This window comes from Coccinella septempunctata, chromosome 4 (genome assembly GCF_907165205.1).
Source record: "Coccinella septempunctata chromosome 4, icCocSept1.1, whole genome shotgun sequence".
In the NCBI taxonomy this organism is placed as follows: domain Eukaryota; kingdom Metazoa; phylum Arthropoda; class Insecta; order Coleoptera; family Coccinellidae; genus Coccinella; species Coccinella septempunctata.
In genome coordinates this window covers 1-239038 of record NC_058192.1, presented here as the reverse complement: position 1 = coordinate 239038, position 239038 = coordinate 1, and the positions used below count along the sequence as shown (strand labels likewise).

General features: G+C 36.1%; 40 protein-coding genes and 2 long non-coding RNA genes across 78 annotated transcripts; 25 read left to right on the top strand and 17 right to left on the bottom strand.

Annotated features, from left to right (window-relative positions):
* The first annotated feature begins 446 nt into the window (after positions 1 to 446).
* Positions 447 to 2115, top strand: LOC123312025 (tryptophan--tRNA ligase, mitochondrial). Its single transcript, XM_044896198.1, has 8 exons — positions 447 to 604; positions 657 to 842; positions 900 to 1054; positions 1106 to 1213; positions 1269 to 1390; positions 1443 to 1594; positions 1657 to 1775; positions 1879 to 2115. Exons 1-8 carry the CDS (start codon positions 527 to 529, stop codon positions 2096 to 2098), a joined length of 1140 nt encoding a protein of 379 aa, XP_044752133.1. The 5' UTR covers positions 447 to 526; the 3' UTR covers positions 2099 to 2115.
* Positions 2116 to 2814: 699 nt separating this feature from the next.
* On the top strand, positions 2815 to 5919 carry LOC123312022. 2 transcript variants are annotated; one of them, XM_044896195.1, is made up of 2 exons: positions 2815 to 3083; positions 3695 to 5919. In XM_044896195.1, exons 1-2 carry the CDS (start codon positions 3062 to 3064, stop codon positions 5572 to 5574), a joined length of 1902 nt encoding a protein of 633 aa, XP_044752130.1. In that variant the 5' UTR covers positions 2815 to 3061; the 3' UTR covers positions 5575 to 5919. The 2 variants fall into 2 exon arrangements, with proteins under 2 accessions (XP_044752130.1, XP_044752131.1); XM_044896196.1 differs by having other exon boundaries at positions 3073 to 3191.
* A 2262-nt stretch (positions 5920 to 8181) lies between these two features.
* On the bottom strand, positions 8182 to 30162 carry LOC123311190 (calcium uniporter protein, mitochondrial). Of its 2 annotated transcripts, XM_044895010.1 has the most exons (7): positions 29601 to 30162; positions 28785 to 28914; positions 28104 to 28184; positions 10153 to 10456; positions 9707 to 9839; positions 9290 to 9493; positions 8182 to 9220 (listed from the first exon to the last, which is right to left on the bottom strand). In XM_044895010.1, exons 1-7 carry the CDS (start codon positions 29703 to 29705, stop codon positions 8927 to 8929), a joined length of 1251 nt encoding a protein of 416 aa, XP_044750945.1. In that variant the 5' UTR covers positions 29706 to 30162; the 3' UTR covers positions 8182 to 8926. The 2 variants fall into 2 exon arrangements, with proteins under 2 accessions (XP_044750945.1, XP_044750946.1); XM_044895011.1 differs by lacking the exon at positions 28104 to 28184 and having other exon boundaries at positions 29601 to 30157.
* Positions 13665 to 26380, top strand: LOC123312203 (protein javelin; the record flags this gene model as incomplete). The annotated part of the gene is made up of 3 exons (XM_044896489.1): positions 13665 to 14014; positions 21075 to 21419; positions 23299 to 26380. Coding segments are annotated over 3 exons (3624 nt in total), but the record flags the coding sequence as incomplete, so codon positions are not given.
* Positions 30163 to 30418: 256 nt separating the features above from the next.
* On the top strand, positions 30419 to 41656 carry LOC123311187 (restin homolog). 3 transcript variants are annotated; one of them, XM_044895000.1, is made up of 18 exons: positions 30419 to 30634; positions 30924 to 31159; positions 31304 to 31456; positions 31546 to 31716; positions 31791 to 32069; positions 32803 to 32872; positions 32929 to 33119; positions 33240 to 33562; positions 33944 to 34164; positions 34398 to 34648; positions 34930 to 37891; positions 38097 to 38407; positions 38460 to 38660; positions 39552 to 39735; positions 40740 to 40941; positions 41036 to 41147; positions 41281 to 41367; positions 41484 to 41656. In XM_044895000.1, the coding sequence occupies exons 2-18, from the start codon at positions 30977 to 30979 to the stop codon at positions 41589 to 41591; spliced, it is 6009 nt and encodes a 2002-aa protein (XP_044750935.1). In that variant the 5' UTR covers positions 30419 to 30634; positions 30924 to 30976; the 3' UTR covers positions 41592 to 41656. The 3 variants fall into 3 exon arrangements, with proteins under 3 accessions (XP_044750935.1, XP_044750936.1, XP_044750937.1); XM_044895001.1 differs by lacking the exon at positions 30419 to 30634 and having other exon boundaries at positions 30701 to 31159; XM_044895002.1 differs by lacking the exons at positions 30419 to 30634; positions 30924 to 31159; positions 31304 to 31456; positions 31546 to 31716 and having other exon boundaries at positions 31930 to 32069; positions 32803 to 32875; positions 32925 to 33119.
* A 109-nt stretch (positions 41657 to 41765) lies between these two features.
* LOC123311191 lies at positions 41766 to 42717 on the top strand. The gene is made up of 3 exons (XM_044895012.1): positions 41766 to 41925; positions 41985 to 42149; positions 42459 to 42717. Exons 1-3 carry the CDS (start codon positions 41880 to 41882, stop codon positions 42662 to 42664), a joined length of 417 nt encoding a protein of 138 aa, XP_044750947.1. The 5' UTR covers positions 41766 to 41879; the 3' UTR covers positions 42665 to 42717.
* LOC123311188 (RNA-binding protein 39) lies at positions 42712 to 48070 on the bottom strand. Of its 6 annotated transcripts, XM_044895003.1 has the most exons (9): positions 47911 to 48070; positions 47792 to 47847; positions 47533 to 47578; positions 46006 to 46064; positions 45534 to 45899; positions 45135 to 45471; positions 43810 to 44076; positions 43390 to 43745; positions 42712 to 43324 (listed from the first exon to the last, which is right to left on the bottom strand). In XM_044895003.1, exons 2-9 carry the CDS (start codon positions 47827 to 47829, stop codon positions 43036 to 43038), a joined length of 1758 nt encoding a protein of 585 aa, XP_044750938.1. In that variant the 5' UTR covers positions 47830 to 47847; positions 47911 to 48070; the 3' UTR covers positions 42712 to 43035. The 6 variants fall into 6 exon arrangements, with proteins under 6 accessions (XP_044750938.1, XP_044750941.1, XP_044750943.1 ...); XM_044895006.1 differs by lacking the exon at positions 47533 to 47578; XM_044895008.1 differs by lacking the exon at positions 47533 to 47578 and having other exon boundaries at positions 45534 to 45896.
* Positions 48071 to 48463: 393 nt separating this feature from the next.
* Positions 48464 to 55764, top strand: LOC123310743. 3 transcript variants are annotated; one of them, XM_044894385.1, is made up of 13 exons: positions 49509 to 49808; positions 50198 to 50331; positions 50883 to 51166; positions 51387 to 51601; positions 51874 to 52042; positions 52160 to 52329; positions 52778 to 52919; positions 53066 to 53401; positions 53563 to 53683; positions 53848 to 54118; positions 54464 to 54776; positions 54836 to 55066; positions 55128 to 55764. In XM_044894385.1, exons 1-13 carry the CDS (start codon positions 49524 to 49526, stop codon positions 55484 to 55486), a joined length of 3030 nt encoding a protein of 1009 aa, XP_044750320.1. In that variant the 5' UTR covers positions 49509 to 49523; the 3' UTR covers positions 55487 to 55764. The 3 variants fall into 3 exon arrangements, with proteins under 3 accessions (XP_044750321.1, XP_044750320.1, XP_044750319.1); XM_044894384.1 differs by having other exon boundaries at positions 53842 to 54118; XM_044894386.1 differs by lacking the exons at positions 49509 to 49808; positions 50198 to 50331; positions 50883 to 51166 and adding an exon at positions 48464 to 49132 and having other exon boundaries at positions 53842 to 54118.
* On the bottom strand, positions 55487 to 58525 carry LOC123310744 (xaa-Pro aminopeptidase ApepP). Its single transcript, XM_044894387.1, has 2 exons — positions 58079 to 58525; positions 55487 to 57803 (listed from the first exon to the last, which is right to left on the bottom strand). Exons 1-2 carry the CDS (start codon positions 58386 to 58388, stop codon positions 56263 to 56265), a joined length of 1851 nt encoding a protein of 616 aa, XP_044750322.1. The 5' UTR covers positions 58389 to 58525; the 3' UTR covers positions 55487 to 56262.
* A 270-nt stretch (positions 58526 to 58795) lies between these two features.
* LOC123310746 (CDK5 and ABL1 enzyme substrate 1) lies at positions 58796 to 63264 on the top strand. The gene is made up of 6 exons (XM_044894389.1): positions 58796 to 59227; positions 60362 to 60653; positions 60782 to 60905; positions 61042 to 61178; positions 62232 to 62501; positions 62825 to 63264. The coding sequence occupies exons 1-6, from the start codon at positions 59140 to 59142 to the stop codon at positions 63168 to 63170; spliced, it is 1257 nt and encodes a 418-aa protein (XP_044750324.1). The 5' UTR covers positions 58796 to 59139; the 3' UTR covers positions 63171 to 63264.
* A 224-nt stretch (positions 63265 to 63488) lies between these two features.
* On the top strand, positions 63489 to 64661 carry LOC123310750. The gene is made up of 4 exons (XM_044894392.1): positions 63489 to 63743; positions 63794 to 64071; positions 64156 to 64273; positions 64361 to 64661. Exons 1-4 carry the CDS (start codon positions 63723 to 63725, stop codon positions 64571 to 64573), a joined length of 630 nt encoding a protein of 209 aa, XP_044750327.1. The 5' UTR covers positions 63489 to 63722; the 3' UTR covers positions 64574 to 64661.
* Positions 64658 to 73567, bottom strand: LOC123310742 (tetratricopeptide repeat protein 14 homolog). Of its 4 annotated transcripts, none has more exons than XM_044894381.1 (11): positions 73459 to 73567; positions 72096 to 72492; positions 71881 to 72009; positions 70606 to 70826; positions 69532 to 69669; positions 68233 to 69468; positions 67595 to 67675; positions 67290 to 67491; positions 66739 to 67069; positions 65569 to 65920; positions 64658 to 65329 (listed from the first exon to the last, which is right to left on the bottom strand). In XM_044894381.1, exons 2-11 carry the CDS (start codon positions 72459 to 72461, stop codon positions 64771 to 64773), a joined length of 3615 nt encoding a protein of 1204 aa, XP_044750316.1. In that variant the 5' UTR covers positions 72462 to 72492; positions 73459 to 73567; the 3' UTR covers positions 64658 to 64770. The 4 variants fall into 4 exon arrangements, with proteins under 4 accessions (XP_044750316.1, XP_044750314.1, XP_044750315.1 ...); XM_044894379.1 differs by lacking the exon at positions 73459 to 73567 and adding an exon at positions 73196 to 73217 and having other exon boundaries at positions 66739 to 67066; XM_044894380.1 differs by lacking the exon at positions 73459 to 73567 and having other exon boundaries at positions 66772 to 67069.
* A 470-nt stretch (positions 73568 to 74037) lies between these two features.
* LOC123310745 (threonylcarbamoyladenosine tRNA methylthiotransferase) lies at positions 74038 to 76279 on the top strand. Its single transcript, XM_044894388.1, has 6 exons — positions 74038 to 74278; positions 74329 to 74558; positions 74753 to 74918; positions 74968 to 75223; positions 75297 to 75570; positions 75628 to 76279. The coding sequence occupies exons 1-6, from the start codon at positions 74156 to 74158 to the stop codon at positions 76223 to 76225; spliced, it is 1647 nt and encodes a 548-aa protein (XP_044750323.1). The 5' UTR covers positions 74038 to 74155; the 3' UTR covers positions 76226 to 76279.
* Positions 76280 to 76446: 167 nt separating this feature from the next.
* On the bottom strand, positions 76447 to 80988 carry LOC123310748 (carboxy-terminal domain RNA polymerase II polypeptide A small phosphatase 1). Its single transcript, XM_044894391.1, has 4 exons — positions 80775 to 80988; positions 80025 to 80308; positions 79604 to 79939; positions 76447 to 79458 (listed from the first exon to the last, which is right to left on the bottom strand). The coding sequence occupies exons 1-4, from the start codon at positions 80845 to 80847 to the stop codon at positions 79246 to 79248; spliced, it is 906 nt and encodes a 301-aa protein (XP_044750326.1). The 5' UTR covers positions 80848 to 80988; the 3' UTR covers positions 76447 to 79245.
* Positions 80989 to 81307: 319 nt separating this feature from the next.
* On the top strand, positions 81308 to 82782 carry LOC123310747 (2-oxoglutarate and iron-dependent oxygenase JMJD4). The gene is made up of 2 exons (XM_044894390.1): positions 81308 to 82064; positions 82116 to 82782. Exons 1-2 carry the CDS (start codon positions 81526 to 81528, stop codon positions 82726 to 82728), a joined length of 1152 nt encoding a protein of 383 aa, XP_044750325.1. The 5' UTR covers positions 81308 to 81525; the 3' UTR covers positions 82729 to 82782.
* A 1682-nt stretch (positions 82783 to 84464) lies between these two features.
* On the top strand, positions 84465 to 91247 carry LOC123310733 (adenylyl cyclase 78C). The gene is made up of 17 exons (XM_044894367.1): positions 84465 to 84707; positions 85202 to 85351; positions 85411 to 85490; positions 85551 to 85700; positions 85766 to 85902; positions 86561 to 86731; positions 86951 to 87104; positions 87157 to 87423; positions 87675 to 87775; positions 87831 to 88078; positions 88552 to 89098; positions 89225 to 89459; positions 89525 to 89651; positions 89702 to 89829; positions 90077 to 90343; positions 90836 to 91031; positions 91096 to 91247. Exons 1-17 carry the CDS (start codon positions 84584 to 84586, stop codon positions 91245 to 91247), a joined length of 3234 nt encoding a protein of 1077 aa, XP_044750302.1. The 5' UTR covers positions 84465 to 84583.
* Positions 91248 to 91305: 58 nt separating this feature from the next.
* Positions 91306 to 92061, top strand: LOC123312298. Its single transcript, XM_044896659.1, has 2 exons — positions 91306 to 91451; positions 91634 to 92061. The coding sequence occupies exons 1-2, from the start codon at positions 91386 to 91388 to the stop codon at positions 91937 to 91939; spliced, it is 372 nt and encodes a 123-aa protein (XP_044752594.1). The 5' UTR covers positions 91306 to 91385; the 3' UTR covers positions 91940 to 92061.
* A 241-nt stretch (positions 92062 to 92302) lies between these two features.
* On the bottom strand, positions 92303 to 96918 carry LOC123311855 (T-box transcription factor TBX19-like). Of its 3 annotated transcripts, none has more exons than XM_044895955.1 (7): positions 96504 to 96918; positions 94458 to 94628; positions 93899 to 94127; positions 93388 to 93688; positions 93190 to 93327; positions 92828 to 93127; positions 92303 to 92534 (listed from the first exon to the last, which is right to left on the bottom strand). In XM_044895955.1, exons 2-7 carry the CDS (start codon positions 94613 to 94615, stop codon positions 92374 to 92376), a joined length of 1287 nt encoding a protein of 428 aa, XP_044751890.1. In that variant the 5' UTR covers positions 94616 to 94628; positions 96504 to 96918; the 3' UTR covers positions 92303 to 92373. The 3 variants fall into 3 exon arrangements, with proteins under 3 accessions (XP_044751890.1, XP_044751891.1, XP_044751892.1); XM_044895956.1 differs by having other exon boundaries at positions 94458 to 94622; XM_044895957.1 differs by lacking the exon at positions 96504 to 96918 and having other exon boundaries at positions 93899 to 94113; positions 94458 to 94586.
* A 1814-nt stretch (positions 96919 to 98732) lies between these two features.
* Positions 98733 to 101756, bottom strand: LOC123311858 (pupal cuticle protein 20-like). 2 transcript variants are annotated; one of them, XM_044895960.1, is made up of 5 exons: positions 101375 to 101756; positions 100814 to 100940; positions 99596 to 99728; positions 99180 to 99537; positions 98733 to 99089 (listed from the first exon to the last, which is right to left on the bottom strand). In XM_044895960.1, exons 1-4 carry the CDS (start codon positions 101384 to 101386, stop codon positions 99180 to 99182), a joined length of 630 nt encoding a protein of 209 aa, XP_044751895.1. In that variant the 5' UTR covers positions 101387 to 101756; the 3' UTR covers positions 98733 to 99089. The 2 variants fall into 2 exon arrangements, with proteins under 2 accessions (XP_044751895.1, XP_044751894.1); XM_044895959.1 differs by having other exon boundaries at positions 100802 to 100940; positions 101375 to 101750.
* A 1705-nt stretch (positions 101757 to 103461) lies between these two features.
* Positions 103462 to 107354, top strand: LOC123311857 (hyccin). Its single transcript, XM_044895958.1, has 6 exons — positions 103462 to 103821; positions 103879 to 104043; positions 104107 to 104402; positions 104460 to 104689; positions 104763 to 104903; positions 106869 to 107354. Exons 1-6 carry the CDS (start codon positions 103666 to 103668, stop codon positions 107129 to 107131), a joined length of 1251 nt encoding a protein of 416 aa, XP_044751893.1. The 5' UTR covers positions 103462 to 103665; the 3' UTR covers positions 107132 to 107354.
* Positions 107355 to 107863: 509 nt separating this feature from the next.
* On the top strand, positions 107864 to 109214 carry LOC123312414. Its single transcript, XM_044896822.1, has 5 exons — positions 107864 to 108025; positions 108107 to 108248; positions 108386 to 108577; positions 108675 to 108789; positions 108878 to 109214. The coding sequence occupies exons 1-5, from the start codon at positions 107944 to 107946 to the stop codon at positions 109175 to 109177; spliced, it is 831 nt and encodes a 276-aa protein (XP_044752757.1). The 5' UTR covers positions 107864 to 107943; the 3' UTR covers positions 109178 to 109214.
* A 236-nt stretch (positions 109215 to 109450) lies between these two features.
* Positions 109451 to 129667, bottom strand: LOC123312413 (RNA binding protein fox-1 homolog 2). 2 transcript variants are annotated; one of them, XM_044896820.1, is made up of 8 exons: positions 129227 to 129667; positions 122358 to 122810; positions 122098 to 122151; positions 118046 to 118138; positions 114440 to 114494; positions 112948 to 113201; positions 112048 to 112257; positions 109451 to 111608 (listed from the first exon to the last, which is right to left on the bottom strand). In XM_044896820.1, the coding sequence occupies exons 1-8, from the start codon at positions 129236 to 129238 to the stop codon at positions 111564 to 111566; spliced, it is 1176 nt and encodes a 391-aa protein (XP_044752755.1). In that variant the 5' UTR covers positions 129239 to 129667; the 3' UTR covers positions 109451 to 111563. The 2 variants fall into 2 exon arrangements, with proteins under 2 accessions (XP_044752755.1, XP_044752756.1); XM_044896821.1 differs by lacking the exon at positions 118046 to 118138.
* A 725-nt stretch (positions 129668 to 130392) lies between these two features.
* On the bottom strand, positions 130393 to 135992 carry LOC123311347 (eukaryotic translation initiation factor 4E-binding protein Mextli). Of its 3 annotated transcripts, XM_044895250.1 has the most exons (11): positions 135867 to 135992; positions 135569 to 135722; positions 135380 to 135492; positions 135092 to 135298; positions 134835 to 135027; positions 134432 to 134503; positions 133574 to 133634; positions 132687 to 132960; positions 132423 to 132612; positions 131679 to 131887; positions 130393 to 131231 (listed from the first exon to the last, which is right to left on the bottom strand). In XM_044895250.1, exons 2-11 carry the CDS (start codon positions 135684 to 135686, stop codon positions 131139 to 131141), a joined length of 1530 nt encoding a protein of 509 aa, XP_044751185.1. In that variant the 5' UTR covers positions 135687 to 135722; positions 135867 to 135992; the 3' UTR covers positions 130393 to 131138. The 3 variants fall into 3 exon arrangements, with proteins under 3 accessions (XP_044751185.1, XP_044751187.1, XP_044751186.1); XM_044895252.1 differs by lacking the exon at positions 134432 to 134503; XM_044895251.1 differs by lacking the exon at positions 135867 to 135992 and having other exon boundaries at positions 135569 to 135741.
* An 84-nt stretch (positions 135993 to 136076) lies between these two features.
* LOC123311346 (lysine-specific demethylase lid) lies at positions 136077 to 142137 on the top strand. Its single transcript, XM_044895249.1, has one exon. The coding sequence runs from the start codon at positions 136755 to 136757 to the stop codon at positions 141465 to 141467; it is 4713 nt and encodes a 1570-aa protein (XP_044751184.1). The 5' UTR covers positions 136077 to 136754; the 3' UTR covers positions 141468 to 142137.
* A 504-nt stretch (positions 142138 to 142641) lies between these two features.
* Positions 142642 to 150771, top strand: LOC123311345 (putative GPI-anchored protein pfl2). 4 transcript variants are annotated; one of them, XM_044895246.1, is made up of 12 exons: positions 142642 to 142801; positions 142863 to 143004; positions 143065 to 143379; positions 143438 to 143831; positions 143916 to 144333; positions 145260 to 145602; positions 145792 to 145857; positions 145946 to 146241; positions 146351 to 146671; positions 146733 to 150042; positions 150141 to 150360; positions 150670 to 150771. In XM_044895246.1, exons 1-12 carry the CDS (start codon positions 142766 to 142768, stop codon positions 150695 to 150697), a joined length of 5889 nt encoding a protein of 1962 aa, XP_044751181.1. In that variant the 5' UTR covers positions 142642 to 142765; the 3' UTR covers positions 150698 to 150771. The 4 variants fall into 4 exon arrangements, with proteins under 4 accessions (XP_044751181.1, XP_044751180.1, XP_044751183.1 ...); XM_044895245.1 differs by having other exon boundaries at positions 145260 to 145857; XM_044895248.1 differs by lacking the exons at positions 142642 to 142801; positions 142863 to 143004; positions 143065 to 143379; positions 143438 to 143831; positions 143916 to 144333 and adding an exon at positions 144756 to 144955 and having other exon boundaries at positions 145260 to 145857.
* Positions 150772 to 151255: 484 nt separating this feature from the next.
* On the top strand, positions 151256 to 154356 carry LOC123312532 (eEF1A lysine and N-terminal methyltransferase homolog). The gene is made up of 10 exons (XM_044897007.1): positions 151256 to 151395; positions 151452 to 151574; positions 151663 to 151808; positions 151859 to 152145; positions 152205 to 152467; positions 152619 to 152802; positions 153003 to 153198; positions 153463 to 153765; positions 153820 to 153948; positions 154080 to 154356. Exons 1-10 carry the CDS (start codon positions 151304 to 151306, stop codon positions 154352 to 154354), a joined length of 1998 nt encoding a protein of 665 aa, XP_044752942.1. The 5' UTR covers positions 151256 to 151303; the 3' UTR covers positions 154355 to 154356.
* LOC123312533 lies at positions 154348 to 157555 on the top strand. 3 transcript variants are annotated; one of them, XM_044897010.1, is made up of 7 exons: positions 154348 to 154479; positions 154533 to 154775; positions 154864 to 155163; positions 156358 to 156553; positions 156635 to 156832; positions 157009 to 157269; positions 157326 to 157555. In XM_044897010.1, exons 1-7 carry the CDS (start codon positions 154447 to 154449, stop codon positions 157439 to 157441), a joined length of 1347 nt encoding a protein of 448 aa, XP_044752945.1. In that variant the 5' UTR covers positions 154348 to 154446; the 3' UTR covers positions 157442 to 157555. The 3 variants fall into 3 exon arrangements, with proteins under 3 accessions (XP_044752945.1, XP_044752944.1, XP_044752943.1); XM_044897009.1 differs by having other exon boundaries at positions 154356 to 154775; positions 157009 to 157263; XM_044897008.1 differs by having other exon boundaries at positions 154356 to 154775.
* Positions 157556 to 157630: 75 nt separating this feature from the next.
* On the bottom strand, positions 157631 to 163547 carry LOC123312531 (SUN domain-containing ossification factor). Of its 3 annotated transcripts, XM_044897004.1 has the most exons (8): positions 163430 to 163547; positions 163247 to 163374; positions 162970 to 163194; positions 161863 to 162262; positions 159890 to 161407; positions 159103 to 159408; positions 158801 to 159038; positions 157631 to 158477 (listed from the first exon to the last, which is right to left on the bottom strand). In XM_044897004.1, the coding sequence occupies exons 2-8, from the start codon at positions 163300 to 163302 to the stop codon at positions 158098 to 158100; spliced, it is 3123 nt and encodes a 1040-aa protein (XP_044752939.1). In that variant the 5' UTR covers positions 163303 to 163374; positions 163430 to 163547; the 3' UTR covers positions 157631 to 158097. The 3 variants fall into 3 exon arrangements, with proteins under 3 accessions (XP_044752939.1, XP_044752938.1, XP_044752940.1); XM_044897003.1 differs by having other exon boundaries at positions 163247 to 163541; XM_044897005.1 differs by having other exon boundaries at positions 157631 to 158471; positions 163247 to 163541.
* A 113-nt stretch (positions 163548 to 163660) lies between these two features.
* LOC123312535 (transcription initiation factor TFIID subunit 10) lies at positions 163661 to 170742 on the top strand. 2 transcript variants are annotated; one of them, XM_044897013.1, is made up of 4 exons: positions 163661 to 163681; positions 170036 to 170260; positions 170310 to 170483; positions 170562 to 170742. In XM_044897013.1, the coding sequence occupies exons 2-4, from the start codon at positions 170147 to 170149 to the stop codon at positions 170667 to 170669; spliced, it is 396 nt and encodes a 131-aa protein (XP_044752948.1). In that variant the 5' UTR covers positions 163661 to 163681; positions 170036 to 170146; the 3' UTR covers positions 170670 to 170742. The 2 variants fall into 2 exon arrangements, with proteins under 2 accessions (XP_044752948.1, XP_044752947.1); XM_044897012.1 differs by lacking the exon at positions 163661 to 163681 and having other exon boundaries at positions 169998 to 170260.
* On the bottom strand, positions 169000 to 169846 carry LOC123312534 (oligosaccharyltransferase complex subunit ostc). The gene is made up of 4 exons (XM_044897011.1): positions 169802 to 169846; positions 169533 to 169721; positions 169406 to 169479; positions 169000 to 169352 (listed from the first exon to the last, which is right to left on the bottom strand). The coding sequence occupies exons 2-4, from the start codon at positions 169669 to 169671 to the stop codon at positions 169116 to 169118; spliced, it is 450 nt and encodes a 149-aa protein (XP_044752946.1). The 5' UTR covers positions 169672 to 169721; positions 169802 to 169846; the 3' UTR covers positions 169000 to 169115.
* Positions 170743 to 171486: 744 nt separating the features above from the next.
* On the top strand, positions 171487 to 176083 carry LOC123310707 (trissin receptor). 2 transcript variants are annotated; one of them, XM_044894326.1, is made up of 8 exons: positions 171487 to 171518; positions 172763 to 172965; positions 173615 to 173759; positions 174193 to 174352; positions 174527 to 174727; positions 175153 to 175275; positions 175512 to 175777; positions 175864 to 176083. In XM_044894326.1, the coding sequence occupies exons 1-8, from the start codon at positions 171502 to 171504 to the stop codon at positions 176015 to 176017; spliced, it is 1269 nt and encodes a 422-aa protein (XP_044750261.1). In that variant the 5' UTR covers positions 171487 to 171501; the 3' UTR covers positions 176018 to 176083. The 2 variants fall into 2 exon arrangements, with proteins under 2 accessions (XP_044750261.1, XP_044750262.1); XM_044894327.1 differs by lacking the exon at positions 171487 to 171518 and adding an exon at positions 172195 to 172590.
* A 4356-nt stretch (positions 176084 to 180439) lies between these two features.
* LOC123310706 (Krueppel homolog 1-like) lies at positions 180440 to 188896 on the top strand. 2 transcript variants are annotated; one of them, XM_044894325.1, is made up of 4 exons: positions 180440 to 180644; positions 185323 to 185546; positions 185673 to 186039; positions 186147 to 188896. In XM_044894325.1, the coding sequence occupies exons 2-4, from the start codon at positions 185334 to 185336 to the stop codon at positions 187013 to 187015; spliced, it is 1449 nt and encodes a 482-aa protein (XP_044750260.1). In that variant the 5' UTR covers positions 180440 to 180644; positions 185323 to 185333; the 3' UTR covers positions 187016 to 188896. The 2 variants fall into 2 exon arrangements, with proteins under 2 accessions (XP_044750260.1, XP_044750259.1); XM_044894324.1 differs by lacking the exon at positions 180440 to 180644 and adding an exon at positions 183312 to 183923.
* Positions 188897 to 189486: 590 nt separating this feature from the next.
* Positions 189487 to 191055, bottom strand: LOC123311292 (cdc42 homolog). Its single transcript, XM_044895176.1, has 5 exons — positions 190790 to 191055; positions 190597 to 190709; positions 190366 to 190475; positions 189795 to 189989; positions 189487 to 189733 (listed from the first exon to the last, which is right to left on the bottom strand). The coding sequence occupies exons 1-5, from the start codon at positions 190861 to 190863 to the stop codon at positions 189614 to 189616; spliced, it is 612 nt and encodes a 203-aa protein (XP_044751111.1). The 5' UTR covers positions 190864 to 191055; the 3' UTR covers positions 189487 to 189613.
* Positions 190958 to 192894, top strand: LOC123311293. The gene is made up of 2 exons (XR_006537432.1): positions 190958 to 191096; positions 192574 to 192894. It is a non-coding gene; the product is annotated as an uncharacterized LOC123311293 (long non-coding RNA).
* LOC123311291 (sphingomyelin synthase-related 1-like) lies at positions 192120 to 195258 on the bottom strand. Its single transcript, XM_044895175.1, has 3 exons — positions 194345 to 195258; positions 193816 to 194090; positions 192120 to 193360 (listed from the first exon to the last, which is right to left on the bottom strand). The coding sequence occupies exons 1-3, from the start codon at positions 194962 to 194964 to the stop codon at positions 192909 to 192911; spliced, it is 1347 nt and encodes a 448-aa protein (XP_044751110.1). The 5' UTR covers positions 194965 to 195258; the 3' UTR covers positions 192120 to 192908.
* A 478-nt stretch (positions 195259 to 195736) lies between these two features.
* Positions 195737 to 199176, top strand: LOC123311945 (another transcription unit protein). The gene is made up of 7 exons (XM_044896080.1): positions 195737 to 196191; positions 196256 to 196670; positions 196806 to 196868; positions 196932 to 197098; positions 197698 to 198049; positions 198105 to 198441; positions 198686 to 199176. The coding sequence occupies exons 1-7, from the start codon at positions 195831 to 195833 to the stop codon at positions 199013 to 199015; spliced, it is 2025 nt and encodes a 674-aa protein (XP_044752015.1). The 5' UTR covers positions 195737 to 195830; the 3' UTR covers positions 199016 to 199176.
* A 436-nt stretch (positions 199177 to 199612) lies between these two features.
* LOC123311135 (MLX-interacting protein) lies at positions 199613 to 209630 on the top strand. Of its 4 annotated transcripts, none has more exons than XR_006537425.1 (18): positions 199614 to 200279; positions 201724 to 201830; positions 202060 to 202133; positions 202863 to 202991; positions 203708 to 203855; positions 204108 to 204194; positions 204245 to 204363; positions 204521 to 204677; positions 204939 to 205091; positions 205189 to 205439; positions 205782 to 205953; positions 206005 to 206073; positions 206169 to 206338; positions 206425 to 206664; positions 206733 to 206860; positions 207177 to 207300; positions 207407 to 207531; positions 207601 to 209630. XR_006537425.1 is itself a non-coding variant. In XM_044894925.1 (18 exons), exons 1-18 carry the CDS (start codon positions 199999 to 200001, stop codon positions 207714 to 207716), a joined length of 2655 nt encoding a protein of 884 aa, XP_044750860.1. In that variant the 5' UTR covers positions 199615 to 199998; the 3' UTR covers positions 207717 to 209630. The 4 variants fall into 4 exon arrangements, 3 of the variants coding, with proteins under 3 accessions (XP_044750862.1, XP_044750860.1, XP_044750861.1); XM_044894925.1 differs by having other exon boundaries at positions 199615 to 200279; positions 207402 to 207531; XM_044894926.1 differs by having other exon boundaries at positions 199616 to 200279; positions 205189 to 205370; positions 207402 to 207531.
* LOC123311136 lies at positions 200223 to 201135 on the bottom strand. Its single transcript, XR_006537426.1, has 2 exons — positions 200971 to 201135; positions 200223 to 200916 (listed from the first exon to the last, which is right to left on the bottom strand). It is a non-coding gene; the product is annotated as an uncharacterized LOC123311136 (long non-coding RNA).
* Positions 209631 to 212189: 2559 nt separating the features above from the next.
* LOC123310884 (EF-hand domain-containing protein 1-like) lies at positions 212190 to 219134 on the bottom strand. Of its 2 annotated transcripts, none has more exons than XM_044894569.1 (11): positions 218950 to 219134; positions 217543 to 217550; positions 217125 to 217478; positions 216898 to 217053; positions 216625 to 216788; positions 214710 to 214875; positions 214034 to 214398; positions 213811 to 213935; positions 213081 to 213386; positions 212679 to 212912; positions 212190 to 212577 (listed from the first exon to the last, which is right to left on the bottom strand). In XM_044894569.1, exons 1-11 carry the CDS (start codon positions 218981 to 218983, stop codon positions 212249 to 212251), a joined length of 2241 nt encoding a protein of 746 aa, XP_044750504.1. In that variant the 5' UTR covers positions 218984 to 219134; the 3' UTR covers positions 212190 to 212248. The 2 variants fall into 2 exon arrangements, with proteins under 2 accessions (XP_044750504.1, XP_044750503.1); XM_044894568.1 differs by lacking the exon at positions 218950 to 219134 and adding an exon at positions 217982 to 218116 and having other exon boundaries at positions 217543 to 217920.
* LOC123310882 (CD109 antigen-like) lies at positions 218112 to 229080 on the top strand. 2 transcript variants are annotated; one of them, XM_044894567.1, is made up of 19 exons: positions 218112 to 218196; positions 219940 to 220132; positions 220554 to 220787; positions 220995 to 221245; positions 221818 to 222148; positions 222558 to 222743; positions 222818 to 223039; positions 223540 to 223674; positions 223733 to 224005; positions 224062 to 224116; positions 224173 to 224383; positions 224525 to 224829; positions 225452 to 225612; positions 225756 to 226153; positions 226407 to 226626; positions 226762 to 227286; positions 227512 to 227687; positions 227750 to 228036; positions 228796 to 229080. In XM_044894567.1, coding segments are annotated over exons 1-19 (4368 nt in total). In that variant the 5' UTR covers positions 218112 to 218194; the 3' UTR covers positions 228999 to 229080. The 2 variants fall into 2 exon arrangements, with proteins under 2 accessions (XP_044750502.1, XP_044750501.1); XM_044894566.1 differs by lacking the exon at positions 218112 to 218196 and adding an exon at positions 218230 to 218472.
* A 143-nt stretch (positions 229081 to 229223) lies between these two features.
* LOC123310885 (protein I'm not dead yet-like) lies at positions 229224 to 232093 on the bottom strand. 2 transcript variants are annotated; one of them, XR_006537406.1, is made up of 6 exons: positions 231634 to 232093; positions 231303 to 231492; positions 230600 to 231075; positions 230157 to 230537; positions 229605 to 229959; positions 229224 to 229527 (listed from the first exon to the last, which is right to left on the bottom strand). XR_006537406.1 is itself a non-coding variant. In XM_044894570.1 (5 exons), exons 1-5 carry the CDS (start codon positions 231988 to 231990, stop codon positions 229675 to 229677), a joined length of 1689 nt encoding a protein of 562 aa, XP_044750505.1. In that variant the 5' UTR covers positions 231991 to 232093; the 3' UTR covers positions 229224 to 229674. The 2 variants fall into 2 exon arrangements, 1 of the variants encoding a protein (XP_044750505.1); XM_044894570.1 differs by having other exon boundaries at positions 229224 to 229959.
* Positions 232094 to 237076: 4983 nt separating this feature from the next.
* On the bottom strand, positions 237077 to 238110 carry LOC123310732 (extensin-like; the record flags this gene model as incomplete). The annotated part of the gene is made up of 1 exon (XM_044894366.1): positions 237077 to 238110. A coding segment is annotated over one exon (1034 nt), but the record flags the coding sequence as incomplete, so codon positions are not given.
* Positions 238111 to 239038: the final 928 nt, after the last annotated feature.

The window sequence follows — 239038 nt, the reverse complement described above, 5'->3', positions numbered from 1 at the left end:
AGATCATTAGAATTCACGAAAGATGTCCTGCATGCTTCACCTCAATTCAATACCCTGAAAAATTACTGGACCGAAAACACTCCTAGCGAAAAGCTTGCAGAAGCGTCGACGGGTCGTTTTTACTTTTTTCCATCATGTTTCCAAGAAAAAGTCTCACTTTCTCGTATGAGTGCGTGTCAGAAGGTAAAAACGTACGGTAGAAAATAGTTATTTTTCGTAATAATTAACAATTGCAGATAATTGTCAGGATATTCTATGGTATAACTCATAGCAAAGAGTATCATTCTTTGTATTCTGTGGTATCAACTCTTTGATCACAGAGAATATAAATCTTGGTCTATGTTCTTCGAATATTTCTCTATGGCAGATTTGGGTCATAGAGTGAAAAAGAAGAAGATCTACAGATTTCCAATTTTCTAACCTAATAATGTCCTAACCTAAATATTTCAACAATTAATTAAATTTATTGATTTTTTGTTGAATTTACAGAAAAAAAATGTGTTGTAGATGAATAAACTCTGTGAAGATGTTTGCGAGAACAATTTTTTCTCGGAATCGTCCTAAAATCGTGTCTTTATCTAATGATGCCAGATTCAAATTGTCCGTAAGTATGAATGAATTAATAAAGTAGGGAAAATTAATCGAAATATGTACAGAATTCGGCCCCAATAAATGAAGATTGCGATCATAAACCTCGAAGAATATTCTCAGGTATTCAGCCGACTGGTAGTGTCCACTTGGGTAACTATGTGGGAGCAATATTGCCATGGAAAAAGTTGCAGGATTCAGGAGAAGACGTAATACTGGAAATCGCTGACTTGCACTCAATAACATTACCCCAGGTGGAACTGATTTATTAAACCATGCATACTTGATTGTACCCGATTATACTCTTCTAGGACCCAAAAAATTTGTCACAAAGCATTTTAGAAATGACTGCTTCAATTTTAGCATGTGGAATAAATGCGGAGAAAGTCATTTTATTTCAACAGTCTTCAGTTTTTACACATGCTGAGCTTTCTTGGATCCTCGGATGTACTTGCACAATAGCAAGGTAAGTATTTTAATTGATTATGAATTTTTTTAATATTGCCTTACATTTCAGGTTATCTCACCTACCAGCTTTCAAAGAAAAGTCCTCTACTCTAAAAGATGTACCAGTAGGATTATTCCTCTATCCTGTTCTGCAAGCCGCAGATATTTTAGCTTATAAGTAAGTCTGGATAAACTATCATGTGAAACATTTAGATATTTTTTCTACTTCAAAGGGCTACTCATGTTCCAGTGGGTGAAGACCAATGGCAGCACATTCAACTAACTCAAGATCTAGCAAAAATGTTCAATAAAAGATATGGGAAATGTTTCCCTATCCCCCATACAATGATAACAGGTACAGAAAAATTATGGAAAAACTTATGAAAATCAATAACGCAATATTTCAGATAACGTGTATTCTAGATTGAAGAGCTTAAGGGACCCTAATAAAAAAATGTCCAAATCCGATCCTGATCCTAGAAGTAGAATAAGTCTCCTGGATAAACCTGATGAAATTCAGAAGAAATTTAAAAAAGCTGTGACAGATTTTACTTCAGAGGTATATTCTACTTTTATGATATAAAATTGCGGCAATACTTTCGTTATATTTTAATTTCAAAGGTTTATTTTGATCCTGAAAGGAGACCTGGGGTTTCAAACTTGATAAGTATTCATTCCATAGTTTCGAATAAAGATATAATGGAAATATGTAGAGAATCAAAAGGACTGAACACTGCTCAGTAAGTAAATGAATTTTTTCTTGGGAATTCCTCAGAAATATTTTTGTATTCTCCTTGTTATAACTGGAACAGTTGTGGTTTCTTCTATTTTGAATATTTTCAGGTATAAGTCTCTAGTAGCTGATGCAGTTATTGAATACTTGAAACCAATACAAACAGACTATCATCGATTACTTTCAGAAGAAGCATATATTCTGGAAATATTGCAGAATGGAGCTGATCGAGCAAAAGAGATTTCATGCAGGACTATGCAAGAAGTGAAAGACAAAATAGGTTTTTCTTATTCTTCAAAGAACACTTCATTTGTTACCTCAAGAATATAAATAAATTATTCAATATATTTTCATTTGGTTTATTCAAAAAATTCGCGGATTGAAGTATACTTAAATCAACCCTCAAGTTAACCTATACATAACCTCAAAAAGTAAAGGAAAAATGTCTTTCAAGACAAACATTCAGTATAATCAAATGCGCAGATAGAATTTAGATGCGAAAACAGAATCCAAATGCGCAAATGGAATCTAGATGCGCCATTAAAATCCAAATGCGCAAGTAGAATCTAGATGCGCCATCAGAATCCAATTGCGCAAGTAGAATTCAAATGCGCAAGTAGAATCTAGATGCGCTATTAAAATTCAATTGCGCAAGTAGAATCTGGATGAGCGGGTGGAATCAAAATTCGAAGATAAGATCTAGATGCTCGGGTAGAATCCAGATGCGCAGGTGGTATCAAAATGCGCAAGTAAAATCTAGGTGCGCGGGTGGTAATAAAATGCGCAGGTACGATCTGAATGCACCAGTAGAATCTGAATGCGCGAGTAGAATCTAAATACGCGTTTAGGATCTAGATGCGCGATAGATATGACAAAACACATAAAGAGAAAAATGCAATAACAAGGTTCAGAAAAAAGTTTGTTCGACAACCAAAACCTAAATTAACCGCTAACGTAGACCAGATTCTAGAAAGCCCAGCGCATGCGTCAAATAAACAAAATTATTCTATTACTACTACTAATACTACTCACGATTTTACTGATGGTGAAATAATTAAACATTTCAACTAGTTGATCAATGATAGGTTAACCGTTGAAACATACACACTTCATCCCACAGAACACTTTATTCTTATCTTCATCCTATTGTGGTAGTGAAGAAAAGTTAATGCTTTGAGCGGATTGGTACATCATCAGTGACACAGAACAAAAAAAACCGTTATTTCGGGATCGGCTCATTCCGTAAATTTCTTTGACAGATAAATATTTTTGAAGTTTGAGGTTAAATGTTAAATGAATGTGATATTACTGAAAGGTATCTAGCTTTACATTAATTCATAATTTTTCTTTCCCAGTTTTCACAATTTTATAAAGTTATTGTTGTTTTTTATTTCAAACGCCTGTTAACAGTGTTAACTACTAAGTAGGTAACAGATTCGTCACATACTTCCATAATCAAGGTACCAAGAGCCGAAAATATATACTATACGAGGAAACCACCCGTCCATTATCGATTGCTCTCAATAAAATCCAAGGAGTTAAATACTGAATACTTAATGTGGTTGAAATCAAATATTTTAGCAAAAACTACTCCATAACTTCATATATATTTTTAGAATATTTACTGACATGAAGGTTTCACCATTTTAACTCTTCAAGAAAGTTACTTCTCTTCAAAAGCATCATAATCAAATATTTATATCTATTCTACCATCAGAGACCTTCTGTAAGAGCAGTTGTTCATTTCGGCTATGTTCGTTTTGTATTACTTTTATAAATTTTTTACATTTGCATAATATGCAGGATATGTTGGCTTATGTTAGCATATTCCAGCAACATAGTGGCAATATTTCCTGTAATCTATTGTTGATATTGAATATCACGTTGAATTGGCTCAAGTATGCATTAGTTGTTCTGTTCTTTCAGGCACTAAGATTGAGGATGAAAAATTTGGGTCCAAAATGAAGGCACAACATTCATCAATTACTGATACTGATGAAACATTAGGGTATGACAAAAACAATAGTAAATCACAGTTGCATGATGAGAGTTCATCATCCTCCACCCTCTCTGCGGTATCTTTAAGTGCGGAGTTAGGAAATGATTCATTTGAGCATGTTCCAATCGAAACACCAACAAACAAAGTAACCCCTACTGTTGAGGATGCTACAAGTAGCAAACTGCCAATAGGAAGAATATTCGTTTCAAAAAATATTTTTAAATCGGTTCCCACAGAAGTCCATGGATGTCCTCTGTTGGCTCCAGTTCATATGGACGGAAGTATAGCAACTTCTGTGGATAATATTGAGACAAGAAATAATTGTACGGAAAAACAATACCGAATGTTGTTACCCAAAGGAGTTCCAGTTTTATATACCACAAGGCATTCTAGCAATGCCTGTTCACAACCTTTGATTCTCTGTAAAATTGGAGATAAAAGCAATCTGAGGCCAGTGCCAGGTACTGTGGTGAAGGAAAACAATAAAATTACTCTACCTTGCCCTGAACAGAAGGTTGAGAATTACCATTGGTTGCAAAATGATCACGATTATCCCAAAAGAATTGACTTTCCTAACGGTGTCAAAGTGATTCAAAGGTCTTTTAATTTCCCCAAAAAGCAAATAATAAGAGGACATAGGGTGTATGTTCCAGACCGAGAAAGCAAAAAAGTCGACAATGTTGATAGAAGCAGTGGAAAAAAAATAGAGTATCGGCTGAATGTCAATGGAATCATGGCTGTCACTGATGAACAAGATCCCCTTTATATACCCAATCAGCAAGAAAAAACGGTCTTACCATGCACCATGCTGAAAAAAATTAAAAACCCATTTGTGACTCCCAGCCAAGTGAATGATAAAAGAAAAAATGATAAAAAATTTTCGATCTGTTGTACAGTTTTACCCGATTCTAAAGGAACATCTTCGTCTATTCCTCTCGATAAACAAACTTTGGTTGAGTCGAAAAAAACCAAGGTAGCCTCTACGAAATCGATGAATTCCGAACATTCGATCGTGAAAAATTACGCAGTTCAAAATAAAATACCGAGGAGAGAAAAAAAACACACGAATGTCGATAATTCCAAATTCGCCGTCGAAAAATCTAACGATTCGAATTCAGTTTATTTGAACAAGGTGCTGCTTGAATGTACGCCGGCAATTAATTCTGATTACTGTAGGAATTTCTTCATAAAAAATTCTGCATGGGATTATTTGGAGCCCGAATTCAAGGGATTCAATGAAAGGGAAGAAATTATTTCCAAATCCTGTTTTGGATTTTTTACTAACATGATGGATAATTTAAGGAGGAAAGAATGTCAGCCAGAGACTTATACCGTAAATGATCTTTTTTATACAAGAAAAATAGAGATGTTAGATAAAGAAGGAAGACTGAAAAAAGTATTGATAATGCCTTCACAAGATGAAGTTGCAAGAAAAAGAAAAATACTACCTCCGCCATTTATTTACCCTCCAACTAAGAAATGTAAAATAGTTCTGGAAAAAAACGAAATTGTAGAAAACCAAGTGAAACTTTATATGTTGGGAAAGAAACTAAATTCATATATACTTCACGCACTCGCTTTTTCGAAAAGTGATGCGCTCAAACCACTCATTATTTTGAATAAACATAATTGCAATGTTCTCAAGGTGAATGAGATTTTGTGTAAGCATTCAAATATTATTTATGTGAAAAACGCCGAGGACAAATTTCCTGAGAGACTACTGAGAAATAAGTTCGTGGTTAGTCAGATTCAACAAAGGACTATTAAGTTAATTTCTCCAAATGCATTGAGAAATTTTTTTATGTGATAATAATACATACGCTTTTTGTTACAGTTTGAATTTTTCTTTACTGTTGAACATATGTATAAAAGTTGTTTTTTTCATCAAAGTAGGCGTGATTCCTCATTTAGGAAAAAATTCTGCAGAAATTGCAGTGTGAAACTTTGTAGAAAACCTTTTTATTTATTGCGATTCTTTTAGTTTTGCCATTTTGAAAAAGTGAAAAAATATGGTTCCGAACATTACTATTTAGGTGTTTTTTTATTGAAAAAAGATGGAATTTTTCAGCAGTATTTTCTCAGAAAATGTAACTGTGACCATTTCTGTTATATTATTTTTGTAAATATATAATAATATACATATATCTGTGTATCCCATCTAAAATTCACAATCCCCATTCCATCTAGATTAGGTACTACTCCGAAAGTAATTAATAACGCTTATTTTATCATTTTAACCTGTTGCTCAATCATACAACGTGGTTTTGGTTTTATTTGACCTCGTCAGGGCAACACAACTCTCACATGGATGGTAAAAACTTTCAGGAATTGACGGATCTGCATTAGATGCTTTTAAGTCATGAAATAACCCAGCGCCATCTGGTAGCTGAGGTAGGAGGGATTGAGTTGGATACGTTACTCTACAGATGGCGCTATTTTATAACTGCGGGATTAGGTGTGCAATGTGCGTGTCTCTGATTGTAGTAAACGGAGGACTAAGCTACATTCAGAACTAAAGATTGAAAATATGAACAAGTGAAGTGAAAGAAATTTTATTTGAAAAAAACTATTTGGCACAATTGTTATCTTCAATTTATTCTGGATGGGTGTGGAAAATGCAATATATGCAGCAGATCTAAAGTATACATCAATCACTTTCATGATACTGTATAATAAAGCAAAGGAACATTAAGCATTTCATTTGGTTCATTATGTTATAAAATGTGAACGTTAATCGTATATTTCACTATTCTAAAGCATTTCTACTGGTTTCCTCACATTTTAACATCACAGGTGCAATATTCAACTGGGTCGTGTTCATCCAAGGATGGATAAAACATTCAATCGAACAATATAAAAATCTATCATATAAGGCATTGGAAGAAATACGAACTATTAATCGACTAGTAAACAATTAGAGGAGATGTCTGTGAATTGAAGCAAATTTTGAAAACGTTATTACATACCAGGAATACAGCGCAAAATTTTCAGGACGGAATTCTGCTTAAACATTTCATACACAGCTGAAGCTTATCAATCAATCATTTTGCTTGGTTGTAGGGCAGGACAAGTGCATTTAATGATTACGTAGATATACATCTAGGTCCTACATCTAAGTATCGTGAGAATAAACTTGATAGGTTCACAAATGTTGAAAATAAAATTACCTTCTTATCATCTCCATTTCCAAACAGTTTAGCTGAAAAATGGAAAATATTTTTGTATCGTCCAATCCGTAGATTGAACCCCAAATTCTATCAGTTTTAATACGGTGGATGGAGAAATTTTGTTAGGAACTTTATTATACCACAAAGAGGCACAAGATAGAGACAAGTCATGAACCTAATAAAAATATTAGAGAAACAGTTCATGTAATAAATATCAAATTAATATATGTATATTTAATCTAATTAAATTAATGTTAAATAAATTATAACAACAAATATAGATATTGTGACGCTATTTCACACGACAATCTGTAAATGAAAGCAATACATATATTCTTTAAATTACTTGGAGATGATGAAATGGTATTTTTCAATTAGCTATCTCATTTGAAAAATTTTCAAAGTATTTATCTACTAATTTGAATCGTGCGCGAAATTTTGTAATTCTATTTGGATCTACGCTCCTGAAAGAATGATTTCAAAAAACTACTTAGATGTATTATTCACTAGATACAACATCCGGTACTATTTGCAAGGATCTCTGTATGTATTCTCAGTACTTCCTTCGCTAAGTTGATTCTTAATACTTAACCAGGGGCTAGCATTTGAGAGCCTAATCAGTGGTGTGCATTCCTGTGCAAGGATTGGATACAGCGTTTAATTTTTCTGCTACATTTGATTTTCATAAGTCAAGGAAAAAATTTTATAAACAGCACTTCTCTCAGATGGTTATAGCAGTTATCTCAGGAACATAACCAAACTGTCAAATTAAACTTACATAACCTAAGTTTTCCAACTTTCGGCAAATTTTAACATGTTTGGCGTTTCCATTACTCTTAAAGATCTTTTAGAGACTTTTCACAGTGGTTAATGCATGAATCCTCGAAAATTCGGGTGGTGCTTCATGGGAAATTGGAAGCGTACTGGAACGGGCAAAATTGTGCGCCCTATGATGTGCCCCTTGACCATTATCAGTAAATTGACTTTGCATAATCCAGAAGATACTTCCAACCAAATGCTGACACACCCGAAGATCCAGGTAAAAATAACTAGAATGCCATATCTAGTAACATGAACGATCTAAGGGTAATTATGTATTAATTTTCTTGAGTAGAACATCTTCACCAAATACGAGTTAGAGAATGCAATTGGAACTCGATCCTCGTAAAAATTACAGGAGAATCAGCAAATCCTACCAAATAGTAAATGGATGAAATTTTTGGAACTTCCACATACAAAATTCAATATAAAGCTTCCTTTGTGCTTATATTTATATATATTCAACTTTATAAAAATTTTTAGGTTAATGCTAATGGTCTCTTTCATCACTCGAACAATTTTTATCAAGAATCATATTAACAAATGTGCGGTGGTATACATGTATAGGGTATGAATGAAAATGTATAGTTCAATTAAGCTTACTGTCGAAGCAGTTATATACAAATATACAAACTATAACAATCCTGCTAAGTACAAAACTAAACAAAATAAATTATTCTTCTTCAACACCTCCGACTGAACACACTCTTATAGGATTCAAGTTTTACAACAGATGGCAATAATAGAGAGTCTAAAAAAAATGAAGATTACACACATCATTTTCTCGCAACAGTTGATTGGTTTATTTAAAACAATAACAATTATTTAAAGAGCATAGTATAGTATTTGAGCTTCATATCACAATAAAAAACATTCCTTTATATATAAAAAATATTTGCACGTAAACAACATATTTGTAGACTAAAAAAAGACTCTTCACAGTTAAACTGTGCTTAGACAATTAGTTAACAATTAGCCTATTCCTTAGAAAACTTTCCGATCATAATAACATTCAACAAATAGGGTAAAATACAGCATCATTCGACAAATTCAATCCTACTCTATACTGAGGATCACGTTGAAATGTATAAATGCTTCAAGTAAAAAATGAAGATATTTAAAATGATAAATAAATAACGAGGCATTTGTATCAGTTCCTTACAATCACATTAGTCATTTTTGACTAGGAATTGGTGTCCTGTTGTCATGTATTTTTCCTAGAGTTTTTGCGAAATTATCTAACGTTATTTGCGAAACATCATCTGAAGACGTTTCTGATGGAGTTGATGTACTCCGACTCTTAGGAGGTACTTTTAGCGGATTCCTCAATTTGGCCAGTCTTCTGTTCAATTTTACAAGTTGTTCTTGTAACTGATTGTATCTCTGTAGGTCGAGACCCATTTTTTTGGCTTTGTTGTGAAGCACTAAGAGTTTTTGGCGATCTGTGACACTTGGAAGTATGTATTCCTGAAGATTAAGATCGAGAAAAAAATTAAGAACAATCTCTCACCTTGATGAGAAACAAATTAGGCTCACCTCTTTAGTTAAAACGTAATAGGAATACATAGCCATAGCTGTTCCGTAAGTGACGAAATAGGTGACAGGTTCCATAATATCCCAGGAATATTCCCACCACGTCAGTCTAGCTAAAATTCCAAACTGAACAGACATGAACCCCAATCCAGCCCAAGACAGCCAGTTCCCTCTCTTCTCTGCTATCACTTCTAGATCTCGTATTTGCTGGAAAAGATAGATTCTACATTGGATCGTCAAAAGGCAATTTTTCGTGCTTCATAATCGTTGGAAATGATAGTTATCTCTGATGAGGTAAAATAAGACAGAAACCATGGTACTTTCTGTACCATGTGTGTTAGTTGATATTTATATCAACCAGTGTAATTTGTCTGAATTAGACTACCATCTATTCAATCAACCTTGGATTAGCCTACTCACATTTTCGAATGGAAGCAACTCTTGCTTCACGTTCTCGATTTCCCTGACAATTTCGTTTTCTTTCAGCACGTTATGTTCCTCAATGTTGAGTACTTCATACAGCTGGTGTACCATATTTTTTATATCAGCCAATCTAGAAAATGAACGAAACTTCACCCTAGATCCATAAAGACATAAGTTTATAGTGATTTATTAAAATTATTATGTTTGTATCCGACTCGCAACAAAACTAGAAACTGATTTTCAATAATCCGTTAACCGCCGAAGCAATTTTGGACCCTCCGTTAGTTGGGAGGCCCATATCATATAACCGGAGGGATTCTATCTTATACGCAAGCGCCACCTGTCATCAGGAACGCGCATACCACGCTGAACGTTTGTAGAAACCTAGAAACCTGTTGCGCCTCTAGTGGAAAGTAGCCACATCACCTAGTTTGTCGACTTACCTTTTGATTTCCTCGCCCGTTAATCGTTCTTGTTTGGGACAACTGACGTTGTACGTTTTGTCGTTTATCACCAATTTGAAATCGTCTTCTAGGAGTGTCTCGATGGTGTTGGAAGACGCTATTCTTATGTCGTCGATGGATCGACATATGGCCGTGTCGATTCCCTTGTCTTCTTTCTTCAACATCTCCAGGAAATCTCCCACGGTGTTCGAAATCGGTTTCAGCGTGAACACGCATCGTTCTCGTCGGCTCGGCAAAGGAACTGTCACTTGTGGGAGGCCCCGATGGTATTCTACTGTCACGTCTGGAAAAAAAATCGGTTTACTCGTTCACCCGTGCCTGCAATTATTGGAGACTCCAAGCCTGTGCATCGTTAGGTAGGAAGTCTGTTAGTTCAACAGAGGTACTGGTTTCAACTGGGTACATGGTTAAACGTTGAGCCCAAATAAAGAGAAAAAATATAATCTAGTTCTATGATACAACGCCATTATAAACGTCCACCCATGTGTAGATGGCGCCAGCAGGGCACATATTAAAGGATAGAAGAAGAAGAAACGTTTGGTATTTCTATGCTCTGCACTGTGCTGTCACGTGTCACTGATAAGAATTTTTTGAATAAAGAGAAGTTCTTAATTTCAAAGGTTTCTGCACTAACGATGAAGGTTGAAACCTACAGGAATTTCGTTCCGCACTTTTGACTCGCTCGTAATACGGGGGGTAATTTTGCTAGGCCATTATTTGTAGGGATCTGTGTAATTGCCCATCCTTGATCCCCCATATCCGTGATGTCAGTTGGCCGCACAATCAACATGATTAATCGAGTCGTGTATTGTTACACGCTCTCTGAATAGGGCTGACCCGTTTGGCCACTCGGATGTGAATATCTAGGTCTTACTTATGCCGGTACGTCTTGTTGAATGAAGAAACGGGAATGGAAATTTTATATTATACATATGCATACCTAATACTGAATGAGTTTTCAGGATTATAACTATAGAAAGTGCCCATGGGTTAAAGTTTGTTAATTAATTTCAGAGTAGTATTTCTTTGCGTGACTGGTTCATATCAAATAAGTAACGATTAGGTTATAACATAGACATAGAGTCTCTATGTCTATGGGTTATAATTGAACTTGAACTTGATTTTCAGATCAAACTTGTAACCATAGATAAACTAAACTCAGATAAGGCTTCTATGCTCGTAACAAGCTCTTTTTTTATGAAAGATCCATATACCGGGAGGAAGTGATCACAGAACATCGTAAAACTTTTCACTGCCCATATGTAGGTAAATTTTGCTTGTCGCTCATAACAATGGAAATAATTCTCATAATATATGAAAACCCCATCACGTATATGCAGGATTCCTGCATTTAAATCTAACGTGTTCACGCCTTCAGAACTAATATCCATTCTCCGAATTGCGTTGGAAGCGGAAATTGAACAATTCGAAAACCCAGCATAGAACTGTAGTATTCCATCATATTCTAAATGACGAAACAATATTGTTGCATAAATTTCACGCATCATTCCTACATTCAGATAAGATACCTTCTGCCACTATCATAACGTACCCATCTATCGCCAGAGTGACAGACCAGAAACCAGAAATATGCAAAAATATGGGAAATATAAGTACATATTTATCTATGATGTTATCTTCAAATGTCCAAAATTACGATATTATTTTTTTGACATCTACATAGCCTTTGGTGGAGCCATCTTTCGTCAATTGGCAAAAACTTCGAAAAACATTTTGTATTATGATAAAATGAGAGGTTCGTTGCTTAATAAAACATTTCAATCAATTATTCGTCCTATTCACATTGAATCGTATTCGAAATCAGACCAAATCATAATATTGACGTATCCCCAAGTTCTCATTTATGCAAATACTTATGTAAATATAATGGTCTAAAGAAGTTTCCGTCTGGGAATATTGATAAATGTATCCTAGAAATGATCGATCGCTAGATGTTCGTTAACCGAAGTTTTCCATTTCCACTCCAATTCCACATCTTTTCTCGCAAACTCGAGAACTGAATCTGCAGTCTCCAACATAATGCTGCACGAATCAGAAGAAGAGGAAACTAATGATCTGAATTACGTGATTTTCTCTAACGATGAGTTTTCAACCCCTACACGTACATTTCGTTATCCCATCTATTTGTAGCAGTGATATATCGTAACACAAAAGTTGTGCAAAGGGTAAAAATGAGATTATTACATTATTTGTCTATGGTTGTCTGTGTTCGATAACGGAGGTTGGACCAAGATACAGAATTTGAAATAAATTCCTGTACCTATTGTATATATTTATTATGTGTGAGTTTAAATCGATATAGAGACCATTATCAACAAAGAATGAAGGGAAAGCAAAGACGTGAAATTAATATCCAAAACTGTCTATGGTTCTAATCAAAAATTATAAAATTATTAGATTCTGTGGTGACACATTTCATTCATAGAAAAGAAATTTCATCAATGGACGGATTTTTTATTCGTTCTCTTGAAATCTACACGAAATCCTACAGACGTACATGTGCGGTTCGAAAGAGCTAACAGCGAAGTCTACAATGCTCCATGACCGTATTGATGAATGAAATAGGTGGTGAAATTTCGACATAGCTTATTATATCTTTACAAGAATAGCGGTAACATGGCTTAACCGTTCCTCCGAATACATTGGTCGTAAAGGAGGACCGAAAGGCACCCGATAAATAAGTAATTATTGTGATTACGCGCAATGTTTGCACTTTTATCATTCTTTTACGTCTGTTGGTTGGTCCATCCGTTATTCCATACGAGACGCGGACCAGAAATAACGAGAAACGTTATGCTGTTAAATTTGTACACATATTAAAAACCACGTTCAGGTGTACCCTTTCGAATGCAGTTTGGGCGTCAAATGCACTCTGGAAATGAACTGATTCCGTATTCTGAAAGATGATAATTTTTGTACGGCTAGCTCAATTAGAGAGAAAATTGGATGGAAAAATCCATTAACAAGAATGCGATAGTAATGTTTCTAGGGATGAAATTTCGAATCAGCGCACCTGTTTGCTTCATGCTTTTGTTGTCAAGCATCAAACTGAAGATTAAATACGAGTTTACTTCACACCTTTTACCCTAAATACATAAGTGATAAAGAGAAAATTTTCCAATTTTTGAAATGATTAAGCCAAAAACCTTTGGCGGAAAAATAACCTCCAATCAATGTCAGAATCAAAGACATATATCATAGATGTAGATGCCATAGACGGAAGGTATCAAAGTCTGTGATCCTGCCAGGGGTGGGTACATCTACTCGCCATAGAAGCATCCATAGAAGACGAATCTTAAGGAGAGGAAGAGCTGTCAAGCTGGGAAGTGAATCTGTCCTCATTCCCGAATCTGTGAAAATTAACTTTCGTTTTTCCAAAAGGAAGTACGGTTTCGGTACGCATAAACCTTGCCAACCGTTCACCACACCACACGGAACCATCCTCTTGTACATCACTTTTCTTCGTTTGAAACTCAGTCTTTAGTTGCTTTCAGAAACTTGAACGTCTCTCTTCTTCAGAACGAAATTTAAATATCCATATATTTTTCTACATTCGAGTTTCACGCCTCGCTCTGATTTATATTTATAAATTTGAAAGTTCTTCGAGTGCGGGAGAGGATTACTTGTTCAAATGCGATCAGTTCAGTAGAACGCGAAGTTCGGTGGTGATTTTGTGGCTATCGGATTTTTTTTTCAAGTGTTCGAAAATAGGTACAGGACACAGTTCTAACAATGGTCAAGGGGTTGTACACGAGGGGCAGGCCCAGCTCTGGCTTTCGGAGGATAACGTATACAAACGCCAGGGCCAAAGAGAAAGAAGGTACCGATAGAAAAATCACAACTTTTTTTGTGTATAATTTTTTTATCTTGATTTGCTAAATAAAAGATTAAAAATTATATTTAAATCGGATCAGGTACTTCTCGAATAAACAAATTCATATAATTTTACCACAGATATGAATTCCAACGTCAAATAGGGGTGAAACAGAACCACAGAAGAGCACACACGTTTAGTTTGAGTTCGTGTTTTTGTGATTTCGAATGGTTATAAATGTCATAGATGGTTTGTGTGCCCCTCAAGTGAAGTCAATTTTCCAGCGTTATGAATCTAGTGTGATTTAAGTATTTTCTTTGACCAATTTATTGTATTGTATCATTCAATATATTCCTAGAACTTATCATTTCAATATTTCTTTTATTTGAAAAAGAAAAATAATTGTTTAACAATACACTGTCATGATGGTCATTACTATAATGAAATCATTGCAGTATTCAGAAAACGGAAATACAAAATTTGCTAAAATAATGAGAAAAGACAGACAAGATTTAATTAGAATATTAAATAGTCCTTTACGAATAATTAACAACGTTTCGTGTATACCCATTTATATATACACATGTGAGTCATCCCAGACCACGGGCACGAGGAAAATTTTACTCCCATAATTCCTTTGTTTACATGCCGGACAAGGTTTTTGTGATTCGAGGGGAAATTCAAAATCAGATAATGGCAAGTACCACAACCGTGACGGTGGAGCTTCCACGCTGATTACCGATGGATTTGTACAACAGTCTCTTATCTGACACCGTTCTGCGATCGAAAATATTAACAGTTTCGTTACTGGCAAATTATCGGATATAACGTGAATGTGTCTCTGAGATTACGATCGAAGAAACATTTCGTAAGTACATTACAATTTTCGATATGTCCGTATGAAGTTATAAGAACGAAATAACGCTGCGAATACTATATATTTATAAGAATAACATTTTACTCCGAGATTCAGTATTTTCACTAACTCCACATAACCAAAGAACGACATAATAATAAGTGGGATAATCTATGGCCTAGAGTATGCTGAAAACATCACATAATTATATTTATATAGTTCTATGGTGAACATAGACTTATTATAATTAACTAATAACTCTATGGCTGTGACTCACAGACTTCGATGTGTGACGAAACCATAGACATAGAACATATGATTTAGATCTATGGACGAAACACAGAAATCTGAGCAATGAGTTTAAAAAAAAAAATTTCAAACGAAAAACGGACGTTACTCTGAAGAATGTAGAAGAAAGAAGCTAAGGAAATATTACTTGAATTAGTAGCTAATGAGACTAATTTCTAGACGATATTAATCTATCAACGTCTGAAAATCAGGAAATCTCCTGTGAATACGAACGATATAGAAGAGAAAGTTATGCATTTTCTATAGGAAATGAATAACAATTCATTCATATGATGGATACGAATTCTTAATGTGAACACATAAATAAAGTTGTTGTTTACAAATGTCACAGATGTTCAATTACAATGATAATCAATTAAGGTGATATAATCGCATCTATAAATTAATGAAAAGTTGTTATTATTCGACTTCATCAATGATGATCGATATTTTTTATCAATGACTAGATGGAATTACGTTTTCGATATAGGTACTCATTAGAGAGTTAGGGAATGAGAGAAACCTAATCAAAATGCAACATACAACAACATTTGGTCGTGTTTGATTAAAATCAACGCGCTTCATGAGGAAAATATACAAATTCGAGATTGATTTCTTGATTATCGCCTGCTTTTCTATTTCACTAGTTACTCGGATCGACCAGAATATGAAAATTTCATTCGTATTCCTTTGGATGATATTTTGTTGAATATGGGTGGGGAAATCGTGAAAACCTAGGGAGATTTTTCAATGGGAAAGTCACTAAGTGGATGATAAATATCACGAAATGGCGTGTTGGGGAAAATGCACGCGATATGACTCTCTCATACAGTATCTCTCGAATCACGAATGCTCTTTTGGCTTGAAGTGTTTGCCTGTTTTTTCTAATATTGTAACATATAATGTTTGATGGTCGTCAATAACAATGATTGGTTTGGTCACAGAACAACTTAAGTGTCAAAGTTAAATAAAATACTGTGCCTTCACATAGAGTGGATATAAAGCTTTGATACCACCATAGAACACTTCAGTAGTTCTGTGCCTAAACCATAAATGTAAGAACAAAACCAGGAAAAGCTTTCAACTCGCAAATATCACTTGGATTTTATAGACAAGTATTGTTGAATGATTAAGTGAACCGAGAGCCACAAATAGACTCTAAAAAGAATACGTTTCCATCGTGTTTTATCGGATATTTGCAAGTTTGGCATGCCTAATGAAATCGGAAATATGAAATTTACAGCCGAAACGCAAGCAGTTTCTAATTTTAAAGCCGTTGCGAAATTTTCATAAAGAATACCGTCAGAACCTCTAGAGTCGCCTTTAACACCGCTGGTAACTTTTATCGAGTTCGATACGCTGATTTTCAACGGTTTCACCGGCATGTCGTAAACGCCTATTCGAAAACAACAGTCAAACTAACTTTTCTTTGTGCAGCAACATCTCGATAGCAGAATGAGCACGTTCGCATTTGGTTTCCTTACGTACAAACCGCACCTGAACATTTAACTAAACACTTAACGTAACGATTCTGGAAAACTCTTTCAACGCCTTGAAGAAAATGCACGAAACACTCGAAATGACGAATTCCGTCAAGGAATCCTCCTATCAGCAGGTTATTTTTGTTTGGACAATTATTTCACAGATTAAAGTCATCCGTTGTGTAAATATACGAGTATATAACTCAAGCACCTGATATAAGTAATCAAGGCAAATCCAGATATTTACAAGCTTAAAATAACCTCTCTCTTCGAGACATTGAATTTTTTCGAATCCGGCTCTGTGAAACTGGGGTAAAGCACAGATGAAGAGCTTCGCGTCAAGAATAACCGAAGGAAATTTTCCATATTAAATTTCCATAAGTTAAAGAAAATTACACGAGGAAAAATTCCATCTCGTTCCGAGTATTTTAAAGAGAATTATCCACTGTAACATAAGGAGGAAGTGACTCGAGAGAGAAAACAAAATTATGCAAATGGAAATTGTAACTTCTACGAAAGGACGAACAGTTTTTTCTTGCAGGAGGAATTTTTCCGGTCAATTCGCAAACTGTTCTTGACCCACCCCGTATATGTCGAATTCCCATCGTTCTTAGACGAATTTCCGGATTAAAACGTTCGTGGAAATTTTGCTCCAGCAGAGGAAACATAATTAGGGGCGAAATTCATGCATCATTTTTAATCCTACAGCGCAAAGTCGAGCAATTTCTTAATTGAATGAATAAGAGTTTAATTTTTGCGAATTTCATGAAGTAACGAGCTATTCCAAGGACAGCAATCGAGTTACAAATTTCATTTAGATCTTTTTCTCTTTCAAGAATTCTACGTGTTTCATAATGAATAGTGCTGAAGCTAAGAACAGAAAGTTATGTACACAATCATTATGAATTTATCATTATTTTTAATTAATTTATTAGATATATAATTATTACTGACATCAGAGCAGGCCCCATCATAGAAATAAAATATATGAATAAGCTGACTTAACTTATGTAATTGATCTATGGGTCAGTGTTATTTCCAATACCAACCTGAAGACCACAGCATTTCAAAGATAGATGTTCTGTACCTGAACATAGAACTCAGCTTGAAGTTTCTAGATTGAAAGAATGGTGAATCTAAGCTCTATGTTCAATCACGGTATATTAATCCTCCGAACTCTATAGCCTTACAAATATTTATGAACCTACATCGGGGTTTTCGAATAATCTTCCGTATTTAAGTCGAAGACCTATTTCATTTAGATTTGTTGACATTTGTATTGTTGGCAGACCCACCGAATGCCCATAATTTTCCGTTCTTTCCAAAGCTCCAATTTCCCTCCCAGTCTGATGTTAAGGTCACAGAGCGTCGGCCTAAATACCAAGAATAAACTACATTTTGTAATGTAGAACCCTTATCGATCTGCCACCATATAAGACGACTCCAAATATTTGGTTTGACTCTCTTCTCTAGCAGACTTTGGAGAACTTCGTGTTGATGTAACGAGTAAGGGGGTTGTAACTCTGTTGGGTCTCAAAAGTTCGTTATCGAAAATAATGAATCAAATCACAGCGTTAAATTATGCGACACTTCGAACATTTTCTAGACTATCGTGTCAGAACTCTGAACCAATTAACTGAAAATATCTGTGAAAAAAGCGATTGCATTATCCTTCTTAAGGTTGGAATAACCGCTTTATTAAGTGACATTGCTAGCTTGTTGTTAGAGCATTACACAAACGTTCTCGTACACAATACCTGCTTGATAATAAATTACTCAAACAGATCATCTTTTGGGCTATTAGCGAATACATAGTAATAATAATAACCAGCCTGGATATTTTCGAGGACATACCTCAAATTACTACTTCACGTCGTCATGAGTTGAGGTGGTATTTATCTGTAAGTAACAAAATATTGATCATTTTATTCATTCCGAAGAGTTTCTCTGATCGTACGTGGTTTATTAAATAACATTCTGGCGTTGGGCTGATTGTTCAATAAGATCGTTTGGATGTTTGTTCGAATTGTTGATGTAGGAACTAATGCGTCGTTTAAACTAGAGGAAAAAATCTAGGTGAGTAATATTAGATTATTCGTCTACAATGTCATGGCTCTTATGGGTTTATGATAGTGGAGGCTATCAATTTCAATGAATGTTTAATGAATCCAGATCGATCATTTTCTAGGCCATATTTTTCTTGTTGAATACCTCAATTTTCAACGCGTATATTCCAACTTGATATACTAGTTAAATTAATTGAGGCAAATGGATATCCCTCTTTAATTATATCAGCTTTGGTTCAACACATTTTCATTCAAATATAACATTCGAATCGACAATTGACCAAAGAATTCTATGAGAAGGAAGATCGATCTCGATCTATGAATTCATTTCATAGAAATTCTTTCATTGTCAAAATGTTTAAGGTCTATTTGTTCATAGAATATTTTATCAAATGTAATGATTCCAGTAAAATGAAATTTAGAAGGATAATGAAATAAGAATATTCCAGTCTCTCTAGCTTTTAGATTATTTATCAAAGTTTTCAAATCAATCCTTCCAAACGCTTTCAAGAACGTGCATACCAGATCGAAGCGTGTTTTTCGCCTCATTTAAATTCAGAAATACGGAGTGATCAGTCGCTCGGATCGATTAAAAAGTTTCCTGGACGCTCCAATTCGGATCGCTCCTTCATAATGAGCAAAAAAAAAAACGTTAATTGACCGAGATTTCCTCGAGCATCTCGTATTAGCAGTTGGAACATTGTCGATTATAATAGCACCGTAATGAAAGTAATTAAATAATAATATTCCATAGTGGCAATTATCTTTCAACCAATACGGCGACGTGAATAGCACACGAACGAATTATTACACAAAGATTGCCACTAATTTTCAATGGTTACGGTTGTGATCTGGGCTAATGTTCAGAGCAATTCCGACGCATTATTGGCTGTCGAATATTCTGCTTAAAATATCGCTTTGCATTTCATTAAGTATGATCGAATCGATGAATTGAGAGATGGATGAATTTATTTAGTATTCCGCGTCGAGTGCTATGTTTGCGTACACAGGAAACATGTTTCGATATTTTCCTAAAATCACACAATATTAACACTCACGTCCGGTTTCAAATGGATCGATCAATCAAGTGATTATTGACATAATCGGATCAATGGACAAGTTCGGAAAGGCTTGTCAACCTTGTAAATACTAGAAGAAACTCTCACACTGTATTTTATTTCAAATTATATCGGTGAATTTTGGTTGCCTGAAGCATTTTACATTTCCTGGAATAGTGCTGGAGATATGAAGTTTATATTGTGCTTTCAAAGTTCGTTTTTTGACATAATTTGGAATTTTTTCTGTGGTTTGTGATGTCTCGCCACAGAACAACTACTGAAGTGTCATAGATAAAGCAAGAAGAAAACCTTAGTAACTGAGGTGTTCTGTGATGAAGCCATAAAAATGTATAACTGTCAAACCACAGATTATAGAAACTTGTTTTTTTTAAACTGTGGACAAAACGAAACAGATTGAAAAGGTGGAAAAACTAGTTGTATGGTCATCAGGTTTTCTTAATTTATTTCTAATATAACCCGATAAGAAAATGTTTTAGAGCCGCAAATGATTGCTTGAATGAAAGTTATTTTCGTAAGATTTTCGATGCAATAGCACAGTTTTATTTGACAAAACGTTTCTATTCCTGCAGGAATTTTTCGTAAGTTGTTACTAGAGATTAACAAATTATTTTATTGCCGTTTCCATTTTACTTCACGTTCTACGAATTAATACGTTGTAAGATTGGCAATACGAACTTTTTTATGAGCCGTAAAAATCAAAGAACATAAAAACAAAAATTATTCGGATGTAATTTTCGTTGCACGCCCACAAGATTATGTTTCATTTGAAATTTTTATTAACAAGAATTCGTTACACGTTAACCTATTCCGAATATTAAATTGTTAAGATAACCAAGTTATCTTCCGAACAAGTTAGAAATCCTTTTTTTATCCAAATATGTGATCGCAAAAAATTAATTGAGGTAGGTATAATAGAGAAGTACGATTGTAATGAATATCCTGTTTTGAACATCTTTATTCGAACAAGGTCAGAAGCGAAACATTTCCTCAATTCATTCATTCACCTTGAAATATGGAATTATTATTATGATTCCTCTTTAATCGCTAACCTGAAAGAAACTTAATCATGAAACTTTCTCAAGAATTCATTTTTTCATCAGTATTTGCCGATTCTCCTCAAAAAACCATAATGAAATGAAATTCATAAATACCGAGGCCAAAAACACCACTATCCGCTACCGATGAATTGATTCGGTACTACCCACCCCTGCCCGTGGTCGATTTTAACCTCACTTTTGCTCAGTTTCGCGCACAGAACACGAATAATTTTGCCTAAACGTTTTTTTTTCTTTTCAGAGTGGACGTGGAGTCTTGCATAAACAACCTTCGAATCGCCAATCAACCGAAAGAACGTCGTCAATCGAGACGTACCTCCAACACCAATCTAGACCACGCGACTTACACGAAACCCACGAGAGAAAAGTTGAAATACGAGAAGAGAAGTTTGGAGAACGTTTCTAACATCAGGATAGAGTCGACCAATGCGGAATATCCCCCGAGTCTGAGAAGATGCCGGAGTTTGGCGCTCACCAAGGAGGACGTCTTCAATAGCTTGGAGATCAGCAACGATGGAAGGCCAAGCAGAAGGGCACAGCTCATACCAAGGGTGAAACTTCAGAGCAAGACTGTGAGAGAGCAAAGGTAAATGGACATATGTAACCTGCTATTCATCCACCCCTCTCAAAAATACCTTGCATTTTAACATATGACGAATACCCTTTTCAGATATACCCGTAGAACTATCTCTTACCTTTGAGTCATCTCTGTGGTTCGATAAAAGTAAAAAAAAAAACACCTATAGCTCATTTTCAGTCGTGAACGCCCGGTCGAATGTTACGCCCATGTCGCTTCTAAAAGTCACTCTTCTTCTTTAGTTTTCAAATGATGAATCATCATACTCTGTGGCCACGAGGATCGACATCGAAGAATGTCATATACATATTCTTACGCTTTTTCTCTGGTTTCTTGCCATACCTCGTCTGTGGTCTAGACGCATCTCAATATCTGGTCTATGGAGAGTAGAGAGAAGGAGAACGATCGCTGCTTTGAGACCACAGATTTTTTGTCCCCTAAAATATGTACCAATAGTAGTAGTTCATGTTTTTGCCAACAGTCGCGCTGGCCATCACAAGAGTGCGAAATTTTGTTTACACAAATCAAATTGTAGTTGGCTCGTTGGCTGAGTGAACTGTTTCCCTGGTGACAGATGATAGGAATATTATTATTGTCGATTTTTGATAAGAGAACAACATATGACCATGGTGAAATGTTGAAGCGTGCGCTAGTATAAGAGTGTTTTGGCATCGGAAAGAAAAGGAGAAGAGATAAAATTTCCGAGAGCATTTTTGAGAGAAAATTGGAAAAAACCTTATCTCAAGAATCAACTCCCAATCAATTTGTGTGTCAAGAGCACTTTTGCGATGAAGATATCAAAAAGATGATGGATTCATTATAAACGAAATCGAAATTGTCATCCCTCGTGAGAAGTTGACTCTTCTGAATAAGAATATTTAACCAATAAAACTACATGGTTCAGAAGTAAATATTCTTGAAGAATTTTGTTGGCATAACATAATATATGGTTTATATCGGTTCTCAGCTGAGTATTGGCAAAAGAATCTACTCTAATACCTAAGTGATAAATCTGAGACTGCTACCTTTTGTTGTCTTGATGTGTACTGCTCCTCACTACGGATTTATATAATTTTGAAGATTAGTAAACCAACTAACATAGCTGCTTTCAATAAACAATGATAAACAAAAGTAGGTACAATTTTTTTGATCAGTGATTTCTTTTGAATTTCATTGATTTCGACTTGCATTTTATTGCATATAATTCAGAGAACTCATATTCAATATAGATTTGAAGAAAGGTATTTGAAAAATCATCAGAAAAACCACGATGACACATAACCTTAAATAAAATGAAGGCTGTTCATTTCAAATTGACGCTTGAATCCCCACTCCTTATCGATACCCGTTGTAATCGCAGCGACACCTATTTTCCCCGTTTTTGGAGACACATTTTTAGTACGGCGATCGTTCTCCTTCTCTCTACTCTCCATAATCTGGTCACTAATGGGTCAGTGTCATAGAACAATAATTGTTGGTCTCAGTGGTCATCAGTGTTTATTCCGAATACCAACGTTAATTCCGCAACTCAGAAAATTCGAAAATTTAGGTTAGACAATTTATTGAACGACCTGTTTGGCAGATTCAAAAAGACGACTATGCGATAAATAATGCAAAATGGCGAAGGAACTTGGTCATTCTGTTCCCGGTCAGTTCAAAAATAGAACTGACGTGTTCTTGACTCATTCAAGGCAGGCTTACTTATTGTTCTGATTTCTGAAGCAATTACCAAAGGAATAATTTCAAATCGGTAATTTACAACAACCCTCTGAATTTCATCAATTCAATTGTATAGATATCTCTCAAAATATTCTGGAAAAACTTCAACTCTGATGAATTTTTTCTATTAACCTAGTCCAAAGCACCTATCACAATTTTTTTTTCTCAGTTCCAGGTACGGATCGTACCGTGCGAGCAACGAGGAGCTCTACACGCGGCCCAACAGACCGAAACACAACCCGGAACCGCACCAGCACAACCCCGGCAAACCTTCCAGACAGATCAGCGTCCCGCCCGATAAAAGAAATCGCATAGACGAGAACGAATACGACAGCTTGGAATACCGCCCTCCGACCAACCGCCAGAACGAGGAACCGCCGAGCCTCAAGTTACCCAACTACTATCCGGACTCGATATACGAATCGGACAACACCGAATACACGTCGACGGCCGAAAATCTATCGGTACGAGGCAAAAAATACCTATCCTGCGACAACATATCCGGTCAGAATTTTCAACAAGAGCCGGAGAGTATTTCGTACGACGAAAACATCGTGCTGAGCAAAAACCGCCCGCTGTACAGCTCCCTGCAAGACGCGGCGGTCTACGAAAAACCGAAGACCATTAGGAGCCCTTCGGTTTTGCGATCAGCTGAGGAATACTTTTCGGCGAGACCTGACAAGACCGAACTGATCGAAGAGGACAAGGTAGAAAAGGAGGAGAGGAATTCGACCAAAAGCGACGATAGAAACGCGTCCGAAGTATACGCGTCAGTAGAGATCAACCCGCTTTACGAACAGACCAACGTATCGGAGGAAAAAACCGAAAAATCCATCGAGAATCGAGCACAAGAACACACGACCACACTACAGATACATTTCAGCGACAACGACCATCCGATTCCCGAAGATACCAAGACAGTAATCAAGGTAGAACCTAACCTAACCTCAAACTCGACGGACGACGAAACGAAAGAGGTCGATCAGCCGAAGAAGGAACAGAAACACAGTCACAAATACCTCAGAGAGTTCCTGGAGAGTCAGAAGGGTTCCAAGAAACCCCTGCAGAACTTCCTGAGTAAAAAATTCCCCAACCTATCCCGTAGGAACTCCAAGGAGATCCAGACGAACCTGATCGACAACAACTTCTACTCCCTGCCGGACATAGCGGCGTGCAAGAATCTGAGAAAGTGCGACAAAATTGATAGGAAGCTGAGGAAGTGCGATAAAACGGCGAAATCTGGGGAATCTGACGACAGATTCATCGTTAACATTGGGAGACACTTCGACCTTACCAATAATAACGTTCCCGTCGATTTCGAGCTCAAGATCGCGAAGATACCGAAGAAGAACAAGCCGCGCGGTAAGGATAAACCGGAGGCTTTCATCCAGGCCGTTCGGGATCTGAAGAGGACGCTTGGAGAAAACCAGGAAAAGTCCGACACGAAACCGGAAATCATAGCGGTTCAGAGAAAATCCAGCGCGGATTCGGTTATAGAAGAAAAGGAAAAAATGGACAACAATCAATCAGGATTAGAGTATCAAGATAAGCTGGATAATATGCGAAACTACTGGAAGAAACTCGTTGGTTACGAGGAGAAAAATCAAGAAGACGAAACTAAAAGCGAGAAAGAAGTTAAAACGAAAGTAGAAGAAGTAAAAAAGAAATTTGAACCAACCCCAGAACCCGCCGAACAAACTAACAAAGTGAAGAAAACTAAAGAGATCTTCGAGAGCAAAAACAAAACCTCCGTGAAAAGTTCCAAGGGAATTTTCGAAAATCCAACTTTCGAAAGAGACAATCCCTTCGAAAGTCTAAATCCCAATATAGTCGAAGTTATAGAAAACAAAACCGAAAATGGGGAACATAAAGGGAAGCCGGATCTGGAAAAAGTAAGCGCACCCGATAGAAAATGCAGCCCAGTCACCAAATCCCTGAGCATAACATACCCCGAATTCGACCACGTGAGATACAGGGTGGTCAAATCGAACCTCTTCCAGAAAAAGATCTTTGCGAACTACGAGAAAGAGTCACAATTCGACGGACTCATGCAGTACTTACAAGATTACAGTTTCCAAGAGTTACTCATGGACAACAACATCGTAATAATCGAACCTATTAGAACGACCCTGATTCGAGAAAACAACAATAAATATAAAGGTCCATCGAAAAACATAACTCCGTTATTACACACCAACATCGAGCAAAAAAACGACAAAAACACACTTAGAAAACACTTTTTCTTCCATCCAATAAGGGTCAACAAAGAAGTTAACGACGACGAATTACCAAATCCGGATACCGTAAAACAAGTGAGGCAGATGTTCGAAAAAAACGAAGACCAAATAGTGAATCCGATGAAAAAAATATCAGAGAACAACGGGAACAAATATAACACGGATAAAGTAAATACCAATGATCAGAATATGCCAGAAATGTACAACGATGAGCAGTGGGACTCTTTCGACGAAGAGGCGTGTTGCGAACAACAGTACATCACGGAAGACATGATGGAAAAGATAAGGAGATACGGAACAACCATAACGTACTACGGAGGAAGAATAGTCAGAAAACAATCTAGTCAAGAAAGTCTGACAAACGTCATTCTGGAAGAAATAAAAAACAACGAAATAAACACAAAAAACGACGCAAGCAAAAACGAAGATTCGCATAATAGCAGGTTAAGGTTTAAACTGGTCAAATCCAACAGTTGTAGCAGCAGGATGGAACTGGTCGGTACCAAAAATCTGGCTTCCTCCAAACAAAACTACCGAAATAAACACGAGGCGATAAAGAAACAATTGGAGGAAAAACGACAAGACAATTCAAACAATAACAACAACGACGAGAAAACGCTGAACAAGAACGAAATCAACGAATGTATAAGAAAACAGAATATTCAAAAACAAGAGGTGGAAAATAAAATTTACACTAAATGGGGCGAAACTAACGGAGATCAGACGTTTTACGGTATAAAACTGAACGATAAGCTGAACGACGCCCGTGTGATCCACGATTATCACACAAACTTTGAAAAGAATAAAAATAAGAGTAAAATAATAGAAGAGATGGACTTTGAACCGTTCGAAATAGCTTGAAATTCTGTGAACTGTGGGTTTGGACTGTTCTGATATTATTCCTTTTACACTTTGGGAACTTCTTGATTATGATCTTTACACTGAATCTCGATGTTGTTGTAAATAATGTTGATATTTTTTGTGTTTCTTGAATAAATTGTAACGATAAATTTATGTCAAATGAATTTTATTGAAAGCATGTCTATGACTGAAGGCCAATAGGGAAGGAGTTCAGAAAATCATGTAAATGAAAGATCGATTCGATTGTCACACCCCTGACTTTCCGATCAACATTATTATTCATAGATGTAATATGAAGGCTATATGACTTTGAAATTTGATGTTCTGTGTCACATTAGCGTATAAGATTGAAAACATGCTACTACTATGGAGTAATATCCACTAAAAGCGTTATTCTCAAAACAAGGAACGAAAAATACTGAAGTTTCTCTCAAAATCCAGCTTACCTAACCTTACTCTATACTCATAGACTAATCTATAATCGTTCAAGCACAGAATATTCACTTAACGAGGAAATTCTTTGAACGGTCATAGAACTTTGAATGTCACAGAAAAAAATATTCCGTTTCTGTGATCATGGATCATCGAGATGTTACAAAAAAGAAAATTTGTTGCTTTTTGCTCAAGTTGAATTTCTGTCATAGGAAAACACCGGACATTTTGAATAGATTCTTCAAAAACTCTGGCGCTTATCATTTTTTTGTATATTTCCTCAGAATGTGTTGATGCGACTGATTCCTGATTTGCAAAAAACAGTTTCGCATATTTAAAAAAAAGGTTTGTAGAAAATCATACACCTCTTTTCAAATGAATCTTTTTTTTTAATACACAATGAAGTGCATGCTCCAACGATTTGAAATCTTATCATTCAAGTGACATTTTTATCGAGTAAAGCAAGCGTAAATAACATATATCAGGAAAAATCTTGGCAAGAAGGCATAATAGGTGAGATAAAATTAAACCGAGACATATTTTTAGTGCAGAGAGGACAAGCTCTGACTGAAATCGACAACATTTCGATAAACTCAAAATAATATGGTGAAAATGGTCAAACTTTCTGTCGAATATCAACGTTATTCATTCATTAGATCCCTCATTTGAAAAATTCCAGATTCATCGTTCGGGTTATAAAAGCGACAGAAATTAAATTGAATACGCAAGGTATATAGACCTCGCACCGATTCCAATTTTCCTCCTTTGATTATAATAGCAGGATGCCAAACCGCCAACTTCGATTAGGATAAACGTCTTGGAAGGAATTCGATTCAATCGTTATCACCTCTCAATTACGGACGGAAAATATTCTTTTGTGTCCCCGACTGATGCTCCCTGAAGAAAGGTGAATTCATTCATTGAACGAAAGATGCGAGAAAAATTAACCTTATTTTTTCATACCATTTTAATAAGTCGAACTCTCGTAATTTCAACGAAGCTGAAGTGTTGAATCTTTTCAATGCTCGATCACAGAGTAATAAAATAAAAGTTTTTGCAGTATGGCGGAAGATAGGAGGAAATGTCCCCATCTGCTATCAGCATGATGAAAACTTCCAAACTTTCTGGGCTAACCTAATAGGATTTCCGAACAAGCACAACATGACCTTATCTGTTCATCTAAACTCGCCCCATAGAACTCACGAGATGGCCAAAATTCCTGACTAACAGGCACGCCATCCGTTTTCACTGCTTAAAAATGTCAAAACTCAATGATTTCAGATTATAGAATTGTGAAATAGTTAATTGAGAAGGAAAAAACATGCAGTTACAAGAGAACGTTATTTTTTTTTAGTTTGCATCTCAACTACTTTGAAAAAAACCATAAGTATCACAAAGGCGTTAGAGCTTGTTATGGTAGCAGCGAAGACTGTCGTAAAATTACCGAGAATGTTTGTGATAAAATTTTCCTTGTGAGGGGTAGTTTCTAGGTTTTGTGGGCTTATCCTGGGTTTCACCACCAAATCTAGGGATGAAAAATCAAATTATGCATTTCAATCAAGCACTGTGATGCAGGAGACTCATATGGTGAAAATTATGATGGCGATAATTTGTTATAAAATCGCAAACTTTGTGAAACAAATTTCCATCTTCCAGCAGACCTTAATTAAAAATTTACAGACTAATCACACTTCACAAATTAGATTGAGACAGACTTTTCCTCAAATAGTAAAGTCCACCCTAGTTTTGCTGTGTACTGCTATTGATAGAAATGCTAGTTCATCTTGTTAACCCCCAGAAGCTCCCGAAGTTGCTATTTACCATGTCTTTATGAAACGATAGGAATGGATCAGTTCGAAACCTCTGACTGAACCTTCCAAAAATCAAATATTCTTGAATTTTTGATTTGAGATACCCCAAAAATTTTGATTTAATACTCATTTGAAACTTGCACTCTATTCCACATCTTGGAATTACAAATGATACAGATTATAATATATCTATGAACAGGAAAACTTATTCAATTAACAACTTTTCCCAATATTCTACCTCATTCTGCATAAAATTCTTCTATTGAAGAAATTTTCAATACTGATTTCCCTTGTTGGACCTATATAAAACTCACCATCTTCATCTGAATCACTGTCATCTGAAGAGGATGATGAGGGTTCACATTCTAATTGTTTATTTTTATCTACTCCATCATATCCCATGATGGGTGTTCTGAAATGTCTCACCAAATGTACTTGAAAATTCTGCAAAAAAAATTATACAATTAATTCCACAGGGACTGCTTTGTAGAAGTAATTTAAAACTTGGAATGCCAATAAAGGAAAGTTGCTTGAGAAAAAAAGGAAAGAGGACCTTGCCAGATTCATGTCAATGCTTTCAGGATTTCATTTTTTTTTACTGCAAATGAAAAGATTATTGATTTCGATTCAGTTCTTAGTTAAATATCGCGGAAGAACTGAAGAACGCAACTTACACATTATTCTATGGAATTTATATAATACTCCAGTATGAATCAATCCTTATTTCAGTTAATTAATTCGTATACCGGTAAAAACTCCACTGTTCTGAAGTAGAAACATAGGAAACTGAAATATACGCAAACAAAATTTGTATGGAATCAGATTCATAAGTAAACAAATGCATATTAATAAACATCGTGGTAATTATCAAATTCATTCAAGTCTGTAATTCATTCAATGCTCTCTAAACAATTTTCCAAAATGAATAACCTAACTTTTAACTATAAAGAACAAAATGCAGTCTTTACCGACCAATAAATACTTGAAGGAGAAAATTTTGGAACAATGAGAAGTGGGTTTAACCCCTTCCCAAAATAAAATATTCCCGGCAAGGGGTAAATTTTCAATTTATTCAAAAAACCTATGGCGAAAATAGTTCGAAACGACCAAATAGATTGACTGGTACTTACGCTACTCAGAACCAAACAATTCTTCAGTGAAACATTCCTAAAAACTAATGAAAAATCCTTATTTACGAGGAGCCGTGAACGACAAAACACCCGTGGTATCGCCATTTTCACCGAACTGTCATTTTCATTTCGGTCGTCGAATTTCCCGATTCTGTCGAGGGAATTTCTCCGCACTCACTAGGTGCGGATAAATGCGGCGCATTGGCCACTTTTCACACTGACATCGAAACACGAGGGCCGGCCAGATAACAGGTTATGTAAATAAATGAATTTTTTACTTCCATCTCATAATGGAGAAATCTTTATGCTCACTTTTTGTAAGAAGGTTGTAAATGTACCGAAGTTGAACAGTGAACACTTGAAAAATAAGAACTGAAGTCGTCTCGAATTCTACTATCAACGGTCAATTCCAAACGTGCAATAATTTATTTCTGCGAACGGAAAAATTGTAGCAATGCATTGAGAAGATCTTTTATTGAATCAGGTACACGATCTGCAGCAATGTGAAGGAAATAATAATAATAACAGTGTATATTCTTTCAATTCAAAATCAAAATCTTCGATTCAAAATTAATCAAAATATTGATGACATTGTCAAACTCAAACTGTCACCTGTCATTTGTTGACAGAAGGCATAGAACAACGACAGAAAAATTTTCTTTCTTTCGGATTTTCTAATTAACTTGTGAATAGCATTTAGTTATTTTTCAGCTATCAGCTGATATCCGGGAAAAAACACAATGGCTTTGAAAGGGTTGAAAAGAAGAGGGTTGTTACAGAATATTCGAAAAACCAATTCGTTCTTAAGTAGACTATGCACAGTGGCGTACCTATACCATTTGGGGCCTGTGGAAATAATTTATGACTGAGATGTCTTTCCTGCCAATACGAGAAAATTTTCTGTGAAAGATGTCTGGCATTTTGCCTGCTCTACCACCCTATTATTACGCTTTACGATTGTGAAAGCTGATACAAAAAATAAACTGAAAGTTCCATAGCCTATTTGACGACAATTTTTTAAGCTCGTTAGAACAGGTAAGCACAGAGAAAACTTCTGAACCCTGAAGAATTTAAATCATGGCAATGGTGATAGGGTGCCTTGTGTAACTTTCATAACTGCTCTTTTTTCCTTACCTATTTAATTTATTCTTGTCAATCATCTCAGTCAAAAAAATAGGTTTTGACATTGATGACATACTGTACAAAATGCCGATTTTTGTTTCAACCTGCGTCAAAAGTGATATTTCATCTCTCACGAATATGCATCAAATCAATCGAAAAGAATTCTGTTAAAACAAAGTTCATAAAGCTGTGTTTGTCCCCGAAAAATTTTAGTATACAACAATTTCGTCCGTTGATCTAATGTGGAGATAAGCATGTCATCATACGTCAACAAGAAGACACGTGTTTTTACATCGCCCGGATCGACCAAAGTCATACAGAAAAGGTCTGAATCTAGACTGAAGAATATCAAGTCAGCGACAGACAACAGGGCATGGACGGACTGTGTTGAAGATCGGAGACAATACATTTTGGAATTGATCAAATCTAAAGCTGGGGTGAGACACTTAACTTTTGAGATTATGAGCGTCATTTAGATCAAAAATGGATTTCTACTGAGGTTCATACCTTATGCTTCTTCGTTCTTTTGCTTTTGCCAAATAATCGATACGCCACACTTCCTTCTTTTCACATTTTTTCAGGGATTATCTCTGGGAAAATACATTCCTATCGAAGTAATCATCGACTGTCTTCTTGCCAATAAAAATGCACAAATAGAAGAATTGCAGAGGCAATTAGATGCCTACAAGAAACTTAAGTTAACTGATGACCAACTTAGACAACTCGGTATGATGGTAAGATGTTACCATTTTTTTTTTCTATGAATTCTATGAGCCTAATGTCAACATCCATATTGAATATTCTGATTTCACGTGATATTCAGAGTCCCGGGGGTGACAAGAAAGCAGCAACTCCACCACCTCCGCCGCCTCCAAAAGTAGAAAAAGTAGAAACCAAACCGGAAACAGCTGAGGTCAAGGAAGAGGAGCCCCCGAAAGCAGTACCTGTGCCAGAAACAGTTGCCATCGAGAAGGAAGAGCCCAAACCAGCAAAGGTTTGAACAGATACCTTTGTTCTTCGTCATTTTTATTCACAGACAGTTTCCATTTGACATAAACTATATCACAGGTTGAACCTGAAAAAGAAGCAAAACCGGAGGAGACAGTGGCGGCGAAAGAAGAGCCACCGAAAATAGAATCCGAACCAGAACCCATCCCGACCATACCACCGAAGGAAGAAGAAAAACTAGCAAAAGAGGACGAAAAAACGATTACCTCTATGGTCGATGCATCTGTGGAATCCGAAAAGCCCGAGCCTCCGATAGTCTCTGACAAAGGAACACCTGAAGGTGCAATCGAGGAAGAAGGGGAGAAAGGTTCCGTTGTTGCTGGAGCTCTTCCTGAGGAAGTGAGTAAGAATTCAACAATTCGAATAGAGAAAAAAACATTGTTCTATGCTTGGGATGCAATTTTATGATCCATGAGATAATGACCACAGAACACTTATAACTGTAATATAGGTGTTCTGTGACTAACCAAGAAGAATTGTATAGCCATATTTTCGCGATTAAGACGCGTGAAGCGTCTTTAAGCGGTGCTATTCGAGCGAATAAGTCATGACGTCAGTCTTTAAGACGCTTTAAGCGGAACCTGGCGGTCTGTGGAGAGCGCCTGTGTCATAGAGTCATCTTGTCATAGAGTTCAATGTCTCTGGCCTGTGTCGTCTTAAGCACAGAACGTCTTAAGCGGAAAGAGGTAATATAAAGAAGAAGGGAGAATATGTTGTTTATATCGAATTTGATTTGAATTCCTACTAGGGAAGAGTGCTTTTATTGCCAATAATGCAGTTTCTGCATTATCATTTAGAATAAATAAATATTTTTCAAATAATAGCCATAGAACAGAAATTGAAAAATTCACAATTCGATTCGCTGTCTAATGACAACTACAGATGACTCAACCATCAGCGATATTCTATTTTTGCGACAACAAAATTAATGACGTCACGCTTAAAGACGCTTTAAGACATCGATTAAGACGCTTAATCGCCAAAATATGGCTTAAGTAAATCAAATTGTCACTTCATAACGCCTCTTTACTCGTTAATTCTTCTCATCATGCTTAATAAAAAATGTTTGTAGTTCCAGGATGTTGGCGGTCTACCATTACGCAGTGAATTCCAGAAAATTGTTGTTGGAGATATCAGTCCAGGTAAATTTCGATCATTGATATGTATTTTGTGCATTTTTTTATATATTTTTTTACAGCTAAACCCGAAGACGATACAAAGGATGGAGATCGTGAATCCAGAGACGATTCTCTGAAGAAGACATTCGTCGATATTGCAGAAACTATAGATGAGGACATGGAGAAAGGAGAAATGGAAGCATTATCGCCCAAGAAGGAGTCTTGTGAAGAAAAAGACGACATTATTTCATCTCTGCGGAAACAGTTAGAGGTAATGAATGCTGACATAACAAAAAAGGCGACAACGAATGATTCGTTAACTCTGTATCCACGTATTCGTATGCTCTAAACTAAACTTTGCCAACATAAAATATAATTCGTAATCGTTCAGGACCAGAGACGTGCGAATAAATTGGCCGAGAAGGCGCTGAGCCAACTGGAGGACATCGATAAAATCCTGAGCGGCAGCACCAAGCTCCGATGCAACTTGACGTGCAGAAACGTATGTCAGCCCTGTCCCACCTTGGCGAAGAAAACGGACGACAACAAGAAACAGAGATTGGAGGATCTGATGAGAGAAAGGGACGACCTGAGGCTGAGGGTTTCCGAATTGGAAAAACAACTTGCCGGATGTACGGACTGCCCCAAGAACTCGGAAGAGTTGGGCGGAGTTTCTGCGGATGAACTGCAAAAAAGACTTGATCAAGTCATAGGGTAAGGTGATAGGCCAGGTTCAGCTTTTAGATAGTTCCATCTTTCTGGCCGGGCTCATCTGCAAAATAATAAAATAAAATTTTACCGAGGCCAAAATAGTACTCTTCGCTCTATGATTCGAATCGATGTCAATCACTTTCATCGCGCTCTGTGATCAGCGCCAACTTCACTCCATCAAACGTCAATCATTTCGAAACATAGAATTAATCATCGTTTTCTGACAGGAGGTTTCCAAGAGAATTCTGTTTACTTGTTTCATTCGGCTTCGTTTCGTTGAATGAAAATTGCTTTAGAGAAATCGGTCAATTTCGTTATGTGACGGTACGTGACGCTCCTTTGGAAAGGTCGTTGCTTCATTTGAAGTTTTACGTCGAATTTCAGGTTAGAAACCAAGGTACAAGAATTGGTGAATCAGTTGCAGGATGAAGAGACTATGGCTAAAAACGCCGTGGCACAGACTCGGGATCCAAAAGAGGCGGAAAAGTGCAAAGCCAAAATAGCGGAACTCGAGAAGGAATTGGAGAAATCCAAATTCCTGAAAGTGGAAAACGCAAAACTGCAGATGAAAATTCAAGAACTGTTATATCTGGAGAAATCCCAAGGTATCAACAACCTGATCGTTTCTGTTTACAATAGGAGGACCCTCGACTAAACTAAAAATTAAAAATATGACATTTTAATAGAAGAAAGCGTCCAAACTCACTTGAGAGAATGAATGACATTTTTCTAACAATAATCTTGAGTGTGCTGAGGCAAATATACGAGAACTACCACCAGACGATGTGGATCTGTATCTTCTAGGCATTGGAATAAGAGAATCGGGTTATTTTTATAGATGAGCTCAAGAAAAAGATGGGAACGCTGGAGGGCGAGTACAAGTTGAAGTACGACGGTTTGTGCAAAATGGAGAACGAATGCAACGCCCTGAGAGTCCAGCTCGCCAACGCCAAACTGCTGCAGAAGGAGAGGGACATGCTGAGGAGGCAGGTGGGCGATCTAGAATGCTGCGTTGCGGACCTGGAGGACGAGATAAAGAGGCTCGTGGGTCACATCGACAGGCTGACCCAGGGACGCGACGAACAGCAGGTAAAAGGCGACAGGTCCTACGTACACTTGATTGCTTATGTGTGTAAATGCTGACGTGAATCGTTTTTAATGATGATATTTCCTGTTTTATTTCCAGATGAGGTAATTCTTTCCATTGAAAAGGGGGAAATTGATTTTTTCATAGCGCAGTTTCCGTAATTCGTAACGCGCATCTCGTTGGAATTTTTTAATTTTTAGGGGTACGAATAAGATTCGTTTTTGTGGTACTTGGAATTTTTTTGGTATCGAAAATTTATTCGTACTCCTAATGTCATTTTCAGACGAAAACGCAGAACGCAATGTCCGACATTAGGGTCGAACTGGAGAAGAAGACGCTCCTCATAGAAAAATCGGAGGAGAAACTGGCCACGGTACAGGAGGAACTGGAAAAATCCATAAATGGCGTGAGGAGCGAGACGCAATGCTACAAGACGAAGATCGAAGATTTGGAAAAGATCGTCGCGATAAAGACGGAAGAGATAAACATACTGAAGAACAACCTGGAACAGAAGGACAAGATCATCGACGATCTGAATCGATCCAAGAAGGCTAACGAGGAGCTCTTCCGCGCTGAAGACGCCAAATCGAAGAGTCTGAGGCAGGACCTGGAAAATTCGATCAGGCAGAACGAGAAACTCCGGAGGGAAATGGAAAAGATGATCGCGTTCAAGACCGAGGAGAATTCCACCAAGAAGATCATCCTCCAGTCCAAGTCGGCCATCAGGAGGGTCAGGGAGGAGATAGACAGGCAGTATAGGGAGTGGGAGATGGGCGCCGGAGAGGACTGCACGAAGGTGAACGAACTGAAGGGGATGGTGAAGACGCTCGAGGCGGAGGCGTCGCGGATGAAACGCGCGAACGACGAGCTGAGGGGCGCGTTGGAGAATCAGAAGACGTGCAACTGCCTGGCGGGCTTGGAGAACAAGACGCTGAAGAAACACTCCGCGGAAATCCAGAACATCGCCAAACATCAGGTCGAGGAACTGCTGGATCACCTCAAGAAGGCCCAGCTGAGGATCGTCGAGTTGGAGGACACGCCGGGCGACAGAACCAGGTTGAATCCGGAAACTAAGGATAGCGAGATATCGTGCGACTGCGACAAGGAAGAAATAGAGAGACTGATGAAGGAGAACGAAGTTTTGAAAGAGATGTTGAAGACGGAGAGACCGGACGGGAAACTCGAGGAGGCTTTGAGGGAGACGGAGAAAGAGGACGGCGATAGGGACCTGTTGAAGGAGATCGAAAGATTGAAGAACGAAATATCGTCGTTGGAGAGCGACAAGTTGAAATTGGAGAAGGAAAACGATAATCTCAAGACGAAATCGCAATTCAAGGACAACGAAACCGCGCCGGATAACCTCGAATTGCAAGGGATGTTGAACGAGAAGGAAAAATTATGCGCCAGTCTGAGGGACGAGATAGAGAAATTGAAGAGGGAGATAGAGAGTCTCAAGGAAGCGTTGGAGGAAACCAGGAGACAATTGGGGATATCGAACAAACAAGCGCAAGCTTCCGCAATGGACGTGCAGAATCTGGAAAATAACATGAAAGAACAAAAAGACACCACCGGAAAGATGCGACAAGAATTGGAAGATTTAAAGAGGAAAAACAACGAATTGAACGATAAACTGGCGGAGATGGAGAAGATAAAAAAACAACTAACCGAATGTCTGGAGAGAGAGAAGAACGATAATAAACAGATCGCATCGTCCCAAACCAAACTAAAAACGGAAAACGATAACCTGAAGAGCGACGCGGCTGAAACGGAAAAACTGAAGAAGCAACTGGCGGATTGCCTGGAGAGAGAGAGAAAGATCAACGCGGAAAAAACATCGACCGAAGAAGACTTGAAGAAGGAAATAGAAAGACTGAAAAAAGCAACGGGACAACAGGATACCCCGCAGGACGACTCGCTGAAAAAAGAAAACGAGAGCTTGAAGAACGCGTTGGCGGAGATGGAGAAAGTCAAAAAACAACTGACCGAATGTTTGGAGAGAGAAAAAAATAAGTCCCCGGACGATTCGTTGAAAAAAGAGAACGATAATCTGAAAAACGCCTTGGCGGAAATGGAGAAAGTGAAGAAACAACTCGCCGAATGTTTGGAGAAGGAAAAAAATAAATCGCCGGACGATTCGTTGAAGAAAGAAAACGACAGCTTGAAAAACGCGTTGGCGGAGATGGAAAAAGTGAAGAAACAACTGGCCGAATGTTTAGAGAAAGAAAAAAATAAGTCTCCGGATGATTCGTTGAAAAAAGAAAACGATAATCTGAAAAACGCTTTGGCGGAAATGGAGAAGGTCAAAAAACAACTCGCCGAGTGTTTGGAGAAAGAAAAAAGTAAATCGCCAGACGATTCGTTGAAGAAAGAAAACGACAATTTGAAGAACGCGTTGGCCGAGATGGAAAAAGTAAAGAAACAACTCTCTGAATGTTTGGAGAAGGAGAAGGATAAAGCGCCGGACGATTCGTTGAAAAAAGAAATCGGCGACTTGAAGAACGCGTTGGCCGAGATGGAGAAGGTGAAGAAACAGCTCGCCGAATGTTTGGAAAACGAGAAGAAGAACAGCGCGAAGAACGCGTCGTCCGAAGTGGAGCTGAAGAAGGAGAACGACAAGTTGAAGAATACGCTGAAAGAATTGGAGGACGTCAAGAAGAAACTCGCCGAATGTTTGGAAGAAGAGAAGAATAAGAATAAAGGGTTGTCGGACGCGGACGCGCTGAAGAAAGAGAACGGAGACTTGAAGAACAAACTGAAGGAACTGGCGGACGTGAAGGCGGAATTGGCGGCGTGTCTGGAGAGGGAGAAGAAGGCTAGGGGCGACGCTGACGACGCCCTGAAAAAGTTAGAGACTGCCAACAGCGGGAAGAAGGATTCCAACATACTGCAGACGAAGATCGAGCAGCTTCAGCGACAGCTGGACGACTGCCTGGCCAGGGAGAAGAAGATCGCGGAAAAGGAATCGTTCCAGAGCGCCGTGCAGGCCTTACCCGGCGACGTGGACAAGCTGGAGAACGACAATAAGAGATTGGGCAAAGAGCTGGACGAACTCAGGAAGAAACTGACCGCCGCCACCGGCGAAAACGCCAAATTAAAAGCGGAAATCGACGAATTGAAGAAGAGGTTAGAGACCGCCGGTAAACCGTCCGCGACCAATGAACCGGAGCAGAAATCCGTGGCGGCCGAAAAGCCGGGAGCGAAAGAATCTACTGTTAAGAAAGACGAGGAAAAAGAAGCGGTTACCGGTGAGATGAGAGCGACGATGCGTTGGATACGTGCGATTCTACGTCGAAAAATTTCGAAAAAAAGCATCCGTCTCGCCGAACCGTTGCGTCTAACTAGCCTAAATAAACTGTCATAAGTCAATCGTTGACAATTATCGTAGAATCGCACGCATCCAACACGGCACGCCCTCTATCCTAACGCGTTCCAACGAGGCGTAAATTGCAGCTGCCGCGGACGCCAACGAGGACGACCTGAGAGCGGAGATCGACCGTCTCCTAAAAAAACTGAGCGAGCAAAAGTCGGAATGCGACAAGACGATCAGGAGCCTGAAGGAACAGTACGACAGGGACGTGAAGAACATACACAAGGCGAACCAGAAGAGCATAGAGGAGTTGCAGAGGCAGCATTCCGAACAGCTGCAAGATCTGGAGGGCAGACACGATTCCGCCGTCAAAGATCTGAGGGAGGAGCTCAGACGGAGCTTGCAGGTCGAGGACGTGCCCACCAGAGACACTGCGGGCGATGACAGGAGAGACGTAATGCGAAAAAGCTCCGTGACGTACGCATCTAATAGTCGTATATTTCCAGAGAGTCTTGTCGGCGCACACATTTTGCGTGTGTTCCGAAATGCCCAAGGTGATGCCGATAATAACGACCGTGGGCGCCGATATAGGCGTGCACGAGGTCGACAGTCCGTACGACAGGCCGGGAAGGTGGCCGAGGCCCAGACCTCCGAGGGACAGCGCGATCAATCAGTTGTTGTACAAGGCGATCACCCTCGGAATGGAGGTTTGTTTCGGAATTTGTTGTTTTTTTTAATTAAAAATGCTTTTCGTCTTGTTCATGAACGTTATATTCTTTCAATCGAATAAGTAGAGAGATCTTCGATCCTTTCCTTTTGAATATTGCCACGCCGTATCTTTTTCTGTGGTCTGCCAACGTTTCTCTTGATCTCATTCGATTGCCGAACTAACCAGCGCTCAAAAAATTCGTCGACAAGTAGGTCTTGAGGTCTAGTCTAAACGTAGTGCTTAACTTGTACCACCTGTGTTGACACATTGACATGCCAATGACATTAACCTCTACTGTTATTTTTGACATGTCTGTCTAGAGAAAAATACTAGCCAGTTCTTGCACAATTCACAACGTTTGCTTGAATTTACCAAGTCTACTTGATGTCGACTTTTTTTGAACGCTCGTCATTTGTGGAATATACGTTTCACGATCAAGCCATCGCCTTTTTATTATTCAACATTAAAAATGCTTTGTAACACATAAAAATTCAATCTGAAACGATAATTTTGGCATACTTTCTTTATATCTTTTTAGATTATTTTTTTGCTTCATTGAAGTTAAGCTTAGTATTTAGATTATTAGTTTATTTTCTACTTTTTTATATTCCGATGAGATTCAAGCCAGATTGATTGCGTCGATTTCAAAATGTGGAATCGTGGGACTTCTTTTCAATGATGGAGTTACCTCATCATCCGTCAGTCGCTTATCGATTTTTCCATGTCCATCTCAGAAATATTGGAAATACACCGTCAAAACCATTGTAGATTTTCAACGAATTATCCGTAATTCCATGATTGAAGGGGTTTCAGGATAGCTAGAATCAGGCTTGAATACTCTATCGCTATTCGAACGTATGTACGAATCAAAAACCGACGGAAATTGTAGAAGATGACGTTGGAAGAATTACAAATTATCCATTCGGAAGTGCTGAACGCGACCAGGAAGATCAAAGGTAAAATTCCTGCGTCGATGATGCAGTCTACGGTTGAAGATTCTACGGCGTTGATGAACAGAATAGAAGAGTTGAAGGATAATTTGGAAAAAAAGCAGCGGACAGCTAAACAAAAAGGTAGAAAGATGTCGATGACATTCCGTATTCCACTATAGATACCACTGTAGCAGCCAGAAAAAAAAACACTGGATATATGCTGATTTTTTGGTGATAGATTGATCCTTTCCGAATAAAAAAATCCAATTTTCATTCTTCTACCGCAAACTGTTTAGATTTTATAATTTTTTTCGCGAAGGTCCAAAATCTCTAATTTTCCATCGACCATAACTTGAAAAATAAATTTTAAAAAAAATATCTGTTTGCATATTCGTGTTCTACGCCCTCGAATTAGTCGACAGTATAAATTTGGTTTCGATCGGAGACAAAAAATATTTTTCAAAAAATCGCAATTTTTTCCATGCATATGTATGGAAAAATTTGAAAAATTTTCGATCTCCCCGATTTCCACCAAAATTGGAGTATTCACTAAATCGAGGGCGTTCATTACGAATATGCAAACAGAATTTTTCTGAAAAGATTAGTTTTCAAGTTATGGCCGACGGAAAATCCGAAATTTTGGACCTTCGCGAAAAAAATCATAAAATCTTAAATGTTCGCGGTAGGTGAATGAAGGTTGAATTTTTTATTCGCAAAGAATCAATCTATCACCAAAAAAATCTGCATGTGTCTAGTGCCTTTTTTCTGGCTGCTACAGCTCCTCAAAGTTGACCAATTTTTTCGAAATTTTTCACTAAAAGTGATTTATTTCCCAAAATACTGAATCTAGGAAAAATCTAATTGCATATTCGCAATCTACAACCTCGGATTACTCAGTAAAATGACCCGGGTCGATATAATTCGAAAAATAAAAAATTTTCGGCTGCTACTTGTCGCTACCCGCCCGCGCCCGCTTTCCGTTGTTACACCGCGCCCACCTCCAAACAAAAAATTATCGATTTAGCTATATCGACCCGATTTTACTGAGTAATTTGAGGTAGTAGATAACGAATAAGCAATTAGATTTTTTCTAGGATCAATATTTTGGGAAATAAAAGTTGACCAATTTTTTTCGAAATTTCTAGTGGTCTCCCTGCATCTGTCCATTCGGGCAATGGAACAAAAAATCTTGGAAACCCGAAACGTTCTGGAAAAGGAGAAAGATCACAACGCCGAGCTAAGGGCGCGATTGATGGCCATGGAGAGAGATTCGCAACTGATGCAAGTGGATAGGGATCTGATGAAGCAGCAAACCAATCTCCAGGAGCAACAGATCGCCAAACTGCAGTTAGGCGGATTTTACTTTCGTTGATTCTGTTCTAGTCTATGCCACCTAAAAACTTGTACATATTTTAATTATTATTATTTTTTATATTTCCAGAAAAACCTGCCAGTGTAAAAAGCAAAAGAAAAAAGAGGTGGAAGGAGAATCGAAGAAAAAGAAATATTTCAAAAGATCCAGGAGAGATTCTTTCAGTAGCGATAGTACTGAGGTATTTAAGGGAATAGACCTCCTGAATATAAAGCGTATTTTCAATATTTCTGAGATCGACTCTATCAGCCGATATATGCGCAATTTATGGTGAATCGACTCGAAACTTTTTTTTCACCTGTTCTTTTTTCCAGATATTGGAAAACAGGATCCAGACAACGAAAAAGAGATCTTCCTCTACCCCCGTACCCGGTGGTCGATGTCCACATCATATTCCTACGGTATCTCGCCCAATTAATTCAAATTACTTAACTTCGAATGTGTCACGTGACCCGATATCCGTTATGATCCGGATATGCGTTACCGATCGCGGCTATAGCAGATTTTCTTGTTCCAGATCAACCCAATCATTCCATCCGATGACAGTCAAAGAAATAAACGCGAAAGACATGCATGTTCTTGCTGTAGTGCACGTGGATCAGATAAAAAGAATCAAAATAAATAAATTAGTGAACTGGTTAACATTGAATTATGTTGTATATGTCAAAAATAATAAGCCATTGAAAACTGCTACTTGAAGTTTGCTTATTCCATAGAAGAATAGGATGACAATGCAACAAGGAAATATTCTATGCTACGATTAAAGAGCATCTTCTGCTCTATGACCATAAATTATTTCTATGCATCTTTCAGTAGTTTCAAAATTTAAAAAACAATGTGTCAATGCATTTATTTGCATTAAAATAGAATAACACGTATACGCGATATGATATATTAAAACCCGAGGAAAAGAATGGAGTCGAAAGTATTCAAACAGATCGCCTACGAATTGAATAAAAGTGAGATGATATTAATTTTTCTATCTTTACGCACGCGTGTAATATGACACTTCGCGCAGGTTCAAAATTACAAAAGTTGTTCCTGAAATGGTTGGATTTGAACAATACGGAGAAGAAGATTCTGAACAATCTCGTTTCGAGCATAATTCCTCATAATAGGAACTGTTATTTCCTTTCCATCATGAAAGGTTTTCAACTGTGGAATGATTTGCAAGATAAAGAAGGTGGGTATTGTCAAAATACAAAAGACTGATTCCATGCAACGCTAAATTATTACATTATATAAACAGTCGTTGAGAGTGCCGCAAAAAAATCAGTATTACGTTAAAGCTAGCGAGAAAAGCAAGGACATTATTTTTGTCATGTGGTTTTGATGTTATATTCTGTGGTTCCGGGTGTTATTCTATGGAATATAACTACATAAAAATTCTGTATTCTAATCACAGAAGACATGAAAGCTGTCATATTTGAAAAAATCAGCATCAGCATTTTTTGTTGCTCTTCTTAGTCTGACTGATAATATTATTTTTTAGGCGCATGCGGATTCCACGACAACCCCGCGGATTACGAATTTTGCTCGGACGAAGAAAAATTCTTATTCAGTATAGTTTTGATAATGAACATCATAATTAAAGAGATGTTACGTAAAAACATGATGCTACGGGAAGTTGAAAACTTTGGTGGATTTCGAAGCTCGAAAAAAATCGAAAATGGTAGCGAAGAATTGATCCGGATGTAACCCAAGATTACGATTTTGTTGACCGATGAGAAAATAAAAGATGTAAATTTGATTTTTATATGTATATTTATTAACCTACTTTTTACAAATCTTCAAAACGGGGATCCATAAAATTGTAACCCAAATATCTCAGGAAACATAAAAACATTATTTCAAATTTTCCTTGTCGATCAACAGAAAATTTACATCGTGTTAATTATAAATCAATTATTATCCCGAAAATAACGATTTCTCTCCCGAATTCAGCGTCCTTGAAATGTGATCCTTCAATAATCGATGGACCATCATTTCCTTTGAGAAAGAAAAATATTAAAATAATTGATTAGTTCTCAACATACATTCGATCAGCATCACTCGCCTAAATGTACAAGTTATTTCCTATTCGACGGCGTCAACAACTGCGTCATCGTCATAGCATCCGGAAACAGCGCGTGGTAATTGACTAACGGCACGTAGGCCGCTGTTATGACCCTCCCGGCAAACCACCTTCCGTGTAGAGAATTCACGGACGCCACTGCGGTGGAAATCGATATACATTTGACGTAGACGTTGCCCTGGGGCGAGCCTTTATCCACGTACGCGTGCAGTACTCCGCCGTGCTTGTTGCACTCTTCTATCACATCATCTCGAATCTCCACATCCCAATTCGGGTTCGACTCACTGCAATAAATGATTAATTTATTAATAACAGACATTTGTTGGTGTAAAATAAAAATATGGCTCACCTTGAAGGGTCGAACATGTTGCTCAACATGAAGCACTGGGTGGCGATGGGAGGTGTACTCTGGGCCTGAACGCGAGGCACGATCGGCTGGCCGGTGGCCATGCTGAGGGCTGTAGCTGCCGCTTGGGGCACCTGCATCCCCGCCCCCTCGGCCAGTTTGAACATCAACTGAAGACGGCCGGTGGCGCCCAGGTCTATCCCCGATCTGTCCAATTCGTCCGAATCCAGAATCGAAGGACCCTGTTGCTGCTGCAGATCCATCCTTTCAGTCACGTTGCCCACTTTCATCGGCCTTCCCGCTAGCTCATAACCGTTCAACTGTTCCAGGGCCTTCTTGGCGTCGTCGCAATTGTGATACTGAAATACGAAAGGGACGATTAAGAAAAAAATCGCGACATTTCATCACATCGCATATACTCACGGTAACGAAACCGTAACCCTTAGATCGTCCAGTTTCCGGGTCCATTATCAGCTGTATGTTTTCGATTTTCCCAAATGGTTCGAAAATTGACCGGAGCATGTCTTCGGTGATGTTGAAATGTAAGGAACCGACGTAAAGTCTCATCGGACCCGTCATCCCTTTCGGCATCAGGTTCGGCATGGAATTGCCCATACGGTTCTTCTCCGCCTGGGTGTGTTGTACTATTATCGGAACGCCCAGTAGTTTCTGTCCGGATAATCCTAATGCCTAAGAGGGAGAACCGATGATGATAATAAAGATTTGATGTAGAAAATTGGTAAAACTTGAAGAATGGCATTACGGAATAACTACAGAATTGAAGAGTTGCCAACGAAGGATGAAAATGTAATTTTTTCTTTTCGATGAATCATTTTGACGATTATATTATTGATGTTTTATATTGATTGAAAATCTTTTAGATGAGAGGGGTGAGTGTTTCATCCTCTTTGGACCTTGAGAAACAATACGGTGTAATGCTTTCTTCAAGTACTAAGAAATGACTTCAACCAGTTATCATTAACTTAAGTCTGAAGAGAAATACCTTCCAACTCAGGTCTCTGAATAAACGTGTTCTTAATCATGTTAGAGCAGGCTGACGCTTTTATTCTCAAACCTATCAGAAAAAAAAGATATGTATGATAAAAAAATGGAAATTTCCAAACTGGCTTTCATTGTTATATTGATAACAAGATGACTGCATCAGGGCTTTTTCAAGTGAAATGAATATTTGAAAATGCAAACAATGAGCAGGTTCTTCATAGTTTCTGCCTTCAAAATTCCATAGCTTACTCGACAAAGAATTATAGTCTCTCAAAAACGTTAAAAATGTCCCTGAAAATTTACGTACGCCCATTTTTGTAGAGATAACTTATCCGAATCTATGGTTAACTATTAATCAAAAATAGTAGGATAGGAGATCCACCTTTTTCATTGAAATTCACCTTTACAATACGATTTTCCCTGGAAAAACCATAATGAAATGAATTTCTTGGATACCGAGGCCAAAAACACTACTCTTCGCTATCGATGGATTAAATAGTTAATACCCACCCCTATCTGTGATCGGTGCTAACCATAGACTTGAAGAGTTCATCTATGGTGCTGACTTATCAAACTGACATAGAAACGCGCCCACCCCTATCTGTGATCGGTGCTAACCATAGACTTGAAGAGTTTATCTATGGTGCTAATTTCACTGTCAAACTGACACAGAATCGCGTTTCATGAACGTCAGAAAGCTCGAATTTTTCATTTCCTTGCTGATCACTACAAAATCAAGAACTCACCAGCGCCACGCTCTCGGGATCCTTGAACTCGATGTAGGCGATGCCCTTGAAACGCCGCGTTTTGTTGCACATGATCAGCCTCACGTCTCTGACTTTGCCGACCGAGCTGAAGAACTCCTCGAGATCCCTAGCTCGGATCCGCTGGGACAGCTGCATGGCAAAAACGGTGCGCGCATCGCGCTCCTCGGGACTTAACTCTTCGAGCGGCGAACCCGACCTGGCGCGAAGCGGCGACCTCTTCCGACCGAACGGCGGGGGCTTGTGCAGCGAAGGGCTGCGTTTCCTTGAACGGGATCTACGCCTGCGGTCTTTGCTGAAGCTTCTTCTGCGACGATCTCTGATTAATCAAAAAAAAATCGATATAATCTTCCTCTTGTGGAATGACGAGTAAAACCTTACCTTATGGGACTGGCTTTTTTATCCCTCGACCTAGACCTTCTTCTTGGTACCCTATCTCTTGACTTTGATCTTTTATCCTTGGATTTTGAACGTCGATCTCTAGATTTCGATATTAAATCTCTGGATCTAGACCTTCTATCTCTGGATCTCGACGGTCTGTCTCTCGATTTAGACGTTCTGTCCCTTGATCTAGATTTTCTGTCTCTAGACCTAGACTTCCTATCTCTAGATCTGGATATTCTGTCTCTCGATTTGGATCTTTTCAGGTCTCTGGATCTTTTCCTGTCTTTACTCCGGCTTCTCTTCTTGTCCGAATCATGTTTGCTCTTTTTTCTGTCCTTGGAACGGCTCCGGCTGCGTCTCCTGCTAAAAACGAAAAATTCAAACTTCAACAACTATGGGGAGTAAGGCATGAACAATGAGAAAAAATTTCAAGGCATATCACGTGAACCTTGTATTCGTTGATACTTACTCGGAGTATCTGTCCTTTCGGGAATCCCCATTCTCCTTTGGCTTTCCATTCAGCTCTTCCTATGAACAGCAACAAAGTGAGCAGGACCACGCAGGGATGGCAAAAACAAAATGATATTAGTCAAAATTATCAAAGCAATTGTCTGACCCAGACAAAAATTTTGAGATGATCATCTGGTCTTGCTCTCACATTACTCAAACTTACAAACATATCAATAATTGAATTAATTCCTACTACAATAAAAATGTAACTGACAATTATGAATCCAGAGTAATGAAAGAGTAAGCACATAATTAATTATAAGGAAAGAACGACATATTGTCCTTCTGGCGTGGCTAGAACCATAGCGACATTCAGTCGGTACCAAAGTAACAGGCCGTTTACAACAGTCTAGCCGCAACTAGACTTACCGTGATGTTGACAAAGACAAAGGAACTAGGGTTGCTTTACTTGATCCAGATTCAATACTTCTGAAAAAATACACCGAGTAAGACGAAATTCCAAGGAGGTACCTTAAATTGACGGACATGCAAAGGAACACCTTAATCTTCTTTTAGAAAGTCAACGTTTCTGGTATTGCAATATTTGTGAAAAACACCGTTATCTAACATTGAACCATTTTAAAATTCATGTTGCATATTTGGACAATAAAGGCAGTGTATCGATAAATGATCATTTGAGGGAAAGAACAATATGTTTACTTTATGGTGAACAACTTTCTTGTAACACAAGCTCTTGCCATTTCTCTAGTTTATTTAATATTTATCTTCAGTGAATCCACGAAAATTCTAAGTGAGATTCTGTAATTTCTGAATTCATCTGCTCTAACAAATCCTATGAATTTCCTTGAAACAAATAAATTATCCAGTGTTTTCAGTTTTTCTGTATTTACTCTCGAGTCCTACCAGACTATGAATCTGGAATGAAATCAAACTTTTTCCTAATACTCACTGAGCAGGGTAAGAAATGATTATAAATTGGCACTATCTGATTTGCAAGATAAATATGATAGCCATTGCCTGAATAATTTCAACCTTTACTCGATTATCTTTAGAGAAATGTTGCAAATGGCAAATATACTGTTAGTCGATAAGATTTCGAAATACTTTTATTGTTTTAGTAATCTCAACTAATTATACTTTTCTCGTTGGATTTTGTTCTGTTTTTAATTTTAATAATCTGCTTGAAGTTGCCTTGACTTCTTCCAGAAATCTCAAAAACCTTAGAATTATCGCTTTGATCGAACCCTAACAGTAAGTACCCAAGAAATTGTTTATTTTACATTTCATATGCACTTCCAATTAATCTCCACACAAGTAAAAATTGAGATGAAAGCTTGATTGCCGGTTGACAGGGATGGTGACCAGGTAGTCCATGAAACTCCAACCCTATGGCGAGAAATTACCCATCAGCATCACATATCATTTACGTAAATGAACTGATTAAAATTTAAGATTAAATAACAGTAAGGTCCATTACAAAAAAAACCTAAAAATTTATAAATATTAAAACTAAGGAGATCTGTACCTGATTTTGTGGGAAGTCGCCGAATGCCAGAAAATACCTCATAAGTCTAAAATATAAAATTAGGAAGTGATGTAAGAGAATGTTCTAATTGCTATTGAAATAAGTAATGCAAATGGTAATCATTCCGAATACAATGATGGAGCTACGGATGCAGATAGAAGGAAGATTACCATAGTCATTACGGAAATAAAAATTTACAAATCTCAATCAGTTATAAATATAGCTACCACAATAAGGATGAGAAAATTATGCCACTTACGTCCTTTTTATAGGGAGCTTCCAACATTGCTTCGACATCGATGTCTTCCGCCATTTCTATAATCGAACAGAACCAAATAGATTATCACAAAAACTTTCGCGAATGATAATTCGGGGTACCTTCAACTAGTTAACGTTAAACTACACCCCAACAAAGAAAAATATGGATAATTTCCTGTTAAACAGCAAATCCCATTGAATATTTCAATTAACTTCAAACTTTTCCCTTTGCAATGTAGATTAAACAGGCGCACAGAATATCGTGCAGCGAAAATGACGCCTAAGAATCAACGTTGCCACGTCTTCAACTAACCAAGAAACCAAGACAATATACTGAAAAACCCACAGAACACTCACAAAAATTGAATTTTGCGGAAATGTTACTAGACTGAACTCGGCAACACTGTTGAGCAATCTATCGTTTGTCACACAGACTAATTCTTTTTCTTCTTTGCATTAGAGCCAGTTTTTGGCGCAGAACCGTATCCGACAATATTTTAAAAGATTATAGCGAAAAGAAAATATTCTTAAAACAATCATAAAAATCGAATTGATCATATAACTATGGCCGTTAATTGTTCTTTTCGTACAGATGTTGATCTCAGAAACGGCATTTTTCAAAAATAACTTACCACGCAATCTTAGACAATCCATGTCTCTGTGTCTATATTTTTACATAAGTCATAAGATGTCTAAAACTCATTTTATTCGTCATTCACACTGACAATTTTCCATTTTATTCATATATGAGCGAATATTGTTTAGTATATTATTTTACAAGATTTGTGTTTTAATTATTTTTTAAATATGAACCGACCCTCTACGACATCTGAAAGGAGTGGTTTCAGCATGAGACAATCATACAGCAGCCGTGTTTCGGGAAGTAAAATATCTAGTACAGTCACAAAAGAACCATCAGTTCAAAAGTCGCAAGAGTGGAAACATATTTGCCCCTGTGATGAAACGAAACTTCAAGACTTTATATCCGTTTCAACTCAGTGCCTATGCGAGGAGGTCAGCTTGGAGAAGGAACTTACACTTTTCTTTTACAATACAATCATGAAAAGTAGTACTATTGGTGATTATTTTCTCCATAAGGAAACAGTCTCATTCGAAACTTTATCGGAAATAAGCAGGATAACTAGTTATACTGCTCCTGACGAGACTCCGAAACATCACACCCACAGAAGAGATATAAGAAAACTTTCGCATGAAGACAAGAAAAACACTTTAATCGGTGCCAGCGGCGGTCAGGTTATAGTGAGAAAAGTTAAGAGATCAAGCTCGAAGAACTTAAATAAGGAGATCAACCAAGTCAAAGCAAAAGTTCCAAGGATTGGTTGTGAGTATATTTTTTCATTCGAGATAAATATTTCTGGGAAAATTCAAACCATGTATTTCTATCTATTTTTATTGCTCTTTTAATCATTATACTCTTATAATGATAATTTTATCCACATTTATCGCTTTGTTCGGAGCGTAGCCTACGTAATTTAAGTTTGGAGTATAGAGAATGCCCTCTTGTAGTTTGGAAACAACCAAATATAACGAGCGTTAAAAAAAATCGTCTGTCTGAAAATCAGGATGTTCTACTACTGTCTTAGGTGTGGAGTACATAGAATTTGTTTTGATGCTTCTTGTAAAAGGAGAGGTCCGAAGGAAGAGAGGTGAAGGAATAAGATTAGCGGAATCTGTGGACGATATGTATAAATGTCAAAATATCTTTCAATAAAATGAATGATAATAGTTCGAGTTCATTGAATATATTCTATCCAGGGAACGATATTCCCTTCAGATACTCCACTTATTTTCGTAGCAGCAATTTGACCAGCTATAAGCTATGCAAACAGCAGGATCTGGACCCTCATTTCCATCTGAGAAGATGTGGTTGCCGTGTTTGCCTGAAGGTGCCTCAGATATCAAAGAAATGCGATTGCGAATATTGTGATTTGGAGAAAGAGCTGACTTTGTATTTTTTCCATGAAATCATGGCGAAGGGTTGCTTGGAGGATTATCAGGTGAACTTGGTTTATTTCAACTAGAGACCCGAACCGACTATATACGTACAGGTGAAGTTAGAAAACTCGGTGGTTTTCGTTTTGGACAGTATGTTCTCGTCAAATGATTTTCGAAAGATATTACCAAAAACAATTCAACAGGAAAGTTCGAAAAATATCACATAACCGTTCAAACATTCTTGTTATCAAATAGGCTGTAGAATTTCGAAGAATGCTGTTCTATGTTTTATAGAAGCAATGAGTATGATAATCTTGTGCTTGTGCCACAAACTGTGGTAAAAGAAATGGTTGTCTATGGTTGCATCAAATCTGAAAGATGACCACAAAGTAGTCGAAACATAGAATATCGACCCTCGAATTTACACAGCTTATTTGACGACGTTCGTTAGATGAAACATATAGCCAGAGAAGAAGAACCGAGTATAAGAAGCTCTGGAAGCAACAAAGCCTCTGATGGAAGTGTGGAAGATTACTTGAAAAATGAAAAGGTGTCGTTCGTTGATGACAAAGAGCACGAACTTAGGTAATCTAATGACAGTCTCCCGAAAATCATCTGACAACGCTGCGAACTGACAAATCTCATTAGTAAACATAGACATAGAGACATGGACTGAGCAATGCCAGCATGAAATTGGCTATTTATTAGAAAGAGAGAAAAGCTCGTCGGGACATACCTTTCTCTTTTTTGTTCACATAGAGGTGAGTGTAGACCAATCAAAATTCTAGAAAAAGACAACTGCATTCCCGACGTGTTTTTCTCTCTGTCACTTTTTTTGACCGTATTTCATGCATAGATATAAAGGAAAGGCACAGTCCATGTCTCTATGTCTATGTTAGTAAAGTTCCAGACTACTTTGTTTTAGTCTTTAAGACGGCTCTGATTATAGGTACCTACAAATATTTGAGAATTTTCTATGCTTAGTTGCGAAAAAGCGGGATTCATTCTGTAGATCGCGGATTGCTTTGCGTCGTTGTCAGATTGGAGGGTACCTACCCTCCATAGTTACAATTTATATTAGTGTTCTGTGGTTACAACTAGAAAATCGAAAATATCTGTAATTTTTCGATCGTCAGGCACGGGTCGAGTTCGGAGGGAGAGATCAAGGTAGTCTATGCAAAAGAAAAGCGCTCCCACATACATAAAAGGAGAAAAAGCGACGGCTCAATAAATTCTCGGAAGTTATCTATCTTTTCTCATATCCCGGCGGCGGATAAAAAGACATCTACAGAGCACGAGACGAAAACAAGACATACAGGAAGCAGACATAAAAAAAGCTCCAAGGAGGCTTCGGATGACGAGCCTCCTACCCATAATAGAGAAAGGAGAAAGAGTGAATCCCTCAAGACGATTCCGATAGGTTGGTTCAATTTCAAATGATTAATAGTTTCACGATGGGTTGGAAAAGTATCAGCTTCTAGTTATAAAGATAACTGAAGGTAACGGATGTGATCAAATATTTCGAGATGGTTGACGAGACTATTGAATAACTTGTCTAAAATCAAATCTTAAAGTGGAGTAATCTTTTTTCAAACGGTGGAATCTCAATCAGATTTGATTTGAATTGAATCTATTTTCAGCCGCTAGTCTTCAGCCGATCACAGAAGACAACCAGACCGAGCTGAATGAGAAATTGATCTCTACTACCAATTTTGAACAAGATTGGTTGGTGAAAAGAGAAGAGAAATTCGCGAACATAGATTTCAAAAATGGCAACAGGTACGAGGGTGAGGTCCTCGATAAAGTACCTCATGGTATTGGCACATTTTATTGGGCCGACGGTACAGTTTATGAGGTAAGCACTTACTTCAAGGAGTTATTTCTTCAAAAAGGTAAGCAATCTTATTTGAGAATCCAAATAATTCGTCTTCAATTAGGATTTTTGAAGATTATCTTTTGTCCTAATCATCATAGACTAATAATTATTGTTCGTCTATGGTCGCGATCCACCGTGATTTTCGGTGTAAACCATAGACATGACCTTTTCTGTCAAAAACGTCAATTTTCAAATTCCAATTTCAAATTCCGCTCTAAATCAAGTACGCTGTTACATTATTCCTTTTGAAGGGAGAATTTGAAGATGGTTCGCCAACAGGAAGAGGAAGAATGCAACTGCCGGACATGACCGAATACATCGGTATTTTTTACAAAGGTTTTTTTCACGGAAACGGTGTTTATAATATTCGAAACACCAATATGGTATATAGCGGAAATTGGAAATACGGCAAGAAGCACGGTAAGTTACCGTTGAAATAAATGCTTCTTGAGGTGAATGAATAGGGATATATTCATTATGCAAAGCCTCGACAGTCGAAACATCTCGTTCCAAGTGCGTGTATGATTTTTTCAACAGGTTTCGGTTGGTTGTTATACGAATCTGACGTATGGTATGAGGGCGAATTCCAAGACGATCTTAGACATGGAAAGGGATTTTTTCATTTTAAGGATAAAAGCTGTTATCAGGGACAGTATTCTAAAAACAAGAGAGAAGGACGGGGAGCGATGCGCTGGTCGAATAACGATGTAAGTTTTCGAAATACCATACTGAAATTTCGTCACACAGGAAAAACGACGGAGTTGAAAACTGTCAAAATAAGTAAGAAAAATTTCTGTGGAAATTCGAATCTGACTCCCTACACCAGAAAATCATTTTCTTATTCTTCTGATATTTCGTGATCATAGCTAGCCCACAGAGAAAAACATAGCTCTAAACCATAGAGATACTAAGCTAAAAGTTATAATTTCTATGCTCTAAACCAAAGACAATCAGTTGGTTATATTACTTTTCTGTGGTTCTCTGCTCTCTTTTCTCTTGTCTCTGCGTTTTTCCAGAGACTCTCTCTTCTCTATGCGAGAGGACATAGAATCGGAATAGTTCAAGATTGACAGTGTAGCCAATACATCATGCATATATATTGAATAAGGCATACGGTTTACGGACCGTTTTGAACCACTTTTCATTCCATTCTAGATCTATATAGGCCAATGGGTTGATGGTATAATAGATGGTTTCGGCGAATACTCTTGGAACACGGAATTCGACAATTTTTTTTCCTTTCCTGTACAGCATCATTACAATGGTTCTTGGGTGAAGGGAAAAAGAACAGGCACCGGTAAGTTGGGTCCTCCTCCATCGTTTCCTCGACCGTCCTCAAACTGTCATAGATGCAGCGTAAAGGGGTTTTTCAATTTTCCATAGAAAATTGATAATTCTTTGTTTTCGCGTACTGTTGGCCCTCATCATTCAAAAAAATCACAGGTATCATGTTCTTCGGTAACGAGAACGGGGCGAAAATGGCGGGATTCTTCCAGGATAATTTCAAGCACGGAGCGGCCATCGTGATCTGCGGAAATGGGAAGAGCATCGAGAAAAATCCGCTGTTCTACAACGACAAGCCCTTGCACACCACCTCGCTCTCCAACGAAGACATAGCCAAGGAAAGTTCGTCGTTTACCTTCAACGAGCAGGTGTTTCAATCGATAATGAAGAACGGGATTTCGGAAAAACAGTGGCCTGCGAAATGTCACGCGTCTCAAGTAAATACGCTACTGGAGAACGCGAAGCAAGAAAGAGGTTCTTTGTGCTCGCCAATTGGTGAGTGTCGCTGTTGATAATATACGGATTTATTAAATAAGCGAGGAAAATTTCTTCGGCCGCCTAGTTCTCCTGATTCGACGCCCATTGGTTCTTACGCGAGGACTAGTCAATATTCGATTTTTGAATTTTCATAACCCCTGAGCTACCCTAATTTTCAGAAATCCAGATAAATTCGCCTCCAGATGACGTCGAGTTATATTTTTACATCGAGAAAGCTCTCAGTATGTATGTGAATGCTTTCGACACGATCCAATTCGACATCGAGTCGATAGAATCCCGGTAAGTAGGCGATGCAACATACCAGAAAAAAAATTGTCTTACCCGACTGAAAATGGGGTAAAAATATGATGGGCACCCTTTCAACGAACAAGGTCACAAGCACTTACTGTGATTCGTATCCTATGCAGACAGATGCTAAAAAAAATTATAATGATCAGTTCCAGTTCTAGTGCGAACGTTTCGAAATTGCAACTTTCAAAGTGGAACCTGATGACGCTAACCAGCGCCGGACATTCGAAAGTCAAGTCTTACGCTCAGGACAATCACGGAAGGCCCTCTTTCAACCAAAACGTTCCCGTTTTCAACAAGTCGGAGACTAGATTTCAATCGACCGTTAGGAGCGAGGAAAAATACCTGCGAAACGTGATTACTCGCTATCTGCCCAGATTGATGGAGGTGTATTATCACTACGCGACTATAACCTCGCCGAAGAAGGTAATCAACATGAAAAAACAATAAAATCCATTAGAATCGAAAAAAACCTTGAAAATCCGAAAACGACACGTCTTTGGTAATTTTCAATCGTGAATGCCCAGTCTAATGTTACGCCCATGTCGGTGCCGTTCTCGGGCTATCTTCAAGCCCTTTCGTATAACGCGAAGTTAGCCGAACCTCGTAAATTCTATGATTCCTTATGACGCATGTCTCGTGTTATTACGGGAATTTTCGAATATTGACCAAATTTCATACTACAACAAATATGAAGACACTTTTCCCGATTTCAGGCTATTTCTCGTATTCGTTTCTGATCGAGAAGTGACGTTAGAAATATCGTTTCAGATATATTTCAAGCACTACATGATCAGGATGTACTTATGGCAGTTGTACCTGGACATAGGTATCACAAAAATCGGCATATCTCTGGTAGAAACCGACAGATTGCTCGACGAAAACCCATCAAGTTTCGTAGAATCCTGCCATCATCCCTTCGAACACATATACTTCTTTCAGTTCATTCAGTCCCTCATGGGAACCGCCCTGTTGGTACATTACAAGAGCAGGGAGGAAGTTCACTCGAGCGAGGGACTGATGCCGTACATTTTCCAGAAGTTTTTACTGGAGAGAGTCTTTGTACTTGCTGGAACGCACAGGGGTAAAATTTTCTCATTTGGAAAATCGACATGCGCATTAGATCCGTTTGAAAAATTTCAGGTAGGTGCCTTTTCGAATATAAAGATATGTTGGCAATGAGGAACGTTTACGCTTTGTATCTGAAACTTGGGCAACCTCATACGGCAAGGACGTTCCTGAATGCAGCCTGTACAAAAAAAGGGGAAGATTCCCCTTGCTATAAAACCTGGTCTGAAAACAAATGCAGATCCGTAACAAACACTTTTGGACAGAATGTGAATATTATAGGACACAACTTTCTCTATATACCAGGTATTGTATAGCACATACGTTAAAATACCAGAATATAGATAATGATTCATGGTGTATTTAGAAAAGGGAGAAATTGGCGCGTCGACCGAAAAATCAATCGATATACCAGAAGACGCCGATCCTTTTTATCAAGATCTGGCAGCATTCAGAGTACTCGGCCCTAAAGTAGTGACCAAATGTCTGAGCACAATATGTCCCTCGATCTTAAAGAACGGCATAATATGCAACATGGATTATCCCATGACATTTTTGGAATTCTACGAGGTTTTGATCATCTGTGCGCTTTTACTAGTGGCTAGGACGAAGAAAAAGATGGAATTGTACAAGAAACTTCCCTCCAGAACGAACAGAACAGAGGAGGATGAACCACAGGAGGCCGAATTGAGAAAATCTTCTGGGAAACTCAAGAAAAAGAAATGATTTTATGTATATATATATTTTATTTGTAATTGTTAGAATAAATTTTCTGATAAATATGAAATAATTCTTTAATTGTTGGCCATTCTGTGAGTGCTGAAAATTGTATTCAATGAGGTTAATTTGATATCTAGAAAAAGATTAACAAGACTGAATTGGATATTGCGGAAGCTTCAGATTCAAATCGAAGCGAAAGTTATCACAGTTGTAGCTCTTATTCAACCCTTGTAAAGATTACAAAATACAATATTCAGGTACAACATATAAAAGCACTAATAATTTTGGCCGCTGGCTAACTGCATCACTCTCGAAAGTTAACTAAATTGAGTAAGAACTAATAAAGTGTAACGGATACTTAACAGTCGCTCATTCCTTGAATGACAAAATTCCATCACAATCCTCATAAAATGTGAACCATAGACTGATAATAAAATTCTATGGATTAGTCCATAGAAACAGTTGATCATTCGTTCAAGGACAAAATTCCATCACAATCTTCAATAAATGTGATCCATAGACTAATAACAAAAGTCTATGGATTAATCCATAGATTAATAATGAAATTATTTATTCATTTTATCATCAGTCTGTGGATCAATCTATATCAAAAAGGATACTAATTCTTCATTATTTGTAAATACACTAGAAAAAATGAAAACACAGTCTTAAATAATGTTAATGAACAAAATACAATACAAAAATTTGACTCTGACAAGGAGACATTTTCTGACTGATTTGACAACATAATGAATAGTAATAAAAATTTATGTTCAGAAATATTAATAGCTCTTTTTTTTTCTCATAGGTATCGTTTCTTTCCATAACCAATTTAAAGCCTGAGTTTGCCCCTGTTTCTGTAGAACTGGCCCTAGAATTTCTCTGCAACGATGGTGATAATCGTTCAATAGCTCTATCTCTTCGTTGGTTATCAATTCGATATCGATCAATTTCGTTTGCTTAGGACATAACGTGATAGTTTCAAAAGTTAAAAATCCCCTATTGTTGAAATTATAAGGTAGACTCGCTGGTACAATCTGAACTATGTCTTCCAGTCTAATCCCAAAATTACCATCTTCATAAAATCCAGGTTCGTTGGATAAGAACATGTTGGGTTCCAGCCCTGGATCCTCAGGATAAGGTCTCCAGGATATACCCATTGGACCCTCGTGTACATTCAAAAATGAGCCTATTCCATGGCTTGTTCCGTGCCCATAATCCAATCCAACTTCCCAGAGGAACTGTCTAGCAAATGAATCCAAGTAATTTCCCTTAATTTTCAGAGGAAATATCGCATTTCCTAGTTTCAACTGACCCTTTAAAACTCTCGTAAAACATTCCATTTCGTGGCTTGTGGGCGTACCGAAGTGGACAGTTCTTGTAACATCAGTAGTACCGTCTTTGAATTGTGCTCCGGAATCGCATAAATATAATGAGTCAGTCATTATGGGTCTATCGCTTGCTTTTGTCGGTTGGTAATGAATTATTGCACCATTGGGTCCGCTGCTGCTGATCGTTGGGAAACTGAGCCCCATGAAATCGTCTTGTAACTTCCTGAATTCCTCCAATTTCGCCGCTCCAGACATTTCTGTTACACCCCCCTTAGGAACGTTCTCTTCAAGCCAAGCCAAATAACAACAGAGGGCCGCTCCGTCCTTGATGTGAGCATTTCGCATTCCCTGTACTTCAGTGGGATTCTTGACAGCTTTCAACAATGTCGTCGGACTTATTTCGATGTGCTGATTATGTTTTGGAACTAAACTGTTCAAATGATAGTTGATACTATCCGAAAACCAAACCTTTTCTTTTTCACATTGTTTCAGGTATTCATCAATTTCCTCGTAAGGATGAACACTGAAAGTAAATCGACCCATTTCTTCTGTTAAATGCTTGTTGACTTCCGGACTCAACTGATTTAAATTGATGAAAATGGCTACTTGGCCACGTTTTATTACCAGATACGCAAAAAATAAAGGATTGTACTCGATATCTGAACCTCTCAGGTTAAGGGTCCATGCAACATCATCCAAAGTCGATATCACTAAAGTTGTACAATTTTTTTCCTTCATATCGCGAACAATAATTTCAAGTTTTTCCGCTATTGTTTTACCAGTATATTTAATCCCTAGAGGGAAAACTTTATTAGATGGTCTTACAGGCCTATCAGTCCAAAGAATAGAGGTTAGATTTGTCAATACAGGAACAAGTTTGTGTCCACATGATACAAGTTGTCTGTTGACGATGTTCCACTTTAACAACATGAACAATCTGGGATCAACTCCAACATTTGAACCATCAGGAAGATTCTTAGACAGCCACGCAGCTGTAATAATAAGTATATTCATACATATTCATTAATCAAGCTGATAAATATAAATTTATAAATTCTTATTAATATTTCATACTTTTCAACTTCTACTTCTTTACAGAGTTAGAAAGTGAAAACAACAGATGAATATTTTGACATTAAACTTGATATGATTATCATCAAGTGCTTATTCCTAACAATATGCAAGATCCAGATTTTTATCAGTAGATTTATGTATGAATATAATCTTAATCCAACATTCTTATATACTTAATACTTAATCAACTTACAAATAGAAGGTGTACTCGATTCTCCTTCTTTCATGAGTGTCCAATTTTCATCCAACTGCTGCGAAGCTTGCAAATAATATCTAGCATCTGTCCAAAGACATGCCCGATCTTGAGTTACCACAGCAGTGCCAGCTGAGCCAGTGAAACCTGATATGAAGGCTCTATATTGATCACAAGCAGCAATATATTCACTAGAATGTGCATCACTTGAGGGAATAATATATGCTTGTAGAGGTTCTTTCACATATCTATTATTGACCATCAATTCTCGGAGTTGTTTTAGTAAATGTCCTGTAGGTTTTGGAGGCATTACGGCTGAATAAAAAAAAACTCAAGTGGCATAAGAAATCACTTGAAACACTGTGTTCAAATGTCAGAGACTGTCCCTAGTGTCCCTGATTAATATGATTATTTAAAAAAAATTGATTAGATTAACACAGATAAAGAAAGATTAACCTTAATATTTGACAGATTAGTGTTTTTCAAAATATCTGTTGTTTTGGATCTACTTTGAAAAATATTTCGAACTGAATAATCTCAACGAATCTTCGATCTCAACGATTATTACAGAATCCTGAACCAACTTTTTTTCAACTATGAATAGTATTTTTTTTCTTAATGCACCGATCGTAGCGTAGGAGAACAAAGCATGTAGTAGCTTAAGGTGCAAGTAGTTCTTATAAGTTGACGTCTGAAATCTGGAAAATTTCCAAAAAAAATTCTATAAAAAAATTATTGCGTAGTTGACTATTGATTGAGAAGGTTTTGTCGATTTCTCAGATTTAGTAAAGTAGACTTTATCTTTTCATTGCTTTGAACTTGAAATAATAATCCTATGTAGAAAATTAGGTAGAAGCAGGCTTTGATAGAGTGCGATAAGTTTTAAAAGTGTTTAAAATGTGGAGGTCTTTGTTATTGTTGTTATTGAACAATCCAGAATTACACATATGTGGTTTAAAAACTATGTTTCCAATGTGCAATAAAAGAACTATCCCCGAAATAAACTATCAGTGATACAAGCCAATTTTTCGGATCTATTTCAAGCCGCATTCCTATCACCAATGGCAGCCGTTCTGAGAAGGAAACCTTCACATCCATCCCGAAGGCGAATTGCTGCGGTTTCATTCTTATCAAATATTTCTCTGGATGGTATGCAAATATATTCTGGGTATTTTGTCATCCAGAACAATGGACTGTTATCTGTGCTACAGATTTCAAGTACCTATAATTTGTCTTCTGTTTACTTTAGAAACACTATCTTCCACTTGTGAAGTATATTGATGATTTTCACCCTTAAGTTTTGGAGGTTTCAAGCACCAAAAAACCCATTCATTAACAATGAATGTGGGGAATTTTTCAATTTTCGATGAAATATAAATAATGGTTTTGAGGTTAGGTTAGGTTAGTTTAAGTTAGGACAGTGAAAAATCATATTTGTACATGAAAATGCCATTTTAAGATATTAATTAAACGAATAAACGATTGGATTTAGTTACTGAAGGGCTGAACAGGGAAAATATTACAATTCGACTGATTTATATCGAATTTTCGCAATTTTCATAAGAACTTTGAAAAATCATATCTCCCAAACTACAAGTCTCCTAAGGTTGAGACATGTACCAATCGATTTTTCATACAAGACTTTATCTAAGAAAAAATCGACGTCAAAATCGGAGGTGGGCACTAATCTAAACTTTTACCTTGGATGTTTGTCTTCGATTTTTTTCATCAATTTCAATGAATTCGAATGTTGGCATTAAGAGAATTCGATGAGTTAATGATTTCAGTTAGTTTATTCTGAAAAATGTGGGGAATTTTTCAATTTTCGATGAAATATAAATAATGGTTTTGAGGTTAGGTTAGGTTAGTTTAAGTTAGGACAGTGAAAAATCATATTTGTACATGAAAATGCCATTTTAAGATATTAATTAAACGAATAAACGATTGGATTTAGTTACTGAAGGGCTGAACAGGGAAAATATTACAATTCGACTGATTTATATCGAATTTTCGCAATTTTCATAAGAACTTTGAAAAATCATATCTCCCAAACTACAAGTCTCCTAAGGTTGAGACATGTACCAATCGATTTTTCATACAAGACTTTATCTAAGAAAAAATCGACGTCAAAATCGGAGGTGGGCACTAATCTAAACTTTTTAATTTATTCGTTTTAAAACCATTTGTCACAACAAAGGTTTTCATCATTAATTTGCAAGCTTTCAATCGATTGTTTTAATTATCGAAAGAATAAGAAATTCACTGAGAAAGCATTTCTCACAGGTACATACAAAGATACTAAACTGACGTTGCTGTCCGGAAATAATTTTGTTCAGAAGAAAACAGAGCCATCACAATGCCCTGAAGAGTTGATAGCTGAAGAGCATGACATCTTCGACAAATCCCATAATAATTCTGCAAATTCCCAAGTGAAGAGGTCAGACTTGGACATAACTAAGAGTCGTTTCAAGAAGGCCAAAAACGCAGACGCTCATTCTCTCAGCTCAGACTCGGACTGTGTTGTTACTCCTACGAAGTTGGGAGTCGACGAGGGCAACAGAAGTTTACGTGAGAGGTGAGATTTAAATTTATTTCTTCATATTGAAGTTACTTTTTCTCATCTTCCTTGTCATCACACATGACCACCTTTCACCTTCCTTAAAATTACCGGGATTGTTGGGTATTGTTTCAATTTATTTTCAGACCTGATGGAAAGAGAGAAGGACATAGTAGGAAGAGAACTACATCAGGAAATAGACCTTTATCTTCGTTTGGAGATGGGTTAGATCCTTTCACCTCTTTAGGTATTGAGAGGAGTGTTGGACAAGTGAGTTAGTTTGGTTGATGAACATACCATCTGTCTCAGACTGAGATGAATGATGATAATTTACTGTTCTCAACTGAAATTTAACAAAAACTGAAGTGGGGGGTTCATAAAACATATTAAGAGAGTTTTTCTGCAGGAAACTTCCTTTGGATACCTCTTAGTACCTACGAAGCGCAATGAAGATACTCGAGACAAAGATCACAATTCCATTGATGATTCTTTTGAATCAAATAATTCCAGTGTTACAAAAGGAAAACGTACTCAAGCCGTTAGGTAAGAAAAATTGCCTTACGACCAATCACACTAACAAGAATAATCTATTTCACTATCATCCCAACTGAAATCTTTTTCATTACACAAAGGAATGTTATTCAACAACAATTGAAATAATTGAATGATATGAAAACAAGAAGTCATTGATAGGTATGATTTGAAGAAACGTTAGAATATAAATAATGATAACTCGGGGTATCATTTTATTCTGAATGTTTTCTTATGAATGTGTTATTTTTTCATTACAACCAACCTGCTTTTTTCCAATCATGAAATGTACAAATTTTTTCCTGTATGTTACTGAACCATCAGAGGCTGTCAATTTAATGTCAAAATATTCGTGGGAAGTTATTGTGTGAATTAAAATCAATTCACTGTTGACCATGCTGAAACAATAACTCTAAAACCTGTACAGAAAAATGGTGGTTTGATTAGTCTGAATAATTGAATATTCAACTCTTTTTCAAATGATCGGATATCTGGAGTAGCTTTGATAAGAAAGTCTTGAGCGCGAACTGCGATTCTTTGTGATATATTGGTTATTTTATCGCAGTTGCGAAATAATTTAAAAGTGGCCATAAATCGCCATCTTTCTGGCTGATAATTAATAATTTATTGGAATAAACCTCTTTTAATCCTTTCATTGGCCGTCCTGTATGCTTATTTCCCATTTCTGATGTTATTGCTCTATTATTTTACTGTTTCTTTTACTTTTTTCTTTTATTTCCTGTTGTGTTTTTTATGAATGTGGATTGCACTTAGGTTAGGATAGGTTAAGAAAATTTTATATCAACCAAGTTTAATTGGATGTGTACAATGTCCAAGTTGGTTTCTAAGAAATAAACAAAAAATTAATTTTTTTATTTAGTTCTTTGAATAATCAAAAAGGAAGACTTTCAGGTGATTTCAGGGAAGGTTGAGTTGACCAAAGTGTTTAGGATGAACAAGGTGTAAATTTGTTGAAGGACAAGTCTGTAAATCATTCATTCGCCATCATCACAGAAAATATTCATTTTACATAATGACATTATTTGATGGTATAACTTCTTCTAGGCGTCTCTCCTTTGACCCAGAGTCTGAAACAGTTAGCGTGGCTGGTTCAACACCACCAGATGATAGCGTATTCCCCTCATCCACCTATCAACCCAACTGGTTGGATGATCCGGATCTCGTATCCGAGAAACATAGAACTCAGCAGAGTTTTTCTTCTTACATGACATCGGTCATCGACAACTTCAAACCTTCTGATCTCAAGAAGGAGATCAATGACAAGTTTAGGGAAAAATTCCCGCACATTGAGTTGACCTTGACTAAATTGAGGAGGTAACAATTGTGTATTTTCCTATTTCTTGTCGGTTGTGCGTGATTGGGCTTTGTATCAGTCGAGGTATCACTGCTAAATTAATTTTTAATAACTTATTTTATCCTAACAGTTCGGTCCGCATATATTACTTAGTTATTACAATAAATGAACCAACAAATCAATCATTTAGATAGATTTAGCAATAAAACTGAGGTAATTGAAGATAAAATTGAATATAGAAAACTATGCCAGACGGTGTATCACACAGTTACTCTCGGAAATTCCAGGCTTGAAGAATAATTCCGGATGTACTTTCTCTCATTTCAACTTTGATATGTTTCAGTTTGAAGAGGGAGATGAGAAAGATAGCGAAGATGGAGAACAATATGGATCTAGTGACGGTCGCTCAAGCTTACGTCTATTTCGAAAAATTAGTTTTGAAGGGCGTGATCAATAAGCAGAACCGTAAGTTGTGCGCTGGAGCAAGTCTGATACTGTCGGCCAAGCTGAACGACGTCAAGGGAGACGCGCTGAGGGCTCTGTTGGAACGTACGGAGAATATTTTCAGGTTGAATCGTAAGGAAATGGTGATGACTGAATTCGCCGTATTGGTCGCTCTAGAATTTGGTTTGCACATACCGTACTCTGAGATTTGCCCGCATTACCGGAGGTTGCTGCACGATTCTTGACATTCAGTTAAAACTATATATTTGAGAAAATATTCAACTTGATCTTCTCTTCTTTCGTTACTATTATTCAAAGCAATAAAATGGTAGGTGTCTATTCTGTCATTTTATTCTCGTACCTTGAAAACTACTATAGCGCCTAATTTTTGTTTAAAATAAATACGCAGTAAGGAAGAAAGCGATTCATTTATTGTTAGGCACGTGATGCCAATGGATTAGTCCCCAAAAAAATCAGCGCCATCTGTTTTTTGGTAGAATTATTAATTGGATATAAAACTAGAAGGAATCTGTGGATTACGATTGGCTCGATCGAACACAGCGACACCTATTAAGTGTTGGTTGAACTATACCGGCAGGTGGCGCTATCTATTTTCTTTTGCAAGGATTAAATACGTCAACTCATTTTTTCAGAATGTTTGAAATTAATTATATTGTTGTTGCATTTCTTATTAAATGAGTAAATTCATTTCTGAACAGATGTTTTTTAGTCATGTCGCGGTTTGAAGTTCTCCAACGGCATTTGTCAGATAACTTTTCAAAAAACACATTTGCGAGATGAATCCAAATATTTATAATGTGAATTGGATCCAAATAATAAATTACGTTCTTAATTATTCGTTTTTTAGTGCGTAGACCTTTCGGGCTCTTGGAATTTGTACGCGAAGAAAGAGTACAATGAGAAAGTTAAAACAAGTTTATACGAGATCAACTTGGAGTCTAAACCATTTGATAACGATGTCCGCAATCCGAAATTGGATTGGTTTTTGCCGCATTATAATAGATTGGGTTACGACGAGCACTTTCCTTGGATTACCACAACCCAAGACATGCTATCGCAACGTCTGACTGCTCAAGAAACCCCTAATCCGAATAAAAAATTCTTGGGTTACTACACCTACCATGAGTAAGTAGTGCAATTGGAAAATCTCATTAACCATAACAGATCGTTTTTCATTTGCGAGAAATTAGAGTTTTCCTTCAATTTCAGTGAAATTGAATATTTGAAAAAAAAGAAAAATCCATGTCCATCGCAATTTGCAGTCAATGATTACATAACAACTATGCAGAATAGTTACAAGCCTCAACAAGGGTATATAACTGAAAGGGTAAGCACCTATAGCGTTTTCAGGGAAATTTCAAACATAAACTTAACATTGATGATTTTTTCATTGAATCATAAATTTTTTCGATAGTTGGCAATGACTGAAACTCCCTTCTTCATGAACCGAAGATTCAGGATAGAAAATCGCAGAGAAAGTAGGAATAAATTCTGGGACGATGATCACTTGCAAGAAATCAAATTGCTGAAAGAATTCAAGCCAAATAGACAGCTTTCTTATAATTTTATGACTGGTTGTATGAGCGACGGAAGTCCCATATCAAGAAATTTGTACACGAAAATATAATTGCATTTTCGAGCACTAAAGATCTCAAATATTTAATCGAACTGTTGTTCAATACCTGTGAACTACTTGAAATAAAAAAAAGTATAGATCTCAAACATTTAAATTTATTTTTGGAAATTGTACATACATATAAACTAATCAGTTATACCAATCAGTCAACAAAAGAAAACTTAGAGCGAAAAGTGCTAATATCAACTTCAAGTTTTATTCTTCAATAAATCCTTATTTCTCTCCAACATTTCTTCCTTTTTATCCTTTTTAACTTTGCTCAAAAACTTATCCATTTCCTCAATGTTCGTTTCCGATGGAATATTACTACCACCATCACCACCACCGCCCTCTTGTTCCTCACCACCTCCTCCTCCCGCATCTTTCTTCTCGGCCCATTTACCGTCGAAAGCCTCCCTATCGATCAATTTATCACTAGTACCGGGGGCACTGGTAGTCGCGGTGTAATCGTCCCTATCCTCGCCTTCCGACAAAGGACCCTCGTGCTTGACGTTGTTCCCGTCGTTGTTCAGATACTTGTTGATCTTGTCCTTTTCGGTGTTGACCTTCTTCATCGCGTCGTTGCCGGAATCGGAGTCGGGCGTCCTGCTGTACGACCTGCTGCGGTCCCTCGAACGGCTCCTGTCGTGTCGCCTGTCTCTGTAATCCCTGTAACCGCCCCTCGGGGGGTACCTGCCGCGCGGCGGACGCCTCATGCCCCTGTTATTGTAATAACTGTTATTATTGCCGTAGGGACGACCTCGACCTCTGAAATAACGATTGTGCCTTTGTGTACGAGTCCTATTCTTTGGGATAAACATCCGAGTCATATGTATAAGCGAGTAAAGATTTCTCATCAACAAAAAAAAGGCCAAGGTAAAAAAGCTGAAAATGTGAATCAATTGGCTTAATTACTGAAAAAAGAAAAATCCTTGCTCATGTATACATAAGTAAATATTAAAGATAAATCATCCGGTTGATGTGTAAGAAATAGATAAAAAAAATACCTGTTATCCCTGTTATAATAACCGCCTCTTCCGCCGCGGATCCTCGGATTTTGGAACCTGGGTTTGTAGTAGGTGCCGCGATCGTTGAACCGGCCCCTGAAACCGCCCCTTCTGTAGTGTCGTCTCTCGCCCGAGTAGCTCCTCGACCTCGATCTGCTCCTGGAGTAGTAACTGCCCGATCGCGATCTCGACCGGCTGTAATAGGAGCGGGATCGACTGCGATAGCTCCTCGATCTGGATCGCGACTCGCTTGACGACCTCGAACGGCTGTACTTGTCGCGCGATCTAGACTTGCGAGCCGGCGACCGACTGTCCGACCTAGGTCGGCCCGGTGGTTCCGGCGGTCTGCGACCTGAAAAAGAAAAACGGTCAAGTTGGAAGGCGGTACTAGAGTTCGAACAGCCGAAGACACTCTAGAATATACCTAATTTAAAATTGCTTTATCAAAGCTTAACAGTGAGTGTTTTCACTCGGTCGTATCTGGTGTCTTCAGCTAATAGAATAACGAATAAAAATCGCAAAATATTAGTTGGAATTACCAAAGCTACCGATGCGATAGAGGCAGATATACGTGAATATCAGCAATCTTTTGATACTCTTCAAAATATAGAATCATGCCATCGCAGATTGAAAAAGAAAAATTAACGAAAAGATACCGCTGAAATAACTAAGGAAAATAATAAATAGTAAATCAGGAAAGCTCAGAAGTTTCAAGCATACCAGGGAGGAGCACATACATGCAGCAGCAATCTACTCGCTATTATAACCATAAAAAAAAATTAAAATAATAGAAGTAGAAATGGCTAATAGGAAAGATAATCATTTCTCTTCTGAAAAATGAGAAGATAGTTTAAGGTAAATTCTGATGCTGGTTTTCCAATGATAAAATAAATACAGGAATATCCTGTCAAAATAACATATATGTCAACATTGACGCGTTCCTATTGGGCATTTCGGATCGACGTCATCTGACGGGTAAACAACCCATCTATGACATTCACGATCACAAATCACAGATTTTCATCGCATCGCACTTCCGTACCACCATCGAAGAATGATTAATATTCATCATCTGTGTTCGTCGACGGACCTGTCAAAGTCGGCCGATCCGAAATACCCTCTGCGATTCGGTGCTCGGCCGATTCATGCCCAAAACGTCTGAGCGAATACCTGACGGGGCGGCTTTTTGCTGCGGCGGCGCACCTGGCGGTAACGGAGGATCCCTACTATTTCCCGCCTTCTTCATCTCGGGCGGCGTCATCAGTCTGAAATTGCCGAACTTGTCCAACACCACCTGACCGGCTGTGACGACGGGTTTGGGCGCGGGCGACGGCGTCTTCTTCGCCTTCTTGGGCGATTCCGGTTTCTTCATCGGCGGCGGTTCCTTCATCGCCATCGCCTTCCTCACGCTCACGCTCTTCTCCACGGACGAACGAGCGGTCTTCTTGGGCGGGACCACGTCGTCGTATTCCGCGGACGGTCCTTTACGTTTCAGATCCTGCTGAAAAGGAAATCGACACTTGTACTACTTATCCACACATGTCTTGATTGTATATCTTGTCAACTTTTCCAATGTCAAAAACACATGACAGATTTGACATTTCAAATGTCAAATTAAAATCATAACTTAATCGAGACTACAATGAAAACTTTGTAACTGAAAAAAATTATGCTGGGATAACTACAAATTTGGGCTCGGGAAAAAATAAAATAGTCCTTACCACTTGTTGTTCGTCTATCCATTCTTCCCTTTCCGCTTTCTTCTTGAATCTTGCGGAAGCTGGAACTCCTGGTCCTATTTGCATCTTCCATTTCGAGCCGGCCGAGGCAGCCGCTTCCGCCACAGCCTGTCTCGCTTTTTGTTCTCTAGACGGAGAGGGTGAATCCATAAGCGAACGTTTCGGACTTTCGCTGGCTTCGCGTCTGGAAACATCCGACGATATTTATAAAACATCAACCGAAACCGAACCGCGGCAATTTGTAGTGTTGTAATTATTACAAGCTGAGCAAAATTTGCATAACTCACCCCTTAGATTCTTTTTCCAACGCATAATAAGCATGCAATTTGGTCTCTAATTCTTCTAGATCGGGCAAACTTTCAATGAACCTATAAGCAAATGAGAAATATCCTTTGTTAATGTATAACATTCCAACAAATCATTTTATTGGAAAACTCCAAATACTGTCAAAATCCATCATGTATTCTCTGAAATTCGCGATAAAATCCGTTTAATCGAAGAAAAAAACTCAAAAGTCATTGATAATTTTCAATCGTGAATGCCCGCTCGAATGTTACGCCCATGTCTGCGCAGTTCTCGAACTATCTTCACGTCCTTTCAGAAGCATATAAGGTATAACGTGAAGTTATCCGAGCCCCGTAAATTCTATGGTTTCATGACCAAATTGGGGACGTTGCCGGTTTTAACAAATTTCAGGCAAGTAGGGAGAAAAAAAAGGAGCGTTCTGTTCCCCCCCCCCCGGGTTTTCACACCAGCTTAGCTTCCCAGATATCGTTCTCGCACCGACCCGAAGCTCAATCCTTTGTCTTTCTCACTACATCTACGACGTTTTTTTTGTCGCAATTCTAAGAATTTCCAACATATTTTGACGTAAATTTGACAGTCATCGATAATTTCGTATATAAGAAAATAAAATGCAACTCACTTTTTAGAGTATCCGGACTTTTGCAAGAAATAATCGTCGTCGTCCAAGACGGCGTGTTTTTTCGCCCTCTTCTCCCTGCTCAGTTCCTTCTTGATGGCGTCTCGGAGTTTTTTGTGATCGTCCAGATCGGAAATGTCGAAACCCTTACGTTTCGACTTCTTATCCTTCTTTTTCTTTTTCGAATCTTTCTTCTTTTTATCCTTTTTCTTCTTCTTCTTTTTCTCCTCGTCCTCCTTTTCCTTCTTCCATTTCGAGCTCTCCTGCAAAAATTTCCTTACCTTCTCTTCGTAATCGGAATCCCCTTTCGTTTCTTTAATGAAAGCTCGCACTTTGGCCTCGTAATCCATCTCGTCGGGCTTGACGCTCGTCTGCGGCTGTTCGAACGAGAAATCGAAAGAGGTGGCCGGTTTGTTGAAATTGTAATTGGTCGGGGTGTCGTTGCTCTGATCCATCATCGCCATCCTCTTGCTGAGGGGACTCAGGGAGTTCTCCTTCTTCCTGCGCGACCTGGAATGGCGCTTCTTACGTTTCTTGAAGTCGGAATCGCCGGAACTCGAGCTCGAGTCGCTGCTGCTCGACGAGTCGCTGCTCGAACTGTCGCTGCCGGACGAACTCGAACTGGAGCTGGAACTTGATCGACGTCTGCTCTTGCGTTTCTTGTTCTTCTTCTTCTTTTTCTTATCTTTCTTCTCTTCTTCCTCTTTGTTCAACAGCTGTTTCAGGGCGTCGTTCACGTCGGAGGTTTTCGCGGCCACCGACAGGTTGGGCAAGAGCAGATCGGTCGGTTCGATTAGGTTTTTCGTCTGATTCTTGGTCCGCAAGAACTCGAGCGAGTTCTTGGCTTCTTCGTGGAACGGTATCAGGCTCAGACAGCTCTGATAGGCCTTTTTGGCCTCTTCGATCTTGTTGTCCTCTTCGTAGCTCCTTCCCAGAGCCACCAGAGTTTCGCCCATGTATTTCCTGGCGTTGGCGTGGCTCGAATTCAGTTTTAGGGCCGATTCGAAATCTTCGATCGCCTTCTGAAAATTACCGCTGTTGGCGTAAAGGGCCCCTCTGGCCACCAATCCTTCCACGTTTTTGGGGTCTATGCTCAACGCCTTGTTCAGGCATTGGAAGGCTTCGATGTGTTTGCCGGCCTTGAAATGATCTATGCCGTCGGCTACGTTTTTATACGCCCACTTGCTGGCCTGTATCTGACGGAGTTCGTTGGAGTATTCGTTTTCCGGAAATTTACCCCTGAAAAAATCATCGCGATATGTTAAATAGTGCGCGTGGATTTGAGGAAATGATCGTTCTCACCTCAATCCTTTCATGAAAGATATGTGTTGATTAATGTTCATTTGATCAGCCAAATAGGAGATATTGTTAGGGTTGTTGAATCCGATCGACTTTTCCATAACACTGTTAAATGGCTCATTCTTGTTTTCCTGGGCTTTTCTGAAAATTAAAATTATACCTCCTCACTCGTGATTTCAAGGCTGTTAAATCGCCATTCAAAATTATCGACACACACATGATGTGAAAACGATCCTGAGCCGAGAAAATGTTCCAACAATTTCCTCGCCCACAATCTCTCTCTATCTCTTTCTCTGTAAATAGATAAGAGCCCTAAAATTAAATATACATACCAAGAGATGAGCGGCCTGTCAAACGATAATCATTCCATCTTGAAATATTTTAGAATGTTAACAATGAAATTGGTGTTGGATTAAAAATTTTTTGCTCCTTTTTAATATATATTTAATTGGACATTTCGAGTTTTTAAACGTTCCACATACACAATTTTATACTTTTTATTAACGAGCTCTGGGTTTTCATCGAGAATACTGTGAAAGATACGTTTCGATAAGCACTAGGTTCACCAACAACAACAAGAAGAAAATAACAACAACAGGACATATGATATCAGCGTGTAAGAATGAAATTAAAGAGGACGAGGTCTCACCTGCAAACCGGCCAGAACTCGATAAATGACAGACACTGGCGGTCTCTCCTTTTTACATTCGTGCTTTGTGCAAAATACCAGTGTAATCAGCATGTGCTCACACGCAGACAATTAGGTAACAATTATCCTACAATTCTCCTATATGCACACTGAATCGAGCATATACACGAGCATATAGATCAAATGTATTTGTGTCAAATAACATAATACCTTCAAAAAAGACAGAACTTTAGTTGGTGTCTTGCGGTGCGTTTGATTCTGATTAATTGCATTCTCTACATCGAGATTCAAGGCATCTTCTTTTACCTTAAATCTGAAATGCTAGGATAATGAAGAAAATAAAACTGTTCAAAGAGATTCAAAACAAATTTCGTGTTTATCATTTTTTAAAGACGAAATTAACAAAAAAAAGATCGGAAGACACTTACTTGTAGATGACGGGAAAATCGTCGGCGTTGATGAGTCCCAATGCGGGATGATGCTCGGGATCGTTCGGACCTCTGGTGGTTCCTTTCATCCCGCAGACCATTTTGTCAGAATCGGGGATTACCTCGAGAACTTCGCAGCACACCGAATCATTCATCATGTAAGTTCTAGCCACACCTTTTTTGTCAACGGCTGGTATTACATTAGCCACAGGACAGAAGGCCTAGACGTTTGAAAGTATTCCATTATTTTCCGATTAAACACTTGGGAATCTTACTTGAATAGATGTTAACCTTCATCTTGACAAAGTCGTTGGTTTAAACGACCAAACCGCAAACAAAAATTTAAAATTATACAAATTTTGACGAACAATGGAAGAAATTTCTCAATTTTCAGTTTGGAATTCAACAAAATGATGAATGAACATTTATAGAAAAGGAATTAGATGAAAATAAGTTCGAAAGACACCTTGTTTGTACATATAATGACGGGATCGGTTTCGAGTGCCATTCAAATAGATATCAGTGTCAGTAATCTACTTACTCTATTTGATCTCATCGTATTAATCCGCATAAAATTATCTTTCGGTTATGGATCAAACAAATAGCAATTACCTCCTAGCATGTTCTTGACATTTGTCAATGCATTAGGTTCAACGAGTAGAATAGCTTCGTTTTCCAGACTTAAAAATATTAATTCCCTCAAATTTTAGTATATAAACCTTATTTTCATTAAATTCCATCATGCCATCTTTTTTCATTTTCTACTCTTTGTTGGCTTGTCTAAAACGTCAATTTTTGTATTCAATAACATGTCACTCGTACAGGAAATATAAAAATTAGTCATCACCTCATCAGAATCAATAAAGAACAAGTTTAAAACATGAATCATTAGTTCCTTGAGATTATGTTAAAGATACTGCCTAAATACAAGGTAAAAGTTAGAAATTATATTGGAAAAGGTAAAATAACATCAATAAAATGAACATAAAAATTCGCTGTCAAAAAGGTTATGAAATTTTGACAGTTTATCTCAACAAATGTCAAAATTGTTAGTTGCCGTTGGTTACCATAGGAGGACGTTTCTTAGAAACGGCGTTTGCCCAACCAATGGCAACCAATGATTTTGACAATTCGTTAAGAATGACCTATTAAAAAAAAAAAACACATTTTTGCTTGTTGCATCAAAATATAACAAATTACTGGTTAGGTTTACACAATAAAAGGTCATATGAAACACTAACCAACACCATAATATTTGACTAAAAAATTACTTACTTTAACATTGATATCAGCCACATATCGGACTGCCGCATTCACTCCTGTCGTACATAAGACCTTCAACATCATTCCAGCCTGAGTTTTGCTTACAATGGTGCCCAAAATCAAATCACCAATTTTTACATTCTGAAAAAAAAAATTAGAATTGGAGGAACGATAGCAAAAAATTGATTCTTTTCAGATCAGAAACAAAAAGGATTGATAGAAATTACCTCAAAGAAATATTCTAAACGTTTCTGTTTGTCCACATTTATGTAAAGTTCCAGAGGTGGCATAACTGCATAAGTCTCTTCGGAAACAATCTCATCTTTTGAGCAGGGCTTTCCATATACAACATCGTTATCACTGGCGAACAATGACTCTGCATTCTTCACAATAAACTGTTGGAGTTTGAGACGTTTTGCACGATCTTGAAAGCTAAGAAACTTTTGTCTCTGACTATAAACCTGGTAATTCAAATCTTTCACATTTCTCTTAGGTAAGTCATGTTCACCACGTTCGGATTCCCAAAGTTTCTGGAGTTGTTGGCCATGAAAGTTCAGACTTCTCGTTAGTAAAGAAACATCCATGGCGTCCATGTTGAAATTCAACTGTATTAGCTCCAAATTCCTAGAGAAAAAAAACTTTAAGTGACAATTTCAGAATATGATACTGTATCACTTTTCCTTCAACATGTTCGTGAATATACGCGAATATTGGGATACCCATTTATCGTGTCGTCTTATGACCCAAGGTGAACAGGACTTTAAATTCTAATTAGACCTTGATAACACTACTCCTTTCATGACGCGCAAATATGACATGAATATAAACAGTTTTATCTTCTGAATAAGTACGCTTATTATACCTGAATTATGCCTATATTGGACCCGACATCCGATCCGATTGGGTCGGATCGGAAAAGACACTATGTGCATTCAATTTCCTTCAGTCTGAATTCAGCAGAAAAAATTATGATGTCGGCACAGACACAAAAGGACGACCATGATTTTATCAAGTTTATCGTGCCGTCTGAGATACTATACTACCGAAGATTTTGTTCAGGTTTTTCCCTGGAAATTCAATATCGATTTTGGTCCTTACGCCCATATTCAAATTTTCCAAACCTTTGAAACTAGTTACATCAGTATTGAAGCATAACTCTTTAAACCTAGAAAATACTACTATATACCCAATATACGATAATATAAAGGCAAAGAAAACAATTTTCGAGAACAAAGCTGACTCACGTTCGGCCTAGCATTGAAAATAACACACCGGTTGAATCAACCTTGCTTAAATTTGTATCGATACTACCGATATAAATACCCACCAATATTTCATCACAGCCGGTTTATATTATCGGAGGAATCATTAGAGTATTTTAAACTTTCATTAATATTGTGAGGGAAGAAAATGGTCTCTGACATTACGATTGAATATCAAAATTACAACCAAAATGGCGAAGCTTGTGCCAATAGATGAAGCGTGGTGTATACTCATTATATCATAAAAAGCATATGAATTCAATTCGAGTACATGAGAATTTGGGGTTTAACAACACTGAACGATTAATATCGACATAATTTGAAATACCTGAATCCATTGGCATCCAAATAAAATATCACTTTAGTAGAACACAATTTCAGATCCAATTTTAGTAACCACAAAAATGAATCAATAATCCGGTCGCGCGCGTCGTGCAGTGTGCACAGACAAAAAAAATGAACACTAGCGCCACAGTACGGCTACTATTAGATACTCTTCCATCATAACAACAAAGATAACAGTTTACTGTAATGGGAAGAGCATGATGTTGAAAAAAGCGTATGAGACAAAAAGATATCTTCTCAGTATGAGCCATAGACTTATAAGTCTATGGTATGAGCAAAGAGTAAAGTTACTCTTTGGTATGAGAGCCATCTCTGTCGAACAACATTAAAACCTGGTAAACAAAGGACGACATTTTTAAATCAACAAGGATTATTTCATTTTAATGAGGTTTCCAATGGGTTTTTCTCCAAATAAACTGATGTATATTTTTAAACCCTAGCTTCTTTGATGTACTAGTAGCATTGAACACATAGAGTTTAATGACTAGCAGAGAATAATGACAATCTGTGATTATCTATGTTTATGGTTTAACCTCTAAAAAATTGTTTGAAATTCTTTCTATGTATTTTATATGTAAAAAATAAAGCATTTTTTTTGTTATATTTAATGATAAATAAATTTTTCATTAACTATTACTCGTTTATTATTAAACGACTAATAAATTTATGACTGTTTCGATATGGAAGAAACTTTAGCTGCTCCTTGCAGCGAAATAATCGACGATATTGAGGATTTAGTTTCAACTTTGAGTGTAATTCCAAAATCAAGAACTAAGAATAAAAAGCCCAAACCAGAAAAAAAAGTAGGTTGTATAATGACTTTCCCTTTACTTATTCATAAATCCATTTCAAGGTTCCTGTAGAGTCTGAACCTATCGAGAAAGCTGTCGGAGATAATATTCCTGGAACCCAGTGCATTTATGTTAAGACTTGGGGATGCGCTCATAATAGTTCTGATTCGGAATACATGGCTGGTCAACTGGCTGAATATGGTTATAGAATAACAACAGAGGATAAGGAAATAGCTGATCTTTGGCTTTTGAATAGTTGTACCGTCAAGAATCCAGCTGAAGATCATTTTCGGTAAAGAATGAATGCTTGACGAAGGGACTTGACTAATTATACATTGCTATCAGATATATTGGGGCTTTCAATGAATTGTACACTATTGCACTACTTGAATATCGCATGTTTTTTCAATAGCAAAATCGACACAAAAACTAGTTATTGTATATAGTGTAAATTAAATTGAATAAAAATTACACTGTTTATTATAGAAACGAGATAAATGCTGCAAAGAAGTTGGGGAAGCATATCATCGTCTCTGGTTGTGTGCCACAAGGTGCACCAAAAACGAATTTTATTCAGGGACTCAGTATTATTGGGGTACAACAAATTGATCGAATTGTCGAAGCTGTGGAAGAAACTCTCAAAGGGAACACAGTCAGTTTTTCTCACAAAGTTTGGTAGAAGTACTGATTAGTATTTTCAGGTTGTGATGTTGGGTACAAAAAAACAAGCAGGTAAAAAAATGGGTGGTGCTTCATTGTTACTACCGAAAATCAGAAGAAATCCTTTAATTGAAATAATTGCTATCAATACTGGATGTTTGAATGAGTGTACTTATTGTAAAACAAAGCATGCAAGAGGTAATTTGGGTAGTTATCCACCTGAAGAAATAGTAGCAAGGGCTAAGCAAGCTTTTGAAGAAGGTGTAGTAGAGATTTGGCTAACTTCTGAAGATACAGGTAAGGACGTAAGTTCTGCATTCGGCAGAAGTATAGCTATAATTAAAACTTTTCCAAACATATCATTTTTTAGGCACTTACGGAAGGGACATTGGCACTTCTTTGCCAGAACTTTTATGGAAATTAGTGGAGGTGATTCCTGATGGTTGCAGATTAAGACTTGGTATGACGAATCCTCCCTATATTCTTGAACATCTTCAAGAGATCTCAAAGATTATGATGCACCCAAAGGTGTATGCATTTCTTCATGTGCCTGTACAGTCAGGCAGCGACCAAGTGCTGGCAGACATGAAAAGACAGTACTGTAGGGCCGATTTCGAGCATATAGTCAATTTTTTGAAACAAAAGTAGGTGAAAATTAGATTTATAGAAATAATTTCTATTACGACATTCTCAATCTTCAGGGTGCCCGGAATCACCATAGCCACAGATATAATTTGTGGATTCCCAACAGAAACGGAAGAAAATTTCGAGGAAACCATGAGTCTCTGCGAAAAATACAAATTTCCAAGTTTGTTCATCAACCAGTTCTATCCGAGACCGGGAACTCCAGCCGCTAAAATGCCGAGGATACCGGCTCAAGACGTCAAAGAGCGTACCAAAAGATTGACCAACCTGTTCAACAGCTACGAACCCTACGGTCATAACGTGGGAAAAATACAAGAGATCCTGGTCACGGAAATATCCCACGATAAGAAACACTACGTGGGTCACAACAAGTTCTACGAGCAGGTTTTGATCCCTCTGGAAGAACGATACATGGGTAAACTGGTCACTGTGGAGATCAAGGAATGTTCTAAATTCTCCATGAAGGCGGAACCGACCAATCTGAGACCGGCAGGAATCGCAAAACCTCTGATGAAGGGGGAGGTATCGGGGGTCCAAATCTCGAATTCCATCAATAAATGGACCGTTTCTGCTGTTGGAATCATTTTGTTGATGGTAGCCCTGAGGTTATTCATCATTTTCCAGAAATATCTTCCTGAGAGTTTACAATTTTGACATGTTATCATACTGAAACATGAGTTTAATAAAAAAGTGACGATACAACTTTAAGAAGTTTATAACTGCAATTTTTTACTAATCGGTGTAACTAATTTCATTAGGATTGCTAGGGGGAAGAATCGGCTGATTTGAAAGGTTTGGAAATTGCTCTATTTGACCAAACTTTCTCAAGCCACCTTTGTGAGGAAACCTTCGATCTCGTAATGATTGAAATCGCATAATTTCATAGGCTTTTATTCACAAATCAAGGCTGAAGAATATATTCACATGACAATATACGAACATACATTTTAGCTACATCATTTCAACAAAAATAAATTTATTATAATTCTTTGTAACAAATAAAATAAAACTTATTAACCTATGAAGAGCGATAATAAAACTAATATTGATAATTTCAATACATATAAATATTTATCGGAGCTAAACCTCTCGAATCTCTTTCTTTCGATAGAAGCATCCGTATTATCGGTTGTTCTGGTCAATCTCGGCTCTCTGGAAACTATTTACAAGTTTTTTCATCATCTACAAGTGTGATTTGAGAGATTGAGCTGTGTATATTTACTGTTAGTACCCCGCACTACAAGTATCCCGCACCTTAGAAAGAAATGCACAATAAATCCAGAATAAATAAGGTAGAGGGGCTCAGGAGGTACGAAACTTTCGTCATTGTCTCGGACAATATACAAAATAATTCTCGAGTACTCTCTCCATGTAATAAACAGAAGAAAATATTTTGAAAAGATTGCGGAGATCAGCCAATGGAACTCAGAAGAAACTCCTGATGATGAAAATTACCAAACGTTATATTAAATGAAAATATAAATGTCACTTCAGCTACATTTCCTTTTACACCATTAATATTTATGTGAGAAAATAAGTACTTGCAAAATGAATAATATTTAAGGTAACAATTTAAAAGCATAATAATATACATGAATTAATATACTCATTGTACATATGAATTATAATACAGAATATCATAAGACTAAAACTATAACAATGTTATTTTCCACGAAAGCATTTGATTCATAAGCACGACTCCCGAATACGTTATGAACAAGTTTTCAGGGTTCTACATCAGAAAAAGTCATATCAACGTTAGTTTTTGGACCATAAAAAGTATCATCAATATTAAACGTTTTCATATTGATTAATTCACATTTTGTTGAAATTTACAAATTAAATCACACACCTTAGAATTTGAGTTCGTAAAAGAGTTCGAAAAATGTGAGTTATGCGCGTTTTCAGTTGAAAATTTACATCTAACTCTAAAATATCAAAAAAGAATTTTTAAGGCCACTGTGGCATCATCATACTCTGGCTTGAATTACACTGTCGACAGTGTTCAATTGGGAATACTCCTTTAAAAAGCCGATACTCGATAAATATTAAAAATCGATACTTTTATCAATTTAGAGTAAAACAGAAGATGACGAGATTGCCAAAATCAAAAATGGACCATGGGTAGATTGAACGTTTAAATTCAGCGGATTGAAATTGATATTCAAGAAGTGACAAGACACATAGAGCAATTTTAACATGATGAGAAACACAATAACGATAAACAAGGTTTTCAATTCAGACAAATATACAAGAAAAATAAATAAATCCAAATAAGTTTCGACTTAGATCTCTTTAACTATAACACAAATTTAAAATAAATAAAATAATATAAAACAACTTTTTTTCTTTTTTGTATAAAAATAACAATTACTTGTAATTGTAAAATTTTCACAATATACTTCCGATAAGATTTTTAGACTAGAATTGTTGAGTGGTTCTTTACGAACGAAAGGTTAAAAACATCAAAGGCTTGAAAACCTTGTTTTCATTCATCATGAAAGAACAGTCTTCTAATCACAAATGGGTGAAATCGTCAAAATTAAAAATATTTATTTTTATTTATATTATTTTAATAATATCCAATTATTTACACCTTTTTTTATTCAAGAAGTACTCGTTTTCAGGTATAAGTGGGATGAATTTTGGAAAATAGAATATATAACAACAGTACACTTAGAAAGTTGGTAGAAAAATGATATGCAGTCTTAAAATCACGTAAGCTGGGTTTTTTTTTTCATTTTTTTTCTTTTACTCCTAAGTACCAAACAGCAGTGAATCAACTCTTTCTTTTGGTAGTAGTCGGAATGCAATCGCTTATTGTTTTAAGTATTCTCAAAAATTTTTTCACATGAAGCTCTTGAATGTTGTTAAAAATTTTTTGAAATCTTGAAGAATAAAATTTAATGAAACTTCCTTCTCTTACCTGTTCAAAAACGCAAGTTCGGTCCGAAAAACCCTCTTGCTCCACCCTGGATCAGTCCGAATATAAAAAGATACATATTGTCATTGAAAATTTTTGCAAGCCTTGTTTTGCTGATATCTTACGTAAAATAAGTATGATGTAAAAAAATAATTTCTCATGTTCGTGATTATTCACACCAATCGAAATATTTATTGGTAAAAAAATCGCGATAGTCGAAATCGCGTCAAGTCTCGATTGCTTGTTCCTTTTTTTCCGCAGTCCAATCATAGTTAGGGATTGTTCAATGTTCGTTATTCAACGGAATAATAAATGCTTGCATCGGAAAGTCTATGAGAAAAATTCAAACAGATTTATTTGCTAAAATTTCGGAATTTCCAAAAGCTCACGAAACCATGGGCACTCAACTTTTGGTTAGTTAGCATCGTCAACGAGGATTCAATGGGTCGAATTTTTCTCATAACGTATTTCATCCTGTAATTGAATTTGTTTTGTCGACGTTGTTTCCATAATAGTTTTGACGTAATTTCCAAGTTAGAAATTTACTACCTCCAATATAAAAATCAGCGCAATGAGATTAAGAGCTGACCATAATATGTATATGTATATATATATATATAAATATGTATAGATATGGTACATAAATTACATATTTACAAGTAATGCCTTGCATTACCCAGCGCCATAGAAAATTTTTCAGGAAATCCTAAAAAACGACATTGATGATTTTACCCACAGCCATCATGTTTTGCTACGTATTTGTCACCACATGGTTGTTTGGAAAATTTGCGGATGATGAATTTATCGGTGGACCGTTGGATTGCGGTCCACCGTTGTTATACGGATGATTTGAGTTGCACAGCACTGTGTAAACATTGTCCATTTTGCTTAGCTTCTCAAAGAAAGGTATCAAGTCCAAAAGTTCAGAATCGTTCATGTCATCAAACCACGAAGCAACCGGTACCTGGATGAACATAATAAAAAGATTCTCGTCACATAAACAAACTTTCCACACATTTAAATTATGTGACGAATAAGTTATTTGAAAAATTATTGAACAATCCAACAAATAAACGTGATGAAATAACGAACAAATCAAGTGTACTCACAGCATTATCTGGATGGAATATATATGATGCTGGGGAGTTGTCCACAATAATTATCTTCTGCAACTCCCTACCAAGTTTGTTCAAATCTTTCACATAGTTGCCCCTATAAAAAACGCAACTCTCTCTGAATAGTCTTGCTCTAAAAACTCCCCACTGGTCGAGAAGGTCAGCAACCGGATCAGCATATTTAGCTAGTGATGCAGTGAATAAGACACACTCGTACAATTCTCCCATTCTTTTCAGAAAATCGTCGACATGTGGCCTTTTCAGAACATAAACTTGGTGCACAATTCCATCTATTTCTACAGGCACAACAAAATCTGCATTACTTATAGGCTGAAAAAAATAAACATGTTATGAACTCAACAAATTAGTTTTTAGATTTTTAAGGTATTTACTGGATACTTCACTAGGGACTAACCTTAAAACTACTATGAACTAAGGTTTCATCTAAATCTATGACCATACACTTTTTATGCATGTCTTGATGTCGTATGGCAGGTAACAAGTAAGAACTTCTACTGCCAGAAATGTACTGTCTGTATTGTGATCCATCAAGTCCTTGTTCCGAATTATCCTTTTTACTTTTTCCACCCAAACAGCATAGCAGTGATCTGAGGAAGCCACCTGAATTGAGTTTCTTCCTACTTTTCGGCTCTTGGGTTTTCTCTTCTGATATGTCATTTTCATCATTTGGCAGTGTTTCTGAAAAACAATTGGAATTATCATTTGCCAAATACTAATCATTATTTTCATCAATCTTCAGTTCATCACAATAAATACATATTCCTTAAGACAAACACAGGAAGGGATGAATACTCATATTAATTAAGGTCATATAAATAATTTTTCCAGTTTGAAAATTCAATTAGGATTCCTGTTACCGTCTACTGAACAGGTGAGTAAATATGCACCATAGTCTGGCTCAAGGTTAGCCACTGTACTAACTAGACTAAATAATCAACAGCCTGTTTGTTGTCTAGTGATAGGCGATAGGCCACTTTCCAGAAATGAAATATTCGTTAATAGTGCAAAATACGATGGGCCAAAGCAATTTGATACTAGCATATTCAAGTTACGTCCATTTCAAAGTTTAATAAAACACTGAAGATGAACAAATATACAACGTAATTCTCAAGAAATAACGAAAAAGCTGTCAATTGTTATTTACCTTTTTCGGGAGGATAATTGTTCAATTGTTTATCTTCCCTAGATACTTGAGTAATAATGGACGAAGCGTCCATTTAAACATTTGTTTATTGAGCTGATGACTATTTGTTGTTCAACAATTGTTTTTGGAACACTAAAAACACTTAAAAAGTCAACTTTTTGAAACACCTTTTTGCAAATGGCAGATAAGCTTTTCATAGATACAGATTGCTCAGATACCTGTAATATCGGCTGATTAGTAAATTTGACAGCTGCCTTGATGTTTTCTAGAAAATGTAGATTCCTACATTTATCAGGAATAAAAAAAAATTTTAATGTTTTATTTCGCAGTGCCAACTAACTTCACAAGACCACTAAATACTTAAAAAATGTAAAGACAAATATGGTATAGAGAGAATTTTTTTTGGTTCGTGTATACATTACTTCTTATATGAAGATAGAGATGGCACGATAAAGAAACAAAAAATGTAAGGTACCTTCTTTACCTTCTCACCGCAGACTGCAGATGTCTCTGCAAAGCATAAAGATCACTGTAATCTGTACTCTCAATTCAATAACAAATAACAATAATGAATATCAATATTTATTATTTATTTACCTCTAATTATTAGAATTTTATAAAGCGAATCAGATTATTTTTCTTGGTACCGTATTGGCATTGTATAAGGACAATGGTATTGGTATTCAAAATAAGTAATGAGAAAGTAGAAATGAACCATTGTAGACTGACGGAATTTTTTGAAAAATAAAATATGAAGGATTCCTTTGCAAATGACCTAAGTGATCCTAATTTCCAAGCGAATTCATCTGATAAAGACTGCGGTTTGAATCAAGATGTTGTACCTGTAATGAAGAGCCCACCTTATGAAACGTTCTTTCAATATCACATGATGAGAAATCTTCCATGTCTCATTCAAAGAGTGGGAAGAGAGTGGAAGTCTACCAAAGCTTGGTGTAAAAATGGGGTACCAAATTTTGAATACCTTAAGAATAAATATGGTGAGTCAGTAATAACGGTCTATCACTGTGATGAAAAGTTTTTTGATTCTCATAAAACTTCAACTATGAAATTCAAAGAATATGTGGATTATTGGAAAGAGTATAGCGCAGCAGAAGACAAGAAAGGAATGGAATTATTGTATCTGAAGGATTGGCACTTGAAGAATGAATATAAAGATGATGATTTCTATGAAGTCCCACAGTATTTTTCATCCGATTGGTTGAATGAATATTTAATAGCCAATTCAAAGGATGATTATAGATTTGTTTACATGGGTCCTACTGGATCATGGTATGGTGATTTATTATGAAACATTTTGTTTTTAATTTTTGAAATCTTTAGGACACCACTACATAAAGATGTAATGGACACCTTCAGCTGGTCCGTGAATATATGTGGTTTAAAGAAGTGGATTTTATTCCCACCTGGACAAGAAACTCACTTGATCAATGAATTTGGCCAACTTCCCCATAGTATTGAACACCTGCCAAAAAATATTAAATATTTCATAGTAATGCAACATCCAGGTGATGCCCTATTTGTGCCTTCGAAGTGGTATCATCAAGTCTGGAATTTAGCAGATACCATATCAATCAACCACAATTGGGTGAATGCAACTAATATCCACCATATGAAATCAAACATTCTTCAGGGATTGATGGAAATACAGAAAGAATTACAACACTTGTCAAGTGATGAAAATTTCCATACGGAGTGCCAAAAAATTTTGAAATGTCACGTAGGAATAAACTGTAGGGACTTCAACGAATTCATAAGTTTTATCGCTTCTAGAAGAATCCAAGGATATGAAAAAAATCTTGATAATGTTCATGTGAAAACTATGCTCGTGTATGAACTGGAACAAATTCAAAAAGTCTTAACTCAGGGCACTTCCAAGGAAGATGAAGAATTAGAAGAACTAAGGACTCAAATAGAATCTATTTTAAATTGTTAAATTGACATGAAAGATTATATAAAATGTTGAATAAAGCTTTCTATTTTGAAATAATTGTAATAAATTTATTCACACCTTTAGTTCATAGAACATTCATAACTGGAAGATGCTCTTTTTCAGTGGCGTAACAAAAGGGTTATAGAGTGGGCCAAATAACACGAGCTGCTTCTCCGAGAGGCATTCCAGTCCAAAAGACTTGGAGCATAAAAGAATAATTCATCATCAATGAGTCATTTGAGACAATTTTGACTTTTGACTAGAAATTCGAAAATAACAGACCATAGAAATACTAAATATTACAGACGTTAAACTTTTTCATACCCTAAATCATATTCTTTTGGAATTTGAATTCTTACTTTGGGGCATTTAATGATATATCATTCAGAATGGGGGGTTGCTCCGCAAAAAATCGATATTTTATCTTGCATACAGATAATATACCAATTTATTATCACACCTTATCTGGTAGATCGAGAACAAGCAGTATTATTTCCAAAGTTAGTTAACAATGTTATGTTTGGATCTAATGTGATTTTCTGAAGGATTCCAGAGTACAAATTGTGAGTAGGTATGCAACAAAATGGTTTTCACATTCGAAACCAATTCAACTTTTGCAATAGTCGACTCTGTTGAAGCTCATCAACGTAAACGGCGTCAAATTCAAAATTTTCCACATATCCGCGGAAACACTTCATTCCCTTCTTTATCATCTAGTCGAATAAGTTGTGCCAGACAATTATAGACCACCCATGATGGAAGGATCTTACCTGAGGAAGAGCAAAAAAGAGGAAATCCTCGACATCTACAACGAGTGTTTCGAAGAAGACTATGCACTTGAAGCTGACGATCAAATCACCAAGATTTACCAGGGTAAATCCCATTTATTCGGTGTTTATACTTATTTGTATCCATTCGGAGATACGAAATAATAACGTTATCAATGTTCTAGCTGATTTTGCGACTGTTTTCAAAAGGGGTCTTATGTACAAGGGGATATACTGGCCCTCAATTACCAACAGTTTTCACTGCAAAAAATTAGAATTGGCCTATCTTAGATATTCCCATAGACAAAGACAAAAAGCTTTAATTATCGTTAATATCGTGGATTTCATATTGAAGGTGTGTATCACATTTTGAAACACCATCTTCTTCGGGAAAATGAATAGTGAGGAATGTTTTCAGGTGGTTCTTTCTCTGTTGTGGATTTTCTTTTTGCCGGAAGACAATGAGACTATTGTCCTACAGTCAGATCACATAATATGGACAGTGTGTTCAATGTCAATCAATATTGCCGTTTGCGTTTTGGGATGGTGGAAATGTTTTGCCAACAACTATCTTCACTGGGCTGCCATGAGTACTTGGCTTTTATTGACAATGCAGAGTAAGTTACCTACCTTTTCTTCATTGACGGAGAAATGAATTTGAACAAAAATCACATGCAAAGAGTATTTTCAAAGTGAATCTCAAAAAGAAAAATTTGCAGGTTTTATTGGTAAAGGAATAGGATTTGAGAAGAAAGTCGAGCTTGTATGGTACTGTTTATTCATTATTTTTGTCTTGTACGCGATGCTTCCTCTGCCTTTGAGATGGTGCATGATTGCTGGTTTTCTAACAGCAACGGGTCACCTCATCATAGTATCTATAGAACTTTTCGAAACAGTGGATGAGTGTGTAATGTATCAATTGATATTTATATTATCGTACAGAACACTTAATACATCACTTAATGAATGTATAATAGAATATTCCGTGAAAATGTGTAGATTTTTTACAGGTTTCAGCTACAGGTACAAACGCAAAAATCAGGAAAATTTGCGCAGACGCCACCTTGTACCTTGCTGTGAATTTTGCAGGGATGTACACTAAATTTCTGACAGATAGAAGTCAGAGGAGGGCCTTTCTTGAGACTCATCGATCGATGGGTACTCGATATAGAACACAATATGAGAACGAGAAGCAAGAAAAATTACTATTATCAGGTATATTACCCGAAAAACCATTTAAAAAAAGTTTGAACGAAAAATCTTTATTATTTCACGAATGTCAATGTTTCTCTATGGATATGGAATTTCTGTGAACGTGTATCATCCAGAATCATAGACATATAGGTTGCGTTCACAAACTTACTCAGAGCAAGCTCTGAGTAAGCTCTGATTACTCGAAGCGTTCACAAACGTACTTTTAGTTCCTCAGAGTATGCTCTCTGAGCATGAACATACTCATACTCTACTCTCGGAGTAAGTTTATGAACACACCCATAGACATGTCCCTATGTCTATATATGTCTATGTCAAAATGACATAGACAAACTAATTATAAATTTGTCTGTGGAATGAACAGACATCCTAAATATTCTATGGACGCTGTATCAGATTCCAACTTTGAGATTTTCTAATACCAATAGCTTCTTTAAACCTATTGTCTTCTTGAGAATTTCCAAAAATATTTCTTTTCCTATTAGATTTCCTTTCAGTTTTGCCAGACTTTGTTGCTAGAGAGATGATACGAGATATAGAAATAGAAGAAAAAGGTGGCATATTCCAACCAATACAATTTCACAGGATTTATATTCACCGATACGAAAATGTGAGCATATTATTCGCCGATATTAAAGGTTTCACAGGTGAGTGAAATTAAATTAATTAAAAAGTTACGAAGTACTGAATGAAAGTGATGTTCAAGCTTTAGCCAGTAGGTGCACGGCTTACGAATTGGTGAGGATACTGAATGATTTATTCGCAAGATTCGATCGACTTGCTGACGTAAGTACAAAAAAATCTACGAATATTCTCTCCGGAATCACCTCAACATTATTCTCTCAGGAAAATCATTGCTTGAGAATAAAACTTTTGGGAGATTGTTATTACTGCGTTTCTGGGCTACCTGAACTCAGATCAGATCATGCTCATTGCAGCGTGGAAATGGGACTGCACATGATCAAAGCGATCAGAGATGCGGGGCATGCAACTCAGGTGATTATTTCGAGTGAATTACCACACTCTTGATGAAAACGAGTCGATTTTATGAATTTTCGCAGGTAGATTTAAAAATGAGAATCGGAATTCATTCAGGGTCCGTCCTATGCGGTGTTTTGGGTCTGAGAAAATGGCAGTTTGATATTTGGTCATCTGATGTTCATCTTGCTAATCACATGGAGGCAGGAGGACAAGAAGAGTAAGTAACATATTAGGACGGGTACCTAAGACAAGAAGTCATATTTCTTTTGGCGTGAGGTATGGAATTTTGACAGCTGACTTTTTTCGATGGAATTTCGAAAAACATGAACGTTCCAAATGCATACCTTAATCGACAGAAGGGGAAGATAAAGAACTTTTTTTCTATGACGAATTTCAAAACGAAATGAGAAACATAACGTGCGTTCAAAAAAATTCGTTGTCAAGTAGGCTATGGAATTTTGAACGTCGATATACCGAACATCAGCCTTCAAAATTTCATAGCCTACTTGACGACGAATTTTTTTGAACGCACGTTAGAAACTATGTGAGATCATAGACAATTATCTACAAGGTCACTGTGGTATGACTCATAGACCTATTAATATTGCATCACTCTGTGGTAAGATCCAAAGAACTAATATCAAATATCTATGGCCTACTTATATTGCGGATTGCGCAAACTCACCAAGGAAAGATACATTTTTTATTCAGTCTAGAAATGACTTCCTTTTTGCGACAGTTTCATGTTTTGAATTTCAAAAACTCGAAACATTATGGCCATATTACGACAATAAAGTAACATTCCTTTCGGAAAACGACTAGGCTAACCTCTTTCAGAAATGTACGCAGTCAATTTTATTCTTGTTCTATCGCAGCCGTGTTCATATTTCTGAAGCTACCTTAAGATGTTTGAATGGCGCTTATGAAGTTGAACCTGGTCATGGTGCTGAAAGAGATAGTTACTTGAAGGAACATAACGTTACCACTTACTTGATAAAACAGGTTGAACCTATAACACAGAGGAGAAGATTCGCCTCAATATCTAGGTAAGAATTCTTCAGGTTCAATATATGTAATTTTGATTTCTTTATATTATTTTGCCAAATAGGCTCTGCAGTTTTGAAGCGCTTACAACCCGCGCTTTCTAGCCGCGCTACAATTTTTAGAATTGTATATCCTATTTGACGACGAATTCTTCGAACATTATTCTCTATTATCCTTGTTTGAACTCTGATGGTTCATAAAATGCTTTAATTTTATTAAAGACTTTGGTCCGCAAACGAACAGAGTATAATGCAAACTCCCAATGTTTCACATGCGTCTCATTCGAGAGAAAGAAGTGACAGCGGAATCCAACAAAGCATAAATTTAGAAGAAGAGAACACCACAGATTGGACCCCAGAAATTCCCTTCGAAAACGTATGTCTCGATTTGACAAGCGTGAACAGAATGTGAAAATCTACATTTTCAGCTACATCATTCGCTTACCGGAAACTTGGACGACGATTTAGAATCCTTAAACGAGTTTCATTCAAGAGGGAGGTACAATGTGAATTCGAACGAAAATGATCACAAGGGAAGAAATAGCGATTCGAAGAATTACGAATGCGGTCAGAGAGCTGATGACATATTGGATCACACTGATCACTGCATAGAAATCGAAAGTAATAAGAGGATGAGGAGTGCGAACGTGAATCCCTGGACTTTGAGATTCAAAGATATCAAAATGGAAAAGAAGGTGTGGCAAAACGCTTGTACATTTTGTATTCATCACTCCATAACATACTCCTTAATACCAAAGAGTCACTACTTACTCTTTGATTATACCTATCATCACATTCTATGACCCATAATGTTTGCGTTCAAAAATATTCGTCTCTGTGAAATAGTGAAAGTTAATGTTCAGTGTCTTAACTTGTTTCTTAGCTTGTATCACCACATTATTCACAACATTTCCAAGCCCTCCCTGAACGAATATTTTTTTTCCAGTTCAGTCAAATAAGGGAAGATATGTTCAAGTCGAACATGCTGTGTTGTCTCATTATTTGGTTTTTTGTGGTAACATGTCAAATAATAATCTTCAAACCAGGGTATGTTTCTCCATATCAAAAAGTGTTATTTCATTCTAGATCGATTCATTTCCAGAGAAAACTACGTCTGCCTTGTATTTACCTGCACTACCATCATACTTTTCGCCACATTCGTCATAGTGATGGCGGAAGAATTTGATCAATTTCCTGAATATCTGCAGAAGATTTCTAGAACACTGGTTCATAACAGGAGCTGCAGAACAGCTTTCATATGTGGTGTCATAATCGTCATGGCTATCACCAGTTCAATCACGCTTGTGGATAAGAGACGATGCATTTCTTCGTATGATTTGAGCAAAAATGGTGAATATTCCACATGAATTGAAGAAAACGGTGAAAATTCGTCGTCGAGTAGGCTTCGGTGTTTTTAAGGTTCTGTTTCTAAGCGTGGCACTTCGCTTGTAGCAGCACATTGTTCGGAAAATGAAAAATATGTTAATATTTCAATGAAATTAGCTTCCAGCGAAATTTTCGATGAGGGAAATTCTTAGGAAAAATGCCTAGAAGACTTTCCGCGATATCTGAAACGCTGAAATGACAGTTTGATCAATTTTGAAAGATAACCACAGAATAACAGCAGAAGCCATAGAACTCGAAGCCATCGAACCCATGGACTTAGAGACATTTCATAGACATAGAGACATGTCTCTATGTCTATGACAGAACCGAAGTTACGTTCGAGCACAGAATAATATCTCGCTTCAAAATTCTTGACGACGAATACTCTTTAGCACGTTATAACCATTGTAATGGAAAATAATTAATTTTGCTTTCAGATAAGATAATCAATAACGACGTTATCCGTTATCAGATTCCACAAGAAATTGCCATCGGCAGACCGAAAGAGCTAACTTTGAATATATCCCTGAACGAAAAAGATAATATCAACATCGAACACAGCAATAATATCATCAATAACAACAGTACCACGAACGATTTGCTTAACGAATTGATCCTGGAAACGGATTACTTGAGACTTTTGACGGATAAATCTGAAGCGCTCCTTCGAGACTTGGAAGCAAAGCTGAGACAGTTGCGTGGATTCGAAAAAATCAGTTACGATGAAGAGAAGAATTTGATCGTTCAGAGTCGGTTGAGGTTAAAGAGAGAAGTCGAAGACTTTGACAGTGGGGAGTTGGAAATTTGCGATGAAAACTCGATGGAGTACATCATTTTTACTTGGGTCTTGTGCCTCATTGCCCTGGCCGCAGCTCTGAAGTTGTACTATCTGGTCAAATTGCTTTTAGCCTTGGTCATGGTTAGCGTTTACTCCACTTGCATCGTGATGTTTTACGATGTGTTCGAGAGGAGAACAGGGGAAACGTAAGCAATTTGATTTTGTAGAATTTAGTGTGCTCGGGAATTTATTGGAAGAAGACAGTGGCGTAGTATGTCATATTTCTATTCAGTAATTTTTTCGATGCAATGTTGGCAACATATCTATTCCAGATGTATATCTCTCTCTGCTCAGATGTTGATCCTCCTGGTGGTATTTTTCCTGATGGTGGCTTACCATGCAAGACTCGTCGAAGTATCTTCCAGACTGGATTTTTTGTGGAAACAACAGGCGGAAAGGGAACTTCAGGATATGTTGGAAACCAGACATAACAACACCCAACTGCTGAAAAATATTTTGCCGAATCACGTGGCCCACCATTACTTGAGCAGCGATAGAAATAGCGATGTGAGTTTTTTTTTCATTATTTAAGCAGTATGTATTTATATTTAAGCATTGATCCTTTATTTCAGGAACTCTTTTCCCAGTACAGGGAAGAAGTAGGAGTAATGTTCGCCAGCATCCCAAATTTCAACGACTTCTATTCGGAAGACGTCAATAAAGGCGTAGAGTGCATCAGATTATTGAATGAAATTATCGGTAGATATGATTTTTTTCGACTTTATGTGGATAAACTCTTTTTTTTACAGCGGATTTCGATGAGCTGCTGGACGAGGAAAGATTCAGTTCTATAGAAAAAATTAAAACTGTGAGCGCAACTGCAACATATATGGCTGCATCTGGACTCAATCCGACCCACGATCAAAATAGAAAAAGCGTAAGTTAATGAAGAAATCAAAAATCCGGATCTGGAAGGTTTTTCAGAATTTTACCAGTTTTTAACTGTATCAGATCTGGATTTTCGTAAATTTTCAAACCGAGAAGCGTCGACCGAGTTCAAGACCTGGATGGGTGACCGCTCTGGTGTAAAATCACCCCCGATACCTTTTTTTTTATTAGTTCGTTATTGTCCACAGTGCCGTCGATGAAAAACGGCGTCCGATAATTTTTTTTTCCGATTGCAGACGAGTCCGCGTTTCGACAACACAGATCACCTCTGCGCCCTCGTCGATTTCGCCCTGCTCCTGCGTCGAAAGCTCGAGGAGATCAACGGAGACTCCTTCAACGAGTTCGGCTTGAGGGTGGGCATCTCCTGCGGTCCCCTGATATGCGGGGTCATCGGGGCCAGGAAACCGGTCTTCGACATCTGGGGCAACACGGTAAATGAGGCTTCCCGCATGGACTCGACCGGAATAATCGGGCATATACAGGTGCCGAAACACACAGCGCAGGTAATCGTATCGATTCGCACTGGCCCGACGCGTTGGCTCCAATATTGGACCCAATGTTGGCCCCGAGGTTGGGCCCAATGTTGGCTCCAAGGTTGGCCCCAATGTTGCCCGCATGTTTGGACCCAATGTTAGCCCCAATGTTGTCACCAATGCTGTTGTCTTTCATTGGTCCTCACACGTTGGCTCCAACTTTGAAACCAATGATATTGTATTGCATTGGCTCCAATGTTTGCTCAAATATCACTCAAATCCCGTCGTAGCCAACAGTGGGATGTCAAATTTGCTCTCGGCTGTCTTCACCATTGGGCCAACTCCCAACGTTCGCGCCAACATTGGCTCCAATGTTTGCCCAAATATCACTTAAATTCCGTCGTAGCCAACGGTGGGATGTCAAGTTTACTCTCTGCCGTCTTTACCAACGCCAACTCCCAACGTTCGGGCCAACATTGGAGCCAATGATTTTTTTCTCGATCAGAACGTCAGTTATTTCAGATACTTGCTGTACGCGGCTATGACGTCAGATTGAGAGGTGTTATTGAGGTGAAGGGAAAGGGTCCGATGGAGACGTATTTTATAGCCGGTCGACAGATCGGAAAACCCCCGATCTTTCAGAGACAACCAAGTCATCATAACAGCTTCGCGGCTGTCATGTATTGTTGGGCCCAGGCCAAGAAAAAACAGAACAGCAGTGAGTAGGAATATAATTTATGTTTATCAATATCTAAGGTTCGTAAATTCTCGTTTTTTCCTAGCTGGTATGGGAAATGGAAAGGCAAAATTACAATCCAGGAATCGCGATAAAAAAAACTCTTACAGTTCCATGAGAGTGTCTCAAAAAACTTCGACGAATCCGGTAAGGAGAAACACGACCCGGACCAATCAGAAAACAATGTTGGCCCAGTAAGTATCGATAATTTTTGTTCAAATTTCCATTCGTATACATTAAACAATCTTTTTCAGGTCTCCGAAGAACGCCAGACGATTTGTTAAGTCAGGAGATGTCACAGAAAATAATATAAGATTTGTTTGGGGAAATCGCGATATGGACAGAGATTGTAGGGTTATGATATCACAATCCGCTCCCCACACTCCCGTCAACAACTCATCGGTAGGATATTTTCGAAAAAATCAAGCAAACTGTGGAAAATCGATGTTCTGTAACGTAGCGCTTAGCTTGAACTAACGTTCTATGATTCTAGCCAAATCAAGAAGAAACCACAAAAAAGCTGAGCATTACGTTCAACTATAGAAAATAAACGTATAATTTACGATGAATTTCGATGATTCAAGGTACAGCATCAACTATCGGAACCCACCATTTGCCCATCGAAAACACGAGCTACTCCTAAAGGCTATGAAGCATCGAATAGCGAGAACTTCTCCTGGTTCTTGACGGAAAAACGAAAAAGAAAAGATATCGCATCTTCGACGTCCTACACATCTACCTCAGCCATTGTCCCAGTGCATTCGATGAGACGTACTCTCACGTTCCAGAGGGAGAAAAATTCGTCATATTTTGCGAAATCCTCTAAAGAGAAAGTTTCTGACATTCAGACTAAGGCGAAAATTGTGACTATGAACGATGAGAACAACTGATAGGGAGATGTTGGAATATCCATGGTGGAATTTATTCAGAATCTTTTATCTCGATTCGAGATGAGAAATAAGGTGCAAAAAAGTATTCTGAGCAGATGAAAATTACAAAATAAGTTAAGTGATTCTTTAATTTAATTCGATATCCATCCTCTTATTTTTTTTTTAAACGAAAGTACAGTTGACTGTGTGTCTACTTACGATTTTTCAACGCTTTTTTAGTATCAAATGCTGGAAACTGGAAACGTATATTCAATTCTCAACTTGTGTCAAAATCTACTGGAGAGAAGGTTATAATCATAGAGACAGGAAATTATTTCCTCTTGTCTCTGGCTAACCATAGAGAATGGTCTTTTAATAATTCAATAAATTCAAAGGGTTTTATTCTAATTTTACAAAGTGAACTTTCAACAATTTATTTACAAGATAACAATGACTCATTTCACATCATCGTATTGCCTATGATTCATCCATTCATGCTGGACAGGAGTTGTGCTTGTACTAGATTCTGAGGATTCCGGTGGATTCTGAGCTGCGGATGATTCATATTCGGATTTAACCAGTAGGTCGGTTTGGTAAGCTATCGTATTTCCACTATCTGAAAATTACGTTCCATTGGATATTGAATAATAAGCTTTCAACTTAGTAAAAACAATTCCTCTATGCGCTGCGGAACACAGAAATGAACACTGAATCTGACATAGAATGACTATGAACGAAAACTATTCTATGTTCCAAAGATTTGCATGCCACAAATTTCAGGAGTGTCATTGATGTGTTATATTCTGTGGTTTTATCCATTGGCTGAAATGATTGACAAGTAGCCTAGCAGGTGGCTTAAAGTAGCGGGAGACTTAAAGTGAATTGAAGTAATGAGAAAATTTTACTCACCTAGTTGCGTATACGTAACGTCACTATTTACAAGGGAAATGCTAGCATACTCGGGATTCTGATGGTGCATGCAGGCCGGATCTTGGTTGAAATACGTCGGGTAGGAAACATTGGCAAGGTTAGCCAAAGGGGCATGCTGATATCCTCTCGTGGCGTAAGACGGAGACGATGGTATGGACCAGCAATTCAAGGAAGGTCCTACTATTGTAGTCGGAGGTTGAGAGGTAAGGGGCGACCAACTTGCATACGTGTTCACGTTGTTGAAGGAACAGCTTTGGATGTGCTCTGGAGGGGTGTATTCTAGAGATATTCGAACTATTGTTAGTTTCCGTATTTTAAAACGATCAACGATCAATGAATACCTGTTGGTGATGGTGAATTTGGTGAAGATCTCTGTTTCTGAACTGTTGGATAAGGTGATAATCTATGGGATCTTTTCGCTATCGTCGGACTGGACACCGTTGAATAAATCGGTTGATGTTGGAGAAACCAGGAACCATCTTTTGAACAAATATTCATGTTGTTATTTATAGATTCACTTTCACTCTGAAATTACTCACATTGGTACTGATTCTGCTCAGAGGAATAACTATTGGCAAACTCTTTTTGACTGTAAGAAATTTCGGGTCGGTCCTTGGCGTCTAAGAAAGCTTTAGCGAACGGATTATATTTAATTTTTAAAGAAGTCACTTCTTCATTTTGGTAGGCTGTAACGGCTATGAATTGCGTTTCCGGAAATGGAAATGTCATCACCCTTCTTGGTTCTGTCCCCACCTTAACCAGATGCACCCTTGGTTCGTATTTGTGTAGAGAATTCAGCATTATTTGACCGTTTCCATTCGATTTGTTCGTCAATTTAACCTAAAATACGTTATATATGAAGTGCAAGAAAAAAAACGGAATATGGTCAACCAGAAGGTTATGTGAAAATTGTCAGATATAATATCGTGAGTTTGGAAATCTGGTAACAAGATGACTTTGAAATATATTAGAGACTATATATCAACATCTCATTATGTTATTTTTGGATTCCAACAATTCAGTTCTTTTCTATGGTAGGTACCTACTCACTTTTGCAAAGCTTATGGATTCCTTCATCCAATGAGCCCCAAAATTGGGAGATTCCGGGTGTATATAAATGGCATTAGGTGGGGCAACTTCCGCCTTACCCCCCGGAACCCATTCTCCGTTTACGTATTTCCATCTATGGGAATCCATTTGAACGAATTCCAATAGAACAGTGTACATAGCCTTTGGATCTAGTCCTGATGTTGAAATTTTCACCACTGGGAACATTCTTCTGTGATCAAAATAACGGTCAGTTTTAGCCATAGAAATAGAGACTATTTGTCTATGATTTTAACGAGCATTGAAAAAAATGTCTATGGAATTCTGAAGGTTGTTGCTCTATGCTCGAACAGGTTGGATCATAGACATAGAGACGAGTCTCTATGTCTATGGCTTGTATCAACTGAAGCATTCTGTGGTTATCTTTCAGAATTATCGAGATTGTTCAGGTACAGAACATCAAACATCCAGAGACAATTTTTTTTGAACGCTCGTTGTAATTCTCTTCTTATTTTAGGAAAATAAGTGTTTATTGAAAAATTTCTTTATGAAACAAAATTACCTTCCATTCTTAGTGACTATCATCTCATTAGTGAAACATCTAAACCTCATCCATAAATCCTTATCTTCTAAATTGACTGCAAGATCTTTTTCCGTTAGATCCTTAATCCTTGTCGGTGATATATCTAATTCTACAGCCGATAATATATGTTGAGCCATTGAAAATCTGAAACTTCGTCGAAAATATATTTTTCTATTTGGAAATTAAATTTAAAAAAGAGGCTAACATTTTGTTTGAATTCTTTCACATTCACATCTTCGCCTCCGCATGGAAAGTTCAAATTGAGAAATTTCAGAATACTCAATATTCCTACGTACAATAAAGAAACGTTTCTTTTTTATTCGACGCAGTCTTCATTACTATGATAATGATCTATTAAGAACCATAAAACACACCTACAGTTTCCTTCAAACTAAATAAAATTCAATGAATCTTCACCTTTTATTTTCACAATAAAAAAAAATCTTAATTTCAAGGATCCCTATCAATAACTTTGGAAAATCGGCAGGCTGTATTGAGGCATTGTTTCAACAACGAGTGATGATGAATGAAAACCTTCAATTTTATTTTTACTTCAACCCTTTGTATCTATCTAGTCGATCTAACAAGTTTGAACATTTCAAGTGAAGCTTGAAATTTTGATATTTTTTCTCTCCATATTTCCATAATCTAATTGATGGAATATGACTTTGAATCTCCAGAAAATTTTCCCTTGTTTATTTTTCGACTGTTGACCTTCCATACGACCATAATACTTTTATTGACATAAACAGACATAACGTTCGATACTTTGGAGTTTTCATAACTATTATTGTCCGAAGAAGGCGTGGCCTGTATCTACCTGAGATAATGGAAGATGTAAGTACCAACTGGTGAAGGACATAACAATATCTATCAATGGTATAACTATAGACTTTACCATTATGGTTTTGACCAATGGTATCTACGATATTTTTTGACAGAAATATGGCCTAGTAAATAGGTTATGCATGAAAGCTTTGAGATTAATAATTCGTCTATATAAGTAAGAAATCTGTAGATTTTTGCCCCATATTTTGTCCCTATAATATCCAAACTCTTTGAATCATAGAGGTAAGTAGGTATATTTCTTCATCTTTGAGTACCTATTGGTATAAGAATATGTCACCCACCTCATCAGTAGATGATTAGAATACGAAAAGAGTAAATATTGTTTCTCAATCAAATACCAAAATATTATTCGAAAATACTGGTATTTATTGTTCCATTCAATTAGCGCACCGCAAAAGCTCATAATCATCGGACAGCTTAACCTTTTCTTGTTCGGGAAATTAGGACGTCACCACCAGACATTATACCTACATTTGATTATCTCGTCTATAAGTCATAGTCATTGGTAGCGCATTTTTGGATCAAATTCGAAAACTGAAATATGTACTTCGATAATTCGGAAATAATGAAAGTTTGAACTTGTGAATTAAAGTTGGTCCAGTTATGAATTAATATCTATTTTGCTTTAATCTTGCCTTTGCATGGAGGTGGCCACATCTTATTGACGGATATGCCTGAGGAGTAAAGACTTTCTTTTTTTTGAACGAGCAGTGTTTTAAGGGGGCTAATGGGGCTATTTGTATCGTTTAATTTATACGACATTATCAAAATGTAAGATTCAAGGTGCTCAGAAAAAGATTTCTTCTAGGTCTAGTTTACTATTCCCTCCCAACCACCTTGATGAAGAGAAACAGTTTTTCTATTTAAATAACTGATAATCTTCATTACCTCATTGAGTAGCCTATTTATAGACAAGTTACTCTCTTCAACTTTGTAAATGATCATTTAGGTGAGCTTGCTGGTTAATGGTAGACTGTGAAAGCAGAAAAAAGAATTATAAGTCCATCTGATCCACTTAGGCCAATTTCCTAGCAATTTTTATAACCGAAATGGATAAAAAAACCCTATACTTGGTTCTTCGATTAGCAAGCGGTCCAAGAAATCTCAGAGTGTTCACTTTCGCTCGACTGTTAGCAGTGATAGGTACCTATTTATTGTACTTCAGTTACCACCTACCTTTCTTTATTCCTTTTTTAACATGTATCCACGGGGAAAAATCACACCAGTATGTCAAAAACACAGACGAGTGTCTAATCGAAGATTAAATAATGAACTAAAAATGTAAATCAATAAACTGATTGGTCACTAAGCACCAGCTCGTTACTTCGGTCAATCGACGTTTTTCATTCACATACTTGTTTATATTTCGCACTAATTTGTGAAGCACTCCATCCACGTTTAACAATTCCTCCAGGTACGCTGGGTGAAGTTTGTGCTGGCCACGCCTTTCTGCTTTTGGATTGGTGCTGGTACAAGACCATCATGGTACTAGTTCGACCACTGGGCTCGTTAACCGAATACCCAAAATGTTTTTCTCCTCTATACCTACCTACCTACCTAGTGTTTGTTTGCTACTTAGTGCATGCATTCCTTTCGGACAACCTCTGGAGAAGGTAACCATCATCATACACGTTTTTTCATTTTATTGATTGTGTCAATAACTTAAACTTGTCTCCGTTTCCAAGAAAAGCCTTATGCTTGGGTTTCATTCCAAGAAGTTCTTCGTCAACTGATGCCTTACCTATATGGGTTTCAAATAAGCAAGGATTTTCCTCTTTTAACCCCTTACCATTCAATGTTATCTATATCCCGAACCGTCGTATCAAGAGTATAGGTATGAAAAATGAATTTCCAACGGTTTTATATGAAATTATAGTAATTTATTAGAAAAGAATGATACATACTCAGCGTTTTATTCCAAATATTCTCTACTGCTTTTTCACCCATCTTTCTAGCAGCATTCGGATACCACATCCTTTATCGATACCTATAACTGCAGGGTCTTCATAAATGATTATGATGAAAATCAATCTCGACAATATTCTTGTTTTCATAACATTAGAACAATGGTTTAAATGAAGTGAAATTACCTTTTAGGCCACCTCTAATGTAAGTGCAAGCTTTTCTGACGTTCTGAAACTAGGAGATCTAGAGCAAAACAACAAAGCAGTTTTCCCAACTCTTATTCAGAGAAACAAAGATTGTTGAAAACCGTGGCCTCACACGCTTCGTTTTTGAGTTATGAGCAAAAATTCAGATTTTTGACGATTTCGAAAAGTTCCCAAAACATTCTTGTTCTTCTTCATTATACGATGCAATATATGTCCGGAAAGAATGATGCATATTTGTTATCTAGAGCAAATCGTAAACCTCATTCACAAAGCTTCCGAAATTACAGTTAACCCTATTAGAGCGACTCCACAATTTATTGTTATACAATATTTGCTTACAAGTTTCCCTTACCTGTATCAGATCCTGCGTGTGGTCTTCCTCAAGACAATTTTTCGTAGTTACCTGTGACAGGAAACAGAAAAAATATCGGGCAAGGTACAGCATGCATATGAGAGGCGAGTCGTAGGTTTCTTTCCAAAAAAAAATTCGCCCATTTTTGGCATCAAGACTGAAAATGTACCCTATGCGTTTTTTGTTAACCCTATCACAAAAACAAATTTATTGGACGAAAACAATAAACAGCAGCGGCTTGGTTTTATTAGACTCTAGACCTAATGCTACCCGTCAGAAGAAATGAAAAACAGGTATCTCCTGCAATAACCTTTAATATCTTTATTAGTCTACGATCGGTGTCTTTGATCTGACGAAGAAGTGTACGCCGACCACTTTTATTGAAGCGATCCGTTCGAATATAATTCAATAAAACTCACTGAAAGTCGTGTTCTTTAGGATGCTTGATTATTCCCAAAAAAAAAGGAAGAATAGAGTATCGCGATTGGTTGTTTCCTCACTGCGTGATAAATTTTTTCTTGCCAATGAAGAAAAATGAAAACATCCAATAGGAATTTTACTTTTTACTCGCGTAGATTGGATACTACCCACACGTACAGGTATAGAAAATGTGAAGATGAGGATTTATTTATGAGAATTTTCTTCAGATTGAAAAATTCGAAAAATTCCGGGTTAAAGTATATAGTCCGAGCTATATACCTTACATAAATTCAATTAAATTGCATTATTTGTATGTAGTAGGTACACCTTCAGTTTAGTTTTCATCCACTCTATTTTTCACACATCTGCCAAAAAAGTTTGATAAATTCCATAGCTTATTACAGGATTTTTTTTTAAGTAGTCCTCTATGTAATTTCGTTCTCATTGTGAAACGTATATCAGGTTTGGGGATTTTGCTAGGATTGAGCAGTAAAAGAGGCTTTCAAATGATAAGCAGCAAACTTCAATATGATCGTTTATTAAAGAAATAAATATAATACATATGTAATAACATTTATACAAGTTATAAATCACGCATTCACAAATTGTTATCAATATGGAGAGTGCAATTTGCGATATTCTGTCAGAAATTGCAAACCCAAATTCACAGACTATATGAGAATGTGCATTATGACACTTTTATAGTTATGTAGGTATATAAATATTTGGTTTGATCCCATTAAAAATGCAGTCGATTCATCAAAAGTGGAGAAATGGCAGAAACCTTTACTGAGTACCAAGCAAATATATCAAGATCACATCCATAACACAAAGTGTCTATCCCGGAAACATCCTATTCAGGTTGATCATTGGAAATATCTGAAAAAAAAATATTAAGGAATCAAATTAACTAAACAACATACTATTTCCTATCGTTTCTTTTTAATGAAATATTCGATTTTGACTAACCTAGTATTGGTAACCGCCATTTCCATTTCCATTTCCATTGGGTCTTCCACCGTTTCCTCCAGGTCTTGCTCCATTTCCTCCGTTTCCACCGTATCCATTACCGTTTTGTCCACCGGCTGCTGCAGCAGCTGCGTTCTCTTCCAAAGATTTAAGGATCTCTGGTGGGATTGGAGGTGGAGTTGGGAGATGGTCTCCCTTGGGGACAAAACCGTTTTCGTCGGCGGTGTATTCCAACTTGATCTCGGTGCCGTCGGGAGCTGTGTAAGAGAATGAACCAACAGCCGATTGTATGCCTTCTTCGCCGCCTGGTTTCAATTCACCGTCTTCTTGGGCTTTGATGCCGTTGCTGGTCTCGTAACTATAAGACAAATACCATGAAGATGTAATATTGTAATTTGCGAGATATGATGTTTTACCTGTATTTGTAACTTCCGTCTCCGTTGTTCTCGTATTCTTGGGAGATTATGGTTGCTGAAGCATCGTCAGATCCTCCAGCTCCACCTCCAGGAGGACCGTAGGATGGTCCGGGTCTTCCACCGTTTCCGTTTCCTGAGAAGTGTTAGGCATCTTCAGTTTTCAGTTTGTCGAAATATATGAAATTTCACTTTCAGAATCAGAATTGAATTTTTTTAATTTGAAGCAGATTAGTCACCTTTCAAATGAAGAGTTCTTTGGAAAAGAATTTGATATTCTGAAGATTTACTGAAACTGAATTATCCGCGATCTGTTTGAGGTAAACTAAGTCATCGTAAATGATTCGTTTTTTCGAAATATTATGTAATAATTGCTCATCTTCCATTTATATGAGTATATTAATATTTCCTCCCGATCTATGCAACCTTGACTGAACGAAATGTTAGCATTGCAAACATATCTGTCAGGTTCTTTATCTCAATCTTTTCTGCCCTACATTTTTCTCATGTAACCTAGTGGCATTGGAACTTGTGCAATGCCTTGCTCTCCAATTGTATGGAAATAGTGCAATGAGTCAATAAATCGCATGTTAACAGCATGCTCTTCGGGTAGGTAACTCAACATATAGGAGCTTCTTCTCGATTCGTGATAGGTGACTCGTATAGTCATTCCATCAAGAATTCAGAGCATTACCAAACGTAGTAGTGAGCATCCTTTATTTCACAAGTGACGATACATCTCTGATTTGTTCGATTGCCTATACCCATATAGACCGCACAAAGGATAACAGAGTGATTATAATTCCGCAAATCGCGGTGACATGAATTCTTGAAACTTCGAAATTGATTGTTCGGGCGATAAAGAAATAAACATGGGAGTTGAATGCATTTTATGACATTCCATACGGATATGGAAACGAACAGAAAAATGACCCCCACCTCATTCTGGACCATTTCAGAGGTTGAATGTGATTCATGAAAGTTTATTTTTACGATCTCTGTTCATATTATAGAGAAAACTGGTGGAATTTAGAAGCTACAGTTAAGAGAGTGCAATAAGTAGAACTGAAACTATGTGTTTTTTGAAAATTGCATGTCTTAAAACGTGAATATCGAAAATATCAGGCTCGTTATAATTTGTAACTTTTGTTTTCGGAAATAATGAACCAAAAGTAATTCTGGAAATCGCAAACACAAAAATTTTCTTACCTGCGCCACCACCAGCACCAGGTCTGTATGGTGGTGGTAATCCATTACCACCACCAGCTCCTGCTGCACCATTGGGAGGTAGGTAAGTGTTTTCTAACCTAGCTGCAGAACATACAGCTACGAAAGCTACTGCGATGAACTGAAAAAAAAAACAAATTTGATATAAATATCCCGTAAGCAACTTCTTTCTTATTTCAAGAAGGCGAAGACGATGAAAAATGGCTCTAGATCAACGCTAGAGTACAACTGAGCAGAGTTCTTACTTTAGAAAAATTCTCAGAAGCTCGAAAATGATGTTTCAAATAAAAAATATGAACCACTTCTCATAGATTCTTTTAGTTTTTCAATTTGGGCTCTGTAATTTCGAATATGGATACTCGAGAGTTGCTTTCAATAGGATTGAAAAAAATTTACAAACTGACGATATAGAGAAAATATTCAGAGCAAAACTGTTAGGAATAAAAAAGGGTTGTTTTTGTTTCTGAAAATGTTGAATTATCAAGCAACTATATTTTTTTTCTTAATTTTATGGTTTTGTTAATATAGATAGGACATTATATAGAGTTATCTTACCAGCCTCATCATCCCTTTGTTTTTGTGTTGGTTCGTTGGAAAGTGGTGAACTGTACTGATATCAGACAAGAGCTGTGTACCTTTTATATGAATCAATGACAATATCCCACTACAGAAAATCGATCTGTATGACAGTAAAACGAGATCATCTTCAATAAAAATACTTGAGATGAGACGATCTAATGTGAATGAGACTGAAAAGGTAAGAGTGCATAGAGAAAGGATTCACTTTACGGTAATGCACCTGATGCAACACATTACACCTTCAAAACGACAACTCTGAATTTTAAAATGTTCAATTTCAACCGATGATAGATATCTGTTATGGACCCCTCAATTTGTACGAATCGTGGTGCCCATGCAGGCATTCGATTTTTCGATATAAATTCATTTTTGTGTTCGTTTCTTTGATGAATGTAGAAAAGATTCAAGAAAGGGAGGAATTTTCGAGGGTGCCTAATATCAGGTTCTCCTCTTGATTCTTAAATCTATATCCGAAAAGTTTAGGCTACCGGAAGAAACAGATAATTTTATCCATATTTCGAGAAATACAGATTCGAACGACTTGGTAACTATTATTTGTCCCAAAAATGACGTTTTCGCAGTTTATACAAAATTTGAGTGTCATCTGCTGAATACTTTCTGAGATGCAGAATGAAGAATTTGCACGTGACCTACATTTTCCGTCTACTTATCCGTCTATTGAATTTCAATTTCGATTTGCTCGGCAATCAAGAGTCAAAATTACAGACATTTGGGCAAAATTTTAACATTTTCCTTCGAGAAAAATCGAGCAAGAACATATTTCCGAAATTTTTTAGAGCGATGGAATATAGTCCATCGCTCTTCGAGCTTCTTCTCTAAAAAATTTCGGAAATATGTTCTTGCTCGATTTTTCTCGAAGGAAAATGTTAAAATTTTGCCCAAATGTCTGTAATTTTGACTCTTGATTGCCGAGCAAATCGAAATATGTTCATGCCTTATAAGGCATGAATTTTGGACTCGAAATTATTCTTATTCCTAAAACCACCTGCTTGCTATACTCAATTGTTGGCTGTAATCAACGAATCCTTTTCAATTTCATAATTCAATATAGATGTAATTACCATATTCAAGAAAAGATGTCAGTTTGAATAAAAGTTACTTAAAAATATTCTATAATAGAAATTTTCATTTGAAAAGAAATTTCAGAAAGATTCTCCATGGAAGGTTATTGCCATCCACCTTGCGAAATTCAATGTCCATTCAATCATTTAAGATTGGATTATGTGTTCTCAATGCGATCATCGCAGACGAGACTCGTTTACAAATTATGTAATGGTACAATTGGAATGTTTCAAACGCTGATAATGGCTTTTTTCATTCTACATCAACCAGAATTGAATCCATATGAAGAGGTATATAATTACTCCACACGTTTTTGGATTCGTACCTCGTAAAATCATTTTGGTGGGACTCATTACAAGATGGAAAGAAAAAATGTCGATTTCATCATATCGCATTGAGTATGTTTTTATGGAAAGCCCTTGTCACCTTTTCGAACAGTCAGTTAATTTAGAGAAACGTCCAATTCGAAGGTGATTCCAGTTGGAGGCCCCCATGGCCCCCCGCCTATGAAAACTTGAGAAAAATATTTTTTCCAATTTCGAAAAATGATTCGATTTTCCTCTTCAAATATGAATGAGTTCCCCAAAAAGATAGGGTCAGTTAAATTCGATCGAACGGTTACAACGAGGTTCTAGTTTATCTATGGTAAGCACATATCCTAATTATTATCTTTCCGACAATAATTGTCGTATGTATAATTGTAATTGTAATATTTGTATAATTGCGAATACTTTGTCGTCCTCTACCGTTAATATTTAAAACTTGTATTGTGAAACCAATCCCAAATTAGTTTTCTGTAATGAAATATGTCCTACCCAGATCGAAGAGATTCCTGTAATCTATGGTCTCCCACATATCCCAACATTGAACTCTATGGTTCCCATAAGTCTGAATCTGGTAGTTCTAGAGTAACCTCTTCTTTCTTGTCTTTTAGTTGTAATGTGCAATAGCTCAAATAAACAAAGGTACTGTCAGATTGACACTGACAGATTTAATTTCATGTTTACATTTTTGACGAAGCAATTGTTATTTACATTTCGGCCCTTCAGATATTTAATTTTTTTCATGCAAATAAGAAAATTCATGTGAATATCCAAGACAATATAAAAATTGCTCTGATTAGGAATTATTCAAGTCGATCTGACCGCCAAACTAATTTGAATTTGTAGGTGTGAATCCGAACTATGGCAGAAATTTTGGTATTAGAATGGATGGAAGAGTTCGAAGCCTTAACAGAAAGTGAAATCCATACTTATTCTGCCGAACAAGAACACAATCATGAAATCATGATAGCGTTATTCGATGTCCTTTCAGAACCTTCAAAATATAAGTTTGATAATGTAAGTGTATATGGGTCAAAGAACTCCAACGATTTTTATTTAACGATTCGTTTCTAGATGATAGATGGTATATGTCGTCAGTTATTAGATTTCTATAGATCAGGAGAAAAACAATTGAAAAGATTCACTCTACAGTATATACCAATATTAGTATTCCTACATTTGGGTGATAAAACGATATCTTCCATACAAACTCTCTTAGTGAGTTTGTATAATTTAGAGGTGAGCAAATTGAATCTTCTTCAAGAGACATCCCTATTTTACAATGAAACATTGGTGTTTTAGATAATTGATGCAAAAGGTCAACCTAAAACCTTAACATTCAGATTGCCAAGTATAGCTCAATCTAGTATTTATCATGATGCAACAAATTTAGAACCTTCATTTATTGCTGAGAACTCTTTAAGAAGATGGGAAGAATGTAATAATAAACTGGTTAGTTGGGGACCATTACCGCAAGTGGAATGTTTGAATGCTCAGAATCGATACAGAGTTTTAACTGCGCTCATTTTTCTGTATAACCAATATTTGTCAAGTGCACTACAACAGGGCATAGAGTGTACTTGTAGGGTTATATCAAGGTAGGCTGTAAAGTGAGAGATATTTCTGATCGAAAAATGATTTATATTTATTTTCAGACTGGTCACTCAAGGGTTTCAAAATAACAGATCGGGAAGAAATTCAGCAAATAGTGATACTGACAGTGTTTCTGCACAGTCTCTTACTTCAACCCGTAGAATTCCTGTGACTAATACATTTTTGATAGAGTTGATCAATATAGTTCATAATGCCATGCAAAGGGGTATTAATGCTGGTCAAACCGCTCTAAATGATATTATTCACAGAGCATCCTACGAGACATACCCAGGTATTAGCTGTTTACTAGTTGATATATGTGTTTATTTAATAAAGAATCAAAATAACATTTCTTATTTTTACAGATGTACTTCTGGCTGCAAATGCTGTGAAAAATCTCCTGCAATACTCACCAACCATTGCTGCAACCCCTAGAGTTTCTCACAGCCACAATGTATCAAAATCAATGATAACAAATGCATCATTCAGGACAAAGAAATTACCAGGTACTAATTCAACTATCTTCGTCAACTCTGAATGCTTGGTTGATATTTTTCATTATTCCTTCGGAAACTATTTCAATAATTTGAGATATTTTCAACAATCAATAATTTTACTAAATTGGCAAGGAATTATTATTTACATAGCTCTTATTATGGACAAGTTCACTGAATGATGAAGTGTTTTGATTCAGCAGCACCCTGAGGTATTGAACTATGAAAAATAGATAAATTCATACCACCGAATTCTCACGGTTTATGTTCAGCAAAATTCATATTCCTAAAATCTCTTTCATCTGCATTCTTTGGCTTTTTATCTTACTGCTATAGATTATTTGATTCAATTGAAAAAGCCAATAATGCTAAGTAGAAGAGCTTAGCTTTTTTCATTGTTGTCGTGCTGATAACTGGTATTTAGAATAATTAATTTAAATTTCAGATGATACGCTAGACAATTCGGGATGATCAAACTTTATTAATTTGGATTAGAGAAAAATAGAAACATAAATGATCACTCGAAGTTAAGAAAAAAATTATGCGGATGAAGAGAAGGATAGGAAATTCGGAATGATTAAAAATAATATGCATTCTTAACAATGAAAATAAAGTGTGCTTCATTGATCTTAAAGTCATAATTTTTCAAAATGAACAAATGCTGTGAAAAAATTGTCGATTGGTAGTTAATTGGCCTACAGCATTTTGTTCTTTTAAACTGAACTTGAATGAAAAAAAATTGGTTGTTAAAAAAAGTTAATCCACTAGGAAAAACCGCGAAGAAAATGCATTTTAAATTGAAATGAAGTATTATAAAAACATCAGTACTGTTCCAATTATTTTATTATTAGTAAATTATTACATCAGTAATACATTCAGTCTTATTCTGTTTATTTTATATTTTTCAAATTTGAATAGAACAAATGGAAAGTGTCTCTTATATTCATATAAAGGTACACAATATACATTCATATATACTTTTCCATATTTCATCAATTTAAGAGGAGAATAGCCTATGAGAATCAAGAACAATAGAATGTTTTTTTCTAGAAGATTTGAAAATCGCCAGGAATACCAAGAATTGGAAACAGCTAATAATGATGATAATGATGTAACAAAGAATCAGTGAACCATCGAAATATCACAAAAGTAAGGGAAATTTATTTATCAGTGGCACCAAAATTCTTTTCACAAGATTTTTTAAGCAAACTGATAATTTTTTTTCTTGGTGATAACTGAATGATTTCTACATTTCCTTTCTATATAATTTTACAAAGATTCTTGAAATGTTTGTAAAATTAGATGTGATAAATTTGACGACAATGGTGGAGAGACAATATTAAGTTTATGTCATCTCAATTTATTACTGAAACTACATCACAGTTTGTTGGTGTCCATTAAGGGCGACAACTGAATCGTATCTCCTATTACTTCGGGGAAAAAAATTTATGCACCTTATCCACCATTGTGATTCTGACCATGAAGTTTGATAGACCAGTGAATAATGGCTCATAAATCACTTAGATGAATGTCATAATGCTCAAGGGAACAGATAGATCACTTTGTGAATCCATGGTGGATAAATGAATATTTGATAGGTACTCATAAAATCTGAAGCAGACTTTCAAATTTAGTTTTTTGCTTGGGGACCACCTTTTCACTCGTGCAAAATCGATCTCTATCAAAATTTTCCTCAAGAAGCGCAATCATTACGATATAACTTGTCAAAGCTCACAATGTCAACATATCATCTTTTTTCGAACAAAGTTAAAACTTATTATTATTGCTACTACTTTCAACACACGCAATTGAAAAGTGCACTTTTGCCACTTTGAGTATAATAACAATAAATAATAGGTAAAGTATATTTTTTTATTTCATATTTCCCACTGTTTTGGAACACTTTTTTTAATGAAAATCTTTTTCTCTCCGAATTTTCTCCGCTAAATGGGCATGAAAAACGACGGTTTTTTCCAGATGACATTCCTATCCAAGACGAACATCACCAAGATCCGTTGGATTCGATAACAGAGGAACAAGAAGAGACGGAAAAGTCTAAGAGTAAAGGCTCTGTGAGTGCTTTAAAGGGACACTTGCCCAAGTTACCGGGTCTGAGTAAAAAACACAAAGATAAAAACAAGCCTTCCGATGTGGAAATGGCCGCAGCGAGTGGCGACATGTCTGAATTAACGATGAATAACTCAGAATTCGGTAATACGGTTCACATAAGTGCCGTTTAAAATGCTGATGGATAGGACTTATGAGGAATTTCTATGTGTGGGTTTTGATCATTATCTACTCATTCTTCATTCGTGAAATTTGGATATACGAATACAGTAGATTTTCAGTAGCAAGGTGTGATTTTTTTGTTATTAATTTTACCTATGTATGTTGCATTTTTATATGAACTGGTTTGTTGTATAGACTATTTATGAGATGTGGATCTATAAAATGTTATTTATATTTTCGTTTTTTCTTCATACCATGCCACCATTCAAGACTTTATATTGATGAATTATTATACAGGGTCGTCGACCGTTTTTCGGCATACGGCGCCATCTTAGCGATATCGTTTTCAAAAATTCGATTCAAATAGCAGTTGCATTATTTCGACTCTTCTATTGAGCTGAAAAAGACACATTTTTTTTACTAATACGAAATTCAGTAATTGTATGAATTGATTCAAAACCAGACAAAAAATGCAGGTGTTTGTTTATCTTCAACTTATTCATTTTCCGAGGTAGGTAAATAATTGTCGCTATTAAAAATAAATTCTATTCAATTATCAGATCCATTTCCGATATCTCGTAATTGAGTTCAATCGACATATTTCAATAATAACGAAATCATCTCGATGATTTTATCTAGAAAATCTCAATGAACAATGGACAGATATAGCTACCTACATGAATTCTCTAGATTTTTATCGGCAGCAATCGCGATTTCGATAATTGAAAACAATAAATAAGGAAGATTCCTTTCAAATCTGATCATTAGAATTACTTCAGTGGCTAAAACTTTTCTCAATCTTGATTGTTACGTGCGTCGAAAGATGAAATTGTTCTTTCTTTTCGTTTTAATTATCGGCGTTTCAGCAGACGTGTCTGCTGAACACCATGCATCCAATTTACAAGGTAAGTTCAACAGCATACTGTCATTTTTTATGAAATTCCGATTAATGAATGGTGACTTATTTAATTTCGTATTATTCACAGGATTTCCCAATCTCGGGAGCGGAATCGCTGACATGATAAATGGGATAATCAAGAGTCTCTTGGATTCTTTAAAAAGTGCTATTCCTGAACCGGTCAACCTACCTAAGCTAAATATATCTTTATCATATGATAATATAGCCAAGTAAGGATACTAAGAACGTTATATTTCAAACATATCAAAAGCTGTAATTTCAGCTTATTTTATTTTTCAATATAATGTCCGAAAAAATTCTTTGTAGAATAAGTGCGTATAGTAATAATATTTTTCCTTTGTTTTAGTGGCAGCTTCGTGATAGGTGATCTAGTTGAAATTGGTGCCAGAAATTTCAACGCTTCAGTAGTCAAAGCAAACATCTTGAAAAGTACCTTGAATGTTGTTTTGGACTTCCCAAGTATCAATCTTAATACCAACTACTTTTCCGATTTATTATTTGGTTCAATTCTTCCTATGTATGGAGAGGGGCCGGCAAAGTAAGTATAAATCCAGACTTGCACTAGGCATCAAATGAAGATACACATCAGACGGACATGCAAATTTTTCATCTCCTTAATGCTTTTTTATTTGCAGCATTCGTTTGAAGAATTTGCGATTAAATTTGACGTCTCATTACGACTTCAAATTGCTTAAAATGAAACTTCAAATTAAGAACACAACTCTTCTCCTAACATTGGATGATGCCGTCGTAAGTATATGAAAGAAAAACATACATTTTCTTCTCAATTTTTTTAGGATTTTCAGGATGGGGAATTATCTTTCAATTTTTGTTGCAGTTCGATATTCACGGTATGATCAATAACGAAGCTTTCAGTATATTGTGCAGTCAGATATTGGACGATACCGTCAGTGTATTCATCAATAAACACAACGTGTTGATATCCAAGGTTTTGAGTCCTGTAATAGAATCCGTGGTGAACAGCGCTCTTTCCGGTGGCGGTAGCAAAAAAGTTTCTGAAACATTGACCTTCGAGGAAGTTCCAGAAATGGATGAAAATAAAGTCGAGGAGCTGAGGAAAATGTTCTTCGAGGAACTGAAGAAACAACCGCGAATTGCTAAATTTTTGTCGTTTTGAAATAAAAAATAAAGAATGAGCAATAATTTACAATTTACTGGGTTTTTTATTTATTCAAAACTGGAGTGTGTGACCTTGTGCCATCTACTGAATTTGGAGGATAGATGGCGTTCTAAGGCGTCAATTATACAGTGACTTTATCACTTATGATAAAGTCACTGTATCAATTGAACCGGAATGTCTGATAGGAAAGTAAAATCCAGAAGTACATAGTTCATTTTTTTTAATGGGAGAATTTAGTGGGATGACAAAGGAATTCCCAGGAAAAAAAAGTTTAAAATGTACAGCATTTATTTGTGCATGTTATAATTATTACTTAAAAAGTTGTTCTTCAATGAAAATGATTGTTGTAAAAGGATTTATGCAGAATATGAATCATATATACAAGATACAGACTAGTATTAAATTATAGAAGCCAAAGTATACGCTCCTCTTCAACATAATCAAAATAGTTTTAGAGTAATTCAATGAAATGAAAGTATAATGGGCGGTAATCGAAAAAAAAAATTGAATCGAAAATTATAAAAGACAGAAATCATATACTTGAGCGAGGTCATCACTGTTGCTGTACATTGAAAATAAAAAAAAAATTATATCAGCGATATGTTCTACAGACCATAAAATGTCCTCCGAAAACGAAGAGAGTATCAAAATATACATTGCAAACTAAATTAAAAAAAAAACAAATGGTTTCCATTACACTTACACACATTTCCTCACAAAAACATTTTATACATACAAAATCATTCTCGATGGTCATTTTACATGACTACTCAAAATCTGAAATATCAATCTTTACACCTATTTGGCATGTTTTTTAAAATAAAGTTGTTGCTTCACCTGAGTATATTAATTGTTCAGAAGGCTCATCACATCAATGATTTTCTTCATTATGTCACAACAGCAAAAATTAATTAAATCGATTATTATACTACTATGTGGTTTGTGCAACAAAACTACATACTCAGAACGACAGTTTTTTTGGATATGTATTTTCAAAACAGACGTTTCGAGGTCAATTTTCAGTTTCTTTCAGAACATTACGTAATAATTCAAAAATTACTATTCACCTACAAAACTACTAGATATTTGATACAGTCTTACTAAAATATAACAAGCACAACCTTTGGTGAAAATATTATTCGATCACACAGTAGGTGTTGATCTGAAATGGACTACCTAATTTCCTGTTCATATAAAGCTAAGGAATTCTGCTGCCTTTTTAACTAGTACAAACAATTAAACTATAATTTCAGCTTATGCTGAAAGATAAATTTCCATATAAACTTTGCCTTGAGATGATCTCGATATTTTGAGTCGAGTTCATATTATATGCCAAAATGAAAGTTACTGGGGAGAAATAGTCCAACGAAAATTAATGTCTGCTTACGTACTTTACAATGCTACTATCACTTGGATTTTTGTTCATTTGGTATCAATCATTAATGAATAAAGAATAATGTCATGGTTTAGCCTTTGTAAAAACAATATAAAAATTAAACATCTACCTTAAATATCATAATTCACAATCAGATTATGCGCATTGAGTTGATCGAGTCGAGTTTCAAAATAAATATAACTAGATTATAATTATTGTGTAAGTTATTCAATTCTGTGCAAGTTCCAAATATTCACTTTTTACGATTATGCATTATTAAATCTCACAAATTCTCAAGGTTACTTGAGATATTTTTTTAATATTATGAATAATTATTTCAAAAACTGAGTAACGAGGATACGATAAGAATTGATGAGCGAAAAACAATTATTTCATATTGTTTAGTTTTGGAATTTCAAATATACTCTCAACATAAACCAATTCTTCTTTTAAAATCATTCTGTATGTATATTTTAATATACGTTTGAATAAAAAAAACAGCTATTCAAAAATTATGGACAACAAGTGAAATTTTGCCATTGATTTGTAATGTTCAAGAATCGAATAACATTTTAGTTATTAGTGTTATAAATATCGTTAAACATTTTATACAGAATTGTTTGGTTTCATCGATAAAATGGTCTGAAGAGGGTATCCATATTGCTACGTTGTTACCTCTCGTAGAAATAAAATTTTCTGATAAAAAATTCGTTCGATGTCGAAAAAAAAATTACAAATACATAATATCACAAGATATAAATGTAGACATTAGTTTTTCTTTGTCGAAAAAAAAATCAAGTATAAGTGAATGGAAACTTTACATAAAAAGTCTTAGATTGCTATTAGAGAGCTGGTTCATTCAGACTATCACAAATAACATTAGTGAGTTGACAGCTCTTCGAATATTTCATTTTCTTTGAATTAATTGTTTTGTGCATAGGCAATTTGCCTAATGCGTACACAAGACAAATTTTGAGTATTACTGAGATTTGAGGAGCTGCGGATATGTTAATATGGGGCGAAACGGTTGTAGCTGCTACGGTATACTGCTGCCTATAACAATTAATATATTTTTGTCAGAAATTAATATCCCAAGTTTTTACGATTTCATCAAATCATCAAGTAGTCTATGAAATAATGTTATCGCATGTTTTCCAGAATTGGTCACCTATTTTATGACAAAATGTGCTGGCACAAGCTAAGCACTACGTTAAAACATGGAGCATAGCCCTCAAAATTCCATAGCCTACTTAATGACTTTCAATAATTATCAAAATATAGCAAAAATGCAGATGTGCTTTGACAATAAAAAGGTTACGAAGCTGTAGCAACTGCCAGCCAAAGTTGTTTTCAATTTGGAAACTCTTTGGTACAGTTAAATTTCATGAAATGAAGATGAGACGTTGGGAGAGATGCAAACAACTTTAGAAGAAATGCTACTCTTGTTGAAACCTTTTCACGCCAAAACCGAAACCTGTAACGAAACTCTTACCCCATATCCTGCCATAGGTCCTATTCCATGCCCCAAATATGGATCGGCGTAATCTCGGCCATAACCGGCAACGGCGGCATAACCAGCGACAGGTTGTGCCGCACCCGCGTATCGTGCGGCAACGGCCGTATAGGTGGCGGCAGCGGCGTAACTAGCCTGTTGAGCAGTCGACAGAGGTGTTTTTAATAGGGGTGCAGCAGCAGCGGCAGCCTAAAACAGAGCCATGCTGCAGCCATGCACATTTAAAGCAATCTAATGCATTTAAAACGGGGCTGTATGGATCATTTCACATATAATCGAGGGTAGTGTATGTATATTCGATTAACAATCACACACACATACTCATACACATAGATGATTCAACTAAATGAAAACATCCAACGAATTATGCAAACTATCGATTGTAGTTTCTACGGTTTCCGGTAAACAACAATTATGTATTTGATAGGGTTTCTAAACGCATGTGGGTAAATAGTTATAAATTTTGAAAGTATTTCAAAGACTTTTCAGCAAATCAATTCAAGTTCCTGAAAACTATCTTCAGCTTCTGTGCAAGTATGGACAAAATGATTAGTTCGATAGCTCAGCGAGAAAAGGCTGCATCAAGATCTCGGAAGAAAGAAATTGCAGCTCTATGGATAAGTTATCTGGTCCATAGAAAGGTTGAAAAATAAATAAATCTTTTTGTTCAAGTTAGAGCCTGTTGAAAATGACCTAAAAATTCGAAACCCTTATTCCACGAGTGTATTGCTTGTGTAATACAACCATAATAACAAATTGAGCCTATTTTGTAGTTGTGTGGATTTTGTAGCTGCTGGAAAGATACTCTAGATCTTCAAAGAAGGTGTTCCTTCGAATGAAAAAAGAGTAACGACTCGGTACACCGAAGTGTAATCTCACCTGAAGCCTATAGTTGGGATCGGCAGCGTGTGCGGCTAAAAAGGGATCGTAATAAACGTTCCCGTCAACGGGTAAAGTGTTCAGGACAGGCGCGTATCCGTGTAGGGTGCCTGCCAGGGGAGCTGGATGTCTGCCGAAAGCGGCTGCAGCAGCAGCGGCCGCCGCCGCAGGGTACGCCGCCCTCGCTCTGCCCCGCTGGATCGCCGCCACACCTGCGCGAATCGTTGCAGCATCCGCCCACTGCATCACCGGGACTGGAACAGAAAATTCTTTCAGGGTTGTCTGTCTAGATTGATTTCGAGGGTGTGTCGTCGGGGAGATTTTTCAATCTGACCCTTTTTAATCAATTATCGACACCTGTGGTTTGAACGATTGAAATGGCTGCGACAATAGTTATATGATATTCCCTTCTTTTGGTTGTAGTAGTCGATCCATTATTAATTTCAAGTGATAACAAAAAAATACTTCTTTATGTCGCAATTTCACATTATGCAAAATAAACTCAACTTCTCTCTATTTCAGCCAAGAAGAAACCAAATTTCTTTATCGTTCATTCACAACGATTTTTAAATTGCTTGTCAAGTCTCGCATTTGTCGCGAACCTTCAAATTCCTAGATTTCTTTCACGCGACCTTCTATTTCGTTCTTTGTTTTACAGGTCAAAAGGACCATAGTTAAATTTTTAAATCGATTGACAACAAGTTGTTCAAATACGAAATATGGATGCACGAGTAGAATATACGCGGGTGTACTCGCGCTTCCAATTTCTATTCATGAGCGCGGGTACACCCGCGCATCCTTTTTCTACTCGCGCATCAAATTTTCACCTGTGCTTACGTGAGCGCGAGTAGAATATAGGTGCGCGGGTGTACTCGCGATTGCAGATTCTACATGGAAGCGCGAGTACACCCGCGCACCTATATTCTACTCGCGCTCACGTAAGCACAGGTGTAAATTTGATGCGCGAGTAGAAAATGAATGCGTGGGTGTACTCGCGCTTCCATATTTTACTCGCGCTTTCATTTTTCTTCCGCGCACCCATTTTTTACCCGCGCTTTCAGATTCTATTCGTTTTTGAGAAACGAAGAAAAGAAAGAATATGGAAACGGGAGTATCTTATCTAGATCTAGTTTCTAACCGCGTATCTAGCACAATCGTCCTTAAGTTTATAGTATAGAGTGTGTAATAGACAGACGGCTGTGGTACATACCTAGATACTACCCGCACATTTCATCTCACGTGAAACTGAAAATTTTATGTCGCCCTTTTCAAATGAGAGTCCACTTTCGTAGAGGGTATTTAAAATTAGCGAATTATTCGATTGGAATTTTTATTTTAGGATCGCGAGTTTACATAAACATACGCCGTCAAGTGCTCTTTATTCGTAGATACGAGGTTGAACGTTGAATAAATCGAACTTGAACAAATAATCGAAGACTATTTTAGACACGTACGAATCGTTAAATCTCTTTAAATTAAAAAAAAAACTCACCTGATGGAAGTGTTGGTGGTTTTTTGGTTTGTACTCTCGCAGTGGCATTATTTACCTATTTTATGGTGAAAAAATGTTTATTAGTATGAGTTGGATTCATTTCAATGTAACCATCTGTTTAAACCGATTCAACCGTTCAAATTGATCTATCATATTTTTGATATAATTACAATTGAGATCAAAAACAGATGACTACATTGAACACAACAAAGATGATTAAACATCTTTATAAAAAAAAATATAGACGATATTTCAATAGGGTCAAGATGAATATTATGTAGACAGTTTTTTCTCCAGCTCGACGACAGAAAATATTGAACCGAAGAGGAAAATTTTTGTTTGTTATTTATTATGTATAAAAAGAGTTAGTCGAACATTCCAAACTATCGATCTTCATCAGGTTCATGGTCTAAATGTACAAGGAATACTTGGATATATTTGAATAACTGTTTAAACGTTGTTGAATGGTAAAGGTAGATATTTGAATTACGCGAAAACAACTGTGAACATAATACTCATCTCATAAATTTCACTAGAATGAAAGTACAAGTGTGAGACATTTCTCAAGTGAAATAACAATATACAAAATAAAATTTGAAAATTCGTCTTACTTCTTCCAGTCTTTTTAAAATACTATATTTAAATTTAAACAATCTAAAGAATTTGAATTCCAATTTTTTTTTACAACAAACATTTTTCACGCATGAAAAAGGAAAAAATCAAGATTATTTTATATGGAATTTTCCACTAATGTGGAAAATCTGTCATTCTAGTGAATTTTAAGTAACTCTTATTTCTTTGGGTACTACGGTATATCACAAAAACAATTAGAATAAGTGATTGAATCAAATGAACAGATACAATGTTTGTTACTATGTTCAGAATTTTGTAGATGTTTTCCAATTAAACATTTTATTTTCAATTGAGATACAAAAAAAAAATGAAATAACCATTATAATTACAAATAATTAGAGATAAAATAAGAAATTTAAAAATTTTCATTTATGCTTTCAGGAGAAATTCGCATCCTGTAAGTTAAAAATGAGTAATTCTCAGAATGTTCATCAGAAATACTATTTTTTTGTCGAATTATTGTGAATTAATTTTCATCGAAACATTTGAATGAAAAAATAAAATTTCGTTGGCCTTTAAAATTTCAAACTTATCGCCGAATTGATTAATGAATAATTTTTTTAATGAAAAGTATACTGTTTGATTGACATAATTTTTTATCACATAAAAGTAAGGGCAATATCCGTGAACTCTTTATCAGTAATAATTACATATCGTTCCAGAAAAACTGAATGGAATGGAATATTTTATAAACGGCTTCAATCTCGTTTTAGAAAGTTTCCAAGATTAAGGTATGAAAATGGACGAAAATTTCTCCTTTGCATAAAAGCATATCAATTACATATTTTTTACTTAGAAAATAGTGTAGGTACAATATCAAGAGAATCCTAGCATGATTATGTTCAAATTTCAACAGTGAAATACCGTAATAACCATTTTGAAGGAATTATAACAATATAACTTCGAAAATAGATTTCATTCTGAGATACATAGTCCACCAATAAATTCAGGACCTCGTTCGCAAATGACCGAAAAAACAAAATCAATATCAAGATTTTTGACCTTCAATGAACGCAAATTTAAAAACATATTCAGGATCACAGAAAAACTCCCGCCTGACGTTTCTTACAGATACAGGTTAACGTCAGTTTGAAAGTGAGGTTAGCAACGATCACAGACAAGGGTGGATAGTAACGATTCGAGCATACAGTACAGTTTTTGGCCTCGGTATTCATTACATTCATTTCATGGAAATTCATTTGGTGGCAAATCGGCCCTTCATATGCAAATGTATTTGATACGATTAAAAACTCTGAGACCACATCATATTTGGCTATGGATAACCCGCCTTTCAACAATTCGAAGAACTAAATAAGAAAACGTCCTTGTGATGGGCAATCGCGTACCCAAGTTTCGACCTTTTTGGATGATCTTCAGGCGATGCAGCAGTCAACTTTAGAATAATCGCGGTTTAAGATATTATATGGTTATAGTTCCTTCCAACTTAAAACATGATATCTTATGTTAACTTAAAATTAGGAATACGTGCGGTTTGCGGCAGACGTCACGTGGGGGTCCCCCGGCGAGGACCCTCACGTGACGCCTCTGGCCTTACCCACTTACCTCCTCGGCGGCCCGTGTAGGGGGAGTCGGGAGGGGAAACGGAGTGACGGAACAATCTGACTTGTGTCTAGCTAGCGCGTGTGGTTCTATCATATCCGTGCTTGGCTTATTAAACTTGGCCATTAATTGGCCATCGCCCGATTCTAAAGAACGTACAAATATTGGAGAACCGTTTTTGTACTGATTGTTGTTGTTCATGTTGTTTTTTTTATTGACTTATTTGACTTTTTTCTTTTTTACTTCGAATGCCGTTATAATGCTCGATTGAGATACTTAGGGTTATTGGGGGTCTATATCTTATATTGTGTTGTTAATAATTCATGTTATTTTGTCCTAATGAAATTTTTTTCCTAATTGTATTCTTTTTTTTGCTTTACTGCGAAATCCTTTTATCAAATATTTGATCAATCGACAATAGAAAAGAAAATTCATGTAATTTGTTATAATAACTGATCATTGGGAATTGTCAATGTCAGTGTGACATTAGAACAATATTTTTCTATGCTTGAAAGTGGGCTTAACAAAATCACTAACATTATGTCATATCTTGTGACTATAATGATGAAATTCTATAGGTTGATTAAAGTGTGAATGAAATAATCAAAGTGTAGTAGTTTTCACACGCCACTGCGCGTCTAAGTTTTTGGAAATTCAATTACCTATTTAGCGGTTTTAGAAGATTCATTTTGAAGCGCCAATATTCAAGAACATAACAGGTTACTGAACATTCTGTACTTTAACGTTTAGCATCTGCAATAGATCACCGTCTGTAACATTTATTTTTACAAAACAGGTCAATGAGAGTCAGTTTTCTATTATACTCTACTTTAAAATCGCAGCTCAGGAATGAATGGATGATGATTAATAAAAACCAACCGAAATCATAAAAACATGAACTAAACCAACATTTACGTGCCCCTCAAGAAAATGGCGGTCCTGTCAAAATGACGCAGGTATACTGTTTTGAGGTTATCTGAGCTGAATCAGCCAGTATATTTACCTCAGAAACTTATTTACATATATTGTCAAGTTTAACTTCGATGATATGTTTAAATTTTTGAATAAAGTGTTGTTTAGACGATGAAAAAGAACCAAATTGAATGTAAGAAGTAGGTTGGTCGCATTGTTGTGAAAAGATGGTAACGCCAAAGTATCTCAGCAAGCATTATAGACGGTCGAAACTTGATCAAGTATGAAAGATAGAAATTGATAAAAAAAAATGTATATGTAGTAATATAATGTGTGTGCGGCAAAAGAACGTCAAAACAACACGTGTGAAGCGGGGAGGTGCTACCGGTTAGTCACTAAAGCCAGCAAGCCAGCCACACGGGGGTTTTGACCTTGTTTTACCGGGGAGGGACACGGGACAGGCCAGTGCTACACGTAGAGAGCTAATAAGTTCATGCACACCTCTATTTTTCTTCCCTCAACCACGGTGCCGTGAAGTCGGTCTCGTGCGCGCTCCGCATCAGCACTATTTGCGAATGTTACAAAACCGAACCCCTGCATGCAGAGACAGACAAAACATGCATTATAAACAGCTCTTCAAACTCGTGCAATGACATGATGACGTTAGACATTAGACATGCTTCTCTCTAGAAGCTTCATTCAACACTCGCTCTCTCTCTCTATTTTGGCCTTGTACATGTTGTATAAAGTAATGTGTTCATGTTGTTGTTGTTGTTGTTGTTAGAATACTACTTTACATTGTTAAGCCGATGACAAGGGCAACGTTAAACAAGAGCTGATGATACCTTCATATTGGATCTTCCTTTTATCAATCAATCAATCATTACCGACACACTACATTGATCTCTATAATGGAATTCCTAATCAAGAGTTTTCTAAAAGTATTTGGCCGAAGAACATCATCCTGGAGAATAATTTTCTCTACTTGTCTACAGTAACACATAATGGGAGAGCCATCTTTTAATTTGTGCCCCTGATACAAATATATAATAGCATAAAGCGAGGAAGTAGAATGAACTGAATACTTGTTGAATAGATGAAAAATACTTTTAATCTATTGTTATAAAAGAAACAATTTTAGATTAGAAAGGTAGTAACCCAAATGGAGTAGCAATATTACTAATTATCTTCGAATTTCACTTATATCCCTCATGAAATTGATCAAACTCTACAAAAGCAAAATAAAGTATTCAATAAAAAAATTGTTTTCGGTCGAGTTTCACCTAACGTAGCTGAAAAAACTGTGAAAGATCGATACTATTCAATATAAATAGGTAAACAACCGATATTTCCAATAGGAAGATCCAAGGCATCACCAGTTCTAGTCGCAGACTTTTATACTGCCGTATTATATTTACACTAGATGTCTGCCAAAAAGCCAACAAATTGTTTCATATTTCCAACCACTTTAATGTTAACTGCATAAAGTAAATGGAAATTTCGAATAACCAGTTGAAGACTACACGAATATGATGATGATGAACTACCGAAAATGTTTTCAAATTTATACTTTATCTAATCGAACAATTAGTTTTAATAAATGAGTTTATAAATAATGTTACAAACATTATATTAGTCGACTAACTATGAATTCGTACTACATCGCATAATCTTCAAGTGCTTCTCGCATATTCTAAATCGATAGAATCGGCAAACGTTTTCGAAATGGGATATCATGGAAGAAGTCCAAAAGCTCTTTCACCAAAAATCCAACACAGAGCAAGAAGTTCAATAACAAGTAACAGTATAGAGAATTTCAAGACTAAAATCAACTAAAATGATATTTCGAGGCTCTAACTGAAAATTGTCACATTTTCACGATACAAGCAGTCGACGTAACCATAATGAATGATACCAAAACACTTAGATGACTGAGGAATGATGAGTCACATTGGTGCGTTGTATAATTATAGGTACCTCTGTATTTATTAAAACATAAAAACATTTTTCTTTCTAGAATATAGTACCTAACATTTACGATTATCGAATCAGATATGAATCTGCTTGTATCGTGTTCTGAATTCAGGTTGGTAAATACTATGAAGCAAGTTCATATTGATTATGGTTGCTACAGAAAAATATGTAAATATCACTACGCCATCATATGTCAAATGTTTTAGTAAGTCATCAAAATTGCACTTGTACATGAGAATGTATGTATTTATATACATATATATTCTTTTATATATAGGTATATATCAACATGCAAAAAAACAAGAATCGTTTCATCAGATATTTCACTTCGACAAGAGATTTGTTTCGATTTTTTTCAATATGTAAATATAGTACCGCATGACGTTTCTTGCAAATACAGGTTAACGTCAGTTTGACAAAAGTGAGGTTATCGTATTGATCACAGAAAGGGGTAGGTATTGGTTCTAAGAATTCATTTCATTATCGATCCGTAAAGGTGAATCTCCTGGCCTACTTGTTGTTACTTTTACTTCACGTAATTTGTTTACTATTCCGTATAAATATAGATTAACCTCAATTATGTTCAGTATAAATTCTAAATATGATGTGATTTAAATGACAATTATGTAGAAGGTTTTTTTTTTGCTTGAGAACTCGTTCAAGCCATTTGCTTGCCCACCACAATTAATTTTGACAATTGGTCTACATAGGCAAATGAGGTCTCTAATATTCTGCCTCATGTGAAGTGCTTTTCTAATAGAAAATATCAATTCCGAGTTTAAAACTTAATTCATGGTGATTCCAAGAAGAAAGAAACCGGATTATTCATCCAATCAAGTTTTGCACTAAATACTTCATATAACGGAATAAAAAACCAAACAAAAACTAAATCGAAGTGAAAAAAAAAAGTTGAATTCTCGATCGAAATCAATTGTTGAAGTGAAATAAATGCATTTATAACAGTATCAAAATATCAGTGAAGAGAGCCTATTTAGCTTTGCTGCTATCAATCTAAGGTGTCAATGTTATTATCACTTAAAGTTGTAAGCCACTAGTGAAGCCAAGAGGATGTGCATTATCAAATGATGTAATAATTCCACGGTGCATAAATTTTTTCCAGCTCTCATGCAAAATAACATTACAGATCTATGGGAACAGTTTCATATAAAATCGTGTTAAAATATCGAGCATCTTATTAACAATTATTGCAAACACTTTTCAACGTTTCTCAACATCTACTCAGATCAAAACAGCCTTCCCTTCAAAAGATCAGAGGCAACAATTTTTTCATCACAGGCACATCAATTACTGTCAATGTATGAAAAAAATATAGTACAAATGAATAAATAACCAAAAGTTTGTTCACAATCAATCAACAGATATTATAAAATTTGTTTCTTTCGTTACTTCATTGACCATGTAGATACACATTTTTTTATTCATTTTTTTAGTTTCTTTTTTTTTTCGAAAAAGTATATGGCCACGCCTAATATCTGGGTTTTAACATTTTTTTGTATGCTTACACATTCAACTCCCTATTTTTCGAATCTGTTTCGTTAACAAGTATGCCTTGAAGAATAAGAAGATGAATATCGAATTTGTACTCAGCGACTTCGATATTATTGAAAATAAGATCCCTACAGGTCATTTTAGGTATTATTCCCGGTAGCCTAAAAAGTACTAGGTGTAGTTAGTTCCCTGTATCCCAATATGAAGAATTATTGTTATTTTGTGCCTCACTAAAGTATTTAAAATTGAATAGAATCATTTATGTTGACAAAATGATATTACATATAATTGCTTGATTATGAAGAGAAGGTAAATAAAACAAATTCAAGATGAATTACTTCTGATCAAAGCTCTTGTGAAAATGCACAATCCTCAAGGCTAAAAGAGTGTACACAACTTTAATGAAACATCAATAAAAATTGCATGTTAGCTACCATCTAACCAATAAACAAAACTAAATGAATGGACAAATATACAAACGGAAAACAAGTTTATGAAGGAATCCAGCACAACTTAAACAATTAGATAATTTTGAACATATGATTCAATTGAAATTAGGAAAATTTGTTTGGAAACATTTCAAAAGCGAAACTAGGAATTTTATCCGAAGAAAAACATTTTTATATTTGAATTAATGAATTTATTATGATTAAACAATAATAGAGGGTTCGGAATGACTAATAATGATCATTAATTTGAAAGAATCTTCTGAGATGAAAATATTACTCTGAAAAGTTGCACTGGATGGAAGGAAAAATTATTAGTTGAAAAATTCAAGACAATACATGGCTTGTTATTGCATGAAGCCGACCGAGAAATAAAAAAAAGGAAAAAATTATTTGAAATAACCCAATCAAAAAGCGGGTGACAGTGGGAAAAAATTAAATAAAAACTTTTTTTAGAATGAAGAACTACTCGAGGATTTGATGTTATTAAAAAAAAACATCTAAAACGCAAAAGATAACAATTAGAGGTTTGTGGTGATTTGTAAAAGTTTTAATAGCAACATAGCTGGCTCCAATATGAAATTGCGAATAATTTCATTACTACAGAATTGTGGTTCAACATACCTTGGATCCTCTTTCATTGAATATAATTTCTACATCTAAAATGGGACCGAATTGCTGAAAAAAAAAAAGATAAGTTAGTTTATGTTTGGAAATAATGAATTATCTAGTTTTATCTCATTTCAACATCGCCTCCCTAATAATTCATCGAGATCATCTTCGAGTAGGCTACGGATTTGTGACAGCTGACAGTTTGAAACGTCAGCTGTCAAAATCTCATAGTCTACTCGACGAGGAAACTATGATAGCCTCTTTGTACTTACCCCAAACATCGCCCTAAGATCAGGGTCTCTGAAACGAAAAGGAATATTGGAAACGTGCAGCCTCTTCGGTTGGTTTTTGGAAGGATCCTGTCCAGCCGCCGCCCCGTTGGTCGTGCTGTCCGTTCCCTCCGACGAGGAAATCGCCGTGGTTGTCTGATTTTCGCTTTCTGTCGTCGTTTGTTGGCTATCGCTGCATTTGAAATTTTGTTGCTGATTTTGTGTCACTACCGGGCTTTGTCCTAAATTTACTTGTGGCGGTTCTGTCGTGATGTTGGATTGTGGGGGTGGCGGCGTGAAAGGGGGCCCCGTACCGCCTGCCGCCGCCCCTGTCGGTTGTGGCAAGAGGGCCACTGTGGTTTTGTCAGGTTCGGTTTTCACGTCGCCGTTTTGGGTCGAGAAGGCCGCTGGTCCAGCCGCTCCAAAAGGGGGGGTCATTCCGGCCTGGACCATGTGCTGAAATCAAGAATTCCCTTTTTTATTTCAACAAGCAAATACGGTGCCCAAATAAATGTTCCGCCACTGGTTTATTATGAGCCTACAAGTTTAACGTTAAAATTCTCTCTCACGTGCTTACCAGCATTATCATTATATTTTCTTGTTTTCCAAACCAAAGCATGAACAAGATACTCATAAAATATCAAATTTAAATGTTAATTTTTCGAAAATCCTTTCAATTCGTTTGGTATTTCTATGCTTTCAACCTCGCCTCGGTCCCACAGACATAGAGTCTATATATTATATCTATGCTCGGTCCTAACCCTTTAATCATAGAAAATCTATAGTATTCTTCTTGTAGTATGACAGATTTTATATTCCCACTGCTATTAGAACATTTTTCTTCTTCTTTATTGGTTTACACAATACGCTATGACATTTTGTCAGTGTTACATCTGTACCATAGACTTAATAAAGCGTGGACTGGCCCTGCGAGAGAGAACATTGTCCGGAGAATGAGATGCAAAGCTTTTGGGCCTTGTCAAAAGATTGAGGTTAATCTTTGTTTACGTGCGTGAATATCGTGAAATAAATATTTACTTTTTTGCGTTTCTAGCTCTCGATAGTGGTTGTTTGTAGTGATTTCTGTGAAGTGACTTGCGATTGTTTGAGTGTTAATAAAGTGAAGATTATTGTTCATCAGCTTTCGGCAGTAGTTGAAGTGATTTCGGTGAAGTGGTGTAGAATTTTCATAGTTTTATCATTACTGTTCTTTTTTTCACTGTTTCACTTTTTATATTTTCAGGAAGTAGTAAGTAATCATGCCTTGGACTTGTGCTGCATTCAATTGCAAGGCTCGATATAAGAAAGGCGAAGATTTGAAATTTCATTCGTAAGTAGTCTTGGAGTGATTGTGATTGTAGTTGTAGTAAAATGGTATAATTTTAGCTTTACGAAGGATGAAATATTAAGGAAAAAATGGACTTTAGCTTTGAGGAGAATAAATTTTAACCCGTCAGCTAGTTCAGCTAGCTCCGACAGGACCTAGACAATAAAATCACGAACTAGAGGGAAGAACTTCAGCATACATCAGAGCTCAATCCTGTTGATATTTCTGAAATCCAGGATGAGTGAATGATCTCCTTAGCGAAGAGTGTGAAAGCCCACCGAGAAGAGAGAATTTCTCTTTTACGCTGACAGGCTAAAGTCGTATATTCAATAAAAAATTAATATTAATCCTCTAATGCCCAAGTTTTTTTTTCTTTTTTAAAATTATTTCCGTATAGTTTCAAATTAGCTTATGTAATCTACATCTTTTTTTCGCAAATAGTTAACTGATTTACATAACACCTGTATACTCACAAAATGAACCTATACTGGAGGCAGAATAATTTTGTATCCACTTATATGCAACGAGTCTCAAGGCGGACTTGGGTATTAGAGGGTTAAATTTAATAAAAATCTGTCCAATTTTATATTTTTCACATCGCTAATGTTATATACAATATATTCAATAAATACCGTTCAACTGATAATTTTATTTATTTATCATCCTTCTTGGGGACTTAGATAAACCTTTGGGTTTAAAGGAATACCTCTGTATGTGTTCTGTATTGCTAAAAGCACCTCTACTCAAACAGTTAATTATTCAAATATTTTTTTCAACTACCTTGACTGGGAATTTAAGGAATGTTGGGTGTTCAATATTTCGAAATGTTTCTTTGACATACTTAAATCTCAGTAATTGTTTTCCTGAAAACTATATAAAATAATTGATTCATAAAATTAATTGAAGAAAGATTCAAACCAATTTAAAATTTGATTGTACCAAAAAACGCACTATTACTTGCCTTCTATCTTCAAATAGTGCATATTAGTTATTTCCCTTATTTTAGGGTTGTTTCTCCGAAAATTTCCGCATAAATTAGTTCTCTTACATAAATATTATATATTTCCATTGATTCAAGTAACGATTTTGCAGTAATAGGACCTGAAACCAGAAATAAAAATAATTTTCGCTCGGATGGATTTTCGATCAAATTCGTCAATTGCTAACAAATTTCAAAGCATAATTACCTCAAACTGATTTCCGATGATTCCTCAACATGTTTATAAATTATTTTGGTCAAAATAATCATAAGTTTCTTTCAAAATACTAGAAAAATTCGTGTTTGACCAATGCTTTACCTTAGTGGAATTAAATCTTTAGCCCAAAGTATGTCTATCTCTCTCGGTGATTCTCTCTCTAATGCTCCGGACATCCATTTCTTCCCGAAAGTCACGTGACGGCCAGTCCATATATTATTATGTCTATGATCTGTACCACAGATTCTGTGATCTGTCTGTACATCATTAAACTTTATATCGAATTTGATAGCAATACTTTCTATAAACAAATAATAACTGTACCCGCCTATACCAAGCATAAATGTGTATATATTTAATATGTTTATAAACAAAGCAATATGTATTACATACTTATTTATAAATGAATCATATTGGAATCAAACCATTCTATGGCTGGCTTACCATTAATACATATGTGGTAAAGATATGGACATATTTTTCTGTTTAGCTCAATTCGTGTTTTCATTTTTTACTAAGGACTAAGGAAATTTTAGTTGTCGTAAAAACGTACTTATACAGTGAATAACCAATGAATCACGCAGAAGAGCGACAATGCAATCCTTGAAGTATCACGAAATGTATTTAGCCATCCAATTTCCTGTATTATAATATCGTTAATATTTATGCAAGGTGTAGTCCGCGGTAAATGGAATCCGAATTTTTTCTAGGACGAAAGTACATATAAGTGTTTGCAATCAAAATACTAATCACGAACACTTGAGTACAAAGCACCTTCCTGTCGTTTAACCATGGCCATTTATACTTTCATAAAACGTGCTTCGTTTTTCTTTTTGAGCTTCAAATATGTTTTTGAATTCGGACAAAGAATTAATTGACATAACAAACGGGCGTGAGGAGCTTAATTCATCGCTAATTCGTTGAGCAGACAGGATGATGGGTACAGTTACAGTCAATTGAAAAACAGTGCAAGGCGGCTTGTCTCAATAAAACAATTATGAATAGAGCACGGAAAAAGATTATTCAATTTCATGTCCATCGTCCATGGTACGAACTATGAACGAGAAAGTTCAAGCCACAAGGTCCAATTCGTGTAAAGTTCTAAAAAATCAACAAATCCCAGTTAAAAATTGGATTTTGTATTTCTTCAGATAGGTAGGTATACATAGGTAATGCGATTGGTGAGAAACAATTATTACCTTCGACAATAGTTGAATACCTAAAGCTTTTCTGGAGATAATGTCAATTTCAATAATCTCAAGTTAAGTGATTGTTCAGTTTTAAAGTACCGATAATATTGACTTATTATTATTTCCGATGATGAAGAAGAGATAAAAGAGGTCAAGATCGAATCAGGCTAGGACGACTGATGATATTCACAGATCCAAACCTTCATTATTCTTCCGAGAAATTATTGAACTCGTTATTGAAAGACTTGAGATTGATGATCTCAACCAAATACCTATAGTGTGAAAAATCCAACGTTTATCGCAGATAAAAAGTCCTTGTACTCAAATAGAGGGTGTTGAAGAAGTTATTTGATACATACATACGTACAATATTTGCTGTTTGCTAATAGAATGCTAAAATTCATATCCCAACTGAACTCATTCTATTTATATGAACACTAACATATGTCTATCCACACGAGAACATGAGTGTTTCCAGCAGATGTTTCTAGGGAGCAAGCGATCTTCATAAAAATCACTTTTCCATCACCCACATAGAGCGCTACTATGCGTAATAAGGATTGTTTTATTCTTCGAAAATGAATTTCCAGAGTGAGGTGTTATTTTCATAAACCTTAAAAAGATAGGTCGTCCAGTAAACGATGAAATTCTGGAGATTGGGGATAGGATGGGGTCACATCATAGATGTCATTTTCAAGTTAATCTATGGTTCATAAAATAAGTGAAAATGTCAATATAAATAAACTTTTTCAGATGATTTTCGGCAAATTAGAACCACCAATTCGACAATTTATGCCCAAACCACAATATGTTATGAATAGTAGAAGCTAAGCTTTATAATATTCGTTGAAACATGTGACAACAAAATCCAAAAATCCTTAGCTTACTTTTTTTTTAAAATTTTAAGGCCCCTTATACATACACGGAATATTTGAAACATTTTGGATCGATCCTTTGAATTTAATATGTATAAAATTTTTCATCGTTACGCGAGAAACATTAATCTCATTTCCGTTTGCGGTTTTAATCCTACATCGATGAACTCTTAGCATTGGCATGATAAAGCTTGCATAACTTGCTAAAAACTATCAAGAAATTTTAATGATTTCGACATTCAGGAGAGCCAGTATACGTATTGATATCCTCATCACAATGAATATCCGTGAAAAAAAGGAACATTCGTTACTAAACGTGATTGAAAGAGATAAACATGTTCCACACAACATATACGATGTTCATTAATATACAAATTCGAGCGACTAGCGTGATAAGAGTATTCTGAATATTCACTAGGTACATTTCATGAAATGCTGGTGTTTGTGTCTTTGGCGAATAATGCCTCTTAGGAAAAAATTACTGAATATTATTTTATTAATCCGACAAAGCTTGAAAGTTGAAAAGATAATTCGAAGAAACCAGGGAACTGAAAAATGTTTTGATATTTTCATGATATTGCTATTTATAAGAAAAACGTAGAACAAAGTTAATGCGGCTCGAAATTAGGTTGTGTCATGAATTCACAAATTCAGAGGAGCAGTTTATGATATGAAAGATCACGGATTATCCGAAAATTTACGCTTTTCATATCTCAATATGAACTTGTCCGAGCGTCTCACTTGGATAATTAATGGACAATAAACGGAATATCGTAAAATCAGCATTAAATTTCGATAATAGTGAAAATGGAGACGTTAGCAATTGTTCGGATAAGGTCAAGGTCGTGCTTGTTTATTTATCTTTATATGTATTTTCATGATGATCGTGGAGGATATCGCACAAGGATTATTAGGTATGTTTGATTATTAATGAAATGAAATGCGGAGGACAGAAAAAACAACACGGAATTTTCATAGTTCCCGAATCTGTTAAAATCCACCTCGCTAGATCTATCAGGTATATGTATTTATATCATGAATAACTAACCACTATTTTGTTCCTAATACTCTAATAGACTTTTATAGTTCAATGTTTGGCCCAGAAAAAAGAGTAGGTACCGAACATCCGACAGTTTTAGTTTTTTTATTTGGTAGCTAGCCGTACAGGCTGAGCTTGTTGTCTCTACCTAGTATTACAATAAACTGGGAAAATTGCTATTCCTATTAACACTCATTCACTTTTGATGTGAAATACCTTTTTACGAGCCTTATTAGCACTTCTTTTATTGACAGTTTTAATCGTTTTGAAACAGAAATACATGGGGTTCTATCCTTATATCTTGATATCCGTAAGAGAGATTTATTTTTTTGTTGGCTTTATATAAGGATACTCACTAGCCTGAAACCACAAGAGCTTATAAATAATTAACAATAATAAAGGGTCTTTGAAACTTATTGAAACACCGTAGTGGGCGTCAATATCGAATTCTATGATCATAAATTCAAAACCCTCTAGGAAAGAGCAGTACAGACTAATTCAAAGACAACTATGATCAAAGATTAACTTCCTGTACTAATTAATACCGTAATAATATGAAACAATATTAATATACCCAATATACTAGTATATAATGAATTATCGTTAAGATAGTAAGTCCATGATCAATCTGTTGTAAAAAATGGAAGCTTTTACCCTCCCAAAAATGTTTGGTTCTAGCCTATCAGAGAGAAAGAGTTCAATAAAAGTTGTTCGGATATTGAAATTAAAAAATTATTTCGTTCACTCAATAATATAAATGCAAATTAGTTTGAGTAGCAAGAAGAACCCTCGTACTGGTTTATTAGAAGGAATAATAAACGATAAAATACAAAAAACATCAATCTAATTTTTTTTTAGGTTAGAAACAAATAGAGAAGAGGGAAAAGAATTCAATTGAGCCTTGACTCTAAATTATTTTCATACGAACAATCAAGACGATTTAAGATAATCAAAGAAGATAACGAATGTTAAATTACAGACAGTTGAGTAACCATGACATTCAGAGATCTCATTGCTGTTGTGTTACCAGCCAAATATTTCAATATTCCGTATATCCTTCATCCTGAGACCAAGTATTTAACAGCAGGGAAACAGGTAAATAGGGTCTCGATCATTCTTTGGATTGGTTCACAAATACAACGCTATAATTGATTCATTGTACGTAGTGATGGAACCAGCGTGCTTTGTTAACATAGTTGTAACATGCATCAGCGATTAGGAATTTAAAAAATTTTCCAGACTTACCGGATAGTACATCCCCTGAGGGGGTAAGAAAAAAGCCCCTGCTCCCCACAGTTTGACTGATTTCGAGAACTATTCACATATAAAACTATGTAACCAGTAAAAATCCAGTTCTCACACACACTAAATCACCATCAATCGGAACTGGTGAAAATTCAGTTGAGTATTCGAGTCAATAACAACGCCTTTAATAAAAATGTTAAACGGCACGGCAATCCTGTTCCGCTATAACTCGCTGAACGAACGAAACGAAAACACCCAGCAAGCACAATGAAAGAAAAATGTGTACGGGACGGAACAGAGAGAGAAGGCGAATCTGTTTGACGGAAAGTCGGAGAGAGATACACGATCGGTGGTGGGAATTTGATTGGATCGATGAACTGTATATGGAAGGTTTGGGAGCGCGCGCAACCCAAGCAACGATTTTGGGATGCTGAGAGATGACGCTACGTATCTGTTTCTCAGAACTTTTTAACCCTAGGTCTTTTTCGTCGTCCTTGTTCGCACCACTCGGCAACGTTGTCCACAAGTAAGAGGGGTTCATAACAGCAGAGGAATAATAATAATGCCAGGAATTGAAATCTTTTTATAGGCTGTCGTCTGCCTATTACGATTTTGCTTGTTTGACGACTTGTAAATCTTGAATGCAACGCTCATTACTCAGTTCAAAATGTCCCTTAAATTTTCGAAAATTCCATCCAACATTCAACAGTCGTAAGGGGAATGACACTATCATAGCATTTTACTTTCTCATTGACATTTTCAGTTACACCTTTTCACTTATAACTTAAAAGCGCATAATTACTTGAAGTAGTCTCATTTCCTAGCGGAATTGAGGCAATTGAATTAATATTTTTTGAGAAAGTGATGAAGATTTTACAGCCTACCATAAGCGTAGGCAGGTAGGGGTCACGATAGGTACGCCTCTGTGTTTCACAACTCCCCACCCTTGTAAATACCCTGACTGCGCCAATGCAGCTCACTTTTTTTGATGTTCTGCGCCTTACCAATTGATTGGCATTTTTTTTAATGAAATTAACATCTGTTTAGACTTTAGCCGATTAAATTGTCAACTTACGATTTTGGTACTAAATTTATGTCAAATGCACCTCGAAAAAGCTAAAGCTTGGATTGAGAAGGATTTTTAGGTAAAAGAAATATGAATACACTCACAAATAAAAAAATTTATTTAACACAGTAGAAAACAAAGTAATGTATTATAATTATTTAAAGCCAATAAATAAAGCATAAATTAGAAAAATCAACAAAACTTAAAACATCCAAATTTGTCACGACAGGATGTGGGTTTTCACATTAACAAAAAAAAAACATAATAGAAATTTTCTGGTAATATTACAAGTAACATGGTTAGAATTTTCAAGATGAAACAACTGTCACAGTTTCAAAGAGACTAAAGATAATAGATCCTAAAATACATTTTTCGTCAAAAATATTTAATATCACTCAAAAAGAAAAATAGTTATATGCACATTTCAAAGAGATTATTTGATTTCAATCACAACCATATTATTTCTTCAGTTATAATAACTAAAGTATTGCATGCATAGGTATATATATTTTTCATAAACAACAACAAATGTTTTCAATCTGAGACGGACTAACATGATTGGTCGTGATCAAAATGTATGTTAGCACCGTGTCTTTCATATCACATAGTTAAACGACTACAAAGTTTCAATTAATAAGGTCAGTCAGAAGTGATGATGTGACCTAAGATCACACTAATTAGCATCGAAAAGCAACATTTTACATTAACTAAAGTCCAGTATTCTGAGGATTAAATGGTTGTTTATGGAATAAACTTGTTCAAGGGTTGAGCGTTACTAGGATTACAAAAAAAGAAAAATTTATATTTAAATAATAACGGAAAAGATGGAGTACTGACCAAGTCTAATCATACTTCTCCGTTGTCCAATACGTCGTCGTTACATTTAGCTTCGTTTTTTCGGTCATTCAGATATTGCTTAGCGTTGAAATATTCAATGACCTGCGAAGAGTTATTCATTTTAGTTAAATAATTCAACGAAAATTAGGTAATTTCATTTCAACTTTCATGTTTTTCAGTATTTCTACAAAATATTCCTATAGGAAAACTTTACATTACAATGAAGTATTTCTCAAAATACTATCTCAAATTTCCACTTCATCAAATTGGAGTGTTTGCTTTGTGTTGATGAAAACAATAAGAAAATATTTTGATAGTCTACTAGTCTTTTTTGTGGGTTTAAGCGGCATAACTATGAACTAAGGCTTATCTCATTGACAGTAGAGATCACGTTATCATCATCTGCCCATTTGATTGCTTCATTTCTTAGGAATGCTGGATAAACCCACCATAACTTTCCTTAAAATTATGGTGAACGTCGAAAAATTACGGTATAGTACAATCAACAATGTGAAAAAAATTCTTTGGTTCTCTTTGGAGGAAACTCACCTCCCTAACCAGCGCCGGATAATCGTTGGAGATCCTTTCCCAGTCCTGTGGAGGTCCCAGGCATATCGGCGACATGGCCAGAGTGGCCAAATATTCGATCGAGTACACCAATCGATTCTCTTTTTTCGAGGTCGTTTCAACCGACATCGTTTTCCCTTGCAAGATTTCTTCTATAGATACGCGGGGTTTTCTCAATTTCAACTCGATACCTGAGGAGGGAGAGTATTTCATCAATTCTTTTGGCAGTCAATAATCCCCCCATCGGTCTTATGACGGGTGAAAACGTCCAGTTGAACAGAAAAGATCGAGGAAACGAATCTTTACATGAAAGATAACCGATTTTTCTATCCAAAAACAGTTTTAGGGATTTGGTTGAACTGTTTGCTGGCCTGGGTAATGTCGATTATATGTAGTTGTAGGTTGATCGCAATAATAATCTGCCTTTTATCAGTACCATAATTCATTGAAGGACGCTCGAAGCAACAATACATTAATTTTAGGTGTTGTTGCTCGAACAAGAGTTCCGACATTGATTTCATAAAGAAGTGCGGGATTTATGTGAGATCATCTTGTTAATAAGGGGACGATTTGGCGATATTAGAGAGAAGCGAAACATATTAAGTATTAGAATGGGCCGGTGGCATCGTACAAAAATATAAACATAAATTCCACAATTCTTTATTAAAATCATAACTGTGTCACATTTCAAATAGGCCTTTTCCTAACTGAATCATGTCAATTTACCTGTTTCGTCCGGCTGTTCCTTCGGTTCGTTCAGGATTGGAGGAGGGGGAGATGCGGGAGGAGAGAGCGGAACTTCCGTCAGATCGTTGGTGGAAGCGCCGCTTTGCGGTAAGGAATCGAAACTATAAAATTGGGTCACGTCGTTGACCGGTTCCCCCGAGAAGAATTCGTCTAGAACCAATTTACTGGTCTGCAAAAATAATAAGAAAAACGAATAATATAAGATACACATGTAATACACCAAAAAAAAAAAATCCTACTCACTCTAACCAATTCCAAGTTGTCTCCCATTATTCTGATGGTGTGATTACCCACGACGACCGTATACTTGTACTCTCCGATGGTGGCGTCGTTTACGCTCAAACTGTGCATCAGGGCCCTGGACGCCCTGGCAGATGAAGGTAAGGCGCTATCATCGGAAGCGGAAGAGTTGATGCTCGAACTGGAACCGGTCAATGGACCACCGACACTCATGCCGTGTTCTCTCACCGGAGAGGCGTTTCGACGGATGGTATCTTCCATTATTTGTTTCGCGAGACTGAAAATGCAAACGAGTCAATCAACGGAAAGGATCGTTATTCAACGGAGATGAGGATAAGGGGAAGCTACATCCAATGTAGGTTCATCAGACTCGCCAAGAAGGTAACGCAACACCGCAGCCTGTAGTGTAAGACTTGTTTTCTCCTGGTGAAAAGGTTCCGCTCTGGACCGTTAAAGGAAATCTGGGAACCTTATTTAGCTAGTGCGTTTTTCCTCAAGAAATCCACTATATCCTTGAACCCCCACAAGTAGTACTACTACTGCGGTTTGCCAGAATAGAGAGAATATCTCTGCATTACCAGATCTGTTTGAATCAATGCTAAATACATGCAAGGTAAACACACAGCACTTTTTTTCATTTCCCCCCAAAAATTTCATAAAATATCACCACTCATATTGAATAAACGCAAATTATAAATTTTTTCCTCAAACAATCAATAGAGAAAAACTGGACTACTACAAAATTTACATGTCCTTGCTCTTCATCTATCAATCTATAGATATCCTTTAAATTTTTATTTTTTTTTTGACTAATCAGTTCAATTCCGGCCATTTATTAGAATAGAAAAGATTAAAAAAGATTTGAAATGAAAAAGAATAACATTTGTTACCAGATGCTTTCTTCATTAGCTCCAGTGATTTGGACCAGTCGTTCTTTTGCACCTGGACTGACTGTAAAACATGAGAAAAATAAAACATTGAAATCGATCAACAACGGTCCAAAAACAGCAATTCACATATTATTGCATCAATGATATTAGGGAAGCCAACATACATATATGTTACCATAAGTTAAAACATTCAATGATGCTTGAGAAGGCCCAATAAGTAAAGGACAAGATGCTATGAAATGTAAATATCTGTGAGTAAACCTCTTGTCAAAATGTAAGGAATGTTCATCAATACCAAGGAGCAAGCAGTTTATATTAACAGAAGAAAAGTGTAGATTAATCTTTAGCAAATATTCAAGCACAACCACTTGATATATTATAACTAAAATATGATGTATGTATAAAAACAACAACGCGAAATTTCTTCTAAACACATAGCTTTAATTTAATTTACTTTTTACTTGTAATTCTGAGCCAATTCTGGTAGTTAATGCAACCGGATACCATGACTTTATTGAAATAAATTTTTTTTTAAATATTTTGACCAATGTTTTGCAAGATGGAACCTCCATCGCCCACTTGACGTTATACTTTATTGAACGCTTGATATTTGTCCGTGAGCTACAGACTAAGGCAAAGATTCCTCTGAAAATGTCCACCACAGAATTATCCGATAGTATTTCTCCCTATCATAAGTAGTTGTTGATTGGTTTATCAAAGCTATGAGTGTTATGATGGTGAACAAGAAAAAGACACACAAAAACACAGACTGAATGATTATAGGAAATATGCATAACCTCAATTCAGTTCTAGGTTAGAGAAATTAGATAGCGGTGGAACAAGTCTCTGTTGCTTTACCTCTTTGAAAGGAAATGATAGTTTCACTAAGCTCCTCTATCATATGTACCCTTCTTCCTTTGATACCCATCACTACAATAAATAAAAAATTTACAAGGACTAACCAATCTGCATGCTACATCTTTTTGCTTTTTCTATTCATTCATTACTCAGGTCCCTTTCATAACAAAAACAAACAGACATTTGAATTTCAAAGACAAAATAATAATAAAATTTTGATTTAGTCACCCAGTACATAGTATGTTGTTTCCAAATCTTGAGTTTGTAACTAAGCACAATCCATAACATTTTATAAAAATTCCAGAGTTATGAGAAATAAAAATAATTCTTAAAAAAAAAAAATTAACAAACAAATACCTCTTCTTAACTCTAAAATTCACTCATGTTTACACATGAAACTCACCTTTTCCAGAATCTGCATTCCTGATCACCACTTCATCCTTGCAATACTTTTTGCCCGGGATTCTGGTAGGTTTTGAGAATTTTCCAGAAGATTTGAGGACCTCCCCTGGATTCAACATCGGGGAAGATGAAGAGAGAGGAAGGGAATTCAAGGAGTCTGCCAAACTATTTGTAGACTCGATCATTGAGTCGTTCTGGAGTTATTTCAAAGAAATTAGCATGTTGGTTATGTTCCTATTCGAAGCAAATTCAACTGACCTGTGAAAATTGATTCACTCTTTTTCTATAGTACTGGTTCATCCCCTCTGTGCCCTTCCATCCTTTAGCCCTGAGTTCTATCAGTTCCAGCAAGTGTAATCGTGACAGTTGGTCAACTCTTGTGTCTTCTTGAGCTTTGTCCCTGAACACATTGAAAGCGTGATTCAGTTGATCAGTGTACAACATTTCTAAATAAGCACCATATACCTGAAAAAGAACAAAATCAAATATTTAGGTTTCCCATCTGCCTTTTTTGAGAAATATTGATTTCGTGTATTATATACTCACTTTTAAATGTTGACACAAATTTATGATGCTCTCCCTATATGATATATTTGGGTCATTTTGGTTCGAGGACAATAATGCTGCAAGTTGATCAACAGCTTGCATGACGCTCTCCACTAGAACAAAATTTATATTGTATTCAGATGATCCCCCTTTGATTTTAAACTGATGTATGTATAGCAATGAATTCACCTGTGCTCATAACACCATCATTTCTCAGCTTGTTTGCCAACAGCTGTGCCTGACTTTGCGATTTCATCAGTTCCATTTTTTTGGGAAGTTTGAGCCGAGAAGATATGCTCAGAGACATATTGCTAATACACAAAGAGCTGACCGCCCGTATATCCTAAAACGAAATTGTTCTGTAGTTTCTTCACTGACTCTGATGTAAACGTTGGGAAAATTTATGAGAAAGTGACGTTTTAATATTGAATTGAATGTGAACAAAAAAAAATTAATGCAATAAATGTATTTTTACTTCAATTCTTACCTTAAATTGTTTTTTATTCTATTTTTGAAGTAGAACGAAAACTGAAACACAGATTACAATGATGTGTAAAAGCCACAGAACATGTGTTGAATCCATAGAATTATTTTTTTATTCCTTCTATGATTGAACCAAAGAAAAAAATTCTGTTGTACTCTGTTATCTGTGGTTCTTTAGTTTACCTTATTTTCTTCTGTGATTAGGTCACGTAATTTGGAAATCGAGTTTATTTTGTCGGTAGTACATGGTGTCTAATGAATTTATAGTTTTTCAAGTTATTGAAATAAAGTTGATGCTTTGATTATGCATTATGTGCGGAGTGATTCATTGTGGAAACCATCATTCACATACTTTTACGAAATCAAGTTTACCCTTTGAATGACTCTTAAACCTACAGTAATATTGGAAAGTTTCCCTTGTATTTTGGAACTCTTTGAAAATATTACCACTACGATTGTTTTCAAGTGAATGCTGCAAAAAGTTGGACGATTTCCATTAAAAAACTGAGTGAGAAATTGGTGTTAGTGTGATCAACAACTACCTGGGAGTAAAATTTTATTGCTACAGAAGAGAACATAATTGTGTAATTGTGTGTTTGATAAACAATCCATTGGAGACATTATGTCTGTGAAAAAACAAAGTCAAGTGCAAAAACATACAAGAAGAAATAAAATGGAAGCAAGTATTGTTATTTTCTAACATTTAGAATAAGTGCAACCATTGTTGATAACTTGATTTTGCATCTGGAAACCAATCAACTTCCTTTGTCCAACTTGTATTGAAAATTCATCAAAGAAGGTACATAGAAATATTAAGGATGAGGCATTTCTAATGAACATCACTACTCAACATAAATGAAAAGCTTTTTAGATCCTTTGGAATTTTGACAAAATGGCGACTTCAAAGGAAAAAATGACTGGTATGAAGATATCACCTAGTTGTTCGAAAACAGAAGGGTACAAAATTGAAGCTGATCAACTTTTCAAAGATGAAGGTTTTGAATTCACTGTACCCCCAGAAGTCCCAGTATTTCATCCCACTGAAGAGGAGTTTGCAGACCCCCTTGCATATATTGGAAAAATTCGCCCAATTGCTGAGAACACTGGTATATGCAAGATCAAGCCACCACCTAACTGGCAGCCCCCATTTGCTGTTGATGTAGACAAATTGAGGTTCACTCCTAGAATTCAACGCCTGAACGAATTGGAAGCTAAAACCAGAATAAAATTAAATTTTCTGGATCAAATAGCCAAATTTTGGGAATTACAAGGTTCTTCTCTGAAAATTCCTATGGTGGAGAAAAGAGCATTAGATTTATACACCCTGCATAGAGTTGTGCAATTAGAAGGTGGGTTTGAGACAGCTTCTAGGGAACGTAAATGGTCAAAAATTGCCATTCGCTTGGGTTATCCACCTGGAAAGAGCATTGGTACGATTTTGAAACAACATTATGAAAGATTACTCTATCCATTTGATGTATTCAAGCAAGGAAAAACAATGGAAATCAAAGTAGATCCTGATGTTCCAGAACGTAATGAGAAAACAGATAAAGATTATAAACCACATGGTATTGTTGGGAGAATGGCAATAAAACCACCGTGTGAGAAAGCCAGACGATCAAAGAGATTTGAGAATCAAAATAATGATGAGGAGAAACCAAAAACCGAAGATGATGATGATGACGATGATGCAGATAGTAAAGAACTGAAGAGACTTCAAATTCATGGAGCTGGACCTAAGATGGCTGGATACAATGATAAAAAGAAAAGATCTAAGAATTTTAATGCTGATTTTGATCCTTTAGCAAAATATGTGTGTCATAATTGTAGTAGAGGAGATTCAGAAGAATTTATGTTGTTATGTGATGGATGTGATGATAGCTATCATACATTTTGTCTGATGCCACCCCTGTCAGATGTGCCTAAAGGAGACTGGCGTTGTCCTAAATGCGTAGCAGAGGAAGTATCCAAACCGATGGAGGCTTTTGGTTTTGAACAGGCTCAAAGAGAATACACATTGCAGCAGTTTGGTGAAATGGCAGATCAGTTCAAATCTGACTATTTCAATATGCCAGTTCATATGGTTCCACTGCCTATGGTTGAGAAGGAATTTTGGAGAATTGTTTCTTCCATCGATGAAGATGTCACAGTAGAGTACGGAGCAGATCTCCACACAATGGACCATGGATCAGGTTTTCCAACAAAAACTTCCATAAATTTATACCCTGGAGATAAGGAATATGCTGATTCTGGGTGGAATTTGAATAATCTTCCAGTACTCGAAGGTTCAGTATTAGGATATATAAATGCGGATATATCTGGGATGAAAGTGCCTTGGATGTATGTAGGAATGTGCTTTGCGACATTCTGTTGGCATAATGAAGACCATTGGAGTTATTCCATCAATTACCTACACTGGGGAGAAGCCAAAACGTGGTATGGCGTACCTGGCAGCAAGGCTGAACTGTTTGAAGAAACTATGAAGTCAGCTGCACCTGAATTATTCCATTCTCAACCTGATTTATTACATCAGTTGGTGACAATAATGAATCCCAATGTTTTAATGAATGCTGGTGTCCCGGTTTACCGTACAGATCAATGTGCAGGGGAATTTGTTGTTACTTTTCCCAGAGCTTACCACGCAGGATTCAACCAAGGTTATAACTTTGCAGAAGCTGTTAATTTTGCCCCAGCAGATTGGCTTCGAATGGGCAGAGAATGTATCCTTCACTATTCGCATTTGAGGAGATTTTGTGTTTTCTCTCATGATGAACTTGTTTGTAAAATGGCACTTGTACCAGATAAGTTAGATATAACAATAGCTGCTGCAACTTATCAAGATATGTTACATATGGTTGATACGGAAAAGAAACTGCGAAAGAACTTACTAGAATGGGGTGTTACAAATGCAGAAAGGGAAGCTTTTGAGTTACTTCCAGACGATGAAAGACAATGTGAAATATGCAAAACAACATGTTTCCTATCGGCTTTAACTTGTACTTGCACTAATGTCTTGGTTTGTTTAAGACATTTTGAAGATTTATGCAAGTGTAATCCAGCAGCACACACTTTGAGGTATAGATACACTCTGGATGAATTACCTGTTATGCTGAAAGGTTTGAAATTGAAAGCAGAATCCTTTGATCATTGGGTGAACCGGGTGAAAGACGCCTTGGATCCCAACACTCCAAAAACATTATCTCTCACCGAATTGAAAGCTTTGTTGAATGAAGCCAACGGCAAGAAATTCCCAAAGTCTGACTTACTCCAAACACTCACAAATGCAGTCGTAGACGCCGAAAAATGCGCCAGTGTCATTCATCAACTTGATTTGAACAAAATAAGGACTAGAACTAGAAATTCTACAGACAACAAGTATAAATTGACAATTGAAGAACTCACTCTTTTTTGCGAAGAGCTGGACAGCCTAGCCTGCCATTTAGATGAAAGTAAAAATATTAAAATGCTACTTCAACAAACCAAAGCCTTTGAAAAAGAAAGCAAAAGGTTGCTCAATTCCAAACTATCGGAATGTGTCCTTTTGGAATTGGAGAATTGTTACAGTTTAGGAAATTCCCTTTGTATAGAACTTCCGGCTCTAAAACAAATTGCTGTCAGAATCAAACAAGCAGCATGGCTGAAAGACGTACTTTCATACAAAAAAAGGTCCGAAGTATTAGCAATCGATTCAATTAACAGCTTGATCAAAGGAGGTATGGACTTGCCACCTCATCCAGAAATGGAGGAAGAATTGGGTGTACTCCAAGGTCTTCTAATTGCCAGTCAAGAATGGGAAACGAAAGCGCAAGCTGTATTGAAAGATAAAGGTAATGACGTCCTGATTGAAGTAGATAAACTACTTGCAGAAGCAGCAGCAATCAATGCCTACCTCCCGACTGAAGAATATTTGTTTGATGCGATCAATAAAGCCAGAGATTGGCTGCGATTACAGGAAGATATGAACTCGGCAGAATATTATCCCTACTATGAAGACATGGAAGAGTTAGTGAAGAAAGGACGAGCCTTACCTTTGTATCTGGTCGAAGTAAATCGGTTAGCAAGTTATCTTGAATCCGCTTATTTGTGGAAAGAAAAGACGAGCAGAGTGTTCCTCCGCAAAAACTCCTCTATAACCCTATTAGAAGCACTCAGTCCTAGGAATAACATAAATCCACCGAAACAGAAGAAGAAAGGAGGTGACGGTCCTGATCCTTTGGAAGGTGCAGACCCAAATTCTTTTGTTACCGTTTTCAAACAAGCTGAGGAGACGGAAATGGATCTGATTAAGAATTTCAGAAAAGAGAATTCTGTGAAAAGTTTGGATCCCAATGACTGTGCCTCTTTTTGTACCTGTCAAAGAGGCGCGTTTGGACTCATGATGCAATGCGAACTCTGCAAGGATTGGTTCCATTCGGTTTGTGTTCAGCTCCCGAAAATTGCTACTACCAGTTTTAAGGGTAACTTCACCATGGCCGCTATGCATTTCGGTTTCAAAGACTGCAAATTTTTATGTCCGAATTGCTGCAGAACCAAACGTCCCAGATTAGATGTTATACTTGGTTTGTTGATGTCACTTCAAAAGTTATATTGCAGATTGCCCGAAGGAGAGGCTTTGCAGTGTTTGACAGAAAGAGCCATGAACTGGCAAGATAGAGCGAGAAATTTACTGCAAAATCCCCAATTGGAAGTAGCTAAAACGATGCTGAGTAATTTCAACAAGAGGTATATGGAAGCAGCGGCCAAACAAAGAACAGAAGAGATAATATCCTGTGAACTGAAGAAAGCTTGCAAAAATCCAGATTTGCAACAAAAAGTGACAGAAATCGCCAATAAGAGCGGTGTTGTTAACACTCTTCAGGAATCTTCCGCCGAATCAGACGACTCCAAAGAATGTACATCAAGTTCACTTCAAGAGGATCACATTGACGAGCATGCATACTCCTTACATTTACCCAAAATCAATGAAGATGAATTCAGGGTCAATATAAGTGCGGAGTTGCATCAACAAATAACCGAATTGTTGATGGAAGGTGATCTGCTCGAAGTGCACCTGGACGAAACTTTGCAGTTATGGAAACTTGTTCAGAGTACCAGAAACCCTGAGAAGGAACCAATATTGATAGATTTCGACCAGCAATCTCTATCAACCCCTGTTAAAAGGGGTAGGAAGAGAAGATCGGAAGAATGTGAAGCTGCAAGAAAATTGAAAAGTGTCAAGTCTAATTTTGCCAAGAAACCTGGAGAGAAGAAGGTTCGCGAAAAGAGAGAGAAGCCAGGGCGAAAGAAACAAAGTGAAAAATCAAAGCAGAAAAAGTCTACAGAGTCTGACGAAGATGAAGATGATGACTACGCTACATGTGCCGCGGCTAATTGTCAGGTACCAACTGGCAACGTTGATTGGGTGCAATGTGATGGTGGTTGTGAACTTTGGTTCCATATGGCTTGTGTGGGACTTTCTGCGGGAGATATAAATGAAGATGAAGACTATATATGTATGTTGTGTTCGCAAGCGTTTGAGAACATAAATACTAATGAAAGTAGTAGATCTAATAGTCCCCCCTCACCTGATTCAACACAACCTTCAACTTCCAAAGAATCTAATTGAAATTTATATTTATTATTATTTAAAAAAAAAAATATAGATGTTCTACTAAAACAAAATGCAGGGGGTGACTATGATCTACTTTTGTGCATCAGCTGCTTGAAGATAGTAAACAGAATGTAGCACAACTGTATGTGTGCATATTCGCACCATTTTTGTATTCCAGTGATGTTTATCATTCCACCCTGTATTTGACCTTAGTTTGTATTTAAAGACGTGATAATTGTATAATTTTCTGTATCAGTTTTTTTCACTTACATTTATTCATAATAAATTCACATCTTTTTTGAATTTTAGCCTTTATATTTTATTTTCCATGTCATTTTTCTGATAGGTTGTACATTTGTTATATATATGGACATAGTTTTCTATAATTATTTGTAATAATTTTTCGCAACCAAAAATTTGAAATTCTGAAGTTTATTTTTTAATAGGAAGATGTTTATGTATTATACTTGAAATCTTATTTTAGTTTTCATTTAGATCTGTTCCAGTAGACTATACTCCTCCCTGTTCAAATATTATGCAGATTAAATTGCGTTATATTGAGTATATGTATGAATTTGTCCTATATTAGCATTCAGTTTGAGTTGTTATGTGTGCGATTGAAGATGGCTGTATATATAGAATTGCTATTTATATTTTTGAGTAAGATTAAATTGGTTCAAACTTTGTCAATTTTCTCTACAGGAATACCCCTTGAAGCTGAACCATTCTTAGAACAAACAGATTTCAAATCAATCACTTGAAGCGAATTATTCTTCTTAATTATATCCTTGAATTCGTTTTAACAATGACCCTATTTTTTTCAACTTTGAATGACACTTGGAGAAAAAATTGAGCAATATTTTGTATCATATATGCAGTTATCCGAAAGGCAAAAAAATAACTTGAGAATCGTTTGTAATGTACGCAAAGCGAATAATGTTGAGTTCCGGTTGGTCACGTGAATCTATATGCCACACATGTATCTATCACACCCCAAAGATTAATCTTAGTCACAGAGTAATCTGTGGTATGCATTGCCGAACTCACCTACTGCGAATCCTTAACCACAGAAAATATGTAACCTTGATCTACGCTTCAATGTAATCTGTGGTTCTACATTTTTTTGATCTATGTGCCTTAGTCATAGACTTAAATCTATGGTTTCAGTATTTGTGTTCTGTGGTTTCAGTAACTTCCATAACCGAAAACAGATACCGAAAATAATAATAAAACAATAAAAGAGCTACATTTTCAATCTGCGTTTCTTCTGAGGATGTAATTTTATGTAAATAAACTAAGTTTATCAAGACAAAATGTTGAAAACAGCATCCAAACCAGTCGACGTTCAGGTTTGTATCCCGGAATATTTCTAAAGACCAAATTTCCCAATGTTATTTTCGTAAATTATAGGATCTTCAGTTCAAACTACAATGTCGTTTCAAAATATTTGGCAAAGAAGAAGGGCAATTACCTAAATCACCACGAAGTTTATTAGCGGCTGCTAGCAGATATGGTTTAGTTTTTGTGGGTAGCACTACATCGACACTAAAAGGTGAGCAAACTATGAAAATTATATTTCTTTTATACTTGAAAATAATCTTTGGTTTTACAGCTATTCGCTTTGAGAATATTGAAGAACATTCATCTACAGATGCAACAAATATTTACCCAAGAAGAGAAATTAATCTCAGTTCACAACCTCATTTTATTTCCGTTAATTGTGATGATACAGTATTGGCAGTTATTGTTGAGAAAGACAATTGTCTTCTCGGGCTATTCTATGATGTTTTATCTTTTTATAAGGAAGAGGTTGTTGTATTGAATGAAGTAAGATTAACTTGTACTCCTGGATTAGAGATACTTCAGGCCAATTGGCATCCTACCATAAATAATATATTTACTGAGTGTAAATCTGATGGGACACTTGGTAATGATCTATATGATATGCAATTCCAACATCACTTCAATCCTTTGTTGCTTTTTAGGTATATATGAACTGAAAGATAAATCTGTAGATGTGAAAAAACTCCCAGCAGAATCAAAAGCTTGCTGTTTCTGTTGGAGTCCTAAAGGGAAACAGATTGCTGTGGGTTCACAAGATGGAAAAATTATACATTATAAACCAGATCTGAAAGCAGTAAAAAGTATAGATGCACCCCCTTTTGAAATACCACATAGTGTCTTGTCTTTACAATGGATTTCCAATTATCAATTTGTTGGAGTGTTTAAAGTTTGCCATGGTTCAGATCCAGAATGTAATGTAGTTCTGATTGATGCGCCCAAAACGGGAAATCCTGTTTTTACCAATTTTTATGATATATGCTATAGTAATGGGAATATGCGACCACCGCAGTTCTATACAATAAATGAACAGCATTGGTAAGAAATTATTCTACATAAAAGATATTTATTTATGACAATATATGATTGTGCATGATGACACAAGTAATGTGTTATTTTTAGGAATATTTTATTGGTGGCATCAGCCAATAGTATGGAGGTAGGTGTTCTTTCCAATGTGGGAGAAACATGGACTCAATACATTTTACCAGATTCTGCCAGGGCAGAACTACCTTTAGATGAAAACCAAGATGAAACTTTTCCCATTGGCATAACAATGGACACAAGCTCTGTTAAGCCTGTCCTATGGGGGGAATCGTACATACAGCCTGCTCCCAGTCTAATTTTACTTTCTCATGAGGGAGTTTTGTGTTCTTTCAGAATGATAAATTTGAAGGAAGGTGCACCTAGTGTCAACTCTCCACCAGATAAAGTGAACGATTTGAGCGGGTTGAAGTATTTCACTGCTCCAGTTGAAAAAGCTGTAAAAATTGAAATATCTCAAGGGAATCAAAATCAGAGGGAGGGATCTTTACTTCAGGTAAGTTATTCAATCAATCTTCATAAAACCAAATTACTACTTTCTATAACCCATAACCACGAGTTGTGCCAAAAGGTTCCTTTCATTACTTTTTCAATTTATGTATCTAATACTTTCTGTTCAAAATTACTTGGAGTATTTTTCTTGTATAATTTGAAATGTTGAATTGAACAACACATTTTCAATAAATATGCTTAATTTTACCCATAATGCAATGAAAGAGATATTCACTTTGATGAATCTCACTAAATATTGATAAAAGGATTCATATTTCCACTATCAATCAAAGGTAAAAAAAAATTATGCATGAATCATCCAAAACTTCCATATGTATACACCATGGTGATTCTTCTGATTATTATCTTGCAAGCGGGTTTATTTCTTGTCATCTGTTAATCTATATTTTTTTTTATAACTGATATTAATGTTTAGATGTGAGCCAATGCAGTATGAATTTTATTTTGTAAACTTCACAAAGTTCAGTTGCAACTAGTGATTATGTTGAAATTATTAAAAATTTCAACATTTTTGTGATATTTTAGTTAGAGTTGAATAGTGTGATGTCAATATCTGTTTTTGTTTGTCTCTGATTTTGTTTACTCTATCATTCAAGATGCGTCGGGTAAGATGGAGGGTGAGATGATTATTTAATGAATCTTATTATAATTTATTGAATGTTTGTCATTCTCCTAGTATCAATGTTTGAATTTCAGTGAAGACCTTTTTCTTATTTAAGAAAATTTACTTAATTTATTATTAGTTACGTTATTTTTACCAATTCCTGTTGTGTTTACCAAATGATCGTAGGTGTTTTGTTCATTGAATATGAATGGCAAAGAATTCCTGTAACCCAATTTTTTTCCCGAACAATCTTTCAGCTTAGACCCTGAAATTCTGTATAAGTTTTTATTTTAAAAATTTCACAGAAAGACAATAGTTCAACTCCAACTGGGGTGGCTCCAGCAGCTAATACAAATTCAGCTAGCATGTTCCAATCGGCCCCTACAACAGCTGGTGGAACAGCTCAAGGATCGGAAACACCCACAACGCCATTGTCCATATTCAAGACACAAGCCCCCATGCAATCTTCACCCTGCCTACCGACTAATTTATTTGGCGGTCAGATTTCCATTACGCCAGTCAGGAATAAAAATGCACAACCGCCTACTTCAGCAGCTTTAACGGGAACCACTCTTCTATCGCAAATATCGACAGAAAGTGCATCTGAAGAAGTGGCTAACAAAGGACCTAAACCTTCAATTCTGAAAGGTTCGATAGATACTATGTCATTCTCGAGTCTGTTGGCCGGATCTGCTTCAGCTGAGACAAACGTGAATGTTTCAAGTAACAAAAGTGAAGCGATTGTATTCTCCTCAGCAGCTCCGATCACACTGACGAATTTGTTGTCTGAAAGTACTCGAGCTGAGACAAGTTACCGTTCTGATAACAACTTTTCAGCACAAGCTCAGTTGCAGACCAATCTGCCAGTTAACAATTCAACACCAACATCCAATGTTTCCTTTGGTGAGTATCTGATTGGGTAAATGAAGTGTAGTCGATATTAAAAGCGTAAATGATGAAATCCTCAAGAACTTTTCATCTCCATTTACAGGTACTCTGAAAACAAATGCAAATACAAATGTATTCCATTCGACTGGGAATATATCTCAGACGACCCCAGTTAAACTAGAGGAAAAAGACAGTGCAGATATTAAAAACATGTTGACGGAAATGCTCAAGATGGAATGCACCGCTTTAGATGAAGAAATTCGAGATTTGATCATTCAAGGACAGCACCTGAAAATCAATCTCAACTTTGAGGAAATGGATAAGATTGTACATACAACTGAAGGAATCAATGAGTTCCTCAAGGAATTAGTGGAAACCTGCGAAATACAATCTTCCGAGGTGCGTTGATTTTTAATCTTACCGATAACATTTCTATAAAATATTTAGCTAGGCTTTTCTATTGGTAATTATAGTTTCAATAAATATACGAAATGAGTATGGATTTCAGGTACACGTTTTGAAACAAACTACCATCCAATCTTGGGCCTGGTTGGAAGAAGCAAGGTCAAGATTTAAGGAATCTCAAGATGAAGAACTGAGAAATATTATGAAGTCGAAACCGTTAGATTCAGTTTCAGAAAAACACCGCAGTACCTTGAAACAAATGCAATATTACTTAAATTCTCAACTTGCCCAATCACACAAAGCTCTTGATGATCAGTGGGATAAATTTCAAGATTACTGTCGCAAAACCAACAGGCTCCAGTTGCCAACCATGGAGGCAATCTTCCAAACAATGGTCAAACAAAATGCTATACTTCAGAAACATGTAAATGATTCAGAACTAACGTTATTCCATATTTTTACTCATTTCTTCTTCTCTGTTACAGAACTATATACTGAGGGATATTACTAGTCAAATAAAAGGAAAACAGAAAGCTTGCAATGACGCTAGTCTCTTCAATCCGTCAGACAAAAAGAATAACTTGGAAAGTAGTTTCCAGAATCTTAAACTAGAACCAGAAAGTATTTACCACATTTATCATCAAAAAATTCTCAATAGGGTAAAGTCGTTGCCAGGAAATAAAGTGAATCAATTGAGAAGGATACTTCACAATAGGGAAGTGCCCCATGTCATGGTAAAATCGCAAATGTCCACTTCGAATCTAAATTCAACGTTAAAATTGGACCAATATACGGGTAAACCCGCCACTACGCCCAATGCCAAAAAAGTTGATTTTGCCAAGCAGTTATCACAGTCATCACCTTTGAATTCGATGCCGGCTCCTCAAATTTCAAGCACACCCCTATCTGCGTTTGCTTCCACTAATAATGTTGCATCCGGTGGTAAACCTCAGTTAACTAGCAGATTTGGTATTGAATCTCAAGGAGCACAATCATCTTCGAATTTCAAATCTATCAAAGAAAATGTTGCAGTAGATAAACCAACAAATTCTGCCACTTCCACATTTTTTGGGGATAAATTATCAGGCGGTCCACAAAATCAGAATTCGCTCTTAAGAAACTTATCTACGAACTCGAGTAAAGAAATCGGGGGTTATTCCATTCCCAAGGCGTCATTCAATCAAGGATCCAGTATGTTAGGAAATAAAAATACTTCCATATCGATAACTACGCCTTCGGTTTCGATAACCTCCACATCATCTGCAGCAGTAGATGTAGTTACATCTGCTCAATCAAATATATTCAAACAACCATCAAATGTACCTTCCAGTTCTTCGTTTGAGAGTAGCCCTGCAAACAAACCATTCTCTTTCATATCTTCTGCACCTCAATCCAATTTAGTAACCGTCATTCCTTCATCCTTAGCTGTCAGTAGTACCTCGTCTTCCAAGGATAGTCTTAGCTCAACCTCTGTAATTTCCCCTATCAACAAATCGAATGCATCTTCTACGTTCTCATTTGCAATGCCCAAAACAACCATGGTTTCATCTGTTGCAAGTTCCATCAGTACTACAAGTGCCTCCTCAGGATTTGCTACTACTGGTTTTAATTTTGGTAGCAGTTCTTCATTTTCCAAAAATTCCTCAGTGCCTTCAACACAAAGTTCATTACCAAACACTTCGACTATTCCAAGTACTTCTTCAACAAATGACGGAGCAGTTTCAATCACTTCTTCCACTAAATTCAGTGGAATGGTCCCAAAATTCGGCTCTCTTGGAACGAGCAAAGAGGCAGTTCCAATATCAACGACATCATCCGTATTCCAGACTGTCGCAACAACTAGTATCACCTCAACTAGTAATATTGTAGGAACGACCAGTGGATTTTTCTCAGCTACTAGTAAACCCTCCATATTCAATACTTCTGCATCGTCAAGTGCGGCGATAACTACAGCATCTATTTTTGGTCAATCTCCACACAAGGGGACGTCCTTATTCTCTACTTCCACAACCAATGGTGGATCTTTATTCGGCACCGCCACAACTAGCGCACCAGTTTCATCAACAACCAGTCAACCTACATTTGGTACTAGTGTAGGAATCACATCAAGTACTCGAACAGCAACTGACGCAACTGTGACAAGTAGCGGTACAAGTTCCATATTCGGCAACGCTGTTGCATCGACAACTGCTTCATCGATATTTTTCAAAGCGGCCACCACTGCAGGTCCTTCAGCCACTGTCACTAAATCGATATTCGCTACTTCTCCCCCAGCCGGTGGTCAAGCAGCCAGTATATTCAGCTCTACCTCCTCAAGTGGTAATTCTTTACCAATAAGTTCTGCATCGATATTTGGAACTTCAGTTTCAACTAGTGGACCTGGAAGTAGTACACTTGGCACTTCTTCAAGTAGTAATCCAGTACAATCTCATACTAAAGCCGTCTTTGGCAACTCGTTCACAACTGTTGGAACAACACCTAGTACCCTTCCGACAAGTAGTACGTCGGTTCCAAGTACTTCTGCCTCAATATTTGGTACAAGCAGTAGGGCAGATTCAACAGCGCCTAATCTATTTGGAACCGCTGTTTCGAGTCAAGCAGGAGTACCAGCAACGAATATCTCTCTTTTTGGTTCAACTGTTACATGTAGTAACGGAATGGTACCACCTACAAGTACAAAATCGATATTCGGTGCACCTACAACAAGTACTGCCACCACCACATCGATATTTGGAACAGCATCTGCACCGAAAAGTACCGCATCTATAATAAATAGTCAGCCAACTTTTGGTGCAACCACGAGCTCGTCAATTTTCGGCGGTAGCTCATTTGGAACTGTTAGTACAACAACTGCAACTTCAGTATTCGAGAATGCGTCGACACCGTTCACTAAGACGCCATTTGGATCATCCACATCGGCTAGTTCGCCTTTTGGTACTCCTGTGGCAACATCCTCTTTTTCTTCAACTCCTTTTATAGGAGCAACTAGCTCAAATTCGGTCTTTGGTCAAACCACTTCTACCGCATCGCCTTTCAGTACTACATCTGCAGCAACTTCTCCCTTTGGCAGTACCACAGGCAATGTACAGTCTCAGTTCAGTGCAAAACCAACTAGTTCTGATTCTTTGTTTGGAGGTACTACTCCAGCAGTGTGTTCGCCTTTCGGTAATACACAAACTTTCGGAACTGGTTTCAATTCCAATACAGCTGCACCATCTTCCCCCTTTGGCCAAGTTAATCCATCGCCCAACGCCTTTGGAACTGCCACGCCAACTGAAAACGCGTTTGGTCAAAGCTCCAATTCATCTGGAGGTATGTTTGGGGCGTTTGCATCCTCTAATACCAAAAGTTCAGAAGGGTCATTCGGTTTTGGAAATCTGAATGTGGGTAATTCTTCGCAAAATCTATTTTCCAAAACTAATGAAAATAAATCTCCATTTGGAGGGGGGACTTTCAACCCCACCACTTCAACAGGATCTCTTTTCGGTTCTTCCAATTTCGGAAATAATAATGGAAATAGCGTATTTGGACAGCCAACGTTTGGAAGCAATTCATCCTTCAGCAGTGCACCGCAGTCGGGTCCATTCAGTGCTGGGGGAGGTTCGATAGCTCAGACAGGTTTTGGAATTTCACAAAATTCAGAGAAAACACCCGCATTCGGTGCTGCTCCTTCCTTTGGGGGCTCACCTGCCTTTGGAGCTGCTCCAACATTTGGAGGGGCACCAGCTTTTGGCAGTACATCACCGTTTGGCGGTACAAATAAAATATTTGGATCCCCAAACTCAACACCAGCTGGTAAGAATTGCATTTGAATAAAGGATTTCTTCGGATGTTTTCTATACTTGTTCATTCAATCTTTTGTGAGAAGAATGTTTACGATATCTCTTTTCTAGGATCTGTTTTTGGTTCAAACACTCAACAGAGCTCAGGTTTTGGAAGTTTTGGGAGTCAAAACTCATTAGGTTTCGGTAATTTGGCGCAACAGACAAATAATCCAGGTGAAAATCTTACTCAGAATGGAGGTTTCGGAACTTTTGCAAGTCAAAACACCATTGGTTTTGGAAATTTAGCCCAAAAATCTAACAATTCAGGACAGAGTACCCCATTTTCTGGGTAAGTGAGTCTGCCACCCAGAAAAAAGATATAAAAAGCGTTAAAAAAATATTGTCCAATAAGGAAGTACAATTTTTAAGTGATATTCTGTGTCTGAAGGTAGTGCTCAGCTTATAACTACTGCTAACAAAGTCTTCAGAACTCGTACTCATAATTTGACAGTTTGTATCGAATCTGAAAGAAAAGCGTAAAACATAGAAATACCAAACGTAAAAGATGATGCCAAGCACAGAATATCAACTTTGAAATTTCAACCAGCTTTCAAATCGGTCTGACTATTTTATTCATCAGTTTATTTTCTTCTTTCAGGAATTCTTCATTTTCAAGCTGGCGTTAAGAAAACGAGATGCATTCTTAACACATAGACTCTTAAACTAATAGAGATGTATTTTTATCAATAAAATATTCACAATAATCCCATATCCATTCATTAATCCTCTTATGCGTCATTTTACTCCTAAAAGTCGTGCTTTCGTGCTTATCTTTCTGAGATTTTTTTTTTAAATCATAAATATAAATGATCACAGATAAATGAAATAATCTTTGATCGTGAAAAACTCGCGCATAACGTCACCGATCTCTTTCAATAGCGATTGCTCTGACCAGTCGAATGTTACGCCAATGAGTATTAACTCTGGTTACGTTCATGTCTGTGCCGTTAAATGAATTTCGTAATTGAAATGTAATACTTTTGTCTCTTGAACTTGACTTGTTTTCCTCTATACTATTTGTAAAACGATAAATTCCAAATTAAATTCACAGAACACGCCCCCTTGACTTACTTTATGATTAAATTATGAAGCGTACAAACTTGCCGTCACAGAACACTGCCGTGATCTATCAGTGTTCATTTCATTCTACTTTGTGATTTAACCCATAGACAAATGATTTAACCTTTATAACCATCTCGATCAAAATATAAAAAAATAAACAACAATTTATAATGAATCTTCTCCCTAAAACTAAAGAAGAGTTCAGTCGAACTGACTATTGGGACTCCTTTTTCAGAAATAGAGGATCGAAATCATTCGAATGGTAATTATTAAACAAAATCCATTTTGTGTGAATTTCAGTTCATTTTTGATTTTTAGGTATGGAGAATATCACGATCTTTACTCCTACTTAAATAAATATATTAAAAAAAGTGATAATATTCTTATAACGGGCTGTGGTAATTCTGACCTAGGTGCTAATCTTCACGATGCCGGATTCAAGTAAGTGAATTCTATTTAGGGTACTGGCAACTGAAAGAACGTGTCAATTATGTGTAGAGAACTATTATCTTTAACATTTTCTTTTTAGAGATATTACTAATATTGATACTTCAAAAGTTGTCATCAAACAAATGAAGGAGAAATATAAAGAGAAAACTAGCCTGGCTTACCTTCAAATGGATGCATTGGATACTACGTTTGAAAATGAAAATTTTAATGTGATACTTGATAAGGGTAAATTAAATACTCTCTGATTGATCACAAATCTAATTGACTTTTCACAGGAACCTTAGATGCTCTAATGCCTGACTGCCATGAAGCAACACTTAAAAATATAAGAAAATATTTCGAAGAAATAAATAGAATAACAAAAATTAGTGGTAGATATATTTGTATATCTTTATTACAGGAACATATACTGCAAATTATATTGGAATATTTTCCCAGTAATAACTGGATGTTCAGAGTAATCAGATGTTTAGAAGCAGAACAAAATGCAGTGAATAATGGGGAAAAACTAACACCTGTATTTATCGTTATATGTATAAAATTCAAATCATTACAGAAACAGGTTAGTCCATATGGGTTTATTAAAAAAAAATTTTTGTCTAAAAATGATCGCTATTGTAGATTCTTGAAGTGAATATGAGCTCAAATGACAAAATGCAGCGATTTGAGAGCATTGATCAGGTGAAAGAGGCTGTATTAAACACACAAAGAGCCTTATTCATTTGTTCTAGTTTGCAACAAAGATCAATTGAAGCTGAAAATGAAGTTAGTTTTGATTTATATGAGGCTGATAGTTCGAAACTGAAGTATACGGTTTATGTTGTTGATATTATACCTGATAAAAAAAATACTTCATATGCTGCTTTTATTGTCCCACAAGGAAGGTAAGAAAATTCTTCTTATGGCTTTTGATATATCCTAAGGATTAATTCTTATGTAATGAATCACTTCATAAGGCATTGATTGGCCTGGTCAATACTTGATATGTATTTCGGATTCCAGTTTTTTCACTTTAATTTTAAAATCAATTTCTAGGGAATCAGAATGGCTTTTTTCAACAAAAAATGGGAGAAAGAAATTAGCTTCAATATCCCGGTGTAATAGATTACTGGTAGTTACAATGCATAGAGGCCTGAACTACGGGTCTATTGAAGACATACAGAAGGACTTGGGTGATATTATACGCGATACGACACCAGTCAATTCTAAAAACAACAAGGTTAGATACTTCCTATACCAAATCAAAAATATTCAATGCAACTTGGATGGTTGAAATTCTTCGTCAGAATAATCTGAAATATTTACGGTGTGGATTTCAATAACTGCACTGGTTAATTGGTTCCTGCTCCAAATGAGCCTATTACAGTTTATCAATCTTTCGATCGTTTTTCAGAGAATAAAAATATGTTATTGTTTCAGATTCCTTGCTTATCTCTAGGAGAAGATGGAATTGGAAGTCGTCAGGTAATCCATGAAGGTTTCACGAAAACCTCTGGTGGATATATAATTGAGGATGTGGAAATGGAGAAAAAAAAATATAGGAGGCTATATTTCCTATCGAATCAGCTCGTTATACAATCAGAAGCTAAATTGATATCCTATAAAAATAGAAAAGGTTTGGTGATATATATTTAAATCGCATCATGAAAGAATGAATAATAATAAATAAATAAGGGTACTAAGGAACTCACTTTGGCCATTAATACATCTTCCAAAATTTCACATTAAGCGTACCCTTTTGAAAAATCTGATTAAAGCGTATGAATTCTGCAGGAACAGGCGTTAGTTAACAAGTAGTGTCATAAGGAAGATTTTTTTTTTTGAATTACACAACTTATATTGATATATCCAAAATACTACATGCCTTAATATATTGTAGGCATTCTGAAAGATAAACCAGATCTCACTAATCTCACATGTACGCATCACTTCTATATGGTACTGGCAGCTTCAATTGCATGCGATAATGAAAGAAATGCTTCTGTGGCAGTGCTAGGAGTCGGAGGAGGTGGATTGTGTTCCTTTTTGAATAAGTACAAATCGAAAATGAGGATCATCGGCGTTGAAATCGATCCTGAAATCATCGAAATAGCAACAAATTGGTTTGGTTTACAGAGGAACAATACTCTGGAAATTAGGTGTCAAGATGGGCTTCGATACTTGAAGGAAGTCTGCGATGAAGGTATAGATACATGTCAAAAATGATAGTACCTATTTTGATCATAATAAATTTCAGGAAGCACATTGAATGCGGTCTTATTCGATATCGATAACAAAGATTCTTCTATAGGAATGAGTTGTCCACCAAAGGAATTTTTGGAAGAGGAGGTTTTGGATAATGTCAGAAAAATCATAGCCGAAGCAGGTAGATTTGTTTTTATTAAAACCTGTGTTTACAAGGAGGCAGAGTAATCCTTCCAATCGATTCTGAACTGTATTCCACTTCCTTTCTATTTCTTGCCTGTTTATATTTTCATCAAAAAATTATTTTTACAGGTCTTTTCATACTAAATATGGTTATAAGAGATGAATCACTACTTGAACCACTTGTGAATAAATTGAAGGAAAAATTCAAAAGGATCTCGTCTTTCAAGAATGATGAAGAGTTAAATGAAATATATATATGTAGTAACAGATCTTCTGAAATTTCAAAAGAACAATTGACAGCAGCTGTGAATCAGTTGAATGCTTATTTTAAGAAAAACAACAATTCTGACCAAGTACTTGATTTAAATCATGATATATTGGACAAATATATAAATATAGTATAAAACATCTTTCATTATCACATCATACTTCATACCAGCTTCTAGGTAACCGATTATTGTTTTCTCTAATGTCGCACTGACAAGAAAATTTATGAATGGGAGGAACTTGTTCAAAAAATTCTACGGAAGTATATTATTCCACTTTGTAGCAATAAGTTCTACTGTTATCTTCATATTGCAGGTGCCAATGTTACAAAGACTCTGCTACGATATGTCCCCCGTGCATTCGTCAAAACCTATTTTCATATGGTTCCTGGGTTTACCCGGTTCCGGCAGAACCACCCATGTTCATTTACTTTGTGAAAAATTGGGACTTGGAGAAATTCCAGTTGTGGATTTGCTGACAATGGAGAGCAAAATGGATACGGACAGGGGAAAGATAATTAGTCAGGCTTTGAAGGGAAAAATCAGCAAAATGCCAGATGTAAGACATTCTTCCAATTTTCGAGGAATTTCCGGTTTTGCTGTTTTCACTAATGTGGGTTAGGTTATGATTGACGTTCATTTTGAAGGAATTGGTTGTAGACTTGATAAAAGAGGCTCTCCTGTCAAATTCCATTACAAACCCCCGTAAGGGTTTCATTATAAATAACTTTCCGAGGAGCAGAAAGCAGGCAAAACTTTTCTTGAAAGAAATCAAAGATGTGGATGTAATCTTTTATCTCTTTGCCGACATGGCCACACTGATCAACAGACTTCAGGGGAAATATTCTGAAAGGCCTGAAGATGAGGAGAATTTTAAGAAGAAAATAGTGAATTACGCCAAAGAAGTTAAAGAAGCTTTATCTGGAATGAGAGCAAAAAATGAGAAGGTAAATTTAAAATCACTTCATAAGAATGAGAGAAATGAGTGGAAAAGTGAAGGAAAATATTTTATTGTGTGATTGTAGATGTTGTTAAAGAGCCAGATTTGAGCTTCAGATCGGTAGCGGAATGTCTAACATAACTGCTAGATCAGTATTTTGGGAAATAAATCTCTGTCAGTACAAAATTTCGAAAAAATCGGTCAACTTTGAGGAGCTGTAACAGCCAGAAAAAAAGGCTGAACATAAGCTGATTTTTTTTATGATAGATTGGTTCTTTGCCAATAAAAAAAACCAACTTTCATTCATCATTCATCTCCCTTTGTTGAGATCATCTCCTGTTATATTCCTTCGAGCCAATTGGGATTTCCGGTTATATAATCAGCGTTGCCTAGGCTTCCATCCTAACACAAAAACTCGATTTCGAAAATCTCGATTTTTTGGGTCAAAAATGAGCAAGGGGTTAGACTCCCCTAAAATTACCTATTTGCTACTCTGTCTAAAAATCAGGATGCTCTATTACTATCTAAGGATATGGAGTGCATAGATTTTGATTTGAAGATTCTAGAAAACCAACAGAATTCTGCCGAAAGGATTAATTTTCAAGTTATGGTCAATAGAAAATGGGATATTTTGAAAATATGATGAAAGTAAGAAATGTGGAAATGTATTATTCCTAATAGGGCACAAATCTGAAGTTTTGTGGACCTTCTGTGCGACAATTTGTTGCCATGCATAATTTATCCTTTTTCTGAATAGGTGTTCACTGAAGCTCCCATCACCACCGTCAATTCGATGCTCATAAACGTAATTTACGAAAGAGCCGATCGCTGATGCAGAACAATTCATGCCAACTATGTGATTCTTGACAAGAAAATTGTTCAAAGGATCATTTGTGCATCATCAATGTTGTTCCAATTTTGTTAGTGAGATGTTGGTAATCGCTTCTTCCGTTAAACTTTTTCTGGCGTTTTGTATATGTCATGGTTGTGTTCTGGAATATCGCAGGATGAATTATTTCAAAATAAAATCTTGCTACAAATCGGAATTATCTCGTATTGGTTTGAAGAATGTCAAGAGTCTCAGGGTGAGTCATTATATCATTGAAATGCTTTCATGCGCGCTCTAATCTTCAATGACAAACCCGCCTACAATTGAAAGGCACCTTTTTTGATCTTTAGAAATAAACTTCTACTCTTCTAGGAGTGCGTCCAGTTTGCAAGGGAGAGAAATGGGTTAGCATTTAATTTCAGTCCTCGGGAAGTTTCTAAGGTTATGGTTCAAACAGAGAGCTATTTTGAAAATTGTCAGGTTTTGGGATGCCCAGAAGTGGGCAACAGTTCCACATTGATACCGGATGAATATTTTGATTACTACAGTGCTTTTGGGAACATGAACAGTAAGAAGAATCTACATTCTATAGTCTTAAAGATTTCCACACACCAATTTCAATCTGAATAATTTTATCCCTTTTTTTTAGCTACTGTGAATGCTACCTGTATTAGTTCAACAGGAATTTTTACAATAACTCAAAGTAAAGAAAATAACATTAAATCAATAAACCACTGCCAAAAATTAGGTGGCGACTTGGCCGACGTTTTGAGTGAAACCAGGACTAAACAGCTTGCAAATTTAGTAAATCTCACGGTGGACTCTTGGTATAAAGCTAGTTATGTAGGTAAAGTAAACAGGTATTTTCTTGCATATAGGGGACACTAGGGGCCAAAAAAACCTTTTTGTTCAATTCATCATAAAAATCTTTCAAAATTTTCAACTTCTGAATTAAATAGGGGCTCAAGGACTTGATTGATTGCATTCTGTAAAATAATTATCTCAGTATATTTTCACTCAAAGGTTTAGACGACTTGATAAATAAAGGGCATTTCCAATCATCCAATGGAAATCAAATACACTGTACTCGATACCGTGCTTGGGGTCCTGGACACCCTTGGACCAACAGAAGAGCGGGAAACTGCGTCGCTTTACATTCTGATAAGACGTGGAAAGTTACCCCATGTGATGTCAAGCTCACAGCTATTTGTGAATTTTTCCCAGAGGGACCTTTAGTTGACGAGTTTGACGAGGGGCACTTGTGTGGTGGACTGTCGAGTAAAAGTATATTTGAAATAAATAATTGCAGCAGTTTTAGAATTTCGTCCTTTCGTTTTCAGGGAGAAGGAAGAGATGTTTAACTGACAAGAAATTACTCGGTAAATTGATAAAAAGCTCTGGTAGAAAGGATAAATGTGCACTTCTGAATTATGATGAAGGTTTAATCCAAAATTGATGAACTTGTACGTTGAAGTGAAAATCTGAATGATTGTGTTTAAAATGAGCACCTGAATAATTATGATACATGTATTTTACAATAAATTTTGCAAATTAAACTCAACAATATAGATAGATGGAAATAATAATAATAATCCAATAACAATAGCTATAATGGATACAATACATTTAGATAGGCTCAATTTTCATATTTGGTGGTATAAATAACAAGATAAAATAAAAATACATATATACATACAACAATGGCGATTCCTCAAAACGATGATTGCTAAAGTCTAGTCTATTGATCAGTCTTCAATATGTGAACAATACATTATAATGATTATGAAAATTTCTACAAATTGTAGAAAGTTTTTCCGAATAAATCAATCTGGCAAGTCAAAAAAAGTTACAATTTCAACGACTGAACAAGTTGTATGAAAATTTCAATTGTCCTAAGTTATAACTTTGCCAAGGATTACAATTTAGCAATAATTTGCAGGGGAATGATTTGAATCAATATTTTTCATTCTGATATTTAATTTAATTGGTGATAAATGCTTTGTAAACTGAACTTTTCATTAATTTTCTCATATATTTGACTGTACGTGGAGGCAGCACATTTAAAGTAAAGAATAATTAAATCTTTTACCTTGAAAGTCTAAGTTTTATATATTATGTGAAAACATTTTTCAAAACGGTTCTGAAACTTTTCCTCTCCTTCTTACGACTACCCTCTTCTGATCTGTTACTTGATCGTCTTTCCAAATTCTTTAATTCTAACTTTGGGGAATTTTCCACAATTTCCATTTCTTTAGACATGCTATAAGGAAAGTCTTGATCTCCATTGATATTTGGCTTAATGTAATGACTAGAAATTCTATGGGCGCGCCTGTCGACAGCGGTTTTTGCATAATGCGGAACTTCTTTCTCCAGTATTGTTGCAAAGTGATCTAGAGAAGAGTTCTCACTTTCATCTAAATCTACTATTTCTATTTGCCTGTGATTTTCTTCCACCCAGTCTCCAGGATTTGTGTTTACACCAGCACCTGGAACTATTTCTTTGAATGTTGAAATCATAAAAATTTTATATTTTATGAGAGAAAAACTCAACCTTTTGCGTTTATATCAGACAAATGGTGAAGATTTCAAGTAAACAAGAGCCGATTCATTCATTCATGAATGTGAAAGGATTATCCATTCATTTTTTCAGTGTTTAAGAGAATAGAAATTTTTTTTATTCCTAATCTTCAGTTTTTTTCAATATTTGAAGGTGCAAAAAAAAATACTGCAAGAAAGGTAAATAAGGAATTCAAATATAATTTTATTGGTGACTTGTTTTGCATTAATTCGAATATACTTGAATGAATGAACTTACGATGCGTTGAATCCTGTATAGTATCATGATTATTCACCCTAAAACCATTAATATCACATTCATTAATGGAATTTGAACGTTTTAAGCATTTATTGCTCCTTTTCCTTCTCCTTTTTTCTAATGACAGTTTCCTCTCTTCCGCCATAAGGGAAGATCTCACTATTTTGAGTGCTTGATCACTTGGTCTCCTCACTTTCTTCTTTTCTTTGCAGGTTATTATATCAATAGATTTCCTACGCTGTAAAAAAATTGAGAGAATAATTGCCCTATCCGATTTTCCCATTAAAATAAACGATACACACCTTAACATCTTTTGGCAAATCAATTGTATTTTTTTTTCTTTCGCTACCACATATCCAGAATACGCCGCAAAAAATTGTAATCGTTGTAAGAAACCAAAAAAGAAAGCTCGGCCATTTCTCTAGAGTGATCATCAAGTTCTCTAAACGTTCTTCAAGTTGCTTGTCTTTCTCCTCCATTTTTTTTCGCTCTTCCAACATAGAATGAATGGTTCTCTCAAGATTCTGCATTTCTTCTACTTGCTTCTTATATCTTCTGCTGAGTTCTTCGAGATATTGACTAGAAAGAGAAACATTTCTCTCTAACGCCTGAAAATAACATTAATATTGGATATCAAACCATCAATTATTAATGCCTTAGAATTTTGAAATGAAATGAACACAAACAGCCAAAATGATTTCATGTTATTTGAAAGATAACTATGTTTTATTACTTCTATTTAAGCCTTGTTTTTATTTGCAAATCCAAACAGTAAAATTCCCTTTATAGAGCTATTTCTAGAAATAACGTTTTAAACAAATCGCAAACGGTATTGTTGGCAGTAAGGTGAGTAGAAGTGCATCTAGATGTGAAAAGTATTTGTGTAATAATTTCACCCACATTACAGCCATGTACTTGTCTATGAGACATTTCTGTTCTATTCAAGGTAGGTGAAGGTTTACTTATTGTTATTTGATTTGAAAATTAATTTTTCAACTTCAATTATGGATTTTCATCAATTATCAATCCAAGATTTAATTGAGTCTGTCGTCAAAATGGTAAATGATTTATGGTATATAATATTGGTACCTTAATCCTGTTTGACAGTCGTAGAAAAACAGATTCCTTCTGTCTATCGGCCGGATTGTTACCAGATGAAACAGGTGGAACGGTGGATGGTCCATTTTCACCATTGATGTCAGTCATGAAATGTTCCATCTGATCCATGCTCTCAGGGGGTTCAGTGCTCACGTATAAATTTTGTCCGTTTGCGTCTCCAACATCTTGAACGTCTCCAAAATCATTTATCAAAATTTTTGACTCTGTGGCTCCATTGACTTCGCTGGGAGGAGAATCAACTTTGGTAATGTGATTGAGCAGTTCTTCCGTTTCGCTACCGCTCAAGATGTTAGAAGATTCGATGGAGACGTCCAAAGTGACCGTTTTCGTAGGTTTTATACGCGAGGTATACTCGAGGCTCGTCGAACAGCTAACTTTGGGCAGTTCTACGTTGTTTGTTAAATCAAGTTTTAATTCGTCTGTAGGTCGGCTCTCGCTGTTGTTATCCGGTAAAACGACGTCCACAGATTGTTCAATGCCGGAGGTGATTTTCGACATTCCTATCACGCCAATGTCGACGTTTTCCTCGACCAGACTTTTCGTAGAATTTGGAAATTGCTGACTGTTGTTCAAGACGGCTCTGTTCTCGGAAACCGCCACATTGTTGCATATGGCAGCTAAGAACTTATCGGTAAATAGCGATTTGACGTACAGACAACTTTTGTCGCAAATCGAAAAATGATTTCTCACGGGGTTCATACTTATGCCGAAGTATTGGCATACGTCTGAAGCTATCAAAGATTCGCGAATGTACGGTACTTGTGCCAATTTGTGGATTTGGTCGAATTTACAGCTCAATAATTCGTAAACTTGACCGAATAAGAGATCGCTACAATTGCCACACACGATGCTGTGTCTAGGGGTGGAACAGGTGTTGATCAAGGGCGAATATTCAAACTGAACTGTAGGGTCATTTTTCTTGTTTGTTTCGTTACTTTTGGTACTCAATACTTCCGCGGCTTTCTTGATCATGGAATAGACTGCGTTCGTGGCGGAATTCAACATATTTTTTGTTAGACCATCGGAATACATTTCTGAATCGTCGTTATCGTCCATGTCGTCGTCGTCCACCTGTGACAATTCTTCTTTTTGCAGCACTTCCAATTCGGAAATTCCATACACTCTGAACAGAGAAATGGGACAATAATGCTGAGCTCCGTGATGAGACTTAACCTCAACTTTTATGTATCTTCCAAATAAGTGTGGATTCAAGTCAAAACTTTGTACATCCCTCTCATCTTTTGCCATGAACTGGCCGACTGTTGTCCATTCTCTGCTTGGAAAACGATCTCCAATAGATACAGTAAACTCTTTGGGAGTCGACGAGAATAATTCAAAATTCGCTATATCAATCTTTTTTGCTTGGATTGCCTCGCACAGTTCTACTATGAACCAAATTCTGTTTGTACAAACGTTTAATTTGTATTCTTCCCTCGAAGGTGAGATAACCGAACTTGCACTTACAGCCTCTGGATTAGCAGCTACCACCTAAAATATTCATTGACATTGTTTGGGTGAATTTAATGTGCTCAATTGTCATTGTCCTTTATTATGGAAGTTTTGACGGCATCCTCACGTCTCCCTAGATAGCTCAGTGGTAGAGCACCTGACCAGCAGTCAGGGGGTCATAAGTGCCACTCTGGGAGGTACTTTTTTCAAAATTCATTTCTTGTCTGCATGCCGTCAAAACCTCCATCATATTTTAATTTTCAGACACTAAAACTATCATCGTTATTGTCCTTCATCTTTGAAAATCAAAAGGACCAAAAAATTTGAATCAAGTAATTTTATTCGACATAATAATTGGCAGAAATAATGTATTATTTATCAACAATAGATTCGCTATTGGCATAGGAAATGTCAGAAACTCATTTCAAGATGTTATAAATACATACCGTTTCCTGAATTGAAAAATAAATTACTTATTTGAATTAAAAACTGACCTTTGCTCCACAATCTGGAGAAGCATAATTTTTCCAACCCAATTTAACACCAGATCCCAACTTTCCATTATTCCCAACATTATTAGATTCATTCACGAATTTTTTTTCAGCTTCTTCCATTCTTTTTTGAGCCCACTCGGAAAAAGACGGAATTTCTTCGGGAGTATCTTTGGTTTTATTAAGTAAAACAATTGTACCATTACTCAGTTCTTCTCCATCAGAACTTTTTTGATCTATGCTAATAGTTTCCGAGATAGCTTCTTTAACTCCTCCAGTTGTGTTGTTATTGTTTAATTTATTGGAATTCAAGGCGGTAGATAGTTTTTCTGCCTCATTTTTCATTTCTGACGTTATGGTTTCTGGTAGGGATAACACAACTGTTGCTCCTTCTATTGTTATGCTAAAAGGGATGATTCTATGTCATTGAAATAAACTGATGTGATTTCATAAGGAAGTTTGAAAAGATGAAGAAAATTCTTCGAAACCTTTCAAGGAAACATCGCTAGATACCAGGAAAACCAAAGAGTAGTTATCTGAGAAATGTTTTTATGTATGTACGAGTTGAAAAGGCAAAGATGGAAGTATGAATTTCTGGCAAATCCAAACAGATAAATAGGAAATGTGACTAAAAAATACTCCATTATCAGAGAGTATTCAGTAACCAATGTGACCAAAATATGTAGAGCCATAATGATTGAATACCTACTAATGGACTATTAAAAATCCCATCATAATATAACTCATGAGTTTAAAAAATTCAAATAACACACTACCAAACAATAACCACATAAAAAGTACATTCACATTCAGAAACCCATTTAAATTATCATTTTTAATTAGGAAAATGTAAATTTATAAGATAACTTAGATCATAAGTGGATGATTAAATCCTCCAATCCTACGTCCATTTCAACATGAAAAAATATTCTTAGTGGAGCATGTGTTCATTTATAACTCCCAACTTGGGTGATGTGAGTAAATCAAAATAATTCTATATGGCCTGAGAATATTGCAATTATAACGCAAAATATTGTATAACAACTGCAAAGGTCTTGTAATTGCATCAGCCAAGTAATAACATTCAAAGGTGATAAGGTGCCCACTCACTCATTTGAAGCTGCAACATTTTTAGATGCTATTTCAGCTAAAACTCCAAGAATATCTTCCTTCCCATCAACATTAAATATTAATTTGTCCTCATCGATATTTGTTTCTTCATTTGTACCTGTCAAATCTCTTTCCTCATAATCATTTGAAACTGAAATATTTTCAGAAGGAACGAATGGTGTTTTTTCAGTCTCATCTTGAGCAGAACATATACTTATTAAAAAACTGAAAATTTACAGGATAACACTATGAAACAAAATTTTAGAACAGGCATTACCTCATAAAACATATGATACAAACAGCTTTTCTGGAGTAAGTATTTATTCTCTTCATATTATGTGTAAATCATTCTCAAGCAGATATGTTTTAATATAACGAATGAAACAATTTCTGTTTACAGTTGACCTGTAATAAACGCAACGTATAGGTAAATATTTATGAAGAATTCAGTAACTTCCACATATAAGAGAGAAACTTCTCTTCGTTCCCAAAATATTTAAGGATTTTAAAGAAACCAAATAGAAAAATTCACTCATTTTTTCAGCATAGAATCTGTGAATTCATTCATCTGTGGCATGCACAGATTACAGAGTAGAAGCAAAGAGTTACTCTTGGTAGAAGTTACTCTTTGGTAGAAGTGTAGTAGTGGTGGCATGGCAAGTGGAAACCACTGACGTGGTCAAAGATAGAGTTACCTACTCTGTAATCTGTGGTTAACTATAATCTTTGGACGTGGTATGGAGTCATGTATTCTTTGGTTCTGCGATCAAAGAGGAATGCCCATTACTACCTTAACTACCTTAAGAGTTAAGGTAGTAATGGGCATTACTACCTCAACTACCTTAAGAGTCATAGTTACTTTTAATTCTTCTAACTATAACATTCTGACGTAGATATACTCCCAGAAAGTAACTATGACTCTTAAGGTAGTTACTTTTAATTTTTCTAACTATAACATTCTGACGTAGATATACGCCCAGAAAGTAACTATGACTCTTAAGGTAGTTAAGGTAGTAATGCCCAGACTACTACCTTAACTACCTTAAGAGTCATAGTTACTTATAATTCTTCTAACTATAACATTCTGACGTAGATATACGGCCAGAAAGTAACTATGACTCTCAAGGTAGTTAAGGTAGTGATGCCCGTAACTACCTTAAGAGTCATAGTTACTTTTGTGTGTGTGTGTGTGAGGGATTTTTGGGTCTGTGTGCGTGTGTGTGTGGGGGTGCAGGGTGTGCGTTTCGAGTGTCGAGTGTCGTGTGTCGAGTGTCGAATGTCGGGTGTCAAGTGTCGAGTGTCGTGTGTCGAGTGTCGAATGTCGGGTGTCGAGGGTCGAGTGTCGGGTGTCGAGTGTCGGGTGTCGTGTGTCGAGTGTCGAGTGTCGGGTGTCGAGTGTCGGGTGTCGGGTGTCGAGTGTCGAGTGTCGAGTGTCAGGTGTGGAGTGTCGAATGTCGAGTGTGGGGTGTGTGGCGTATGTGTGTGTGGGGGTGCGTGTGGGTGGGGTGTGAGTGGGTGGGGTGTGTGTGTCTGTGTGTGGGTGTGTGTGTGGGGTGGGTGTGTGAGGGATTTGCGGGTGCGTGTGCGTGTGTGTGTGTGTGTGGGTGCAGGGTGTGCGTTTCGAGTGTCGAGTGTCGTGTGTCGTATGTCGAGTTTTGAGTGTCGTGTGTCGAGTGTCGTGTGTCGAGTGTCGAGTGTCGGGTGTCGAGTGTCGGGTGTCGAGTGTCGAGTGTCTAGTGTCGAGTGTCGGGTGTCGAGTGTCGAGTGTCGGGTGTCGAGTGTCGAGTGTCGAGTGTCGAGTGTCAGGTGTCGAGTGTCGAATGTCGAGTGTGGGGTGTGTGGCGTATGTGTGTGTGGGGGTGCGTGTGGGTGGGGTGTGAGTGGGTGGGGTGTGTGTGTCTGTGTGTGGGTGTGTGTGTGGGGTGGGTGTGTGAGGGATTTGCGGGTGCGTGTGTGTGTGTGTGGGTGCAGGGTGTGCGTTTCGAGTGTCGAGTTCGTATGTCGAGTTTTGAGTGTCGTGTGTCGAGTGTCGTGTGTCGAGTGTCGTGTGTCGTATGTCGAGTGTCGAGTGCCGTGTGTCGAGTGTCGAGTGTCGGGTGTCGAGTGTCGGGTGTCGAGTGTCGAGTGTCGTGTGTCGAGTGTCGAGTGTCGGGTGTCGGGTGTCGAGTGTCGAGTGTCTAGTGTCGAGTGTCGGGTGTCGAGTGTCGAGTGTCGAGTGTCGAGTGTCGAGTGTCGAGTGTCGGGTGTCGGGTGTCGAGTGTCGAGTGTCGGGTGTCGAGTGTCGAGTATCGAGTGTCGAGTGTCGAGTGTCGAGTGTCGGGTGTCGAGTGTCGAGTATCGAGTGTCGAGTGTCGAGTGTCGAGTGTCGAGTGTCGGGTGTCGAGTGTCGAGTGTCGAGTGTCGGGTGTCGAGTGTCGAGTGTCGAGTGTCTAGTGTCGAGTGTCGGGTGTCGGGTGTCGGGTGTCGAGTGTCGAGTGTCGAGTGTCAGGTGTCGAGTGTCGAATGTCGAGTGTGGGGTGTGTGGCGTATGTGTGTGTGGGGGTGCGTGTGGGTGGGGTGTGAGTGGGTGGGGTGTGTGTCTGTGTGTGCGTGTGTGGTGTGGGTGTGTGTGTGGGGTGGGTGTGTGAGGGATTTGCGGGTGCGTGTGCGTGTGTGTGTGTGTGGGTGCAGGGTGTGCGTTTCGAGTGTCGAGTGTCGTGTGTCGAGTGTCGAGTTTTGAGTGTCGTGTGTCGAGTGTCGTGTGTCGTATGTCGAGTGTCGTGTGTCGAGTGTCGAGTGTCGGGTGTCGAGTGTCGAGTGTCGAGTGTCTAGTGTCGAGTGTCGAGTGTCTAGTGTCGAGTGTCGAGTGTCGAGTGTCAGGTGTCGAGTGTCGAATGTCGAGTGTGGGGTGTGTGGCGTATGTGTGTGTGGGGGTGCGTGTGGGTGGGGTGTGAGTGGGTGGGGTGTGTGTCTGTGTGTGCGTGTGTGGTGTGGGTGTGTGTGTGGGGTGGGTGTGTGAGGGATTTGCGGGTGCGTGTGTGTGTGTGTGTGTGTGTGTGTGTGTGTGTGGGTGCAGGGTGTGCGTTTCGAGTGTCGAGTGTCGTGTGTCGTATGTCGAGTTTTGAGTGTGCGTTTCGAGTGTCGAGTATCGAGTGTCGAGTGTCGAGTGTCGGGTGTCGAGTGTCGAGTATCGAGTGTCGAGTGTCGAGTGTCGAGTGTCGAGTGTCGAGTGTCTAGTGTCGAGTGTCGGGTGTCGAGTGTCGAGTATCGAGTGTCGAGTGTCTAGTGTCGAGTGTCGGGTGTCGGGTGTCGAGTGTCGAGTGTCGAGTGTCGAGTGTCGAGTGTCGGGTGTCGAGTGTCGAATGTCGAGTGTCGAATGTCGAGTGTGGGGTGTGTGGCGTATGTGTGTGTGGGGGTGCGTGTGGGTGGGGTGTGAGTGGGTGGGGTGTGTGTCTGTGTGTGCGTGTGTGGTGTGGGTGTGTGTGTGGGGTGGGTGTGTGAGGGATTTGCGGGTGCGTGTGTGTGTGTGTGTGCGTTTCGAGTGTCGAGTGTCGTGTGTCGTATGTCGAGTTTTGAGTGTCGTGTGTCGAGTGTCGTGTGTCGTATGTCGAGTGTCGAGTGTCGTGTGTCGAGTGTCGGGTGTCGAGTGTCGAGTGTCGGGTGTCGAGTGTCGGGTGTCGAGTGTCGGGTGTCGAGTGTCGGGTGTCGAGTGTCGAATGTCGAGTGTCGAGTGTGGGGTGTGTGTCTGTGTGTGTGTGTGTGTGTGTCTGTGTGTGTCTGTGTGTGTCTGTGTGTGTGTGTGTCGAGTGTCGAATGTCCAGTGTCGTGTGTCGAGTGTCGGGTGTCGAGTGTCGAGTGTCGAGTGTCGAGTGTCGGGTGTCGAGTGTCGTGTGTCGAGTGTCGAGTGTCGGGTGTCGAGTGTCGGGTGTCGAGTGTCGAATGTCGAGTGTCGAGTGTGTGGCGTGTGTGTGTGGGGGTGTTTGAGGGTGGGGTGTGTGTGTGTGTGTGTGTGGGATGTGTCTGTGGGATGTGTGTGTGTTTGTGTGTGTGTGTGTGGTGTGCGTGTGTGGTGTGCGTCTGTGTAGGGTGTGTGGGGTGGGTGGGTGTGTGTGTGTGTGTGTGTGTGTGTGTGTGGTGTGTGTGTGTGGTGTGCGTCTGTGTAGGGTGTGTGGGGTGGGTGTGTGTGTGTGTGTGGGGTGGGTGGGTGTGTGTGTGTGTGGTGTGTGTGTGTGTGTGTGTGTGTGTGTGTGTGTGTGTGGGGGGGGGGGGTGTTATGACCTAACAATTTTTCATACCTTCAAGAGGGCATAAAAGGAAAAATAATTCACTTTAAGAAGAACGGATTGCAGTTTCTGATAGAGAAAAGCTCAATTAATCTATATTCTGAATTTCAAAACGATACGAAAAAAAAAAGCATTTTGGTCGAAAATTTTTCATGATGTTATTATAGTCTTGGGTTTTTTTCGATCGAAATCGAAAATTCAAGTTTCAGATATTGAAGTGTCGTACATGTTTTCTGCATAATTCGAGATCTCTGATTCTAAATCTGAGCTCAGTTTTGACGAAAAAAATTTATTTCAGCTGTTATGGCCTACCAATTTTCCCGACATTTTAAAGAGCGTAAGTTATGATGAAAAAAAATTTTTCGATGTTAGGTATTATAACTTACCCGATATTCAGAAGTGGGTAAAAAAAATATCTGATTGAATTATGAATCTTCCCAGAATGTATACATATGTTAATTCAATCTAAATTTTGAAATTCCAGGTGAAATTACATAGGAGTAAGAGTTTTAGTCCAGACCGTCACCGAACCGGTATGCTGTGAAATTATTCAGCAGATCGGCACCGATGGCGGTATGGTCATCACTCATTCATCTTTGAATTGATTTTTTCGATCGACATCGAAAATCCCCTGATTCCATCACAGTTTTGAAGAAAAAAATTATGCTGGCTTGTTGTATTGGATAGAAGATCATTTGAATTACAATTCTTACTAGTTTTTCCAAAAACTCTAAAGACATATTTTCATCGCTTGATCCTTGATTTAACTGAGGTTGGATTGAAGATCATAATAATTTATTGTTTCTAGTCATGTTGGAATATTTTCAAAAATGTCTGAAGAAAATTGTGCTTTTAATCCTTGATCCAGATTGCGTCGGATTGAAGATCAATTGTCAAATATGTCTCTAGTCATGGCGCATTATTTTCAAGATTGTCTAAAGAAAATATTCTTTTTTCATCTTTGCGTCTTGCGTTTTTTTCGATCGGAATCAAAAATCCAACTTTTAGATATTGAAGTGCCATACATGTTTTCTGGATAATTCGAGGTCCCCGATTCCAAATCCGAGCTTAGTTTAAACGAACAAATAATAATTTTGGCTGCTCTTGTACAATAATGATTTTGCCCCTGACAACCAGGATCTGCAACTGCTTATACAAGCAGAGACAAACTGTTGTCTCTGGTAGGATGGTCCATGATTTCATTACCACAGAACAGACTTGACTTACTTTATGTTCATTACAACACGTGAACGTTGTTTCTATGGAGGGTAGAGACCCTCTATAGTTGTTTCTCTAAGCGGTCTTTGGTAGTAGTGTGGTGGTTTCTCCCGAAATCGAGAGCAAGGGTCTTGGAACGCAAATCTATGACTCTTTAGGGTAGCCATATATATGCCGAATTTATAAATGGGTGATAATTATTATTATTATGACTCGAACCAATTTATAAATGAGCATCTTTCCAAAGATGACAGAGCTAACTCCATATCTACAGAACTCTCTGTTTACCTCAGGGGAGTCTTAATTAATATATAAAATAGAAGTAAATTAATTTGAGTGTTTGTAAATACTCTACTGAATTGTCTTCTAGTTTCACCAAGTATAAATATTTTTTTGAATGTAAGCAATACATTTTTGGTTATCAAACAAGTATTATCTCATTAACGTTGTCATTATGCCATTTAAGGCATAGCTAATCACATAATACGAGCGATTATTATTAATCACTTGCATATTTATTTTGGACTTTTATTGAAATAAGTGCACTGTAAAAGAATCTCAATATTTTTAACTCTGATTGGTTTCTCATACACATGTAATATAATACAGTTGAATATAGAATTCAAATGATAGCATTGTATAAGGACAATATTGAACTTATATTTACTAAGATTGTAGATATCCTGGTAACTTCATTCTCATGAATATCCATGTAGTGCTAAAAGAAATTAGCACACATATAAATCCAACTGCAGTTATTAACAGTCTATTTAATTTAGGGGTCAATGGCGAGTGAATATGGTCTAAAATTATGAATCCTAGACCTCCCATTGAAAACAAAAAACTAGATGCTAATCCTTCCATGATATACTGGCCATTTACTCTATAAGGCATGAAAGCTACCTGTAAAATCCCAAATGGTCAGTTCATTATCAGACATATTTTATTCTGCTTACAGGTCTAGAATGGCCATGTTCATCTGTTGTCGATCCAACACTAGGAGGTTCCACTATCACGTCATAAATAATTCCTAAAAATAATAAGTAATTGCGACAATCAACCCCTCAATATTCTCATTCTCACCACCAGTAACCAGAAAATATGATAATAAAACCAAAGCAAATACAGTAGAAGATGAAGGTTGATGTAACCAAGAAGGTTTTTTAATTTTGATATTGGGTACTTCTAAAACTGAATATGGCAGTGTGAAAAAAATTTCCATTTTGTATATTTAAAACAAAGACTGACTTTTTCCAAGAATATCTTTGACTCAGAGACAAACTCTGTCTCTGCTTTGACTCTTTCACAGATTACAGAGTAGTACCAAAGTAGTACAGTCACAGTGTGGACTCTTTCCACAACTTAAACTTGCTGTTCTGTGTTGCTCACCATAAACCAAAGAGGATCTTTGCATAAACCCTTCATACCATAGAGCATAAGCATACTGCTTCCATTGAACTCTAACTTTTTGAGTTCAATGACTGTATCATATAAAAAGGATAAAGAATAGAAGAAGTAGTCTATGCTCATAACCTATTTCCTATTTGTATTCTGTGCTCCATGACCAAAACAAAGTTGTCTTCTGTTCTGTATTGCTCATTGAAATTCATATTATCATTTAGATACAAAGGGGAATAATCTCGGCTGATCTTCGTCAGATATTTGTATTCTGAGAGTTTGAGTTTGTTCTTGTGACGATGAATCAGAATCAGCAACAACCTTCAGAAAAAGCGATTGAAGATCAACAAGAATTGACACTGGGTCAGCCCCTCAGCGATTTCCTCATGCAATTGGAGGATTATCATCCAACAGTAGGAATCCGATCTTTTTTTCTCTTTATACTCCCTAATATCTATTCAGATTCCAGATGCCGTTACAGGTCATATTATGAGAACAAGTGGATTTGAACCAAAAGATCCTAGACTTCTGAGATTAATTTCTATTGCCGCCCAGAAATTTATTTCTGATATTGCTAATGATGCCTTTCATCATTGCAAGATGAGGACCAGTAATAACTCTACCAGCTCTTCTAAGGTATTTTTTCACTTATTCCTTATCCTTTAACTTTCTTTTGATTTATCGAACATTGGCATGATTGTAAACATATTTCAGAATTCAAAAAGTTCTAAGGATCGTCGTTATTGTCTTACCATGGAGGATCTAACCCCTGCTCTTGCTGAATTTGGAATAACTGTTCGAAAACCACAATATTATGTGTGAAACCAAATTTTTATCTTATATAATTATTAACCATATTCAACATTTATATTAAAATTAAATGAACTTCTTTGTTAATATGCTGCTTTTTTAATAAACCCTAAACTTGTATACAAATATGTCAGTAGCAAAAGGATCAATGACAAAGCTGTTACTTAGTATTGTAGTTATTCAGTAATGGATTTGAACAGTCCAAATGGTAGCATTATTTTTCAGTAGAAATGCAAATCACCTTAATGTAAGTAAGTTTAAGTAAAGAGAATATTAATTTGATTTTCATTCATTTTATGCCATTGCTATGTCAGGGGTGTAACTATTTATAAATGGAAGTATGAGTAAGTTCAAAAAAGGAGTACATTTTCAGAAACTCCTTCAGGTTGACACGATATCTAACCAGAACATATATTTTCCCAGCAAGGCTTATTAGCTTAGATTTGGAAAAACGAATATGCAGGTTAGATATCATGTTGACCTGATTAGTTTCTGAAAATGCTGATTGCGTAATGGCTCCTCCTCTTGAGATCTGCAAAAAAAAATTTTTTTCCATTTCAAACAAGATAAAATTATCGGTACCTACTACCATTGAGTATAAATACTCAATACATTGAGGTTAATAAATCAATGGTACTACACTGGAATATGGAGAGTTACTAAGTTGTATGCATGTGCGGTTTGCGTTTACACAAACGCAAACTACACATGTTATGTTCTCAATAAATTTTATAGTGTAGTAATAAGGTTCGAGAAGTTTGTCTCAATCAAATCCTATAAGAGTTGATACATGTTGATTTAAAAGTCCAGGTGTCATAACTTCAGGAAGTGATATAGTTCTAAAATGAGAAGTTTTTTCAAGTAAAATATTTTCTTATCGAATTCCTTCGGAGATAAATGTTGTGGAATTTAATGTTTTTCCTCTTATTTTATAAATTTTAAACGAGTTGGGATCATAAATGTTTGAATTTGGAGGATTTAACTAGGAGGATTTCCAATACATATTTAGGCGGATCGGCCACCGAATGCGAAGTTGCGCGAAGCTGAGCATTTTCAGTACTAATATAATCGATAAGCTACGAATCGAGTGACGTAGCTCATCATTTAGCATTGAAAACTCTCAGCTTCGCTCAACTTCGCATTCGGTGGCCGATCTCCCTTATTTTTGACTTTCTACAAAACCCCAGTGGCGTAATATTGGGGGGTACCAATGGTATCATATCTTCAGTCGCTCCTTACGCCAATGAGGATAGGGGCTGCTTTGAACCATTTTCTGATTTTTTCGTGAAAAAATTATACTTCAAAGTTATCGAGATAACTTTGTAGAGTAGATATCCATATCCATCAGTATGACCGGAAGTCATAAATTGTTGCAAATATTTCAAAATGAAGAGTTCATTTGTCATCTCTATGTAGGTATAAAATTCCATAATATTTTTCAGCGTAAACTTTTAATGGGCACTCCTGATGGTGAGTGACATCCTGTATATAGTTATTTTCATGAAGTATATATGTATATTCCTATTGCCTCCAGTTATTCAAATATTTTTCTTGTACTCGTTTGAAGTAACCTATGTAAAATAAACCAAAAACACAGTCTTCATAAATTCCCCGCCTCCAATGCTATCGTAAAATCTTCAGGAAATAAACAGGTTGAAACAAACATTTTTTGGATTGGATCTTTTCAGTTCCTTCAGTATATCTTGATGATAATTGCGAGTGTATCATCGTTACTAGATAATTTTCTTTTTGGTAAAAGAAGGCGAATGCACCATTTTTTTTTTATTTCATAATATGATCGTTCGAAATTGGTCGGATGATTTATATAATAGAGACAATACAGCAACATATTCATAAATGAAAAGGCAAATATTAGTGTAGTTAATTGATTGCTAGTCCATAGGTATCGAAGGTTGCTGATGCTGAAGGATGAGTATGCATTAATGTTTTTTTTTTTCGTAATTGAGTCAATGTATCTATCGAAACCGAGGGTATTAAGGCAGACTTAGTAAAGTATACTTACCTAGTTTAGTTTCGTTCTGCTTAGGTTTTTTCTTCCAAAAACTAGCTCTTATTATTTTTCGTATACCTATTTGTTTTTACAGCATATATCGACAGGAAGAAACAGTGAAGGAAAGTAGTTTCAAATTTAAAATGAACATCTTCAGTTCGATTTCTTCTGAAAATGAATTATTCACACTTGAAGATAACGGTAATTCTGAGGATGACCATTACATATTCGATGAAAATTATGTAAGGATACTATTCTTTAGTTTGTATACGTTGGTCTTCTGTTTTTGCTTTTTTGGTGAGTAACTATAATTACTTTATTAATTTATACCTAATTAGAATTTATCTGAAATTTTTTTAACGGCATGCAGACAAATATTAAATCCAGAATCCCTAAAAAGGGTTCTTATTTTTCGTGCCCGATTGAAAAACTCCCTATAAGGACCCTAGGAAAAGATTTTTTCATCCTGAAAAATACCACACAATATTTCAGACTCCACAGAAGATAAGGCATACACAATTTTCAAGTTGCAATGTTTGTAAAGAAGGGATATAACATATCAGCTCTTTTATTTTACTTCCACCTACGACCGAGATAGCTTCCGCATATTACTATATTAGCAATAACATAATTTTGAACTCCACTTTTTTTCATGTTTCAATCATTTTTTTTGTTCACAGAAATGTTGTCTTGATATTTATATGGCGCTCAAATGATTACATTATGTGTTGCTAACATCTATTTACCTACCACAAAACCTGTTGAAACTACCCAGACTATACCTTTGTTCGAATTATTAGAAAAAAAAAATTATTTCAAGAGAACACATATTGACTCTTCAATAATGCTTCCATTTTCATTATATGAAAATGTGAAGTGCTACATGTACATGTAACGTGTACACTTACTAATAAGAGTATTTTGTAATTTCTTGTTTAATTTCCAGGAAATATCCTCATTATGTTTGTGATAATGTTGAATCGTCGTCTTAGGTCCATCACAAACTTTTTCCTCGCTAATTTAGCATTGGCTGATTTTTGTGTTGGTATATTTTGTATATATCAGAATTTTTTTATATACATCATCAAGAGGTGAGCACTATTTTCTTTTTTATCAGACATTTTGCTGCTTGGCTAGATTAAAGAGAAGCAACGCTGAATGCATGTCTATTGTAAGTCATAAAATCATTCACGACTTTCAAGTATACCTACCCTACATGCATACATCATGAAATCTAATTTGGCTGTAAAATGCCCAAAATCTATTGTGGTGTGAAATTTTTAAGATTCCAATAAAATATTGAAAGTCGCCTACAATTATAAGAAAAGTTATTGTTTGCTGAAATATGTAGGTATAGAATATGATTATGAAATACTCACCTGTTTGATCCTTATATAAGAAAAAGAGGTACAAGTTATGTTGAAGTAATTTCAGCTGACAGGTATTATTTTTAATACTCGTGGCACAGTTAATAGGTATATATATTATAGGTACCTACCTACTTAAGTGATCCTTTTATTTCAGTTGGTCGCTGGGGGAATTCCTTTGTAAGATGTATCTTTTCATCCAAACTCTGAGTAGTACAGCAAGTATATTAATATTAGTTGGTATTTGCGTTGAACGATACTTTGCAATAATTTATCCCATAATGAGTAAACGAATTCTCACCCCTAAACGTCTAAAAGTAACTATACATATCTATATATTATGAGTACCTACATAAAGTATATAATTATACACCTACATATATTACATACATGTATATTAATTAATATACAATTTCATATTTCCAATCTCCAAAATGGATTGATGAATCTGGAATACGAGTAGATAATAATAATTAAGTATTTTTTTTTAGATCAAGATGTTAATTATATGGGTCGTTTCAATGACATACAGTTCTCCCAGGTTCATTTTCGGTAAAACTATAATGAACGTTTTTTCGAATGGAAAGGGAAACGAAACGATATGTATAATGAACAGGCAAGAATATAATTCAGAGGTGTCGGATATTTTCCACTTTATTTTATTTTACTGCTTGCCGATGTTGATTTTATCAGTAAGTACCTACCCCGCGCGTATACTTATGCATAGGTACTTAGTGCTTATACATAGGTATTTAAATAAGTTGTTTCTAAGAATAATAAACAGAAAGAACAAAAATATCAAAGAAGACTGTCCTCAACTTGTGAAGGTTTTTTTTTAAAACGTCACAGATTGAAACTGGCTAAAATCAAATTGCCATCTTATTAGTGCAGGATGACGGTACGACATTTCATAGCTTCTTCCATGCAGCATCAATTTCTGATACATGAACTTATATCGAACCCTAGACAGCCGATGAAAATTACGATTTGTTTTTGAGGTCAAGTTTCAGGAGATGCAATAGTTGAAGGATGCTCTTTTTCTTACTTGGAAATTAGTAGGCCCGCGAACCTTGGCAAATTAAGGATCCTTTTTTACATTAAATTTTCATCTTTGCAGTCGTTATACACGAAAATTTCTTTATGCCTTTGGAGGAGTACAAAACAAGTGAAGAAAGCGCTAGATGCTTCCAATAAAAGCAAGAAATCCAACAGAAATATGGATGGGAATGATCGTTCCCAGGTAGGTAACAGATAAGATTTTCTATTTATTTTATAAATAATTTTCGATAAAAAAAGAGACACCAAGATTATTTTCTACGATTTCGATTTTGTAGTTTTCGGAACGAATTATTTGTTAGCTCAAAAATTTTATCTATATTGCAGGTACCTATATACATACCTATTTACTACTTTTAGTGGGAATGATCCTTTCATTTTCAAATAATGAACTGTTTTTATTTACTGTCCTTTTTTCAGTTGACCACCGCCGAACATCAACATTCGGGTCATAATGTTCTGAAAGCAAGAAGAGGAGTGATTAAAATGTTGATGATAGTAGTATTCTTCTTTGCTATATGCCATCTACCTTTCCACCTCAGAAAAATTTGTTTATATTGGTCATCTATTTACAAAGCTAGCACTGATCTGAGCGCAATCCTTACGCCTCTGACATTCCTGTCGACGTATTTAAATTCGGCTGTTAACCCCCTATTATATGCATTTTTATCGAACAACTTCAGGAGGTTTGTAAATTGCGGGACATGTTTTTTTCTTTTACTCATGATAGACGAACAAAATATTTTTTCTCAATCATATTCTTATTTTGCAGGGAGATACGGAGTATGATACGTTGCTTTGACAGCAAAAAAAAAAAAAAATATGATATTCATCTGAGACTGAGAGGTCAGCAATCCTCCCAATATACCTCCAAGACGAACAATTTCACTCAAACGGGATCTTACGATATTACCTCATCTCAATGATTTTATGAGTTGGATTTTGCTTTGTCCAAAAAAAATACACAAAATACATACAATAACCTAATTATTTTTTGATTGTCTCAAAATAAAAATTATTTTAATATAATTGTGGCCTTACACAGCCTTTATCCTCATTATCAACAGCGACGAGAGTTTTATTTAGCGTGAACTGATAGCTAAAACGGGATGAAAAAATATGATATTATAGTTTTAGGAATTTTTTCAACAATCTGCAGACACACAGGAAAACGAAGCGTCCAAGAATCTATATTTCATTCACCAAATGAATAAAATAAGAAATATGTTCATATATGTATTTAAAAACTTATTCCACATCATTTATATCCGTAAAGGTGAGTGTGCTAAGGGAAGAAGCTTTAAAAATAAGAAATTATGAGAAAGTTGTTCCTGTAAATGCCTTCTTGTATGTAAAGGTTAGGTCCGTCTTGAGTTCGTAGACCCTACGAACTTTTTCGGCAGTGGGAAGTTCATGTTCATGGCCACTCTCTAATCGGAATTTGTTCGTACCTTCACGTATCTCACAATAGAATTATAATATTCTTCCATCGGATGAATATAATATCTTATTTCAAAAAAGAATCAGTACAAATGCACATAAGATGATTTTTAAGTGCATCTAAAATTCTTCATTAATTTCATTTTGGAACTTGCAAACTTCTTTGGTTATTAATTGTGTTCAATCCAATATTAAACACACAAAGTCGCAGTTCATCATTAAAAGTACCTACCGCATAGTTCACTGATGAATTCAAGTATTCAACATACTCAGATACGTATTACCTACTAATATTAAGTGCGACAGCAAAAAAAATTCGTTTTGAAATTCAAGACATTAAAAAATAATCGAGTAAGTATACAGTGAGATGATCTTCAAATACTGCAGACATCTTTAACTTTCCTATATGTCCGCGGATGGATGCTTATTATACACAAGTATGTACTTATAACGATGATTGATGAATGTGGTAATTTCAGGAAGTGTAAGGTTTATTTTTTGTGATTAAATAGTAAATTTTATTATCGAAAAGAAAGGAGGGAAGATACAAGATCAAAGTCAATTGAATGCTTGTTATGAAATCATATTCCGATGATAATATGAATGAACGGATGGAAGAGTTGAAAATTATTATCCGAAACGTGACCACATCCGTGACAATGGCCTGGTCAAGGGAACTACAGATGCGGATGCAGCAAGCAGCAGGTTCATGAACACTCCAAAATTCAGTCAAGTTTTCAACCAAAAGCATTTTACGGAGAACAGAAACTGGGACAAGTGTAGAACGATCGGGCACGTGGACCCTTCCTTCTCCTTCACGTGCAGGGTCATTGAACCTCGAATTTTGGGGTCCAACCTAATCGAAAGCCATGTTGGCCCCCTCTTTATTGCGTTAGATACGACTGCTTTCCCTTTCTCTCAAATCGATCCGACTGAAGGGGAACGCACTTTTCGTTGGTGTTGTATTTTCCATTCCCAACTTCCTTCCTAAAGAACAAATTCTATCCAACATTATATTCTGCTACAGTCAAGTCACTGAATAACAGCTTGGGTGTTTCAACATTGCAGTTTGCCACACACAACATTCTTCAGTTCATAGCGCCTATTATATTATCGTTTCAACCAAATGTCTGTAATTTTTAGCTTTTAGACCGAAACTCATTGATGAAGAATTCGTAATAATATTCGTCAGTTGGAGCTAAAATTTTTAAAGAATCACGCGGTGAAGGTGTCTTTGGTATTGAACTGTTTAATAGAGTCACTTTAGAACGAACTTTCATAACTTTACATAGGTACTACTAACATGGCGAAAGCGATTGATAAAACTAGTGTTAGGTACCCTAGATCTGCAATTTCTGCAAATAGTAGGAAAATTAATTTGTTCCCTCGGAGCTGAGTTGACTAGGATGAGTGACCACTCTGATTATGACAAAGAGAGTATCAACTCTTTGGTAAGGGATTCGAAAATACGCGCTAGTCGATGTCACAGAGCTTATTGTCTCATGTCTGAGGCACGCTTCACAACTTTAGGTATATCCATAAAGGTACCTACTATGAACTTATGTTCATTAATTACACAATAATTAGTTACCACTAATTATTGTGTTGATTCGTGAATAGCCTCATAAGATGAAGAGTTCTTCTGGAGTGGTGTCCGAATGCTCGAGATAAATTAGAAAAAAATAATGTGTGAAGTGTTGGAGAATATTGTGAATTAAAAGAAATGTACCTATTGTTCTCTAGCGTTTCATTTTCATGCTGGTATACCTATATCAAACGATTTTCTCTGTTCATCTACATATAAAATTGATCGAATCCATTTACCTACCATTAAGAAAATAATAAATGATTCATTATGTTAAGATGCACAATGGAAAATATATTCCGTACGGATCTTAACTTGTTAATAATTCTCCTACTTATCAAAACAAATCTGCAGCTTGTACGAACGAATGAAAACCAGCCACAGCCAACTCTGGTTGAGATTGGTCAGGAAGCATGGTCGGAGTGTTGCGAATCCTAGGTCAGCGAGCCCCGAAATTATCTCAAGTTGTTGTTATACTCATTTTTTCCTGTATCTTCAGTACTTCCAATCTCAATAATCCAGCTGCATTCAAGATTGAGAAGAATGCAATTTTTCTCTAATAATCGAAAAAGGTTTGGAAATTGAAGAGATTGATCCATGCGCTAGACTTGAATGCGCACAGGGGGGTGGGGCAGAGGGGGTTTTGTGAGTAGGAAAGGCAACGTCCTCGAAAACGAGTGCCGAGCTGAGAGGCGAGTGACTAATGCTTTTATTTCTACACGTGGACTAGTCCCGTCCAGGGTTAATGTGCTTCGATGCAATTCGTTGAAATAATTACAAGTTTAAAAGAATTTCTTGTCTTTGATTAAGTGTTTCCTAATAATATCCGTATCGTGTTTAGATAGGTGATACTTCGTTTGAGTTTGTACAATATTGCTCTCTATATCATTACAATAAATAAAAAAATTAGCTGATCACATACGATAACTTAACTAACTCATTATTTTTTAAATTCAATATCAGTTTGAAAACTAAAGATGTGTTCAATACATAAAGGTACCTACTTACGTAACCTATATTTATTAAGGTTAATTTTTCAGCAGACAGTAAGATAGTATTGCCAGAAAAATTAAATTTTGCACGAACCTTCAAAATGTTATTTTAGTGTGAAAAACATACTACAATAGTTTTCAACTCGATAGGATCTGAAATGGTAGAGTAGGTACATATTATATTCCTTGGTTAGGAACGTGAGTATATAGGCTTTTTCTTGGAAAATATCCTGGGTAATTGGATTGAATGAATTGCATGTTGAAATACTTAGATAATTTTGAAAGTAATTAACATTATTTATGTAAAATTTGCGGAATGGGTATGGAATGGAAATATAAAACCACTTATAATACTGCGTTTAAGAATTCGATCATGAAACTGGACGTTAACCTAATATGAAAATGACATTAAAGAAAGCTTTAAGCTTTAACTGACTTCAAAATTGATTATAAAACTGGACGTAAGGATCGCCTTTGAACAACCAAATTTTCATCACATAGATCATTGATAGAGGAATAGGAACACCCGCATTTGGCTTTGACATACAGTCAAGTTCAAATATAGAAGAAAATATATCACAAATAACGCAGAATTCCAATATATGTATTAGGTAGTGGCAAGAAAAACTTTGATGCGGGAGCACCAACAGATTTGAACGTCACAGTACAATCTACAGAAAATTTGATATGTATTGAATTGCAAAAAATGTGTTCGACTTCTTCACAAACCACTACAAGTATTTCGCTATTAATTTCAATGTTGCAAACTTATATAAAGGCAAAAGAGTTAGTTTTGTCATTATCCACATAATGTTACGAAAGACCTGAATTGGTTTATGAATTCAAGTTAAATAAAAATCATGATTTCATCTACAAAAGGTGTCTCAACAAATTTGATTTCAGTACGGGTCGTAAATATCTGATGAATCAAAGAATAAAGAAGTGGAAAAATACGTATCTTTAGGTATTTTGAAGCAAAACGTAAAAAGCTTTCGATACAAACCAAATGATAAACAATGAAATTATCAACTTTTCCATTGCTCCGAGCCGCCCATCGTAGTTACTCTTATCTGGTACAAGTAATGCTCTCCACGAGTCAACAGAAACAACGACAATGTAGGTAATAAGTCAACAAAAATACTGTTTATCTCTTTAATACGGGTCCGACCGGATAGAAATGCCGCAGTGCTTCGCCTCCACGTGCTTTGAGTTCCACGAGGAAACCAAACCGAAGTGGTGGAGGAGTGAAAAACAGACGATCGGTTGTTTCCGGCCATGTTCGGCCTCACGAAGTTTGATTGAAGGGAGGTAAAAACATTCAGTTTGATTTCGTCTAAGTATGGTTCGGAATTATTTTTGATCCGTGCTTAATTGGAAAATCAAAAACCAAGTTTTCATTCTGACATCGTCAGAAAATAATTGTGCGAACGATTCAACCTTATTTGTTCTTCTTTTTGAATTTTTCAATTTTCTTGTTACTGGCAAACGTTATCGCAGCCTTCTGATTGTATCATATAACGAAAACAACAGAAATAAGTAAGTAGAATAAAAAGTTCATACCTACTATTATAGAAATCAACTGAATACATAACGGACAACACAGTATGTAAATCTTTTAAAAACTCCTGACCTTTCTCTACATCAAAATCATCCAATATTAACTAGTGATAGTGTTGTTGAAAGTTTCAATAACGATTCAGGGATCGATACTTTTTAGTAATAAAAAAACAATAATATAACTACATGGTCTACATGGGCTTTAGATATTTCCTAATTTTCAGGTTATTCGGGGTATTCCACAGAAATCTTATTTATCATTTTTTCGTTGAGCTATTTAGGAATTTTTTATCATCATATAATCATATATATATATATATATTTGAATATAGTATTTTTCTGGTATTAGTGTATCATCCAATCATTTTAAGTTTAACAATGTTGCCACGATTATCTTGCTATCTTGTGGTTCGATTTCGTAGTCCATGTTTATCTAGATTCGATTTTTTTCCTTTCCCTCATCGTTTTTGAAAGAATTCAATCATTTTGTGATGGTTTGAAAGTCGGAACGTTTCAAAATGCATTAAAAGTTTGCGATGAAATACATATGCGCTAAAAAAATTAATTGTCGAATAATATTTCTCCACATGAATTTGTAATATCTTGTTTACGAAAAAGTATTCTAAAAGCGTAACATGCTCTGTCAACATCAACAACCTGCAGGCTCGATAACAATAATGCAGGCGGGTCGTATTTTCTACCGATAATTTGCACAATCCCACAACGTCGCTAAAATCTAAACTGGTCGGCAAGGCGGACTGACTTGACGACCTACGTCTCTCAAAGTTGTCGAGGTCGGCGATCGTTGTAAAAAAGCGGTTACTGCTACACGTGGAGGCGAATGACTGCGGACGGTCGGCTCGTGTACTTTCAGTTCATTTTGGAGCGGCGCACTTTGGACCAAGATCGAATTGCACCAATCCTTCGCCTCACACACGCTTCCCAGCCTCGTGGCTAGAGCCGTCACAAATTCTTGTTTGGTATATATGGGACGTATTAAGGCGCATTAGGTATTTCTAACGACATTAGTTTTATTCTTGTGTAAGGTTGACGTTTTGTATGAGCGCAATTGAATCTTGTGAAATTTAGGTATTTGTTGTTTCGAACTTGTGATTTATATTTAGAAAATTTAAGCCGATAATCGAATTTCGAGTTCCTTATGTTCATAGTAGGTATTTAGTAGAAGAACAGCTCCTTGAAAAGTTGTAGTCAAGAAAGATAAGATCATTACTAGAAAAAATCATGTATTTCGAATATATTTTTTTAACAATTTCAGAATTTTGAATTTTGTCTCAGAACAATATTTTTTTTAACTAAAAATAAATGTACCAAAGAAAAATATGAGACATCTGTTCTGAAATTTCCAAAAACAGTTATCACTTCCAAAGGATATTGTTGTGATGGAATGTATTGAAAACATATTCAAAAACATGAGTAAATTGTTGATGTTCGATACCATAAGTATAACATTGATTTTCGAAGAGGTTTTATCAATAACAGAAACTTCCAAAGATCTATTTAAAATGAAAATAGTACATCATTTCAAGATCATCTTATATTTTCTTCTGAGACTGTTCTTGAATACATACAAAATCGTGTATCTTTATGAGAATTTAAATATTCATTAATGAATAAGATCTACATTTCCCCTCAAATATTTTTGGGCTTCTTTTTTCAAAAACGTCATCGAGACAGACCTGAAGTGTGCAATGTAACTATTTACAAAGTACCTACATACCTACACCTACATAATAAGAATCGACTGAATTTGTTATGAACAATCGAGAACAGTTTGAAATATTCACATTCCCAACATTGAGACTGGTCAAGTACAAAGTTACCCAGCAGATAATCATCTTATTCCGCCGATGACCTTCTTCTAGAAAGTTTATTAAATCTCTTCGGTTCGGAGAGAAAATCTCAACACCGGAGTGATTAATAAGTCAACCACGCACATTTATGCTCATAAGTTTTCATTTTATCAGAATATTAAAGAAATGCTTTCCCCATTTCATTCGTGTATTAGTTGTAAGAAAAATTTGGTATAGCCCAAATTCGAAAGCCTTAGTGAGTACCAAAAAAAGTTGAGACGAGAAGTTATAGTTGAATAGGCTAGACTGGTTGGTATGCAGGGTAGGCCATTATATTTCAAAAGCTTCATATTTATGAATATAGATAATGAATGTTTTATGCACAGAGAATTGATGATAGTTCAATAATAATAATTTATTTAATGGCTTAGCAGTGCTGCAGAATGTGACTGCACATTCTGCATACGTCCGACGCACCAGCGAAACCATACTTAAAATTTGTATGAAGATAATCAGATTATTCAAACAAAAACTGGAACTTCTTGAATCATTATCAATTTAACCAATTTGATTTTTATTGATTGTGACTATCAAAATAAATTCAAATTGAAGAAGCAAATGTAGTGATTTGAATGATGATTATAAAACATCATTAAACTGCACATTCAATAGAAGTTTGAGATCGTTAGTCTGAAGGCCGAATAAAATCAAAAATAGAACTTTCTTTATGAAGATTCCGATTCTTTCGGATGAATGGTTTTTGTTTTAAAATCATCAATAGTCATATTTGAGTTGATTCATTCCAGTGGGTTAGCCCATCTTTTCACGATTGATTTTTATTGTGATCGCTATAGTTATTATACGAATAAGATGAATCATTCTGATATATTTACGTTTCATAACAAAAGGAAGACAAAACAATATGTTTCAACAAAGGCTTCGATTTAATATCATTGAGAAATTGGGTTATTGTTTTCCAGCCGGGACTTGACACAAAAGAATTAACTATTAAATATTTGACTTATCTTTAACGGCCAGTCCGTCTCTGTTTGAGTATTATTATCGAAGGAAAGTGAGGGGGTGCTAGGTTTGGATTTTCGGGTTAACAACGCCGAGGTCAAAAACCGACCTAATGTTGTACCCCCACCACTCCCAAATATTGGTCCTACGCATTGCACACGCAATAGGAGGGGCCTAAACGCACCACTATTTTCGTTCATCGTACGCACTTGTCAACTTTTATCTTGCGCCGCCTGCATTCAAAAGCTGCATTTTACCCTGTTAAGTTGCGTTTGTACAACGTAAGCTATGCATTATTATCGGGCACCAAGTGTTACGTGATCATTATTTTTTAAGTGTTCAAAATTGGGTAATATGGACCAAAAAATAAACCCCGAAGAGTCGAATGCAGAAAATCAACAGACGAAATTGACTACAAATAAGAATGGTTAGTAGCACTGGAACGATTTTTCGTTTCGATTCAAAAGATACCATAAATTTTTTAGAGGTAAATTTTGAATGTTATCAACAATATAATTGAAAATTTAATTTCTGAACCATTTACCTGAAAAATGTTTCTATATATTCCACTACCCAAACAGAAGACCTAAAGAAAATAGATCGTTAAAATTAGAAATGAATTTTTTAAAACTGAATTGATATTGGGTCTCAGAAATTGTCTTATCAACATTCATGTTTAATCGTAGGCTTCGTCGCTTTTTCGAAGTTATCATAGTTTCGTTTTCAACAATTCAAATATCGATCTTTTTTGAAAAGGAAAGTGAAAACTGCGCAGGTCGAACAACCCATTTCACTATTTTGGAGTTATTCGGTCAAAGGCTTTGTTTTCGTTCGAGTTCATTGGTCACTTTATTTTGTTGATTGATTTCAGATGTCTAAGGTATCTTTCAATGAATAATGAAAAAAATCAGTAGAAATATTTTTTTTTTGTTGATTATGTGTTTCAATTCAGATCGAAATATAGGAATCCGTTTAAAAAATGATCAATCATCCTTATCATAACATCTATACTAAATCAGATCGATTTTTTCGCTCTTAACTGAACGACTGAGTTCAAATTCTGCCAAAAAAATTATTACTATCAGTTACTATCTAGTTTTCGCGACATGATAATGGATACATATTTTTTAAACAAAGATATAAGAAATATTGATTATGAAGTAGGTAGGTACCTAGGTAGCTGCGAGGTATGAATTGGTGGTAAACATAAGACTTTTCCTTCGGTTCTATTGAAATTAATTGGAAATACCTACAAACCCTCAAAATATCCGCCATTTTGATGATTAAAAAAGCTTTAAAAAAACAATTTAATTTTTTTATGATTTTGAATTTGATATTAATTTGCAGAAATATGTATAATCAATAGTATTATTCGTCTTTAACAATGATATACACCGTGCTAATCTGATCTGATCGTTTTTCTGGTGAAAACATTTGATGTGTTTTGCCATTTCTCTAAAATTTCAGAGATATATTAAGTAATATAATTTTAGATCCAATAAGATGAAAAAATTCTCTACTCTACAGTGAATTTAAATTTTTTCGAAAAAATAATGAATAATAACAATTCTTATGGTCTAGGTGCAACATTTTTTTTTTTCATTATGACAGCGATTCCTTTTTAGAATGGATGAAATTTAACCATACTGAAAACTGAATCACAACATATTCATTCGTAATATGAATTAAATTAAATTAAATTATAACTTCAGCATGAGTAGTAGTAGTTGATGAAACTGGTTGTAGTAAAAATCACATCCATTCAATCCTTTCAGTTTAACTTATCAGATATTACCAAACTCTAAGATGCTCCTTCATCATTCCAGAAAACTGGCAGATGCTTGAGATGGTGGGCTTCTACAACGAGACCTCCCTGTCCGTTTCTCCAATTCAACCGGTGGTAGAGGAGGTCCCTTTGGTCAAAAAAGTAGTATGCAGTCCTGACCTTCCACTAACAGATTTTACTGCAGCTCCAGTATCTACAAAATCGACTGAACAGAACGTCTGTATGATTTGCCAGAAGATGTTCAATAACAAATCTTCTCTTCAGGTAAGAACAATTCAAAATTGTACCTATAGGTAGGTACCTATATAAAAATGAATCAATGGAAGATTTTGAAATTAAAAAAAAATGCAAGAAAAAAATAGGTAGGTATCTAATGAAATGTTGTTTCAGACTCACCAAAGAAGTCACGGCGTTAAAGTGACTGAAGACCAATACCGGTGCAATATATGTTCGAAGACTTTCGCCGTACCGGCTAGATTAACTAGGCATTATCGCACACACACTGGTGAAAAACCCTTTAGGTGTGAGTTCTGTAACAAAAGTTTTAGTGTGAAGGAAAACCTGAGTGTACACAGAAGAATTCACACCAAAGAGAGACCGTACAAGTGTGAGGTCTGTTCTAGGGCTTTCGAGCATTCCGGAAAATTACATCGACATATGAGAATCCATACGGGAGAGAGACCGCATAAATGTACAGTTTGTTCAAAAACTTTTATCCAGTCTGGACAGCTCGTTATACATATGCGAACACATACAGGTAGGCGGTCTACATTCGTTATGATTGAATTAATGTGCTTATATGTATAGAGTATAGTTATAGATAGTGGTGGAATTGAGAGTTGAATGAATTTTTCTTAATTACAGGCGAAAAACCTTACGTCTGTCAAGTATGCCAAAAAGGCTTCACATGCAGCAAGCAGCTAAAGGTACATTCTAGGACTCACACGGGAGAAAAACCGTACTCGTGCGAAATTTGTGGAAAATCATTTGGATACAATCACGTCTTGAAACTACACCAAGTAGCACACTACGGTGAAAAAGTGTACAAGTGTACCATCTGTAACGATACCTTCAACTCTAAAAAATCGATGGAGGCTCATATCAAGAGCCACTCTGAGAACGTACCGACACCTCCAACATCAACATTTTCGAACGAATCGAGTTGTTCGAGTTTGGAAAAGGAAATTCGACAGGCACCATCTACGAGCCCCATTCCGAAGCAAGAATCGCCGATAAATTACGATTCAAACATCAGATATTACTTATACGCCAGAGATAGGAGTTATCTTTCTCCTGATTACGGCGTCCCATCTTCTGCGGGAGTCGAACTGCTGGCGGCTGCTGCTTCCGTCACCGAACAAGAAGATAGATACAGCAATTCCGATGTCTTCGACATGATAAAGAGTCCTCAAGATGTAATAGCAGTTCTTCGACATCCGGCCTATCTTACAGCTTCTCCTACCGTCCCTTATACACCCATAAACGCAGGAGATGACATAAGAAGAAGAGTAGAAGCTGCTCTGGCTGTCGATGAAATCCATTCCGAAGAAGACCCGATCTTGACACCACCAAGTTCTAATCCAGTCTCACCAGCACCCTCTCTATCACCCGATCCTGAGCTGAGCTTACCGCCGAGGAAGAGGTCGAAAATGATTCTAAAATCAATGGAGTCTTCAAAGGACCTGTCACCTGTCAGATACAGCTCGGTGATACATTATGCACGTGCTTCGTAATCGCATTAAGTAGGAATGAATGTCTTTGTTGCATGGCGTCCTTATGTATATTCACAGGGTGTTTCGAATCCGGGTGAAAATTACTTTCAGCATCGTTCTAGGGATACCTACATAATGAACTTGAGTACCTATATCTATTAGGTATCAAAGTGATAATATGGGTGTAGGCAGTTGAATGGGAATCATTCATTTTTTTCTTGATAGAAATACTGGCTATGCTCATTAGTCCACAGACTGATGATTATGTTATTTCATAGTACTATATTATACACATTATTATTTATCATCGTCATTATTTATATAAATGAGTAGTTCAGTTCCAATATTATTACAACATCATATGATAGTAAAACTGCTTGAAATCAAGAGAAGTTCTGTACGAATTTTCTCAAATATTCCAATATGTATATGCCGATGAAAGACGACTCGATGTTTTCTAACTAGTTGGAAAAATGTCAGTTTCAAAATTGAATGCAGTAAGACATTTTTGTCTTGATAGGTAACCGATCATGGCAAACACGGTTTTAAAATTAGGAATATCTGTCCCAGATCCAAAGTTTGCTTCGAATTCATTTAGTGAACTCAATTATTTGTTGTTTACCGAGTATTTGATGAAAGTTTCAATGAAAAAATACAATTGAAAATTATTCCTTATCAGTCAAGAATGACTAAGTCGGTGAAATCAGAATATCAGAAAAGACCGCATGTCAATTCTACATATTTATTGTTCAATATCTTTGAAAAATAGAGTGTTTCAACTGGTTAGAATAATAGTCCACCGGCTATTTCATAGCAAGTAAAAATTCTGCTGTAATATCGCCTATAATATATGAAAGAAGCATTCTTCAAAACACACATCTCAGGAATTCAATCAGCAAGCGTTTGAAGAATGTTTATTTCTTCTCCAGAAACATTATCCTGAACCTTTAAACAATATGTACAGCTTTGAATCAAGCCAAAAGTTCTCATTTATGAAGATGTCTAGAACAGTGCCAAAAGTAGATTTTTCCGCTGTTGTGCTGTAATCATTTATGTTGATGAGTATTCTATCGGTAGTGTGTGGAATAATTGTTTTTTGTTTTGTTTCTGTGATAAGACTGTCAAACAACGTTTTACCTCAAAACAGTGCCTGGGGCATAGCCCTCGCAATATACTTCGTTGTGAAGCTGAACTGAGATACAGTCAGTTTTGAGTAATTATTGTTAATAATAATAAGGAATAGGTGCTGAGGAAAAGGTCATCTCTATATTGACAATATGAAAACTTCGTTAGTCATCATAGTAATCGGTTTTTTGTCATTACCCCTAATTTCTTGTAATGCCATATTATAAGGGCTGATTTATCAATTTTCTGATGATAATGATCATAATAATTGACAAGTCAAGAAAATTTTCGAAATTCTGTATCCATCCAGTAAAAGTTTAGATACTTTGGTATACCTACCCCGCCCATTTCCTCAAACTGTTGAACTGATTCGTGAATCGCCGATAAGTTGCTACGGAAAATATAAAAAATGGCAACGAAATTTTCGAGTAATGGCAGTATATATCTTAATCATCTCGCATCATTATTCATTATCAGCACCATGTTATGATGTTTAATCCATTTTATTCTAGGAGCATAAAGTTAATGAATATTTTGTAACTGTAATTGTTCTTTTTTTTTTCGTTTTTCTAGGTAAATTGTAAAGTTTTTATAATATTGTGACATGCGCGTATTGTGTACTTCGATCTGATATATCTTTTTATCCGTAGTTGTCAGAAAGATCATGTACCAGTTCTTCCTTTCAAATGCGACAAATGAAGGGTTATTATTGTAAAATCCTACCTATCTTGTGAGGCAGAATATGTTAGTCGAAAAATATATTGGAAATGAAATGAGTTTTGAAAATGCCTTGTCTATTCCTTCATTCTCTTTTAACGCGCGTATCCTCATGTATATACAAGCAAGTGGTTTTCAAATCAGTCCATTTCAATTGACTGAAGTAGAACTAGTCAAAATCGCCTCATCGAAATATTTTTAAGATGTCGAAGTCAAGTCGGTATACCTAAACAATATTTTTAAGGATAGTATGGTTTCACAAAGACTCAATGCAATATCAAAATTCCTCGGGAATTCAGGAAATGGTCAACCAAGATTACAATACGATATATGTAGATATAGGTAGGGTACCTACATATGGCACCAAATGTGCTAAGCCTGGCCTAGCACACTCTCTAGTTAGATTGCCGTCATCCTGGTCATCCAGGTTCTACTCTGTAATCTGTGATCCTGGTTAAAGAGGCTGCTAGCAGGGTGGTCATATGATCACCAAGAATGAATCACTCGTACATTTCGTTGTCGAGTCGATAAGTTTCGCAAAAATATTTTATATAGGACAGGGCAGAGACAACCTGTCTTGGATAGGCGCTATGGAAACGGAAGGTAGAGTGTGCATACAGCATATACTTAACATTATTCAATGATAATGATCAACTTTCGATAATATATACTTGGATTAAAAAATAATAAAAATTATATACTATAATCAGTTTCCATTACAATATGAAATAACAAAAAAAAACTATGAGATCAAAAAAAAAAGTTTTAGTTCTTTTTTTACAGCGCAAAGCAAGGAAACATATTTCTGAACCAATTTGTCATACTGCAACTCTTGTGTTCCAGTTCGATCATTCGTCCCAACTCGATTATGTCATTTATCATTTGATTGAAATTATCCTGGAAATAACATATATTTGATATTTTTGATAATTTCCAATACATATTATTATTCACCTACCTGCGTTTTTGATGAACATTCAATATGCATTATTCCCAACTTTTTTGCCATATTTTCCGCATCCTCTCGACTGACAAAAATTTTTTTCGATATATTTAGCCTGTCTATTGTTTCAACATCAGTTCTTAAATCATTCTTCAAACCTATTAACAAGAATTTAGCATTGTCTTTACAAGTTTTCACTTCAGGTAACCACTGAAATGTTAATAATAATTAAATTATATATATCTAATGTAATATATATACCTATACATTCCGTTTTTTCATTATATGATGCATATTCATGAAAAATAAACAGACCGGCCAACTTTAGACATTATTGTACATCTCATATTACAAATTAACCCCTTTTCAAATGGTTATCTTACCAGAAATTTTAACAAATTTATTTGATAACTTCACGAAATGCATTTAGTGCGTTATTCGTGGTGGTGTTAGTTTTCTTTCAAGAGCTAAGTAGGTATATCAAGGGTTTTCTAACTATTCTTGATTTTTTCAAAAAGCTCGATAGTGGCTATCGCCGCACTTTTTTCTATAGCGTCATAATCTATTCAAATTTCATGGTACTTACCATTTCTCGTATATTTATAAAAGAGTCCATATTGTCTACAGAATAGCAAAGTAAGAATATGTCCCCATAACTATATGCCTGTGTTCTGAGAATATTATATTCTTCTTGGCCTTAAATAAAATTTCAAATAATAGATATTTGTATTGATGGTCCCCTTTATTTGCGGTCAGTAGAGTTAACTTAATTTTCATCTTAATATTGAAGAAAACGAAAGACATTTTACTTTCTTACCAGCAGTATCAATGAGAAACAAATCATATTTCTTGTTGTTATGAATTACTGATACCATTGAATTTTCGAATATGGTCGATGCATAATTTTCACTTATTTTTTTGCCGCTCAGCCTGTAAAATAAAATTTATGACTTTGGAATAGAACGTTTTTTCATCATTCAAAAATGTAAAAAGAAATGCTTTTATCTCACCTAGATAAAAGGCTAGTTTTTCCGACATATCCGTCGCCAATGGCCACACACCTTATAATTTCAGGGTCATCCATGTTCCTATTTATTTTTTACCAAAATACATTCATATTTAGGTATACTATGATAGGAAATGTGAAAAAGACGAATTCGAAATATAGTTTTCGCTAAGCTTTCCCATCAAAGCAGCACAAAAATCACAAAATCTACTGCCGTGGTATTATGTCATTCCGTTAATGCATTTTGACAATATTTTATCTCAACTAAAGTCATTATACCATTATTGCTTCGTCATATTATGTACCAACAGGTAAGTGATAAATATGTTTTTCATTCACCTGAATTAAATTATCTTTATGCCACCTATAGATTTCATTTATCTGAAGCAGAACAAACTGAACGGATAAGATTCATTAATCCCTAGCTATCTCCGAATTTTCATGTTATAACTTTGTATAAGACTATAGAAATCGATGGATTCATTAATCTGTGATTGTATTGATAAAAATGACTCGATTTATCTTTTATCTCTAACTTTGTATGAACGACATTCAATGAAATTAATTGATAAGGTTTGTCTAAAAGCGCTCTCCCTGGTACAGAACATAAGTAGATAAATTAGCCCTACCATCAAAAGCAATGATTAATATCTTCCTCCAGAAGCAAATAAAAAGTTCGTCTTTGCCAAGGTGATACCTAACGTGTGTGTACGTTAAAAAAAACCGTTGTCAAAGGCTCTTGAAACTTATATTGTCTTAACGTGTAGCATATTATTCTGAGCAAGACAGAGGCGCAATTTAGTTTAGTGCCCATTAGGAGAACGATGACGTATTGGGTGTCAGGTCAAGCCTAATTTCATGATAGCTACGCTAATGTGACAATAGCCAAGTACTTCCGATCTCCGTTTCTATATATTATTTATTCCAAGAGTTAGAAATTCACACACTAGTTTTAGTTTTGTGTGAGCATCGAATTTAGACTGCCTCGTATCTAACATAAGTCACCGACATCCTCTGTTATATGTGCGATCACCACTCGCACCCAGGTCATGAGAGACAGTTCTATCACAGCCCTCTTAAATACAGTGTGTTAAGAGGGCTGTGGTTCTATGGAAAGAACCCTTGAAATCAGTTTGAAAATTAGTACCTACACATCACATGCTGTTCCAAATGACGCTTTTAGAACTTTCCCTTGAAACCGTAGCAAGCGCTCGTAAATCATTTGAATACTGCGAGATGACCGCGGGCATGATAACCGTCACGTCCCTACGTGTAGGTATGGAAGCAAAATTGGGTGAATACTAAATACAGATTATTGAACATTGTCAAAAAAATTTCCACAAGTACAAAAATATTTATTAAGGTATAAATAAATATTTGACATTTTTGCAAAGAATAACTTTTTAAGGTTAGGATGAGTTTGATGATGTTATTTTTCATATGGATTATATATTTTGTGTGCCAATCGGATTTTAATATATTTATATTATGTACAATTTTTTTTTATATAAACGATCTATGTCAGCCTCAATTTAGTGTTATAAAAATACGAATAAACTAAATTTTTTTTCAATTTGTCTATTATGAAACAACACAGTTGCAGAAGACATAAGGAACCAATATGGAACATGTTGAATAGAATATATTCTCGAATGCATTTTTAATATGAACCTCCCGATTCCTACACGACATTTCAGCAGAAAAACAAAACAATTTTTCGAAAGCTTTCATCTCATTATCTGAATCTTTTCATCAGCATCCTTAACATACTTTCAATATGGTCCACAGGCATGAAAATAAGGATACACCCTCACAGCATTTTAGATGTTCACTGTTGGAAATAGACCAACTGAATTTGTGGAAGCCGAATCAAGTATTTGTACAAAAATAGGAAAGGAAGTGATTGAAGGAATATTAAATGATAAGAACTAATACTGCGAAACAATCACAAGAAAATGTTATAAATATTAAATATTTTCATGGAAAAAACTAACAAATAGAATATTACTAATTTGTATAATAATAATAAAAAGTGTAACAAGACAAGAATCAACCAAGTATATAGAAACAATAAAAACTTTGTCATATTATGTACTTCCAACATGTTAACTTGGAAAATGGTTTCAATCACCTTTACTACTTAAGTTACCTGAAGATGTACAGCTACCTATTCTCCTAACTAATGGGTGGTGATCTACATTTGTTAAAGATCTTTTTGCAGTTTCTTTAACTGGTATGATCTTCCCCTTCAAAATATTGCCTGTTTCTCTACAGAAATTCCATAGATTTCTACAGATGTCTTCTAGTGTTTCATACTCATTTGGTATAATGCCCTCTACACCACTTTCAAAATAGGAGAATAGAGGAAACCATATTTTTGTTCGGTTGGAATCTCTCTGCATTAAAGCTTGGTTATTAGAAAGAGTGTGGTAATAAAGAAAGAGTCTGCTTGTTATATAGAAAGCCACAAAAACATCAATGGAATAATGTTCATGAGCAGCCAAAATGAAAAAAATTCCAAACATATTCAACATCCAAGATATAGTATGTACATAGTAAATTGGTCGTGGGGTATCTGAAAACAAAGAAAATTATTCTATAATAAAAATAAATTTCACAATTTCAATGTTGTGAAAATTATTGATGTCAATTACATATTAAATAAATAAATAATATTAACTTTTAGTATCAATTTAGTTCATAAAAAGAATATGTATGACTGATTATATCGATATCTAGGAAAATTATAGAATTCGTTAATTTTTGACTCATACAGCAAGCTTCTTACACAACTTTAGGTTGACTTATTATTAATACCAGTTTTGTTCTTGTGGAAATAGACCTTTACTACTATACATTAATGTTCATGATATTATATTAGTACACCAAATGAGTACACTAGATGTTTAATGAATGGTGTTCGATTTCCATTGTAGGTATTGTCAAATAAAAAACCTACTTATTTTCAATGAATATTTTCTGCAGCAAACAATCAATGGACACTTTTCCTAATAGGTAAGATGTACTTACATTCAGTGATGAAAAAATTGAGCATGGTCAGGGCAACAGTATGGCCACTAAACATGTAATCACCACAAGTCCTGACACCCTGTATTGACATCCCAGCGCCGCGCCAAATAAAATACGCCCTCGATAGTTTGGAAGCAAGGTCTTGGCTGATCAGGGGTTGAGGTGTACATTGAAGGTGAGCACCGGGAACACTCAATGAAGTTATGAGCATAGTAACACAACGTAATAAAAACACCGTGCCAGATAAAGCGAAAAATCTCCTCATCAGAATAAACCTGTAAAGATCAGGAGTGTTTGACATTTTTTCAAGGATTATTCCTTTCAAAGTGATCGAAACTTTCACGAGATTAAATCAATAAAGTTATTAGCAATCTCAGCAGTACGTCTATCATTTCCAAGATAAGTGCAGAAAAATCCAAAGGAAATTAATACTTAATAATAGGTTTTGTTCAAGCCAAAAGTTGTGGACAAATTTTTTGTGAAAAAGTTCCCTTATTATAATATCATCATAATGCACTTAAAGACTCACCTATGTTTATGGAAGAATAATACGAACAACCACATTGTGAATAAAAAGGTACCAGTAACCTCACACATATCAAAAGCCCATGGTATATGAGGAACATTATCTAAAAATATATCTGGAAGTGGTGGATATTTCTGCATATCAGGTACTCTTTCATGAACAATAACCATCACAAATGCAGTAATCCATGTTACAACAACTAAGTACAAAAAAGCAATCAATGCCTTAATTTTTTCAGGTTTTAATTTTTGGATTGCACCATCTTCAGACACTGGGGGTGAAACATGTTCTGATTCCATATATTCATTATACTCATTTCTTTGGTAATGATTCTGATTGACATAACTAGAACTTGGGTGGTCTAAAAGTCCTAAATGTAGTAATAAACTTTGGTTTTCCTTTTGTAAAGCTCTACAAGATATATATAAACATTTTCTATCTCTTAATGGCAACTTATTCAGGGGTTCTTGGGTGAAATCTGCTTCATTTAGAGCTAGTAGACATTTTCCATTTATTCTGTTCGAATCACAAAGATTGAAAATAACTTCTTTGTCAAAACCTTCTTTTTCCAGCCATACTGCAGTATCCTTCACTGTCCAGTCAACTATGGTTTTATTTTCCATATTTGAGTTTTTTGCACTTGAATGTTCACAGTGGGTATGTGATATTTTTTACATTCATTATTAACTTTGTTCCATACCCTAGTTTTAACAAAAACCCTTAACTATCTTTCTGTTAAATCGATATTACCACAACATTGAAGCTATTATATGACGTAGTAATGAAGACTTTGTTTCAGATGAAGCTCTTGTAATTAAAGAACAAACTCGAAAATATCATTCAATTTGGAAGCTTATCTTCATTCTTCAAATAATAGAAATACCTTATCAGGTGCTTCACGTGACATATGGGCATTGACAGTTTGTCTATGATTGACATGTACAATCATAGAGTACCTTTTCTTGTCTCTGTTATCTGCGTCAGGTTCAGAGATATAGAAGATCTCTATCTCTGGTCAGGTTGCGTTCACAAACTTACTCAGAGCAAGCTCTGAGTAAGCTCTGATTACCCGAAGCGTTCACAAACGCGCGGGTGCACCCGCGCATCCAGATTGTACTGGCGCTTTTGGAAGCACGAGTGCACCCGCGCATCCATATTCTACTCGCGCATCTTGATTCTACTCGCGTACCCATCAGATTCTACACGCGCTTATGAAAACTGATCTATGAATTATAATCCGTGGATTACTCCGAATACTCCGTTAAAATTTCGGATAATCGTTGGTTACACTGACAAGGTGATCATAGAACATCATATAATGCCATAGACATTATTTTGTTTAAAGAGTTACTCTTTGATTATAGAGTTAGGTTATTACGATAGAATTAATCTGTGGAATTATACAAAATCTTTGCAATAAAGCATAAATAATATGCTGCAATTTAATATTTAGATTATTCGGTTAATGCTGTACTGAATAACTAGAAAAATGTCATCCCGTTCGGCTTCTGAAAGTGGCTCGGAAAGAAGTAGTAGAAGTAGAACTGGTAGTCCTGTGTCTAACCATGGCCCTGCTCCAACACCGGGACATAATCTGGAATCCCCGGAGTATGAAAAATCACATAGTGAGCATTCAAGATCACCATCAGTAGAATCTAATAGATCTGTGGGAAGTGATTCACAAGGATCCCGATCTCCTCAAAGCCCAAACTCGCAAAGATCAGAAAACCCTGTGAGATCAAGAAAATCAAGATCTAGAAGCATTCAGTCGCACAGAAGTGAATCTCAAAGATCTCAGAGTGCGGGGTCTGGGTCACATCGAAGCAACAGTTCTGGTTCACGTTTGTCAGGTAAAACATTTATTAGCTATAAATTCTTGATTACGGGTGATAAACCAGCTTTATGCTCTCACAGGAAGTCAAGCATCTAGACCTACTTCAGTACAATCAAATCGTTCAGGATCTGCTCACTCAAACAGATCTGGCTCTGCCAACTATAGATCTGGCTCTGCTCGCTCAAACAGATCTGGATCTGCACAGTCAAATAGATCAGATTCTGCACATTCAAATAGGTCTGGATCGGTCCAGTCTAACAAGTCTGGATCACCAGCTTCTGTTAGATCAGCTTCACAAGTGTCGAATAAATCAGGAAAACATTCTAGATCTGGTTCTCATGTATCAACAAAATCAGGTCAGAGGTCAAAGTCTAACAGTCCAGCATCTGTTAAATCAAGACATAGATCACGCTCTGGGACACCAGTTTCGGATAAATCTGGTCAACGGTCAAGATCTAATTCAAATGATTCAAAAAAATCTGGCCATACATCAAGGTGAATATTTATCTAAAATATTATAATCAATTGCATATTACTTACAATTTTGTACAGCATATTTCCTTTGGATTTCAAAACAAATATTGTTTTATCAAATACATATCATTTACTCTTATTGTACAAAAATTTCAGGGCACAATCTGTTGAATCAAAAGCCAGTAATAGATCCAGGTCTGGTTCATCTGGGTCAAAAAGGTAAGAATCAGGAAATATTTTTTGTCTATTGGGAGTATAATAAACTGATTGTGAAAATTCTAGGTCCTCTTCTAAATCCGATAGGAGCAGGTCTAATTCTCCTAACCATTTGCAAATAGATGAAGATGAAGGAAACACGGAAAGAAAAGAGATTGATGATGAAGAAGGAGAACCTCCTCAGAAGAAAAAAAGAGTGATGGATTCAGATAGCGAAGGAGAAGAAAAGAAAGGTGCTAATATTACAATTAATAACAAAACTTTTGGGTTGAATTATTCTTGATGAAAATACACAATCTAATGGGAAACTGAATTATATGATTTTCACTAGGATAGGTATACTTTCACAGTTGCTATTAGCTTTGTTCACTGTGTTCATTTTGAATTAGGAAATGTGAATTCCGAGGTTAGATTTCAGATATTTGCTAGGTTGCGTTCACAAACTTACTCTGAGCAAGCTCTGAGTAAGCTTTGATTACTCGAAGCGTTCACAAACGTACTTTTAGTTTCTCAGAGTATGCTCTCTGAGCATGGCCTTACTCATACTCTACTCTCGGAGTAAGTTTGTGAACGCAACCTTCGATATCTGTCATAGAAAGAAAGAACTCTTAAGACTGTGTACTGAAATTGCTTTTCCTGCCATATACTGGGAATTGTTAGATGTGATTCTGAATCATAGTTCACAATCTCACATTCACACCAGTGCACAAAGAATTATACTGCTTGCAGATGATAGGGGAAATTTTAAATTTCACTGATTCAGTTTTGCACCTCAAACAGAGCTTTTTTGATATCTTGCAATGTACGTGAAAATAATTTCCTAATCTTTAAGGGGTAAGTGCTGCTGCCATTTTTGGAGATGATGCAGACGACATAAGTAGTGAAGAAGAGAAAGAAAAGGAGGCTTCTGACAAAGAGGAAACCACACAACAAATGTCTGATAATGATGAGGCGTCTGTTCAAGAACAGCAAAAGGATGAGGAAGAGAAAGAAAACGAACCGGAACCTATTCCAGAAACACGAATTGATGTGGAAATACCTAAAATTAGCTGTGATCTTGGAAGAGATATACATTTTGTAAAACTGCCTAACTTTTTATCAGTTGAGACAAGACCTTATGATCCTGAAACTTATGAGGATGAGATTGATGAAGAAGAAACTCTAGATGAAGAAGGAAGAGCAAGGTTGATATTCATATTGATGTTTTATGTTTTTAAAATAAAATTTTCTTGTTTATAGACTGAAACTTAAGGTTGAGAATACAATAAGATGGAGAGATGTCATGGATAATGATGGTAACTTGAAAAAAGAATCGAATGCACGCTTTGTTAAATGGTCAGATGGATCATTTAGCCTTCATTTAGGGTCTGAAATTTTCGATGTGTATAAACAACCCTTACAAAATGACCACAATCATCTCTTTATACGACAAGGTACTGGTTTACAAGGACAAGCAGTATTCAGAACAAAACTAAGTTTTAGACCCCATTCAACTGAGAGTTTCACACACAGAAAGATGACATTGTCTTTGGCGGATAGATCACAGAAAACTTCAGGAATTAAAATTTTATCACAGGTAAATAGCCAATTTTAAAGCTTCGCCTTCAATGACCTGATTGGTCCCTACATGAGTGAAAACCTTATCTTAGTGAAAATCGTTCAAAAATTAAAAATGCATAATAATAGTAATGATAATTACCTTTACCCAAGTCCAATGATTTTACAATGATAATTCAAGTTAGATTAGAGAGCTAGATTCTTGATCGTCTACTAGGAATGAAAAACACAATTACAATTACTTATCAGTATTTATCCCATAGGTTGGTGTGGACCCTGACCAAGATCGATATACTAGACTGAAGAAAGAAGAGGAAAAACTGAGACAGTCTGCAAGAGCTGTTAAACCACGGAGCAGAAAAGAAAACTCCCGCTCTGTTAATGTATCAAGACATGAAGAGGAGGGAAGCGACGATGAAGGAGCAATTTCGTTGAATGCTATCAAGAATAAATATAAACCAGGAGCTGGGAATAACAAAGCGGCAGCTGCCACTATTTACTCATCCGATGAGGAAGGGTCTGATATTGAGGTTAAGTCAAAAAAGCAAAGCAAAGTATTAAACATAGAGGAGTCTGAGGATGAATCGAATTGATCATTGATTCCTTGAAAGAGTTCGTTAATGCATATCCAGAATAAGACAGATAGCCCAATAGCCATTCCTTCTCGCTCTATCCCGGATATGCATTATTTACTCCCTTCTTTTAAGTTGTGTAAATATGAGTAATTTTCCATTAAAAAGTTTAATCTCCTTGATTTTCCTGTTTTATTTATGTTGATATGATTTACAGTGAATTTTATCGGTAAACCTAGGTTAAGATGTTTGGTTATAATTGTAGTGACCAAAAAGATATAGAAAGGAAGTGCAATTCACTTTGTCTATCGCTCTTTTAGACAAAGTTTTAGAGTTCACTGATGCTACGCCACTGCTAACGTTCTGTCAAAGAGGAACTCTTTGGTTCTGTCATTGAGTTTGACATTCGTCATTGCCACCTCTGTTTTGAACAGAGCAGAAGATATTGCCAAAAAGCTCTTTGATATTGCTTCTTGACTACTTACAAACAATTAGTTGCTACTGACATACAATTAGTAATCTCAGTAATTTTATTTCCCTATACCCAAAAACTAATCTTTATCTATGATGAAAAGACTCTTTGGTCTCGTGCTGTCTCTTGGACTGGCTGACAGGTGACATCTATCAACAACTACTACGTAATTTGTTATTTTTATTGTAGACTCTTTGGTTCACTTCATGAAAGTTTTGTAAACATGAAGGATAATTACTTTTATTCATACCTACGTCAGTCTGGACTTGCGAATTCACCGAGTCGCCCTAATAATACTTATGGCATTAGCGTTTAATACCTTCTCAGCAGTGATCGAGCTTTGAGATTCCCAGTTGTGAGTTCAGATCACTCATGGAAATATGTGGAATAATTTGTATGTTAACAAGTGACCCTTTAATCAGTCCTTGATCTTATAGATTTGTGATAACAGTAGCTTGTGTGTTTTTCGTACAAAACGTGCTCTCGTGTTATTTTAATATTGTCTTCGATATTATCCTATGAGAATTCGAAAATGTTCGCCACAAATATTAGAGCACTGAAAGTGGAAAAACCAGAAAGAGAAACTATTCATTCTGGACATTTCATGGTATCGCACTTTGAGGCTGAAGAGCAAGATGACGAAGATGAGGTAGCTGTGCCTGTGCCAGAAGAAAATACCAATACAACCACCATAGTGCCTGTCAAGCAATTTTCTACTGGAGTGAAAGATGTTTCAATGAATACAACACAACAACATTTGGAGATTGATACTAGTTTATCCAAATTATTTCAGTGTATGACATTGGCATATAGGTAAGATTTACCCTTCTTCATATTAATTGTATATTTGAATAATTTAAGGTTGAGGTATGATGTTCTTTGTACCTATTGAATCTTTGATCCTATGTAGTGAAATGAGACAAAAAAGTTAGCTAATAGGGTTTTTCAATTATATTATATAAATCTTGGATGATATGAAATCTTTTTGGTTTCCTAATGCATATTTACCTTTACCCAACTGAAGATGTGTAGTGGTAGAATAACTCATTTTAGTGAAAAAAAATTTGATTTAGTTTTGAAATATTTTTCCAAAATCATAATTTACTAATTTTACCAAATTTTTTTTTCACTATATATTTCCTGTACTGATCTTGAAAAATTTCTTTTTGTATATGGTATATGTATAAGGTTGAAACCCCTATGAGATGAGCCAAATAGGCTAAATAGCCAATTATGATTCAGGAAACACTTGATAGCTAGTATTGGTTGAATTTGATTGGAAGAAGCTGCCTAAGTTTTTTTTTCTTTTGTGGAACCTGGACAAATAGCCCATGCACCGATCTAATAGACTTGTCATAGACTCAAAATCATTTTAAACATCCATAATGCAGTATAAACAAACTTGGCCTTCTCAATGGATTAAATTATATCTTTTTAAGATGTTAGAATCCTGCAGAATGGAAGTCACTTTGAACATTAGCCTTATTAATTATTCAATATTCACCCCTTTTATATTTGAAGCCATTCATTTCTATTGTTTTTAGTACTAAACAGTAGCAGTTTCATAAGGATGTACTAAATGGCAGATTTTTGTTGCATTATTTTTGTAGAACCATAATATGTAATTGTAAAATCCACATGGGGATTGTATGCATGTCTGTTGCTTGGATAGAATAGAAGCTAAAGTTCATTAGCCCTTATTGAACTTAGTGAATTTGCGCATTAAGCATCATCTAAAAGGTCACTCGACCTTAATATATATATCAGAAAGATTAGTCGATGTTTATACAATTTGCGCTATAAATAACAAAAATATTCCTTCGTAAATTTTTTTCTTGGGGAAAAATTGGATTGTTACCAGTAAAATTCTAATTGAAAATAATAGTTTTCAGTGAAGACAGTCAGTTAGACTGAAGATTTTGGTGTTAAGTCCGTCGATCCTACATCTATAACCGCGTACCACGATTTAATCGAACCCTAGTTCAATCGACTTGTTCGTGAACTCTAGTTCTGCATTATGTTATGATTATTGTGTATAATATCGATAATATATTACGTCTTATCGATTAAATGAAACTAAAGGCTATGCGAAGTTGAGAAAAAGACCAATGAACGCCGGCGGCGTTACTATTGTGACAAAATTTTTTGAATTAATTATTGCAAAACATTACGCTCATAAAATGTCTCTTGATACTTTCGGATTTTCTATTAATAAAAATTGGCGACTTGATTTTGTAACATTTGAATAACTTTGTAGACAAAAATTAACATCACCAAAGTGGAATCGATTCAGGGGAATAAGACTGCGTTGGAAGGAGAAAATCAGACTGAACAACGTAATATGGAGATGTTGGCATCTTCAGTGTAAGTCAATCATTAATATTAATTTCTATTTACAACCAATTTATAAAGGCTCCAACTTAATAATATTGTAAGCTAAGTCAAATATTCAAAATTTAAATGTTTGTATACTCTAGTAACAATAATTATTGTAATAGTAATAATAATTATGTAGTGTAGAGCTTTTCTGTGTATGTCTCAACACATTCTTTATTTTACACAACTTAGATGTTGATAGAATGTGTTTTTACAGTCATAAAAAAAGTTCCTACGTTGATTTGCCAGTTTGCCTCTCCCCTAGATGTGGATACACACAACAAGCCAGAGGTAAGCAAATATTGAATGTGTGGATCTATTTATCTCATAGATAAAAGTCTTTTATTAGACCCTGTATAATCCAATGTCATATATTATTTCATTTCACTTCCATTCTAATTAGAGCCAGTAATATTTTATTTCATAATATCTCTTCCTTATCAGTTTGTACTCTTAGTTGTACAAAATTATTACTATATTCGATTATCATCAGGGTACTGCAAACACAATGGAATTTCTTCTTAACAATACTTGTTTCAGAAAAATAATCTAATTTTTTTAATTACCTTAACCTTAATAGACGAAAATTGCGATTGCATTGTGTGAAAATTGATGAGATAACAAGCATTTTGTATAAATGCAGTTTTCACTTATACACATGAGAGTTTGAGAAACTAGATCTTATCGTAAGTTGCAGATGGCGCTAACGTCAGTTCTATTGTAAATAGTAAAAAATTTCTTCTGCAACTATATTCATAGATACCTACTTAGTTACCAGAGGATGAGAAATCAGGAAACTTAAAATTAATTCAATAAATAAATAACATAATGTTCACTTTTCTTATAATATATTTATTCAACTTTTTCATTCCACTTTGCGTGTATTTTCGGCTTGTTTTAAATAGAAAACAATTCTCACATCCATTATCAGAATTACCTATCATCCTTGAAAAAAATATACAAACATGTAGTGTTACACAATCGATACATCTGGTCCAAACTCTATTTATTGTACTTCAGGCAGTTGTATTGGAGGGAAAATATTGGAAGAGAAAGTTGCATGCCGTAACTGCCGAATACAAAAAATGGCGAATGTTCCACAGACATCATTCTCTATTACAACAAATATCCAGAGATACCCAAGACACGGTGAGTCAATTAACTAAAGATGGTAAACATCTGAGAGTGATGAGGAAGGTTTAAAATGTTGAGAGTCAAGATCTAAGTGAAACTGATTTGAAATTGCACATTTTTGTCAGGTTTCACTCACATAGCCTGATCAGGAAATCAAGGTCCAGATTGAAGTATCTACGTACCAACCTAAAATGGACATGTAAAAATTCAGTATTCGAATATGCCATAAAAAAATATGGATTCATAAAAAACCATCAGTTGATTTCCAATTTCCATATTTATAATTTCATTCTATAATATGTGAATATTTTGTTTTTGATTTTTTTTTACTGTTTGTATAAATTTAAGATATTACCAGTGTCCTGTAATTGGGCCTAGAGCCTGTTTGGACAATAAAGTTATAATAGTATAATAGTAATTCTTATAGCAGAATAACTGTTAAATATTTGATCAGGCAATCAAAGTTTAGTGGATATTAGCAGATTTCATTGGTTAAACTGGAAATTTTTGTTTATTATCCTAATTTTTTTGGGTACCAGGTTGGTACCTCTCAAAAAACTTTTGCTTTGAGTTTGTAGATACAGTTATGTTTTGTGTAGGCCTTGTTACTGTGTGCTTACCTCACCTTAATATTCAACGTCCATTAAGAGTTCTGCTGTTGCTGCAGCTGAGTTAGGAATAATTTTTTGTTAAATAAATAAGAAAAATATAACAATGTTCGTTATTTGTAGATAATGAACGAAGTGGGTCTATGGGACTCTCAAAGCAACGAAAGTGTACATATGCTTGTGGATGAGGACTACATGGATCTTATGAGTGATACTTTATTTTCAACAATTGCAAATCAGCCTTTTCATTTTCCAGATTCCAGAGAAATTGGTATTCATTTTATTTATACATAATAATTATAAAATAGGAAAAAATCATCTGGTTACTTTTGTGGTGATTTTATCATTAAAATTAATTTTTTTTTATATTCCATTTTATCTTACTCTGTTTTGTTTTCCAAATTTAACATTCTCCTTTTTTACCTTATATTTATGTTCATACTCTATTTGAGTGCATGTATTGCATGAACTTTCTGTATGAAATATATATATAAATTATTCAATTAGAATATTCCAATTACAGCTAAAGCTGGTTTGGCCGATTTCATTCAGCCTAGCCTTGGACCACTGCAGCCAAACCTAGATGATTACATGGATACTTTTGAACAAGGTTAGGAATTTCATTACATTTGTTTTCTTTTGTGAATTTTTGTTTTCCAGAATTAATGTTAGCAAAATTGCCTACGGTACCTGAAGAACAACAAGAATCTATATACAAATCCACTGTAAATTGGCCATACTCTGAGTTGGATTTAATCACATCCACTAGTACAATTCCAGTGAGTTCATAAACTAATTGTTATTCAATTGAATTCCTTGTGAATACTTGTTTCATGAGAATTTCAATAAATTATTCAAGAGTACTTCTCCTTCTATATTGAGTCATGAAAATAAAAAAGTTTTATGAATGAATAACCCAATAATTTTTTGTCTTAGGGTACTACTACATCGCCAAATCCATACACCCAACCCATGCAAACAATTTCTTCTGAGAAGGCACAAATAATCCCCCCACATACAATGCAGTCCTCCAATTTCAATGAAATTATTCTGCCAATAGAAAGTTCCTATTCTCAAAGGCAACCCCCAGCTGGTGAGTTTCCATATTATCATTTTTGCATGTGTTTTTATGGATATTGAATCCCATGGAATAACGTTATCAAGTTAGGATGCAAGTTTACGTTGTATTGATTGATATTGAAAATTATTGGCCTTTGAAGTAAAATATGAAAATATTCCATTTCAGTTTTCAACCCCTTTCATATTGAATCCTCTTAGGACACTGAATTATCTTTCATTCATGATATTAATATGAAATCTATTTTGTACTTTATTCAATATTTCATTTATACAGCTCCCCCTCCTACATATCAAATAAATGTTATTTCGAGAAGGAAACCAGTTACAAGATTGAGTGAAAATCAGATTGCACAGAACAATGCAATGTATAGAAGTTTTCCAGAAACACCTCAAAATATACAGATGGGAATTTGTGAAGATGTATCGGGTAGGTAAATGGGAATTGAAAAGTTACAAATAATTAATTCTTGAATCTTTTGCTGAAAGCTACTGAAAAGTTCTTCATTATAATCTTTTTTTCACAGCAAAGAAAAGTCCTAGGCAGTCCCCTCTACTTGTCCAACCTTCACAGAGTACAATAAGTGAGACACCTCCGTTCAAGTTACCCCAAGCCACTTCCGATCTCAGAACAATTTCTAATCAAGGTTACAAATTTTCTCAACCACTGGCTAGACCCAACATCAAATTCACATCACCAATTTCCCAGGTACACAACAATACCGTGCACTTTCCTTCAGTGCAACCTCAAACATATAACACTCCTACCTATCAAGTAGTAAGTAGGCTTTTCTAAGATCTGCTAGCATGCCGAGGTTCAAACAGCAATTGAAAATTCGCTTAAAATTAATTAAAGATAATGTTTAGTTTTCAATGCAACACTGTTTTTCCAAATTAATTAATTAAAAAATATGAGGCAGGTAAATATAATTTTAATTGATGAAAATAGGCTTTCATTTTCTCAGCTTTAAATTAACATAGTAACTAGGACCTAAACTTGTATTATCCGCAATATTGTGAATTGTTATGTTTGGCTAAGATAACTTGGTGATTGTTATTTTAAAATTTGCAAAAAATAAATGTGAGAATTACTTAATGCCTCAACTAATTATCTTTTCAGAAGGATGAAAGCAGTAGACATTCTAGAAGCAGTGGTCCTTCTAGAACAAAACATCGTTCTAGATCCTCCACACGAGAACCAATTAAAAGGCCACCCCTTTTATCTGCAGCCAGTGATCCTGCATTGTTAACGCCAACAAACAGCGTTTTACTGACTCAGCTCTTAACAAACAGTGAGTATTCAATGATTCCAGTTTCAAACTTGTAAACTCAATATTTTACAGATTCTAATGATCAAACAGTGTCACCACAGAGTAGTAGTGTTCTTTTGACACAACTTTTGACTAATAATGGTGAGTGGCATGAATACTTAAGAATTTATAATATCAGATATGTATTGAAAAAACCTTGATCAATGATTGCTTTCTTAACGTTAATTAAATTTCAGAAAATTCAAATTTGTATAGACAGTGCCAAAGTCCTTCACAAAATAACGGTGCCATAAGAATAAAAGAAGAAAGCACTTTGACATATTTGGCAGATGCTCCTGCTGCCACCACTCTCATCATAACATCTCCGGTCACATTTAATTCTGCTCCATCACCAACTACAGATCAAGTAAGTAAAAAATTATACAATATTAGATATTCCCAATATGTGGTTATTATGGGGTTTTAGCTTATAAAGGGTTTTTTTATTTTCAGTCAATGTTAAACACTTTTAGTAGTTCAAACAGTCCCATTCTGGAACACTCATCTCAATGTCTGAATTCCCCAACATCGTCACAGGGTTCAATAGGTTCGCCAATTCAGGATTCCGGTTGCAGGGATCAGCGAAGGGTCGGTCACATCCATGCTGAGCAGAAAAGAAGATACAATATCAAGAACGGTTTTGACGTGATACATTCACTCATTCCGCACCTGAATCAGAATCCTAATGCAAGGGTGAGTATTTAGCATCAGTCATCATATCTAAGTTGGTCTTAGCCTTTCTCTTTAATGCTTCCTTTCAGTTAAGTAAAGCAGCTATGTTGCAAAAAGGTGCAGAGTATATAAGGCAATTGAGACAAGAAAGGGAACTGCTTAAAGAAGAAATGACCAGTTTGAGGCAGCAAATAGAGAGTTTAAATACTTCGATAAGGTAATTTATCAATTTGCTATACGTATAAGATACAAGGGACACTTTGAACAAAGGTCTGTAATTTTCGAATTTTGAGCAAAAAACTCACATGTGCCACTTTTCTACCACATCATGTCATGGTACTGTCAATGTTATTGTTTTGAACCTAGATATCATGTATCTATGTTCCGAGTGCTACAATGTTAAGTTTCTCTACGAATTTGCTCCAATGGCGTACCCACGTCAGTTTGTCAGTGAAATTAAGCCTTATTTATGAAGAAAATCTGTTCAAATTGTAGTACATACCTATAATGCTTATATAAAAGTATTGTTTCAGCAATTGCCAGTCGTTGTTGCCTACGAATGTGGCGCCCATCAACATTAGAAGAGATGGCAAAATGCAAGAACTGTTTGATGAATATGTTAGAAATAGAACAGTGGAAAATTGGAAGTACTGGATTGTATCCTTTTGATTCAAAACCTAATTTGGTATTGACAATTGAGGTCCAATTAATTTTAATTACATTAATGAAATTCGATAATTTTTCTTAATGAAAAACAGTTTAGTTTGATCTTCAGACCTTTGTTGGTCTCTTTCAATAACGTAGTTTCTACATCAAGTATGGAAGATTTATACAGGTCAACTATTTTATGGGTGGAGCAACATTGTACCCTTGGTGATCTCAGACCTGGTGAGTTCTTTTCCAGTTTGACCCTTGTATACTCGTCAGATTTCATCAATCTCCAAATTTATTTTGCAGTTGTATTGAATTCTTTGAGACACCTTTGCACAAAAACCGAAATTCTTTCCGAACCAGAACGGCTCCCCGATGAAGCAAGGCAAATGTGTTTGTCATCAAAAACTAATCGGTCATAACAAAAACTAACTGAAATTAAAGTTTTAATGGTGCACTCAATTATTCATAATGTATTAAATTGAATGAGATCAAAATATCGAATGTCTGTCAGCTTATTATTGCATTTGTGTTCATTTTGATGTTGAGTAAAACAAAAAGGTCGTATTTCATAATGTCACAAGAATTATTAGGCTTAAGATCAAAGAATAACAACTTCAAGATGTTTTTGACATCTTCAGGCATCTTGCAACATACTGTTATTTCATTTCTCGGAATATTCATTATGTTTATATGTTTGAATTGTATGTTTCGGATGCTGATATACTAAAAGATTCTTGTTGACATTGCTACCTCAAATTCTTGAGTCAACTGTGAATTGTAATGAATATTTTGTCAAATTTGCTTTATGCAAATGAATGAACCAGCATACTTATTGTTTTATTATTGCCATTTCTAGAGTATGAGTGGTAGTTGAATTAATTCTGTGCTCATTTATGTATATAATACAAACATTTTGTGCCATCTATCTAGTAAAATATAATATCTTCATTTAGCTTTCAAGAGTTGATAATAGATAACTCAATATAGTTTTTATTAGAGAATTCCATTGGTAAAACTAGTGTTGCACTGGGTAATTTCAAAATATGCACTAAGTGCGTACCAGTTCTACCATTAGAATTGCCTGTAATGGTCAATTCCATTGGTAGAGAGTTCAGAAATTCACTCAGAAGTGAAAAGTTGAAAAGTATCACGTTACACCAATCCCAAGAATATATGTGTACCTATATACTCGGCGCGAGTCAGTTTTACCAATGGAATTCGCTGTATGTTATATAATGGTGTTTCTTCGACATATTTGTGTTGAATTAAATAGGTGAGCAGGTTTCCATATTCTTACTCAAAATAAGTCAGGTACTTCCGTATTTTTCTGTACATTACCAAATAGTGTGCAATATAAACAAGTTGTAAAAATTGTATTTAGTAGTAGTGCCTTGAAAATGTGTGATATTACATAGTTATACAAATTGCTAAAAATTCGAAACTTCCCTAAAATCATGAAAATGATGTTGAATCCTTCCTTTTCGATATGAAAATGTAATATCCATGGATTGATGTAAGCTTGCAAGAAAATTGAAAATAACCTATTTCACTTGATTCATGAAACTTTAATTGGCAATTATATTCATCGTTAAACTAATCCTTTTAAGGAAGCGACATTTTGATGAACTCATTTCCTGACAACGAGGAATATTTGAAAATTCATATCCAATAGAAGACTTTGGTCCAAGTTGTCAATCCAAACATTTATTAAGAATTTTGCACAACCAAGGAAAAAATAAATATCATGTTTAGATTGGTGTTATATAGAAATATCCGTAAATTCCGCCTCAGCTCTTCAATCTTGGTGAATTTACGAATATTCATAACCTTAACATAATGTGTTAATTTTATTGATGAAAAAAAAATCATTTGACTCTCGATATCGTTTGTTTTACATACATTCGAATACCCATTTTTCGATTAAGTACAAGACAAATAAAATTCAAATAATGAATGAAGTGTACCAGCCTTCTGTACTGTTGTTGTTCTGGTTGTTCATAATTAGAACACATATGACTTATCACTATGTATAAACTACCAGTTTTTCATGGCGAGTATAGAGATAACAATCTTGTCATGCTTGACTTAACAAACTCTACATGCCATGAAAAGTTTGTAGTAACCACATAATTATACTTTATATATTGTGATTCAGTTACAAATAAAATTTGTTAAGCATTATTTCTAATTCGAAGTAATATTGTATAAATTTTTATGATTTTATTATTCTGTTACAGTACTTATAAATGAACTAATTTCATGTTATTTTATAACAGTTGTTTAATGTGAATTTTCGTCACAAATTAATATCTCATTAAAAAATATTTTTGTTTCATGAAGTTTTAATTAGGTATTAATATTGTGAATTATCTCAATGTTTCGGGTGAGATCATTTGATTGTGTATAAACAAAATTCCCTTTTAAAAGTGTAAAAAGACCTTCGACCAATTTATTTAAATAATTTATGGTTCCTGATATTTGCACACAGAACATCAAATATTCGTATTTTGGCTATGGGTCAGTGTTGTAAACCATTCGTTCCGATATTACTGGTGGTACTGGCCCGCATTCGAATAACAATAGAACTCCAACGACTGGACCAATAGGCATCGTCAGAGTTGCCTCTGGGATGGGAATACATAAGGCGCTTTCTTTTTGGTGCTTCATGCACCGGTACAGCTCCGGGCTTCTCGCCCCTGAGCTGTTCCAAATAAAACGGTTATTAGTGCGCCAACTGCGCGCAGCGAGTTGGATGATCAGCTGTTGAGCAAAATGACAAGAGACAAGTCCGGATTCGCGGTTCTTTGGATTATTTGTTTTCAGTTTGACGTTAAAGTCGTTGATTATTAATAAGTTTCACTATTTTTTTGGAATCTATTGCCATATATTTGGTTGAAAAACTTGATTTACCGGGTGAACATTACCCTTTCTTTGCTATGGAGAGTAAAAATATACGAAATACTGGATATATCTGCAGATATAAAACTTGAAAAAACTATTTAACAATGATTTCATCTCTTAAAGCTTCGTTAATAATCCTCTTTGGTAAAAGTAGGTAAAGAGTGTTCTGATTTTACGAAAATTGCATTCAAGTACGTGAAATATCAACTTATTTGAAAAGAAATGCTACATTTTCACTGATGGGCGCTACTAAACTGAAGCTTGTCGTTTATTCATTTGATCGATCTCTAAAAATTATGCATTCATGAAAAAAATGATTAGTTCACTCTTCAAACCTGAAAGAACGAATCCTATCTTCATTCAAAATCATTCAGTTCTAATTCCATCTAACATTGATTCTTTATTCATTTACTCAATAAAAAAACTAACTGACAGCTTCAATTGACGAAAAAATCAATCTTAGGTGGTCCATAAGGTGTATTACAGCCTTTTTATAGTATTAATCCACAAATTTCAACAATACACGACTTCTAATTTTTGTTGACATATGTAAACATAACCAAAAAGTTTGTTTACGGGCTTCAAGCCCTCGACGTGCACCAGCATTTCGGTTGGTGCAAGAGGGGGCAGGGGAAGGGAACGTGAGCTGCTCCGGTGCTTCACGCCCCAATCAAAAAGAACGCGTCGGTGCTCGAGTGAGATGCACCGGAGCTGCCCAGGAGCTGCTCAAACGGTCAAAAAGAAAGCGTAAATAGAGAAAAGGAATACTGACAGGTACTTAGGGTATGGTCCGTATATACCGTATGGTTTCTTTTGGTTAGTAAGTGGGCGGTCCGTATATGTCGAATTCCTGATACTTCGGTGCAATTATGGAGTAGTTTCGATATTCCCGAATGGTACTGTCAGCATTCCCAGAGACGATGCCTATTGGTCCACTCGTTCGAGTTCTATTGTTATTCGAATGCGGGCCAGTAAAACCAGCAATCAAGGCTGTGGTCCGTATATACACTTTGGTTTCTTCTGGTTAGTAAGTAGGCGGTCCGTAAATGTCGAATTCTTTAATAATCTTTGCCAGAAATATCGGAACTGGCCCTTGGTTTCTTTGGTTAGTAAGTGGGCGGTCTGTATATGGTATCTGTCACCAGAGTAACCGTACCAAAGAGGAACACCGTACACTGCTCAGAGACAATCTTCTTCTTCTTCTTCTTCTACGTGCGTTGCCCCACCGGGCTGAACTGAGGCCTAGAGACAATACTCCGAGGAAGATTAGGGTTCTGTAGAGAAAAGTACGTTTCAAAGATTATAGAGCTAACTCTATAATATTTGGTACGTTTGTGAACGCTTCGAGCAGGTGAACAGATTACAGAGTAGGGCAAGCATTGAACTCAAAAAGAATTCAATGAGAGTAGAAGAGAGAGATAGCTACCGCTGTTATCTCTGTGTCGGACAGTCGGACCAAAGAAGTACTGTGGAGGAACACCTTGGGTCAGACCTAAAGAGGATATCGACACGGGTCATTTTTTCGACTAATTCGAGGTCGTAGATCACGAATATGCAATTAAATTTTTTCCATGATCAGTATTTTGGGATATAGACAACTTTTAGTTGAATATTTCGAAAAAATTGGTCAACTTTAAGGAGTTGTAGCATCCAGAAAAAAGGGACTTGACATATGCAGAATTTTTTGTTGATAGATTGATTCTTTGCGAATAAAATCTCCAACCTTCATTCACCTACCTCTTACAGTTTACAGTTTACTACAAAATTGACCGATCGATCCGCCTTTTATCAGGAATTTCTAATATTATTTATCACGATAAATTCTACATGGAAGAAATGGTGCTCTATCCATATCCAGAAGCTTTCTGAGTTTTTTATCTTTTATCTATTCTTGTCGTTGAAAACCTTGTAATAATAAAACAGTATCAGCTTATTCATACGCAAACGCTTCTTGTCGTTTCAAGAATAGCAATAAATTTGTTTACAAGACCTTCTTTTATATCACAATTCTTATTAAAGCAGAACGAAAATATATAAGTTCTGTGGGACATTATGACTGTTTCTTATAGTCGCTGCAATCGCAAGTTGTTTTTTCTCTTTTCAAATCACATAAATCGTCACTATCTCTTATACAACGATCCATATCGACATTGAATCTGACTTTCTTGATGTTGCATGGATTTGGTGGCAATTCCGGAGGATTAACCATTAAAGGTCCCGTTCTAGGAGTTCTCCCATGACTTTCAAGATCTTCAGGTTCTCGGCATTCAATATATTTGTCTTGTTGACATATGTTGTGATGTTTCTTCAGTATGTTGGAGTAGTACTTTTCCAGTTTTTCTTCTGGAGTATCAATATGTTTCGGAGTGTATACTTCTCCTGTAAAAAGGTAAGAAATTACATATAACTCATGCGGAAAAAAATATTGAAATTATAAAAAATTATAAAATTGAAAAGCAATTTTAATAATTTTTACCAACCTTCAGCTGGTTCCTCGCATATCTCTTCTTTTACTTTCCCAATATTCACATCAATAGGGCATGGTTTTTCAGTCGTCATAATACCATGTGGAGGAACTTTATATGTATGCATTAAGCTTCTCTCATAAGCTTCGGACAGCTCAGCTTTCTTTCGCTGTTCGTAATCTTCGTCAACAGGTGATTTCATTCCGTAACATACTTCCATGCTTGTTTTCTGTTCTTCCATTTCTTTCCCTATCATAATGAAAATAAATATCTTCAATTTTCATAATCAAATTAGGTAGGTACATACATAATATTATGTAACATTTATAACGATTATAATAAAGGATGTGAAAGAATTCGACAGCAACGTTAAGCTTTCCCAACATATAAATATCGTGAAAATGAGAAGGGACGAACCTATAGCATCTCTTTCTTCTTTCTTCTCTTGTTCCAGACTTTCTTGTATGTGATCCTTAATATCTTCTTTTAAGTAACCTTTGTTAAACATGTAATTTCGCATATTTTCTATTACGCAACATTGAAATTTCTCAGGATTAGCTTGCATATACCTATACACATATAAATCAGCACCAGTTATGACGAATCTCTGCTGAAACACCGTTATAACAGCCCCTATGTAAAAATCTCCAGGTGTATAGAAGGCTGGATCCAGAGGATCACTTCCTGGTTTCACTAAATGAGTTGCTTTGAGGTATTTTCCACCTAAAATATTCGAGAGAAGTTTATTAGATGTATGTACATTGGCGGTAGGAAAGATGTGTAAGTACTATGTATGAATATACACTGTGTTCTATCCATTCATTGCATTCCAGTTAAAGAATTCGGGATTATTGTTCAGGTTGAAAATGTATTTTGTATTGAATTATTGAATAAACACAAAAATTTTCATTACCGAATTGATATGTGGCCGATACTTATCAAAATCCACGATTTGTATTATACTTTTACGAGAGAATTATTTTCTCAGATTCTAGTTTTCAGTTTTCGAGATGAATATTTTTGACGGCTCGTGCGAAAGCTTTTTGTCTTTCATCGAGTAGTGAATTTTCATCGAAATAACAAATCTTATTTGATTAACTCCGATATACGAATTTTAAGTAATTCATAAAATGAAAATTCAACTCACCAATAATGCCGGAATTATGAATTGGAGGTTCATGTATCTTACAGGTACCGTCACCCAAAGAATAAAGAAGTAAAAATTTGCGAATAGTGTCCTCAGGATGAATATTTTCCATTACCATTTCGTACCTTCACGAGAGAAAGAAAATTATAAGTATAAACAGTTTGATTGATAAAGTTTCAAGTAGCAGAGGTAATATTTTTATGGGAAATGGTTCTAGTCTTACCTCAGGTATTTATTAGCATTAGAGATTTGTCTTATAACATCTTTCTTAGGTGGTTTTGGTAGAAAACTTAAAGTGTTCTGTAAAGAGTCCTCGAGACCACCAATGCCATTGTGAGGCGGCATTTGCCTCTCTGGGGGTTGAGGTTTTTCTTTCTCGATTGGCACTGCTGCTTTCTGTTCTATGCAGAGTGCTTGTCTGTAGTAGTTTCTGGTGTAAGGATCGCAATCGTACAGCAACATCTTTCTACCGAGAATGAAAATGGTATCTCCTACTTTTAGATCTATAGGTTGGTAGAACTCGGTAACTTCCGCATCCGATAACTCCAAATATAAAGATGGATAATTTATTGGTATATCGGTGTATATCTGGAACAACCCAAAAGATAACTATACTATAGTACCGAGCAAACTGAATAAGATACAGAAAAGAATGAAGATATACATATCTATGTGCTTAAGAGCAGATCGGAAATGCTCAAGAATTCGAAACAATCAGGGTTTTGGTTATTTGATATTTTGTGGTATATTACGGGGGTTAATTTCACAACTTCCCCCTTGACATCGATTCTCTTGGTTGAAAGAGGAGACAAAACAGAAACAAAAAGTGATTTCTTTTATAAGGTAGATTTTTTATTGTCTCAGTTTACTTTATAATTTGTTCACAGCAACAAAATTACCTTAGGTATTTTCGTCCTCCTCAACAAAAGCGGGAATGGATCTCTACCATCATTTTTAGTATGAATTTCCTTGACACAAATAGTATCATCAGCGAGAAAATACAAGATTTCGAATTTTCTCAACTCTCCATATTCACTGTCCCGGTCATCCCAAACAGCGTTGAATCTGTAAGTTCGAATTTTTTTCATTTGTCCAAACTGAATTCCAACAATTAAAGATATACATGTCTAAATTAAAGTACCATACAAGGTAGGTAGCATGATGTAATGAATCCCAGTTCTCTGAGAAAATTGAAGTTCATTTTAGTTCACTCCTTTCATTTCACATTTCCGCCTTTGAAAATATTTAATTCTCAAGTATTCAGTACATTCATTCCGATAGGCAGAGTAAATGTAAAAAATCGTTTATCTGTGGTTAACGTTGTTTTTCTTGCATGCCGTTGAAGATTTTGACGTTTTTCTGATGTTGATATGCGATAAACCGGAGCTGACGACGTTTTTCACTCTTGTCGCATTCAGGAATTTTCAGAGATTTTAACGTGTGGGGGGATTTGCCTATAAAAGCAGATTTTTTGTCACTTGACGCTCTTTACTCTCTTTTCTCTTGTCTCTGCGATTGTGTGCCCGACGAGTCGATCAGCGAATTTAGAATAAATTTTGTGTTACGAAGGTAGTGCTCTTAGAAATTAATTTTTATTTTTCGTTTTTTCCCGCGAGTGCCTTGAATAAAGGAGGTAGGTCCCCGTCTACACCGTTCAGTTTCTTTATTAGACCTACACCGGTTATTTCTTTGACACTGCTGTACTGTATCGTTTTCTGTTATCTTGTGCCGTACTTTACCCTGTTTCGCGAGTCTGACTTTTCCCTTCGCTATCAGTCATGGTGCGTAAGCCCTTGGAGTAGAGAATAATAGATACCACTCGTCGTCAGTGAAATCCCGTAGTTGCGCTCAAAATAGACTTTTTCTTCGCTATCAGTCATGGAGCGTTAGCCCTTGGGGTAGCGAGTAAAAGTCTCGAGTAGATCCGCCCTGGTTGTGTTTCTTTCAGTTCTGTAGAAATACAATTAATTATATCCCGATACTGTATAGCAAGTCATTTCACTTGGCGAGGTCATCCTTAGTATCCATTTCGTCAGTTCTGGTTGGCGCATTTTATTGAACAACCTTTGATTTTTTCACTGTACCCGGTATATGGTATAAACTTTATAAAGTGCTCGTGATCGGATCGAATTTCCCGAATGTATGTTTGCTGATCGATTCGCTCATATTTCATACCTACACATATTTCCGTTGTATATACAATCAGTTGTATTATAATCAGTTTCCGAAGGTGTGAATAAACTGGTACATAATTTGATTTTGACTACTTCGTTATCGCTACCACTCTAGATAACAGCGAACTCTATCTCCGACTAGCAACTACTCTGGTAGGTTTGCTATTCTTCCTAGTGAAAAGAATAGCTGGCGCTCGAGATAAGTTTCTCCGAGGAAACCACGTCACAATGAACTATTAGCAATAAAGCAATTGCTATCAGTTAGTACAATGTTTCTATTCAGTCATTCAGTGATTCAGTCGAGAATAAAAATTATGCAGTAAAATGTGAAGAACTCTTCATCGATAACAGTCATATAATTCATATATTATGAAGAGGTAAGGAGAGGGATCATGACCCTCACCTTGCCCGTGGCCCATCACGGTCAAACCATGAAAAAAAAAACACGACATAGTCCAGTAATGTTAAGGACAACTGCCCGTATACGTTTTAAATTTGGCCACCATGAGATGAAGAGAGAGAAGAATGTTTAATTAGGTAGGTGGGTATGCATGATTCCACGATCGTACTTAAATTGACTGCGATTGGTTTTAAATAAGTCGACAAAATTCATTTTTTACTTATATTTTCTGCTACTCACTTCAAAATTTGCCTGTCGTATTCCAGGAACCTTCGGAGCTTGTTGTCAGCAGGTGGAGTTTTGGAAGTTGTTATAGGTTTTTTTAACGCTCTTTCCATGGTATATGGGTCGAAAGGCATTTCTTCAGAATCCGCCATAATCAAACCTTGACTAGCCATGTATTCCTAGAAATTCAAATTACCTATATCATAATGAAACTTATGGTTCTTACATACATATGTAGATATATGTATGATATAAATAAACATAGGAAACTCCATAAATGTATTTCACCCTAGTAAAAACGTCACAGTCTACTGTATGATACACTGTTCCATGTATTGCAATATCTTTTCCTATTCCTAAATCTTTCCATGTCCAGTACTCTCCCCTATTATTTTTAGGTATTTTAGCTCTTCTCACTAACTTTCCTTGTTCCATGCCAGCATTCTCGAAAAAAATATTTAGATGTATTACCCACAACTACGACTTTTATGAAATCGCTTGTAATATCTACCTACCGGTGTTCTTGGTTCAATCACAGTTATTGTATCGTCTGACAAGAAATAAATTAGGTTCACTTGACGAATTCTATAATGTTCTTCTGCTGATTCAACTACCGTCTGTTTGAAGAAGGCTCTAAAGGTAAGACATTTTCCATCATAATGAACATAATGGGGTATGAACTGAGGAAGTGCAGCTGCTCTTGTTCTTCCATAGGTGAGAGAAGGGTCATATCGTACAGGATCAGACTTGGTGAAATATTTCGCTGTGTTTATTTCAAGTTCCCGACCACCAATACCTACGTAATCCGTTTTGGGTAAAGAGTATCCTGCACATGTATCTAGTGTGTGACTGAGCTTGAAATTGGTTAACTGTAAAATTAATCCGGTAGTTGTCAATCGATTCCGAATATCTCTTCGTACAACAAATACTTACTGTTGGATCTGTAAAGGTAAGACCTGGTAGTTTAGGTAAACCTGTCATTTTCAAGAGATATCAATTGAAATTAGGAGAAGAAATATCATCTTTGACAAATTGAGTCACTATGGAAATTGAATAATATTATCGATCAAACAATTTCTAAAGGTTTTTTTACTTTATTGATTTTTCAGGTTTATGTAGGAACTCTTGTTCATCATGAATTAATTCATCATTAAGTAAATGAATAATATACAAAATATTTATTTATGATATGCATTATAAGTAAATAATATCGTATTGGAACAGAATCAACTGGTCCCGAAAATCTGATAGCGTCATTTTCGTTACGTAGAGTATCTGGGTTGGGCTAGGTAGGTATAGGTATCTGAAAATCTATAACAGTGGTCGAAGATAATAATAGCAAATAAGAAAAGCTTAATTACATAGTTCTCACGTAAATTCGAAAAAGTACTACCATGTCAGGAATTCTTCATAATTGAGTCCAATATCCTATAAAACTAATAGCATGCACAGAGCAGAGTCCCCACTATGTAGAAAGTGGATTGTTATATCACTTTGTTACAAAATACTTCAGCTTATGTTATGTTGTGATCAGAATAATAGTGTAGGATAAAACTCGACCGAAAACCGAAAACGAAATATAGAAATGTACGTAGGATCCACAGTAACATACAAGGCAAACTTGATTTCCATTTTCCAGCACCTATGTCGCATAAGCTCGTTCAATCTACCGATGTAGATGGAACGGTCGACATCTGATTTTTAACTCACTGATGAATATTACAAGAAATTTCCTAAAAGCTTAGGAAATAACTTGAGTGATTAGTTTTTGTGTATTTCGCGATTTGATGTGCTCGATGTAATGAAAATGTTTGGTTCTACTATTTTATTTCTTTTCATCATAAAAGGTTCCTCTGCATATGGGTAAGATTAAATTTATAATTTTTTCGTAGTTTGAAAGTAAGGTCTATTCAATATCCGAGAAAATTGATTGAAAAAAAACAAGTTGTTATCGTATGAATCCAGGATTAGGGAATTCATGGATGCCTATAAATGATGAAATATATGAATACCTTTGGAATCTGTATAATTCTTTTCTAAGGTGTATCAATATCCGAACGATTAAAGATCATTACCATCATGTTGTCGAAATGAATTCAATGATATTCAATTCCAAGCTTTTTCTTTCTGCATGTTACGCCATAACTAACGTCCGATATGAATTCCTTCAGAACTTTCTTGGTGATTTGTTTTCAATGAAATATTTGTAATATTTTATTAATTTACGTCCTATACTTGATATACGATAATTAGACAGAAGATTTCCCTCAGTTTCAAACCATACGTTTCCTTCATAAGAAACAAAAGATTTCTAAAATTAAATTTGTTGCAATGACTCACTTAATATCCCAAGGTGAGAATACAATGACGCCATTCTTCTTACTTTCTGTATTGGATATAATTCAGGAATTCCCTTTTGTCAACCTTGATCTTCGTGCGGTTCAACTTCAGCAATTCGCGAAACAAATTCACCAAGCAAATAGTTCAATACACATATTTAATTTGATATTTTTCGATGAATATTGATGGAATAAAGTCATTCGTTTTATCAATATATGCATATTCCAAATATGCCATGCCCTAGTGGGCTATTGCCTAATATAATTTCCATACCGATACCTATTTTATTTATTTATTTGCAAATTGAAATTCTTACATGTAATGATGTAATATCTCAATTATCTATAGAGCTTCATTCAATACGAAAACAATATTATTTTATTCATTTAATAGCAATGTGAACTTAATTTTAACGGACGTAACCCTCATTATATCCTTCGTTGTATGTTAAAAAATAATTTTAGTGTATTTACTGGGATGTTAGGAAAAATGTGGATTACTCTTGACTTGATCTAATTCTATTCTTTAATTACTAATTTTAAATTCAGAATCCCTTGATGGTGTAGAGTTGAAGGTAACTCACAGAGAAGCTGGATTTGAGTGAATTAACTGAATATTATTTTTCAACTTTTAGTTCACATCGCTAATAAATTGAACTGAATTTCTTTACACTATAATTTCATTTTTGCCTTTTTTTTAAATGCTTGAACATTCAGAAAGTGCATTACATAGTTCTCGGTTTGTGAATATGTTTACCTATGATCAAAATTTAGAGTTGACGACGCGACGAGTAAAATTTGAAATTTATTATGAATGAAAAAAATTTCATCATTTCTCCCAGGTTTATGGAGTAAAATGCTTTTCTGGGATCTGCAAAGACCCCTTTATCATGGTGCAGTTCTTTTTCCTGAAAACTATATTGATGCTATTGTATATCATCTCAACACATGAATTCAAATATAAAATTAAATTTTCATAATATATTTCCAGGTACTATCAAGTGATAGGTTCTAAAAATATTAGACCTCTGAGTGATTATCACGCATCTGTTAGTATATCAGAATCCTCTGGACCTGCTCTCATCAAAGTTATTATCGAAGGAATTTCTTTCAACGGTTCTGTGGTGAATATCGAAAGTGAAAAGCTAATTTCATCATATAGCTCGAAAATATTTTCATTAAAAGTGAGTTGAAGTTGTTTTGTCAATGTTTGAGTTTTGCACAAATAATAATAGGAAAGAAATGTGAACGGTAATTATGTCTTATTGTATAAAAAGTTGATTCGAATGTAGGTAGATACATTTCATAATATGTATTTAGCGAACAATATTGTAGCTTCGAATTGAACTTATTCTAGTGAAATGTTCCTAATTCTTGTTTCATTATAGATTTTCATCAAGTATCGGCACAATAATTCGATACGATTATATCCAACTCTTTTATTGTCCACGAAATTTCTATAGAATTTTACTTATTTTTTTCATCAAATTGGCTCATCGTTCAATGATTTTTGATTGCCAATAAAAAGACAGGAAAATTGTTTTATTTTGTTATGCAGACAACCAAAAGTGGCGTTTTGAAAGTTCTGAATCAATTCTTCAACAGGTTCCGCTTATATCTCCAGGAGCATACAGACTTCATGTTCAGGGCCGAAGAGGAATTGATTTCATTTCTTATTACCCTTTGAATTTCTTGGAAAAAAGTTATTCGGTATTGGTGGAAACAGATAGAGCTGTGTATAATCCAGGATCGAAAGTTTGTTTCAGAGTGTTGGTATTAGATTCAGAACTCAAACCAGTACATAAAAACAAAACAGGACCAATCGTCATACAGGCAGTGGTAAGAGTTAATGATCAATTGCCTATCATTTCTACGATAAATATTAATAGAAATATAAGATAAGAGCTGTACATATTATATGTCTCTCTGTAGGGAGACCTAATAGACGACTCTGTTACATACCTAGTCAGGTATTGCCTTTTCCTATGAACTAATAATGATTATTACCTATTATGTATTTTCATTAGTTCAATGCCTTTGTCATAGGATGCTGATGGTAACAAATTAAGGTTGTGGAAGAATGTCGAAATTAAAAATGGAATGTTCTCTGACGAATTCAACCTATCTCATTATCCAGTGTTAGGGAGCTGGAATATAACAGTCAAAATTCATGACCAAGAATACTTCAAGACCATAAGAGTGGCAAAATATGAAATACCCGGTTTCAGAATAGATGTCGATACGAAAAGACATATAACTTTTCAAGATGGTAAAGTTAGAGCAAAAATTAAGACTTAGTAAGTAATATTTCGTAATATTGTAACATCTACTCCATTATCTCATATGAATTTAGAATTGTATTTTCGTGACTTTCATGCTTAGCAAAATCAGTAAAAGAATTCAGGAGATGAGGATTGGCGGGTGATACCAAAGAGTACCTACTAATTTTTATTTCTCTATTATTGGCCGAGAACATCCAAATAGAAAAAGGAGCAAAAAGAAACCAAAATGCTTATTAACTCTAACTATTATGATATAATGGAATTGTAACAGAATTGATGTCTGCCGATATATTTGACAAAAACAAACTTTACTTATATTGAGTTTGTACGAGTAATAAAATACAAAATGACCTGTGGAATTTTTGTCTGTTTGTCTGAAATAGAGGAACTAAAACCAGAAGTAGAGACGTAGAGACTAATGTGCGGATTTTCATATAGGTGTTTCGAATTTTTGTTGTTGTAACTGACAGTAAAATAATAGGTACTTTTTAATTCAGTGAAATATTCAGTTTATGATGCGCGTTCAGCCCAGACGGTATAGTAGCATAGTTCCATTTGAAATAATTTTGTCCTTATTATTCTTGCAGTTATCATCATGGTAATGCACTTCAGGGGGAAGCCACAATTAGCGCATTTCCAACAATATATTCCCGAGTGATTCAGCCAATATTTCAAAATCCTATCAGAAAAGTGTTTTCTATTGACGGTTCAGTAACTGCAGATTTTGAAATAGAAAAAGATCTCAAATTGAATGATGAGTATGAAAGGAATATTGTCCTTGATGTTTCAGTGGAGGAAAAATCAAATGGACGAAGGGAGAATATAAGTGTTATGGTTTATATCCATAAGTATCCATACAAAATTGATTTGATTAAAACTTCAGATTATTTCAAACCAGGCCTGACATACATTGCTTATGTAAGTGAAAATTAGGAAATAGTATTCACTTGTATGTATAAATTTTTTTAAATCATGTAAGCTGAGTCTGCGCATTGTTACAGCCTGTATTCAATTTTCTAAACGGACTGTTTGAGTCAAAAATAAATATATTATATTCTAGCTGTTCGACTCATAAAATTGGTGAGGATATCTGAAATAGAAATTCTATATAACCATTCCTATTTAGCCTGAATAACTAAAATTTTGGCACTCCTACATATTTTTGTATAGAAATATTATTCCTCAGCTCTGTTCACACTATCACTCGTAAAATTTGTCTCTTTTCAGTTGAAACTGATTTGATTTCCGATTTACTCTTTTCATTTCACTAAAAATCCATGAGAATTCATGGGTAAGTTGGATTCAATGATGTGGAAATTATTTACAGGTGAAAGTTTCCAGGCATGATTCTGGACCACTCGATGTCGACCAACAGATAATTATTAGACATGGATTTTCTACAAAGGATGAAGTTCCCATTGAGAATAAGTATAAACTAAACCGACTTGGAATTGTCAAAGTGAAATTTCCAGCTCCTGCGAATATTTCCAATAGCACTGCACTCAGAATTGAAGTAAGTATGATAAAATAAAAGGTTTATTATGGCGATGCTAATATGAAAATTTTCAATTATAATTTTTTTCATAGGCACAATATGGAGATCTGAAAGAGAGGATATCACCAGTACTTTCTGCTATATCCTATAGTAAAAATTTTCTCGATGCTATTCTCGAGACTGATAAACCTCTGGTCAATCTTGATGTGGAAGTGTCTATAACATGTAGTGAGCCTATGGATCATATTAATTATGTTGTTATCGGGAGAGGTGATGTGATCACTTCGAAAACTTTACGAGTTGATAATAAGAAGGTATAAAGGATACATTTTTTAATAAATACATGTAGGTACTTGGCACAACTAAGGAGAATTCAGGGCATGCAGACAAATTATGTGAATTATAACTCACAGACATTAAATCAATTTCTCAATTAACTGTGGTAACATTTCACTATACAATATCATAAGCTTGCTGTGATTTTTTCCAACTGGTTATCAACTCTGACTCTTTTTAAATTTTTAAAACTCATTCTTATAACATAGAAATGCTTCAAAAGTAGCAATAAATATCATATAAATTAGGAAATATCTTGTTAAACGCAGACAAAATACTCGGAATTCTCTACTTTCCATTTTTCAAGACACACTCACAGTTTGATAGAATGAAATAATATTAGAAATACTTAATTGAAGGAAAATTAACGGAGACAAATTACTTAATTCTGAGGAAGCACCTCTTCGGGCGGGACTCGAATCCGCGACCCCTTGATTCTTCTTGATAATCTTGATTAGCAATAATAATTTTATTCCAGAATATCATGGTTGTATTTAAAGCAGTGCACGCTATGGTGCCCCTTGCTCATTTTATAGTCTCTTATGTAAGGAAAAACGGAGAGATGATTGGAGATACATTGGATATCCCAATAGGTGGATTATCCCAAAACTTCGTAAGTAGAAATCGATACACATTATGTATGACACATTATACATGTCCGCAAATTACAGCTGGACATAAAATCGAGTACAACAGAGGCCGAACCTGGCTCAGACCTGGAAATTCAAATGAAGGCTGAACCTTTTTCTCTTGTGGGATTATTAGCCATTGATCACGAAAGCATTATGCTTGGTAGTGATAACATTTTATCCGAATATATTATAGCAGATGAACTTCTTGGATACGATAGTGCGATGATATCAGATTATTCTAGACCTTCCAATGATAAAAGATTTCGTTTTCCTTGGAAACCAGGTGGTAGCAATATTCATAGTGGTATAGAGGTGAATATTTTCCGCATTAATTCATTTCCAAATCTAATAACCACCTTTTCTTTTAGGATTCTGGAGGAGATTTGATTACAAATGCACATATTTCGAGGAAAAAACTAACAGGTTAATAGCATTCACAATTCTAATCAGTGAAATTTTTCATATAGACACATTTTTAGTGAATGATATCTACTTGAGGCCTACATTGCACGATACTAGTACTGTGAAACCGGATAGGGGATTCGGTTTACCAATTCACCCTGTTACTAGACCTCCATTAGCAGGACCATATGCATTTAGCAGAATACCCACCCCTGTATGGAATATACCGAAAGTATATTTACAAAGTGAAGTTTTAGAAACTTGGATATTTTCAAATTTTTCTTTGAGGTAAAGTATAGTATAGACATCAACCGATAAAATGCTTCATTATAGAATTTCAACTTTTTTTATACTTGAATATTGTGTACCTATATCAGTAGGTACTTGTAATAAGCCAATGTTTCTTATTCGTGCGAACTCTTATTATAGACATGATGGGACATTGACTATAAGAAGAAGATTACCGAATAAAATCGGAACTTGGAGAATGCTCGGATTCTCTCTCGATGCAGTGAATGGTCTTGGCTTTATGACACCAAAAAATTATCAAGCTAGAAAGTCTTTCCATATCAAATTGGATTTACCTTATTCGCTTCAAAGAGGAGAAGCAATCAATTTACCTGTTCACATTTACAATAATAATGAAAGAGATATGGATATAGAAGTAACGTTCCATAATGTGGATCAGAACTTTGAGTTCATTACCGTTTCCAATGACGTTACTGCTTCCAAAAGTTTGTATCAATATGAAGAAAATATCGAACTAATAAATAGCAGCTTCCTAACATTGACACAATGGTGAATGAATCATTGGCAATAATTATTAATCGAGGTGATTCTTCTCTTTGCTACTCATTTCTAGAATTAATTTGTCTCATACAACAGCTTTCTCGATCTTGTCACCTCTATAAAATAGGAAGGTAGTAGTTTTTCCTCTCCACTTTGAAAATATCAGTCTAGTTCAGATCATTTTCGAGGTCTTTTAACAAGATGGCTCATATTAATTTCCTTGTGTGAGTATAAACATAAATAACCTACTATAAATTAGTTTTTTAAAGTCCGTCGTCATTCTTCTATAACAAAGAACAAAAGAAAGTATGTTTGAAAAATCATTTCGGATATAATGAATCAATGTATGTTTTAGGAAATTTCGCGTTAATTCTGAATTTTTTGCCATGAATAACCGCTATGAAAAAGATTTCGATAACACATTCAGAATTTGTATCTAGAACCACGTCTAATTCATATAATCCTAACAGAAACTCAAAAAAAATGAATCAGAATTATAAGCAGTATTTGAATAATATACTTGATCCATTTTTGTCTCTCCCAATTATATTATTCTTTACTCAACAGCAACTGAACCATTCCAAAGAAGACGAGTCTCGATTAAAAAATATCAGAATGGATCAGCTTGGTTTTTGATTTCACCTCTCAAAGTAGGATCTTTGGAAATAAAAATTACTGCGAGTAATCCAATCAATCAAGACGCCGTTCTCATGTCCTTACTAGTGGAGGTTTGTTATTTTGCGATTATTATTCTTTTTATTTATCTATAAACTCATTTTATAGTAACTTGAAGTTAAATCAGGCGCTTATTACCTACTACACGGTGTATGTTCAGAACCAATTAACACTTAATCGATTTTTTCCTTTTCAGCCTGGAGGCGAAACTGAATATTACAGTAAATCGGAGCTTGTAGACTTGAGAAGAGAACGATATATGAAAAAGCAGATTAATTTTACTCTGCCAAAAAATATAATTCCAGATTCTGAAAAAATTGAAGTAGCAGTAGTAGGAAACATTTTAGGGCCTATTCTGAGAAATCTAGATAATGTCATCAGAAAACCTACTGGTTGTGGCGAGCAGAATTTGTTGCATATCATGACGAATTTGATTGTACTAAAATATTTCGAAAGTGCTAAACTAGATATGCCCAATATATACTCAAGAGCTGTAAATAATTTGGAAGATGGTTATCAGACCCAAATGTCTTTTAAGAGGAAGAATGGAGGGTTTAGTGAATTTGGAGAAAGGGATGATGAAGGAAGTGTGTGGTGAGTTTTCTTGCTTAATTATTATCATGATAAGAATTCTCGTAATGAATATTATTGAAAAAAAATGGATGTGTATTTCTTCATTTCAGTTTCAAAAATAAGCGAATTCCTAGTAATTAGTAGAGTGCGCGATATTTACAGAAGGCTCTTTGTAATCTAAAATATTTAATGCAACAGATTCTGGGACTAATCCGAACTGAATTACTCAAGAATATTTGAAATACATTGAAATTTTATTATTTTGTGATTTTAGGATAACTGCTTATACGTTGCTTGCAATCAGACAAGCATCTGAATTCATATATATTGACGAAAATATTTTACAAGAAGGCTACGAGTGGTTAATGGAGAAACAAAATTCTAACGGAAGTTTCTATGAAACTGGTAACATAATACATTCTGATATGCAAAATAGAAAAGGAAATAGTCTGCCGCTGACATCTTTCGTCCTTATATCGTTTCTTGAGAATCAGGTCAGTTATTATTATTCATCGTCATCGGTGTAAATAGTGAAACTCGGCTGGAAACCTAACTGTCCTTACGTTTTCAATATAAAAGTTTGAAAATATTTTATCGACGGATTTTTTATATTATTTATTCATTTTCAGAGATTCACTTCTAAATACAAGAACTTAATAAATAAAGGCTTAGATTACATAGCACGAAATATAGAAGAAAATGAAGAAACTTATTCCCTGGCCTTATGTAGTTATGCTTTACAATTATCCAAACATCCTTCGAAACAGAGTGCATTTAATCTATTGGACAATAGAGCTAACTATACCGATTCGATGAAATGGTGGTCTAAGCCAATTAGTGATAAGGACAACCCATGGAAGAGTTTTCCAAGATCACTCGATATAGAAATGACATCATATGCTTTGCTATCTTTTCTTGAAAAAAATCTTTTAGAAGACGCTTTTCCTATACTGAATTGGCTGTTGAAGCAACAGAATGACCTTGCAGGATTTACATCAACACAGGATACTATGGTTGGACTCCAGGCTTTGCTTCAAATATTGATGAAATTATCAGTGTCTACTAATTTGCAAATTGAATTCAAATATTCACAGAACGATAGTGGCAAATTCCAAATAAGCGAGAATGAAGCAACAATTGAACAGCGATTCGAAGTGAGTTTCAAAAGACCATAGAAGTCAATATCCTGGCTAGGTCACAAATTAAAATATATTATCTACACTATTCAACGACTTCGTCTCGTTTAGTAAACTTCATTGCCAAAATCTTGCAAGTCCTCTGTTGGTAATTTTAGACTTGAGAGGCTGAAGTAGAGGGTTTTGATGAACAGCTTGTTGAATTTTGATAGTTCCATATTTGACCATAAAGACTTTTTGCAGATTAGCAAAACTTCAAGGGAAGTCAATTTCACAGCGCATGGAGAAGGACTAGCCATATTTAAAGTTTATTATCAATATAATAAAGTCGTTTCTGGCCCTTGGCCTATGTTTATTTTGGATCCACAAGTTGATAAGAGTTCAAATCTTAATCATTTACAGCTTTCAATCTGTGCTAGGTTTGTATTATCAGTTTTTCAGTACCGAATTCATGTCAAATCTTTTTTGTTTTTATCGGCAGATTCATCAAAGGGACAGAAAACACGAATGATGCGACAAGCAATATGGCTGTAATGGAGGTAAATTTACCGTCTGGTTATATTGTCGATGTTCATTCTCTACCCAGCCTGGAATTCAGTCAGAATGTACAAAGAGTCGAATCAAAAAATAAGTTTACCAAAGTTATTCTATACTTCAACAACGTATCTAGCATTTTCGAGTACTGTCCAACAATTTCTGCATTCAGAATTCACAAAGTAGCCAATCATAGGCCTGTACCAGTGGTGCTGTATGACTATTATGATACTTGTGAGTACAGTTGAGAGATATAAAAAATAGGAATGAGGAAAAGTATTGACGCGAAGTCACTTTTGCGCGCTTGTTCAAATTCATAATCAAAAAGGTCATCAATCCAGATATCGCTATAAGACACAAATACGATCGAGTTGAATTGCAGAATTTGACTGCCGCCTGGCGTAAAGTTCTTGAGATAAAATTTAATTTAATGATACGATCCCCACAAAATTTTTCACTTGTGTTCGTATCTTCAACTTCAATTAGTAACTAGTGAATGAATATCCTTTTAATCGGATTCAAAAGGAATCAATTGAATCAGGTAAATATGCGTTAACAGATACTACTGACGATAAAATGATTCAGAATTTTCAGGAAAATGAAAAGATTGATGTCTCTTTGAAATGAAGAAATAGGATCACGTTCAGACTTTCTGCAACATCCTAAATATGGGAAAAAAAATTCTTTCAGCAATTCATTTTGTATCATAAAACTTTTGTAGAAATGTTTGTTTTTACAAGGTTGCACAAAACGTTAAAGAGAAGGGAGGGGCATTTATAATCAATCATCCTGTAATGAGCCATCAAATAAATCCTGTAGACAAAATATAAGAACGGATTGAATTTAATTTGGCCAGCTAATCGTTTGAGACCATGTTCGTTTGAAAATAACTATAGTTCCTAGGAACAAGCCCGCAAAAGATTAATTATTTCATCCCTTTCGCCAAAAGAACTAGGCTCAGTAGTTATGATGAAATTAACGATTTTTTTTCAGCGAGACGAGCAAGAATATTTTACAGACCTCCTGACACTTCTGTTTGCGATATTTGCACAGACATTGACTGTGAATCTGCATGCGTTATTTCGCCAAAACCTCAAATACGTGAAGGATGGAGTAGTCAAAAAGATGGGTCAATTCTTTGGAGATCCACTCTTATTTCAGTGTGTCTTCCTCTTCTTATTGTATTTCAAAACTAGCAGTTAGTTATTCAATTGGTTGAACAAATCTGTAAATTCTTAAAATGAAATAGGTGGATTATATTTCACAGTACAAGAACTACTTCATTCTATAATTTCTATTCATTGAAGTGTTACCCATATCTATAAGTACATAATAGTCTTCCTTTGTAATAACATTATATTAATAATATATTTATTGATTCTTAATCGCTTCGAAGTATTCATATTAAAGTTCTTTTTGATTTCACAAAAATATAAACTTTTGAACTGGCCAGCATTTATGTTCGTGTGATTCGTTTCAGTATACAACGATTGACTTCTTAAACTACGTATAGTTCACAGAAATTCTATATGCTTAAAAGCTTAAACGTGGTTTAAGAATTAAATCATTGTTTACCGAAAAGGTGCTTAATTTAATAACTGTTGAACATACTATTAAATATTAAATCAATATAAAGTGAGAAGTTTATATCCCTTCCTTTGATGAATCGAGCCTAGGGGGGATTATATGAATAAATTCTTTTTTTGTTAATCCTGAGTTCGTCCTCTACAAAAGACAGCATGTAGATAATCATATTATATGTATAATTCTTTATACAATCATATTGAATGAAAAATACCTACTCTCTATGATTATAAATCAGAAAAATTTATAATTGTCGCATGCTTATGGAGAGAAAGTGGGTTGGTAATATTACTCTTTCACAGTTGTTGATACTCCAGGATCTAGTTCCATATATGCATCGAGCGGAAATTTATCAATCTCTATCAAAAATGGCAAAAATCCTGCGAAAATCATAAGTAACACCATATAAGATATTATTGCAGTTCCAAATCCCACCTTCATCATTTCTGTCGTTGGTATATTGATATAATTAGCAACCAGAGCATTTGGTGGAGTTGAAACAGGAAACAGGTAGGCGAAGGAGCATGCGATGGTGGAAGACCACATGATATATTGGGGGTGAACATCTGTTGCCTATAAAAACAATTCAAATGATTAAGTTTATTGAAATTTGATGAATCACGTGATGAATAGTAATGTTTAATGTCGAATTCCTTCAGCAAATGACAAGTTGTACCAACTGATTGTATTATGAATAGAATGGTTCTGTAAATTTTCTGGCAGAAATTGTTTGAATAATGAACTTGCAAGTGAATTAACAAGCTAATTACCTTTGCAATGGTTGCCAAAATTGGTATTAGCATCCCAGATACGGCGACATTGGTTGTAAGCTGCGTCATAAGGGTCGCCGCAAGTGCTGCAACAGCGAGTACTCCAAATGGAGAATATGTTTCCATCCCTTCTAAATCTCTAGTCATTCTCTCGCTTAAACCACTATTGTGGCTACCTTGAGCGATAGAAAAACCTGCCCCGATGACGAATATCAAGGCCCACGGTATCCTTCTCAAGGAATATTTCCATGTAAGCAATCCGTTTGACTGACTGTTAGGTTTTTTCTCCTCATCTGAACTGAATGTATAACAGCATCTGGTAGTTCTAGGTACCAGGAACAAAATCAATAAAATGGCCACCCCAGCAGTTGCATCTTTTATCTGGAGCGTAAAGAATTATAATTAAGTTACACTCAAGTAATCTTATTCATGAATTCAATTACCGTAGTGTCATAAGGTACCCAAAAGTCTGCCCAACCAGGAAAGAATTGTGGTTCTCTCAAAACCCATAATATAACTGCTGCCAGGAAACATGTAGCTACAGCGATCTCATGAAAAGTTATCCATCCCATGCGCTGCAGTTTTTCAACGATATAAGCTTTTGCAGCGACCGTTTCTTCCGTAGAAGCTTTGAATTGTTCAGCAGCTGATGATTTCGGCCTGAAAAGGCCCATGTATAAAAGCTCTATCCAGAAGAAAGTTATAAACATTGTGATTAACATGAAAGGCACACAAAGCAAGAGCCAATGTCCGCTGTTGACCTTTAAGTTAGGAAACGCTGTTTCATAAATGCCTTTGTATGCAAGATTACTTGCATTGCCAGTCAAATAACCGGTACCTCCTATTGTAGAGGCATATGCTATTGTGATGAAATAACCCATCGTGGATCTCGTAGGTCGTCTATTGACTTCATCTGGACCTGCAACATGAGGAACAATGCATGTTCAAATCGTACATGACCTTTTTTTGCGTGGTTGTTCCTGGGTGGAAATTTCGTTATGCAAAAGAATTCTTTTCGGCCTTTTAAGTTTTTATAAAGAATTAAGTTGATTTATTAAAAAGGCGTTACGAAGTTGTAACATATATATTATCTACTCTAATGAAGAAATTGTTTATTTTTAAATTAAATGGTTACCCTTTTCCTACCTTCTTCATCCTGTTCCAGACGCGCTTCCTCTTCAAATATTCTACCCACACCATGTTCTTCTAGTTCCTTGAGTGTTGTGAAGACAATGGGTATCATCAAAGCTGTAGTTGCTGTATTCGATATCCACATAGATATAAACATTGTTACACATGTGAATCCTATATGTAATTTTCTTGGACTAAAACCTATCTGTAAATCGAACATATGCTATAATAGTATAGTCAGATCGAGTGGCCCTTTGTTAGAATATCAGTAAATTAAAACAGGCGCCCAAAAGATTCTCACTTCATGTCAGCGATCTCCTTATTATTGAAGTTATATTTTACTCACCAGTTTTATGATATGAAGGGAAATTCTCATTTGCAAATTGCTGGATTCCACTGCCAAAGCCAGCATATAACCAGCAATCAATAAAATAGTGGGTTCCGTAATATAGCAAGCAGCGGTTTCTTTGGAATCAAGAATTCCCATTAATGGAAATAATGCTATGGGAATAAGGCTCGTAATAGGAATTGGGAGTGCTTCTGTTATCCAGAGTCCTGCCATCAGAACAATTACGTAGATACAACGATTTGAGGTATTATTATTCACGAGGAAAATAGGCAGTAAGCATACTGGGTAAAATATTATGAAAACAGCTTTCCAGTAGAATTTGAACGCAATCCGGAGATTTTTACTGAAAGACATTAAAGATTCAGGTCTGTTCCCCGAATATACCTATATTTACAATGTCAACTTTTGATTATACTCCACTATGACTAATTCAGTTTTCATTCTGACATTATATCGAAATGGTTCAGAACTTCAGAAGTAATGAATCTATGATCCATGCAACATTGAAGTATATAGGTTATCAAGAATTCTCAACTTGTAATAATGGTATATTGTATTATACAAATACCTAGATACAGAAGTGGCACTGAATGATGGGTGGTTGAAATCGAAAAGTAATGTTTCTTGAAAGCGTTGCTATGGATTTCCACTGCTCAAGTATCAAAAGTGAATTAAATCCCAGGAATTGAATTATCTTTTAATCCCTGAGGAATAACGCGTATGTAAAGAGCGCGGGTAGAAAACGTGAGTGTTAAGCGCGGGTAGAAAAGGTGGGTGTCAAGCGCGGGTAGAAAAGGTGGGTGTCAAGCGCGGGTAGAAAACGTGGGTGTCAAGCGCGGGTAGAAAAGGTGGGTGTCAAGCGTGGGTAGAAAACGTGGGTGTCAAGCGCGGGTAGAAAACGTGGGTGTCAAGCGCGGGTAGAAAAGGTGGGTGTTAAGCGCGGGTAGAAAACGTGGGTGTCAAGCGCGGGTAGAAAAGGTGGGTGTTAAGCGCGGGTAGAACACGTGAGTGTTAAGCGCGGGTAGAAAAGGTGGGTGTCAAGCGCGGGTAGAAAAGGTGGGTGTTAAGCGCGGGTAGAAAAGGTGGGTGTCAAGCGCGGGTAGAAAAGGTGGGTGTCAAGCGCGGGTAGAAAACGTGGGTGTCAAGCGCGGGTAGAAAACGTGGGTGTCAAGCGCGGGTAGAAAACGTGGGTGTCAAGCGCGGGTAGAAAAGGTGGGTGTCAAGCGCGGGTAGAAAAGGTGGGTGTCAAGCGCGGGTAGAAAAGGTGGGTGTCAAGCGCGGGTAGAAAAGGTGGGTGTTAAGCGCGGGTAGAAAACGTGGGTGTCAAGCGCGGGTAAAAAAGGTGGGTACAGCAGGATTTCTAGCGGTTTCGGAGTTACGGACCTTTTGTACTGACAATGTCGATCGCGAAAAAATTTAGAAATAAGGAAATCCTATCGATATTAAGTTTTTATTTTGAACTCATAGGTACAGCAACATATTGAGTACTTTCGGAGTTATTGATAATATGCATGTGAAAGTGATCCAATATTTTTTATTTTATAGTTATTAATTCCTAGTAAGTAGTATCGTTACCATAGTTCTAGTTTAAAGTTGTTTTTTCATAATAAGTTATTCCCCTTTTGCTCTTGGTAAATTCGACCTTGGAAATCTGTAACCGATTTCCACAAAAGAAGGCAGGGAGAAGGCAAATCAGTAGTTTGAAAGGAAATTGTTAAAGAATTCAGAAATTTCATTCTTACCGATTTTGACAATATTGTTAGAGATGAAACTCAAAAATTTCAAACTTAATCATTTATTTTCGTAATGAAAAGAAATATCGAGGGTAGAAAGCGCGGGTAGAAAGCGTGGGTTGGGATGCGCGGTAAAAATCGCGGGTTGAAAGCGTGGAATCTGGAGAATAATGAGCTTTACTGATGTAAAAATGCTGAAAAACAAGCCATACAACTGAGGGCGGAGCTTAATAAGTGGGCGTGGCCTTATAAAAATGGGCTAAGGTTTTACTTCTAAGGGTTGGGGCCGTCCGATTTCGATGGAATTTGGTACGTATGGTTATTGAGGGTCATAGAATCAATTGCGATCATAAAATATACAGGGTGGATCTTGAGAGTGGTGGTGGAGCACTTTTTTGGTCGTAAATTTTTTATGCTATAAATCGATCAGGATCGTCGAGATGTCTCCTAGAAAGAGTAACATAATTATTCTGTATCTTGAAAATTGTAGAAGTTATGACGATTTTTTGATTTTACAAGGTTTTGCCAATATCTCGCTCATTATGCATCCTATCGCTATGAAACTTGGTGAGGACGTTCCTTTCGTCAAGGCGGTTCTTTTGGACCCTTAGGTACAGCTGAATTTCCAACGGTTTCGGAGTTATAATCGTTTTTGTGAATTAAAGGTTTCCCCATTTTCTCCCTTATTCTTCGACCGATATCGATGAAATTTGGTAGGTGGATTCTACGTCGAAAGACGCATCTTTGAGACCCTTAGGTACAGCTGGATATTCAGCGGATCCGGAGTTATCGACCTTTTGCTCAGACAATGATCAGCCTATATTTCGCTCGTTTTCCAACCGATTGCGACGAAACTTGGTACGAAGAATGTAGTTTCTATAACGAGTCATCTGTATCCTTAGGTACAGCTAGATATTTAGTAGTTTCGGATTCATTGATGATTATGAGTTTTCAAGGGACACCCTATATCTCGGTTTCTACACAGCCGATCTTCATCAAATTTGGTACGTAGAACCTCCTTTTGAAAAGAAGTATTTTGACACCTTATTTATGGAGATATCTTCAGCGGTCCAGAGTTATTGACCTTTTGGACTTGGTAAAAAAGACCCTTTATCTCTCGGTTATCCAACCGATCGAGACGAAAGTTTGTAAGGTGATTCCACAGAGCTTTGCAATGATACTGTGTGAATTTCAGGACCCTAAAATGAGTACTTTAGGGGAGCAAAATGTAAAGTTTGATAATTTGATCATTCGATTTTGATAATAAATTGCAGGTTGAAAGTTCATAATCTTTATGATCCTCTGGTAAGATTATTAGCACTGTAGGATGACTATTTTAGTAGATATTACGATGCAAAGTTGGACAATTGGACCATTCGATTTTAATAATAATTTGCAGGATGATAGAACAAAATTTTTGTGATCTTCCGGTATGATTTTCAACACTCTAGGATGAGTAATTTAGGAGTTATTAAGGTGCAAAATTGAACCATTGACCAATCGATTTTGATTATATTTTGCGGGAAGAATCTACATCATCTGCTGATGCTACTGTAGCAATTGGAGCACTCTAGAAGTAGTAGTTTACTAGAGAATTGACCCCTAAATATGTCATTTCTAGGCCTTTAAGTTTGCCATTTTACGGCCTGGTAGTTCTACTTGCTTCTAGTGATTGTTCGACATGTAGATACAACCGGCCGCTAGGTTAGGTGAGGTTAGAATCGCGCCGTTAAGCCGGAAGAAAGAAGAGGTCCCCCTCTCCGATTTTAAAAATATTTGGCACAGTGATTGGGGTCGATGAGTAGATGACACGGTTAAAGTTTCAGCTCAGGCAAATCATAATTGTAGGAGAAAAATGACCCTAAAATACGACATTTTTAGGCCTCCCAGCTTAGCCATTTTTGCGGCCTAGTGGTTCTGCTCGTTTCTAGTGATGGTCCGGCATGTAGATGCAACCGGCCGCTAGGTTAGGAGAGGTTAGAATCGCGCCGTTAAGCCGGAAGAAAGAAAAGGTCCCCCTCTCCGATTTTGAAAATATTTGGCACAGTGATTGGGGTCGATGAGTAGATGACACGGTTTAAGTTTCAGCTCAGGCAAATCATAATTGTAGGAGAAAAATGACCCTAAAATATGACATTTTAGGCCTCCAAGTTTAGCCATTTTTGCGGCCTAGTCGTTCTACTCGCTTCTAGTAATCCTCTGGCATGTAGATGCAACCGGCCGCGAGGTTGGGTGAGGTTAGAATCGCGCCGTTAAGCCGGAAGAAAGAAAAGGTCCCCCTCTCCGATTTTGAAAATATTTGGCATAGTGATTGGGGTCGATGAGTAGATGACACGGTTTAAGTTTCAGCTCAGGCAAATCATAATTGTAGGAGAAAAATGACCCTAAAATATGACATTTTAGGCCTCCAAGTTTAGCCATTTTTGCGGCCTAGTCGTTCTACTCGCTTCTAGTGATCCTCTGGCATGTAGATGCAACCGGCCGCGAGGTTGGGTGAGGTTAGAATCGCGCCGTTAAGCCGGAAGAAAGAAAAGGTCCCCCTCTCCGATTTTGAAAATATTTGGCATAGTGATTGGGGTCGATGAGTAGATGACACGGTTTAAGTTTCAGCTCAGGCAAATCATAATTGTAGGAGAAAAATGACCCTAAAATATGACATTTTAGGCCTCCAAGTTTAGCCATTTTTGCGGCCTAGTCGTTCTACTCGCTTCTAGTGATCCTCTGGCATGTAGATGCAACCGGCCGCGAGGTTAGGTGAGGTTAGAATCGCGCCGTTAAGCCCGAAGAAAGAAAAGGTCCCCCTCTCCGATTTTGAAAATATTTGGCACAGTGATTGGGGTCGATGAGTAGATGACACGGTTGGAGTTTCAGCTCAGGCAAACCATAATTGTAGGAGAAAAATGACCCTAAAATATGACATTTGTAGGCCTCCCAGTTTAGCCATTTTTGCGGCCTGGTGGTTCTACACGTTTTTAGTGATCCTCTGGCATGTAGATGCAACCGGCCGCGAGGTTAGGTGAGGTTAGAATCGCGCCGTTAAGCCGGAAGAAAGAAAAGGTCCCCCTCTCCGATTTTGAAAATATTTGGCACGGTGATTGGGCACGATGAGTAGATGACCCGGTTTAAATTTCAGCTCAGGCAAACTAGTATTTTGGGAGAAAATTGAGGCCGAAATATGACATTTTTAGGCCTCCCAGTTTAGCTATTTTTGCGGCCTAGTCGTTCTACTCGTTTGTAGTGATCCTCTGGCATGTAGATGCAACCGGCCGCTAGGTTGGGTGAGGTTAGAATCGCGCCGTTAAGCCGGAAGAAAGAAAAGGTCCCCCTCTCCGATTTTAAAAATATTTGGCTCAGTGATTAGGGTCGATGAGTAGATGACATGGTTTAAGTTTCAGCTCAGGCAAACCATAATTGTAGGAGAAAAATGACCCTAAAATATGACATTTTTAGGCCTCCCAGTTTAGCCGTTTTTGCGGCCTAGTCGTTTTACTCGCTTCTAGTGATCCTCTGGCATGTAGATGCAACCGGCCGCGAGGTTAGGTGAGGTTAGAATCGCGCCGTTAAGCCCGAAGAAAGAAAAGGTCCCCCTCTCCGATTTTGAAAATATTTGGCATAGTGACTGGGGTCGATGAGTAGATGACACGGTTAAAATTTCAGCTCAGGCAAATCATATTTGTGGAAGTTACGGTCGGTTAAACATCTTCAGGTCACGGATGTTTTAGTTCGCGCAGAGGAAAACGCATAGGTAGAAAGGGCGGGTGGGAAGCGTGGGTGGGAAGCTCGGGTGGAAAGGGTGGGTTGGAAAAAAAAAAAAACCTGGGTTGGCGTGAGCGGGTAAAAAGCGTGGGTTGGAAAGCGCGGGAAGAATGTGTGGGTTGGGGTGCGTGGGTGGGGTTGTGTGGGATGGGGTGCGTGGGTGGGATGCGTGGGTGAGGTTGCGTGGGTGAGGTTGCGTGGGTGAGGTTGCGTGGGTGAGGTTGCGAGGGTGGGATGCGTGGGTAGGGATGCCTGGATTGGGTTGCGTGGGTGAGAGGAGTGGGTGGGTTGCGATGTGTGGGTGAGGTTGCGTGGGTTGGGTTGCGTGGGTGAGGTGCGTGGGCTGGGATGCGTGGGTGAGGTGCGTGGGCTGGGGTGCGCGGGCTGGAGTGCGTGGGTGGAAGGCGTGGGTTGTGTTGCGTGGGTGAGGTTGCGTGGGTTGGGTTGCGTGGGTTTGGGTTGTGTGGGTTGGGTTGCGTGGGTTGGGTTGCGAGGGTGAAGTGCGTGGGCTGGGGTGCGTGGGTGAGGTGCGTGGGCTGGGTTGCGTGGGTTGGGATGCGTGGGTGGGAGGCGTGGGTTGGGGTGCGTGGGTGAGGTGCGTGGGCTGGGGTGCGCGGGCTGGAGTGCGTGGGTGGGAGGCGTGGGTTGTGTTGCGTGGGTGAGGTTGCGTGGGTTGGGTTGCGTGGGTTTGGGTTGTGTGGGTTGGGTTGCGTGGGTTGGGTTGCGAGGGTGAAGTGCGTGGGCTGGGGTGCGTGGGCTGGGTTGCGTGGGCTGGGTTGCGTGGGTTGGGATGCGTGGGTGGGAGGCGTGGGTTGGGGTGCGTGGGTTGGGTTGCGTGGGTTTGGTTGCGTGGGTGGGAGGAGTGGGTGGGAGGAGTGGGTCGGGGTGCGTGGGTGGAAGGCGTGGGTCGGGGTGCGTGGGCGGGAGGCGTGGGTTGGGTTACGTGGGTAGGGGTGCGTGGGTGGGAGGCATGGGTGCACAGTCCCTGAGATATCGACTTTAATTTTGAGGAGGGGGTTTTGGTGGGTGAGAGCCCCACACGAATTCGCAGCATTGCACCGCCCGCTGCGGAGAAGCCGGTTATCGGTTTCCCCCTACCTCGTAGGCACAAAAAAAAAAAAAAACCTTGGTTAGGTTAGGTCGAGGTTAGGTTAGGTTAGGTTAGGTTAGGTTAGGTTAGGTTAGGTTAGGTTAGGTTAGGTTAGGTTAGGTTAGGTTAGGTTAGGTTAGGTTAGGTTAGGTTAGGTTAGGTTAGGTAGGTTAGGTTAGGTTAGGTTAGGTTAGGTTAGGTTAGGTTAGGTTAGGTTAGGTTAGGTTAGGTTAGGTTAGGTTAGGTAGGTTAGGTTAGGTTAGGTTAGGTTAGGTTAGGTTAGGTAGGTTAGGTTAGGTTAGGTTAGGTTAGGTTAGGTTAGGTTAGGTTAGGTTAGGTTAGGTTTAGGTTAGGTTAGGTTAGGTTAGGTTAGGTTAGGTTAGGTTAGGTTAGGTTAGGTTAGGTTAGGTTAGGTTAGGTTAGGTTAGGTTAGGTTAGGTTAGGTTAGGTTAGGTTAGGTTAGGTTAGGTTAGGTTAGGTTAGGTTAGGTTAGGTAGGTTAGGTTAGGTTAGGTTAGGTTAGGTTAGGTTAGGTTAGGTTAGGTTAGGTTAGGTTAGGTTAGGTTAGGTTAGGTTAGGTTAGGTTAGGTTAGGTTAGGTTAGGTTAGGTTAGGTTAGGTTAGGTTAGGTTAGGTTAGGTTAGGTTAGGTTAGGTTAGGTTAGGTTAGGTTAGGTTAGGTTAGGTTAGGTTAGGTTAGGTTAGGTTAGGTTAGGTTAGGTTAGGTTAGGTTAGGTTAGGTTAGGTTAGGTTAGGTTAGGTTAGGTTAGGTTAGGTTAGGTTAGGTTAGGTTAGGTTAGGTTAGGTTAGGTTAGGTTAGGTTAGG

Bases quoted from the DNA above. Each gene is read 5' to 3' on its own strand.
- LOC123311191 (XM_044895012.1), top strand. From the start codon at position 41,880: ATGGAGTCGAAAGTATTCAAACAGATCGCCTACGAATTGAATAAAA. The intron at 41,926-41,984 runs GTGAGATGATAT...CACTTCGCGCAG, and splicing joins CGCCTACGAATTGAATAAAA to GTTCAAAATTACAAAAGTTG. The intron at 42,150-42,458 runs GTGGGTATTGTC...ATTATTTTTTAG, and splicing joins TGATTTGCAAGATAAAGAAG to GCGCATGCGGATTCCACGAC.
- LOC123310882 (XM_044894566.1), top strand. From the start codon at position 218,411: ATGAAAATGTTTGGTTCTACTATTTTATTTCTTTTCATCATAAAAGGT. The intron at 223,675-223,732 runs GTAAGTAGAAAT...CGCAAATTACAG, and splicing joins GTGGATTATCCCAAAACTTC to CTGGACATAAAATCGAGTAC. The intron at 224,006-224,061 runs GTGAATATTTTC...CTTTTCTTTTAG, and splicing joins ATATTCATAGTGGTATAGAG to GATTCTGGAGGAGATTTGAT.
- LOC123312532 (XM_044897007.1), top strand. From the start codon at position 151,304: ATGAATCTTCTCCCTAAAACTAAAGAAGAGTTCAGTCGAACTGACTAT. The intron at 153,766-153,819 runs GTATAGATACAT...AATAAATTTCAG, and splicing joins GAAGGAAGTCTGCGATGAAG to GAAGCACATTGAATGCGGTC. The intron at 153,949-154,079 runs GTAGATTTGTTT...TTATTTTTACAG, and splicing joins AAAAATCATAGCCGAAGCAG to GTCTTTTCATACTAAATATG.
- LOC123310742 (XM_044894379.1), bottom strand. The intron at 69,670-70,605 runs GTAAGTGTCTTC...TTTAATTTTCAG, and splicing joins GATTTTCCCGTCATCTACAA to AAAAGCCCAGGAAAACAAGA. The intron at 67,067-67,289 runs GTAAGGACTATT...CCTTTTCAGCAG, and splicing joins GGATAGACGAACAACAAGTG to GATCTGAAACGTAAAGGACC.
- LOC123311190 (XM_044895010.1), bottom strand. From the start codon at position 29,705: ATGGCGATACCACGGGTGTTTTGTCGTTCACGGCTCCTCGTAAATAAG. The intron at 9,494-9,706 runs GTGAGTAGGCTA...TATCTTTTCCAG, and splicing joins AGTTGCTTCCATTCGAAAAT to CAAATACGAGATCTAGAAGT. The intron at 9,221-9,289 runs GTGAGCCTAATT...CTTAATCTTCAG, and splicing joins ATTACGTTTTAACTAAAGAG to GAATACATACTTCCAAGTGT.
- LOC123311187 (XM_044895000.1), top strand. From the start codon at position 30,977: ATGTCATCATACGTCAACAAGAAGACACGTGTTTTTACATCGCCCGGA. The intron at 31,457-31,545 runs GTAAGATGTTAC...CGTGATATTCAG, and splicing joins TTAGACAACTCGGTATGATG to AGTCCCGGGGGTGACAAGAA. The intron at 38,408-38,459 runs GTAATGCGAAAA...GTATATTTCCAG, and splicing joins CGGGCGATGACAGGAGAGAC to AGAGTCTTGTCGGCGCACAC.
- LOC123310706 (XM_044894324.1), top strand. From the start codon at position 183,851: ATGGACCAAAAAATAAACCCCGAAGAGTCGAATGCAGAAAATCAACAG. The intron at 183,924-185,322 runs GTTAGTAGCACT...TCATCATTCCAG, and splicing joins ATTGACTACAAATAAGAATG to AAAACTGGCAGATGCTTGAG. The intron at 186,040-186,146 runs GTAGGCGGTCTA...TCTTAATTACAG, and splicing joins ACATATGCGAACACATACAG to GCGAAAAACCTTACGTCTGT.
- LOC123310746 (XM_044894389.1), top strand. From the start codon at position 59,140: ATGGCAGCCGTTCTGAGAAGGAAACCTTCACATCCATCCCGAAGGCGA. The intron at 61,179-62,231 runs GTAAGAAAAATT...AACTTCTTCTAG, and splicing joins AAACGTACTCAAGCCGTTAG to GCGTCTCTCCTTTGACCCAG. The intron at 62,502-62,824 runs GTAACAATTGTG...GATATGTTTCAG, and splicing joins ACCTTGACTAAATTGAGGAG to TTTGAAGAGGGAGATGAGAA.
- LOC123311135 (XM_044894925.1), top strand. From the start codon at position 199,999: ATGTTCGCCACAAATATTAGAGCACTGAAAGTGGAAAAACCAGAAAGA. The intron at 202,992-203,707 runs GTGAGTCAATTA...CGTTATTTGTAG, and splicing joins CCAGAGATACCCAAGACACG to ATAATGAACGAAGTGGGTCT. The intron at 205,440-205,781 runs GTAAGTAGGCTT...TTATCTTTTCAG, and splicing joins ACACTCCTACCTATCAAGTA to AAGGATGAAAGCAGTAGACA.
- LOC123311857 (XM_044895958.1), top strand. From the start codon at position 103,666: ATGGCAGAAATTTTGGTATTAGAATGGATGGAAGAGTTCGAAGCCTTA. The intron at 104,403-104,459 runs GTAGGCTGTAAA...ATTTATTTTCAG, and splicing joins ACTTGTAGGGTTATATCAAG to ACTGGTCACTCAAGGGTTTC. The intron at 104,690-104,762 runs GTATTAGCTGTT...TTATTTTTACAG, and splicing joins ATCCTACGAGACATACCCAG to ATGTACTTCTGGCTGCAAAT.
- LOC123312414 (XM_044896822.1), top strand. From the start codon at position 107,944: ATGAAATTGTTCTTTCTTTTCGTTTTAATTATCGGCGTTTCAGCAGAC. The intron at 108,249-108,385 runs GTAAGGATACTA...CCTTTGTTTTAG, and splicing joins TCATATGATAATATAGCCAA to TGGCAGCTTCGTGATAGGTG. The intron at 108,790-108,877 runs GTAAGTATATGA...TTTTTGTTGCAG, and splicing joins TAACATTGGATGATGCCGTC to TTCGATATTCACGGTATGAT.
- LOC123311945 (XM_044896080.1), top strand. From the start codon at position 195,831: ATGTCATCCCGTTCGGCTTCTGAAAGTGGCTCGGAAAGAAGTAGTAGA. The intron at 196,671-196,805 runs GTGAATATTTAT...CAAAAATTTCAG, and splicing joins AAATCTGGCCATACATCAAG to GGCACAATCTGTTGAATCAA. The intron at 198,442-198,685 runs GTAAATAGCCAA...TTTATCCCATAG, and splicing joins GAATTAAAATTTTATCACAG to GTTGGTGTGGACCCTGACCA.
- LOC123310748 (XM_044894391.1), bottom strand. From the start codon at position 80,847: ATGGACGCTTCGTCCATTATTACTCAAGTATCTAGGGAAGATAAACAA. The intron at 80,309-80,774 runs GTAAATAACAAT...ATTGTTTTTCAG, and splicing joins CAATTATCCTCCCGAAAAAG to AAACACTGCCAAATGATGAA. The intron at 79,940-80,024 runs GTTAGTCCCTAG...TATTTTTTTCAG, and splicing joins TAGTTCATAGTAGTTTTAAG to CCTATAAGTAATGCAGATTT.
- LOC123312533 (XM_044897008.1), top strand. From the start codon at position 154,443: ATGAATGGGAGGAACTTGTTCAAAAAATTCTACGGAAGTATATTATTC. The intron at 156,833-157,008 runs GTAAAGTAAACA...TTTCACTCAAAG, and splicing joins GTATAAAGCTAGTTATGTAG to GTTTAGACGACTTGATAAAT. The intron at 157,270-157,325 runs GTATATTTGAAA...TTTCGTTTTCAG, and splicing joins TGGTGGACTGTCGAGTAAAA to GGAGAAGGAAGAGATGTTTA.
- LOC123312531 (XM_044897004.1), bottom strand. From the start codon at position 163,302: ATGAAGAGAATAAATACTTACTCCAGAAAAGCTGTTTGTATCATATGT. The intron at 163,195-163,246 runs GTAATGCCTGTT...GTAAATTTTCAG, and splicing joins TGTATCATATGTTTTATGAG to TTTTTTAATAAGTATATGTT. The intron at 159,409-159,889 runs GTACCAATATTA...TGTTATTTTCAG, and splicing joins GACTGTCAAACAGGATTAAG to GCGTTAGAGAGAAATGTTTC.
- LOC123311858 (XM_044895959.1), bottom strand. The intron at 99,729-100,801 runs GTAAGAAAATTT...AACACTTCTCAG, and splicing joins TGGTGCTGGTGGTGGCGCAG to GAAACGGAAACGGTGGAAGA. The intron at 99,538-99,595 runs GTAAAACATCAT...TTTGTCTTATAG, and splicing joins GACGGAAGTTACAAATACAG to TTACGAGACCAGCAACGGCA.
- LOC123310747 (XM_044894390.1), top strand. From the start codon at position 81,526: ATGAAGGATTCCTTTGCAAATGACCTAAGTGATCCTAATTTCCAAGCG. The intron at 82,065-82,115 runs GTATGGTGATTT...TGAAATCTTTAG, and splicing joins ATGGGTCCTACTGGATCATG to GACACCACTACATAAAGATG.
- LOC123312025 (XM_044896198.1), top strand. From the start codon at position 527: ATGTTTGCGAGAACAATTTTTTCTCGGAATCGTCCTAAAATCGTGTCT. The intron at 1,055-1,105 runs GTAAGTATTTTA...CTTACATTTCAG, and splicing joins TGTACTTGCACAATAGCAAG to GTTATCTCACCTACCAGCTT. The intron at 1,595-1,656 runs GTATATTCTACT...TTAATTTCAAAG, and splicing joins TGACAGATTTTACTTCAGAG to GTTTATTTTGATCCTGAAAG.
- LOC123311346 (XM_044895249.1), top strand. From the start codon at position 136,755: ATGGCGACTTCAAAGGAAAAAATGACTGGTATGAAGATATCACCTAGT.
- LOC123311292 (XM_044895176.1), bottom strand. From the start codon at position 190,863: ATGGATGACCCTGAAATTATAAGGTGTGTGGCCATTGGCGACGGATAT. The intron at 190,710-190,789 runs GTGAGATAAAAG...TTTATTTTACAG, and splicing joins AAAACTAGCCTTTTATCTAG to GCTGAGCGGCAAAAAAATAA. The intron at 189,990-190,365 runs GTAAGTACCATG...TTAACATTTCAG, and splicing joins TTATAAATATACGAGAAATG to TGGTTACCTGAAGTGAAAAC.
- LOC123312413 (XM_044896820.1), bottom strand. The intron at 113,202-114,439 runs GTGAGTTTTTTT...TTTCTGTTCCAG, and splicing joins ACCACCAACACTTCCATCAG to TCCCGGTGATGCAGTGGGCG. The intron at 111,609-112,047 runs GTAAGAGTTTCG...TAATTGTTATAG, and splicing joins GACCTATGGCAGGATATGGG to GCAGCAGTATACCGTAGCAG.
- LOC123310733 (XM_044894367.1), top strand. From the start codon at position 84,584: ATGTACACTAAATTTCTGACAGATAGAAGTCAGAGGAGGGCCTTTCTT. The intron at 84,708-85,201 runs GTATATTACCCG...ATTTCCTTTCAG, and splicing joins AGAAAAATTACTATTATCAG to TTTTGCCAGACTTTGTTGCT. The intron at 90,344-90,835 runs GTAATCGTATCG...CAGTTATTTCAG, and splicing joins TGCCGAAACACACAGCGCAG to ATACTTGCTGTACGCGGCTA.
- LOC123312534 (XM_044897011.1), bottom strand. From the start codon at position 169,671: ATGGAAATTTTTTTCACACTGCCATATTCAGTTTTAGAAGTACCCAAT. The intron at 169,480-169,532 runs GTGAGAATGAGA...TATTATTTTTAG, and splicing joins ATATTTTCTGGTTACTGGTG to GAATTATTTATGACGTGATA. The intron at 169,353-169,405 runs GTAAGCAGAATA...GGGATTTTACAG, and splicing joins AACATGGCCATTCTAGACCT to GTAGCTTTCATGCCTTATAG.
- LOC123311855 (XM_044895955.1), bottom strand. From the start codon at position 94,615: ATGGCTCAACATATATTATCGGCTGTAGAATTAGATATATCACCGACA. The intron at 93,689-93,898 runs GTGAGTAGGTAC...AACGTATTTTAG, and splicing joins AATCCATAAGCTTTGCAAAA to GTTAAATTGACGAACAAATC. The intron at 92,535-92,827 runs GTGAGTAAAATT...CGTAATTTTCAG, and splicing joins CGTTACGTATACGCAACTAG to ATAGTGGAAATACGATAGCT.
- LOC123311345 (XM_044895245.1), top strand. From the start codon at position 142,766: ATGTTGAAAACAGCATCCAAACCAGTCGACGTTCAG. The intron at 144,334-145,259 runs GTAAGTTATTCA...AAAATTTCACAG, and splicing joins GGGAGGGATCTTTACTTCAG to AAAGACAATAGTTCAACTCC. The intron at 145,858-145,945 runs GTGAGTATCTGA...CTCCATTTACAG, and splicing joins AACATCCAATGTTTCCTTTG to GTACTCTGAAAACAAATGCA.
- LOC123312022 (XM_044896195.1), top strand. From the start codon at position 3,062: ATGAATGTGATATTACTGAAAG. The intron at 3,084-3,694 runs GTATCTAGCTTT...CTGTTCTTTCAG, and splicing joins GAATGTGATATTACTGAAAG to GCACTAAGATTGAGGATGAA.
- LOC123310884 (XM_044894568.1), bottom strand. From the start codon at position 217,590: ATGACAGGTTTACCTAAACTACCAGGTCTTACCTTTACAGATCCAACA. The intron at 217,054-217,124 runs GTAGGTAGATAT...ATTTTTTTCGAG, and splicing joins TGATTGAACCAAGAACACCG to AATGCTGGCATGGAACAAGG. The intron at 214,399-214,709 runs GTAATTTTGTTG...GGGTTGTTCCAG, and splicing joins GGAGGACGAAAATACCTAAG to ATATACACCGATATACCAAT.
- LOC123311347 (XM_044895250.1), bottom strand. From the start codon at position 135,686: ATGTCTCTGAGCATATCTTCTCGGCTCAAACTTCCCAAAAAAATGGAA. The intron at 135,299-135,379 runs GTGAGTATATAA...GTTCTTTTTCAG, and splicing joins ATTTGTGTCAACATTTAAAA to GTATATGGTGCTTATTTAGA. The intron at 133,635-134,431 runs GTAAAGCAACAG...CATGTTTTACAG, and splicing joins TATCATTTCCTTTCAAAGAG to TCAGTCCAGGTGCAAAAGAA.
- LOC123311291 (XM_044895175.1), bottom strand. From the start codon at position 194,964: ATGGAAAATAAAACCATAGTTGACTGGACAGTGAAGGATACTGCAGTA. The intron at 194,091-194,344 runs GTGAGTCTTTAA...TGATCTTTACAG, and splicing joins TTATTCTTCCATAAACATAG to GTTTATTCTGATGAGGAGAT. The intron at 193,361-193,815 runs GTAAGTACATCT...CTTTGTTTTCAG, and splicing joins CAATTTTTTCATCACTGAAT to ATACCCCACGACCAATTTAC.
- LOC123310744 (XM_044894387.1), bottom strand. From the start codon at position 58,388: ATGCCTCCAAAACCTACAGGACATTTACTAAAACAACTCCGAGAATTG. The intron at 57,804-58,078 runs GTAAGTTGATTA...TTATTATTACAG, and splicing joins ATCGAGTACACCTTCTATTT to CTGCGTGGCTGTCTAAGAAT.
- LOC123310745 (XM_044894388.1), top strand. From the start codon at position 74,156: ATGGAAGAAACTTTAGCTGCTCCTTGCAGCGAAATAATCGACGATATT. The intron at 74,919-74,967 runs GTCAGTTTTTCT...TAGTATTTTCAG, and splicing joins AAACTCTCAAAGGGAACACA to GTTGTGATGTTGGGTACAAA. The intron at 75,224-75,296 runs GTAAGGACGTAA...ATCATTTTTTAG, and splicing joins GCTAACTTCTGAAGATACAG to GCACTTACGGAAGGGACATT.
- LOC123310707 (XM_044894326.1), top strand. The intron at 172,966-173,614 runs GTGAGTAACTAT...TTTAATTTCCAG, and splicing joins CTTCTGTTTTTGCTTTTTTG to GAAATATCCTCATTATGTTT. The intron at 175,778-175,863 runs GTTTGTAAATTG...CTTATTTTGCAG, and splicing joins TTATCGAACAACTTCAGGAG to GGAGATACGGAGTATGATAC.
- LOC123312535 (XM_044897013.1), top strand. From the start codon at position 170,147: ATGAATCAGAATCAGCAACAACCTTCAGAAAAAGCGATTGAAGATCAA. The intron at 170,261-170,309 runs GTAGGAATCCGA...ATATCTATTCAG, and splicing joins TGGAGGATTATCATCCAACA to ATTCCAGATGCCGTTACAGG. The intron at 170,484-170,561 runs GTATTTTTTCAC...AACATATTTCAG, and splicing joins ACTCTACCAGCTCTTCTAAG to AATTCAAAAAGTTCTAAGGA.
- LOC123310750 (XM_044894392.1), top strand. From the start codon at position 63,723: ATGAATCCAAATATTTATAAT. The intron at 64,072-64,155 runs GTAAGTAGTGCA...CTTCAATTTCAG, and splicing joins GGTTACTACACCTACCATGA to TGAAATTGAATATTTGAAAA. The intron at 64,274-64,360 runs GTAAGCACCTAT...TTTTTTCGATAG, and splicing joins AAGGGTATATAACTGAAAGG to TTGGCAATGACTGAAACTCC.
- LOC123310743 (XM_044894384.1), top strand. From the start codon at position 49,524: ATGAATGATAATAGTTCGAGTTCATTGAATATATTCTATCCAGGGAAC. The intron at 51,167-51,386 runs GTTGGTTCAATT...ATCTATTTTCAG, and splicing joins CCTCAAGACGATTCCGATAG to CCGCTAGTCTTCAGCCGATC. The intron at 51,602-51,873 runs GTAAGCACTTAC...TTCCTTTTGAAG, and splicing joins CCGACGGTACAGTTTATGAG to GGAGAATTTGAAGATGGTTC.
- LOC123311188 (XM_044895003.1), bottom strand. From the start codon at position 47,829: ATGTCGAAGCAATGTTGGAAGCTCCCTATAAAAAGGAC. The intron at 46,065-47,532 runs GTACAGATCTCC...TGCTGTTCATAG, and splicing joins GCGACTTCCCACAAAATCAG to GAAGAGCTGAATGGAAAGCC. The intron at 43,746-43,809 runs GTGAGTATATGC...TTCGTATTTCAG, and splicing joins AGGGTTACGGTTTCGTTACC to TATCACAATTGCGACGACGC.
- LOC123312298 (XM_044896659.1), top strand. From the start codon at position 91,386: ATGGACAGAGATTGTAGGGTTATGATATCACAATCCGCTCCCCACACT. The intron at 91,452-91,633 runs GTAGGATATTTT...CGATGATTCAAG, and splicing joins CTCCCGTCAACAACTCATCG to GTACAGCATCAACTATCGGA.
- LOC123310885 (XM_044894570.1), bottom strand. From the start codon at position 231,990: ATGTCTTTCAGTAAAAATCTCCGGATTGCGTTCAAATTCTACTGGAAA. The intron at 231,493-231,633 runs GTGAGTAAAATA...TTCGATTTACAG, and splicing joins CCCTTCATATCATAAAACTG to ATAGGTTTTAGTCCAAGAAA. The intron at 231,076-231,302 runs GTAGGAAAAGGG...CTCATGTTGCAG, and splicing joins TCTGGAACAGGATGAAGAAG to GTCCAGATGAAGTCAATAGA.